The 286,956-nt window shown below is 44.7% G+C and overlaps 6 protein-coding genes, 6 long non-coding RNA genes and 1 pseudogene across 38 annotated transcripts in view; 6 read left to right on the top strand and 7 right to left on the bottom strand.

Moving 5' to 3' along the window:
* Nucleotides 1-1,561: 1,561 nt before the first annotated feature.
* LOC134733580 (uncharacterized) lies at nt 1,562-38,335 on the bottom strand. Its single transcript, XR_010117196.1, has 3 exons — nt 38,128-38,335; nt 9,345-9,407; nt 1,562-4,472 (listed from the first exon to the last, which is right to left on the bottom strand). It is a non-coding gene; the product is annotated as an uncharacterized lncRNA (long non-coding RNA).
* Nucleotides 38,336-38,439: 104 nt separating this feature from the next.
* CEP43 (centrosomal protein 43) lies at nt 38,440-135,004 on the top strand. Of its 20 annotated transcripts, XM_063623651.1 has the most exons (14): nt 38,455-38,747; nt 39,293-39,346; nt 42,750-42,804; nt 43,281-43,369; nt 43,823-43,960; nt 50,027-50,107; nt 52,726-52,785; nt 62,202-62,428; nt 64,574-64,686; nt 66,333-66,401; nt 72,447-72,486; nt 73,697-73,793; nt 75,906-76,069; nt 80,010-80,120. In XM_063623651.1, the coding sequence occupies exons 1-13, from the start codon at nt 38,646-38,648 to the stop codon at nt 76,032-76,034; spliced, it is 1,254 nt and encodes a 417-aa protein (XP_063479721.1). In that variant the 5' UTR covers nt 38,455-38,645; the 3' UTR covers nt 76,035-76,069; nt 80,010-80,120. The 20 variants fall into 20 exon arrangements, with proteins under 20 accessions (XP_055125520.1, XP_063479721.1, XP_055125515.1 ...); XM_055269540.2 differs by lacking the exons at nt 75,906-76,069; nt 80,010-80,120 and adding an exon at nt 134,927-135,004; XM_055269533.2 differs by lacking the exon at nt 75,906-76,069 and having other exon boundaries at nt 80,010-82,531.
* LOC134733582 (uncharacterized) lies at nt 88,164-95,488 on the top strand. The gene is made up of 2 exons (XR_010117200.1): nt 88,164-93,067; nt 95,275-95,488. It is a non-coding gene; the product is annotated as an uncharacterized lncRNA (long non-coding RNA).
* A 10,525-nt stretch (nt 135,005-145,529) lies between the features above and the next one.
* Nucleotides 145,530-151,165, top strand: LOC134733583 (uncharacterized). The gene is made up of 3 exons (XR_010117201.1): nt 145,530-145,665; nt 146,761-146,839; nt 150,756-151,165. It is a non-coding gene; the product is annotated as an uncharacterized lncRNA (long non-coding RNA).
* A 3,386-nt stretch (nt 151,166-154,551) lies between these two features.
* On the top strand, nt 154,552-182,820 carry CCR6 (C-C motif chemokine receptor 6). 3 transcript variants are annotated; one of them, XM_055269582.2, is made up of 3 exons: nt 154,552-154,887; nt 179,720-179,825; nt 179,922-182,820. In XM_055269582.2, the coding sequence occupies exons 2-3, from the start codon at nt 179,817-179,819 to the stop codon at nt 181,035-181,037; spliced, it is 1,125 nt and encodes a 374-aa protein (XP_055125557.2). In that variant the 5' UTR covers nt 154,552-154,887; nt 179,720-179,816; the 3' UTR covers nt 181,038-182,820. The 3 variants fall into 3 exon arrangements, with proteins under 3 accessions (XP_055125557.2, XP_063479828.1, XP_055125562.2); XM_055269587.2 differs by lacking the exon at nt 154,552-154,887 and adding an exon at nt 165,708-165,892; XM_063623758.1 differs by having other exon boundaries at nt 154,604-154,887; nt 179,720-182,820.
* LOC129476718 (uncharacterized) lies at nt 168,973-173,988 on the bottom strand. Its single transcript, XR_008655066.2, has 4 exons — nt 173,932-173,988; nt 172,125-172,250; nt 169,813-169,959; nt 168,973-169,309 (listed from the first exon to the last, which is right to left on the bottom strand). It is a non-coding gene; the product is annotated as an uncharacterized lncRNA (long non-coding RNA).
* Nucleotides 181,491-184,875, bottom strand: LOC129476711 (uncharacterized). Its single transcript, XR_008655065.2, has 3 exons — nt 184,700-184,875; nt 182,816-182,925; nt 181,491-181,600 (listed from the first exon to the last, which is right to left on the bottom strand). It is a non-coding gene; the product is annotated as an uncharacterized lncRNA (long non-coding RNA).
* A 12,103-nt stretch (nt 184,876-196,978) lies between these two features.
* LOC129463568 (uncharacterized) lies at nt 196,979-204,730 on the bottom strand. The gene is made up of 2 exons (XR_008651230.2): nt 204,602-204,730; nt 196,979-197,374 (listed from the first exon to the last, which is right to left on the bottom strand). It is a non-coding gene; the product is annotated as an uncharacterized lncRNA (long non-coding RNA).
* A 546-nt stretch (nt 204,731-205,276) lies between these two features.
* On the top strand, nt 205,277-215,782 carry LOC129463573 (putative T-complex protein 10A homolog). The gene is given in 9 exon segments (XM_063634111.1): nt 205,277-205,367; nt 206,584-206,728; nt 208,244-208,260; nt 208,262-208,457; nt 211,499-211,651; nt 212,911-213,069; nt 213,538-213,649; nt 215,195-215,288; nt 215,743-215,782. Coding segments are annotated over 8 exon segments (915 nt in total). The 5' UTR covers nt 205,277-205,367; nt 206,584.
* An 835-nt stretch (nt 215,783-216,617) lies between these two features.
* LOC134731307 (centromere protein J-like) lies at nt 216,618-231,932 on the top strand (annotated as a pseudogene).
* Nucleotides 226,208-226,861, bottom strand: LOC129463580 (eukaryotic translation initiation factor 1-like). The gene has a single exon (XM_055244235.2). It carries the CDS (start codon nt 226,731-226,733, stop codon nt 226,392-226,394), a length of 342 nt encoding a protein of 113 aa, XP_055100210.1. The 5' UTR covers nt 226,734-226,861; the 3' UTR covers nt 226,208-226,391.
* Nucleotides 231,933-242,446: 10,514 nt separating the features above from the next.
* On the bottom strand, nt 242,447-255,756 carry TTLL2 (tubulin tyrosine ligase like 2). Of its 5 annotated transcripts, none has more exons than XM_063634119.1 (3): nt 255,621-255,756; nt 245,537-245,690; nt 242,447-244,230 (listed from the first exon to the last, which is right to left on the bottom strand). In XM_063634119.1, exons 1-3 carry the CDS (start codon nt 255,665-255,667, stop codon nt 242,656-242,658), a joined length of 1,776 nt encoding a protein of 591 aa, XP_063490189.1. In that variant the 5' UTR covers nt 255,668-255,756; the 3' UTR covers nt 242,447-242,655. The 5 variants fall into 5 exon arrangements, with proteins under 5 accessions (XP_063490189.1, XP_055100224.2, XP_063490206.1 ...); XM_055244249.2 differs by having other exon boundaries at nt 245,541-245,739; nt 255,621-255,715; XM_063634136.1 differs by lacking the exon at nt 255,621-255,756 and adding an exon at nt 252,454-252,797 and having other exon boundaries at nt 245,541-245,690.
* Nucleotides 255,757-264,759: 9,003 nt separating this feature from the next.
* The window catches only part of UNC93A (unc-93 homolog A), a 24,719-nt gene continuing 2,522 nt past the window's right edge, over nt 264,760-286,956 (bottom strand). Inside the window, exons 2-8 of one of the 2 annotated variants that reach the window (XM_055244263.2) lie at nt 286,134-286,315; nt 284,924-285,153; nt 283,123-283,248; nt 276,790-277,004; nt 274,873-275,008; nt 272,888-273,019; nt 264,760-265,602 (exon numbers count right to left, since the gene is read on the bottom strand). In XM_055244263.2, the coding sequence (XP_055100238.2) occupies nt 265,334-265,602; nt 272,888-273,019; nt 274,873-275,008; nt 276,790-277,004; nt 283,123-283,248; nt 284,924-285,153; nt 286,134-286,315 (1,290 nt within the window). In that variant the 3' untranslated portion in view covers nt 264,760-265,333. The remainder of the gene's footprint in view (nt 265,603-272,887; nt 273,020-274,872; nt 275,009-276,789; nt 277,005-283,122; nt 283,249-284,923; nt 285,154-286,133; nt 286,316-286,956) is intronic. The other variant, XM_055244272.2, reaches the window with a different exon arrangement.

Genomic DNA, 286,956 nt, shown 5'->3' on the forward strand with positions numbered 1-286,956 from the left:
TACAATAATACACCGCCCCCAAATCTCAGTGTCTCACTTCAACGGAAGTTGATCATTTATCATTCATTTGCTCACATTCCATGCTGGCTATGGGTCAGATGCCACTGTGGTCCACGGTCTTTTTCACTCTGGAACCCAGTCTGTAGGAACAGCCCATATCTGGTGCTGGCCATTCCAATGGCAGAGCAATGGCACAACTACACAGTTTAGGATTCTCAAACTCTAAAGAGCTTTGTCACACTTGAAAGAATCTCACCTGAAAAACTCCTTTGCATTCTGAATTACTTATTTGCTGAGAAAGTGAGGCCAGCTGCTAGGTGTTTCCCTGCCCTTTCTCTTCTTTTTTTTTTTTTTTTTTTTTTTTTTTTTTTGAGACAGTCTCACTTTGTCAGCCAGGCTGGAGTGCAGTCAGTGGCACAATCTTGGCTCACTGCAACCTCCGTCTCCCAGGCTCAAACAATTCTCCTGCCCTAGCCTCCTGAGTAGCTGGGATTACAGGCATGTGCCACCACGTCCAGCTAATTTTTGTATTTTTAGTAGAGACGGAGTTTGACCATGTTGGTCAGGGTGTCCCAGCACCTCTGGCCTTGCCATGCCAGCCTGGCCACTGTGGAACTCTTTTATTCTGAGCTGTGGCCATGACAAAAGGAGGACAGGGGAGAAACAGAAAAGACCAGTCATGTGTTTCTCACAATATAATTTGTTCTTCAAGTGTGACTTAACTGATGGAACCAGAGGGAAAAAACTTTTTGGAGCTGGACAATAAGAATAAATCAGATCAAATAGCATGCTATTATGAAATGTGAAGCAAAGCAACATACTACATTTAGTCATGGATGTCAAATTTTCAAAGCATATTTACTCTGAAAAAGGGAAAGAAAAAACCCATGAGCTTACACACACACAGACACACACACACATACACACATGCATACTCATATACACGTGGATATTAGGCTGCTTACTTGAGCTGTTTTACAATTATTTATCTTAAAAAGATAAGCAAGACATTTTAGACTTCTGAGATTTTACTACATAACTGAGCTGTTTTACTTTAGATAAGCCCTTCTGCATTACAAATAATAGTTTAATATTACATTAACAGTTAATTTTGGCTGGGCGCGGTGGCTCACACCTATAATCCCAGCACTTTGGGAGGCTGAGGCAGGCAGATCACCTGAGGTCAGGAGGTCAAGACCAGCCTTACCAACATGATTAAACCCAGTCTCTACTAAAAATAAAAAAAAAAAATTAGCCAGGAGTGGTGCCAGGTGCCTGTAATCCCAGCTACTCGGGAGGCTGAGGCAGGAGAATCACTTAAACCCAGGAGGCGGAGGTTGCAGTGAGCCGAGATGGCACCACTGCACTCCAGCCTGGGTGAAAGAGCAAGACTCTCTCTCAAAAAAAACAAAAACAAAAACAAAAAAAACCAAAAAAACAATTTAATAGATATTTAATAAGTATATTTTTAAAAATTAATTTCAACTTTTATTTTAAATTTGGGGGTATATATGCAGGTTTGTCACACGGGTATACTGCGTGATGCTGAGGTTTGGGGTATGTTCATCCTGTCACCTGTCACCCAGCATAGTATCCTACAGTTAGTTTTTCAACTCTTGCTCTGCTCCCTACCTCCCTTCTATAATAGTCCCCAGTGTCTACTATTGCCATCTTGTCATCCATGGGTAACCAGGGTTTAGCTCTCACTTACTTATTTATTTTTTTTTGACATGGAGTCTTGCTCTGTCACCCAGGCTGCAGTGCAGTGGCCTGATCTCCACTCACTGCAACCTCTGCCTCCCAGATTCAAGCAATTCTCCTGTCGTATCCTCCTGAGTAAGCTGAGATTACAGGTGAGGGCCATCATGCCTAGCTAATTTTTGTATTTTTAGTAGAGATGGGGTTTCACCATATTGGTCAGGCTGGTCTCAAACTCCTGACCTCAGGTGATCCACCTGCCTTGGCCTCCCAAAGTGCTGGGATTACAGGTGTGAGCCACCGTGCCCAGCCTAGCTCCCATTTTTAAGTGAGAACATGTGGTATGGTATTTGGTTTTCTGTTCTTGCATTAATTTGCTTAGAATAATCCAGCTGCATCCATGTTGCTGCAAAGGACATGATTTCATTCTTTCATTATGGCTGTGTAGTATTCTATGGTATATACATACCATACTTTCTTTATCCAGTCTACCGTGGATGGGCACCTAAGTTGATTCCATGTCTTTGCTATTGTGAATAGCACTGTGATGAACATGAGAGTACATGTATCTTTTTGGTAGAATGATTTGTTTTCTTTTGGATAGGTAGCCAGTAATGGGATTTTTTTCTGGGTGAAATGGTAGTTTTTTTTTTTTGTTTGTTTGTTTGTTTTGAGACGAAGTCTTGCTCTGTCGCGCAGTCTGGAGTGCAATGGCACGATCTCGGCTCACTGCAACCTCCGCCTCCCAGGTTCAAGCGATTCTCATGCCTCAGCCTCCTGAGTAGCTGGGATTACAGGCACCCGCCACCATGCCTGACTAATTTTAGTATGGTTCTTTCATATTATCAGTGAAGAGAGACAGTTTGATTTCTTATTTTCCTGTTTTGATGCCTTTTATTTCTCTTGACTGATTGCTCTGGCTAGCCCTTCCAAGACTATGTTAAATAGGAGAGATGACAGTGGGCATGTTTGTCTCGTTCTGGTTCTCAGGGGGAATGCTTCTGGCTTTTTCCCATTCAGTATGTTGCCTATCAGTTTGTCATAGACGGCTCTTATTATTTTGAAGTATGTTCCTTTGAGGCCTAGTTTGTTGGATTTTGTTGAAAGCTTTTTCCATGTCTATTGAGATGATCATATGGTTTTTGTCTTTAGTTCTGTTTATGTGATGCATTACATTTGATTTGTGTATGTTGCTGCTGGATTTGGCTTGCTAGGATTTTGTTGAGGATTTTTCTGTTTGTGCTCATCAGGGATATTAGCCTGTGATTTTCTCTTTTTTTGTTGTGCCTTTGCCAGGTTTTGGTATTAGGGTGATTCTGGCTTTGTTGGATGAATTAGGGAGGAGTTTCTCCTGCTTGATTTTTTGGAATCATTTCGGTAGGATTGGTACTAGCTCTTCTTTGAACATCTGGTAGAATTCAGCTGTGAATCCATCTGGACCAGGGCTTTTTTTGTTTGGTAGGTTTTTTATTACTGATTCAAGTTTGGAACTTGATATTGTTCTGTTCAGGATTTCAATTTCTTCCTGATTCAACCTTGGGAGGTTGTGTGCTTCCAGAAATTTATCCATTTCCTCTAGATTTAGATTGTCTAGTTTGTGTGCATAGAGGTGTTGATAGTAGTCTCTGAGGACCTTTTGTATTTCTGTGGTATTGGTTGCAATATTGCCTTTGTCATTTCTCATTGTGCTTATTTGGATCTTTTGTCTCTCTTGTTTTCTTTGTTACTCTAGCTAGTGGTCTGCCAGTCTTGTTTGTCTTTTTAAATAACCAGTTATTGGTTTTGTTGATTCTGTGTATGGATTTTTGCGTCTCAATTTGGTTTAGCTCTGGTCTGATTTTAGTTACTTATTTTATTGTTAGTTTTAGCTTTAGTTTGTTCTTGTTTTTCTAGTTCTTCTAGGAATTATATTAGATGGTTAATTTGAGATCTTTCTAACTTTTTGAGGTAGGCGTTAAGTGCTACAAACTTTCCTCTTAACACTGCTTTTGCTGCATCCCAGAGATTTTGGTATGTTGTATCTTTGTTTTCATTTTTTAAAATAATTTTTTAATTTCTGCCTTAACTTTATTGTTTGCCCAAAAATCATTCAGGAGTAAGTTTTTTAATTTCCATGTAATTGTGTGGTTTTCAGAGATCTTCTTGGTATTGATTTCTATTTTATTCCACCACGGCCCAAGATTGTGGTTGGTATGATCTTGATTTTTTGAATTTATTGAGACTTGCTTTATGGCTAAGCTAGTGATCGATCTTGATGTATGTTCTGTGTGCAGATGAGAAGAGTGGCTGATCAGTGGAGTGTTCTGTAGGTGTCAGTTAGGTCCAGTTGGTTGTGTCCAATTTAAGTCCAGAATTTCTTTGTTTTCTGCCTCAATGACCTTTCTAATGCTGTCACTGGGGTGTTGAAAACCTCCGCTACTATTGTATGGCTGTCTAGATCTTTTCATAGGTCTAGAAGTATTTGTTTTATGAATCTGGGTGCTCTAATGTTGGGTGCATATATGTTTAGGATAGTTAAGTCTTCTTGTTTAACTGAAATCTTTATTATTTAATGCCCTTCTTTGTCCTTTTCTACTTTGTTGGTTTAAAGTCTGTTTTATCTGATATAAGAATAGTGACTCTGGCTTTTGTTTTGTTTTGTTTTCCATTTGCATAATAAATATTTATCCAATCTTTTACTTTGAGCCTATGGGTGTTATTATGTATGAGATGAGTCTTTTGAAGTCAGCACTCGGATAGGTCTTGTTTTTTCAATCCAACTTGCCACTCTGTGCCTTTCAAAAAAAATAAAGATAGGATCTCACTTTGTTGTCCAAGCTGTTCTCAAACTCCAGAGCTGAAGCAATCCACCCACCTCAGCCTCCCAAAAGATCACAAGCATGAGTCACTGTGCCTGGCCATGACATTTTTTTTTTTTTTTTTTTGAGATGGAGTCTCGCTCTGTCGCCCAGGCTGGAGTGCTGTGGTGCAATCTCGGCTCACTGCAAGCTCTGCCTCCCGGGTTCACGCCATTCTCCTGCCTCAGCCTCCCTAGTAGCTGGAACTACAGGCGCCCGCCACCACGCTTGGCTAATTTTTTGTATTTTTAGTAGAGATGGGGTTTCTCCGTGTTAGCCAGGATGGTCTTGATCTCCTGACCTCGTGATCCGCCCACCTCAGCCTCCCAAAGTGCTGGGATTACAGGAGTGAGCCACCGTGCCTGGCTCTGACATTCTTTATAAAATTTTTTTTTTCTTGATACAATTTATTTTGATTTTCTTTATAAAATTCACCTTTTTGTCATTAAAGTCCTGTTTTGTACTGTCATACATTTAGCCTCAAATTCCATATCAGTTAATACACATATTGCTACTCCTGCCTTATTTTGTTAAACGGAACCCTGGTTCTTTTTAGTTGAAATTTGTATTTGGAGATCATAGTCCTGGTCCAAGGGGTGCTTATTGCCCCTGGGTTGGTCCTTGTTTCTAACGCTTTTCAGCAGATAGAGCTAGGAAATAAATTTTGTTTGCTCATTTGTTCTATTTATGGTTTTTTTCTTTTTCTTTCTTTTTTTTTTTTTTTTTTTTTTTTGAGATGGAGTCTCACTCTGTTGCCCAGGCTGGAGTGCAGTGGCGTGATCTCAGCTCACTGCAACTTCTGCCTCCCGGGTTCAAGTGATTCTCCTGCCTCAGCCTCCCGAACAGCTGGACTTACAAACATGTGCCACCATGCCTGGCTAATTTTTTTGTATTTTTAGTGGAGACAGGGTTTCACCATATTGGTCAGGCTGGTCTTGAACTCCTGACCTCAGGTGATCCACCTGCCTTGGCCTCTCAAAGTGCTGCGATTACAGGTGTGAGCCACTGCGCCCGGCCTTGATTTATGTTTGTTTAAAAGAAAATAGATCATGAGTCCATATTGACGTTTATAAATCAAATTTAGGAATAAAAGGGCTTTCTTATTTTGTTTCTTATTTTATTTTGTCTTCTTATATTGATATATCTTTGCATTTTCCTTTAATCTCTTTCAAGCATTTGGCCACAGATTAAAAAGTGGAGTCTATTTAGTCTAAATGCTATCTTGTTCCTTCTTCAAAGTATAGTTAGTCATTAAAGTAATGTACTTCTACCCTTGGAGCTGATTTTGGCTTGGGAAGCTAGTTAAACCACAAAATTGTTTAGCTGGACCATATTAAGATGACGACTTATGACTTGTCTTCACTAGCTTGAAGTAAACCAGATGTCCTCATCATTTGGCTTTCATTATCGTCCTAATAAGTCTGTGTGTGGGATGGCTAATTGGCTCATCATAGTGTTAACCTTCCATACATGTCTGTTAATATCAACATCAAACAGAAGCATCGGGGGAAAGAACATTAAAGGCAGGTACAGGGGAAGAGACTGAAGGTTGCTCCACACCAGACAAGCAACAGGAATAGAAAACGCACCAGAACGCAAAGCCAGCCATGGCGCATGGCTCAAAATACTAGAAATTAGGCTTTTCTGCAGTCTAACCGTCTCTACTGGCGTGCTAACCTTTCATCTTAGCATCTCTGCTGGTCGTTTCTGCTCCTTCTGCCCTTCACATCCTCTTCATTTGTCAAAATGCAACTTATATTTCATCTTTTTCTTGAAACTTGGCACAATCTAAGCTGATCCAGATCAGCTACTTCAAAATGGAGCAGGGGTGGGGGCTCTAGCAGCAGGAAGAGCAGTTTCAGAACTAAGGGCGCCAAATAAGGAACAGATGTGGGTTGTTACAGATTGGGAACGGATGTGGGTTACAGATTGGGAATGGATGTGGGTTACAGATTGGGAAAGGCTGGAAGGTTGTTTACTGTAACTACGGGCAAGGAGGCAAGGTAGTTAGGCTTTGAAAATAAAGGACAAGAGGAACCTTTGAAGAGGAACTCGCTGTTTCCAACAACTTTTAGAATCTTGCTAGGGTACAAATGCAAATTATTTTTGTCTCATAGAAAAGATAATTTCTGAAGTTAAGTTTTAGTTCTCTGAAGGTGCATTAACCAGTTTCGTATCTAGCAATCTCATTCCTCATCTTTCTTCAGAAAATGAACAATGTTTCAGGTTATCTTTGAACCAGCTTTATCACCTGATTTTTTCCACATCAGTGTTAAGTCTTTGACATGCACTTACATTGCATCCTCGTACACTGGTTTGAGGATTGTGTTTTACAACTTCTTGAAAATTATACTTTGATAAATAAAGGAACCATGACATCTGGAAATCATTGCAGCAGGTCGCTTTGTGTGCACCCCTCCAGCCCCCAGGAGAAGCAGAAGGCACCTGTCAAGAGTAAGGGTCGCACACTGGGGCAGAGGGAGGAGTACAGAGGAGCCTTCCCTTAGCAAGATGAATCACTTTTGAGAGAACTCACCTAGGTTACTGTAAGCAGCCCCACTGTCTAGGGACAGAGACATTTCTTGTTGAGATTTAAAATAAAAACCTATACATCCTTGATATGGAGGCTTCGGGTGGGACAAACACCAGGAGCATTTCTGCCCCGGGTTTGCAGGGGTGGGAGGGATGGTGCTCTAGGACAAGCCGAGCCCAAGCACTGGGTCACACCACGGCTGAGCTGAGCAGTGAAAAGGGAGGGCCATCTCTGTGGCCATTTTGAAACAAGGTCACAAATTATTGGACCCTCTTTTCATGGAGAGATGGGGCCTGTGTTCCATCCTTCTGAATCTGGTAGGGCTGTGACTGCGAAGCCAACAGTGTATGTCAGAAGGGACCCTAGGTGGCTCCCATAAAGGTCCCATCATAAAAGTCCCACCCTGAGCACAGGAACACTCACCCTCAGAGCCCTGAGATGACCGCTCTGAGGTGTCAGGTATAAAGAAGCCCAGCCACACAGACAGGCTGCATGCAGGTGCACCAGGGACAATCGTAGCTCATCTCACCCTTGGGTGACCCCAAGGCAGGCATGTGAGTGAGAAAGACTGGGGCCTGCTCTGGCTGCACCAGTGAACTCAGACACTCAATTCTCTCCAGCTGAGGCCACAAACAACCTGGAGCAGGAACCAGCCCACTCTGTCTCCTAAGAATTCTTGACCAGCAGAATGCATGAATATACAAAGCTTTGGGGGTTATGTTTTAAATAACTTCATACTGAATAAAGTTGACCCTCAAGATCAAGATTCAATCTCAGCATAACTGACACTTTGGGCTGTAATTCTCTGGTGTGGGGTGGGTGGGCGCGCTGCCTTGTGCGCTGTAGGATGTTTAGCAGTATTGCTGGCTTCTACCCACCAGATGCTAGGAGCACTCCTTACCCAAGTTATGACAACACAAAATGCCTCTAGACATTGCAGTGTCCCCTGAGGACCAAAAGCTTCCAGTTGGGAACCACTGGTCTAGATCTCTGGCCTCAAATGCTCCCGGACACCTGCCACACACCCAGTTTAGGAAGCCAACTGTGGCTGGCATTGCACTGTGGTGTTAACAGGTGCCTGGGCCCTTGTAATCTTCCAGGATAGAAATCAAGAGAGATCACCAGACATAGTAGCAAGGAGAGTTTATTTTAGCTTGTGCACAAGGAAGTCAGCACCAAGAAGGAAAAACCAATAGGCTGCTCCCCAAGGGTAGTGTGTGGGTTGGTTTTATAGGACCTTTCTCTGTGAAGGGTTATGTCAGGGCATGTTTAGGAGGGTTTTTTTAGTGCTTGAGTACTTACTGGCTTAACATTTGTAAAAAAACACATTGTGTGCAGTAGTAGCATTTTAAATCTCAAACTCCTGACCCCAGGTGATGCACCCAGCTCAGCCTCCCAAAGTGCTGGGATTACAGGCATGAGCCACTGTGCCCTTCCTACATTTCTATTTTTATTCTACCAATAATTTTAAAGTCAGCTTGTTTAGCAAAGTTATACTTAAGTCAGGTGAACTTGAAAATTGCTTAAACTTATTTACTTAATTTATGGGTGCTCTTTTACTTATAAGCCAATTTGGTAGACACAATGTATAACAATAGGTGTACATACAAATAAACACATCTAGACATGTAGACCCGCACATAAACGAAGAACCAACAGCTTGGAACCTTAGCTGTGAGATAGCAGTACAAGCTTGTTGGCATTTACTTTGTCCCAATAGATAATCCAACGAAGGCTATGAACCAAAAGTTCAGGTAAAGCAGTCTCCATGGAGCTTGATTTTTCAAGACCAAACCTCTCCAGATTCCAAAGAACACTGGGGCCAAACAGCACCCAAGGAGCATGTCACATGTTAACCAGGCCCCGTGCTTGGAACAGCAGCACCAAAGGCTGGATACATGCAACGCCATCCCACTTTCCCATTCAACAGGAAACTCCAGATTCCAAACTATACTGGGGCTAAACAGTATTGCAAATCCGAGAGAAAATTCTAAGGGGGGCTTAGTACTAGACCTCAAAACCTCTGCCGAGAGCACCCTCTTTGGAGAGGCTGAGATTCGGAGGATCCTCAGGGCGTCCCCCATGGGGTCCAAAAGAGTGTCAGACATCTCTGACCTTTCTCTGCATGTTTTCCCTCCAGAGCCTACTATGAGCTTGATAAGCATAGCCCTGAACTGTAATGATACATAGGAACTGGACGCTGGGTGGGCTTTTTTGTCCTTAGACAGTTGAATAGGACAAGGAAAGAACTTAGCATAAGAAAAGGTTTAAGTCACCTGAAACAAGTGTGAGTTTTCTCTGAGCCGCACCACCACCACCGTAGGGATCAGGGACCACACCTGGAAAAGATAAAAAAAAAAAAAGAGTTGTTCCCCCTTCTGGATAGGGCGATTATTCCCATTCACTCTTTGACCTTCAGGCGATACCAGGGAGTGACCCCAGCAAATTGCCCTCAATCCAAGAAGCTACTAGGAAACAGCCGCTAAAATACTGAAAAACAAACAAAAGAAAAAAGAAAAAAAAAAAAAAGAAAAACACTCAGGTCCCTTAAGCAAATAGGGTGGTGGTGGTTAGGCGCTTCCACATGGAAACCCCTTATTTCACTGGTCACAGCCAGAAACCTGCAGTTGCTTCCATGTTTCTGCGCTTCCCACCAAGGGTCCTGAGGTGGAAAGGAACAGACAGACAGAGACAGATGTCCCTGTATGTAGTAAAAGGGGAAAGGAGAAAAATAAATCCCAAACCTTGGGCCTACCTTCTCCTGGCTGGCTCGCCAAAATATGTTACTGGTGGAGGGTGTCCAGGTTCTTGGTGTCTTGAACAAAGAATTGGACAAAAGGCACAAACAAAATAAGGAAGGAATGAAGGGATTTATTGAAAATGAAAGTACACAGCTGGGTGCAGTGGCTCAAGCCTGTAATCCCAGCACTTTGGGAGGCCGAGGTGGGTGGATCACCCTGATGTCAGGAGTTCAAGATCAGACTGGCCAAGATGGTGAAACCCCGTGTCTACTAAAAATACAAAAATTAGCTGGGCGAGGTGGCAGGCGCCTGTAATCCCAACTACTCGGGAGGCTGAGGCAGATAATTGCTTGAACCTGGGAGGCAGAGGTTGCGGTGAGCCGAGATCAGACCACTGTACTCCAGCCTGGGTGACAGGACAAGACTGTGTCTCAAAAAAAAAAAAAAGAAAAAGAAAAAAAAGAAAAGAAAATGAAAGTACACTCCACAGTGTGGGAGCGGGGCTGAACAGAGGGGCTCTAAGGCCCCGTTACAGAATTTCTGGGAGTTTAGATACCCTCTAGAGGTTATATTCCATTGGTTACTTTGGGTACACCCTGTGTAAATGAAGAGGAAGTAAAGTTACACAGTCTTTTACTCGGCGTGCGCCCTATGGAGAAGATATTTCCTGTAATAGCTTAAGTGTGAATCGGCTTTATGTTCCCTGCTTCCAGACCCTATTTTCCTGCCTCAGTTTGGATCTGTGTCCCTCGACCAAATCTCGTGGGGAATTGGAATCCCCATTGTTGGAGATGGGGCCTGATGGGAGGTGATTGGATCATGGCGCAGAGTTCTCATGAACACATCAGCAGCATCGGAGATGGGGCCTAGTGGGAGGTGATTGGATCATGGTGCGGAGTTCTCATGAACACCTTAGCAGCATCTCCCCTTGGTACTGTAAAGTGAGTGAGTTCTCATGAGATCTGCTTGTTTGAAAGTGTGGAGTGCCTTCCCCTTCTCTCTCTTCCTCCTGCTCCAGCCATGTAAGATGGCCGCTTCCCCTTTGCCTTCCACCATGATTGAAAGTTTCCTGAGACCTCCGGAGAAGCAGAAGCTGCTATGCTTCCTGTAGAGCCTGCAGAATCGTGAGCCAATTAAACCTCTTTTCTTGCCAGGAGCCGTGGCTCACGCCTGTAATCCCAGCACTTTGAGAGGCTGCGGCGGGTGGATCGCGAGGTCAGGGGTTTGAAACCAGCCTGGCCAAGATGGTGAAACCCCGTTTCTACTAAAAATACAAAAATTAGCCGGGTGTGGTGGTGGGCGCCTGTAGTTCCAGCTACTGGAGAGGCTGAGGCAGGAGAATCGCTTGAACCCGGGAGGCGGAGTTTGCAGTGAGCCTAAAAACAAACAAACAAACAACTCTTTTCTTTATAAATTAGCCAGGTATTTCTTTAGAGCAGTGTGAGAACAGACTAATGCAGGGTGATCATTTGAATCTAGCTGAAAGAGAAGTTTGACGTTTGCATTCATTGAGCCCTTTTAGGAAAGATCAGGCAGCTAACTGTTGGCGAGGGTATACAAACTTGTGTGCTGGAAATCAAAAGGCCTGAGTACCTGTCAATATTTCCTGCAACTTGAGGGATCTCTGTATAGAAATTGAGAAAGAAAAGAAACTTTATCTGAGGAATGCGAGCCTGCTATAAATTATCAGACCCATAGAGGCATGAGAGTGAGGCAGCAGTCGCATCCCACCTCTCCCCTTGAGCTAAGTAATCAGCTCTTGAAACTGCTTGCTATGTGGACTCTAAACCAGCTGCCGCCACAAGCAGCTATTAACTAACCAAGCAAGGCCACTCACTGGACACCATACCCCACACCCCACAGTTCACCAATGTACAGCCAATCACTGATCAATCTCATTTGTCTAACCAACGGGAATTCCTGACAAACAGCTGTATCAGCCCACTCCCTGTCCCTCTTACTGCTTTGGAAAACCTGCTTCTGTCAAAGGCCTAACAGAGCTCATATCCAAGGTGACCTGGGTCTGAGTCTTCCAGGTGGCTGTCCTCTCAACTTGGCTCAAGTAAACTTTCTTTTTAAGTGTTATTTTAGGTTTGGGGTACATGTGAAGGGAAACTTGCATCACGGGGGTTTGTCATACAGATTTTTTCATCATGCAGGTACTAAGCCCAGTACCCAATAGTTATCTTTTCTGCTCCTCTCCCTCCTCCCATCCTCCCCCATCAAGTAGACCCCAGTGTCTTGTTTCCAACCTATGTTGTTCATGATTTCTTATCATTTAGCTCGCACTTACAAGTGAGAACATGTGGTATTTGGTTTTCTGTTCCTGTGTCAGTTTGCTAAGGATAATCGCCTCCAGCTCCATCCATGTTCCAGCAAAAGACATGATCTTGTTCTTCTTTATGGCTGCATAAACTCCTTAAAATTATATTTTGTGGCTGGGTATCCTAGCACTTTAGGAGGCCAAGGTGGGTGCATCACCTGGGGTCAACAGTTCAAGACCAACATGGTGAAACCTCGTCTCTACTGAAAAATACAAAAATTAGCCGGGCATGGTGGCGGGGGCCTGTAATCCCAGCTACTTGGGAGGCTGAGGCAGGAGAATTGCTTGAACCCAGGAGGTGAAGGTTGCAGTGAGCCGAGATTGTGCCATTGTATTCCAGCCTGGGCAACAGAGCAAAAACTCCGTCTCAAAATAAATAAATAAATAAATAAAATAAAACCAAAGTATATTTTGTGCCTCAGTTCCTTCTTTTAGTTCCACAAAATAATAAATTATTTATCGGCTGGGCACGGTGGCTCATGCCTGTAATCCCCAGCACTTTGGGAGGCCGAGACGGGCGGATCATGAGGTCAGGAGATTGAGACCATCCTGGCTAACACAGTGAAACCCCATTGCTATTAAAAACACAAAAAATAGCTGGGCGTGGTGGCGGGCGCCTGTAGTCCCAGCTACTTGGGAGGCTGAGGCAGGAGAGTGGTGTGAACCCGGGAGGCGTAGCTTGCAGTGAGCCGAGATCGTGCCACTGCACTCCAGCCTGGGTGACAGAGTAAGACTCTATCTCAAAAAAAAATTATTTATCATTATTAAATAAGAACCCATAGATGTAATGCTGCTGTGTGCAAACCTAAATGTCAGTCATATCATAGAGTAGAAAAAGAGAAAGTTGAAGTTCTAGACCCAGCTTTGCCCCTTACTAGCCTTGGGTTCTGGAGCAAGCCACCTAGTCTGAAAGTGGCTCTCCTGGGCTATGACAGTGCATAGTACAGCCTGCCCTGTGGGGCTCACCAACCTGCAGATAGGAGCAAACAAAGCCATGCACAGGAAGATGCAGGCAACGCACGGTGTTAGTAAAAGACCATCTCGGAAATAGGTGCCACTGTTTTCCTAAGCCCAAATGGACTAATCAGCCCAGACAGCCCCCTCACTCATACCCATGTTGAATCAGTCCCAGAAACACTGTCAAATCCAACTAAGCAATGTCCCTTGATTCTGCACTCTCCTCTCCAGCTGCAGGACCAATGTCTTGGGTTTCTTTTACATGCTTGAGAAACACCCCATACCTTGTAGCATAAACCAATGATGATGTTGTTATGCCCACACATTGTGAGGGTCTGGAATTCTAAAAAGGCCCATTTGGGTTGGCTGCCATTGCTCCACGGTGTTTGGAGCCTCTGCTGGGAAGACTCACTTGGTTTCAATTTTTTCAAATGGCTGGGCCCTGGGACAGCTGGGGCTGCAGAGTGCACACATTGGGTGAGCCCTTCCTCCCACATGGGGCACTGGGCTGGGATGGCAGAAAGACAGGCCCAGCTGAGATGGTCAAACAGAGCCCCCTCCCCATGTGGCCTCTCATCCCCCAGAGCCCCCCATGTGGCACCCCAACACAAGAGTCCCCCCATGTGTCCTCCCCTCCACCAGAGTACCCCCAGCATGGGGGAGAATCTCAGGGATCATTCTGAAGTAGCAGCTGGATTCTGAGAAAGATCTTCCCAAGACGGGCCTCCAGGTAATCAGCACTCCAGCCATTTTCCAGCCTCCTCAAGTCACAGGACATCACCTCACTCTGCTCAGTAGCTGGGGGCATCGCCTTTCTTTATCTTTATCTTTTTTTTTTGAGACAGAATTTCACTCTTTTACCCAGGTTGGAGTGCAGTGATGCGATCTTGGCTCACCACAACCTCTGTCTTCTGGTTTCAAGCGATTCTCCTACCTCAGCCCCCTGAATTGCTGAGATTACAGGCACCTGACACCACGCTCAGCTAATTCCACGCCCAACTCATTTTTGTATTTTTAGTAAAGATAGGGTTTCACCATATTGGCCAGGTTGGTCTCGAACTCCTGACCTTGTGATCTGCCCGCCTCCCAAAGTGCTGGGATTGCAGGCGTGAGCCTCCACGCCCAGCCCGCCTTTCTTTTAATGCTTTGATATCTGGCGATTCCTTTTCTTATTTCCCTGAAATGAATGCCTGGCTTAGAGTAGGAAACGAATTTGTTGAGTGAATAGATTGGTGAAATGACTGCAGTGCTACGATGTTGAGAAATATTTTCTTTTCGGTCAGCATACACATATATGTGTATATGTTTATGGGGGTGTGGGTAGGTGTACATACGTATGTGCACGCCCATACGTGTATATCTCCCGGGCATTGTTTTGCAGGACAAACTCGATGACAAATAGAAATTCCTCTCTGAATTTTTCATCCTTAGGCATTTTTACAGCATTCCTTTCTATTTCTATCCTGGCTTAGACATTGGAGCAGTTCTTAGGATGCTTGCTGCAGCCAACAGACAAAAGGAAAAGTGACTTCTCTGCACTTTATGATTTACATCAATTTCATGTAATGAAAGTAATTTAGAGCTGAGTTTCTGAGCTTATAATTAGGGTTTTAAAGCTTATGTAAAGCTGCTCTTTCAAGGAGAATTACTTCTTAGATGTAAGAGCAGATTTGGACAGAGGCATTTGGATTCTGTCAAAAGACATTATTTTGTGTGTATGTGCCTACTGTGAATACCGACATAACTTCCACACTAAATTATGACTATAGCTTCTTGAAATGTCACCAAAAACAATGTGATAAAAACGCAAGAATATGTCCTGTTTAGTGATAACCTCTATAGTGAATTTCATTGGGTAAAATTAAAATAATCTACCGGAAGACTGTACTTATTTATGAGTCAGTTACGAGAAAACATTCTGAGATGATTGAGTCTTTTCACCCTCAATTTAGTGTTTTAAAATGCAGGCAATTATCATTTTTTTGGTCTCTTGGGAATTTAACTATTACACAACTTATTACCCCATACAAGTTTTCAAATATGAGGCTGACTCATATATACTGTTTCACGTTATTCTTCTTTTAAAATTGAGAAAATTATTGAATATAATTAAAAATTCATAAAATACTTTCAACATTACTGTATTTCTACCAGTTTTATTTCTTCTCATTAAAAATCCAAACCATTAGCCTTTTGCAGAGAGCTAAGAGTTGACTCTATCATACAGCTAGAATATGTATTTACGTGATTTATCCTGGAGTTGACTGCATGTAAGTGATATATTAGAGGTATTCTCATTAAGAATGTTTGTTTTGTGCCACGCGTGGTGGCTCATGCCTGTAATCCCAGCACTTTGGGAGGGCGAGGGGGTGGATCATGAGGTCAGGAGTTTGAGACCAGACTGACGAACATGGTGAAACCCCGTCTCTACTAAAAATAGAAAAATCAGCCGGGCATGGTGGCGTGCACCTGTAATCCCAGCTACTCGGGAGGCTGAGGCAGAAGAATCGCTTGAACCCAGGAGGCGGAGGCTGCAGTGAGCTGAGATGGGGCCACTGCACTCCAGCCTGGGTGACAGAGCGAGACTACATCTAAAAAAAAAAAGAATGTTTGTTTTATATTAAATAACTGAACTAAACATATATGTATATACATAATGTTTATATAGAAGGGCTAGAGAAATACCCTGAAAAAAATTTCCTTTTACTTATTTTCAAATGTTTTATAATGAAAACATCCTACTGTTGTAAAGAGAAATACCACTTAAAAATTAAAATCCAGAAATGCAAAACTATATCATCTGGTTTCTTCACGTCAATATAATTAAAATTATACTTCTGGCCGGGAACGGTGGCTTGCACCTGTAATCCCAGCACTTTGGGAAGCTGAGGCAGGCGGATCACCTGAGGTCAGGAGTTTGAGACCAGCCAGGCCAACATGGTGAAACTCCGTCTCTACTAAAAATACAAAAATTAGCCGGGCCTGGTGGCGGGAGCCTGTAATCCCAGCTACTTGGGAGGCTGAGGCAGGAGAATTGCTTGAGCCCGGGAGGCGGAGGCTGCAGTGAGCCGAGATCATGCCACTGCATTCCAGCCTAGGTGACAGAGCGAGGCTCTGTTTAAAAAAAAAAAAAAATCATACTTCTTAGCTGTTGTAGGATGCTGGGCACATTAAAGGAGTAAGACTTGGTTACTGATTGAAAATAAGTCATAAAATTCTGACCAGTAGGACAAAAGTATACACTTAAAAATGTTAAATCAAACCCAAAAGTTAAAATCTTTTGAGCTGTATGAAATGGCTGATTATCTATCAAAATAATGCTTTTGGCTGGGTGAGGTGGCTTACGCCTGTAATCCCAGCATTTTGGGAGGCCGAGGCAGGTGGATCATTTGAGGTCAGGAGTTCGAGACAAGCCTGGCAAACATGGTGAAACCCCGCCTCTACTAAAAACACAAAAGTTAGCTGGGTGTGGTGGCAGGCGCCTGTAATCCCAGCTCCTTGGGAGGCTGAGGCAGGAGAATCGCTTGAACCTGGGCACCAAGAACAAAATTCTGTCTCAAAATAATAGTAGTAATAATAATAATGCTTTCATTGACTGCAAAATTAGTTCCTTTGTCATGACATTTGGGAAGTCAGTATCTTTGTCACATGAAAACTATAAAATATACATATTAAACATAAGAAGCTAGCAAAAACTAAAGAGGGTAAGTATAATTATTTCACTTCATACATTTTAACTTGATGAGGAAACATTTTTATTATTTTATTTATTTTTTTGAGACAGAGTCTCGCCCTATTGCCCAGGCTGGAGTGCATTGGCATGATCTCGACTCACTGCAACCTCCGCCTCCCAGGTTCAAGCGATTCTCCTGCCTCAGCCTTCCGAGCAGCTGGGGTTACAGGTGCGTGCCGCCATGCCCGGTTTTTTGTAGTTTTAGTAGAGATGGGGTTTCACTATGTTGGCTAGGCTGGTCTCTAACTCCTCAGATGATCCGCCCGCCTCAGCCTCCCAAATGTTGGGATTACAGGCATGAGCCACTGCACCTGGTCGAGGAAACATTTTTAAAGCAAAACAAAATCTTAGATGAAAGTGGAGCACATTTTGTGTCTAATATAAAAAGTACTTATTATCCTTCTTTTTTTTTGGAGATGAAGTCTGACTCTGTCACCTAGGCTGGAGTGCAATGGCATGATCTTGGCTCACTGCAACCTCCGCCTCCTGGGTTCAAGCGATTATCCTGCCTCAGTCTGCCGAGTAGCTGGGACTACAAGCATGCACCATCATGCCCAGCTAATTTTTGTATTTTTAGTAGAGACGTGGTTTCACCATGATTGCCAGGCTGGTCTTGAACTCCTGACCTCAAGTGATCCACCCACCTCAGCCTCCCAAAGTGTTGGGACTACAGGAGTGAGCCACTATGCCCAGCAGGTTTCTTTTGACAAAACTACTTCACGGGTGGCATTCTATTCATCTTCAAGAGGAACATATTGCCTTGTGTCTTTGTGTGTGTGTGTGTGTGTGTGTGTGTGTGTTGCAGTCTTTGCTGCTCAATGACGAGACCCTTGGAGGCTGAACAATAGGACTATCCCAATTGTGTCGTTCTTTGTCAAAATATTTCTATAAAGTGAAATTTTCCCACATATACTGTTTTTGAACTGAATAATAGTCTGAATAAAAAGGCATAATAAATTTTGTCTCTATTCTCTTTTTTTTAATTTTCAAAATAAAGAGTTGATTCTCTAGTATCTTTTTTTCTTCTTCTTATGAGATGGTATCTCACTCTGCTGCCAGGCTGGAATGCAGTGGCACAGTCATAGCTCACTGCAGCCTTGGACTCCTGGGCTCAAGCAATACTCCCACATGGCTGGGACTACAGGCATGAGCCATCACACCTGGCTAATTTGTTTTTTACTTTTTGTAGAGATAGGATCTTGCTATGTTGCCCTGGCTGGTCTCAAACTCCTGGCCTCAAGCCATCCTGTCATGGCCTTGCAAAGTGCTGGGATTCCAGGTGTGGGCCAATGTGCTCAGCACCTAGCATCTTTTGAAGGTGGCCAGACATGTGTGTGTGTGTGTGTGTGTGTGTGTGTGTGTGTGTACGTTTGTGTGTTTTAGAGGCTTTAGTAATTTTGGAGGTGTTTTCAATCAATTGCAGTTAACATCTTTATTGATGCTCAAATTGTTCCATCTTGGCAGGTGGAAACATCTTTGACAAGTCGACTTCTGAATCCTATTGGTATGATGCTTGTAGTCTTCGGTAGCTTTCTGGCTAATAAAATGGTCCAGGCTCATTTTGCACATTTTATGCCTCAGACCTGGAATCAGCTACTTCTCCAAAAACTCTTGGAATTTTTTTTTTCTTTTTTGAGACAGAGTCTCGCTCTGTCACCCAGGCTGGAGTGCAATGGCATGATCTCGGCTCACTGCAACCTCCACCTCCGGGTTCAAGCGATTCTCCTGCCTCAGCCTCCTGAGTAGCTGGGATTACAGGCTCCCGCCAACATGCCTGGGTAATTGTGATTTTAGTAGAGATGGAGTTTCACCATGTTGGTCAGTCTGGTCTCAAACTCCTGACCTAATGATCCACCCATCTTGGCCTCTCAAAGTGCTGGGATTACAGGTGTGAGTCACCACGCCCGGCCTTTGGCATTTGTTTTTTTTTTTTTTTTTAAGTGAGGAGTGTTATTTTAAGAGAAAAATAAGAGAATGAGGAATATTCACTTCTATTTATCATTGTTTTTGAGTTTTTCCATTGAACACATTCATCTATCATATATCTACATCTATGTGTATACATTTATGTATTCATGTGTGTATGTGTGTATATATGCACACAGCCAATGAATTAATATGTGTGGGCACACACACTTAGATAAAGATATACCTCATGAGTTTAACATATTTATAATTAAAATTCAAGACACAGGGTATTTAATTAATTTGTTTTATATCTGGTGTCTTTTTCCAACACCAAGAGTCCTGGTTTTCTTTTTCTGAGATGGAGTCTTGCTCTGTTGCCCAGGCTGGAGTGCAGTGGTGTGATTTTGGCTCACTGCAACCTCCACCTCTTGGCTTCAAGCAATTCTCCTGCCTCAGCCTCCCAAGTAGCTGGGATTACAGGCGCCTGCCACCAGGCCTGGCTAATTTTTGTATTTTTTAGTAGACACGGGGTTTTCTCCATGTTGGCCAGCTGATCTCGAACTCCTGACCTCAAGTGTTCCACCCGCCTCAGCCTCCCAAAGTGCTGGGATTATAAGTGTGAGCCACCATCCACGGCCAAATCCTGGTTTTCAAAACAGAGAGGATAACACAATTAAGTATATCATATGATTATTTATTTGCTTTAATTGACATTGCACACACTCCATTCTCAGAATAAAGATGCCATCACTGTCACCCAAAATGATTACTGAAAGGCTAAAACGACATTTTTCATATGCTCTCCCAGTGCCCTCATATGTCTTCAGAGTGGTGGTGTATCTACATTGTCAAGTCATGGATCTGTTGCATACTAGCTTCTCTTTTTTGAATCCATTGATGTGCTAGGAAATGTTTAACAAGAGACTCTCCAGAAAAAGGGGGGAAAAGCCCTGATTCATAGCATTTTGCAGCTTTCCATGGAGTAAATACTTTCACCATTGGTGAGCTATCGAGGTGACATCATTAAATGTGGAGTTCGGGAAAAGATGTGCAGAAGCTGACCCTATCTCCACCATTTGATACAATGGATGTCAATAACCTCAAAAGCATAGATAATTGTAAAATTTAGTAAAATAATTATGAAGTGATGTTTTTAGTGTTTACTGTTTTTAATATTATTTAAATGTATGTACATTTGTATACTTTAACTGTTCATAATGTGTGTTTAATAACCAACTCATAAAATCCTTGAAAAGTTAATTGGCTCTCATAAACTTGTCCAAATTGCCTCCAGCAAACAGCTGGTCGTATCTATAGCTGTATCTACCTACCCACCCACTTAATATTTGCCATCTGTCTTTATGTCAATGTCTCTGCAGTCATTGTGACTGTTTGAAACTTGTTCACTAGTAGATTCCTTAGGAATAGCTTATGGTAACTGTATTTCCTGAGTCTTTGCATTTTGGTAACAGTTTGCTGCTTTTATACTTGAAAATTATTTTGGCTTATCTTTACTTTCCTCGAGTATCTTTTTTCATTTTATTTATTTATTTATTTATTTATTTATTTATTTATTTTTGAGACAGAGTCTCACTTTGTTACTCAGGCTGGACTGCAGATCATAGCTCCCTGCAGCCTCAACCTCCTGGGCTCAAACGATCCTTTCAGCTCAGCCTCCTCAATAGCTGGAACTACAGGTGCGTGCCACCATGCCTGGCTAATTTTTTGTAGAGACGGGGTTTTGCCACATTGCCCAGGATGCTCTTGAACTCTTGGGCTCAAGCAATTCACCCGCCTCAGCCTCCCAAAGTGCTGGGATTACAGGTGTGAGTCACCACACTCGGCCTGAATATGTAACTCCATTTTGTTCTGACGTAAGGCATTGCTGTTGAAAAATCTGATGTCAAACTAATTTTCTTTCAAAATGTCACTGCATCTTCTTTTGGTGGGGGAAGGAACCCCAAGAAATTTTATTTCTTCCCTCTTTCCCTTTCTTCCTTCCTTCTTTCCTTTTTCTTCCGATAATTTTACTAGAATGTCTTGGTATTGGATATTTGGACTCCATTTTCCAAGGTGTATAGATAATCTTTCAATATGTCGTTTCAAGTATATGCTTATTTCAGGAAACTTTTCCTGAATTATACATCTTGTTTGTTTGGATCTATTCCTTTCGGTTTTCTTTTTCTTTTTTTTTTTTTTTTTGAGATGGAGTTTCGCTCTTGTTGCCCAGGATAGAGTGCAATGGCACGATCTCGGCTCACGCAACCTCCGCCTCCCAGGTTCAAGCAATTCTCCTGCCTCAGCCTCCCGAGTAGCTGGAATGACAGGCCTGCACCACCATGCCCAGCTAATTTTGTATTTTTAGTAGAGACGGGGTTTCTCCACGTTGAGGCTGATCTCGAACTCCTGACCTCAGGTGATCCGCCTGTCTCGGCCTCCCAAAGTGCTGGGATTACAGGCGTGAGCCACCGTGCTTGGCCAATTTTATTTCTTTAGGAACTAATATATCTGTGTGTATGTGCGCGTGCACATGTACGCATGTGTACAGGGTCTTCCTTGCCTGTTTCCTATATCTGTGTATCTGTCATTTCCTTTTAAATCTTTTTCATCTTGTACTAATTTTCTACCGCTGCTGTAGCATATCACCATAAATTTAGTGTCTTAAAAAACACATTTATTATCTTACAATTTTGCCTTTCAGAAGCCCACCATGGGTCTCACTGAGCTAAAACTAGGGTGTCAGGTCTGGATTTCATTCTGGAGGCTTTAGGGCAAATCTGTTTTCTTCCCTTTTCCAGCTTCTAGAGGTAGTACACATCCCTTGGCTCATGACCACTTTCCTCCATCCACAAAGCCAGCAATGTATCATTTCTCAGACCGCTTCTTCCATTGCTGCATTTCCTTCATACCACTGCAGTCGACTCCCCACTGTTAAGGACCCATGTGATTAGGCTGGACTCAGCCAGATGATCCAGGATCAGGCTTCTCTCTTGAGATCCATAATGTAGTCACATTTGCTGTCACTTTGCCATGTCAGGTGACACAGGCACAGGTTCTGGAGATTAGGATGGGGACATCTTTGGGTGACTGTTATCCTGTACCACACGTTTCTTTTATAGCCTCAGATTTTTTCATCTTTTCTTTTAATGCATTATCAGTTCTATTTGCTCGTGTTTCTTTCTCTCTTAATTTCTGAAATGTTTTTAAAATTTTTACTTCTTTTGAGTTTGTCATCTCCTTTCTGTATTTTTCTAAATCTGACACGTCATCTTTTCACATCTAATGTCATTTTAGATGTTTATTGACTTATTTTAAAATATTTTAGTTTTCGTCTGTTTTGAAGCCATGGCTTTCTGTCATAATTTATTTTCTATAGAAATTATTTTTTATTCTTTTTTTTTCATAATTACTTTGTATGGGATTTGACCTTAACTTTTTTGTTATTCATCTTCATGTAATGCTAGTTTTCCTGACTTTTAGAAGGGAAGACTTAATTAGGGTAGTTTTTCTAGTGTCATGGCTCTCCTTTTTCTTTATTGATTCATCTCAAATTCAATAACAATTCAATAAGTTGGCCCTTGATAAGCTGATTCAATATCTTATCTGGATGAGAAAAGGCCTAAGAATAGCCAAAGAATTCCTGAATGAGAAGAATAAATGAAAGACTGCCCTATCAGATGTCAAAACATATTATACAGTTTTAATAATTTAACAGTTATTAGTGTAGTTATGGAAACACATACAAATGAAACAGAATGGAGAACCCAAGAAAAAAACTGACATATATCAAGCTGATTTATGTTAGTGTCAGCATTGTAGCTATCTGGGTAAAGAAGCGACTCCTCAATTTAAGAGATGCTGAAATAATTGGTTATGTATGTGGGAAAAAATGAAATTTGATACCTCCCTCACTCCATACACTAAATTCCAGGGAGATTAAGGATTCAAATATAAAAAGCAACACTTTTAAACTTTCAGCATAATGTACAGAATAATATTTATAGACAGTAAGTTTGGTTTCTGAATACCATTCTCCACTAAAAGGAAATAGAGATACGTGGAGAAATGGCTGGCTCCAGAGCTGGGAGAGGAAGACCACGGGACTCTGTCAAAGGACACAGGAGTCAGAAGGACACCAGCCATGGCTGGGACAATCTGAGCAGCAAAATTAACAATGAAAATAATGGATTATAACTCACTGAGTAAAATAGGAATCTATACACCAAACTGATATAAATAAATAAAACAAGAAGGAAAAGCTCTTGTTTAGAGTAGATGCCAACTAATAAATGTAGATGTTACAACGAAGTAAAACAAAACAATGAAACCTCACCATTTTGCAGCCATCTTATTAGTAACTGATTGAAGAAAAAAGTTTTCTTTTCTTTTTTTTTTGAGATAGAGTCTTGCTCTGTCGCCCAGGCTGGAGCGCAGTGACGCGATCTCAGCTCACTGCAACCTCTGCCTCCCAGGTTCAAGCGATTCTCCTGCCTCAGTCTCCCAAGTAGCTGGGATTACTGGTGTGCCCCACCACGCCTGGCTAATTTTGTATTTCTAATAGAGACAGGTTTTTGTCATGTTGGCTGGGCTAGTCTCTAACTCCTGACCTCGGGTGATCCACCCACCTCGGCCTCCCAAAGTGCTGGGATTACAAGCATGAGCCACGGTGCCCGGCCAAGAAAAAAGTTTTCAATGGATGCTATATTAGTTATCTACTGCCATGCCACAAATTACTCCAAAACTTAGTGGCTATTCATTATTTATTTTTGGACAGTTTTTGTGGGACAGGAATTTGGGAATGGCTTTTCTGGGTGATTCTGGCTTGGGCCTACTCATGAGATTGCAGTCCAGATGCTAGCTGAGGCTGCAGTAATCTGAGGGCTTGATCAGGGCTATGGGAGTATCTCCATGGTGGCTCACTTACACGGCCATTGGCAGAAGGCCTCATTTCTTCACCATGTGCGCCTCTCCAAATGGCAACTGGAGTATCCTCATGACATGACCTCTGGCTTCTCCAGAGCAAGCGCTCCAAGACAACAAGGAGGAAGACACAGTGTCTTTCTTTACAACACCCTCAAAAGTCAGACTGCATCACATCCTCAACATCCTATTGGTTACGTAAGCCATTCCTATCCAGTGTGGGAGAGGACCACACAGACATGTACTTATTAGGAGATGGGATCACTGGGGCCATTTTGGAGGGTGGCTATCAGATGCTAAAGTTGGTGGAGAAAAGTTTGATGAGGGAGAGGATATTCACGTAGTCTCAAAGTGTCTCATATTAATTACAAAGAGGAAATAACAGTTTTACAATGAAAAAACCTCACACATGCCACTTAACCAAGTGGCCAAAATTGGTATCACCAATAATGGGACAAACCAACATCATGGGCTTCTTATCCAATGAACCAAGTAAACATCATGTATGTGGTATTCCTGCCGAAAACACATAATGTAAATCTAATCCAGAGAAGACACTGGGTAAACCCTAATTGAAAGGCATTCTACAAAACACCTGACCTGTACTCTTTTAAGAACAGCAATGCCCCAGTAGACAAAAACAGGCTGGAATCACTCAAGGTTAAAGGATACTAAAGAGATGTGACAAATGATGATACAGACCGAATCATGAACTTGGAAAAAAAACATGACTATTAAGGACATTATTGGAGCAGTTGGTAACTTTTGCATATGAACCGTGGATTCGTTAACAGTAGCTTTGTGCTCACCAGTTCACTGATTCCCTGAGAGTTGTTAAACAGCAAAGCATGTTTAGAGCTGGTTGTTAAGCTGTTGATAACCTGAAATCAGCCATCATGAGCCACTTACCATGGTATTTTGGGAAAACTCTCTCAAACTGTGTTTTTCTTCTGCTCTCACACCACAACAGCAATCATCAACACAGAAAACTCCTGTGACCATATGTGTGGGAACTTCTCCCCACCACCAAGAGGCAGACACAAGCCGGGACCTCCACCCAGTTCCTTCACTATCTATCTGGAGGTAGCATCGGATCCCACAGATTGAGGGCTCAGATCCCAAGACTGCCCTCACCCCCAGATACCAGTTGCAAATCTGGGCCTCGGGAACTTCTGATTGAGCTTCAAGTTGGGGTTCCCACAACCCCCTTTGGGTTTGATTTGCTGGAGTGGCTCACAGAACTCAGGGAACACATTTGCTGTTTTATGATAAAGGATATTACAAAGGATACAGATGAAGAGATGAGGTGCGGAGGAAGGGGCTCAGAGCTTCCATGCCTGGGCCGCCACCCTCCAGGAACCAGGAACCTCCATGCTTTCAGCTATCTGGAAGCTCTCTGAACTCAGTCCTCTTGAGTTTTCATGGAAGCTTCATGACGTCAGCATTCCTTCCCCCACTGTGTAGGGCAGGACCCTCTCTGAAAAGTCTTAAGACCCGCAGTTGGAAAGGTGGGAGAAGATGGAATCCTGCCTTGGGGCAGGTGAAAGGAGGGCAGGAGAGAGATTCTGTTTCTTGAGGCCTGCCCCTGCGGCCTAACATACCCCACATTTTAATAAAAGACTGTGACAAGGGCTATGGTAGTTCTGAACCAAAGTAAACCATCACACACGGGAACTGGCAAATGTTACAAATCAGGTCCTCTCTCCCTCTCTCCCTGTATGGACAGTGTACCAGCTTGCCACTTGGTAACAGTATTATAACAATGCTGTCTCCTGATTTAGGTAAGTGTACTGTGTGGAGTAATGCTCTTATTCTTAGGAAGACATGGTAAAGTGTTTAAGGGTAAGGGGATCTGATGTCTACAACTTAATCCCAAATAGTTCAAGATAGATAGGTCAATAGACTGAAAGAGAAATTAATCAACAGACAAAGTTAATATGGCAAAATTGTGACAACTGGTGTATCTGAATAAATAGGTCTTTGTAGTATTCTTGCCATTTTTCCTGTAAGTTTGAAGTTTTTTCAAAATAAAATGTTGTTTAAAAAACCCTCCAACAGCTAACGTTACCTGGGTTATTAAGTCTAATAAACATGACTGACTTGCCCAAAGTCATATAGAACATTAATGTTTGGTCCAAAGCTATCATGACACCTTGAAGTAGCCTTTTCTGAAAATGTTTAAATTTCTTTAAAATTTCTTGTGATCAAATTAATGTGTGAATATTTTTTATATCTAAAAAATAATGTTACACATAAACTTTGAAATTAAAAACTAACTTGGTATTTTGTTTGGGCCTGATAATTCCTGGCTGTAGAGGCTGTTCTAGACAGTGTAGGGTGTTCAGTAGTATCTCCGGGCTCTGCCAACTAGATGCCTGTAGCAGAGTGTCCCTCCCCCTACCCACAATCAAAATGTCTCCAGACCTTGTCAGATGTCCCCGGGGGACGGCAAAATCGCCCCAATAAAGAACCACAGTTCTAGAGTCAGTGTGATATAACAAAGTCAAAAGGAAAAAGAAGGCTGGTCACAGTGGCTAAGGTGGGAAGGTCGCTTGAGCCCAGGAGTTCAAGGCTGCAGTGAGCCGTGTTTGCACTACTGTGCTCCAGCCTGGGTGACAGAGCAAGACTCCTTTTCAAAAAAAAAAAAAAAAAAAAAAAAAAAGGAAAAAGAGGTAAAGCGGTTGGCAATATGTGCAATATACATACATATGAAAAAAAATTTAAAGAGACCAAGGGTTTTTCCAATGGGTATATCCCAAACTTTGTGTTGTGTGTGTGTGTGTTTAATCCTTTTGTGCTCTTAGAGTTATCAATTAAATCAGTCCAATATTCTATTTCACACATATTTTAGAGAATGAATTTATAACCATTTTTGGAATTAAAATAGTACTGCCATCTAATGGTGTTAATCAATTAATTCCAGCCCTGATATACTGGCCAGATTCTGAGCCTGAATGTCAGATATTGAAGTAATGCGAGTTAAAATAGTGAGTCAAAACAGTGAGTTAACCACAAATCAAAGTAGTTCTTCAAGAAGGAGCAGTACAGAGCTTCCGACACATGGAGAATGTGCATTTCCGAGGTTTGAATGCACCATATATGGCTATGGTACCAGGCCTATGGCTTTTGAACCAATGAATTTTTTGTATACATGCACTTAGCAACACAATAATTACATTTATAAAAGGGGCTAGGCATCGTAAAGCTAAATAAATAACAAAATCCTCAGAGAATTAGTAGAAGAAAAACACTTTCATATTGTTCTCAGCATTTATTTTAAAACATCTAATTTGAAGGTATCAATTAACATAGCCAATTAACTATAATATTAGCTATCCATTTTCCCTCTAAAGCAGCCTCATTGTCTGGGATATCAGCTGAGGTTCTTTGTCTCATGGCCACAGAAATCAAGAATGCAGACACACAAAGGGTGAAGTTAGAGAAGTTTAACAGGCAAAAGGAAAAGGACAGCTCTCCCTCACAGAGAGAGGTCCCAAACGGGTTGCTGTGCTGCAGTAAAATGTAAGGGTTTTTATAAATGAGCTAGCAGGGAGTGGGTATCTTATCTACATAGGGCATGAAAACCTGGTTAGGACCAGGTGTGTCATCTGTATCGAGTGGAATCTCTGGCAGCCCCCACGCCATTCTTTTATCATGCAGGCAGGCTCTTAGCTTGGGCTACTCCACACTGCCTATCTCCTTCCACCTTGCATGTGCTAACAAGAAGAGGGGGAGTTTCCATGCCTTGTCCCGGGTACCGCCTTGCAGCTGCGGGCATTCCCCCCACCCCACCACACAAGCTTCTAGCTAACCTTAGTGTGTCCCTGTCCAAAAAAGGGGAAAGGAATGTGCTCATTAAAGCCTTTTTTTTTTTTTTTTTTGAGACGGAGTCTCGCTCTGTCGCCCAGGCTGGAGTGCAGTGGCGCGATCTCGGCCCACTGCAAGCTCCGCCTCCCGGGTTCACGCCATTCTCCTGCCTCAGCCTCTCCGAGTAGCTGGGACTACAGGCGCCCGCCACTACGCCCGGCTAATTTTTTGTATTTTTAGTAGAGACGGGGTTTCTCCGTGGTCTCGATCTCCTGATCTTGTGATCCGCCCGCCTCGGCCTCCCAAAGTGCTGGGATTACAAGCGTGAGCCACCGCGCCCGGCCAAAGCCACTGTTTTCACTGGGACCCATTTATGTAAGTTTGGTGATTACCCAAGAAACTCTCCCTCTGTGCCGGAGATGCTTATCTACAATATACAGTCCCATCTTCCAGGCTGCTCTTTGTTAAAAGAGAAGTGATTTATTTGAACTGCCTGTAGTTAGAATGGAAGTAATTTCTGAGCTGTTTTTTGTCAGAAGGAAAGCTTTTGCCAGGGACTCTTTCACCCTATCTACCTACCTAAATTATTTCTATCTCCTGTATTGCCTCTATCCATCTTAGTTCTCTGGCTGAGGTCCTGTAAATTAGACTGGCCAAAGACAGGTTTGTAGCATGACAAGCCGGACAAAACCCCTCAGGCACTGAGTTGTAGAAGGAAGGGCTTTATTCAGCTGGGAGCATCAGCAGACTCACGTCTCCAAAAACCGAGCTCCCCAAGTGAGCAATTCCTGTCCCTCTTAAGGGCTTACAACTCTAAGGGGGTCCACATGAGAGTGTCGTGATCGATTGATCAAGCAGTGGGTATGTGACTGGGGGCTGCATGCACCGGTAATTAGAATGGAACAGAACAGGACAGGGATTTTCACAGTGTTTTTCTTTTTCTATAAAATGTCTGTAATCTATAGGTAACATAACCGATTAGGTCAGGGGTCGATCATTAACTACCATGTCCTGCCTTCAGGCAAAGAAGAGGAAGGCAGAGTTTTTCTTTTATTTGTTTCTTCTCAATCGTCTTCAGCTCAAAATAATCCTTATGCCAAAGAGGCATATGTTAGGGTGGCATATTCTGGTGTAACATCTTTGTCTCAGCAGACAGTGAAAAATAATTTAAAAAGCCACCTTCTCTGCCCGTTGTCCTGCTGCACACTGCCCCCTGGTGGCCATCATTTTGACTGTCTTTGGTAAGGTAGCTTTTCTTTTTTTTTGCTTTGAGAGGGAGTTTCGCTCTTATGGCCCAGGCTGGAGTGCAATGGCGCATCTCGGCTCACTGCAACCTCCACCTCCCCAGTTCAAGCGATTCTCCTGCCTCAGCCTCCCAAGTAGCTGGGATTACAGGCGCCTGCCACCACACCCAGCTAATTTTTGTATTTTTAGCAGAGACGGGGTTTCACCATGTTGGCCAGGGTGGTCTCGAACTCCCAACCTCAAGTGATCCACCATGCCTGGCCCAGAATGACCTTTGCTATCTCTTGCCTTCTGCATCTCTTCATTCAATCATTTTCTCCTAGTTTATTCAATTCTAGTCAATTAAATTAAATTCTATAAATATTGAGAGAAAGCAAAATATCATGAAAAGAGCATGAGTTGAAAACCAAACAGACTTGGGTGGTTCATCTCAGCTGCTAACTGTGCGTCTGTGGGCATACTACCTAGCTTATTGGAACACTGTCTCATCTGTTAAATGGAGCTGTTTAAAAACAACTCAACATGCTCAGATCATGGAGAAAATGAAATTAGGTTGTATATTCAAAACAACTAATAATAGTTAATATTTTTATTATGTTACGATTGAGATTTTGAATACAATCTACTATCTAGCTATACATATTCACATCTACAGAGATTTTTATCCTAATTTACAAACAGAAAACTGAGGCAGAGAGACATTAGCTAACTTGCTATGGTTAACATAACTAGTAAGTGGATGTGAACCCATGTAATGTGGCTCTAAAGTCCATGCTTTTAACCACTACACACAACCTGGTAAATCCTTGTTGAAATAAGAAAGCAATTTCAGTAAGTTGTACTGTACCAAAAGAAATGTGGAATTCATCTCTTTTCCCAACATGCTACTGTCTTTTGAACATTTAAAAAAACTAATAGGCCATTGAGAACCTTATTTATTCACCACCACTTCCATAAACTATCCTGATCTTTATGGGAACAGGATAGACGACTTTAATGAGAAAGCATTAATATTACTGAGTGCAGACTGAAAGACTATCTCGATGATTAAAGACACATTTTCATTTTTTTTTTTTTTTTTTTGAGATGGAGTCTCATTCTTGTTGCCCAGGCTGCAGTGAGGTGGCGTGATCTTGGCTCACTGCAACCTCCGTCTCCCAGGTTTCAAGTGATTCTCCTGCCTCAGCCTCCTGAGTAGTTGGGATTATAGGCACGCGCCACCACACCCAGCTATTTTTTTGTGTTTTTAGTAAAGATGGGGTTTCACCATGATGGTCAGGCTGGTCTGGAACTCCTGACCTCGTGATCCATCCGCCTCAGCCTCCCAAAGTGCTGGGATTACAGGCATGAGCCACCATGCCCGGCCTTCAATTTTTAACATTTAAGAAAAAGTGGCATTCCAAGAATATGCAAGTGGAAAGCCAGAAAGCATTTCCCCTATCCTATCCTGAGTTTATTCTCATAAGAATCCAGTTATTTAAAAACTAAGTTACTGGAACATATTTGTGATTAATTTTAGGTGTCAACTTGACTGGGCCATAGAGTGCCCAGATACTTGCTGAAACATTATCCTGGGTGTGTGTGTGAGGGTGTTTTGGGATGAGACTAACATTTAAATGGACAGCCTGAGTAAAGCAAATTGACCTCCCTAACACATGAGTGAGTCTCATCCAATCAGTTGGAGGCCTGAATAAAACAAAAAAACTGATCCTCCCTGAGTAAGAAAGAATCTCTCCTGCCTTCTGGTCTTTTGACTGGGACATCAGTTTGTTTCTTGCCTTGAGACTCAGATTGAAACATTGACTCTTCCTGGATTTCAAGTCTGTTAGCCTTTGGACAGGAACTATGCCATCAGTTCTCCTGGGTCTCCAGCTTGCTGGCTCATCCTGTAGACCTGCCAGCCTCAGTGATCTTGTGAGTCAATTCCTTATATGAATCTCGTTATATATATACCCATACACATACATATATTGTATTGGTTCTGTTTCTTTGGTAAATCCTAATACAATATTTATATTTCTTTGTTTTTTTTTTTAGACAGGGTCTCACTCTATCTCCCAGGTGGGAGTGCAGTGGCGAGATCATGGCTCACTGCAGCCTCAACCTCCCAGGCTCAAGTGATCCTCCCACCTCAGCCTCCTGAGTAGCTGGGACTACAGGCCACGCCATCACGCTTGGCTAATTTTTGTATTTTTTGTAGAGAGGGTTTTTGCCATGTTACCCAGGCTGGTTTCGAACTCCTGAGTTCAAGCAGTCTGCCCACCTCAGACTCCCAAAGTGTTGGGATTACAGGTGTAAGCCACCACCCCTGGCCAATATTTGTATTTCTCAAATGCATCCTCTTTTTTCCATGTTCACTTGTGCAATTTTAGTTGATGTCCTTCTTAATTCTTTCCTGGACTATTGGAATAATTTCCTTGTTCCAGTGTCAGTACATCCAATTCACCCGTCCCCTCCTTGCTTCCGGAGTGCTCTTTCTAAATACAAATAGGCTAATGACATACTGCTTTTAAACTTGTTTAGCACGCTATTTCACACCTTCAGGATGAAAGTCAAATTCATTAGATTGGTGGATAAAGTCCTTCCCAATCCAGTTATTTCTTCATCTCCAGCCACACCACACTACCTGCCACTTCTTGCACAGAGCAATCTGCCTTAGCCTCTTGGTCTTGCACTCTTTTATGTTCGGTTACTTCTGCTTGGAATGCCTCTTTCTTATTCAATCAGGAAACTCTCATAACAGGTGTGTGTGTCTGACATTAAGTGTCACCTCCTTAGCACACACCTTGGATTTACCTCCCTGAACTCCAGGGGGTGAAGGAGTTGGGAGTCTTTCTATTCATTGCCTTCAATTGAGCACACTCTCAGGGTGTGTTAATTCCTTGGCACTTTAGGTCTTCCCAAAATGCAGGCAGAGCAGGCTCTGGTGGACAAAGAAAGCTGATAATGCAAATAACTTCAGGTGCTGGCAGTTGGAAGTTGGCTCAATGTGCAGAACGTTCTGTTCAGGGGCATATGGGCTTGGCCTAACAGATCTGTTATAGCCCTAATATTATGCTGTTGTTGGTTTTTCCATCAATATACAAAGTTGGAAAGATATAGAGCTGACCCTGAAAAACAGGGGTCTGAACCAGTGTGGGTCTACTTATATGCCAATTTTTTTCAATGTATACAGTTGGCCCTCCATTATCAGTGGGTTCCACAACTGAAACCAAGAGTAGGTGGAAAATACAGTATTCTTGGGATGCCAATGGTCATATCCACAGGTTCCACAGGGCCAACTGTGGGACTTGAGTATGTGTGGATTTTGGTGTACACGAGAGGTCCTGGAACCAATCTCCCATGGATACCAAGGGATGTCTGTAATTTTATTTACAAAAAGAATGCAAATTCTTGACAGACTAAAAATGAGAACGAAACTAACAAATTTAGGAGGGGGAAGAGAAAAGACAAGAGAAAGTAAGAATGTACCAATTCCTCACCTCTCCTAGTAGGGAGCCAATACACAGTGTGTAAAATTTATAAATAATGATTTAGGTAAACAACCTAAAGTCATGAAAGCTTCTAGCAAAACTAAAAGTAATACAATTTTTTAAATTAGGAGTTAAGAATAAGATAAGTTTTTGTCCCTTTGAAGGATTTTCAGCTGGTGAATCAAGATGTATATGTACAGTATGTAAGGTTATAATGAAAAGAACCAGAAGAACTAAAACCAGAAATTTTTAATTGCATTTGGGTCTAGGATATGGTAACAGATAAGGTAGGTGGGTAGGTAGGAAGAGTAGCGGGGAGACCCTTACTTTTCTTTTAATATGTTCTCCCCTTTTGTTTGGATTTTTAACCATTATTATGCATTATTTCCATAACAAACAAATGGAAATAAAGTGTAGCTTAAGTACAAAAAGTAACTTTTAGAACACCCTTAACAAATATTTTGCAGGAGTCAAATGAGGTAGGATCTATACAGTATGCATGAACATCAAAAAATGATCAGGACTTCTTAAGTCAAGTTAGTAAACTAAAAGATAATAGGCATAGGATCCAAATTACGGAGGGGGAGGAAGTATGTGTGTGTATGTAACATATCTATGTACAGTTGACCCTTAAGCAACATGAGGTTAGGGGCACAGACCCTCACAGTCGAAATTCCACCCCCAAAACTGTACTAACAGCCTACTGTTGATCGCAAGTCTTACCAACAACATAAACAATTAACACTTTTTTTTTTTTTTTTGAGATGGAGTCTTGCTCTGTCACCCAGGCAGGAGTGTAGTGGTGCAATCTTGGCTCACTGCACCCTCCGTCTCCTGGGTTCAAGAGATTTTCCTGCCTCAGCCTCCCAAGTAGCTGCGATTACAGGAACGCACCATCACGTCTGGCTAATTTTTATATTTTTAATAGAGACGAGGTTTCGCCACGTTGGCCAGGCTGGTCTCAAACCCCTGGTCTCAAGTGATCCGCCTGCCTCAGTCTCCCAAAGTGCTGGGATTACAGATGTGAGCCACCGCACCCGGCAATTTTGTATGTTACATGTGTTATGTATTCTTGTAATAAAGTAAGCTAAAGAAAACGTTTTTAAGGAAATCATGAGAAGAAAATATATTTACTATCCATTAAGTGTCAGTGAATCATCATAAATGTCTCCGTCCTCATAATTTTCACCTTGAATAGGCTGAGAAGGAGGGGTTGGCCTTGCTGTCTCAGGGGTGGCAGAAGTGGAAGAGGTGGAAGAGGAGGCAGGAGAGGGAGGCACAATAAGTGTAACCTGATGAAGATACATCATAATTTGTCTGACTTTTTTGCTTTTCCATTTCTCTAAACATGTTTCCATTTAGCACCAATCCTTCTTCCACCATTTGCTTTAGATTCAGTGCCTGTTTCATAGAAAAGTCCATGTTATAAGAGAAGTCAAAAGCCATACTGAATAAGTGGAACTCTTCTGCCAGATTGTCTAATGTAAATGTTTTCTGGCACTGCTTCATCTTCTTCCTCATCGTCTGCCACTGGGTTCAGAAGGAGTCATCTCCATCAAGTGGTCTTCTGTTAATTCCTCTGGTGTGGTGTCTCTTAGCTCTTGAATTTCTCCAAGATTCATATCTTGAAACCTTTTTTGCCATATCCGCAATCTCTTTCATGATTTCCTGGATTGGCTCTGACATAAATCCTGTGAAGTGATGCACAACATCTGGAGTTTCCTCCAGCAGGAATTTGTTTGGGCTTGATGGCTTTTCATGTTTTTTTCTGAAAAAACAATGGCATCATCAATGGTGTAATCCTTTCAGACGTTCATGATATTCTCTCAGTTGGGGTTCTCTTCCACAGAGTACTGTGTGTAATGATCTTTAAAGTCCTTATGACTCCCTTATCTAGAGGTTGAATTAGAGGTGTTGTGTTTAGGGGCATGTAGACCATTTCAATGTGTTTGTATTGAACTCATGCGGTTCTGGGTGGCCGGGGCACTGTCCAATATCAAAAGAACATTAAAGGCAATCCCTTACTGGTAAGGTACTTCCAGACATTAGAAACAAAGTATTTATATAACTGATCCAGAAAAAGAGTTGCTGCTCAGCCATCTTGCTGTACAACCAAAAGAGTGGCAGGTGGTGTTTCTTTTCCCTTCAAGGCTCAATTTTATAGATAAGGGCAGTCCTGATCATAAATCTGGCTGCATTTGCACAAAACAGTACAGTTAGCCCATCCCTTCCTGCCTTGGATCCTGATGTTCACTTTTCTTCCTGATAAATGTCCTCTGTGGCACTATTTTCCCCCAGAATAGGGCGCTTTTGTCTGCCTTAAAAACCTGTTCAGGCAGATATCTTTTCTCCTCAGTGACTTTCTCTATTTTTTTATTTTTATTATTTATTTATTTAGAGAGAGTCTCATTCTGTCTCCCAGGCTGGAGTGCAGTGGTGCAATCTCACTGTAACCTCTGCCTCCCAGGTTCAAGCGATTTTCATGCCTTAGCCTCCTCAGTAGCTGGGATTACAGACGTGCACCACCACACCCGGCTAAATTTTGTATTTTTAGAAGAGATAGGGTTTTGCCATGTTGGCTAGGCTGGTCTCGAACTCCCGGCTTCAAGCAATCCACCCACCTCAGCCTTCCAAAGTGCTGGGATTACAGGCGTGAGCCACCAAGCCTGGCCTTTTGTCCTCAATAATTTTCTTAATGGTGTCTGGGAACTCGTCGGCTGCATCTGGGTCAGCAGAAGCTGCTTCTCCTGTTATCTTGACATTTTTTGAAAGCGAAACCTCTTTTTAAAATTATCATACCATCCTTCATCTTCCTTTTGCTTTGTCAGATAATGACTTAACTTTTTCTTGAATATTCAATTATATAGGTTTGCCTTTCTCATAGCAATCCTGCACCCACAAAAAGCTGCATTTGCAATATGAGATAAAAAGGTATTTCCCAAAAAGTGCAAGGTTTTCAGAAGCTTGTTGGTGTAGCTGCAGTGATGGTTTCATAAACTTCCTTTTGTTTTTATACCACAGTCCTTATACTGGATTCATTTATCTTAAAACGGCAGGCGACCTTAGCTGCAGACCTCAATCTACAATACATAGCAAGCAATTCAACTTTTTCTGTAATGTCATTAACTTTTCTCTGATTCTTGGGAGCATTTCCAGCACCACTAGTGACACTTCGTAAGGGTCCCATGGTGTTACTCAAGGTTTACAGTACTGCACTAAACACAAGGAGAAATATGTGAGAACCTCAAGAGCTGACCTTTTACTGTGATATGCAATGTACTGGAGAGATAACTGCTCACTCAGAGATGATTATGTTACTTGGAATTTTTAGCCAATACCAGCAACACTGACGCTCACTGCAATAGCAACAGGAGGTGGCTACAAAATCATTACAGTAGTATACTATGTACTACAGTGAATTTGATGCAGTTATTATTTAATATTGTATCTTTACAACTGTTCACACTTCTCTTGAACCTAATGGGTGCCATGTAACTGTCTGTTTGTATGTGTAAGTTTTGATAAATTTTAACTTTTTATAACAGGCTTGTATATATTTTATGATAGTAAATAATAAAATAGCCTAGTATCTACATATATTTTATGCATTCATGACATATCTAGCTTTTTCTTTTCTTTTTTTTTTCCATTTTTCTTGGCTAAGCGATTCATCTGTGAGGTTTCTCACAAAATTGTTGCCATCGCCAAAAATATTCCATTTACTGAAAAAAATCCACATATAAGTGTACCCAAGCAGTTCAAACTAATGTTGTTCAAGAGTCAACTGTATAAAAGGTATTAATATGTCTGGAAAGAGATATGTTTCCAATTTAACAGACACTATCAGTGAGGAGAAGAGTTGGGCTAGGCAGGAAACTTCAAATTTTCCTTTTTTACTTTATATATTCTATTTGTATCTCAAATTATAACCTGTGGACCACGTTTATTCGAAGAAAATGCAGATTCCTGAAACTTCCTGCAGACCCCATGAGTGACAATCTCAGGGGGATGGAGTTCCAGAATCTGCTTTTTTTTCCACAGATGTTTCCTTGTCATTCCTGTGTATATTTGAGTTTCAGTAGCACTGCTAATCAGTTGTTTGGGGTTCTCTCTCCTTCACCAACATGTTCTTGCAAAACTAACCAAACACATACAAAGTGCAAACAGTAAAATAGTGCACTGCACCTTCATGACCCTTACCTCTTCCAGCCTCTTCCTACCTCTTCCACATGTGATATGTGTGTACATACCCACAGACAGAAACACTGAGACATGTTTGGAAGCCAGTGTGGATGCCCTGTGATCTGTGTGTACACGTGACACGTGCATACACATGCACATACAGGAACACAGAGAAGCGTTTGGAAGCCAGTGTGGACACCCTGTGATCTGTGTGTACACATTTGACACCTCCGTACACACTCACAGACAGAAACACAGAGATGTGTTTGGAAGCCAGCGTGGATGCCCTGTGATCTGTGCATACACATGTGACACATGCATGCACACCCACATACAGGAGCACAGAGACACATTTGGAAGCCAATGTACACCCTGTGATCTGTGCGTACACGTGACACATGCGTACATACCCACTGACAAGAACACAGAGACGTGTTTGGAAGCCAGTGTGGACGCCCTGTAATCTGTGTGTACACACGTGACACATGCGTGCACACCCACCGACAAGAACAGAGACCCATTTGGAAGCCAGTGTGGGTGCCCTGTGATCTGTGTGTACACGTGACACGTGCGTACACACCCACATACAGGAACACAGCCACATTTGGAAGCCAGTGTGGACGCCCTGTGATCTGTGTGTACACATGTGACATGTGCGTGCACACCCACAGACAGGAACACAGAGATGCATCTGGAAGCCAGTGTGGACATCCTGTGGTCTGTGCGTACACATGTGACAGGTACGTGTACACCCACATACAGGAACACACAGAGGCGTTTGGAAGCCAGTATGGGCAGACAGGCCCTATCCCAAAGCGGCCGGCAGGCGTCTCCTAAGAATGGTTCTTGGACACACCTCTGGAAGGAAAACACAACTCGGCACCGCAATTGACTCGGCCAAAGGAGAAAAGCTGAAAGCTGAGTCCTGCCCAAAGGAGCCTTTCCTTTGGCGCCTGAGCCGAGGGCTTCAGAGAGGGGGTCCGCATCGCAGCGCAGCCGCCCGTCTTCCCGTGGCTTCCCTAAGGCCGTGGCTTCCGCTGCTTCTTTCCGCCGGCCACGCAGGTCGCACGGCCTTCCCCTCCCGCCCACCCTGAGGCGCTGAAGCCCTCGACGCCGTCCTCGCCCGTTTCTGATTCCCGTTTCCTTCCTCCGGGCGCGTCCTTCACCGTGGCCAAATCAGCCTCCCAATTGCTGGAGCCCGGCCTCGGACACTTCTCGGCTTACGCCGCCATACGGTGGCGCACCCCGAAACCCCGGGACCGACAGCTCGGCTGGCCTTGCGCACCCACACTCTCCGAGGCAGGGCTCGGTCCAGGGAGCTAGTTTTGCCAAGGCGAGGGGCGCGGGGCAGCCCAGGCGGCCGGATGGATACCAGGAGGGCTCGTCAGCTCCGGCGGGACGGGGCTTCCAGGACCCGGGAGGGGTCCAGGACTCTCCGCCGGCGCCTGGCTGTCGGCGGAGGGCCGCGGGGCAGGAGGGAGTGGAGACTGCGGCCCCAGCTCCGGCAGCGCGGAGCCGACCCAACGGTCTCCTCGGCCCTCGGCTCTTCCTGGGACGTCCCGCCCCTGCACCCCGGCCTGGCACCTTTCCGGTTAGCCTCGGAGGCCCTGGCCGAGCAGGGTCCGTTTGCCTGGCTGGGGGGGGCCTCAGAACATTATTTCTGGGTGACAACCTGCAGGGCCTTCCGCCCCTCGCGACCTCTCGGGACTCCCTTCCCCGACGCACCCCCAGGCTGCAGGGGCTGCAGGTTCGGTCTCGGGGCCTCCTTACCGCAGTCCGCCCGGCTTTAGGCCAGTGGGCTTTAATTACATCGATAATATGACTCCGGCGATCTTGTGCGGCGATGGGATGCAGCCGTGGGCGGTGGAGTCCAGGCGGAGTCGGCTCTCCACGCGCGAAGGCGCCTCCTCCTCACCGCTCGCCGGCTTCAAAGCTCGCGCCTCAGGCGACGGCAGCCAAAGAGTTCCCGGCTGACGGCCCCGCCGATGCCCCCGCCCCCCACGCCTCGACGCCCCGCCCCTTGCGTGCCTACCGGCGCCCCGCAGCCCCGCCCCCAGCGCCGACCCTAAGTTTCGGCGCTCAGTGGTCCGGCGCTCGCCAAGGCTGGGTGCCCAGCGTCAACCCCGAGGTCTCCATGCCCCGCCTCCCGACGCCAGGGGGCGGGGCCAGCGCGCTGGGCGCCGGGGCGGGGCTTTAGCTGCGTCGGCCGCGTAGCCCGCGCGCCGAGCCGACCTTGCTGCGGCCGTTGGCCGTTAGCGCGGCTTCGGCGGTTGTCTTGGAGAAGCAAGATGGCGGCGACGGCGGCCGCAGTGGTGGCCGAGGAAGACACGGAGCTGCGGGACCTGTTGGTACAGACGCTGGAGAACAGCGGGGTCCTGAACCGCATCAAGGTGAGGCCGGAGGCTGGGGCCAGGCCTGGCGGATCCGCAGGGCCTGCGTGGACAGCGGGCGTCACAACGGTCGCGGCGAGGAGGCCGCCTCCCTGGCGAGGGGCCGGGGCCGGCGGGCACTGGGGGCGCGCCCTGGCATGGCCACCGTCCTGCCCGCCCCACAGAGGGGGTCGGCTTGTTCGCTTGTGTGGTCCCGGAGGGCACCGCGGACTGGAGGCGCCTGGCCCATCCTCTGCCGCATTCCGTGGGGGCGGGACCGCCGGGCCTGGGGGCCACACGGGCGGCCCGCAGCTCGGTCCTGGAGCGCGGCCCCAGAGTCTCTTCCTCAGGCTCTGGCATGACCCGCGGCGGGAAAGCAGCGCGTCCAGCCGAAGCCTGGGGGTCGGAGAGCTTGTGTGACTGAGAACGTTTCGGAAGGCGTTTCTGGCCTTTGCAGCTGCCTGCCCAGCTCGTTGGCTTGCTCGTGTTTGTTGCTGGCTAAATGTGAGCTTGTTGTGAAAATTGTCTTGAAATGATAATTTCTTGTTTCTTAATTTTTTTCTAAGGCTGAACTCCGAGCAGCTGTGTTTTTAGCACTAGAGGAGCAAGAAAAAGTAGAGGTATGAAGTTTCCAGATTTTAACATGGCTGTATTCGTTAATACTTAATTTCTCATTCATTAAAAACCGTCTTAAAAATAGTTTATAGTAACGTATAGCTAGGGATAATTTTGAACTGTTAAGGATTATATTACTATTGAGAGAGAGCCAAAATTATTCTTTTTTCGTGTAGCTTTTGAATTTGGGGGTAATCTTAAAGTTAAGATACCACAGTAACTCTGATCCCAATGCTTAATCTGAAACAAAAGGCCATAGGAGTTTCTTGAAGAAATGGTTCCATTGTCAATGTGTTAAGTGCAGGTTCACTGAGATCCTTTAGTAAGCTAGTATGTTATTAATCCCTGTGAAACGGGGTATATAGTATGCAACTTTTCCCAAAATTATCTGACCACTCAATTATTTTGACAATGAAAAAGACAATGATTATTTTAAAAGTGCAACCACTTCTGTATATTTAAGTGGGTAATTTAACTTTTTCCGAGTCCCACCAACCATCCTGAGTAAATATTCTGAAATTTGTCAACAAGAATAGAACCATCATCAAAGTCTTAAACTCTTGCTGTATGACAAATCAGTTTCCTGTCCTGTCACTTCTTTAGACCTGTGTACCTAATCTCTAATTTCATCAAAATCTTCAGTTCTTTGCCCTTTCCATGTCTGTGCAGGCGTCAATCTTCTCTTGGCGGCATTTTGCTCTGGACCCTATGTGTCTGGACCCCGAATGACCTTGTCTTACAGTCATACGTGGTCTGGAAGAAATCTCAGTGGTCATTTAACCCAGCAAACTAACTCTCTTCCCACTTTACACATATGTGCTCCTGGAGAAGAGTCAGTCAATCATGTGGATTGCTGATGTTGCATATTGGCAGGTACCAACCTGGTTAGGTCCTGAGCAGGCCCAGCAGCTCTCTTCTTCACCCTAGCTGTGCAGTAGCCTTCTATGTCACCCCTGCTTTCTTCTCTCTGAACACCTGGTCTTGTTGCTTCCTCCACAGGGAAGGTAGAAGCCATTAGATCCTAACTTTATGTTCTCCTCTCCTATCGCTCAATCTATTGCTCACCTGTGAAAATGCTTACCTGTGTCTATATTTATCTGTACCTCTTTCCTTACTGCTTTAGAAGAAGAGGCTCTGTCATGTCCAAGAATAATCAATCTGTCTTGTGTATACTCTCAAGTCTTTAATTATTTACTGTATCTTTGACCTGTTCCTTTTCTGGTGGCTTTTCTTTTGAGCTTGAAAACATGTTTAAATAACTATTAGGAGTAAACTGTTTTCCTTTACTCACATTCTGCTTTTAATACCACTGTGGTTTTTTTCCTTCACAACCTGGTTTTGACCACTTCTTAGTTTCTTCAGCATGATCTCTTTCCTGTACACCTGACTGAGACTTATGCACGGTTGTCATTCTGTACTCTCTCACAGACTGACCTTATTCATCCAGTAACTCCAGCCCTGTAACTTTCATGCATATTTCTCTCCTGAGCTTCAGACCTGTATGTTAAACTGCCCACTATATTATGCCCTTAATGGGACCATCATTTATCTGGCAAGAGAGCTAAGTGTTTCTTAGGCCTTGCTCTTCTTTCCACCTGCTCAGTCATCACCTGGCTCTGTGTCTGTCAGGTGTGTATCTGAAGTGTCCCCAACGGAGTGCTCTGCAGCCTCCTTTGTGCTTGTTTTTTCTTTTCCAGATTGCTTTATCCCCTTCCTACTTGCCAGTCTCCCTTTCCGTGGTGTCCCTCACCATCTCCCTGAAGTCCTTTTTCCACATTGCTCCTAGATTGGCTGTTTATAGTATACATCTGATCTTGTCCCTCCATTCTCTTTAAATATTTCAGTTGGCCGGGCGCGGTGGCTCACGCTTGTAATCCCAGCACTTTGGGAGGCCGAGGCGGGCGGATCACGAGGTCAGGAGATCGAGACCACGGTGAAACCCCGTCTCTACTAAAAATACAAAAAAAATTAGCTGGGCGTGGTGGCGGGCGCCTGTAGTCCCAGCTACTCGGAGAGGCTGAGGCAGGAGAATGGCGTGAACCCGGGAGGCGGAGCTTGCAGTGAGCCGAGATCGCGCCACTGCACTCCAGCCTGGGCGACAGAGCGAGACTCTGTCTCAAAAAAAAAAAAAAAAAAAGTATTTCAGTTGACTCAATATCTTAGAATTCCCTGAACCAGCCTACCAACTACCTTGAGGATCTCTCCTCTCCTTTTTATTTTAACAACTATACTGAGGTAAAATCGACCTACAGTAAAGCTAAAGTATTTAATATGTACAGTTTGATTTTTTAATAGTTAATTTATGCAGCTGTGAAATGATCACCACAATCAAGGTACTGCACATATCCCTCAAACTTTTGACCTTCGAAAGTTTTCCTTGTGCCCCTTTGTAACCCTCTCCCCCACCCCAAACCTTTTTTAATGGAAACCTTTTCCATTATATAAATGGAATCGAATAGTAGGTACTCTTTTTTTTTGGTCTGTTTCTTCAACATAATGCATTTGAAATTCATTCATATTGTAGTATGTATTAATAAATCATTTCATTAATACATTTTATAGATATGACAGTTTAGCCATTACCTGTTGACAGACATTTAGGCTGTTTCCAGTTTTTGAGTATTACAAATAAGGTTTCTGTGAACAGTCATGTACAAGTCTTTGCTTGGATCTGTGATTTCTCTTGAGAAAATATGTAGGGGTGAAGTGATTAGGTCACATGCTAGGAATATTTGTGACTTTTAAGAAACACTACCAAATTGCTGTCCAAACTCGTTATGCCATTTTGCATTCCCATCAGCAGTGTATGAGGCTGCCAGTGTAGCAGCAATTAATGTGGTCTTAAGGAAGTTTACCATGTGCTACCTACTGTAGCCTGTTCTCAGCAACAATCACAGGCTTGATGGTCTAGAAGTATTTTTTCCATACTTATTCAAATAAAGGTATAATTACAAAAATAAGTTGGCCTATGGGCCACATAAGATTATCTCACATTTCATGGATAAACTGGGAATTACAAGTGTATAATTAAATTCCTGTTCATAGTAAGTATGCTATAAATGGTAGATATCTGAGATGACAAAACTTTTATCAAACTTCATATATTTGAAATAATAAACAGTTGTTGACATTTAATTGTATTTCACACAGGTATTTGAAAATGTCTAGCTTCAAAAGCAGTTTATAAAACATTTAAAAATTAAAAATAAATACAAATCTTCATATATGGTTTTGTTATATTAACTTTGAGAAATTACTGAATAGCACAAAGTAAGCCCTGTAGTAATTAACAGTTGTAGAATGGATTTTGTAAAACCATAATTTTATTGATGCAAACGTTAAACTTTATATTTTGTAGTTATTTTTAGGGTAAACACATGACACTTAAATTTTTTTTTTTTTTAACAGAACAAAACTCCTTTAGTCAATGAGAGCCTGAAAAAGTTTTTAAATACCAAAGACGGTAAGATGTTCAGCTTGTTCTTGTTTATCTGTCTCTGAATTTTTGAATCTTGATACCATTTGGGAGAAATCAGGAATGTCAGGGAATTTTTTTATGTCTTCAATTGTTATAGGTCCTCATTTTAAAATAATATTTTATTGTACAACAAGTGTGTTGCCATTACATATTTTTGGACTTGGAATGTTGTTGCTTAAAGCCAGTTTTACTACAGAAAGCCAATATTAACCATTAAAAAGCGAAACACTGAAATCTATGAGATGATTGTCTTACAGTTAGTTACAGACTGATGATCCCAGTGAAAAAATTAGGAGATTGAGATTTTCATTACTTAATCATATTATTCAAAGGAGAAATTTGTAACTTAAAAAATTTAGAAACCTTTCTTCCATTAATCTAGTGTATCTATTTCATAATGTTAATTAAAAAAATTCAGTTTTTAAAGATTTGCTTACTTACCTTTTTCTTGATCTTTATAGGTCGTTTAGTGGCTAGTCTTGTTGCAGAATTTCTTCAGTTTTTTAACCTTGACTTTACTTTGGCTGTTTTTCAACCTGAAACTAGCACAGTAAGAATAATGATTTTTACGTCTATCTTTTGAAACCTTCTTTGATACAAATGAGTTAATATTAAGCTGAAAGTTAATAGAATTTGACAACTGATAGTTTTTTACATTTAGATTATTTTTGGTAGTTGATTATCTCTTTCTCTTAAAAGCCATATGAGCTTTCAGATAGCTGGCACCAGTGTGGCTGCTTTGTGTTACTTGAAAGCTTGCTAATAAAAGTATTACTGTAGAGTTAATTTTGATACGATGTTAGATTGCACCTGTTAATGGAAACTTTGAAGGTAGAGGCCGTGTAAAAGAAATAGGCATAATTTTTTAAAATAGACATTTCATTCATTAGTAAGACAGTCTCTTTGAGTTTAAAGATGTCTTTCAACTGAAAATATTTTCTTTACTCCTTGAGAATAACTTGTGCAATTTTTTTGTGCACTTGTATTTTAACTTCTTTTCTAGCTGCAAGGTCTTGAAGGTCGAGAGAATTTAGCCCGAGATTTAGGTATAATTGAAGCAGAAGGTACTGTGGGTGGACCCTTATTATTAGAAGTGATCAGGCGCTGTCAACAGAAAGAAAAAGGGCCGACCACTGGGGAAGTAAGTAGAATTCTGTGTTATCTCTTTCTATTTTAATTATTGGCTACTTAGTTTAGCCATGCAGATTAGTGCATATATAGTAAATTAAGGTTTTCATACTAGAAGATATTTCTTAAAAACAAAATGAGATGTATTCAGATTGTATCAGTGCAAATTTTAATGAAAATTAGGAATGTGCTGACTCTGATTCTGTGGCATATCTGTTCTGGTTTTTGATCCTCAAGAGTGTTGGGTCATGAGCTAAACTGTCTGGAACAAATCCCAACTCCTCGTTGCCTTGCTTGATCCTCCATTCATTCCATACTGTGTATGAAGTGGGCTCTACCAGGCCCTACCTTGGTGTTCTGAGGCTTCTCTGCATAAGCCAACAGAAGCACTCAACTTGCTATTATTTTTATTAAAACATCTTAGTTAAATATAAAAGGGCTGATTTATAGGATAGTTAATAAATTTTTGGACTTAAAGGCCTCTTTAGGCTTAAAACTAAGCTGTTGATTTTGCTTTAAACTGTTTAGAAACAGTTCAAACTTATACTTTTTTGATTAGTAGTACTTTTCATACTCAACCTTTTTTCTAGAAATTGTGCTAATGAGATTAATGATATAATTTTATTTTCATACATTAATTTTACATAAAGATACTTTGTTTTATAGATAAAGGTAACATCTGTAACTGTTCCAGATATTTGATTAAATGTGAGCTTTTAGTCAGAAATTTATAGGTAAGAATGTGGAGGGCTGTATATGTTTCCTACTTATTTTCTTTGGTGAGTCTCAGAGGATATTTTCTATTAGAATTTTTGAAAATTGATAAAGCTTGCCTGAGTACTAATTATGTGTAAGGCATGGTAAGTAGACTTTGTGGGTACTATAAAATATAAGAAACTTCTATGTCTCTGAATAGCACAAAGCTATTTAAGATAAAATGTACTCAAATAAGAAGATTAACATTTAAATAACAGTTTAAGGTTATGGAGGAATTGTCATTTAACACATTATTCCAAACATGAGTAGTTTAGAGGAGGAAGCGATTGTCACATGCCAAAATTTTATTGAAGTCAATTTTAAATTGAGAGTAGGATGTTAGTTGTGGGGCGAGGATTGGGAAGGATGTTCCGAGAAGTTGGAACAGTGCCAGCCAAGTGTGGGTGCAGGAGTGCGTAGCCAGATCCCGGGCTGGCTGGGAGTGAGGCGGCTCGCCCAGAGCACAGGTTTTCACTTCAGCTTGTGCATATAATTTCATTCCTTCATTTATCAATATTCAGCAAGCTTTTATTGTGTGCTTATTTGATAGATACTGTGCTGGGTAGTAGGCAATCAAAAACAAACTAAAGAACCCAGTCTCCTGGGGCCAGCAGTCTGTAGGTCGTGATGACCTCTCTTTATTGGCTCTCCCCTCTCAGCTTCTGTGGCCTTGAAGAACTCTCTTCTCTTTCTAACTGCCCTTTCATTTTCTTTTCTGTTTAGTAGTTGTGCTTTGGCTCACCTCATTGCAGTGGTGTTTATGCATATTTTTCTGTCTATATTGATCTTTCTTCCTTAACATACCACTAGCATGGACTCTGGAACCAGGTTACTTGGGTGAAACCCCAGCTCTGCTACATTCTAGCTCTGTGAGCCTGCAGTCACTCAGCCTCCATGTGCCCAGGTTCCTTATCTGCAACATGGAGATCACAGAAGTATCACACCTACAGGTCTGGAGGGGGTCTAAGGAAGCAAGATGTGTGAAGCTTTGAGCACAGTGCTTGGCACGGAGTACTCTGTGTGTTATTGTAGTAGGCATCAGTGGATTCAATTAACTGCAAATTGAAAATATTCGGATAGGCTGAGCGTGGTAGCTCATGCCTGTAATTCCAGCACTTTGGGAGGCCGAGGCGGGTGAATCTTGAAGTCAAGAGATGGAGACCATCCTGGCCAACATGGTGAAACCCCATCTCTACTAAAAATAGAAAAATTAGCTGGGTGTTGTGGTATGCGCCTGTAGTCCCAGCTATTTGGGAGGCTGAGGCAGAATCGCTTGAACCCAGGAGGTGGAGGTTGCAGTGAGGCGAGGTTGTGCCACTGCACTGCAGCCTGGCGACAGAGCGAGACTCCATCTCAAAAAAAAGAGAATAAAAAGAAAATATTCGGATAAAATACAACAAAAGAATGCAAATGTAGTATAAAACTATATAGCATTTACATTGTATTAGATATAAGTTATTTAGACATGATTTGAAGTACATAAGTTATATGCAAATATGTCATTTCACATAAAGCACTTGAGCATCCTTGGTTTTTGGTGTCCACAGGGGAGTCCTACAACCAATCCCCTGTGGATACTGAGGGACGACTGTATTAGTATTACTCTTTCTTGTTATTGTATGGATGACTCTTTAAGTTCAGTGTAGTCTGCCTAAGCCCAGCTCAGTCCTTTATCCTAGCTGCAGACTAGAATTTCCAGCTCTTCACAAAACATACCTCCCTGGATAACCCAATAGTACATTCGAATCCTGTGTGGAAAAACTTACTTTCTTCTCTTTACCTCTAAAAAGTAAAAACATAAAGAAAAAGCAAATCCCACCTTACTCCCCGCAAATAACCCTCTTCCAGTTCTTCTTGCTCTCTTCTCTGTTTTGATCGATTCTATTCCTGTGACTCCTTGGTTTCATCCCAAGGAGCCACCTCTTCACATGTGCTCTAGATTCAGTTCTTCTGTCAGGAAGGATTCACTCTCCGCCTTGCACCCAGTAGCTTTGGTAACAGGCTGTGGAAGAAAGTAATTGCTGGAGGGCTTTCTGTTCTCTGCTAGATAGGATGTATACCTCAAAATGAGACCCAGTAGCATTCCTGTGTAGTGGGTGTGATGCGAAAATGGACACAGAATCACTGTTCTTCAGTACTTCATTCTGACTCGTGGATTTGAGGACTCCCCTGAAGTTTGCCCTGACTTTTTCATAGCTGTGATTCTGTCAAATAGACTCAGGATAGGAATTCTGTATCCTCAAAAGGTAGTTGTTTTACTCCCCCAAGTTGCTGAACCAGTAAGTTGGGCATTTCATCTCCATTTTTTGCTAGTTTTCCCTTCCTAATATCTGGGTATTTAATTTTAACAGTTTGTGTGTATGTATATAAACAAATAGATAAAATATTTAAAATAGAGACCTCAGAGATGGATGTTTTGGCCCTTCATTATTTGTGTTTTCTATTACTTTGGAAGAAAACCTGTTGTTTGTAATGAAATAAAAAATTAGAGCTTTTATTAGCTTTTGACTTTGACTGTAGAAAACTAGCTATAGGTTAAGCTCACTGAACTAAATTACTGATGCTTTTTACCAAAACTGCATTTTAACCACCTCAAGTATTACGTTGCTGTGCCCCACCTGCTTTAACCTGACTTTTGTTTGATTTTATTGGATGCTTCCCAGCCGTAGATAATTAAAGCCCTTTCTTGTTTTCTGAGCCCCTCAATGGATCATTGCCATCTCCTTCAGCACCTCTACCGTGTAGGTCCTTATATCTGTCCAGGATCATTTCTTCCTAAAGGTTCTCATGCTTTCAGTCTGCCATTCACTGTTGCAGAATTATTTTTAAACTTCAGCGCTTTCTCTGCTGCTTTCTTCTGTACGATTGTAGTGACCGCACTGCCGACTCAGAAGTCCCAGATTCTTCAGCTCGTATGAAATGTTCTGTGTGATGTGGCCTTTACCTGTCTTTCTAGCCTTATGCCTTTTTTTTTTTTTTTTTTTTTAATGTGGAGCCTTGTACTTAAGCCAGATTGAACTTTGGACTTACTACTTGAAAGTGGCTTGTGTTTTTTCGCCTTATTTTTTTATTCTATTCTCCACTTGGAATTATACTCTTTCCCCTTCCCCAGCTGTGGAATTTTGTCAGTCAGGTTTTCTCCTCAGCTGCAACTCTTGTTCTTCCTCTCTCCTTACTGGAAACTGCATGTAACTTAGTGCCTCCTTCTGTCAAGTTGTAGTAGTGATCTGCACTGGTTACACATGGAAATGTATTGAGGACAAGGGCTTTATCTTCATATCTCTTACACAGTCTAAGGCATTATGATTTTTTTTGAGACGGAGTCTCGCTCTGTTGCCCAGGCTGGAGTGCAGTGGCGCAATCTCGGCTCACTGCTGCAAGCTCCGCCTCCCAGGTTCACGACATTCTCCTGCCTCAGCCTCCCGAGTAGCTGGGACTACAGGTGGCCACCACCATACCTGGCTAATTTTTTTTTTTTTTTTGTATTTTTAGTAGAGACAGGGTTTCACCATGTTAGCCAGGATGGTCTCAATCTCTGACCTCGTGATCTGCCCGCCTTGGCCTCCCAAATTGCTGGGATTACAGGCGTGAGCCACCGCGCCCAGCTGGCATAGTGATTTTTAACATACTGTTCACAGTCAATGGAAGCCTTTGAAAATTCGACGAGGAATACCCATTTAGAAGATTCGTGGAGGTTAGATTGGTAAAATATGGAGAAGTTAGCAGACTAGAAGGAAGTGAAACACATAAGAAGGCAAATCTAGACAAGAATGGTAGCAGTAAGAATAGAAATAAGTGGACATACAGGCTAGGCATGGTGGCTCACACCTGTAATTCCAGCACTTTGGGAGGCCGAGGCAGGCAGATCACTTGAGGCCAGGAGTTTGAGACCAGCCTGGCCAACCTAGTGAAACCCCGTCTCTATTAAAAATGTAAAAATTAATGTTGGGCGCGGTGGCTCATGATTGTAATCCCAGCGCTTTGGGAGGCCAAGGCGGGTGGATCACCTGAGGTCAGGAGTTCGAGACCAGCCTGGCCATCATGGTGGAACTCCATCTCTACTAAAATACAAAAAATTGGCCAGGTGCGGTGGCTCACACCTGTAATCCCACTTTGGGAGGCTGAGGCGGGCGGATCATTTGAGACCAGCCTGGCCAACATAGTGAAACCCTGTCTCTACTAAAAATACAAAAATTAGCTGGGCATGGTGGTGTGCATCTATAGTCCCAGCTACTCAGGAGGGCGAGGCAGGCGAATTGCTTGAACCTGGGAGGCGGAGGTTGCAGTGAGCCGAGATCACATCACTGCACTCCAGCCTAGTTGACAGAGTGAGACCCTGTTTCAAAAAAAAGAAAGGTAAATAAAAGAGAGAAAGAAATGAATAGATAAAGATGACCTTTCGAGAATCAACAAGACTTGGTCAACTAATATTTTGGCATGGGGCAAGGTCATAGAAGGCAATAAGAGAAAAGAAAAGCTCTCCAAGGCCAGTTTAAGGATTTTAGCCTAGAAGATAATATCACCACCAGAAATAGTGGGACTGAAGAGGGAGAACTGAAGTTATGAAGAGCAGCACATTTTCGTATTTAAAAAGTTACAGTCAGTCATAAAAGGATTTTTGTAACAAAACAGCCAGTATTTACTATGCACGGTATCATAGAGCTTGTGCTGGTAGTGGATGAATTGTAGGAAGTGATTTTTATTTAAGAAACATTTTAAAAACCTCCTTTGCATTAACCACAGTGCTCAGAACCCTGTGGTGACAGGGCACTGGGCAGCAGACACAGATGACTCTTGTGGAAGTTGGGCTAGAGCAGGTGCTTTCCATTTTGGAAAAAAAATGTGTGGAAGTAGAAAACTGGAAGAGTGAACCACTATTTGAAGGGGTAAAGTATTTTTAATGAAAGTCGTTATTTGGTATTTTTTCTTGAGATAAAATGAAGTAGGGAAACAAATTCAAAGAGGGCAAAAAGTAGATCTTAGAGAATTACAGGATATTATTTGTCTGGAGAGTAGGGAGAAGGGAAGTGAGGAAGTAAGTGCTGGAACGGTAGACCTGGGACAGATTTCAGTGGAGACAGTATCCTGTTCAAAGTGAATGAATGAAATATTTTGCAGGTAATTAGAATCTAGGGATGTGTAGAAGGTTTTTGAGGGGGTAGAATTAGAGGGAAATCTAAAAAGGATGGTTACTTTAATAAGGAAGAAATAAAATAACCAACATTGTATAGTGTTTTTAAATGCTAAAATTCGACTGGAGTGTAATTGGTATATTTGTGTTTTATTTTTAAATGTGTTTTAATTTTAAACTAAAATATTTTAGGGTGCACTAGATCTATCTGATGTACATTCTCCACCAAAGTCACCAGAGGGAAAAACAAGTGCACAGACAACACCAAGTAAGGTGAGTTAGCTGCAGAACACGGAAGTCACGTCTGGACTTAACTCCAGAGGACTCTGCTTTTCTCTCTCTGGTCTTTCCTGTTACAAATTGTATTGTTTTATATAAACACATGGGCTCTTTAGTTTCTTGAAGGTGCTTTTTTTCCATTAAGTATACATTAAAAAAAAAATTTTGGTTTGTTGGTAGTTGTTTGACATTTGTATCATAGAAAGGAATGTGCTGGTAAGTAACACAAACATAGAATATTTGGATTTATTTGGTACTTTGGACATTTTCTCCTATTAAGGAGATTTACTTACTTTTCATTTATAAATTCCTAGCTTGAGAATATTAAGCTAGGAATATGTATTACAGGATATAATAGTGAATGAATATTTTAGACTTCTAGATGAGTGATGAGATTCAGAATTGTAAATCATGATAGTTTTTAATATACATGGGCTGTTTTGATAGAATTTCTAAGAAAATATATGTACTTTGGTTACATTTGTGTGTGTATGCATGCGTGCATCTGTTTGTGTGTTTATGAGTTGTTAAAGGTAAGACTTGATTTCAGAGCTTAAGCATAATGGGAAAAAAAAATGAGCTGTACACTTTGAGCTTAAGATCCGGGATATGTAGGAATGGACAGAAAGATGATTGTCAGGAAATTTGTTTTCTCAAGAGTATAGCATGAATTGGTAGTCCCAGGCGGTCTTATCAAAGGATAGGTTTGGGTCTGTCTTAGTCTGTTCAGGCTGCCAAGTACCATAGATTGGGCAACTTACAAACAACACATTTTTCCTCACAGTTCTGGTGGCTGGAAGTCCAAGATCATGGCATCACTGTGGTTAGGTCTGGTGAGGTCCCTCTTCTAGGTTGCAAAGAGCTGCCTTCTCATTGGGTCCTCACGTGGTGGAAAGAGGATGAGAGAGCTCTCTGGGGTCAGGGCCCTAATCCTGGTCACAAAGGCTTCACCCTCATGATCTGCTCACCCCCCAAAGGCTCCAGCTTCTGATACCATCACATTGAGGGATAGGATTTCAGCATAGGAGCTGGGGGTTTGTGGACTGCACAAACCTGCAGTCCATGACAGGTCAGGTTTGTATTCTTTGACTGTCCCTTTGATTTTCATCCCATAGGAATAGAGTGATGCTGTGGAGTCCATTCCAAAAGATGAGGTCCCATGTGGGTTTGTGGTGGTGGATCGACTCTCAGATACAGTTGCATCTTTTTAAATAGATGAACTTCCAGAACGTAGTGATTATACTACAAGATGCCTTTCTTTTTTAAATGTCTAGGCACAGAACATTGCTGAACGATTGCTGTTATTTTTTGCTTGTTCTTTGATGTTGTTGCTCCTTTTTATTGTTTAAGTTTGGAAAACTAAAGGAATTTTATACTTTATTTCTAACCAAGGAAACAACTATTATATTGTTTATAGTTGCTCCTTCTGAGCTTTCTAGTTGGTGTAGGGAAGGCCTTTTTTTAAAAATTTTTTTTCCTAAATACTCATAGGAGGCTATAACCCCAGTGATAGAATAAGGTCATGAGTAAATTTTTAAAATTTCTTTAAATTAATTGCAAATAAAACAGCCTATGTAAGTAAGCTTTACTTTTCATGAAAATACCTGGCTTTAGAAAAATTAAAATTAATGAATATTCCAAAATACCTATCAGTACCTATAGCGTTTGACTATTTGGAAGCTCTTTTTAGCAAATTATTACTGTTTTTAAAGCAAATTAGCAATCCTGACCTTCTATATATAATGTATGTCTTCAGGGTAAAATATTAAAGTCTATTTTACGTACTCTTATTCTCTGTACATACATTTTAAGATCTAAGAATTGTAATGAGAATCTCAGTGTTTTAAGTCAGTCAGGAAATGATGCTGTTTTTCCAGAGAAGGGGGGACTGTCCTGAGGCTGCCTTAGAGAGCAGTGTTTGTCCTAATAGCTGTCTCTGCCGCCATCCTGTTATTCTAGTTTAGTCCCCATTTCTCAGTTGGCCTCATAAACCCACTTCAGAAATACCCTAGGTAGTCCTTGTGTAGGGTTGCATCTGTTCTAAGATAAACCCTTTTTTTGGCACTTAAAATGCAATTTCTCTAGTACTAAAGGACCTGGATTTGGGATCTAGTACTTTCCCGACCTTCTTCTTGCTAGCTACCTCCTGCTGGCACCCAGTCAGCCTTGAGGGCCCACGGAGAATGCTAGAAGCTCTCCAAGAGTAGCGTCCACCCAGCCTTTAGGAACCAGCTTTGTGTGCTCCTGAGAAAGGTCAGATGAGGTCAGGACAAGTCTTCAGAGAAGTTGCCTAGGAACTCAAGTGAGGCTTATTTAGAATGCTGCTAAAATGTAGCGTGAAGGAGGTGATTCTCTACCCAGTATAAGCTGAGCAGGTGAAGGCTAAGGTATCTGTGTTTGACCTAGTAACTACTGGAAACAGTAAACATGAGGTAGATCACTTTAGGAATGGAGTTAAGAAAGGACCAAAAAAAGCAGGCCTCACAGAGCATATTATCTAGATGTTCCACTTCTGAGACATTTTTCAGTAGGCATCTTTGTTTGGTAATGAGTTAGTTTATTTTTAAAGATTTCTATTTTGTGGTAAAATCTCATTTTATTCTCATGCTCAGATACCAAGGTATAAAGGACAAGGTAAGAAGAAGACAAGCGGGCAGAAGGCTGGTGACAAGGTAACATGCATGAGGGCAGAGGAGAAAAGCAGCCTGTGGGCATCAGGTCTCGACTCTGGGGCTTCCTGGAGCGCTGGGCTTCTGTCAGGTTGGGTTCTCAGTTTTCTTATGAAATGTCACTTGAGGCTGGGCTAGGTGGCTCGCGCCTGTAATCCCAGCACTTTGGGAGGCCAAGGCGGGTGGATCACTTGAGGTCAGGAGTTCGAGACCATCCTGGCCAATGTAGTGAAACCCCGCCTCTACTAAAATACAAAAATTAGCCGGCCGTGGTGGCGCATGCCTATAATCCCAGCTACTTGGGAGGCTGAGGCAGGAGAATCGCTTTAACCCGGGAAGCGGAGGTTGCAGTGAGCTGAAATTGTGCCATTGCACTCCAGCATGGGTGACAGAGTGAGACTCTGTCTAAAAAAACAAAAAAGTAATGATGGCATGAAATAAAAAGTAAATTTCACTTGTCAGTTTTTATCCAGGTGAAAATCATACTGTTGAATCTTAAAACCATGCTGTCAGTTTTACTTTGAAAATTCCTGTTTTGTTGGCAATTAGAGTTGAAAATACGTATTTTTCTTTTGAATGGATGATTATATACTTATTATTAACATTGTAATTTTTATTTAAGGAAAATAGAACATCAAACTTTTTTGAATACTTACCTATTGATAAATTAAAAATTAAACGTATTTCCTCCAAGACATTTTTGTGTTCTGTCATTTTTCAGACAGTTGCACATTTGTGACCCTTTATTCAGGGCCCCTGCTCACAGTAGACTGCTGGGGGCCAATGCTGCATCTGCTCACAGTAGACTGCTGGGGGCCAATGCTGCATACTACCAAGGCCTTGGCTGCTTTTTCATCCTCCCCTAAAGATCACAAAAATTGACTAATCCAGTAGATTAGCTGCTTATAAAAATTTGAATATTAGAAGTTTTAGAAACATTATCAGTACAGTTTTTACATCTACTTAGGATAAGACAAAATATTTAATTTTCAGTTCTGTGAGATTCATTAGTCCTATGTTGAACTTTGGTTATGTATAGATTTTTTCACTAGGTTGAAAATCTTCAAACTTAAAACTTTTAAAAAATTCCACCGTTGTGTTAGATGGCTTTAGTTCTAGTAGTTTCAAAGGTAAATTCCTATTGCTGTATTCTCTTTCTGTTCACACTGTTCTTTATGCATTATTAAACAAGAAGATGCTTTAAAATAATGGTTTAGTAAGTTTTTTAACATTTACATAGTGAAAGTTATTGTGTGATAATGATTTGGGCAACACATTTAACACAGTTCTCACTTGAGTTTATAGTTTAATTGGAGAGATGAGACATACCTTAATATATAAAACTTCTTAATAGATTTTAAAAATCAGTTTCTTGGACTTTCCTAAAATTTAAAAGCATATTTTATAGTATTAAGCTTTTATAATCTTATTGCTGTTGTGGGTTTCAAACAACTTAAACATTTTCAAGAAGTTTATTCATAGAGCCAAGGCATCCTAAGAGATGTGGTTTTCACTTTGTGTGATGTGATATAACTGTGATGGGCCCAGACTTTAGCTTTCACTGCACTTTGGGCAGAGTGTAGTGTGTGTCCTGACTTGAGAGAGGATTGAAGAACCTAGGTGGGCCCATATCCCAGGATTTAGTCCGTAATTTGGGTCTCTTCTATTTCGTTGTTGTGTTCCTGAGGCCAGGATGCTTCCTCAGTCACTTGGAAACATTTTTCCCTGTACATTTCTGATTTTGTTTCTGAACTGCCTTGTGAGAAGTCTGTATTGTACCCCATGTGGCCTATTGCCAGCCTTACTTACATGGGTAAGCCCTTAGCTCTTTGTTCCCCTGCCTTTCTGCTTTGCCTTGTGCATGCAGTGAGTTCCCGGCAGCCTTAACATTCTCAACATCTTCATCATCCAGATGCTATGTTGCGTGTGGTGGTTGAGGTTGTACACAGCAAGACTCCAGATGGAGCCGTCCGCATGGTAGGTGAGTGGCATCTCCCAAGGTGTGCAAAGCCATCATGGGAGCCCTGCCTGTCCTACAGACGTGAACTGGGCATGTGATGCAGGAGGGCCCAGGGTACCGCTGCTCCTGGAGCTCTGGAGCACTGATCAGGAGTGTCGTGTGTGTCCGGTTGCTTTCGAATGCAGGAGGCTACAAGTACTAGTGGCTCATTCAGAGACCCTTGGCACTTTCTTCAGGGAAGCTATATTCGTATTATAAATAAACTTAAAAAAAATTCATATGTATAATTAGAATTGATTTGTAGGGTTTTTGAACTGATGTAACTTGGGCAAAACTGAAGTTCTTATTTTTGTCGTTGCTGAGAGACAATAAAGATAAAAATAAAGATTAAAGATAAAAGATTTGGTATATAAGGAGTATAAATATGAAATAGGGCATTTTAAAAATGAATTAATAATTTTGAAATATATATTAACACTTGCTGACTTCCAAAGTATCATCTGTGATAATTTATCTCATTGTATCTCATTGTATTCTATTTCGTTGTACCAAACATCCTAATTGTTTGAAAAAAAAGTATCAGAAAATGGTAACAGACTTTTGATAGGCCCTACTAGCTTAGGTTTTTACCATTTAGTTGGAAATGTTGAGTAAGATCTATATTTTTGTGTTTTTAATATTTAGAATTAGTTGCTCTTTATCATTATATTAAATGTAATATGAAAGATCATGCTTTCTTCTTACAAATAGTCTTCAGGTGTCTTTTTCTTTTTAGAGACAAGGTCTCACTCTGTCGCCTAGGCTGGAGTGCAGTGGTGCGATCATGGCTCACCACAGGCTTGTCCTCCTGGGGTCAAGTGCCCACTTCAGCCTCTTGAGTAGCTAGGACAACAGGTGCATGCCAGCACACCTGGCTAATTTTTTAAAAAATGTTTTTATGTAGAGGCAGCAGTCTCACTGTGGTTGCCCATTCTGATTCTCAACTGTGGGGCTCAAGTGATCCTCGTGCCTCGGCCTCCCGAAGTGCTGGGATTACAGGCATGAGCCACCGTGCCTGGCCCAGTTTTAAGGTGTTTTAAAACTAACATGTATTGAGATGCTTTTTCACAGTACATGTAGGTTTTGGGCGTATGTTTTTGTATCTTTGGCAGTCACCTCAGGATTTTCCAAACCAGGCATTCTCATTCCCTGTCACACTCTCATATCATCCTAAATGAATGGATACATGGATGCATGAATGTTCCTACACTTAGCCCTTCCGTTTCTGCCTGGTCAGCTCTGTAATCCTAACCATTCGAGATTCTAGACTTGACATCTTGGCACCACTTGTTAACTGAACTCCGTGAGCTGCTGGTTGGGTAGGGTGAGAGGGCTGAGGATATAGAAAGTAGAAAAGCTATTTATAGGGTCCTGTTTAAGTCTTACTCCTAAAGCTAGAAAATCATGGTTCTATTGTGATCTGTAGGAATTACAGATTGTTTATAGATGGAAGGGAAGAGTTTCTCTAGAAGCAGTTGAGTTTTTAGAAAGGTTTGTTTTGTGGTCCTGGAATTTTACAGTATTTACTTTTCTAGGTGAGCAAATTAAACTTTCAAAATACATGTCTGTTAGAACTGTAGTAAAATTACTTCTCTAAATAATTCATTAATAAGTCATGGATCAGAAACTGTCATTGGCAGGGAGGGAGGTTGGGGGCAGAGGCATGGGTGGGGAAGAGAGTTAAATACAGTCAGCCTCATATCTGCAGGTTTCATATGCATTGCTTTCACACCTGCAGATTCAACCGTATGTAAATGGAAAATGGTTATAAAAAATAATAATACAAATTTTATTTATTTTTTATTGTTTATTTATTTATTTTTTTTTTTGAGATGGAGTCTCTCTGTTGCCCAGGCTGGAGTGCAGTGGCACGATCTCGGCTCACTGCAAGCTCTGCCTCCCGGGTTCACACCATTCTCCTGCCTCAGCCTCCTGAGTAGCTGGGACCACAGGCACCCGCCACCACGCCCGGCTAATTTTTTGTATTTTAGTAGAGACGGGGTTTCACCGTGTTAGCCAGGATGGTCTCTATCTCCTGACCTCATGATCTGCCTGCCTTGGCCTCCCAAAGTGCTGGGATTACAAGTGTGAGCCACCGCACCTGGCCAATAATGATACAAATTTTAAAATAATGGTATACAACTGTCTACATAGCATTACGTTTATTAGGTATTACAAGTAATCTAGAGATGATTTAAAGCGTATGGGAGGATGTGTGTAGGCTATGTGCAAATACTACAGCATTGTATATGAGGGACTTGAGCATCCTCGGACTTTGGTGTCTGCAGGGGTCCTGGGTACTGAGGGACAAATATATTGCATGAATTTTTTGAATACTTCTGCAAAACAATAGTATTTCTTTGACTGATGTTTCTCCTACGTGAACAGTTTGGAAAAAATTCTTTTTTTTTTTTTTTCAGGTTCTTAAGACAGTCTAGTGATACAATTCAGTTTTTGACTACTGAAAAATTAAGGTTTTTCACTGTGAAACTTCTCTAGTGCTGACTTTTTGTTAATCTAGAAATGATTGGCTTCTTTATTATATGAGTGTACTATTGGATAATTTAAATACATACTAAAGCTTTCTTATGGCTGCACTATAATTTCCCATAGAGCTTATTATTAGTCTTGAGCTCCAGCCAAGAGAACTTAATGACCGTTACAGTGCTGTGCAATAGGTCCCTCACTTTTATGAAAAGACAAAACTTGTTTTAGTTTTTTGTTATAAATGACTCGATTTGTTTCCTAGGGCTGATGTAATATAAATACCAATATTGGGTGGCTTAAAGCAACACATGTATTGTGTCACAGTTCTAGAGGCTTAAAAATGTGAAATCAAGGTTCCCGGAGGGCTGTGGCTCCTGTTGTAGCTTCTGGTGGCTGCTAGACCCAGATGATGTTTGCCTTGTAGATGGATTACTCCAGTCTTTGTCTCCATCTTCACATGGACTTCTCCCTGTGTTTCTCTGTGTCTGTTCTCCCCAGCAAGGATACCAGTCATTGGGTTAGGACCCAGGCCCACCCTACTCCTGAATGGGCTCATCTTAACTAAATACATCTGCAGTGGACACTGTTTCCAAATAAGGTCACACTCTGAAGTACTGGGAGTTAGGGGTTTCAACATATTTCATTTGTGGGATACAGTTTGACCCATAACTTCTGTGCTTGTCCAGAGAATGAATTCTAAGGCATTGCCATGATATGTATGTGTGTATTTTTTTTTTTTTTTGAGACGGATTCTCGCTGTGTCGCCAGGCTAGAGTGCAGTGGCGCGATTACAGCTCACTGCAACCTCCAACTTCCTGGTTCAAGCGATTCTCCTGCCTCAGCCTCCTGAGTAGCTGGGATTACAGGCACGTGCCACCATGCCCAGCTAATTTTTGTATTTTTAGTAGAGACGGGGTTTCACTATGTTGGCCAGGATGGTTTCGGATCTCCTGACCTCATGATCCGCCTGCCTTGGCCTCCCAAAGTGCTGGGATTATAGGCATGAGCCACTGGGCCCGGCCAGTGTACATACTTTTTATTTATTTTTTGAGACGGAGTCTCTCTGTGTCACTAGGCTGGAGTGCAGTGGCGTGATCTCGGCTCACTGCAGCCTCCACCTCCTGGGTTCAAGTGATTCTCCTGCCTCAGCCTCCTGAGTAGCTGGGACTACAGGTGCGTGACACCACGCCCAGCTAACTTTTTTTTTTTTTTTTTTGTATTTTTAGTAGAGACGGGGTTTCACTATGTTGGCCAGGATGGTCTCGATCTCTTGATCTCATGCCCGCCTTGGCCTGCCAAAGTGCTGGGATTACAGGTGTGAGCCACCGTGCCTGGCCTTATATTTTTTAAATCTTATTTGTTAGTTTTTAAACAATACTTAACCTTAGTTATTTAGCTTCATTTTGAATCTTCAACTTAGCCAAATCCAGGTGATACAAAACCCAAGTAACTGAAGTTTATATACGTAACATAAGTTCGTCTTAACTCATGATAAGGGTTTTTAAAGCAGATTCCAGGGTATACATACGTATACAGATGGTCCCCAATGTTACAACAGTTTGATTTATGCTTTTTCGACTTTATGATGGTACAAAAGTGATATACGTTAAGTAGATACCATACGTTGAGTTTTGATCTTTTCCCAGGACAGTAATCGGTGGTATGATTCTCGGGGTCAGGCAGTGACCTTGAGCCATGGCTTCCAGTCACCCACGTGGTCGCGAGGCACTCTGATGCCAGGGGACTGAATAGCCAGCATTTTTTGGATATTGTGTTTTTGCACTTCATGTCTATGAAGTGCCCATTTTCAACTTCGTGAGATTTTCACTTGACGGTTTATCAGGTGAAGCGCTGTTGTGGGTTGAGCATCTGTGTACACGCATTCATCTGCCATATACATGGAGGAACCATTGAAACTGCTTTCAACGTTTTCAGTACTTTGGTTTTAATCTGCAAAATGTGTTGATGACAAATCTTTCTCCTCTTCATGTAGATGTTTTTAATAGTGAAGTTTATTTGGAATTAAGTTTAGTGAATTCATTAATAACCGAGTTGGTAATGGTCTTTTGGCAAAAATGAGCCATAGTTATAAAGTAGTAACATGTTACTGTGTGGTTTAGAACTTGATTTTGAGAGCAGTTCCAAAGCAGATTGTTTCAGAATGTATTTTTACTCCCTGGATTAAGAGAACTATATTTTTAAAATAATTCTGTTATGTTTACAAGTATGTGTTGTGTAATATAATAATGCCCTTCTCCGCAAAACTTGTCTTCCTAAAACTGGTCTTTCTGTCTATAGGAATATTGGTCAAACCTGTCAAAAAATAATCATGGATACCTATTAGTTGCTCAGCTTTGATATTAGATAGTTCATTATGTGGATTTAAGTTATGTTGGCAGTCTGAATTCTTGGGGAAATTAGAATAATTATTGTTTATCATAATGTTGCTTTACATTTACATTTTTCAGTTTCTTTAATGCCAGTTATTCTTTGGCACTTTCTCATGAGTGTTTAGAAGGAGAGAATCTCTCATGGCCACAGGCTCTGTCATTGTACATATGTTTAAATATCACATCAGGGTATTTATTTCCAAATGCATATTCTTTTAAAAAGATATAAATCCATTATTAAAACAATGTAAAAATCAGAAATTACAACTGGTGTGAACTACATAATACTTTTCTATATTTGATAATACCAGGAAAATGTCAAGAAAGTTGTTAGGAAATTTTTGAAAGTTTCTGTCTCTTTGAAGATATGTTGTCTAAAATTATAAGTTGGTATTTATTTTTTCAGTCATCTCTTTATAATCAGTAATTTATATTAATAACATGGAATGTATAGCTCTCTAGAAGGCAGTAAGATTTGCACAGCATATATCTTGCCTACTGTCAACTAGTCAAGACCTCTACCTGGTGTAAAGGTGTAAACGTATATCACAAGACATGCATAATGCATTCTGTCTGTACCCATATGAAAAGTGAAACCATCCTTCAAGAGCATCTTGTTCAGTAATGTCTAACCCAGATTTTCGTCAACATGCTTCAGTAGTTACTACTCTTTAATTCTTTCTCAGCCATGCATCCTTTCCTAGATATAATTTGATCTGAAAAATACGAATCTAGTTCAATTCTTGAGGAAACTCATGCCTAGGAAATCAATTTACTTAAGATTATACGGGCCGTGCACAGTGGCTCACGACTCACGCCTGTAATCCAAGCACTTTGGGAGGCCGAGGCAGGTGGATCACTTGAGGTCAGGAGTTCGAGACCAGCCTGGCCAGCATGTCGAAACCCTGTTTCTACTAAAAATACAAAAATTAGCCAAGCATGGTGGCACGTGCCTGAAATCCCAGCTACTCAGGAGGCTGAGGCAGGAGAATCGCTTGAATCTGGAAGGTGGAGGTTGCAGTTAGCCCAGATCGCCCCACTGCACTCCAGCCTGGGTGACAGAGCGAGACTCTGTCTCAAAAAAAAAAAGATTATACGACTGGGTGTAGTTTATGCCTGTAATCCCATAAACCCAGCTACTTGGGAGACTGAGGCAGGAGGATTGCTTGAGCCCAGGAGTTTTAAGACCAGCCTGGGTGACATAGTGAGACCCTGTTTCTTAAAAAAAAAAAAAAAAAGAAAAAGAAAAAAAATTGAGTTAATAATTTTGGACTACCTTCCAGAGTCCTTGTTTCAGGTGAGTGCTTTTTCTAGTACTTCACAGGTATTTTACACAATACTGCTCTCTTTAGTACGCAAGGCTGAATTTTGGGAAATTGCCATTTTTAACCCATAAAGCCTACAAATTAATTATAATTTAGCTTTATAGCATAAATATTGAGTTAACCTCTGGAATCAGGCTTTGACTTTGATATTGACCTTCTTAACTACCTGGAGACTTTGACAAGTGACATAAATGTCTGTCTCTGTGTTTCCTTATTTATATCCACAGAGATAAAGCTATCTCCAGATCATAGGGCCATTTTGAAGATTAAATGAGATAAAGTGAAGCATTTGAATGTTCTCCACAAATGTTAGCTGCTTTTATTATTACTAGCATTATTTTTTGTTTTCATTATTATTATTAACATAGAGCCGTCTAAGGGCAGAAAGAAATCTGACCAAGAATGGAGTGAAAGTTGGCTGTGAAGGTTAGGACTCCCTGAAAACAAAAAAGAAAAGTGGTAACATCACTCTATATCCAAGGGCATGGATAAGGATGATTCAGAATTTTTTTATAACACTGATGTTAATATACATAGAGAAATACACACACACACACACGTCCATGGACATCAAAATGAGGTATAGGTTAGGAAGTTACCCTGGAAGTCAGAATTGAGATAATTATTTTGATTAGCAAATGTTTATGTTAGAAACACGAGTGGTTGAAAGCAGCATCTTTTCACCTTGATGCCTGTTGTGTTTAGCACTGGATGGAAAATTGCTATTTTTACTGATGACTACTTTAATGCTTGGTTCATTCATATGAAGTAATCTTTCTTTTCTCCTTTAATAGTAATGGTCTCTCCTGTTTTCAAGTTGAAAATGTATTAAGATAATTTATGAAGCAATGACATATGGAAGAGGAGATGGGAAATTGTTTCTCAATGGGAAAGTGTTTATAAATGGGATAGGTATACTAAAGGTATTTCCATTTAGGGAAAGAGGAAAGGAATGGTATTAATATATTTCTCTAATATTTTTTCCCCCTTTGAAAGTTTGCCATGTTAGGAATCCTGGGGATGGAGTGATGAATCATGGCATTGCTCTGCAGTTCACGCCGCTGAGAGCTGCCCCCAACACACACACACACACACACACACAGGTTGCACACACACAAACACAGGTTTGCTTATGCTCATGAGACTTCTTTTATTATTTAAAATATCTTAAAGTTTTATCTCACCAAGGAGGCCTTTTCTCTTTCCCTGTCTTTCTAGAAGGCAAATGATGAGGCCAATCAGAGTGATACAAGTGTCTCCTTGTCAGAACCCAAGAGCAAAAGCAGCCTTCATTTACTGTCCCATGAAACAAAAATTGGATCTTTTCTAAGCAACAGAACTTTAGATGGCAAAGACAAAGCCGGCCCTTGTCCAGATGAAGATGATATGGAAGGAGATTCTTTCTTTGATGACCCCATTCCTAAGCCAGAGAAAACTTATGGTTTGTGAGTAAATGGTTTTTGAGCTATGAGACTAGGGGTTTAAAAATAAGATAAATGTTTTCAATTTATAGTTAAAAAATAATGAACTATGGGATGGTTTATAATTATTAGATCCATAAATCTGACTATGTGTTGTTAATGCCTTTCATGTTGTAAAACAGTCCCAGGTTTTAGAAAAACCTAGACATGATTTATTCCAACAAGTAAGTGTAGATTGAGTGTCAGCCACTTGCCAGGGCTGTTCCAGGGTGGGGTGCAGCAATGATAGGAGAGGGAAGACTCCTGCCCTCAGGAAGCTCATGCTCTGGTGACAGAGTCAGGCAATGGGGGTTATGCTGCAGTGTGCTGGGTGACGAGAGCAGAGCAGTGATGGGAGCCCGAGTATGTGGTCAGGGCAGGTGCATGTCAGCTGTCCAAATTGGAGGGGGCCTCACTTGGAGATGCCCAGTGAGCAAAGAGCTAGAGGAGGTAAGGGAGTTGCTGTGGGTTGATGGAGCTTTGGGGAGAGGAAACAGACAGCAGGGAGGCGAGTTGGGGGTAGCAGAGAGAGCAAGATGGGGATCGGATGAGGTGAACTCAAGAGATGAGGGCCTGGACGGCTTTCCTTTGAGACTGGAAGCCCTGAGGATCTTGATCTGGCTTACATTACAGAAGGATCCCGAGGTTGCTGGGCAAGGTTGGACTTAGAGTTTCCAGGTAGGAGGCCGTTAATGATGGAAAAGGATTTGCCAGTAAGTGCTAGAGAAAAGTAATACACAGAGGGGCATCATGGTTTTTAGCCTGCAAAACTAGAAGGTTGGAAACACATTAGATGAAGAGTGGCAAGAGCAAGAGTGGATTACACAGACAGGTGGCATGACAGCCTGGAGGCCCCTGTCGCTGTGCTAAGTTAGAGAAGATTGCAGTGGAAATCCAAAGTAGGCCATTGAGTATATGCTTTGGGATTGATGGAGACGTCTGGGCTGGAGATGTAAATTAGGAGTCATCAGTTTGTAGATAATGTGGAGTGTGGGAGACTACAGAGGATCACCAAGGAAGCAGCTCCTGTGCACCTTGAGGCCAGAGTGGGGAGCTAGAAGCAGCAGAGGAGATGGAACCAGGAGAGTGGCGTCTTTGGAGGCGGCGGTAGGGAGGAGTAGCTGTATGATGCCATTGGATTTAGCCATCTGGAGGTCATTGATAACCTTGACACAGTTTTGTTGGAATGGGGGTGCGAGGCAGGTTAGAGAATTAGAGTGCATTCAAGATAGACAGGAAAGTATTGTAAATGACAAATAGTTTTCTGATGAGTTGTAAAAGTGTGCAGAGGAGCAGGGTGGTGGCTGGAGGGGCAGGATTTAGGGCTGGAAAACGTGTTTAGGCGGGAGAAATAACAGCATGTATGCTGACGAGAGCTGTTCAGCTTTAAAGATGGAAGAATTAGTGATGTAAGGGAGTAAGAGAACTCCTGGAGGGCTGCACCGCAATGGAATCCCAGCTTGTGTTTGCTGGAAAAGTGGAGAACGTGTGGGTCTCATTGTAGGCAGGGGGTAGATATGATGGTGGCACCTGTGCAAGCTGTCACCTGAGTTCATAGTTGACTGAGGATGGAGGATGGGGGTTGGAGATATGAGGAGAGTGGAGAAAGCATGACATCTTTCTATAAGAAAGTAAGGCGAGAAGGGACTGTGGAAACCCGGAGGGTTGTTGGGCGGTTTTAAGGGTCCCCTTGAGGTTAGTGGTCATGACTTTAAGGGGAGTTCATCAGCATGGCTGTTTGTGACTTCTGTAAACAATATTTAATCTGAGAGGTGACACTTATTTGCTAGTAAACTCCTGTATTGTCCCTTGGCTGCATGTCTGGGTAATGGAAAAGGGCTTCTGAAAAAAATCACAGTGAAAAGGTCAATTTAGTTTATAAGATATCAAACAGAATTCTAAAGAGAGGTGAGCTGATTTCTTAAACCTTGGCTGTGCTGATTGTGGTTGATCTGTAGTTTGCACTCCCTTGGTATACTTTATGGTTTTGAATCTTTAAAGTGTATATTTTTGGTTTTCAGCCACTGTGCATATAAAATATCTTTAAGTTGCTTTTGTTTCTGTGGCAGAATAAAAGTGTTTAGTGGCAGAACATAAGAGCACCGATTAACGGTCCTTGTTTCTTGTTAGGAGGAATGAACCTAGGAAGCAAGCAGGAAGCCTGGCCTCGCTCTCGGATGCACCCCCCTTAAAAAGTGGACTCAGCTCCCTGGCGGGAGCCCCTTCTTTAAAAGACTGTGAGAGTAAGTGCCCAAAGATGTAGGCTTGAATGCTCGGGATATTTTTTCTCTAATTAAGCGCTATATGATTATTGTTGATTTTTTTTTCCAGGAAAATCACTAAAATAACCTATCATTTTATCACTCAGAGATATTTCCTGTTAATATTTTGTTGTGTTTTGTTACTTCTAATGTGGTCATATTTTATATGTTGTTTTGTATTCTGGCCCTTCCTATACCTATATACGTTCGGAATGCTTTTGGGAAGTTGACTTTTTAGCTGATTTTTATTATCTATAGAAATATAATTTTTAAATCATCTCTCCTTTTTTGGACATTTACAGTGACTTGAGTTGGATTTACTTTCAGTTAATTTTTAAAAATTTGGTGATATCACAGTATCATAAAATGTTAAATAAAAAATTATTCTGCAGATCATTTTCAAGAAGAATGACCTGACATGTCATCGTAAATGCAGCAGAGCTAAAGAGCACTGGTTACACATGGAAGAGTCTAGCTCCGGCACCAGTTACTTTCCCACCTCTCCCCACACACAGTGATAGGAATTTAAAAAGCATAGCCCCGAACATGTAGGATGGGCAAAGGTCCTTTGGAAACCGTAACATAGTAAATGTTGTATTTAATTAGTGTAGTGTTTCAGAGCACGTGTACCTCTTTTGAGAAAGTTTCCTAAATTAGATTCACTAAGAATTTGCAGTATGCGTTTTGCATAATTGTCCAGTATTTCCGAATCTTTTTGTATTGCTTGATATACCATGGGACTTCCTAGGGCACATAAGAGAGCCGGCCTGTTGCTTCTCATAAACCAGCCATGTATTTATAATGTCTGCATCCCTTCCCATTTGCTTCTTTCCCGTGGTTACTGCCACCTTTAAGAAAGGAATCCAGGACATCATGAACATGTCATTCTGAAACTGATTAGAGAGTGATCATTTAGAGAGGACATTGAGGACAAAGGACTAAAAAACCAGTGAGGATGTCACTTTAGTAAGTGAAATAGCAGCTGCATTGAAGAAAAATTTAGAAGTTCAAAGGAAAAATAAGATTCATGAAAATAATTAACAGTAGTCTTTGAATTCATACCTAACAGGGCTGCTTATGGAAAGTGATGTCTTATAATGAGGCAAAAAATGTTTTTTGGTGGTTGTGTTCCAATAAAGTAGTATTGTTTATGGTTTAAAAAGGGATGTAGCTGGGCGCAGTGGCTCATGCCTGTAATCCCAGCACTTTGGGAGGCTGAGGTGGGTGGATCACGAGGTCAGGAGTTTGAGACCAGCCTATCCAACATAGGGAAACCCTGTCTCTACTAAAAATACAAAAATTAGCCGGGTGTGGTAGCACACGCCTGTAGTCCCAGCTACTCAGGAGGCTGAGGTGGGAGAATCGCTTGAACCCGGGAGGCGGAGGTTGCAGTGAGCCGAGACTGCGCCATTGCACTCCAGCCTGAGTGACAGAGTGAGACTCCGTCTCAAAAGGTTGTGATGCATAGCTTAAGCGTTCATTAATCACAGTTTATTTTTTCGTTAGTTTTAGGTTATTATGCTCCTGTCATAAAGAAGCCCCATATTGAACAACAACAAAAATTGATGTGGTTTAGAGACTGTTGTCTTCTAAGTCACTCTAATGCTAATATTTTCTCCTGTTCACAGGCAAAAGAGGAAATACAGTTTTGAAAGATCTGAAATTGATCAGTGATAAAATTGGATCACTTGGATTAGGTAACTAGATTTCTAGTTTTTGTGTTGATCGTTTTAAAGTGATTATTTTTAGGGTAAGGTTGTAAAGTAAGTGACTCCGTCTGCCTATGCTGAGCACCTTCCTGCCGCTGCTCATTCAGCAGGTGTTTGAATGGCTTTTACGTGTTCAGGATTACACGCTATGCGAGAGATGGCTACAGCAACAGCTATCATGTCCTCGTGAACCTCTGTCTTCATGGAGTTTAAATTCTGGTCAGGAATATGAACATTAAACGGTCACCTACAGATATTTTGAGTGTAAAATGGTCAGTATATATGGACATAGAAATGGCTAGTAGGTTACCTTTGTCCAGTCTTGGCATTCAGGGAAGACCTCTTATAAGAAATGACTTCTGTGCAGAAGCTTCATGGTAAAGTAGATGTATAAGAGAGAAGGGAAGATATTTCAGTTCAGACTGAGAAAAATTTGTGCAGAGGCAGAGCCGTTTGCTAGATGCTGGTAGTACATGGTCCAGGCCTCAGAGAATTCAGTCTAATGGAGAAACAGACTTATTGAAAGAAAAATTGTGAGATGTGTTCAGTTCTGTTCTATGGAGCAGAAGTTGGTAAGCCTGCCATGTAAGTACATTCATTCCTATGGAAGTAAGAGTGTCAATGTGAACATGACCCAGCCCTGGGCCATATGTTGAGAGCACAGTTCTCATTCAGTGTTCCATTCTGTGCAAGACTGTGGCAGGGTGACAGGCATACTTTAGGCAAACTCATTTATGTAAAGGCAAACTTGCTGATCTGAAGGAAACGGTGTAGCCAGGTTCTCAATGGCCACTTCCTGTGCTCTCTGTGGATGCGATGGGATCGCTTCCTGGTCTGTAATCACTCACACATGGAAGCATTGGAAGACAGCTTCACAGGCAGATTGGGGAGAAAGAAAGCTGTGTCCCCATGTGCTTTTAAAACCCAGCCCTGTCCAAGGCGCAGCTCCCAGAATGCCCTTCCCTCTTCTGGAGAGACATTCTGGATAGTGCAAAGAACCTGGGCTTGGAGTTGGATAGAAGTGACATCTCAGATGTGGCACTGATTGATGGGTAGCATAGGGAGATAAACTAAACTGCTATTTCCTCATCTGTTAAGTGGAACTAATAGCATCTGCCTCGTTTTAAAGAGTAAATAGGATTTAAATATCTCTTCATATGTAAATTAAAGTACAGTGCCTGGCATGGTAGGTGCCTAGTAAATGTTAGTTTTTATGTTACTTTGTTCCCCCATTTGCAGAAGAATAAATGTTCCCTGAGCTGCCTGGATTCTTGTTCCACATAGTGCCCTGGAGTCCCGGTAACTGAGTTGCTGGTTGTGCCGCCCTCTGCTCTTTGTGCGTCCTGGTTGCTGGCTGGCCAGCTAGGTGGACCTGCCCCCTTTCCCACCCTTGTGCTTTTCCTGTCCGCTGTGGTTGTGGTTGCCATTAGATGTTCTTTTCCACTCAACCTCAATGGCTAACTGCCACCAGAGACTTTACTCCTGACCTCTGCACTGTGATGGCTGCCCTGTCCCCTTTGTGTTCTGTTTTTTTTTTACTTTTATGGTGTTTCACTCTGTTGCCAAACCTTTTAGCTTTTTTATCTGACTGCTCTATTCTCTTACCAAAGTGAAGGTTTTCCCGCCTGTTTCTGAGTGGGGAGCTGCTGAGAATTCTCATCCTCAGGAGGGAATGTGGTTGCTGGGGCTGCAGAGTTGCTGGGTACAGGCAGGAGGGCGGTGTGCTCCTTCACTTCACTTTCTCTTGGGACTTAGGCATACCTCGGGTTGGAGTTGGCATACCTCGGGTTGGAGTTGGGGTAGTTACGCAGGTGAGAACTACCATTTCACTAGCTGGATGTTTGTCATTTAGCTAGGCATTAGGATTCAGTAGAAATAAAGTTTTATTTCATTTTGCAACAATGTTGTTTTCTGTTTGGGCTTTTTACGTCTTAAATATACAGTACTCTAGGTATTTTGAGTAATATGTAGACAGATGTTAGTGGACCAGCCTAGGAGAATAATGATGTTAGTGATAAGTGCCTGGCACTGTACCAAGGAATTATTTTATTTAATTCATATCCTATGAGGTAGGTTTTATTACTATCTCCATTTTTACAGATGAAGAATCTAGGTTAAGTAACTTGCCCAAGGTCATGCTGCTTTTAGAGTCCTGATGCATCACACAGAGCCCTCACCACTGTGTTTTACTGCCTGTATGTTATTTAGACATATTGAAATAATCATTTCAATGGGAATGTAAATTCTGAGTTCCAAAGAAATAATCTACAAATAAAGCTTTAGAGCACAATCTACTTTAGTTTGGCAGACAAATATTAATTAAAGGTGCCCAAATGGAGTGTTTATAGATAGGTACTTTGCATATTTAAAGCAAGAGTTGCTAAGCTTTTTCTGTAAAGGGCCAAATAGTCTATATTTTAGGCTTTGTGGACGGCGTGTACTGTCTCTCACATAGTCTTTGTGTGTGTGTGTGTGTGTGTGTGTGTGTATGTGTGTGTGTGTGTTTTAAACAATCTTTAAAAATGTGAAAGCCATTCTTAGTTCACAGGCTGAACAAAAGCAGGTCATCAGCCAGAGGCAAGAATGAAAGTAAGGAAAGCAGAAGGCTGTCAGGAAGTCCGGGCCAAAGATGACTGGGGTAAGGGCAGATAAGACAGGGTATGGGATGGGGAGGAGAGACTGTCAAAAAATGAAGAAAACAAGAATCCTTGGCCTGAGGGCCAAAATTTGCTGACCCTTAAAGTAATGTAGTACAGGTTGAGTATCCCTTAATGCAAATGCTTGGGACCAGAAGTGTTTCAGAATCTGGGTTTTTTTGGATTTTGAAATGTTTGCATTTTTCTTACCAGATGAGCATCCCAAATCTGAAAATCTGAAAGTCCGAAATGCTCCAATGAGCAGTTTCTCTGAGCATCACGTCAGCACTCAGAAACTTTTGGATTTCATTCAAGTTTGGATTTCAAATTTTTGAATTTGGGATGCTTAACCTATATGTATTCTGTTAATCATTTTGACACTGGCTTAAATTATTGTAATACTAAACAATACATAACCAAGAAGTCAGAATCTAATGAATTATAGCACATTATTCAGTAAATATCTTTGTCTCATGTGTCTGTCTGAAGAGACCACCAAACAGTCTTTGTGTGAGCAACATGGCTGTTTATTTCACGTGGGTGCAGGCGGGCTGAGTCCGAAAAGAGAGTCAGCAAAGGGTGGTGGATTATCATTAGTTCTTACAGGTTTTGGGATACGCAGTGGAGTTAAGAGCAGTGTTTTGGGGGAAGGGGTTGGATCTCACAAAGTACATTCTCAAGGGTGGGGAGAATTACAGAGAACCTTCTTAAGGGTGGGGGAGATTATAAAGAACCTTCTTAAGGGTGGGGGAGATTGTACATTGGAGAGATGTACATTGGAGGAGAGAAAGTACGTTGATCAGTTAGGGTGGGACAGAAACAAATCACAATGGTGGAATGTCATCAGTTAAGGCTATTTTCACTACTTTTGTGGATCTTCAGTTGCTTCAGGCCATCTGGATGTACACGTGCAGGTCACTGGGGATATGATGGCTTAGCTTGGGCTCAGAGGCCTGACAGTCGTGTTTTAAATTGGCTACAAATGCTGGCAGGTGGGGAATCCAGTTAGCTTCCTTTATCCACACTGCAGCCACAGCTGCCCTCGCTGTCTCAGCTCAGTGTCCACCTCTGCTCTCCTCACTGGCCTTCACACATAGGAACACTACGATGGGTCCTTGGAGGCTGACATTTTAGTAGCTGCCACTGCTGGTTTTACTTAGTACTTGCAAAGCAGCCACATACGTAGTTTGTTTAGTCAGATTTCCACTTCTCCTTCTCGGCCCTGACAGTGCCTGGTTTCTGTCAAGCACTTGCAGCCCTTTAACCTTTGAGGCTACAGTGGAGACGAGCTCTTGATTCTCAAGAGGAGAGGAAGCTCCTCACATGTCCCTCCTGACTGCTTATGATCAGGGATTTCCAGTTCATTACTGGGCAAGGTTTGGGTGTAGCAGTAACAAGGATTCATGTTTTCTTCGTTTGCTGATATTCTTCCCACCCCATATCATCTACCCATCTGTCTTATCTGTGGGACACCTGCCTTGACCCAAGCCTTTACCCCTGTTATCTTTGGCCTGGACTTTCTGACAGCCTTCTGCTTTCCTTAGTTTCATTGTTGCCTCCTGTACACACATTTCTTCTGGCAGTGGTACGATTATCTCTGGGAAAACAGAAGTGAGATAGTGCTTCCCTGCACTTTTTCACTCCTGTCTTCCCCCACCCCACCCCACCCCAGACAGCTTCCCTTTGTATTCAGGCTAAGATCCTTATTGCAACCAACCAAGCCCTAATGATCCGACTTCTGCCAACCCCTCTGATCGCCACTCCTTTTTTCTTCCTCCACCCATTCTGTCCCCCAAATTCATTGTTTTATGGTTGTATGGCTTCCTTACTGGTGGTTTTTATTTTTTTTTGAGATGGTATTTTAAAAACTAAAATTTTAAAAATAAAATTTTTAATTTTTGAGGGGGTCTTGCAATGTTGCCCAGGCTGGTCTCAAACTCCTGGGTGCAAGTGATCCTCCTGCCTCGGCCTCCCAAGTAGCTGGATTACAGACGTGCGTCACTGCTCTGGGCTGCACTGGTGGTTTTTCAGACCACCGCACCCTCCCCACCTCAGGGTCTTTCACATGTTCCTCTTCTTGGAACACACTGTCCCCAATAATTTGTACCTCTGCAACCTAGGTTTCCACTCGGTTGCTACCTTGGAGTTCTTCCCAATTGCACTAGCAGTATTTGGTTTGTTCCACTGTTTCTCTTCACTAGAGTGTTTGCTCCTTGAGATCAGAGATACCGTCTTAGTCATTGCTATACCTCTAGGGGACCTAGTCATCACTCACCTGCTTGATAAATTAATCATAGGATTTGTCTGTAAGAGAATTACCTTGTCTAACTGTCTGGACAGAGCTTGAATCCCCTCAGCAGTCTGACTGATTTAGAGCCATTTCAGCCTTATCTGAGGGAAGATCAAGGACAAGGCCCGCAGGGTCTTTGAATGGCTCTCTGTCACGCCAGGTCTTCTTTTTGTGATCTGCATCTTCTGCATGTGGCTGTACATGCTTCCTGGGTCTTTCATAGGCCGTCCATTCACATTTTAAGTTGGCTCTCATGTGCCTCCAAGTCTGCTTTGAGGCTGACAACCTTTTTCCTTATCTAGCCCTCAGAAGTCCTGGGAGGGAAGGGCTGCTGATTTGCAAATTTGTCCTTTATAGCCTTAAGTTGATCTGAAGGTGCCTGCTTTGTCAGAGGCTTGTGGTGCACTTTGAGAAACTGGTAACACTGCCTCACTATTCACCATCCCACCTTAATTCAGTTGCCTTTTATTAAGATCTTACTGTGGACCAAGGTCTCTGCTAAGCACATCAGGTACCTGAATCCTTATGTTAACTCTTATTGGTGTGGCTTTTGGCTGTACGTCAGAGCTGAGGACATGGCCAAGAAAGGGCACCTCACATTCCCAGGTCGCAGAGCTGTTGAGTGGCAGGTCTGAGGCCTGAGCCTGGCTCTGTCTGACTGAAGGTGCCCTTATTTGCTGTGCTCCATGTCCTCTTCACACCTCATGAGTGTTTTTTAACTTTTATAACAAAACAATTAGCGTGTTGAAAATGCTCAGTAGTTCCTCTAGTACCTAGAGGGGATTGATGATGACTTGCTATTGCTATACGCAAGTAAGTCAAGGGACCTTATTAATGGTGAGTGTGCCCCATGTTAATTGCCTTAGAGTACCTGGAGTAAAGATGAGGTGTTAACCACATTTTATAGTCACTTGTAACAGTTTATTATTTCTGAGGTATTTCATGTGTCATTTGTCTTCATATTATATATGCTTAAAATGTTATTTCTAGTCTGGGACTTTTTAAATGATGCAATATAATTAATTTTTTTTTAAGGAAATGTGTGTTTAATGGCAGGTAAATTGTGACGCACGTTAGATATAACATATCTTTTCTTAAACTTATCAGGAACTGGAGAAGATGATGACTATGTTGATGATTTTAACAGGTAAGAAAAACTATTGGGCAAATATATAAATATATACATATTTGTAAACAATTTCCGAACACAGACAAGACAAAATTACATTTGGTGCTTATTTTAGTGTATTTGATTCTGTTGTTCATATTGATTGAAGGTGAAGAAAAGATATTTAATCCAAAATTAAATATTTGATTTTAGAGCATGTTTTTGATTTTACATTAGAATATAGACAGTCACATTATGTTCAGGAAACTTGGTAAGAAGAAGAGAAACACTGAAGAATTAACTGAGAAGTCATTTAGAAGCAGTTCAGTTGCCGTGTCATAAGTGCTGATTTTCTCTTCCTTCCATACCTTTTTGTGGCAGGAATTGTCTCCATTTGACTTAAAATAATTATGCTCTCAAATTAGTTTTTTGATTCAGATCACATTTCCTAATGTGTGATCTGCCCTAGTAAGATTGCCATTCTTTTTTTTTTTTTTTGAGACAGAGTCTAACTCTGTTGCCCACGCTGGAGTGCAGTGGCGCAATCTGGACTCACTGCAACTTCCTTCTCCCGGGTTCAAGCCATTCTCCTGCCTCAGCTTCCCGTGTAGCTGGGATTATAGGCACATGCCACTACGCCTGGCTAATTTTTGTATTTTTAGTAGAGACAGGGTTTTGCCATGTTGGCCAGGCTGGTCTTGAACTCCTGACCTCAAGTGACCCACCCACCTGGGCCTCCGAAAGTGCTGGGATTACAGATGAGAACCACCGCGCCCTGTCGATTCCTTTCTTATACAGAGAAAGATAATATGTAATGTAGAAGTAATATTTGTTATGGATATGATTCGAAATTTTAAATTAGATGCCTGAGAATTTTATTTAATTGACAGGTTATCTTTCCAATTGGAAGTCTGTATTTATTTTTTATAATTTATTATACAGTTTTTGAGAAAGTGCATGATGTAGTAGATGAAATTGTAAAAATCTGGGTTTGTTTCTTTCTTGCTATTGTGACCAAAGTCACTGCTTTGAACCTTTGTCTCCTCATCTGTTACATTGATTTGACTGCTGCTGCCCTTGCTATATCATTTTAAGGGTCAAGCAAGACAATATGTATGAAATTAATTATAGTTAATATTATATTTTACTTAAAGGATTAAAAGAAATATCTGAATGTTTAAAGAATGGCAGTTAATCTCTTTAAATGTTTATTTTCAGAGTTCTTATTTTTTTTCCCTCCTGAAATTAGTACCAGCCATCGCTCAGAGAAAAGTGGGATAAGTATTGGTGAAGAGATAGAAGAAGACCTTTCTGTGGAAATAGATGACATCAATACCAGTGATAAGGTATGGTGTTCTGCATTTCCCATAGAGTGCTTTTTTTTTTTTTAACCTATTTGTTGATTTACTGTAAAGCTTCCAAATTCATACTAATTAGTAGGAAAACAGTTGAAAATTATGAAAAGTCATGACAGAGACCTGGCTTGAGTTTATAAAGAATGTCTTTGATGAATGGGTAAGATTGGTTTTGGTTGTCACTTCCTGTGGTACTCAAGTCTCGCTGCTGAAATGCCTGAGGATTGTTCCTGGGGCACTGGGATTGCTGTGGATTAAGAGGGATCAGGGTGGGTCAGGCCTAGTGAGAATTGACTACCTGGTGTCATTGGTGGAAGTCAGTATAGGGCACTGTGATCACAGGAGGAAGCTGAGCCTGGAGTGCAGAGAGAGTGGTCATCTTGGCCATTTGTGACATCTGAACATGCAAGCCAGGCTGGGCTAAAATCCACAGGAGACAAGACAGTAGGCCATAAAGTTAGAGTCCGTATTTGAGATCCAAACTTGACCTTTTTATGTGGGCAGAGAACAGAAGATCCTTCGATGGTGAGCTGTAGCATTGCAGGGTCACCTGTCAGTACCCACATCAAGCTGTCCCCAGCTCAGACGAGCCTACCAGTTAGGTTGGAGGTTGCCATGGCTGGGTGGGTACTTGCTTTCCAGAACGAGGTGGGATATTTCAAGCACTGTGATCGTCACACAGGGAGAAGGCCCTTGAGAGAAGTAGCGTTTACAATACAACCACACAATCTAAGTCAGCAACATCCGTGTTTGCATTCTTATTCTTTCATATATTTTCTTAGTTAAGCTTTAACCTTTGACCCTCAGTTTCTTTACTTGTAAGATGGAAGTATTAATACCTATGTGATAGGATTATTTTGAAGGTTAAATGATAATATATAAGGCACTTCTCTAATTCCTGATGTATTATACCCTTATAATTCTAAATTTAGCTTTCTCTTTTCACCCTGCATCATCCTAAAGAGGCCTGAGAAATGTTGCTTTAAAGTTGTACCAAAGAAACTATAGAAGGATTCTTTAAATATGAGGTAGAGGACTCGAATAAATGACTGTTAAGCTAGGATTTGTGAAATGACGTGGGTTGAAGAGGAGGTGTGGTATCCCTTTGCCATTGGGGGCCTTGGATGGCGTCCAGGAGTCTGGGCTTTGTTAGACTGCTTCTCACTGGGTCCAACTCACTGGGTTTGGCACATCAGTGTTCCTAGAAATTTTCACTTAAAAGCTTAAATTTAGATAATTTTGCCATTTACGTAGAATGGACTTTGACAGTCAATGTACTTCATCAGGAAGCATTTTCTAAAGCCTTCTGTGCAGAGAATTGATACTGGGCACCTGGGGAACACAAAAGCATTTGTATTCTTTGCAGTAAGAAGACAGCAGACAATTTGGTCATCTTTCAGCCAAGGTGACCAAAACCAGTGTCCATTAATCACCTACTATTTAGAAAGCACAGGGCTGGGGATGTGAGGGTGTGAGGAAGGAGATAGCTCAGTGGAATGGGCAAGTTCTGTAAGTTCATCACATCTGGGTTTGAGTCCTGGAGCTGCTACTTACCACTCACAAATATGGCCAAGTTATTTAACTTTTTTTTTTTTTTTTTTTTTTGAGACGGAATCTTGCTTTGTCGCCCAGGCTGGAGTGCAGTGGCGCGAGACTCTCGGCTCACTGCAAGCTCCGCCTCCTGGGTTCACGCCATTCTCCTGCCTCAGCCTCCTGCGTAGCTGGGACTACAGGCACCCGCCACCACGCCCAGCTAATTTTTTGTATTTTTTAGATAGGTGGGGTTTCACCATGTTAGCCAGGATGGTCTCGATCTCCTGACCTCGTGATCTGCCCGCCTTGGCCTCCCGAAGTGCTGGGATTACAAGCGTGAGCCACCGCGCCTGGCAAGTTATTTAACTTTTGGGGCCTTGGGTCTCACATCTATTTTGCAAGAGAGATGGTGATAGTGAAAATTTTAGAGATAAGCGTGTAAAGCATGTAGCTCAGTGCTTAGCAGAATAGGCATTCCTAAATGGTATCTAACACTATCATTGATTGTAGTCACAATAGACATTTCTGTCGTAGGCACAGATATAGACTTCTTCCCTCAAATTTATGCAGGATCAGAGAGAGAAAAGCCATGTACACAAACATAGGAAAATCAAGATAAAAAGTGGCATATGGCACTTGTTATGGGCCATGAAAATTCAGAAGCAGGAACTAATATTTGACCGGGATTTTGAAAGATGACTGACTTGGTTCTGTGAGGGCTGAGGAGGAACATGGTAAGCGCCATGAGAACAGAAGGGAGATCCCGGGACGTGTCAGTGCTGCCCTGATTCCAGAGCTTCACTGGAGGGTGCTATGTGAAGAGACAGAATGTTGGGAGGAGCAGGGTTGTTAGGAGGTGACTTTGAACCAGAAATGACAGAGGATGAACTAGGAGCAGAGGCCCTGGGGAGGGTAGTCTCTGCACGGGAGCCAGCACGAGCAAAGACATAGGTAGATGTTGGAGGAAGAGGGCCACACGTTCCTAAGGGACAGAACATAAGTGTGCATCCCAGGTTTCTGTGAATGCACAGCAATCTAATTCAGCAAACGTGAACATTTACACTTCATAAAACTTCTCAAAATCTTACAAAAAGTTCCTGTCGATTTGTATGAAGCTTGCTATCACAGGGATCCTTTGTTTCCCTTTCAAGACTCAAAGTGTACGTTTTAGATATTTTTATTTTGTGATGTAAAATCTATGTAGTTTTGAACTAAGTTGGTCACTTTGAGTTCTTATTCTAAAACTAATGAGGCATGAAAGCTGCCTTTATTAGTTTTTTTTTGAGACAGAGTCTCACTGTTGCCTAGGCTGGAGTGCAATGGCTGGATCTTGGCTCCCTGCAGCCTCTGCCTCGTGGGATCAAGCAGTTCTACCTTAGCCTTCTGAGTAGCTAGGACCACAGGCATGTACCACCATGCCCGGCTAATTTTTGTAATTTTAGTAGAGACAGGGTTTCACCTATGTTAGCCAGGCTGGTCTCAAACTCCTGGCCTCACGTGATTGCCCTGCCTTGGCCTCTCAAAGTGCTGAGATTACAGGCGTGAGTCACCGTACCCGGTGGAAAGGCTTTATTAAATAGCCATTTATTTCTAGTTATCTTTTGTTCATTCAGTTTTCTTTCTTGGTAACTACTTTAAATGAAGCTGTTCTTCTTGGAAGTTTCTGGTTGTTACTGTGGTCTTTTATTTGCCTTAAAGCAAAACTAAATTAATGACCTCCAATAACTGAATTATCTAGATTAAGATCCTTTTCAATCCACGGTTTTTCCTGTATTCACTCTTGTCTGTAGTTTAGCATTTGTATTAATACAACACTCAATTACTTTGTAAACGAAATGGAATACCTAACTGATTTCACTCTGTAATAATGATGGGAGGAGAAAATTACAGTTCCAAGGTATCACAGTCTGTTTTACAATCTGTCTGCAAGCTTTTCTGACTTTTCAGTTTTTGTGTAAATTGGATATGAATTGAATGCATAAGAACTGTAATTAAGATTCCTAGTAATTTTCTTTGTGAGATAGTTTTACAGCAAGACTGTGTTTGGACCGAGAGGAAGGGCAAGGACTTATTTGTTGAAAAGGATTTTACTTGTAACTTAAATTTTTGAATATCCGAAGAATAACAAAATGAGAGGATATGTGGGGGGCAGATGAACAAACAAACAAAAGCATCTCACAGTATCTCAGGATGGAACTGTTGCATCTCTACGAGATGTTCCTATTGTTGTGTGTTATTATCTGGCCCAGGTGTTGGCACACTTTTTCTCTAAAAGGCCACGTAGTGAATATTTTAGGCTTTGCAGGCCATAACTACTCCACTTTGCCATTGTATGGAGAAGACAGCCATAGATGATGCCTAAGAGTGTGTGTGTGGGTGTGGCTGTGGCTGTTCCCTGGTCTGTCGCCACCACAATGAGTCTAGGTGGGACCGGGAAGGTTGGGTTCTGTCCTTGTTCAGCTGTCAGTGGGACCTGCCCAGCTGTATGTTCTATATTCTGGAGCCTGTATCTTCACCCATGGTTTTTTCCTTACTTAAGAAATAATGTTTTCCCAGCCTGCATTATGCTTACATATCTATTAATATTTCCTTTCTCCATCATCATATTTATACAAATGAATAGGTATAAGTTGGCTAATAGGTTAACTTTCTAGTTTACAAGTAGTTTAAACGGAAGTAAAAATCAGTCATTTCTTACAACACTTTGTGAATCCGGGGCTGGGAGTCTGAGACTCCATGGGCCGTCCTGTCTGCCCTTCTGTTTTCACTTCAGCCTCCAAAAGGACTCATGATCTGGCTTCAGGTGGCACAGTGTTAAAGTGTGTCACACCATGTCGAGTTTGATGTTAGAAACTTAATGTTCTATACCATCATTTGAAAACATAAGAAGGGATAGTTGCCAAATTATACATTTTAATGAATTTTTATGAAATTTAACGTGGATAAATTATGGTTTTAGAGTTAGCAATTCATAGAGGGATACTTCCTGTGAAAAGAATCATACATTGGGACTATGCTCAGGTAAAGAAGTTTAATACAATTTTTCACTAATTTGTTTCTTAAAGTAAATTGGAATAATGTCTAAGATGTGTTTTATTTTAAATTTTCACTTGAAATATTTGAGAGTAATCATAAAACATTGGACTCAAAAGATTGGGCAAATTGCGTCTCAACACAGGTTTAAATATGAGTTGGTTTATGAAGTATAAAGCAATGCTTTAATGACAGCAACAGTTTTTTTAATTTTTAGTTTTCTATTTCCTTTTTTTTTTTTGAGATAGAATCTCGCTCTTTCGCCCAGGCCAGAGTGCAGTGGCGCGATCTCGGCTCACTGCAAGCTCCGCCTCCCGGGTTCACGCCATTTTCCTGCCTCAGCCTCCTGAGTAGCTTTGACTACAGGCGCCCGCCACTGTGCCCGGCTATTTTTTTGTATTTTTAGTAGAGACGGGGTTTCACTGTGTTAGCCAGGATGTTCTTGATCTCCTAACCTCGTGATCCGCCTGCCTTGGCCTCCCAAAGTGCTGGGATTACAGGCGTGAGCCACCGCGCCTGCCTTAGTTTTTTATTTCTTATTTCCATAGGTTTTGGGGAACAGGTGGTGTTTGGTTGCATGAATAAGTTCTTTAGTGGTGATTTGTGAGATTTTGGTGCACCCATCACCCTAGCAGTACACACTGGGCCCAATTTGAGCCTTTTATCCCTCACCCTGCTCCCACTCTTTCCCTGGAGTCCCCAAAGTCCATTGTATCATTCTTATGCCATTGCATCCTCATAACTTAGTTCCTGCTTATAAATGAGAAGATGTGAATGTTTGGTTTTCCATTCCTGAGTTACTTCACTTAGAATAATGGTCTCCAATTCCATCCAGGTTGCTGCAAATTCCATTGTTTTGTTACTTTTTTTTTTGAGTTGGAGTCTCGCTCTGTCACCCAAGCTGGAGTGCAGTGGCGCAATTTCGGCTCACTCCGACCTCTGCCTCCCGGGTTCAAGCAATTCTCCCACATTCAAGTGATTGTCCTGCCTCAGCCTCCTACGTAGCTAGGACTACAGGCACCTGCTATATTGTCTGGCTAATTTTTGTATTTTTGTAGAGACAGGGTTTCACCATGTTGGCCAGGCTGGTCTTGAACTCCTGACCTCAGGTGATCTGCCTGCTTCAGCTTCCCAAAGTGTCGGGATTGCAGGCGTGAGCCACTGTGCCTGGCCTGTTTGTTCCTTTTTATGGCTGAGTAGTATTCCATGGTATGTATATACCACAATGTCTTTATCCACTTGTTGATTGATGGGCATTTGGGCTGGTTTCATGTTTTTGCAATTCTGAATTGTGCTGCTGTAAACATGCGTGTACAAGTATCTTTTTCATATAATGATTTCTTTTCCTCTGGGTAGATACCCAGTAGTGGGATTGGAGGATCAAACGGTAGTTCTACTTCTAGTTCTTTAAGAAATCTCCACACTGTTTTCCATAGTGGTTGTACTAGTTTACATTCCCACCAACAGTGTAAAAGTGTTCGTTTTCACCACATCCTCACCGACATTTATATTATTTTTTGATTTTCTGATTATGGCCATTCTTGGAGGAGTAGGGTGGTATCTCATTGTGGTTTCGATTTTTTAAAATAAGACTACTCACATTCTGACACTTAATTATTTTCTTTCTTTTGAACAACAAAGCTTGATGACCTCACACAAGACCTGACTGTATCCCAGCTCAGTGATGTTGCGGATTATCTGGAAGATGTTGCATAGACACGAAGGAAGTATTCTAATTAACAAGGACAGAGGACTGACCGGTTCCATTTTCTTTTTTTCCAGACAATCACTCAGCTGGAATGTCTGCTCTCTATTGGTGCCTTGCATTTCAAAAACACTGCAGATATTTTTTAAAAGTAATTTTCATTTTACTAAACAAAATACTTCCTATTTGAACCCATGTGTGGAAGGTTTAATATTCTTAATTTAGCTGTACATTTCTTTATGGAAATTGATTATCTATACTCAGTTTCATTACAGGGAAGGAACCCATGAAAACATCAGTGTTAAGAGCATGACAAAAGGTGTCAATAAAGCCGTAGGATCGCACAACCCTTTGTGTGTGTGGCTGCTGGTACGTGTGATCTTTGAAAACCTTGGCTTTAGCCCTCTGGAATCAGAGCTTACCCACCATAGTATGTTTTGATATTAGGTGGTTCTACACATAGTTGGCAAAATGACTTGGTAAATTTATAATACTGAAGTATATTAGTATAAGTTAAATTTGATGTGTCAACTTTATTTTGTATTTCCTTCCATTTGGAAGGTTTGTTAGACCATTAAGGTTATATTAAAGTATTCTTGTGTGTGCTATTTAGTTTTACTTGTTTTAAAGAAATCTAGAAGTGGTTATGAGTTTTAATTCATAGAATTGTCAATAACATAACATTTGCAATCGTCATTCCTCCTGTTGTCCATGTAAGCAGCTTTAGTCGTAGGTTCTCTTCATTGTAATTTATTATTTGTAAAGATTCCTTGAAACATATTCAGTACCAAAATGCATCTGAAACCATTAAGCAGTGCTTTTATTTCAGATCTGTAAGTTAATTGTATTAAAATCCAAATTGGAATGAAATAGTAGTAATGGCCTAAGACCATGTTCAGTTTGACAAGCTTTATATACTGTACATAATTTCATTGTAACCCTTAAAAATAGAGCCAATAATAGAATTTCTGCAGTCTCATTTATACAGTTAAAGCATTATTGCTATTATGTAGGTCACGGATGTTTATAATACTAAAGTATTTTAAAATGTGCAAGTAGAAAAAACAAAGTGATGCATGCATATTTATATATAAGTAAAGCTAGGATTGTGCTGTTTTTGCACTTTATAATTTCAATTAAGTTGCGGCTTTTTACTACAAGTTACCTTTATTAGTAAAAGGAGCAAATTAGACTTAATTCATTGATCTCGGTTAAGTGAGCAGACTGCATGACTTGTATAGTGCCAGTTTCTCATTTCATATTAGCCTAAATATTACAGAAATTACTCCTTGGGCTCTAAAATGTAGAGGAAATGAAAATGTAAGGATTAAGGCTGTGTAACAGAATCTGGCTTTTTAAAATTTAAGTGAAACTGAGCTGTAAACATCAAGAGGAAGTAGGACATAAACTGGGCTGGTACAGCCTGGAAGCCTGTGTATTTCTGCCCTCCGTCTGTGAGCTGCTATCTCAGTCTCCTTCAGCTCTTCATGTCTTAGTAAACAGCACCATGTGCAGATGTAATCTTGTTGCAGTCCCCCAGTGTGGTTATTATAAAATGCATTTCTTTGTAAGTCATCTCTGTAAACAGTCACTTTCTAAAAGCACTATAGTTCTTGTCCCCTGAAATCTGGATCACATGTATGATTATTTTTAATATTTGATAGGAACTAGGTTCCAGTGAAATGATTTGAAAGCATAGCAGGATGTGGCTTTTTAAATTTATGAAACTTTCGAAAAGTAGCAACTGAAATTTGTCACTTTTCTGTTACACAGAGAAGCAGACCTTTTGATAACATTTGGGAGGGTAAGAGAAATATGCCAAATATGAAACTTTTTTGTCAGCACTACATACATCTTTTTTTTGCGGGGGGCAGGTAGGGGGGAAGGAGTCTCACTCTGTCACTCAGACTGGAGTGCAGTGATGCGATCTCGGCTCACTGCAACCTCCGCCTCCCGGGTTCAAGCGATTCTCCTGCCTCAGCCTCCTGCGTAGCTGGGATTACAGGTGTACACCACCATGCCCGGCTAATTTTTGTATTTTTAGTAGAGATGGGGTTTCACGATGTTGGTCAGGCTGGTCTTGATCCTCCTGCCTTGGACAGGCTGGTCTTGATCCTCCCAAAGCGCCAGGATTACAGGCGTGAGCCACCGCACCTGGCCAGTACTATATTCATTTTATTGAATAATTTTGAATGACTTAAAGTTCAACTATGAAAAAGCTTTCTTTTCACATGTACTTTTTGATTAGGTATTATCAACTTATTAAACTTGAAGATATGAAGTGACAGGTTTTGCATGTGATGAGTGTTTTCTGTTAAAAAATAAATATTGAAATATTAACCCATGAAATACATTTTTATGGTAACCTATGTTTTACAGTAGAGTTTTAAAAATGCTAGGTCTTTCATTTTATTGATAACTACAAATGAATAAAAAGCATTTATTCTCTTTGTTGATATTCAGTTGTGCTTTTATACTTTACGTTGGATAATAACCTGTGGGCAGTTGTGTAGATGCCGCCATTAGTCCCTGCCTCATGCTTGCCCACAGCTCTTCCTCCCCTCCTTACTTCCCTCTCCTGCCCATGCACCAGAGCTGGGCCATCCCACTGCCACACAGCCTCTGCACCTGAGCTTGCTAAAGCCCTTCCTGTCTCAAGGTGTGATATTTGCCCCTCCTTGTCTGGAATATCCTTCCCCTAGAACTGCATGAAGCTGGTTTGTTTCAGTCTCATGTTCAAAGACGCTTCCAGACCTAAGGGAGATGTCCATTCTCCTCCCTGTCCCTGCCCCACCACTTGCATTTACCCCTTTTATTTTATTCATCTCAGCATACTCTGAAATAGTCTTGCTTATTGTGTGTGTGTGTTTTTTTTTTTTTTTTTATTAACTATGAGCTTGTGAGAACAGGGATTTTCTTTTAAACCGCTGTGTACCTGGCACAACATTTGTCCCCTAGTATGAGCTCGGTATCTTTGGGGCTGTAAACAGGCTTGAGCACTGACATAGGGCCTGGAGAATGTGGTTTCTGGCTAGGCAGCTGGGACAATCTACAAAATCTGGGGGGAAAGCTGTCCTTACCCTAAACCTGGAGAGGCCGCTAGGTTCAAGTCTGCAGGAAGGGGATCTGGTTCAGGAGAAGGCCGTCCTGTGAATTTGCCCCACCCAGCAAGCTCGGCTGGAGCAAGGCCTCTGAAGGAGGTGCCCTCTGTGTGGCTCTGCTGTGGTGTTGGTTCATGAAGGACATGGGAGGGGTCAGGACAGGAGAAGCAGCTCTTCCTGGAGAAAAATACACCCAGCCCAAGTTGGAGCCCTCCTATGGCATAGGGTAGGGAGGGATTCCCGCCATCAGTTCTCTGTCCATGGGTGCTAATCTCACCCCTGCCCTCTGAGCAGTCCGTGCTCCCAGTGTCCCTGTTCTTTTTTTTTTTTTTTTTTGAGGTGGAGTTTTGTTCTTGTTGCCCAGGCTGGAGTGCCATGGCACGATCTCGGCTCACTGCAACCTTCGCCTCCTAGGTTCAAGTGATTCTCCTGCCTCAGCCTCCCAAGTAGCTGGGATTACAGGTGCCTGCCACCATGTCCAGCTCATTTTTGTAATTTTTTTGTAGAGACAGGATTTCACCACGTTGGCCAGGCTGGTCTCAAACTCCTGACCTCAGGTGATCACCCGCCTCAGCCTCCCAAAGTGCTGAGAATACAGGTGTGAGTCAAGGCGCCCGGCCTAGTCTCCCTACTCTAGGAAGGGACATGTTTGGGGAGGAAATCCAGGGCAGCTACCTTTGTGAGTTGTCTTAATGCTGCGTTCAGAGTTCCACACGTTCAACAAGCATATCTGACATTTAAGGAAAGTGAATAGCATGTCATGAAAGACAGATGAGCAAAGAACTGATCTTGAAGAAAATGTAATCAGGGAACAAGATAATTAAAGAACAAAAACCTCTGAAGGACTGAATGTGTCCCCCAAAATGTGTATGTCGAAACCTAATCCCACATAGGATGGAATTAGGTGGGGCCTCTGGAAGTTGATGAGATCATTAGCGCCCTTATAGGAGGCCCTGGAGAGCTGCTTTGCCCCTTCCAGCGTGTGAAGACACAGTGAGGAGGTGTTGCCTATGAGGAAGCAGGCCCTCCCAGATGGTGAACCTGCCGGTGCCTTCACCTTGGACTTCCAGCCATCTGAGCTGTGAGCACTACACTTCCATTTTTTTTTTTTTTTTTTCAAGTTGGCTTTGCTGAAATTTTTTATTTTTTATTTTTTATTATACTTTAGGTTTTAGGGTACATGTGCACAATGTGCAGGTTTGTTACATATGTATCCATGTGCCATGTTGATTTCCTGCACCCATTAACTCGTCATTTAGCATTAGTATATCTCCTAATGCTGTCCCTCCCCCCTCCCCCCACCCCACAACAGTCCCCGGAGTGTGATGTTCCCCTTCCTGTGTCCATGAGTTCTCATTGTTCAATTCCCACCTACGAGTGAGAACATGCGGTGTTTGGTTTTTTGTCCTTGCGATAGTTTACTGAGAATGATGGTTTCCAGTTTCATCCATGTCCCTACAAAGGACACGAACTCATCATTTTTTATGGCTGCATAGTATTCCATGGTGTATATGTGCCACATTTTCTTAATCCAGTCTATTGTTGTTGGACATTTGGGTTGGTTCCAACTCTTTGCTATTGTGAATAGTGCCGCAATAAACATACGTGTGCATGTGTCTTTATAGCAGCATGATTTATAGTCCTTTGGGTATATACCCAGTAATGGGATGGCTGGGTGAAATGGTATTTCTAGTTCTAGATCCCTGAGGAATCGCCACACTGACTTCCACAATGGTTGAACTAGTTTACAGTCCCACCAACAGTGTAAAAGTGTTCCTATTTCTCCACATCCTCTCCAGCACCTGTTGTTTCCTGATTTTTTAATGATGGCCATTCTAACTGGTGTGAGATGGTATTTCACTGTGGTTTTGATTTGCATTTCTCTGATGGCCAGTGATGATGAGCATTTCTTCATGTGTTTTTTGGCTGCATAAATGTCTTCTTTTGAGAAGTGTCTGTTCATGTCCTTTACCCACTTTTTGATGGGGTTGTTTTTTTCTTGTAAATTTGTTTGAGTTCATTGTAGATTCTGGATATTAGCCCTTTGTCAGATGAGTAGGTTGCAAAAATTTTCTCCCATTCTGTAGGTTGCCTGTTCACTCTGATGGTAGTTTCTTTTGCTGTGCAGAAGCTCTTTAGTTTAATTAGATCCCATTTGTCAATTTTGGCTTTTGTTGCCATTGCTTTTGGTGTTTTAGACATGAAGTCCTTGCCCACGCCTATGTCCTGAATGGTATTGCCTAGGTTTTCTTGTAGGATTTTAATGGTTTTAGGTCTAACATTTAAGTCTTTAATCCATCTTGAATTAATTTTTGTATAAGGTGTAAGGAAGGGATCCAGTTTCAGCTTTCTACATATGGCTAGCCAGTTTTCCCAGCACCATTTATTAAATAGGGAATCCTTTCCCCATTTCTTGTTTTTGTCAGGTTTGTCAAAGATCAGATAGTTGTAGATATGCGGCATCATTTCTGAGGGCTCTGTTCTGTTCCATTGATCTATGTCTCTGTTGTGGTACCAGTACCATGCTGTTTTGGTTACTGTAGCCTTGTAGTATAGTTTGAAGTCAGGTAGCGTGATGCCTCCAGCTTTGTTCTTTTGGCTTAGGATTGACTTGGCGATGCGGGCTCTTTTTTGGTTCCATATGAACTTTAAAGTAGTTTTTTCCAATTCTGTGAAGAAAGCCATTGGTAGCTTGATGGGGATGGCATTGAATCTATAAATTACCTTGGGCAGTATGGCCATTTTCACGATATTGATTCTTCCAACCCATGAGCATGGAATGTTCTTCCATTTGTTTGTATCCTCTTTTATTTCATTGAGCAGTGGTTTGTAGTTCTCCTTGAAGAGGTCCTTCACATCCCTTGTAAGTTGGATTCCCAATAAATGTAATCCAGCATATAAACAGAACCAAAGACAAAAACCACATGATTATCTCAATAGATGCAGAAAAGGCCTTTGACAAAATTCAACAACCCTTCATGCTAAAAACTCTCAATAAATTAGGTATTGATGGGACGTATCTCAAAATAATAAGAGCTATCTACGATAAACCCAGAGCCAATATCATACTGAATGGGCAAAAACTGGAAGCATTCCCTCTGAAAACTGGCACAAGCCGGGTGCGGTGGCTCACGCTTGTAATCCCAGCACTTTGGGAGGCCGAGGCGGGCGGATCACGAGGTCAGGAGATCGAGACCACGGTGAAACCCCGTCTCTACTAAAAATACAAAAAAATTAGCCGGGCGTGGTGGCGGGCGCCTGTAGTCCCAGCTACTCGGAGAGGCTGAGGCAGGAGAATGGCGTGAACCCGGGAGGCGGAGCTCGCAGTGAGCCGAGATTGCGCCACTGCACTCCAGCCTGGGTGACAGAGCGAGATTCTGTCTCAAAAAAAAAAAAAAAAAAAAAAACTGGCACAAGACAGGGATGCCCCCTCTCACCGCTCCTATTCAACATAGTGCTGGAAGTTCTGGCCAGAGCAATCAGGCAGGAGAAGGAAATAAAGGGTATTCAATTAGGAAAAGAGGAAGTCAAATTGTCCCTGTTTGCAGATGACATAATTGTATATCCAGAAAACCCCATTGTCTCAGCCCAAAATCTCCTTAAGCTGATTAGCAACTTCAGCAAAGTCTCAGGATACAAAATCAATGTACAAAAATCACAAGCATTCTTGTACACCAATCAGACAAACAGACAGCCAAATCATGAGTGAACTCCCATTCACAATTGCTTCAAAGAGAATAAAATACCTAGGAATCCAACTTACAAGGGATGTGAAGCACTTCCATTCTTTATTAATTATCCAGTCCAAGGTACTTTAGGAACCTGAATGGATTAAGACAAACCTGATTATGCCACTCCAAGATTTGAGGTAACATTTGAACCTAAAAGAGGCTGTATGAAAGAGGTTATAATCAAAACGATTTTTGACTAAAAAATTGTTGGCCTAAGATAATTCAGTAGCAGGGCTGAATAATGGGATGACTCAAAATCAGTAACCTCAAAGGCAATTTCAAAGAAATCTGTTTAGCAAGAAGACCAAGATGACAAGATGAGCCAAGAGACTTGGCCAGAGGACCTCCAGGCTGACAAAGTTTCCCCGAGGAAGTCAGATTGGAAAAGTGTCCTCAGGTTCAAGGAAACCTGGGTGTGCACTGGGTGAATGAGAGTGGCAGACAGAAGGAAAACAGCAAGGCCTCTGAGGTAGGAGGGACAGCGTTTTTGAATGTGAAATTTATGCCCTGATACATGTTTTTAAAAATGAACCTTGCTGCCCGTAGAAAATGAACCCCCGAACAAGGTTAAGGTCGAGCTGGCCCCTCGTGTCATCGGACTTTGCGTTGTGGCCCTGCCTGCGGAAACGTGTGCTCTGCTACAGCCCTGGGAGCAGGGGCGAGCTCCCAACTCCTGCCCCACTTCTAGCACACGCTGTGCTTGGCCACTTCTCTGCCTGCTAGTTTAACAGCTGCACTGGGCAAGGTTTGCCCTCTGCACACCAGACCTGCTTCCCAAGAACCAGGGAAGAGGAGAGGGCATGGCTTGGGCCTGAGCTTAGTGGGCTGGGTGGAGGCAGGAGGTACTGCATGGAGGAGCGTGGACGGTGGCATGCAGGAGGCCAGTCATTCTGCAGTTTCAGCTGGAGGTTTGTTTTTGGTTGTTTATAGAATCATCAGATTTGATGATGAAACTTTTTTCCATAAATGTTTAGTTTCAGACACTTGTATTTTTTTTTTTCCTTTTTTTTTTTGAGACTGAGTCACTCTTGCTCAGGCTGGAGTGCAGTGGTACTAGCTCGGCTCACTGCAACCTCTGCCTCCCAGGTTCAAGCGATTCTCCTGCCTCAGCCTCCCGAGTAGCTGGGATTGCAGGTGTGTTTCACCATGCCCGGCGAATTTTTTTGTATTTTTAGTAGACACGGGATCTCACCATGTTGGCCAGGCTGGTCTTGAACTCCTAACCTATGGTGATCCGCCCCCCCACCCCCACCCCCAGCCTCCCAAAGTGCTGGGATTACAGGCATGAGCCACCGTACCCAGCCCTGTATTGTCTTTAAAAACCCATTTTGGGCCTGGCATGGTGGCTCACGCCTGTAATCCCAGCACTTTGGGAGGCCGAGGCAGGCGGATCACGAGGTCAGGAGATCAAGACCATCCTGGCTAACACAGTGAAACCCCATCTCTACTAAAAATACAAAAAAAAAAAAAAAAAAAAATTAGCCGGGCATGATGGTGGGTGCCTGTAGTCCCAGCTACTTGGGAGGCTGAGGCAGGAGAATGGCATGAACCCAGGAGGCGGAGCTTGTAGTGAGCCCAGATCACACTCCTGCACTCCAGCCTGGGCAACAGAGCGAGACTCCGACTCAAAAACAAAAACAAAAAATATGATTTTGGCATGTTTTATAAGTTGCCAGACTATTGGATATATATCTTAATCATACTTTGTTTGAAATCCTTTGTGGTTTCTAAAGCACTAGTAGCTTTCTGAAAGGAAGATTTTTAATGAATGAAGCACGCTTCGTCCTGCCCATCCCCTCCTGCCCCAGCACCGCTACTGCCCCAGCGCCAGGCCTTTTCTAGCAGCTCCCATGGGCTCATCTCTGCAGCAGGCATTGCTCCACCAAGGGGCAGTGCTCCCCCTGCAGGTAAGTGGTGGAACTTCACGTTTCCCTCTAGTTTTAACATTTTAACATACACTATTATGTGTAAATATATTAATTATATGTTAATTACACTTATAGAGGTTAGGTATATATGGAAGATCATATCTGAGCGTGCATTACATTCTCCAATATTTTTATTTGTCATGATTTATTGCAGGGCTCATTTATTTGATCTACCCCAACTTATTTAACACACATTTCCAAGAAAATATCCATCACACTAGAAAGAAAGAGAGAGGAAGGAAGGAAGGGAGGGAGGGAGAGAAGGAGAAAGGAAGAAAGGGAAGGAAAAAGGAATGGAGGAAGGGAAAAATGGAAGGAGGAAGGAAGGAAGGGAAAGAAAGAAGAAAGCCATTTGTTTTGCAAACCTAAACCTCTTTGTAGTAAGTTCTGGCAGAAGATGTGTTTCTGGAATTAAACTACAGGCTTGGAAATGGAATTTCTTAGCCTAATTTCTAAATTAGAACTGCTTATGCAAATTAATACTCCGTACATTTCAATAAGCACTCCGCCTGCAGATGCAGAGGTGGCCCCATCCTGTGATGTGCCACCATATCCCTTTTCAGTGAAGGGCTTTGTTGGCTGCTGTGGGCATTCTCATGGCCTCTCCAGGGATGGCCTCCACTGTAGAGACCTGTGTCACCAAGGCCAGGCCCTCCCAGGGGGCTCCATCCAACGACCATTCTGCCTCAGGGTAAGAGGCCCGGCCCTCTCAGCCTGAGTCCATTCTGGCTCCAGAACTCCCTGAGAGCTTGCCTGGAAAGTTCCTCTTGCTATTCTAGCTTCCAGCAGGCGTTGATTTCTGGGGCACTTTTGATAAACTCCTGGCAGGAAACTCAATCTCGGGGGGTCAGAGTCTACTTCCTGGGGAGCCTAATCTGTGACCCCTAGGAGTGGGGACCATGGAAGCACTTGGCTCTCCAGCATGTGCTGAATAGGGGGTGCTGCCTGCAGTGTCCGCGTGGAAACCTGGCTAGGAGAATGCCTGTGTGCTCCGCGTGGGGATGCAAAGGTGTGAGCAAACCTTCAGGGAGGGGATGTTCAATGCGATACTTGAACATTGGGACCTGAAAAACTGATGGGCTGATGGGGTCTGCCTGTGATTGGCAGCCCTCGCAGAATCACGAGGGATGAGCACAGGCCACCCTAGACGGGAGGGGGTCCCTACTGGCAGGGAGGTGCTGTGGGGGCAGCAGGCAGGTGCAGGAAAACGGAAAAGCAGAGTAATTGAATGTAAATCATGCGACTCCACTACAGTGGTGAAGCCTGGATGGGCAACTCGGCTGAGTGATGCTGGTCAAGTTATTTAGTATCAGTATTCTCAGTTTTCTCATCTGTAAAGGGGATTAAATACTTCTTTCCCTTACAGGGCTGCCCTGGTCTTAAATTAAGTAATGCCTGCAGAGAGCTTAGCATTGTTCTTGGCAAGTCACTAGTACTCAGTAAATACTATTTTTATTAAGAAGATAAGATTCACAGGACTTAGTGTCTTAACTAGATGTTGAGAGTAAGGAGAAGAGAGAATACTTCTCGGATGGTTCTTCAGTTTCTGATGAATATCTGTTCCCCTTTCAAAACCTAATTCAGATGTCACTTCCTCCTAAAAGTTCTCGCCCCGCCCCGAGCTACTGTGATGTATTTTAATGACCTGGTAGCTTTTTTCTCATATCCCTGTTAGTGGTATTGTGGTAAGAACATGAGACACAGAATCAGAAACCATGGATTTCTGGTCTTGACTCCACTACCACTCAGAGGAGCCTCATGGTGGATGCCATAAGAGTTTACACTGAAAAGGATTTTCACGAAAACCTGCATTTTCATTTCGTTCACAAGAGAATTATGAGACTAGAAAAACAACAGTTCTTAGTATACCACAGACTATGGTGCCCAGGAATAACAGACAAGCTTTAACTCACACGATGAGCATCTTTATTTAGCTCTGCTTTTAGATATCTGCATGATAAAGAGAGTGATCCAACATTAGAAATCATCTGGACATTAAAACTGAATTGTAGGCAGGCATGGTGGCTCACACCTGTAATCCCAGCACTGAGGGAGGCCAAGGTGGGCAGACTGCTCGAGCTCAGGAGTTTGAGACCAACCTGGGCAACATGGTAAGACCCCTATCTCTACAAAAAATATAAAAATTAGCTAGGCATCGTGGCCTGTGCCTGTAGTCCTAGCTACTGAGGAGACTGATGCAGGAGGATCATTTGAGCCCAGGAGTTTGAGACCATTCTGGGCAATACGGTGAAACCCTCTCTCTACAAAAAAATGCGAAGATTAGCCGGGCATGGTGGCACATGCCTGTGGTCCCAGCTACTCGGGAGGCTGAGGCAGGAGGATTGCAGGAGATTTGCTTGAACCGGGGAGGTCAAGGCTGCAGTGAACTGAGATTGCATCACTGCACTCCAGCCTGAGTGACAGAGTAAGACCCTATCTCAAAAAAAAGAACTAATTGTAACAAACTATCTTTCAAATTATATCAAAACGTAATTCATAAATTCCATGTTGCCCAGAGATCGTGAGGAGCTCTTCTATGATTTGACAGTGCAATTACTGAAGGGGAAGACACCATGCAAATACATGGTAAAAATATTCAAATTATTACTGATTTGATACAAAATATTGATGTAAATAACATAAAACTGTAATATGCCATTATGATGACATTAATGAAAAATTGGTTAATGAATGTCATTGAAAGCATGTACATCACTAAATGTTCTTAGTCACTGAAAATGTGAAATATCCCCTAAACTCATATGTGAAAAAAGAACTTGAAAAAGGTTTCCAGAAATGTGACAATTCTGCACTTTCATGACATTTTAAAAAAGGGATTGTAAAGATTGATGAAACCCTTAAAACCTCTCCATAATTAAAAATCATTTTTGATCAACAGAGTAAACTGATTTTTTATCTCTGTTGAAAGATATTTTTAAAATCATTGTCCTAGGGAAAGGTCATATCAGAACGTTTGCTATTTAATGTAGCACAGATGTATCAAAAAGGCATGCCAGGCAGTTACAGATATCTTAGTTTTCTGGATTTTGTGACGTTTGTGGTATTCGTCAGATTTTTAAAATTTGTGATTTGTTGGGATTTGTTCCTCATTCACAGGTAATTTTATATACTTTTGTATTCACTTTGAAAAAGAAGGCAACTGTAAATTTTATGAACTTCAAGTGCTATAAAACAATTACCACAGTAAATTTTGAAAAATTCACCCCAGAAAGAAACCTTGTACCCATCGGCAGTAACTCCCTGTGCTCCGCCATTTCCTCTCAGCTCCCTGTCTGGCAACCACTTCCTGTCTCTTTAGAGTTGCCTCTTCTGGACATTACATATAAACGGAATTATACACTATGTGGACTTTTATGACTGGCTTCTTTCACTTAGCATAATGTTTTCAAGATTCATCCGTGTTGTAGCATTTGTGAGTACTTCATTTATTTTTGTTTCCTAACAATACTCCATTGTAGGGATTGACCACACTTTACCCATTCATTGGTTGATGGACATCTGGGTGGTTTCCACTTTTTGCTGTTGTGAATAACAGTGCTAAGCACATTCATATGCAATGTTTGTGTAGATATATAATATGCTTTATTTTCTCTTGGGTACTTAAAAGTGGAGCTTCTGGGTAATATAATAACTCTATGTTTAGTATTCTGAAGAATTGCTAAATTGTTTTCCAAAGCAGCTGTACAATTTTATATCCCTACCAGCAGTGCATGAAGCTTCCAGTTTCTCCGCATCACCACAAATACTCCTTATTATCTCTCTTTTTAGGTATAGACATTCTGGCAGATGTGAGATTGTATCTCCTTGTGGTTTAGATTTGCATTTGGAGCATGTCTTATGTGCACTTAAAAATATTAATATCTATTCTGCTGTTGTTGGGTAAACTGTTCTATAAATGTTGATATGGTTTGGCTGTGTCCCCACTCAAAATCTCATCTGGAATTGTAATCTCCATAATCCCCATGTGTCAAGGGTGGGACCAGGTGGAGGTAATTGGATCATTAGGGTCCAACATTATGGTCCATTATGATCATTGGATCCATAATGATCATTGGATCATGAGGGTGGTTTTGCCTACGCTGTTTTCATGGTAGTGAGTCTCACAAGGTCTGATGGTTTTATAAGCATCTGGCATTTCCCCTGCTTGCACTCAGGCTGTCCTGCCACACTATGAAGAAGGTGCCTTGCTTCTCCTTTGCCTTCTGCCATGAGTGTAAGTTTCATGAGGCCTCCCTAGCCATGCTGAACTGTGAGTCAATTAAACCTCTTTCCTTTATAAATTACCCAGCTGCAGCTATTTCTTCATAGCAGTGTGAGAACAGACTAATACAGGTGTTTTTTAGGTCTCGTTATTGTGTTGTTCAAGTCTTTTATTTCCTTGTTGATCTTACTCTTAGTTGTTCTATCCATTATTGAAAATGGGGCATTGGCTGGGCGTGGTGGCTCACGCCTGTAATCCCAGCACTTTGGGAGGCCAAGACCAGCAGATCACTGGAGGTCAGGGGTTCGAGACCAGCCTGGCTAACATGGAGAAATCCTGTCTGTACTAAAAATACAAAAATTAGGCAAGTGTGGCAGCGCGCGCCCGCCTGTAGTCCCATCTACGTGGGAGGCTGAGGCAGGAGAATTGCTTGAACCCTGGAGTAGGAGTTTGCAGTGAGCTGAGATCATGCCACTGCACTCCAGTCTGGGTGACAGAGTGAGACTCAAAAAAGAAAAAAAAAAAGGAAAGAAAATGGGACATTGGATTTGTAAGTTTCTGACAGGTTCATTTTGCCTGCTGCCCAGATACAGCTGATTTATGAGGACAGAGAAATTTCAATAGAGAAAGAGTTTAATACACATAGAACTGGCTAACAAGAGACTGGAGTTTTATTATTACTCAAATCAGCCTCCACAAAAATTTGGAGGCTAGGGCTTTTCAAAGATAGTTTGGTGGGCAGGGGTTTGTGTACTAAGAAACTAAATGTTTCTTGTGTACTAAGTCAGCCTCTGGGTTGGGGCCAGAGGACCAGTTGAGCCAAGAATTCAAGAGGTACAGGTTCAAGTAGGGCCATCTGGTTGTCAGAAATGCAGAAGCCTGGAAAGTCATCTCAAATGTTAGGTTCTACAATAGTCAAGTTATTTATAGTAATTGGGAAAGTTGCAAATCTTGTGACCTCTGTAGAAAATAGGTGGTAATCCTTACACCTATGTCTTAGCAGAATTCAGGCCCTTCACTTCCTCCTAACGTGGTAACTTTTCATTAGTTTTACAAAGGCAGTTTAATTTTGGGGGCAGGACTATTATCATCTAAACTATAAACTATAATCATTTGTCCCAAAGTTAGCTTGGCCCATGCCCAGGAATGACCAAGGGCAATTTGGAGATTAAAGTCAAGATGGAGTTTGTTAGATCAAATCTCTTTCACTGTTACAATTTTCTCACTGTTAAAATTTACAAAGGCAGTTTCAAAATCTGAAACTTTTATTGTTAAATTATTTATTTATTCCTTTAGTTCTGTCATTTTCTGCTTCTTGTATTTTGGAACTCTGTTGTTAGGTGCATACGTATTGTAATTGTTATATCTTCCTGATGGATTAGTATTGTAATCACTGTAAAATACACCATTATCATTGTAAAATATTCTTTATCTCTAGTATTTTTTGTCTGTTTGACTTAAAGTCTATTTTGTTTGATATTAGCATAGCTATTCTTGCTCTTACTGTGGCAATTTGTATGATACCTTTTTCTTTTAGCCTATTTATATCTTTGAATCTCAAGTTTGTCTCCTGTAGATAGCATATAGTTGGATAATTTTTAGTTCTTCTGATTGGATTGTTTAATTCATTCATTTTTAGTGTTACTATTGATATGGCTGGATTTGTGTCTGCAATTTTAATTTTTGTTTTCTATATGTCTCGTGTTTTTGTGGCTTTGCTTCTTCTTTGCTTTCTTTTGCATTAAGTATTTTCTAGTTTAACAACTTAATTTCTTAAATTATTTTTAAGTATATTTCTACGTATTTCCTTAATGAATGCTTGATGGCTCACAATCTCCTTCTCAGTTTATCAGAATCTACTTAAGTTTATATTAACTTATGTCCAGTGAGATATAAACACATTTCTTCGTTATAGCACTATGTCCTCTTCACTTGTTTTTGTGCTGTTATTGTTATACTTACTACCTCTGTATATGTTACAAGCCCAAGAATACTATTATACTTATTTATATAATTTTATGTTTTTTAAAGAACCTGAGACTGGAAGTGAGGGAAGTAGGGCATGCAGGAAGGAAGGAAGAGGAAGGAAAAGTGTGTGAAAGGGGGCTGCACCTCCTTCAGTGGATACCCTGAGCTTATTTCCGGGGGCCTTTGTAAATTCCCACTGATAAATGTTTGGAAGATAAAATCCCCCTCTTCCCTGCATCTTATTAGAACAGTGTATCCTGGAGGACATCCCTTGCCTTTCACCAGGTGACCCTATACCAGAGGCAGAACTTCTCGATTGTGCGGATTTCAAAATGGCTCCATGTACTCATAGTTTTCATGACAGACTTCATTGCCATAGTCAAATACTGTTCCACTTACTGCAGTTTCCTACAATCTGGGTTTTGTTCAGTTGAAATTAAATAAATTTTATGCACAAACCTTTCATGGCTGTCTGTGATCTTTTAAAAAATGTGAACATGTACAGGATGATGAGTTCTAAGGATGTATGTTCTGCAAAGCCTCAGAGCAGGAAGGAGAAGTACACTTGTACATTAGAAGATGAATATGCTTTTGGAGTTTGGACTCCATTTCTTTTTTTGTTCTTTCTTTTTTTGTTCTTTTTTTTTTTGGCAGAATGTTGCCCTGTCCCTCAGTAGCGCGATCTTGGCTCACTCCAACCCTGCTTTCCGGGTTCAAGCGACTCTCATGCCTCAGCTTCCCAAATAGCTGGGATTACTGGTGCCCACCACCACGCCTGGCTAAGTTTTGTATTTTTAGTAGAGATGGCGTTTGCCATGTTGGCCAGGCTGGTCTTGAACTCCTGACCTCAGGTGATCCACCCACCTCAACCTCCCGAAGTGCTGGGATTACAGGCATGAACCACCACTCCCGGCCTGGACCCTGTTTTCTACATTTTAGTACACATATTCCTATAGAGAGATGTACATAACCCACTGACATACTAGGGAACTTTTGAAATGTAACCTTTCAAAAATTGAAGCTTGAGAAACTTTGTTTTGTTGTACTCTATATCAATGGAGGAGGCATATGTTCTATAATTGATAATAGTTAATGAATGTCTGCTGGGCTTCATTGACCCATACATTACCTTAAAATCAAATGATGATTTCTTAAAGTCTAGACATTCCCTAGAAATGAGAACATTCTGAGTTTTAAGTGCTAAATCAGAATAGGTGTTAAAATGAGCCTTTGGAAAAACAGTTTGTCAATTTGCACACATCTGTGTTTTAGGTGCAATAGCAAATAAACGCAGTACATAAACGAATGAGTGCTCATGGGAAATTAGAGGTGGTCTTGTCTAAAGGGAAGTACTGTGGGCCATGGTCGGAATCCTAGGGTTCCGGATCCTGTCATGCCACTCCCTGGCAGCCTGGCTGGCTTCCCCGGGCTCCACCTTTCACCAGTGGGAGCGGAACTGTTTCTCAGTGTTTCCACTCCGGGCTGTTGGAGCCCCAGGGCTCTCAGGGTGTTTCAGGGGGCTGTGGACAGGGAAAGGAACAGCACTTTTTTCTTAAGATTTACAAAGAGCAATTCTCCTTAAACAACTGGTTTAGGGAAAGCTACTGGACTAAGTTCTCCCAGCCCCAACTTTCTGGCACTTTAGGAACTGTCCATTTTCACCGAGTGGCTGGCCTCAGAATTGCAGTGAGCAAGCTGCCTGGATGGTGCGATCACCTGGGAAGGAAAGCAAAGCGTTCTAGAGAAGACCAGTGGGACCTCTGTGTTGCCAGCTGAACGTATTCTGAGGCAACATCAAATCCTGATGCTCTGGCAGACTGTTCAGGCCTCTGTTAGAAGATAAGCGTGCCTGCTCATGTCTAGGGAAGCTGTGTTCAAAGTCAGTGAAAGTGATGACTAAAATTATTTAGTAAAAGCACCTCCTCTCCCAAAATGCTAAAACTACTTTGTTTTTCTACTTGTATGTAGGTATTTAAATAAGATCATCTACATAAAATAACTACTTGTAGCAAAAAGAAAAAATAGGTCATTTATCCAGCTCATATTTTCAAGTCAAACCACTTGAGTTGTGGGAGTGGTTTATCAGCAGCTATTTCCACCTCTTTGAAAAAGAGAAACAAAAAACATTGCCATGGGCTTAGAAAAATATTTGGCAACGCATCTCTTAAGAAACAGTGGAAAGCCTTTCATTTATTTTTCTTTCTTTTATTTTTTTGAAACGTAGTCTCACTCTGTTGCCCAGGCTGGAGTGCAGTGGCGCGATCTCGCCTCACTGCAGCCTCTGCTTCCCAGGTTCAAGTGATTCTCCTGCCTCAGCCTCCTGAGTAGCTGGGACTACAGGTGCACTAACATGTCTAGCTAATTTTTGTATTTTTAGTAGAGGCAGGGTTTCACTGTGTTGGCCAGGCTGGTCTCGAACACCCGATCTCAGGTGATCTGCCTGTCTTGGCCTCCTAAAGTGCTGGGATTAGAGGCATGAGCCACTGCGCCCGGCCTACATTTATTTTTCTACTGAGGAAATAAATTGAGGGCTCAGAAGACTTGGAAAAAAAATATAGGTTTTTAGAGGAAAATAGTGTTTAAATGAGCAACTTCACAAGAACAACTATTTGGTTGATTCTTCGAGGTGAAATAAAGATGGAGACGGAAAGTGGCAGAGCCCAACAGAATGTGAAAGACAGAATCCAGGGCCAGGAGGAGAAAGTTCAACAGGAGAGGAGGAGCTGGAGACAGGGGAGGAAGAAGGGCAGGAGAGGACACGCTGGGCACGGTGGGGGTGAGCCCACTGCGAGTCAGTGCTCCCAAGGGGAAAGAAAGCAAACAGTAGTGGGTTTCTGTGCTCATTGCAATAATTGGGGTTTTTTGGCTCCTCTTATCAGAAGGGGCTATCAACCGATATTGCTGCCATGGCATTCATGTGTCACCACCACGCACAATACCCTTATCACGTCTATCAGTGATTGACTTTACTGTATTTATTAGTCACAGAAGCCTCCTGGGAGGAAATATTCTCAACTGCACTGGTGTGGAAAAAATAATCTCTTCTTGTAAGGTGCTTGCTTCAGGACTGAATAAAATCCAGTAGACTTTCCACATCCTAGTTCTGAGAATACTGTAATACATATGGAATACAGTTGTTCCTGGGCACCCATGGGGCTTGGTACCAGGACGCCTGAGGATACCAAGTCTCTCATATGAAATGGCATCATATTTGCGTATAACCTGTGCAAATCCTCCTGTGTACTTTAAATCTCTATTATGATATCTAATACAATGTAAATGCTATGTAAATAGTTGTTTATTGTTTCTTAACTTGTATTTTTTTATTATTGTATCACCTTTTGTTTTATTCTTTTAAAATATCTTGGTCTATGATTGGTTGAATCCACAGATGCAGAACCCATGGATACAAAGGCTGACTGTATATGCGTAATATATAGAAAGCATAATATATATAGAAATGAATGCTTAACAGATTATTTTTATAGGTGATGTTTACTTCCCAACCTAAATAATTTTCTAAAACTGAGTTGAAGATTTTCAGGATTCTCAGAGATTTATTTGTGTATTGAAAAATGAGCAATATATATATATATTTTTTTTTTTCTTTTTTTTTTTTTTTTAAGAATCTCACTCTGTCACCCAGGCTGGAGTGCAGTGGCATGATCTCAGCTAACTGCAACCTCTGCCTCCCGGGTTCAAGCGATTCTTCTGCCTCAGCCTCCCGAGTAGCTGGGACTGCAGGCATGTGCCACCACACCTGGCTAATTTTTATATTTTTAGTAGAGACAGGGTTTCACTATGTTTGCCAGGCTAGTCTTGAACTCCTGACCTCAAGTGATCTGCCCGTGTCGGCCTCCCAAACTGCTGGGATTACAGGCATGAGCCACTGCAGCCGGCCATAAAACCTTAAGTTATATGAAATATTTAAATTATCTTGATAATACTTAAAGCCTTCCTGTGAGATGGAATATAGAGCCAAGCTGTATATTCTCAAGCTCTAACTGTCAGGATTCCTACTTGTTTTCTACAAAGCATAGTATTGCAGACACTATTTAATATACCATATGTTCTCATGAACATATGAGAACATATATATATTTGCAGAAATAATAACTTTTCCTTAATTGTGTGGGCTTGAGGAAGTAGTAGAAATATAGGCCACCATAGAGTGCACACCAGAATAGGAAGCCTTGCAGAAGACTATCTTGCCATTTCTCTCCAGGGTAGCTGAATTTTCCACTGTGGTTTGACTTCTGTGGTTTCAGAGCTAATGTGTGCACTGAAAGTGTGTACTATTATGTAACAGCAACCATACTGTGGATGTGCTTGTCTGTCAGTGCCCACTCATACTTGGTAAAATAAAACCCTGATTAATGAGCTGACTCAGAGACGGGTGCTCTCATTAATTGAATTTTCTTCTTAAATGAAAGATTTGGAAACTTTCTTATTGAATACATATCTAAAATGCAAGTACATTCATTAGTGCACTTCGTAATTATTCTTTAATGATTTAACTTTTTAATGACTTAAGACCTTTTATTAATCAGGGTCATCATCCTAAATATCAGTTATTGTTTAATACCTTAGCTGTTGCCATAGGAGAGAAGAGAAAGCCCTGCATGAAGCCTCCTAAGGCTGCTGTTTCCCAGCTGTTAACTTGTTTGTGACTTTTGGGTTACCCTTAGTCCATAGAGAACGGGGGAACCAGGAGGGGGAAAGAGCCTGGGTGCTGAATTACTGTGTGGAGCAGATTCTCCTCCTCAGAAAAGCTGATTAGGTGATTGGGTTTTTATGTGTGTAAGAAGGTTCTAGTGTGCTTAGTCACTGAGATTTTAACTTACACCTCAATTAACATACATTTTCCATTTTCTAAGAATCATAAAATATCAGGCTAAATGTGTGCCAGGACATTCTCAGCAAAGAGAGAAGACACCAAGAAAACTAAGTGGAAATTGGAACTAAAACTTCAATAAATGGAATAGATTCTCACTGGATGGGTTTGTTGATAAAAAGAGCCAAACTCTGTAAAATATTTGAAGAGGTTTATTCTGAGCCAAACGTGAGGGACCATGACCCATGACACAGCCTCAGGACATCCTGAGAACATGTGCTGACGGTGGTTGGGTTACAGCTTCATTTGGTACATTTTAGGGAGACAGAAATTATAGGCAAAGACATAAATCAATACATATAAGGTTTATATTGGTTCGGCCCAGAAAGGGGGGACATCTCAAAGTGGAGTGGAAGGCTTCCAGGTCATAGGTAGATTCAAAGATTTCCTGATTGGCAATTGGTTGAAAGAGGCTAATGAGTTGAAGTTAGCAGAAATAAATGTTTGGGGTTACAGTAAGGTGGGTTGTGGAAGCCAAGATTCTTGTTATGTAGATGAAGCCTCCAGACAGCAGGCTTCAGAGACAACAGATCATCAGACTTTAAAAGTTGCCAGGCTCTTAGTTAAATCTCTCTGGATCAAAAAAAGACTGGAAAGGGAAGGGGACTTGGTACAGAAAGTAAAGGAATGAAATGGCCTTGTAAAGCTGTTTCTCGTCTTTGCAAGAGACAGTTTACAGGGCCACTTCAAAATATGTTGAAGAAACATATTTTGGAGTAAAATATTTTTTGATTTCTTTGATTTCTGGAGTAAAATATATTTTGATTTATTTCGTAGCCTGCTATGTCATGTGATGTGGAATTTGATATCTTACTGGTACAAAGAGCCTATTTTGTTATTCTTAAGGTCACTGTTTTGGCTGGGCATGGTGGCTCACGCCTGTAATCCCAGCACTTTGGGAGGCTGAGGCAGGCGGATCACCTGAGGTCAGGAGTTTAAGACCAGCCTGGTCAACATGGCGAAACCCTGTCTCTACTACAAATACAAAAATTAGCCTGGTGTGGTGGTGGGCGCCTGTAATTCCAGTTACTTCAGAGGCTGAGGCAGGGTATCACTTGAACCCAGGAGGTGGAGGTTGCGGTGAGCCGAGATTGCGCCATTGCACTCCAGCCTGGGCAACAAGAATGAAACTCTGGCTCAAAAAAAAAAAAAAAAAAAGCTCTATTTTATTGTTAATGCCAGTCAGCTGTGCCAGAACTTCAAAGGGAGGAGAGTATAATGAGGCATGTCCCCCTGCCCCACCACTCCCCCTTCACATCATGGCCTGAACTACATTTTCAGGATTTTTTGGAATGCCTTTGGCCAAGAGAGGGAGTCCATTCAGTCGGTTGCGGGGTTTAGAATTGCATTTTTAGTTGACAGGTTCAAAAACACAACAAAGATAAAAGAGGAGTGAGTCAGCTAACTTGAAGACACACCAACAAAATTATGAAATTGAACAACAGAGAAAGAAACTAAAAAAAATGAACAGAATCAGAGAATTTTGGATTACTACCAAAAGGCTTAGCATTTGTATTATTGGAATACTAGGAGGAGATGAGAAAGAATGAGTACAGAAGAAATATTTAAAGAAATAATGGCGAAGAACTTTCCAAATCTAGCAAAAATGCTTAAGCCTACAGATTCAAGAACCTCAGCACCCCCAAAGAGGATAAATCTAAATAAATCCATGTCTAGATACATCAGGGTCAAACTACTGAAAACTAGACAAAAAAAAAAAAAAGTCTTGAGAACAGCCACAGCAAAATAATTCATTACTTATTAGAGAAACAAGGATTCAAATGGATGCTGATTTCTCATTAGAAATCATGAAGACCAGAAGGAAGTGCTGAAACAAAGGAACTGTCAGCCAGAATTCTGTATCCAGGGACAATGTCTTCTGGGAATGACGGTGAAATCAAGATATTCTCAAATTAAGGAAAAGAAAGAAAATCCATTGGTAGGAGGTCTTTTCTAAAAAACTGCTAAAGAAAGTTTTTCAGACAAAAGAGATGTGTTATCAGAGAAGAATATTAAACATCAGAAATGGTAATTATATAAGGAAATATAAGACTATTCCCACCATCCCATTACTGGGTATATACCCAAAGGATTATAAATCATGCTGCTATAAAGACACATGCACACGTATGTTTATTGAGGCACTATTCACAATAGCAAAGACTTGGAACCAACCCAAATGTCCAACAATGATAGACTGGATTAAGAAAATGTGGCACATATACACCATGGAATACTATGCAGCCATAAAAAATGATGAGTTCATGTCCTTTGTAGGGACATGGATGAAGCTGGAAACCATCATTCTCAGCAAACTATTGCAAGGACAAAAAACCAAACACCACATGTTCTCACTCATAGGTGGGAATTGAACAATGAGAACACATGGACACAGGAAGGGGAACATCACACAGCGAGGACTGTTGTGTGGTGGGGGCAGGGGGGAGGGACAGCATTAGGAGATATACCTAATGCTAAATGACGAGTTAATGGGTGCAGCACACCAACATGGCACATGTATACATATGTAACAAACCTGCACATTGTGCACATGTATCCTAAAACTTGAAGTATAATAATAATAATAATAATAATAAAGACTATCTCTTGGGTTTTAAAAATGATTATGATTTGATGGTTGAAATCAACAATTACAATATCTGTTGGGGTTTCCAATGTATGCATCATATGTAGATGTAATATGATGAATTATTTTTACTCCTAACACTTCTGGCACTAAATACATGTTTTTGTTTTCACACCAGCAACCAATTCTCCAACTCGCTGGATACCAACTAGGTGTCCAGGAATTCAATTTAATTCTGACACTGACTACCTAGAGTTAGTGTCAAAACCCACAGGTTTAGGGCCCAGTCCCACAAGAATGTCCCAATTCAATTTTTAATCACAACTTCTGGGCCTGCTATATTTCTGACCAACTGGCTCCAAGTCGGGAATTTTCATGACCCCCCGCCCCTTGTGGTCAATAATTTGCTAGACCAGCCCACAGAACTCAGGGGAAACAGTTTATTTACCATATTATTAAGTATGCAAATAAACGGCCAGATGAAGAGGTACATAGGGAAAGATCCAAAGGGGTCCTGAGCGTAAGAGTTCCTGTCTCCATGGAGTTGGAACACCTTCCATCTGGAATGCAAATGCATTTGCTGACCTGGAAGATCTCCAAACCCTTTTACTAAGGGCTTTTTGAGGGCTCTCCTACAAAAACATGATTAATTAAATCTGGCCATTGCTGACTTAGTATCCACCTCCTCTCCCTTTTCCAGAGGTTGGAGGGGGAGGTGGAGCTGGAAGTCCAACACTGATTATAGAGTTGTTTTGTCTGATAACCAGACCCCATCCTGGAGCCATATGGGGGCCTACCAAGAGTCATCTTACTAGCATACACTCAGGTATGGTTGAAAAGGGCTTCTTGTCAATAACAAAAGATGGTTCTCCCACTCCTATCACTCAGAAAATTACAAGAGTTTTAGGAGCTCTGTGCCAGGAACTGGGGATAAAGACCAAATATATGTTCTTTATTATATATAGCTGGACACCCAGTTGGTGTCAGAAGAGTTGACATATTGGTCACTGGTGTAGAAAAAGCCCACGTATTTGGTGTCACATGTGTTAGAAGTAAAAACAATGAGAGATAAAGGTGCCCATATGATGCTTAGTTTCCTCCATTCAACTTGAAGTGGTAAAATATTGATTCTAAGTAGACTGTAAACATTTTGTTAACTATGCGTAATGTAATTCCTTGAGTAAACACTTTTAAAACTATGAAAAAATACATAGTTAAATATACAACAGATAAATACAGTATGCTACAAAATGTTTGTATAATCCAAAAGAAGGTAGGAAAGAGAAAACAAGAGTGAAAAACAGAAGATAAAACAAAACAAATAACAAAATGGTAAACCTGAAGGCAAATCCATCAATGCTAACAGACATCTATAGAGCACGTTAGCCAAAAACAAAATATACATTTTTCTATATATATACAAGAAACCTTCTCCAGGATAGATTATATGTTAGGCTAAAATCAAACTTCAATATATTTAAAAGTACAGAAATGACACAAAGTATGTTCTCCAGTCACTTTGGAATAAAATAGGAAATTAATAACAGGAAAAAATCTGGGAAACTCACAAATATATAGAAATGTGAAGACACACTCCTAAATAACCAATGGATCAAAGGAGAACTCAAAGGGGAAATCAGAAAATACTTGGAGATGTATGAAAATGAAGATAAAACACACCAACCTTATGGAATCCAGTGAAAGCAAGATGAGGGCTTAGAGGACAATTTATAGCTGTAAAGGCTTATATCAAGAAGGAAAAAAATAAGTCAACAAGCTAAACTTCCACTTAAAGACACTGGAGAAAGAAGAGCAAACTAAATCTAAAGCAAGCAAAATGAAGAAAATAAAGATTAAAATGAAAATTAATGAAATAGAGAATAGAAAGACAATAGAGGAAATCAATAAAATTAAAAAACTGGTTCTTTGAAAAAAAACCCAACAAAACTGACAATCGTATAGCTAGACTGGCCACGAAAAAGAGAAGATTCACATTACTAGCGTCAGAAATAAGAGAAGACATTACTTCTGACCTTGACAGACATACAAAGGGTTGTAAAGGAAGACTGTGACAGCAATTGTACATCAACAATGAAATAACTTAGATAAAGTGGGAAGATTTCTAGAAAGATATAAACTTCCAAAACTGATTTAAGAAAATATCAAAAATCTAAAAAGAATTATAATAATTAATATTGAATAGCTAAGCAAAAATCTACCCACAAAGTAAAGCCCTGTATCAAGTGGTTTCACCACGGAATTCTACTAAATTTTTTTTTTAAATGAACACCAATTCTTTACAAACTCTCTCAAAAAAGAGGAGGGAATACTTTACAATTCATTTTATGAGGCTAGTTGCCCTGATACCAAAACCAGACAAAAACTTCATAAGAAAAACTAAAGATGAATATATCTTATGAATAGATGCAGACATCATGAACAAATACCAAATCCAACAACATATAAAGGGAAATATCCACCATGACCAAGTGGAATTTTTATCCCAGGAATGCACAGTCGATTCAACATTTGAAAAATCAATTAATGTAATGCATAATAACAATAGAATAAATACAAAAATTATGTGATCATTTCAAAAGATGCAGAAAATACATTTGGAAAAATCCAACACTCTGTCATAATATAAATACTCAAGAAACTAGGAATAGAAGAAAATTTCCTCAACCTAATAAGAGGTAACTATAAAAAACCCACTGCTACTATTATCCTTAATTGTGAAAGCATGGATGCTTTCCCTCAAGATGAGAAACAAGACAAGGATGATCGCTCTCTTCACTTATATACAACATTGTTCTAGAAGTTCTAGCCAGGGCAATTAGGCAAAAATAAAATAAAAGCCATCAGTTTGGAAAGAAAGAAATAAAACTGTAGATGTTATGATCTTGTATATACAATAGTCTAAGGAATTCACTATAAAATATTGGAACTAACAAACAAGTTCAGTACAGGTGCAGGATACAAGATTAATGTACAAAAATCCATTGTGTATTTTTACACATTTGCAATGAACAATCTGAAAATGTAATTAAAAATATTCGTTTATGATAACATCAAAAATAAATTCTTAAGAATAAATTTAACATAAAAATTGCAAAACTTACTATACTCTGAAACTATAAAACATAATGAAAAATCAAAGATCTAAACACAAGGAAATATATTTCATATTCATGGATTAGAATACATAACATTGTTAAAATGACAGTACTCCCCAAATTGTTACACAGGTTAAAAGCAATCCCTATCAGAATCACAGAGACTTTTTGCAGACATCGACAAACTGATTCTGAAATTCATATAGAATTGCAGGGAATCCACAATAGCCAAAACAATCTTAAAAATGAGGAATAAACTAGGACTCATACTTCCTGATTTTAAAATTTACTACAATGCGATGGCAATCAAGACAGTGTGGTACTGGCATAAAGATAGAAATACAAATCAATGGAATAGAATTGAGAGTCTGGAAGTATATCCATACATCTATGGTCAACTGAATTTTGAAAAGGGCTCCAAGACCATTCAATGGGGAAAGAATAGTCTTTTCAACAAATTATACTAGATGGAATGGATATCACATCCAAAAGAATGAAGTTTGATCCTTACCTCACTGTTAGCCATTCCACTGTTCTATCAATCCAGCTGCTTCAGTATGAGGGGGAACATGGTAAGACCAGTGAATTCCATGAGCATGAGCCCACTGTCACACTTCTTTAGCTATAAAGTGAGTGCAATGCCTTGTGGAATACCATGACAGTGAATAAAGCATTTTGTGAGTTCACAGTTGGTAGTCTTGGCAGAAGCATTGTATACAGGTTAGGCAAACCCATATCCAGGGTAAGTGTCTATTCTGGTGAGGACAAACTGCTGTCCTTTCCATGATGGAAATGGTCAGTATAATCAACCTGCCACCAACAAGCTGGCTGATCATCCCAAGGAATGGTGCCATATTGAGAGCTCAGTGTTTAGATTAGATTGTGCCCATTCAGATTGAGGGTGGGTCTGCCTTTCCCAATCCACTGACTCAAATGTTAATCTCCTTTGGCAACACCCTCACAGACACACCCAAGAACAATACTTTGCATTCTTCAATCCAACCAAGTTGACATTCAACATTAACCATCACAAACCATACAGAGAAATCTTTATGACTTTGGATTTGGCAAAGGATTTTTAGATATGATACCACCAAAAGCATGAGGAACAAAAGAAAAATAAATAAATTTGACTTCATCAAAATTAAAATCTTTGTGACCCAAAGGACATCAAGAAAAAACATGAAAAGAACAACCCAAAGAATGGGAGAGAATATTTGTAAATCAAATAAGGTACATGCATCTAGAATATATAAATAACTATTGCAACTCAATAATAATAAACCCTAAATAATCCAGTTGAAAAATGGGCAAATATCTGAATAGATTTCTCTAAAGATAAACAAATGGACGACAAGCACTTGAAAAGATGCTTGAATATTAGGGAAATGCAAATCAACCAAATACAACTTCCTATCCACTAGGATGGCTAGAATGAAAAGGTCAGAGAATCACAAATGCTGATAAGGATATGGAGAAATCAGAACCCTCCTACACTGCTGCTGAGAATGAAAAATATTGTAGCTACTTTGGAAAACAGTTTAGCAGTTCCTTAAATGATTAAACATAGAGTTACCATACGACCAAGTAATTCCACTCATAGCTATATATCCAAGACAAATTATGATACTGTGAAATATATATTTGGTATTTGATCCAATTTCCTGGCATACAACTTCTAAAATCCTTAGTATCTCCAAAGTGATGTCTTTTTGTATGCTAACAACTGGCTGATGGTTGGCTTCTCCTAGGTAGCTTCAGGATGGGGGCTGGTTAACAGAAAGACCAAGGCAAAATTAGGAGGTCGAAACTTTCAGCTCACACCTAGCTCCAGGGAGGGGAGAGGGGCTGAAGGTTAAGTTGATCACCGGTGGCCAACAGTTTAATAAATTGTCTACATAAGGAAGCCTCCATAAAAGCACAAAAGGACAGGGTTTGGAGAGCTTCCGAATCACTTAGCATGTGGAGGTTCCTAAAGAGTGGAGCACCTGGGGAGGGCATGGAAGCTCTGAGCCCATTCCTCATACCTCACCCTATACATCTCTTTATCTGTGTGTTTTGTAATATCCTTTATAATAAACTGGTAAATGTAAGTAAGTGTTTCCCTGACTTCTGTGAGCTGCTCTAGCCAATTCATCTAATTTAAAGAGAGGGTCATGGGAACCTCAACTTAAAGCTGGTTGGTCAGAAGTTCCAGAGGCCCAGACCTGCAACTGGTGCCTGAAGGTGGTGACAGTTTTCTGGGACTCAGCCCTCAACCTGTGGGATCTGACACTACCTCCAGGTAGAGTCAGAATTGAATTGGAGGACACCAGCCCACTGCAGAACTGATTGCTTGCTTGGTGTGTGGAGAAAACCCTCCAACATTTGGTCACAGAAGTCTTCTGTGTTGATTGCGGTTATGCTGTGAGAACTTAGAAAATAAACAGTTTGTGTTTTTTCCATTTACAAATAGCATGACCACACAATAACTGCTACACGGATGTTAATAGCAGCATTATTCATAATAGCCAAAGGTGGACACAGCCCAAACGTCTATAAATGAAGCATGAAAAAAGTATATCCATTATTTGGCCAGAAAAAAGAATAAGTTACTGATACATGCTACAACTTGGATGGAACTCAAAGCCCACATGTATATATCCATTCCTATGAGAGTCCAGAATAGGTAAATCTATAGAGACAAGAAGTAGGTTAGTGGTTGCTGCTTAGGAATGGTGGGGGCTCACCATTAAGGTGATGAGTGCTAAAGGGTATGATGTTTCTTTTTGAGATGAAAATGTCCTAAAGTTAACTGTGGTGATGGTTGTACAACTCTGAATATCCTAAAAACCCACTGAATTTATAGTAGAGACGGACTTTCAATATGTTGGTCAGGCTGGTCTCGAACTCCTGACCTCAAGTGATCCAGCTGCCTCAGCCTCCCAAAGTGCTAGGATTACAGGTGTGAGCTACTGCGCCATGGTGGCAGGCACGTGTAATCCCAGCTACTCAGGAGGCTGAGACAGGAGAATAGCATGAACCCAGGAAGCTGAGGTTGCAGTGAGCTGAGATTGCGCCATTGCACTCCAGCCTGGGTGAGAGGGTGAGACTCCATCTCAAAAAACAAAACAAAACAACAACAACAACAAAACCCACTGAATTGTATAATTTAAGTGGAAAGTCAACTTAAAAGACCAAGAAATTGTATGGTATGCAAACTATATCTCAATAAAGTTGTTAAACCTAACCCTAAAAAAAAAAAAGCAAAAAATAAAGGATGAAAAAGATATACTGTATAAACACAAATCAAAAGAAAGCTGGGTGATTAGTATCAGACAAAATAGATTTCAGAGCAAAGACAATTACCAGGGATTACAAGGGACATTACCTAATGACAGAAGTGTCAGTTCACCAAGAAGACACGTAACAACAGAACTTTAAATTGCACAAAAGAAAAACTGACAAAATTGAAGATAAAGAACAAATTCACAATAATAGTTGAATATTTCAACATGCCTGGCTTAGTAATTGATAGAACCATAAGGAGACAATCAGCAAGGATAAAGAAGAGGCAAACAGCATCACCATTCAGCTGGACCATATTGGCGATTGTGGACCACTCCACCCAACAACAGCAGAATAAACGTGCTTTTCAAGTGCACATGGAATAATCACATACACAGAGCACATCTTATGTTATTAAAAGACACTTAACAGATTTAAAAGAACTGAAAAATATGAAGTATGTTTCTGACCACATAATTTTAAATCAGAAAATAACTATTTTATTAATATTATCACAAGATAATATTCTTTAAATTTTTTTATTTTAATAGTTTTGGGGGAACAGGTGGTATTTGGTTGCATGGAAAAGTTATTTAGTCATGATTTCTGACATTATGGTGCACCCGTCATCCAAGCAATGTACACTGTACCCAGTGTGTAGTCTGTTATCCTTCAGCCTCTCCCACCCTTTCCCCTGAGTCCCCAAAGTCCATTATATCATTTTATTCCTTTGCATCCTTATAGCTTAGTTCCTGCTTATAAGTGAGAACATACAATGTTTGGTTTTCCATTCCTGAGTTAGTTCACTTAGAATAATGGTCTCCAACTCCATCCAGGTTACTGAAAATGCCATTATTTTGTTCCTTTTTATGGCTAAGTAGTATTCCATGGTAAATATATACCACATTTTCTTTATCCACTTGTTGGTTGATGGGCATTTAGACTGGTGTATATTTTTGCAATTGTGAATTGTGCTGCTGTAAACATGTATGTGCAAGTGTCTTTTTCATATAATGACTTCTTTTCCTCCAGGTAGATACCCAATAGTGGGATTGCTGGATCAAACAGTAGTTCTACTTTTAGTTCTTTAAGGAATCTCCATACTCTTTTCCATAGGGGTTGTACTAGTTTACATTCTCACCAGCAGTAAAAGTGTTCCCTTTTCACCACATTCCCACCAACACATATAATATTATTTTTTGATTTTTAAATTATGGCCACACTTGCAGGAGTAAGGTGGTATCTCATTGTGGTTTTGATTTGCATTTCCCTGACAGTGATGTTGAGCATTTTTTCATATGTTTGTTAGCCATTTGTAACCATTTGTATATCTTCTTTTGAGAATTATCTATTTCAGTCCTTTGCCCACTTCTTGATGGGATTATTATCTTTTTTCTTCTGATTTGTTTGAGTTCCTTATCGATTTTGGATATTAGTTCTTTGTCAGATGCATAGTTTGTGAATATTTTCTCCCACTCTGTGGGTTGTTTCCTCTGCTGATTATTTATTTTGCTGTGTAGAAGCTTCTTAGTTTAATTAGGTCCCAACTATTTAGTTTTGTTTTTGTTGCATTTGCTTTTGGGTTCTTGGTCATAAACTTTTTGCCTAAGCCAATATCTAGGAGAGTTTTTCTGATGTTCTAGAATTTTTATTCTTGTTTTTAGGTCTTAGATTTAAGTCTTTGATCTATGTTGAGTTGGTTTTTGTATAAGGTGAGAGATGAGGATCCAGCATCATTCTTCTACACATGGCTTGCCAATTATTCCAACACCATTTGTTGAATAGGGTGTCCTTTCTCCACTTTATGTTTTTGTTTGCTTTGCTGGAGATCAGTTGGCTGTAATTCTGGGTTCTCTATTATTTGGCTTTATTTCTGGGTTATCTATTCTTTGCCATTGGTCTACATGCCTATTTTTATACCAGTATCATGCTGTTTTATTAACTATGGCCTTGTAGTGTAATTTGAAGTCAGGTAATGTGATGCCTCCAGATTTGTTCTTTTTGTTTAGTCCTGCTTTGGCTATGTGGTTCTTTTTTGGTTTCTTATGAATTTTAGAATTTTTTTTCTAGTTCTGTGAAAAATGATGATAGTATTTTGATGGGAATTGGATTGAATTTATAGATTGCTTTTGGCAATATGGTCATTTTCACAATATTGATTCTACTTATCCATGAGCATAGGATGTATTTCCATTTGCATGTGTTGTCTATGATTTCTTTCAGCAGTGTTTTGTAGTTTTCCTTGTAGAGATCTTTCAGCTCCTTGGTTAGGTATTTCTTTCTTTTCTTTTCTTTTTTTTTTTTTTTTTGCAGCTGTTATCAAAAGGGTTCAGTTCTTGATTTGATTCTCACCTTGGTCATTGTTGGCGTATAGCTCTGCTACTAATTTGTGTACACTGATACATTGATTTTGTATCCTGAAACTTTACTGAATTCATTTATTAGCTCTAGGAGCTTTTTGGATGAGTCTTTAGTGTTTTCTAAGTATATAATCATATCATTGGCAAACAGTGACAGCTTGACTTTCTCTTTACTGATTTAGATGCCCTTGATTTCTTTCTCTTGTCTGATTGCTCTGGCTAGGACTTCCAGTGCTGTGTTGAATAGAAGTGGTAGAAGTGGGCATCCTTATCTTGTTCCAGTTCTTATGGGGAATGCTTTCAACTTTTCTTCATTGGATATAATGTTGGCTGTGGGTCTGTCATAGATGGCTTTTATTACCTTGGGGTATGTCCCTTCTATGCTGATTCTGCTGAGGGTTTTTTGTTGTTGTTGTTTTTCTGTTTTTTGTTTTTGGTTTTTTTTTTTTGTATTTTTAGTAGAGACGGGGTCTCACTGTGTTAGCCAGGATGGTCTCCATCTCCTTACCTTGTGATCCGCCTGCCTCGGCCTCTCAAAATAAGTGCTGGGATTACAGGTGTGAGCCACCACACCCAGCCCCGCTTTTTTTTTTTTTTTTGAGATGGAGTCTTGCTCTCTCACCAAGCTTCACTGGGTTCACTGCAACTTCCACCTCCTGGGTTCAAGCAATTCTCCTGCCTCAGCCTCCTGGGTAGAGGGGACTATGGGCGTGTGCCACCACACCCAGCTAATTTTTTTTTTTTGCAGAGATGGGGTTTCACCATGTTGGCCAGGATGGTCTTGATCTCTTGACCTCATGATCTGCCTGCCTTGACCTCCCAAAGTGCTGAGATTACAGGCGTGAGCCACTGTGCCAGCCACTGAGGGTTTTGACAAAATGTTGGATTTTGTCAAATGCTTTTTTTGCATCTATTGAGATGATGATATGACTTTTGTTTTTAATTCTGTTTATGTGGTGTATCACATTTATTGACTTGCATATGTTAAACCATCTCTGCACTCCTGGTATGAAACCCACTTGATTATGGTGTATTATCTTTTTGATATGCTATTGTATTCAGTTAGCTAGTATTTTGTTGAGGGTTTTTGCATCTATGTTCATCAGGGATATTGGTTTGTAGTTTTCTTTTTTTTTGTTATGTTTTCTCCTGGTTTTTGTATTAGGGTGATAGGGTTTTGTATTAGGGTGATAGTGGCTTCATAGAATGATTTAGGGAGAATTCCCTCTTTCTTTGTCTTTTGGAATGGTTTCAGTAAGGTTGGTACCAATTCTTCTTTGAATGCCTGATAGAATTCAGCTGTGAATCCATCTGGTCCTGGACTTTTTTTGTTAGCAATTTTTTATTACTATTTCAAATCTCACTGCTTGTTATTGGTCTGTTCAGAGTTTCTGTTTCTTGCTGGCTTGATCTATGAGAGTTGTATATTTCCAAGAATTTATACATCTCCTCTAGATTTTCTAGTTTGTGCACATGAAGGTGTTTATAGTAGCCTTCAATGATTTTTTTGCATTTCTGTGGTATTGGTTGCATTAGCTCCCATTTCAGCTCTAATTCAGCTATTTCAGTTCTAACTGATCTTCTCTCATATTTTCTTGGTTAATCTTACTAATGGTCTATCAATTTTGTTTATTTTTTCAAAGAACCAGCTTCTTATTTCATTTAGCTTTTGTATTTTTTTTGTTTCAATTTTATTTAGTTCTGCTCTGATCTTTGTTATTTCTTTTCTTCTGCTGGGTTTGGGTTTGGTTTGTTCTTGTTTCTCTAGTTCCTTGAGATGTGACCTTAGATTGTCTATTTGTACTTTTTCATAGTTTTTGATGTAGGCATTTAATGCTATGAACTTTCCTCTTAGCACCACTTTTGTAGTGTCCCAGAGGTTTTGATAAGTTGTGTCACAATTACTGTTCAGTTCAAAAAAATTTTAAATTTCCGTCTTGATTTCATTGTTGACTCAAAGATTATTCAGGAATAGATCATTTAATTTCCATGTATTTGCCTGGTTTTGAGGGTTCCTTTTGGAGTTAATTTCAATTTTATTCTGCTGTAGCCTGACAGGGTACTTGATATAATTTCAATTTTCTTTAATTTACTGAGACTTGTTTTGTGGCCTATCATATGGTCTATCTTGGAGAATATTCCATGTGCTGATGTAAAGAATGTATATTCTACAGTTGTTGGGTAGAATGTTCTGTAAATATCTGTTAAATCCATTTGTTCTAGAGTACAGTTTAAGTCCATTGTTTCTTTGTTGCCTTTCTGTCTTGATGACCTGTCTAGTGCTATCAGTGGAATATTGAAGTCCCCCACTGTTACTGTGTTGCCATCTATCTTATTTCTTATGTCTAGTAATAATTGTTTTATAATTTTGGCAGCTCCAGTGTTATGTGCATATATATTTAGGATTGTGATATTTTCCTGTGGGACTAGTACTTTTATCATTACATAATGTCCCTGTTTGTCTTTTTTAACTGTTGTTGCTTTAAAGTCTGTTTGTCTGATATAAGAATAGGTACTTCTGCTTACTTTTGGTGTCCATTTGCATGGAATATGTTTTCCCACCCCTTTATCATAAGTTTATATGAGTCCTTATGTGTTACGTGAGTCTCTTGAAGACAGCAGATACTTGGTTGGTGGATTTTTATCCATTCTGCCATTCTGTACCTTTTAAGTGGAGCATTTAGGCCATTTACATTTAATGTTATTATTGAGATGTGAGGTGTTGTTTTATTCATTGTGCTAGTTGTTGTCTGAACACCTTGGTTTTTGTTGTTGTTGCTCATTGTGTTATTGTTTAGTTCCTGTGAGATTTATGCTTTTAGGAGGTTCTATTTTGGTGTATTTTGAGGTTTTGTTTCAAGATTTAGAACTCCTTTTAGCATGTCTTATAGTGCTGGCTTGGTAGTGGTGAATTCTCTCAGCATTTGTTTGTCTGAAATAGACTTTCTTTCTTCTTCATTTTTGAAGCTTAGTTTTTCTGGGTACAAAATTTTTGACTAGAAATTATTTTGTTTAAGGTGGCTAAAGATAGGACCCCAATCCCTTTTGGCTTATAGGGTTTCTGCTAAGAAATCTGCTGTTAATGATAGGTTTTCCTTTATACATTATCTGATGCTTTTGCCTCACAGCTCTTAAGATTCTTTCCTTTATCTTGACTTTAGATAACCTATGATGACTATGTGCCTGGGTTGTAATCATTTTGCAATGAATTTCCCAGGTGTCTTTTGAGTTTCTCGTGTTTGGATTTCTAGGTATCTATTGAGGCTGGGGAAGTTTTCCTCAATTATTATCTCAGATATGTCTTCCAGACTTTTAGACTTCTCTTATTTCTCGGGAACACCAATTATTCTTGGATTTTTCATTTACCATAATCTCAAATTTTTGGAGGGCTTTGTTAATTTTTTAAAATTCTTTTTTCTTTGTCTTTGTTGGATTGGGTTAATTTAAAAGCCTTGTTTTCGGGCCTTGAGTTTCTTTTTTCCACTTGTTTGATTCTATTGTTGAAACTTTCCAGTGCACTTTGTATTTCTCTAAGTGTGTCTTTCATTTCCAGAAGTTGTGATTGTTTTCTCTTTATGATATCTATTTCTCTGGAGCATTTTTTCTCCAAATCTTGTATCGTTTTTAAAGTTTCTTTAAGTTGGTTTTTATCTTTCTCTAGTACCTCCTTGAGTAGCTTAATAATCAACCTTCTGAATTCTTCATCTGACAATTCGGATTTTTTTTTTTCTTGGTTTGATCCATTGCTGGGGAGCTAGTGTGGTCTTTTAAGGGTGTTATAGAACCTTGTTTTGTCATATTACCAGAATTACTTTTTTGATTCCTTCTCATTTGGATAGACTATTTCGGTGGAAAAATCTGGAAGTCAAGGGCTGCTGTTCAGATTCTTTTGTTCCACAGGATGATCCTTTGATGTGGTGCACTCCCCCTCAACCTAGGGATAGGGTTTCCTGTGAGCCAGATTGCAATAATTGTTGTTGCTTTTCTGGGTCTAGTTACCCAGCGGGTCTACTGGGCTTTGGGCTGGTGTCTGCAAAGAGTCCTGTGATACAATCCGTCTTCAGGTCCCCCAGCCATGGATACCAGCACCTGCTCTGGTGGAGGTGGCAGGGGAGTGAAGCAGACTGTGTGAGAGTCCTTGGTTGCAGATATGTTTAGTGGGCTGGCTTTCTCAAATGCTGACAAGATACTATTCTTGAGTTATCACAAGAGCATCTTTAAACACTTAGAAACTAAACTGTACATTACATAGTCCTTGGGTAAAACAGGAAGTCTCAACAGATGTTGGAAAGTATTCTGAACTGAATGAACATGAAAATACATCAAAACACATGGGATACACTAAAGCAGTACTTAGCAGAAAACATAAAACATTCAGTGCTTATATTAAAAAAGAAGGGATTTAAATAGAATCTTATTTAAAAAGAAGAGGAAAATAAATGCAAAAATGATAAAAACCAAAATCAATGAAGTTAAAAATACAAAAATAATAGAATCAGTGAAACCAAAAGCTCATTCTTTGAAAATATCAGTAAAATTCATTAAGCTCTAGCAAGACAAAGGAAAATGAGAGAAGACAGAAATTGCTGATAAAATGAATAAAATACCAAATCTCATGATAGATCCCATAAAAGGTCTCATAAAGGCATACCATGAAAACTCTTTACACATGAAATTGACAACTTGGATACAATGTCTAAATTCCTTGATAGATACAAATTACCAAAATTTACTCAAGAAGGAATAGGTATCCTAAATGGTCCTACATCTATTAGAGAAATTAAATTTGTTTAACAGCAAAATCTTTCAAATAAGGAAACTCCAGATCCAGATGATTTTACTGATTAACTCTACCAATCATTTAAAGAAGAAATAGTAGAAATCCTTCACAAAGTCTTGCAGAAATGAGGAAGAGGGAGCACTTCTCAACAGACACCAAACCAGACGGACAGTGCACTAAAATAACCCCCCAACACCCATGTCCCTCATAAACACAGATATAAAAATATGGCAAAATATTAGCAAATGAAATCCAGCAATAGATAAAATTAATAATACATGGTGACTACATTGAGTTTTTCTTGGGGAGTGCCAGGGTGGTTCAATATTTGAAAGACAATGCCATCCAATATGTTTACATTCTAAAGAAACACCACCTCATCATGCCAATTTATATAGAAAAATCATTCATTTGATAAAATTAAACATCCACTCATGATAAAATTCTCAACAAACTAGGAATAGAAGGGAATTTACTCAACCTAATAGAGGATGTCCACAAAAAACCTACAGCTAACATGATGGTGGAGGAATGAATGCTTTCCTTCCAGACAAAGATGTCCATTCTCATCACTCCTGTTCAATATTGTACTGGAAGTGATACCCTGTGCAATAAAACAAGAAAGAAAAGCTTACAGATTTGAAAGAAGATACAAAACTGTTCCTACTCACAGACTTGGTGATTTTCTTTTTTTTTTTTCTTTTTATTATACTTTAGGTTTTAGGGTACATGTGCACAATGTTCAGGTTTGTTACATATGTATCCATGTGCCATGTTGTTTTGCTGCACCCATTAACTCATCATTTAGCATTAGGTATATCTACTAATGCTGTCCCTCCCCCCTCCCCCCACCCCACAACAGTCCCTGGAGTGTGATGTTCCCCTTCCTGTGTCCATGAGTTCTCATTGTTCAGTTCCCACCTATGAGTGAGAACATGCGGTGTTTGGTTTTTTTGTCCTTGCGATAGTTTACTGAGAATGATGGTTTCCAGCTTCATCCATGTCCCTGCAAAGGACCCGAACTCATCCTTTTTTATGGCTGCATAGTATTCCATGGTGTATATATGCCACATTTTCTTAATCCAGTCTATCATTGATGGACATTTGGGTTGGTTCCAACTCTTTGCTATTGTGAATAGTGCTGCAATAAACATACGTGTGCATGTGTCTTTATAGCAGCATGATTTATAGTCCTTTGGGTATATACCCAGTAATGGGATGGCTGGGTGAAATGGTATTTCTAGTTCTAGATCCCTGAGGAATTGCCACACTGACTTTCACAATGGTTGAACTAGTTTACAGTCCCACGACTTGGTGATTTTCTGTGTAGAAATCCTTGGCCTTAGGATTCCAGACAACCTTGATCCCCCTCCAATTTCTCATACTATTCACACAGTGTATTCAGCTAGTGTTTAGCTCTGTGACAAAGATTCCCTGTCGCCTGGGTCAGAGGCAACTAGAGCTGACTCAGGGTCCAGCTGGTTCTCATGCCTTACATCCAGTTTGCTCCCTTCTTTCCCACTCGACATCCATTTTTATTCCTGACTGCCTGCCCTGCCAACCTGAAGCACCAGCATCAGATGGAGAGAAAACAAACTTACATTCCAAATAGATTTTCTACTGGTTTTGCTTCTCTGGCTAAACTCTGAGACAGTTATTTAATCTCTCAGTTTCATTATCTAAAAATGGGAAATCATACCTATTTAATCAGTTCAATCAGTTCATGGTTTTTGTTTTTTTTTTTTTCCTTTTTGAGATGGAGTCTTGCTCTGTTGCCCAGGCTGGAGTGCAGTGGCATGATCTCAGCTCACTGCAACCTCCACCTCCCAGGTTTGAGTGATTCTCCTGCCTTAGCCTCCCGAGTAGCTGGGATTACAAGCACAAATCACCACGCCCGGCTTATTTTTATATTTTTGTAAGGACGGAGTTTCCGCATCTTGGCCAGGCTGGTCTCAAACTCCTGACCTCAGGTGATCCACCCACCTCAGCCTCCCAAAGTGCTGAGATTACAGGCATGAGCCACCATGCCCCGCCAGCTCATATTTTTAGAAACATACTTGCTAGGTATTTTTTTCTGTTAGAGAAAAGGGATCTACCTGTCTTCCTTCCTTCCTTCCTTCCTTCCTTCCTTCCTTCCTTCCTTCCTTTCTCCCTCCCTCCCTCCCTCCCTCCCTCCCTCCCTTCCTTCCTTCCTTCCTCTCTCCCTCCCTTCCTTCCTTCCTTTCTCCCTTCCTTCCTTCCTCTCTCCCTCCCTTCCTTCCTTCCTTCCTTTCTCCCTTCCTTCCTTCCTTCCTCTCTCCCTCCCTTCCTTCCTTCCTTCCTTCCTTCCTTCCTTCCTTCTTTCCTTCCTTTCTCTCTTCCTTCCTTCCTTCCTTTCTTCCTTCCTTCCCTCCTTCCTCTCTCCCTCCCTTCCTTCCTTCCTTCCTTTCTCCCTTCCTTCCTTCCTTCCTTCCTCTCTCCCTTCCTTCCTTCCTTCCTTCCTTCCTTCCTTCCTTCCTTCCTTCCTTTCTCTCTTCCTTCCTTCCTCCCTCCCTCCCTCCCTTCCTTCCTTCCTTCCTTCCTTCCTTCCTTCCTTCCTTCTTTCCTTTTTTTGCTTCAAGTGACATGAGAATGATTTAGTGTTCCACCAAACATTTATCCAAAAGTAGCAGAGAGTTATATTTAAATGGCAACATTAGTTCACCATTTTTGCCCAGTGGAACTTGTTCAAAGACATCAGAAAACCTCCCCTTTCTGAAGAAGTCACCTGGACAGTCCACAGACCCCAGCCATGATCAGAGCATCTCCCAATGTCTGTCCCTGAAACCAGGTGGGCTTATGCCAGCGAGTGGGGTGGGGTGAAGTATTTTGAGTTGGGCTACTGAAACAGGGAAAAGGTTCCACTTTCAACAGGGGGCTGGAAGCAAAGCGGATGCTATCTGCACCCCAGTGAAAACTGTACCTTATGGAACAAAGGCAGAGCAAGATTGTTGGGCTGGACTCTGCCTCTGAGTGTCCTGAAATGTGCCTCATTGCAAGGAAATAAATCTAAGTTAGACTTTGTCCAGGAGGGTGAGGCAACCCCTAATTTTGTCAAGATTTTGAGGCAGTACTAAAGGGGTGGTGAAACTTGGTAACGTGGAATTAAGACCTATTTTCTTATCTTCTTTCTCCTGGAAATTTACCTATAGTGTTTTTATCTGCTAAACTCTTTAGAGTGGAATACTTTAGACATGTATTTTATAAATCTTAGTTACCAGAGTCCTTAAAATTTTGGATAGTTCTTGTCTAAACTAAAGTAGTAAATCCTTGGATCTTAATTAAACATAACCATTATAGAAATCAAGTTGATGTGTCAATTTTTGAAAATTCATTCTCTAGCTCTCCAGAAAGAAGGGGAGAATGGATTTGGGGGAAGAGCCAGCAGGTGGTTAGATTAGTTTTTTCTTTATAACAAAGCCTCAGCAGTTTGGCAAAAAAGTCGGTTCAGTTTCTGATTTTTCCTTAAAATAACCTGGACCTTGTGGTGACTAAGTCAGATGTGAGATGGAGACAAAGCACCTGGCCTGGGAGATGTAATTATGAAGCAGATCAGCTTCCTGAGTCCCCTTTTGACGCTTCCCTTTAGTGCCCCATAGCCTCATTCCTCACGGTGCAGCTGTTCAGCATCTGACCTTTCCAGTGACCTCCAGAATGGCTTACCTCTCCTGGAATCCAGTCCTATAACTCACACCGTCATATGGGGAAAGAGGGTCAGCTACATAACAAGCCAATTTTGAGTTGAAATCTAATTCTGAAGTGCACGGATTGTATTAGGGTCAAGCGATTTCCACTCTCTCCAAGTCTCAGTTTCGCATCTGTAAAATGGAGATAACACCTAGTTTGCATAAAGGCTGTGAGTTTTAAATGGGAAAACCATATCTAATACATAGTAGGTTCTCAGACTTTATTATTTTCTGCTCACCTCTGAGATTCTCAAGCTGTCCAGGATGTTAAGAGGACCGAGTTCTTGCCAAGGTCCATCAGTCCTCAGCAATGGGTAAGGCTGTTAACAGTGGTCTGTGGGGCTGCCACACAGAGCCAGCAATTCTCAGTGGTGTATGTTCCAGACATAGGGCGCAGGTGTAGAGACAGATCCATAGGTCACAACTTCTCTTTTTACTATGAGCACAACATAGGCCTGAGCTCTGACCCTAGTTTCATTGCTTACAGGCCTGTGACTCTGGATATGTTTTCTTTCCTCTCTCAATTCCACTTTCCTCATCTGTAATATTTTTTCGCATAGGTTTATTAAGAGAAATATTATTACTCCATGCAAAGTACTTAGCACATTGCTGGGTACAGAGAAATCACTCACATATAGTTAGCCAGAATTATGAATGCAGCCTGTTTGATAACATCTAGGAAGTGAAATCCCACACTCTTAAAAAGGTGAAGAACAGATTGCAATGATCCCAGCACATAAATAGCCTTCAGAGTCTGTCAAAAACGCATCTCGGTCTTAGTTCGTTCTGGCTGTTGTAACAATAGACATTTATTTCTCACAGTTCTGGAGGCTAGAAGTCCAAGATCGAGGTGCCGACAGATTCGATGTCTGGTGAGGGCCCAATTCCTGGTTCACAGACGGCACCTTCTTGCCTTCACTGCATCCTCACAGGGAGAAGGGACGAAGGAGCTCTTGGGGGTCTGTTATATGGGCACTAAGCCCATTCATGGGGTTTCACTCTCAGGACCTAGTCACCTCCCAGAGGCCCCACCTCCTAATAGCATCCTTTTCTTTAAGGGTGAGGATTTCGACATAGGAATTTTGGGGACCACACAGATATTCAGCCCATTACACCATATTGCATTTTGGAGAGACATAATCCAGTCCATTGCAACTTCTCTTGCAGAAGTGCTCTAAAAGGGTAAGACAGTTTTAAGACTGTTTATCTTTATGCAAATCTTTGTTTGCCTTTGGATTTTTCCAAACCTGTTACTTATGATAAAACACCCATATCAGTAAGGAGAGGCTAGACTCTCCTACGGTAACCAACAGCCTCATGTCTCACCTGGCTCCGTGTCCTCCCAGACCTGCCCCACAGGGCTGTCACTTGGAGGCGCTGCACGTGGTTCCACCCTGTGGGGTACCAGGGAGAGGAAAGAACAGAGCAAATTGGACACCAGAACCAGAAGGCTTCGTTCAGAAGTGCACACATTGCCTTCATCTTAGTAAATTAGCAGAGCAAGTCCTGTAACCCCTGGCAGTGATGAAGGCTGATCTGCTCCGTGCTCAGAAGGCGGAGACCTGGAAATACTGATGAAACATGAATGACTGCCCCAGGGACACGGAGAAAGATGAGAGATTCTTGAGCACACTAATTTCACTTTCAGATAACATGACTCTGGCGTTCTATAAATGCTTGTGCTATGTGAGATGTCACAATGGATGACAGTCTTTTATTCCCAGAAGAAAATTCAAAATAAGACTCATCATTTTATGGTCTAATTTAAAGTGATATTTAGGAGTACCTTTTCCTAGGAACTAATAATCAGATAAAGTTGGGTTTGGGACTGTAGACTTGGAGCCTGAAGCAATATTCTTTCTACATGAAAATCGGAGTATAGTTGCTTCTAATAGCAAGTAAGGATTTCCTATGGAGTGCTGCTGAGGTGCTGATAAGAAACCTTTTCGGAAAGAACAGCAGATTCCTATAGGCCCTCTTCCCATGGAAGCATCAGCAGGAACTCCTTTTCTTTTGGTGAAAACTTTCGTGTCGTTGGATCAGATCTGTTATTAGATGACACTGCATGAGTTCTTTCTTACGGGGAATTGCCGTTTCTTAAGATCTTCCTTTAAATATAGCACAGATCCCTAGTATGCACATTTTCACAGAGGTGGACACTTTAGAAACAGTCATGTGCAGCAGATGTGTACTGTACTCTAGCATAAGTGGAATGAAATATTCCTTAATATAGAGGGACACACACAGGCAGAACCTCTAGCGGGTCTGTGAATAACGGGAATGACAAGCGGAAGTCCTATGGCTGGCAAGGTAGATTCCTGGGCTTCAGAGGAGGATATGAAATATTTATAGAAAACAAAATGAAATATGAACAACACGTTTATCATGTTCTCCAGGCATGATAATATGTGATTTGCAGATGGGACATTCATTTGAAAAGCAAGTACACCATGAACCCTGGGACGAGGCTGTACGTTCCTAAACATGCTTAGCTTATGGCCTGGCTCAGAGCAGGGCTTGCCATATGTCATGTCACTCACAGCCATTGAGGGGCACTGCCATTTGTGCTGTTGCTGTGCTTTTTGGTCTGTCTTGGAAACCTGGGGAAGTCCCAGTTGTTCCATTGGGGCCCTTGATAAAGGTCTCAGTTTCAGGTCCTCAAGTTGAGACATCCTTTCAGTCAACTTGTGGAGTTTCGAATTCCGTGTCACTGCCTCCAGTGGAGCGCGTTTGTGGTGGAGAGCGATGAGAGCCTCGGATCCTCGGGAAGTGCCTCACGGGTCCCGGGTCTGGCTCTCATTCTGTGTGCCAGAGCCTTGCTGCCCAAAGTGTGGCCCCAGCCCAGGGCCTTGCTGTCACCTGGAGCTCGTTAGAAATGCAACTCTCAGGCCCTCCCAGGGCTACTGTATCAGAACCTGTGAATCCACATGAATTCACATTGCAGTGCTTGGTCCACACATGAAAGCCTGAGAAACACTAGCCTAGAGAACACCTCAGCATCCTTTCTGAATTAGAAGTTACGCTTTCTAGGGTTCTCATTAAGAAATGGGCAGTTGCACAGCCAATCAGTGAAAATGGCTTTGTGTTCCCTGAATCTTCAACTTCTGAGAGAAGGAGGAGTGTTTTTTTTCTTCCACTGTGGTCCCCAAGAACCACTACAGGCGTTCCTTACGGAACAGCAAATGACACAGTGTTCAGCCCCAACAAGTGACCCGAAGACACGTCCCTCATCTCTGATGCTTGCCTGTCTCGGCCTCACCCTTTCTCAGTTTAAATCACTCACTGAAGCAGCATTCTAATGGGGTCACTGGAGAAAACAGCCGCATCTTCCTGGTCCTCCGTGGGAATGGTTGAAAGTGGAAGATGGAGAGAGAATCCTGAGAAAAACCCTCCATAGGTCAGCCCCATGTCAGCCCCAGCATCTATCTCTGGAGGGTTCTGAAGCCTGTGGTGCACTGAAGGTGATAATTATAAAAGAAAAAATCAAATCCAGCTCAACTCCTGACTAGACGGCAAACACTTCATCACCTGCACTACACATGAAGCTTTTCTTTTTTATTATTATACTTTAAGTTTTAGGGTACATGTGCACAACGTGCAGGTTTGTTATATATGTATACATGTGCCGTGTTGGTGTGCTGCACCCATTAACTCGTCATTTAACATTAGGTATGTCTCCTAATGCTATCCCTCCCCCCTCCCACCACCCCACAACAGGCTCCGGTGTGTGATGTTCCCCTTCCTGTGTCCATGTGTTCTCATTGTTCAATTCCCACCTATGAGTGAGAACATGCAGTGTTTGGTTTTTTGTCCTTGGGATAGTTTGCTGAGAATGATGGTTTCCAGCTTCATCCATGTCCCTACAAAGGACATGAACTCATCATTTTTTATGGCTGCATAGTATTCCATGGTGTATATTGCCACATTTTCTTAATCCAGTCTATCACTGTTGGACATTTGTGTTGGTTCCAAGTCTTTGCTATTGTGAATAGTGCCGCTATAAACATACGTGTACATGTGTCTTTATAGCAGCATGATTTATAATCCTTTGGGTATATACCCAGTAATGGGATGGCTGGGTCAAATGGTATTTCTAGTTCTAGATCCCTGAGGAATCTCCACACTGACTTCCACAATGGTTGAACTAGTTTACATTCCCACCAACAGTGTAAAATGTTCCTATTTCTCCACATCCTGTCCAGCACCTGTTGTTTCCTGACTTTTTAATGATGGCCATTCTAACTGGTGTGAGATGGTATCTCATTGTGGTTTTGATTTGCATTTCTCTGATGGCCAGTGATGATGAGCATTTTTTCATGTGTCTTTTGGCTTCATAAATGTCTTCTTTTGGGAAGTGTCTGTTCATATCCTTTGCCCACTTGTTGATGGGGTTGTTTGTTTTTTTCTTGTAAATTTATTTGAGTTCTTTGTAGATTCTGGATATTAGCCCTTTGTCAGATGAGTAGATTGCACAAATTTTCTCCCATTTTGTAGGTTGCCTGTTCACTCTGATGGTAGTTTCTTTTGCTGTGCAGAAGCTCTTTAGTTTAATTAGATCCCATTTATCAATTTTGGCTTTTGTTGCCATTGCTTTTGGTGTTTTAGACATGAAGTCCTTGCCCAATGCCTATGTACTGAATGTATTGCCTAGGTTTTCTTCTAGGGTTTTTATGGTTTTAGGTCTAACATTTAAGTCTTTAATCCATCTTGAATTAATTTTTGTATAAGGTGTAAGGAAGGGATCCAGTTTCAGCTTTCTACATATGGCTAGCCAGTTTTCCCAGCACCATTTATTAAATAGGGAATCCTTTCCCCATTTTTGTTTTTGTCAGGTTTGTCAAAGATCAGATGGTTGTAGATGTGTGGTATTAATTCTGAGGGCTCTGTTCTGTTCCATTGGTCTGTATCTCTGTTTTGGTACCAGTAGCATGCTGTTTTGGTTACTGTAGCCTTGTAGTATAGTTTGAAGTCAGGTAGTGTGATGCCTCCAGCTTTGTTCTTTTGACTTAGGATTGACTTGGCAATGCGGGCACTTTTTTGGTTCCATGTGAACTTTAAAGTAGCTTTTTCCAATTCTGTGAAGAAAGTCATTGGTAGCTTGATGGGGATGGCATTGAATCTATAAATTACCTTGGGCAGTATGGCCATTTTCACCATATTGATTCTTCCTACCCATGAGCATGGAATGTTCTTCCATTTGTTTGTATCCCCTTTTATTTCATTGAGCAGTGGTTTGTAGTTCTCATTGAAGAGGTCCTTCACATCCCTTGTAAGTTGGATTGCTAGGTATTTTGTTCTCTTTGAAGCAATTGTGAATGGGAGTTCACTCATGATTTGGCTCTCTGTTATTGGTGTATAAGAATGCTTGTGACTTTTGCACATTGATTTTGTATCCTGAGACTCTGCTGAAGTTGCTTATCAGCTTAAGGAGATTTTGGGCTGAGACGATGGGATTTTCTAGATATACAATCATGTCATCTGCAAACAGGGACAATTTGACTTCCTCATTTCCTAATCGAATACCCTTTATTTCCTTCTCCTGCCTGATTGCCCTGGCAAGAACTTCCAACACTATGTTGAATAGGAGTGGTGAGAGAGGTCATCCCTGTCTTGTGCCAGTTTTCAAAGGGAATGCTTCCAGTTTTTGCCCATTCAGTATGATATTGGCTGTGGGTTTGTCATAGATAGCTCTTATTATTTTGAGATACGTCCCGTCAATACCTAATTTATTGAGAGTTTTTAGCATGAAGGGCTGTTGAATTTTGTTGAAGACCTTTTCTGCATCTATTGAGAAATCATGTGGTTTTTGTCATTGGTTCTGTTTATATGATGGATTACCTTTATTGATTTTCATATGTTGAACCAGCCTTCCATCCCAGGGATGAAGCCCACTTGATCATGGTGGATAAGCTTTTTGATGTGCTGCTGGATTCGGTTTGCCAGTATTCTATTGAGGATTTTTGCATTGATGCTCGTCAGGGATATTGGTCTAAAATTCTCTTTTTTTGTTGTGTCTCTGCCAGGCTTTGGTATCAGGACGATGCTGGCCTCATAAAATGAGTTAGGGAGGATTCCCTCTTTTTCTGTTGATTGGAATAGTTTCAGAAGGAATGGTACCAACTCCTCTTTGTACCTCTGGTAGAATTTGGCTGTGAATCCATCTGGTCCTGGACTTTTTTTGGTTGGTAAGCTATTAATTATTGCCTCAATTTCAGAGCCTGTTATTGGTCTATTCAGAGATTCAACTTCTTCCTGGTTTAGTCTTGGGAGGGTGTATGTGTCGAGGCATTTATCCATTTCTTCTAGATTTTCTAGTTTATTTGCGTAGAGGTGTTTATAGTATTCTCTGATGGTGGTTTGTATTTTTGTGGGATTGGTGGTGATATACCCTTTATCATTTTTTATTGCATCTATTTGATTCTTCTCTCTTTTCTTCTTTATTAGTCTTGCTAGTGGTCTATCAATTTTGGTGATCTCTTCAAAAAACCAGCTCCTGGATTCATTGATTTTTTGAAGGTTTTTTTGTGTCTCTATCTCCTTCAGTTCTGCTGTGATCTTAGTTATTTCTTGCCTTCTGCTAGCTTTTGAATGTGTTTGCTCTTGCTTCTCCAGTTCTTTTAATTGTGATGTTAGGGTGTCAATTTTAGATCTTTCCTGCTTTCTCTTGTGGGCATTTAGTGCTATAAATTTCCCTCTACACACTGCTTTAAATGTGTCCCAGAGATTCTGGTATGTTGTGTCTTTGTTCTCGTTGGTTTCAAAGAACATCTTTATTTCTGCCTTCATTTCGTTATGTACCCAGTAGTCATTCAGGAGCGGGTTGTTCACTTTCCATGTAGTTGAGCAGTTTTGATTGAGTTTCTTAATCCTGAGTTCTAGTTTGATTGCACTGTGGTCTGAGAGACAGTTTGTTATAATTTCTGTTCTTTTACATTTGCTGAGGAGTGCTTTACTTCCAACTATGTGGTCAATTTTGGAATTGGTGTGGTGTGGTGCTGAGAAGAGTGTATATTCTGTTGATTTGGGGTGGAGAGTTCTGTAGATGTCTATTAGGTCCACTTGGTGCAGAGCTGAGTTCAATTCCTGGATATCTTTTTTAACTTTCTGTCTCGTTGATCTGTCTAATGTTGACAGTAGGGTGTTAAAGTCTCCCATTATTATTGTGTGGGAGTCTAAGTCTCTTTGTAGGTCTCTAAGGACTTGCTTTATAAATCTGGGTGCTCCTGTATTGGCTGCATATATATTTAGGATAGTTAGCTCTTCTTGTTGAATTGATCCCTTTATCATTATGTAATGGCCTTCTTTGTCTCTTTTGATCTTTGTTGGTTTAAAGTCTGTTTTATCAGAGACTAGGATTGCAACCCCTGCCTTTTTTTGTTTTCCATTTGCTTGGTAGATGTTCCTCCATCCCTTTATTTTGAGCCTATGTGTGTCTCTGCATGTGAGATGGGTTTCCTGAATACAGCACACTGATGGGTCTTTGACTCTTTATCCAATTTGCCAGTCAGTGTCTTTTAATTGGAGCATTTAGCCCATTTACATTTAAGGTTAATATTGTTATGTGTGAATTTGATCCTGTCATTATGATGTTAGCTGGTTATTTTGCTCATTAGTTGATGCAGTTTCTTCCTAGCCTTGAGGGTCTTTACAATTTGGCATGTTTTTGCAGTGGCTGGTACCTGTTGTTCCTTTCCATGTTTAGTGCTTCCTTCAGGAGCTCTTTTAGGGCAGGCCTGGTGGTGACAAAATCTCTCAGCATTTGCTTGTCTGTAAAGGATTTTATTTCTCCTTCACTTATGAAGCTTAGTTTGGCTGGATATGAAATTCTGGGTTGAAAATTCTTTTCTTTAAGAATGTTGAATATTGGCCCCCACTCTCCTCTGGCTTATAGAGTTTCTGCCGAGAGATCAGCTGTTAGTCTGATGGGCTTCCCAAGGGTAACCCAACCTTTCTTTCTGGCTGCCCTTAACATTTTTTCCTTCATTTCAACTTTGGTGAATCTGACAATTACGTGTCTTGGAGTTGCTCTTCTTGAGGAGTATCTTTGTGGTGTCCTCTGTATTTCCTGAATCTGAATGTTGGCCTGCCTTGCTAGATTGGGGAAGTTCTCCTGGATAATATCCTGCAGACTGTTTTCCAACTTGGTTCCATTCTCCCCATCACTTTCAGGTACACCAATCAGACGTAGATTTGGTGTTTTCACATAGTCCTATATTTCTTGGAGGCTTTGTTCATTTCTTTTTATTCTTTTTTCTCTAAACCTCTCTTCTCATTTCATTCATTTGATCTTCCATCACTGATACTCTTTCTTCCAGTTGATGGAATTGGCTACTGAGGTTTGTGCATTCGTCACATAGTTCTCGTGCCGTGGTTTTCAGCTCCATCAGGTCCTTTAAGGACTTCTCTGCATTGGTTATTCTAGTTAGCCATTCGTCTAATCTTTTTTCAAGGTTTTTAACTTCTTTGCCATGGGTTCGAACTTCCTTCTTTAGCTTGGAGTAGTTTGATTGTCTGAAGTCTCCTTCTCTCAACTCATCAAAGTCATTCTCCGTCCAGCTTTGTTCCATTGCTGGTGAAGAGCTGCGCTCCTTTGGAGGAGGAGAGGCACTCTGATTTTTAGAATTTTCAGTTTTTCTGCTCTGTTTTTTCTCCATCTTTGTGGTTTTATCTACATTTGGTCTTTGATGATGGTGACGTACAGTTGGGGTTTTGGTGTGGATGTCCTTTCTGTTTGTTAGTTTTCCTTCTAACAGTCAGGACCCTCAGCTGCAGGTCTGTTAGAGTTTGCCGGAGGTCTATTTTCCAGACCCTGTTTGCCTGGGTATCAGCAGCGGAGGCTGCAGAACAGTGGATATTGGTGAACAGCAAATGTTGCTGCCTGATTGTTCCTCTGGAAGTTTTGTCTCAGAGGAGTACCCAGCCATGTGACGTGTCAGTCTGCCTCTACTGGGAGGTGCCTCCCAGTCAGGCTAGTCGGGGGTCAGGAACACACTTGAGGAGGCAGTCTGTCCATTCTCAGATGTCCAGCTGCATGCTGGGAGAACCACTACTCTCTTCAAAGCTGTCAGACAGGGACATTTAAGTCTGCAGAGGTTTCTGCTGCCTTTTATTTGGCTACACCCTGTGCCCAGAGGTGGAGTCTACAGAGGCAGGCAGGCCTCCTTGAGCTGCGGTGGGCTCCACCCAGTTCGAGTTTCCAGGCCGCTTTGTTTACCTGCTCAAGCCTTGGCAATGGTGGGCGCCCCTCCCCCAGCCTGGCTGCCACCTTGCAGTTTGATCTCAGACTGCTGTGCTAGCAATGAGTGAGGCTCTGTGGGTGTGCAATCCTCTGAGCCAGGCACAGGATATAATCTCCTGGTGTGCCATTTGCTAAGACCATAGGAAAAGCGCAGTATTAGGGTGGGAGTGACCTGATTTTCCAGGTGCCGTCTGTCACCCCTTTCCTTGGCTAGGAGAGGGAATTCCCTGACCCCTTGCACTTCCCAGGTGAGTGGATGCCTCGCCCTGACATGAAACTATTTTTTAAGGGCATAAACAGTGTCTACTTTTACACATGATTTCCAGCAGTAAATCAAAAAATGACAGTTAAGAAAACAAAATAAAACAAAAACAAAACCAACTTGTAGTCAACTTATAAAGGAATCAATCAATAGAACCAGAATTCAAGATGGCCCAGATGTGGGAACTCTAAGACAGGGACTTTAAAATAACTCTGATGAGGCTGGGCATGGTGGCTCGCACCTGTAATCTCAGCACTTTGGGAGGTCAAAGTGGGCAGATCACCTAAGGTCAGGAGCTCGAGACCAGTCTGGCCAACATGGTGAAACCCCATCTCTACTAAAAATACAAAAATTAGCCAGGCATGGTGCTGGGCGCCTGTAGTCCCAGCTACTAGGGAGGCTGAGGCAGGAGAATTGCTTGAACCCAGGAGGCAAAGGTTGCAGTGAGCCAAGATTGCACCATTGCACTCCAGCCTGAGTGGCAAGAACAAAAACTCCATTTCAAAAAACAAAACAAAACAAAACAAAAACAAAACAAAACAAAAAAGCCCTGAAGAATTTGTTAAATGATCTAGAGGAAAAGGCATATGGCATACATGAACAGATGGGAAATGTCAGCAGAGAGATAGAGACTATAAAAGACATGTGGGAATGCTACAAAAAAGATATAAGACATAAAGAATTCCTTCAGAAAGCTTATCAGTGAACTAGTCTCAGCTGAAGAAAGATTAAGAAACTTGAAGATAGGTCAACAGGAATCATATAAAATGACACACAAAGAACATAAAATGGGCTGGGCGTGGTGGCTTATGCCTGTAGTCCCAGCACTTCAGGAGGCCGAGGCAGGCGGATCACAAGGTCAGGAGTTCAAGACCCGCCTGGCCAACACAGTGAAACCCCATCTCTACTAAAAGTACAAAAATTAGCCGGGTGTGGGGGCATATGCCTACAGTCCCAGCTACTCAGGAGGCTGAGGCAGGAGAATCGCTTGAACCCAGGAGGCAGAGGTTGCAGTGAGCCAGGATTACACCACTACACTCTACACTCTGTCTCAGAAAAAAAAAAAAAAAAAAAAAAAGAACATAAAATAGAGGGAAAAACTCTGTCTAACAAGGCCTCCAAGAGCTGTGATATCATCTAATGTACATGCAATTGGAGTCCCAGAACAAGCAAACAAGCAGCAAGGAATAAAACAGAAGAAATATTTAAAGAGATAATTTGCAAATATAATGCAAGACAGCAAAACTCAGGTCCGAGAAGCTCAGGGAATCCCAACAGTATAAATACAAAAACAAATAAAAAATCTCCATACCAAAAAAGAAAAAAAGCCCACCTTGACACATAAAATCAAACTTTTTAAAACCAAAGATAAGGAGAAAATGTAGAATGCATTTGGGAGTTGTGGGGGACATTACATACCCAAGAAGAAAGACAATCATAATAGATTTCTTGTCAGATGTGTAAGCTGGATGTTAATGAACTGACATCTTAAAGTACTGAAACAAACAATTAATCCAGAATTCTATTATTCTATTATAGATCCATTAAAATATTGTTTTAAATTAAAGGCAAAAATAAAACCTTTTCAGACCCTGAAAAACTAAGATAACTCATTGCTGAGAGACTTGTGCTACAATAAATGTTAAAGGTAGTTCTTTAGGCTGTAGGAAAATTACACCAGATAAAAATTTGGGGTTACACAGGGAAGTGAGCACCAGAAATAGTAAAAGTGGATATTAAAAACATTTTCTCATGGCTGATTCGTTAAACCACTGTCAACTATGGTGGCCAGGTGCAGTGGCTCATGCCTGTAATCCCAGCACTTTGGGAGGCTGAGATGGGCAGATGGCTTGGGTTCAGGAGTTTGAGACCAGTCTGGGCAACATGGTGAAACCCTGTCTCTACAAATAATACAAAAATTAGCTGGGCGTGGTGGTGTATGCCTGTAGTCCCAGCTACTCAGGAGGCTGAGGCAAGGAGGTTGAGCCCAGGAGGTTGAGGTTGCAGTCAGGCATGATTGCACCACTGCCCTCCAGCCTGAGCAACAGAGTGAGACCCTGTCTCAAAAAAAAATTGTTGACTAATTAAAAATAGTAAACAGGGTTTATGACAGATGTAGAAATAAGATACATGAGATCATTTGCACAAAGTGGAGGAAGGAGTTGGAAGTGTATAATGTCATAAATGTAAACTACTAAGGAATGATAATATTCTGAAATTGTCAGTTTTTTTAAACAAAGTAATAATTTCAGATCGGTTGCTAGCATCAATGAACTATCAATGTTTGAAATGTTTTCAGTATAAGTAGTTCAAGGGTCAATATGAAACTTAAATTTCGAGGGAAAAAAACTAACATCATTTAATTCTGTGGTTTTCAAATTTAGCTACTATCAGAATCACCTGGAAGAGTGTGTTAAGCAAAGTTTCTGAGCTTTCTGGGCACCATCCCTGAAAAGTCTGATGTCACACATCTCTTGGAGGTAATGCTTCTCTGTTTAACAAGCAGCCTCTGCAGCCAACAGGTTTTGCTTCTCTGGGGAGGAAGTTGACCTCAGCTGCAGTGACCTTCCTGGAGAATTAAACAGAGAGGTGCAGATCCTGACACATGGCCCTCCACCAGGATGACGACCTCCCTCTAGAACAGGAGATACTAGTTTTACTGGTTAATAGCTGAGCTGAGTCAGGGGAGGCCAGAACCAGGCAGAAGTAACTTGAGTTTTCAGCTCTGGAGAGACTGCAGCCTTGGTCAAAGCCAAGAAAATCCCCGTCCTGTGAATAAGGTTGCGTTATTGAAGTGGTCAGTGTGAAGAAACAAGAACTTCCCAGACACTGGATGTCTTTGATTGATCTAAGGACCTTTCACTCCAGGCACGTGGGGCCCATGAAAACTGTGGGCCCAGCAGCAGATCACACCAGCCTCTTGGTGTGGTGCTCTCTGTGGTTTGGAATAGAAGCCTCTCGGGTCACTGTAGGACCCCACTGGCCCCTTTCCTCCAGACATAGGCCACAGATCAGCAATGTATTTTAAGCGACCCCTGTTGGCATTGGGCCATGTGTGTGGCATCTCTGTGGCAGCAGGTGGCCACATGCTCCTCAGACTGGAGGTGAATATGGCAGCAGCAGAAGTCACCAGTGTTGAGCCAAGTCACAAAGAATAGGGCCAGTGGCAAGGGTGATGAATGGGTCGAGGGGACTGTAGTCAAGGAGCTGTGGGCCGGGGCTGGGCTCCTTGTGGGATTGTGCCTGGGAGACCATCGTGGGAAATGGCTTTCTTTGAGCTCCTCAAGTGGAAGCAAGAGTCAGCCTGGTCTTCTTCCCTCCAGGGAGCAACACAGAAAGGATTTTCTTTCTTCCACTCAAGAGGAAGTTTTTAGGTTCTGCCAAGTAACCAAAGTAATAGAAACTCTGATGTCTCCAGAACTAGCCTCCAACTTCCTCCAGGTGGCAGGAAGGGGAGCAGCCACCTCGCCTCTGTGGCTGCTTTGTTTTTCCCTTCTTTTCTTGTTCCTCCATAGCCTACTTCCTCCATTTTGGGGTTCCTGTATGTAAAGTACTCATTGACACAGAGATTGTGTCTCGAAACCTTGTACCCAAAGGAGCAATTTTCCTGTGAACGTTCCCAAGAGATGGTTTTAACCAAAAGGTGTTACCAGCCTCAAGTCAGCAATCATAGTGTGGAACGGCGGTTTAGTTGTGGAGTGGAATCTCTTCGCAATCTTCTGACAAGCTGGATCAGTCAAGTGAAGCTAGATTTCTATTGTTGATTTCTGTTGTTTGTATGTTCTCATGACTTAGGCATGACCTATGTGCCTCTCCTCCTCCAACTCTCCAATTTTCACCATCCACTATGTGTCAGACTCAGGCCTTTGAGGTGCCTGCATCTCTATATACTACACATGAGGCAGGTAGGGCTCAGAAAGATTAACAACTTTACACACATCACCCTATTAGGAAGTAGTAGAGTCAAGAGTCGAGATTCAAATGCTGATATAATTCCCAAGTCTGTGCCCTTAACCAGCAATATCATCTCCAAGTTCAGCAAAGAGTGTTTTGTGTCTCTCTGTCCAAATGATGCCCGTCTACTCTGTACCATCTATGAGCGTACACCATCTATACTCTCATATCCTCGGGTGCCCATTTTTCCTGTAATTCCACTTCTTAGGCTTGTTCCCTTTAATGCTATAACCAAGCGAGGGAATTTCCACTTTAAAAGGGAATTTGAAAGAGAAGAGTCTCATGTGACTTCCATTCATTTCCCTGACCTGTAGTTGTCCAAGGGCCAGAGGGCGTCTTTGCATGTTCAGTCAGTCTAAACAGCTTTATTTGGCAAGATGTTTACCAGTTTCCATGGTCTTTGGCAAGGTGTAAACACGGGCAGAGGGTCCCGAGTAAGAAGTTGGAAAGGAAGTTGCCTGGCCACCGATGAGGCTTCGCATAACTGTTCCACATAAAGGTTGTCTACTATTTTTTTTTCTCTTTCGAGTTAAACCTCTTCCCCTTTTTAGATGACAAGTCACAAAGCTGATCTGCCCCAGATTGTGGCAACCTCACCCTATCTATACATCAGCTAAAGGCTGATTGAAGATCAGGTCTAAAGATTGTTGCAAAAAATGAGATAAGCTTTTAAAAAACCCCAGATTCTTTAATTTTGTATGTCAGTCATCAAGTCTTCATTCACACGCTCACTCAGCAACTCTTTCTTGAGCGCCTGCTGTCTGTGCTAGACCCTGGGCAGGCAGGAATGCGGGCTAAGCGCCTTCTCTATGGGGCCTTGCATCCAAACAACAACGTGCCAGGAGGGGACCAGTGCCCAGGAGAAAAGGAAGCAGCATCAGAGCCAGGAAGGGAGTTGGGATCGGGAAGCTCTTTTAAGCTGGGTAGTCAGGGAAGCTTAAACTGAGACACCCAAGGGGCCAACAGTGTGGTTGTCTGGAGAGCAACCTGGGAGAGAAGCAGCAAGGACCAGGGCCCTAGAGCAGAGACTGGCTGGGCAGATCCCAGACAGAGTGTGATTGCCGGGGCAACTGGCATAAACAACAGAGATGGGAAGGACACAGGGCAGCGGGAGGAGAGCAGGGGGAGGGCAAGGGTTCCACGGGGCCTCTAAGTCATGGGAGGACACAGGGCATTATCCTGGCGCATGTGGGGTGCCCTGGGGAGCTCAGAACAGAATCCAGACATGATTTGAATCATGCTAAAAGCTTTGCCTTCTCTGGAGGGCAAAAGTTTGGGGCAGGAAGGAGTGGGAATGACTGGCTCTGAATGTGGGATATACACTATTAGCACATCCTGGAGGTGGCCAGGATCATTTGCTGATGTATTTGATGTGGAGAACGAATCCAAGCATGATTGCAGGGTTTGGGGCCTGAGCAGCTGGAAGGACTGACTATTGCTCTGATGACAGCACATGTTGGAGCAATAGGTCTGGGGAGTGAAATTGAGTTTGGCTTCAGATCTGAGACTCTTCTGAATACTCTGAGTGGGGGCCCGCGTCTGCAGTTCCACAGGAGGCTGTAGGCTGAAGACAGCGTGTAGGAGTAGAGCCGGTTAATACGATTATTAACTGCATAGTGTCTTCCCAAAATTCATGTTCACACAGAATATTATTTGGAATATTATTTTATAGTATTTGGAAATAGAGCCTTTGCAGTTGCAATTAGTTATGGGACTCAAAGTGAAATTATCTTGCATTCAGGGCAGGCCTTATGAAAAGAGGAGAGAACTCAGAGACAGAGGGTTTGTGAAGACGGAGGCATAGATTGGAGTGATGCGTCTGCGAGTCAAGGGGCGCCAGGAACTGCAGACCCCACCAGAAATGGGAAGTGAGGCTGGGGACGGTTCCCTGCACAGCCTCCAGAAGGAGCCAACCCTGACAGCACCCCGATTTCAGACCTCTGGCCCCCGAACAGTGAGGAAGTAGGTTTCCGTTGTTTTAAACCACCTTGTTTGTGGTACTTTGCTGAGGAAACGGACGCAGGGCTCAGCCTGTAAAGGGTGTTTACAGCATGGGTCTGAATGATGCCCTCCAGAACCTGTGCCAGTGTGCGTTGATGTTGGGGGGAGGTGGCCCCGCAGAGGAACTTCGTGAGTCTTCTCAGTAACCAGTGAAAAGCAACAAGGAAGAAACAGACGGTGTGTTTCCAAAGTAACTCTGGCCAGCGCTGTCTCTGCAGCTGTCTGGGTAGGAGCTCCGTAAAGACTGAAAATCAGGGAACCTCACTTCTACCCTTGTGCCCAGTACTGAAGCTATGTGCCCAGTACTGAAAATCATCCTTACAATAGCAGCATTAGCTTGGAGAGGTGTTACATATTTTTAAATATCAGCTTTATTGGGATAATTTACATACAGCAAAATGCATCCATTCTCAGGGTCCACTTCAGTGAGTTTTGACAACTGTGTTCCAGTGTAACTGCAACCCCAATCAAGATCTAGAACCTTCTACTCCCACCAGCTTCCCTGAGCTCCCTTTCTATCAATCCCTCCCCGTCTCTCCCTGCTCTAGGCAACTGCTCACCTGTTTTCTGTGACTAAATAAAAGAGGCTTCCCCTAGGGTTTTGCATACTTGGAACCCTACGGAAGGCACTGTCTGTGCCTGCATCTTCGCCCCGGCGAGCTGTTTCCAGAATCCTCTGGGCAGTAGCCTCGCCTCCTGGGCTGCGCTAAGACTGACTGGGGCAGGCTGTGCTTCTCTTACCAACCCTGCCTCGGTGACACCGGGTTGCTTACTTGACACTGGCCGTGGTATGAGTGTTGACCTCACCGAAACGGGCCTGGGCTACCAGCCGGGGCTGCGTTGTCCCAGAGCACTGGAGGTTTCACACTGGCCATTGTGTATCACATTCAGAGTAATTTCCTGATCACTCTTCTGCACAGATGAGCAAAAGTCCAGTCTCCATGATTGCCCTGCCCCTGGCCTGCTCATAGCTCACCCTCCCGTATTCCCAGGAATCCCAGGAGCCCGCCTCGAGGGCCGTATCCTGCTTCCAGAGGCATCGTGGACAGAGATAGGAAGCCTGAGGCCCATCCCTGGCTTGACTGCGTGGGACGCATTCTCCGCTGCCCTTGCTTCCCTCACATGGAGCAGAGAGCAGGCACTGAGATGGGGCCATGCGTGGTGACCCGCTAGGGTTAGTTCAGAGCCTGTGCACACAGACCAGAGGGGGTTTTCAAAGGAAGCTGACACCACCGCGAGCTGAGCTGAGGGTAGCTGTTGTCACGCATGCTCAGTGGCGCTCGCTGAGTGCTGAGTGCTGAGTGCCATGGCTGGTGAGACAGGGGCTTCCTGATGAGCCTCGGACTGTGCTGAAACCAGCCGAATCTGCCCAGGATCCTGAGTCCTGGTTTCCTGTTGCCTCTTCCTTCCCTCACGACTTATTTCCCCTGGGCACTCTCGATGTTCTTTTGGCCAGTGGGCTTCCGTTGAGACCATCCTAATCATCAGAGAGGTTTTATCTAGTTAAACCTCAAAAGAAAAGGTGTTTCTTTTTTCCCAGGGGGGCCCTTGGCCCTGATACAGATTTAGCTGCCTTCCACCGAAAACCTCAAAGTTTTGCAAACTCACAGCCAAGCAAAACAGCAGCTGCAGTCGAGCCAGCCTCGAAAGGTCTTACAACTTTCTGCAGTGGCCAGCTTGTTCTCTTTCCATGCCTTCCAGAATCAAGAAGATCATTTCTAAGGTTTCTTACTATTTCTACCAAGAGACGACGATCAGCATTCCACAGACTGCTCCTCTAGCTGTGCACAATGCCTGTTCTTATTGTTATCACCCGCTTCTCGCCAGCAGTTCCCAGTACAAATTCCTTGAGGTTGCACAGTCACAGATACGTTGTATTTGTAGAGAAACAGAAATGCTTTGGTGGAATGCTAATTGCTCTTTGTACAGAAACCTGCCATCTAGTACTTCTGAATTCTAATCCTAGTTCTGTTAACAATTGGCTTTGTAGCAGCCTAGATAAAGTAAAATTATTTCTCTGTGTAAAAGAAAAACCTACCCAGTAGCAGGGGTACAATAGTCTATGTGCCTTCCCTCTGGGCTTGTGGTTAGTCAGCAGTGGGGGCTTTGGGAACTGCATAGACCAGCGCCCCACAGTCTGTTTCAGTTCCAGTTTATCCCATTGTCTCACGTGATCTTGAGTCATTTAATCATTCTGTACTTTTTCACCCTTCAGTGTAACAAAATAATTTGCTAAGCACCTAGCAACTTGGGGTTTGCTTGAGGTTGTTATATCTGATTAGATATATCTGTATTAGATATTAGATGTGTCTGTACATGTAAAGTGTGATATATTATATCCCCACAAGCCAAACAGGCACACGTAAGGCCAGCTTATAGCACTGAGATTTGGAAGACCCCTTAGAAGGTAGATCAGTGACCCACAACTGGGCAAGAAATTCCCTTGACGATGCAGCTGCTTGAGTAGTTTCAGTTTCAGAGCTCTCCTGCGGCAAGTGAATTATTGGATAGTAATGACTTATTCATGTGTTAGAAAGTTCTCCTTTGGATGAGCTGGTATCTACAGAAACTTCCCTTATTCTACTTTTGTCTCTGCACCTAGCATAGTTCCTGGTACAGTACATAATGAGCCCTCAGGAAATATTAGGGGAACTGAGAACAAGACTGTTTTCTTCCACACAGTAGCTCTTTAACATTTGAAGGTAGCGCTTATGTTGCCCCCTAATTTTCTCATTTTGGGACTAAACACTTTCACTTGCTATAATTCTTTATGGAGGGGCATGGCCCACAATGTGTGGCGTGGAGGGAAATGGTCCCCAATGTGTGGCCGTTCAGGTTGCATTTCTGAATGCAACTCACATCACTTCTAAGACAGGGTGCCCAGGCCTGGAAGAAATGATCCATTTCTCTACTGATGAGCATAGCAATCAATCTGTGGGCCTGTTGCTGTCGGCATCTGGAATCCCAGCTAAGGTGGATTGATGGTGCCGATGGCCCCCGTGAATAGGCTCCTGGCACTCCCATCCTCTGGGATGTGGTCCACAGCTCCTCCCATTGCAGGTGGAGGGTCTGCTTCCCCACCCAAGTCTGCCTTGGCCTGAGACTTGCTTTGGCCAATGGAATGTGAGAAAAGTGAGGCTGTGCCAGTTCCAGTCTGTGCCACCAGGTCTCTGCTGGAAACCAGCTTCTATCATGACAGCAGGCTGGGGCTGGCCTGCATGATGGTGACAGAGCACATGAGGTACAAGAGTTGTTCCTGCTAAGGCCATTCTGGACCAACCTGCACTGGCTGACCGATTGACCAGACAGGGAGTGTGCTGGGCCAGGTCACAGTGGCCCTAGGACCACCCTGGAGACTTGTGGGCAATGTTGAATGGTTACCACTGTGCGCCACTGAGGTTTTAGGGTTGTTTCTCGGGCAGTGTTGTTTTGGCAATAGAGAATTAATACACCCTACTACCAGCACTGTCCAAGACTGGATTATCTGTGACAGTGACTTATATCACACTTGTGACCTATGACCTTCGTATACCAATTTCACTACCTGTGCCATCCAACATGGTAGCCACCAGTCACATGTGACTACAGAGTGCCTGAAGCGTGTTAGTCTGAATTGAGATGTGCTATAAATATAAACTACACACCTGATTTTGAAGACTTTCTACAAAAATCTAAATGATGTCACTGAAAATTTTTATTGATTACATGTTGAATGTGTTATATTTTAGATATCTCAAGTTAAAAATATTTGGAAAATTAATAATTTCAGTTTGCTTTGTTTTGTTTGTTTGTTTGTTTGTTGTTTTGAGATGGAGTCTTGCTCTGTTGCCCAGGATGGAGTGCAGTGGTGCAATCTCAGCTCACTGCAACCTCCACCTCCCAAGTTCAAGAGATTCTTTTGCTTCAGCCTCCCAAATAGCTGGGATTAGAGGCATGTGCCACCACGCCCGGCTAATTTTGTATTTTTAGTAGAGATGAGGCTTCTCCATGTTGGCCAGGCTGGTCTCAAACTCCTGACCTCAGGTGATCTACCTGCCTTGGCCTCCCAAACTGCTGGGATTACATGTGTGAACCACTGCGCCTGGCCTCGGTTTGTTTTTTTGAATGTGGCTACTAAAAAATTAAAATGACATACGTAGCTCACGTTATATCCCTGCTGGACAGCAGCATTCCAGACAGAGCCCTGGAAACCTACATGTTTCTAATTTCCTTATCTTCATATTTTATTGTTTTCAGCTCAGAATTCCAACCACATGAGATAATATGGAATCTTGAGCACTATCTGTAGCATCTGTTGTCCATCACAGATCTTAGAATTCAGCAGGTTTGATAATCATCTTTCCCTTTTTCATGCAACTCATTGATTTAAAATAATTCTGACCAGCACAAGGCCAATGGCACGATCATGTAGCATTTCATTAATCAATTCTTTGCACACCAAAAAAATCACGTCCCATTCCTGGTGGTACAAAGTGACTCAATCAGCAAGGAATCCACCTAAGCAGCAGTGTCATTCGGCCTACGTTTCCCATTTTATCTCAGGGGATTTTATTTATTTATTTTCTACTTTTTTTGAGACAGAGTTTCACTCTTGTCACTCGGGCTGGAGTGCAATGGTGCGATCTTGGCTGACTGCAACCTCTGCCTCCTGGGTTCAAACGATTCTCCTGCCTCAGACTCCCGAGTAGCTGGGATTACAGGTGCCTGCCACTGCACCTGGCTAATTTTTGTATTTTTAGTAGAGAGGGGGTTTTGCCATGGTGGCCAGGCTGGTCTTGAACTCCTGACCTCAGGTGATCCACCCACCTCGACCTCCCAAAGTACTGGGATCACAGGCGTGAGCCACCACCCCCGGCCTGTCAGGGGATGTTAAAGGAATCTGCGAGATGCTTTACTGAAGTCCAGATCTGTGGGAGGTAGTGCTGCCCGAGCCCAGCGCTCAAGACCCAGCCAGAACCGAACCAAGCCTGGCTGGGGCCGACGCAGGCAAAGTGCTTGTCCTGTTTACTTCTAAATGCCCACAGGGTGTTCATTAGACAGTGTGGCCTGAAGCGTTTCCTGATGTCGAGTCATGGCCGCCTGGGTTTCTTCACAGCTTTCCTCTTGGAGCTCAGGACGGCTGTCGTCTTGGGCTCCAAGGGTGCCTTTCCCCCTTCTCGGGTCCTTCTGGGTGCTGGAGCCAGCGCTGTGACACAGGGAGATGTCTTCATCGAGGGGATTCCACAGAGCCACTCCCAGCCTAACACCAGATATAAAAAGCTAAGTTCATGGATGCAAGCTCAGTTTTCTACTTAAAAAGTGAAGAGATTCCGCTTGCAAGTTTGATTCAGTTCAATACCTTCCCTAATACTTCCTGTTTTACTTTTCTCATATATAATTCTTCCGCCTATACACAGGAAACGCAACAATTTTTTTCCACCAAGCCTCTTCTAGGTGCCCCAGACCACCCCCGCTAACCCCAGTGTGCCCTGCACAAACGTGGGGTCCTGTGGATGCCCAGAGGTCATAATCGGGAAGCCCTGCTCTCTCTCCCGCACCTAGTTCCCTGGCCTTGGGCTGAGTCACACAGTCTCTCAGGCCTGGAGTGCTCTCTGACACTCACCTGTGTGGCAAACGCGTCTGCATCCTTCAACGCTCCACCCTGGACCTTACTCCTGCTGCCCTGCTCGTCAAGGCCCGGGAAAGCTTCCCAGGACCGATCTGGGTGTGGATGTGTGGGGCACCTTATTCTAACAATTTGAAGTAAATTTCTTAAGATGGAAGTGCCCCTGTCCCCAGGTCAAAGTACCTGCTTTCTGAAGCCCAAATCTAACACCCTTATTCCAGTCTCCAGGCACGAACCTCGCCGAGACACCTCCACGCTGCTCCCCATACCTCCCTGCAGTTTTCCTCCCTGGGTTCCTCCACGGACACGCTTCACCCTGCAGGGAACCTCCTAGCTCCCCTCCCTGCTACCCCATGTCAGGCACCCTTGGGGATAAAGCCCTCAAAAGCATCTGCTGTGGGTGCATCTCCTGGCACGCCCGTCTTCCGTAGCTCCTCTTAGAAGTCCAGCCATGGGTGTCGATTCTGTTCAGCCCACGGTCCTCACATCCTGGGAACCCCCTTGTGGTTGCATTATCTTTAGTCTTTTGTGATTGTGTCAGTCAACACTGAGTTGCCTTTTATACAATGGGAGCAAGAGGAAGAAGGAGGAAGAGGAGGAGGCCGAGCTGCAGGGAAGAAGGATATGGAGAGTAGGGGACAGCAGTTACTCCCACCCTTGGTTGATGACAACCAACACGCTTAGGGCTTATTGAGTTAAAACCACAATCCCGCAGGAGGTGAATAGAGAGACTTGTGAGAAAAAGAGAGACAAAGACATTTGTGAACGGGAAAAGCAGGCTTTGTTTCCAGGCTGCTTGGAGAAAGTACTTAAGTAATGACTTTTACCGGGAATAACTAGAATAACTGGTCATGGATAAAAGTCCCTTCTCTTGCTCTTATGTGTCCAAGAAAATATCCCAGAAACCAAAGGTTGTGGTCCCAGGAGACATCTCAATTCTAGGGAATAAATGCTGAATGGGAGTCTGGACTGGGGGAAGATTCAAGTATCCAAGTCCAACGGGACGAGTGGAAACCGAGCACCACCTGATAGGACCAATGGCGAGAGCTCAGCGCCACTTTTTTTTTTTTTTTTGAAAATATATGCTTTTATTTTTCCGTGATTACAAACACAACTGAATATCAAATGCACAAAGTAAGAATTATACGGGGAAAAAAAATCAGATACGTTCATATATATATCACCTTTTCAAGGCTATTTCCGCCCAGGATAACCTTGGTTTGCCAGGGCCAATAGAAAGAAGTCACAAAATTGCCTTTAGTCAAATTTGTGTGTTTGCTTTCTTCTATAATTCCAATACCTCCACCATCAACGACTGAGATAGCTGCCAAGGTGTTATATAATCAGTGCCAGTGTCTTCATTCATTCTACAACGAAGGCTGTCACTTCACACTTGGAAGGTTGCACAGCGGCCAGGCAGAGGCGCTCCTCACTTCCCAGACGTGGCGGCCGGGCAGAGGGGCTCCTCACTTCCCAGATGGGGTGGCAGGCAGAGGTCAGCGCCACTTCTATGCGATTTCTGTCAGAAATGTTGGTCCCGTGTCTGGTCATAAGGAAACATGAAACAAACCCAAATTGAGGAACATCATATACGCTGCCATTGTCCCACATCCCAAGGTTCTGGTTTCCGGGAAAGAGGAGACGGACCTATTCTGAAGGGGACTAAAGAGACTCTGAGAAACAAACACAACGTGTGATGATTCTAGATTGGATGCTTTTGCTGGGGAGGATGTTAATTGGGCCTGAATCTCTGCCTGCATCTCTGATTAGATGGTGGATGTGTGTTGTGGGCTGCGCAAGGTCAGAGATAACCAGGTCTATGCAGTTTGTGTCATTTCACAATGTCACACTTTTACTGATGCTATTTTACTCATAAAGCCATATGCTACATGGAGTTCCCAAGCAGGCAGTTCTTAGTGCTTCCATTCACTCAGTTGTCAGAGCCACCGGCACACAGGCTCAAGCCACAAGCCAGTCAATGCTGCAAACCGTACATCATAGTATACTTAATCAATACACAGATGTTATAGATTAAACATTCCACAATAAACGAAGTGACATTTAACATAAAGAGAAAGAGGATAGGAAAAAGGGTTAACAGGCCAGTCCAGGGAGAGTGACGTGGACAAAAAAATGTCCTGGCCTGGCCCGGGCGGTCATCAGCATCAGCATCTGCAAGAAAGAATCTTTGATGTGGGCAGAGCCTTTGGTGACAGATGCTGGGCGCTTATCATGAGTGACGGCAAGATGGTGTCTGTTGAAACAGCCGTTTCCAGCTAGTGAAGCACTGTTCTCTTTATGTTCTTTATGGCCACAGAGTCCTCTGGTGAAGACTGATAGTGGAAGAGTGTGCCTGGGAATGTCCTTATCTGGTGCAGTCTTTATTGATGAGGCAAACTTCTGGTCCCTGTGACGAGGTGCCTTTTGAAGTATAAGATGGAATGTTTTTCTAAGATGGAGTTACTTACGTCAAGGGTGCTCTATGCAATTCGTCAGGGCTGTTGTGCAGGTATCAATTCTTCTTGCCCCAGCAAATCAATGAATCCTTGCCATTATTGCTCTGTGGTGGGCAGGCCTATGCAAACCTACCCCCAAAGTCCAAGGAAGCTGAGAGGTCAAAGAAAGAGGCTGACAAATTTGGTTTCTCAGGAAGAGACATTTAATAGGGACTTACAAACAGAACCCATGGTCTTGGGCAGCCATGAAACAAGATGGTGGCCCCCTGGGCTATGACCCCCCAGGTCCAGGGCTTCTACAGCATAGGGAAGGGATGTGTAGGACAATTGAAGTCAATACCCAGGGAAAGGCAGGAGTGCTATGTGAACCTGCCTAAAGGCAGGGGTTGTTGTCAAAGTTGTGTTGACCTGAGGGCAGGATTTATGGCAAGCACAAGATCTTACCCAGGGAACAGTAAATAAAATAGAAATCTGAGAGGCCTTCCTGGAACAGGGGTTAATTAGAAGTCAACATGGAAGATTAGCGTCCAAGCTGGGGCTGCTTCAGCCTCCCTAACTGTGCTCTTCGGATAGTAAAATGCAAACTGGCCACCAATAGCTTCTTTTATATTTTCTGCCTACCTTAAACATAGGGTTGTAAAACATAATAATGATAGGAAAAAATTTTTAAAGTCACTAAAAGAGAAACACAGAAAGGTAGGTTTGCCAGAAACTATTTTGTTTTGAAGAGTTTTGAATATTTTCTGTAAGAAAAGGACAGAACTATGTTCATTGAAATATGTTTGGTGATTGAATTGTGCACCAATGGAATCAATATTTTATTTTTATCATCATTTGTCTCTTCAGCGTCAGATATTTGGGGCCAGATTCCCTTTTCATTGATTTTTAATTATTAAGTTTTCATTTTATTTGACTGTTTGTTCTTTGTGGAGCACCAGCATACAGAAACAGGCAAAAATCAGTGAAAAATTGGCTCTGAGCTCTGAGTGGTCCCTGTCTGAATGTCTTCATGTGGCAGATGCTTAGAAATTTAATCCCAAGAAATAATAGAATTATATTTGGGAATGACAGTGACCATGTCCAGCTTAGAGTTTAAGTAAGGCTTCACCTTGGCACTCTTCCTCAAGAGAGGTGGAGGCAGGGATGGATGAAAGACTGAACCTTTTCATTCTAATAATTAAAACTTTGCTTTTGATTAATAAGAATGTCAATCCAAAGCATAATAGTAGATACCAGCAGGTAATATTTCTAAATAATCAGATCTAAATATGCATTAAAGGAAGTAATTACCATGATGATTGCAATGACTAAGGCTTGATTGTTCATGTTCACACTGAATCTCCAGATTCCTCTCATGTGGCACATTCTCAAGTCTTTACAATGCCAGTGTCAGTGATGATGGACAGCTCTTATTTAAAAATAATTGAGTTCTATAGCACAGTTCCATTTGGCTATAGGAGGAAAGAATTGGACCCATTTTATTCCTTCAGAATAAATGAATGTTAGTACTATGACTGTTTTCTGCAGCAAACATGAAGAAAGTTTATTTCCGAGTGGCTCTTTTGCTCACTCTGCCAGCATCCCACCGGCATCTTTATAATGTGTATTTCAGTAAGCCAAAACAAAAGGCTTACCTGTAACATATGTGTGTGTGTATTGAAAAAAATGTACATATTAGAACAATAAAAGCAGATGTTGATCCCAGGATGGAACAGGCAGTGTTTACAAGTTTCCTAAGTTCTGCCTAGTTTGGGGTTTGCTGACAGCAGCCCCCGCATTTGAGTGTGGGTGTTACCTGGGAGGCATCAACAGGGTCCTGGAAAGTGATGGTGAGGGTGGGAAAGGAGGGTCCCTGATGAAAGGGGCATGGCCCAGCAACGCTCCCGGGGGGATACCTGGGCTTGACTTCCCATGGGGATTCTGGCCAAGCCAGGGTAGAACATGTACCATGAACTTTCCCCACCCAAAGGGAGGGAGTGGGGGTATTTATACACCAAAGGCCCATCAGATATTAAGTGGGGGCTGCTCCTTTGTGAGGCATTCGTTCTCCAGCACTTCCAGGCCAGCAGGCCCTGGTTCCCCACTCAGTCCATCAGCATTCCATCCTGCTCTTTTTGTCCAATCCCCCTTCTACACAGCTGTCCATACTTTGTTGAACCTAAGCATAAACATGGACAACTTCCCCAGTATCCTTGGGTTTTCATTCTGAAGGCTCCTGTGTATACACATTAAATACATTTACCTTTTCTCCTGTTAATCAGTCGGCCTCATACCAGAGATTTCTCAGTGAAGCTTTAGGGGCCATGAAGTTGAGACCCGTGACCTGATGAGAGAGTGAAGGCAGCACTTTGTCCTCATCCACATCACTGCATTTATCTCAGCACCATGTCCACATCTTCTGCCAACATTGACATCAAGGTCAGCGTTGAGGGGGACAAGGAGTCACAAATGAGCAGTGTTTCCCCTAGAGGGTTGGAGGTGGTGGGAGGAGAGGGTTCCAGGGTGGGGGCTGCAGCCATCTGTGCAGGGAGTGCAGTACCATGCTGTCTGGCCTCAGTGATATTAGGGTGGCCTTGGAGGAGGTGAGTGGGTGCTGCTATCCATGTATGCCAGGAAGAGGACCTGAGTGTGTTTACTTTTTGTCATAATAAGTTGCTGAAACAACTGCCCCTCCTTCTCAGTCCTTTAGTCCATCCCTAAGGGAAGGAGTGAGGGCCGCTCACCATTTGCCAAACAGGAGCTGTGCTTGGACAATCAGGGCCGGTGCACCTGCACTCTGACTCCCAACAAGGAAGTGTGGGGTATCTCTATGTTTCTGTGGTTGCAGATGAGTTTCTGTTTCCCTTGCCCTCAACTAGCCTCTCAGGAGGTCAAGCTTCTTTACTAGGTGGAGAGCCAAACTTTGATTCTCTGGTTCTCTGAGTCCTGTCTGTGTGAGTGCTGTGGGCTGAATGTGTTCCCCAAAATTCGTATGTTGAAGCCCTCTCCCCCAAGGCTTGATGGTATTAGAAAGTGGGAAGTGCAGGAGGTGATTAGCTCATGGGGGCGGAGCCTCATTAATGGGATTGGGGCCTTTATAAAGGAGGCTCAAGAGAGTCGGCTCATCCCTTCCACCATGTGCGGTCACAGGGAGAAGGTGCTATCTATAAACCAGGAAGTGGCCCTCACCAGGCACCCAGTCTGCAGCACCTTGATCTCGGACTTCCAGGCCCCAGAACTGTGAAGGCTGAACCTCTGCTGTTCGTAAGCCACACGGTCAAAGGTACCTTGTTATAGCAGCCTGAACAGACGAATGTCATAACAGTGTACCCCAGATTGGGCAGCTTAAGCAACAGACATTTATTATCTCAGTTTGGGAGGCCAGGCCTCTGAGGTCCAGATGTCAGCAGGGCTGGTTCCTGCTAAGGCCACGGGGCAAGGATCTGTTCCAGGCCCCTCTCTTAGGCTTGCAGCTTGCTGACTTCCCCAAATGTGTGTTTGTGTATCTGTATCCAAATTTTCTTTTCTTTCAAGGACACCAGTCATATTGGATATTAGGACTACACTCATGATGTCATTTTAACCTGATCATCTGCAAAGACCCTATTTCCAAGTAAGGACACATGCACAGATACTGGGGGTCAGGACCTTAACATCTTTTGGGCGGAGGGCACATTCAGCCCATAATAATTCTGTTCTAATCATCTTCCATTCACCTTTTCCATTGCACATGGCAGTGCCTCCAGGGATCTTCCCCACCAAAACATCTACTCATATTGCTTCTGGCTCCACTTTGTAGAGAAACCCAATTTTCTCCATGGCAGCCAAGGGCAAGTCCCTCAGCCTGCAGAGTGACCCTGCACGGGGCCTTTGCAGAGCAGCGTGGGCAGCCTCAGTGGGCACCTCAGTGGCAGCCTCAGCTCCAGACTTGTTGGAAGCACGATGGTGTTCCAGGTGGAAGGACTCTGCCTTGGGAACTACAGCCTTGGAGACCCCAGAGATTCAGTAATGGGATGCAGCAATTTTGAGGATGTTTTAGCAGATGTAATTTCATGAAGAATTACCCTCTTCTAGTTCCTGGAACCATGAATTCTAGCCATGGATATTGACTTGGAGCATTTGTGTGTGATACAGACTGCATCATAACATTTCAACGTGCTGTGCCCCAGTTAATCCTATAAATAAGTCTTCCATAGTTGATTCCAGCATTCTTTAATGCCAATCGCTTGGACTTGATGAGGATGGGATAAGCCTGCTGGCTATCACCACATGGCTTTGCCCCTTTCATGGGGAGCTGGATTTCTTGGAAGTTACATTCAATGGGATATCATCGCGGTCATCACGGCATTCAGGGACTCTGCTGAGATGAGCAGAGGCACAACAGGCAGGAAAAGCAAATCCGAACTCAGAATAAGGGTCTATTGTAGTGAGAGCAGAGATCTGCCCTTCCGTGCTGGAAGAAGCCCATGTAGTCGGCCTGACTCCAGGCAGCTGTCTGGTGTTTCCCACGTTGCAGTACCACAGCAGGGGCTCAGGTTTGGCAAGCTGAGCAAAGGTGTTAGTCAATCTTGGTGAAGGGAAGCCCAATCATAACTGAATCCCCGGCCTTGCCCGCTGGCATGGCTAGCAATAGGTGCCAGCTGGCACGGTTGGAGCAGAGCCTGCTGTTCCAGTGATTCTGTAGTGGGCCTCTCCTGGAGGGCATTGCATGGGATGATTTTTTTGTGTTGGACCCATTTGAAGAGCAGCAGTCCATCCACACACACCCTTCTCCAACCTCCCTGACACTCGTTCCCCATCCTGAGCATCTCTCTGGTGAAGCCACTGACCCTGAGCAGATATGAACTGAGGTTCTCACGGGAGGCCCTGGCAGGCCAACCATCATGTGTGCTCATCTTCCCCGAGGTGATCTTTCTCTTCTATTGTACCTTAGAATGGTCTGAACTGGGCTATGTGTCCACTTCCAGCTTGGGCCAGCACAGTGCACTGTGAACTCTATGAGGCCAAGTCTTCTCATCCTCATCAATTTGCACAGAAAATCCCCATGGAGCCATGGGCTTGGGTTGAGATAGAGCTAAACATGCTGGAAGTGTGAGCAAACTGTGTATGCAACCGATGCTTCCAGGCCTGCTCAAGTGCAGGCCTGAATATGCTACTTAATTGATGATGAAGTGGGGGTTACGTGTGCCCGACTTTAAGACCACATGGGTCATGTAATACCTTGGGCACGCTGTGCATGACCAGCAACTCAGGCTCACGCATGTTTGGTCTTCAGTGGACAGGCTATAAATACCAACAATAGCTTGACCCCCAGATCCAGGGACCTGCTCTATGGTTTCCTAATTGGGGCCTCCTTAGTCTCTTTTTGATGTTTCCCCCTAGTGCCCTATAGTCTCATTCTAGGGATCCTGATCCACAGAAGCCACTTGGGGCTCACAGCACCTCTGGTCATCAGAGCCTGGGAGAAGGGTTATCTAGCCTGGGCCACTCTGGAAATTCTCATCTTGTCCTCAGACTCACAGAAAGCTGGCATCTTTTCAAGTCATCCAGTAAATGGTTTGAATAAGATAATCAAATATGTTGCTTAAAAATACAAAGAAGGGCTGGGTGCAGTGGCTCACACCTAAAATCCCAGAAGTATCACTTGAGCTCAGGAGTTCAAGACCAACCTGGACAACATGGTGAGACCCTGTCTCTAAAAAAAAATAAAAAAATTTAAAAAAATCCAAAGAAGCCTTGAAAGAGTTCAGCCTTCTCCTTAATAGTAAGGAATTTCAATTCTAGATGCCTGGATCTGCAGGAACAACTCCAAGAACACAGGCCCCTTTGAGGCTAGAGGATTTATTTCCCACCCTCTGACCCACGTGTGTCTTTTCAAAACAACACAACTTTCTAATCCTGTTTTCTCAGCAATGAAAGCTTCCCTGTAGTGACCAGTGTGATGTCTGAGAGGCTGCCTCTTGACTAGCACTCTTCCTTTCCATGGACACAGATGACTAAATTATCCCAGTTGGTAAAAAGTCCAGTGAGCCAGTATAAGGAGAAGAGCTGAACACCTCCCTCCAACTTCACACTTACTGGGAGAGCTTCAGAAGCTCTCACTGGGATGTGGAGCATGGAAAGACACATTTCTAGAGAAATGAGGTCTCACGCATTAGTGTGGAGCTTGGAGCTTGGGGATATCTGATACCTGGTGTTTGCTGCTTGCGTGCTGCTCTTCCCCAGTTTCTAGCATCGCTCTTGGCCCCTAAGCCACACTTCTCTTTCCACTTGCGGTGCCTGATTATGAAATTCACTCCTGTAAAGCCCCGGTAGCGTATGTCTAAATCATGCAATAGACTTTTACTTAATGTGTGGGGATGGTGGAGGGCTGGCTATGTTGTAGCAAAGGCCAGGACGACCTGAAACTAAATATGAGAAATTTCTACCTCTAAATTCCTGTTATTATATTATGCCAGTAATATCTCCCCAACTCCAGCCTAGATTGACCTGTGGGCCTACATTAGCAGATTCAAAAGCATCCATTAGCAGATAATCCTTATCAATAAGAACAGATAAGCCCACAATTACTTCCCTTATTTATTGTACCACCCAAGGATACCCAAGAAACTTGTTAGTTTTTGTTTACCATTTTCACTTTTCCACAAATATAGTACTTGGTAAAGAGGCAGAGACTGGCAGCACTGGTTATTATCTGGGCTCTGACTATACTGAGTGTGGGCTTTAGTCACTATAGTGACTGTGTGACTAAATATCAGAGTATTAGAATGGACTTGGTGTGTGAGTAAAGTAAGTGGGGGTTAAAAGGAATGAAGTGCTGCATTCATAGATGATAGTATTAGGTTGGTGCAAATGTAATTGCTGTTTTTGCCATTACTTTTAATAGCAAAAAACTCAATTATGTTCACACCAACCTAATAAAATTTCATAATTAATTTTCCTGAGAAGTGGCAGGGGAAAATTAACAAATATAATGGAAAATTTAAATAAATTATGGTGTTAAAAGCCACCATCAATTTTTAAAGGAAGCAAAGGTTTTGATGAACAGTGTTCTTACATTTGTAGTTGACATCAAGGACAATGACATCCCATCCTGACACAGTCCTTGGAACCAAGTTAGAGACAATGCCCTGGGTTGGATAAACCCCATGTCTGAAACCAGATGGGGAGCATCTCGCTGCCTTTTAACTAATCTGTCATTGGGCCACCACTAGAATGTTCTGGAGACCGAGTAATCCTTGGAGGGTTAGAAGGCAATGCAATATATGTATCGTCCCGCCCTCAGTCCCCAGCCCCTTCTCTGTCTTACTCAGTTGGCTAAACCACAGCCCTTGTTGAATTCACCTCTCCTCCTACTCAGCTACTGCACCTACATAACTGAATGTGTCTGAAAAGAGACGAGAACATCGTGGTGACTGCTTCATTTTAAGTTTATGGCTGCTGACTGGGCAGTTAGAGTTCTCTAGCCCCTTGCTTCTCTCTCTTCCTGGATGGCTGATTTATTCCTTTTCCTTTTTTCTTAAAACTAGGATGCCTCTTTTCTATCTTCCCCCTCAGTGGATGCCTTGGTTTCCTATTTCCCTAAGAAGATAGGAACAATCAGAAGACAGCCCCCATGGCCGCTCACCAACGCACCCACCTGTCTCCCAGCCTCTGTGACCCCGGGCTCTGCCTCCTCACCTGCCACGAGGGAGACCAGCCCCATCCCTGACACAGCCCCTTCTCCAGGGGGTGCACTGAGTGCCTGCCCCTTTGTCTACTCGACAGACACTTCTCCCTTCTCTTTCCTTCACAGTCAGCATTTTCCTCTTTATGGGGTCTTTCTTACCAATATGGCCCAATCTTAAACAAAATATGTTTTGCTCCAATGTCATCTCCAGCTGAGACCCTTGTCTGTTTCTCTTCACACAGCCTCCCTGGAATAAATGTTTGCATTCTCTCCTGTGTTTATCCCTCTCCCAGCCAGGTATCCTCCCACACCACTCCACGCCATCGAGTGCGACCCCACGTGGCACGAGGAGCTCATCTGGTTGCCAGATGTGTGTCAGGTGGGGCGGGGCCCAGATGTGCCCACTTTGGGGGTTCTCCAAGTCCTCTAGGTCTGCCGGGTGGGGGCTCCGCAGCTTGATCTTACTCCGAGACCACAATGATCTCCAAGTTGCTACATACAGTGGTCAATTTTCAGTTTTGTGCTGCTTGTGGTCAGCAGCATTGACATAGCCGGACGTTCTCTCCATCTGGAGGCGCCTGCTCCTCTCGGCCGTCTGCTCTCGCTGCCTCGGTGACCTCATCCGTCTACAGGCTGGTGGCTCCTCAGTGCACACCTCCTGCCTGAGCTCCACCCTCAACTCCATTTCTCACTGAGGACACCAGATATCTGCACTGGAATCTTCTTTTTGATTCTTTATTTTGTTTATTTATTTATTTTTTGACACAGTCTCACTCTGTCACTCAGGCTGGAGTGTAGTGGCGCAATCTCAGCTCATTGCAGTCTCCACCTCCCAGGTTCAAGCAATTCTCCTGCCTCAGCCTCCTGAGTAGCTGGGACTATAGGCTCATGCCACCACCCCCGGCTAATTTTTTTATTTTTAGTAGAGCTGGGGTTTCACCATGTTGGCCAGGATGGTCTTGAACTCCTGACCTTGTGATCTGCCCGCCTCAGCCTCCCAAAGTGCTGGGATTACAGGCATGAGCCACTGTGCCTGGCCTAGTCTTTATTTTTAATCGACAAACAATAATTGTACATATTTATGGTGTACATAATGATGTTTCAATAGGTGTAATGTACAGTGATTAGAGGAGGGTAATTGGCATATCCGTCACCTCAAACATTTATCATTTCTTCGTGTTGGGAAAGTTCAATATCCTCCGTCTGGCCATTTGCAGTGATATGATATAAACTCTGGTCATCCTGTAGTGGCATGGAACATGAGGACTTATTCCTCCTGTCTAGCTGTGATCTTGTGTCCTTTCACAAAACCGTCCCTATCCTCTTCCCCCTCCCCTTCCCAGCCTCTAGCATCCTCTGTTCTACTTTTTGCTTCTATGAGATCCACTGTTTTTTAGCTTCCACACACGAGTGAGAACATGCGGTGTTTAACTTTCTCTCCCTGGCTTAACTTAGCGTAACGTCCTCCAGTTCCACCCATCCTGCGGAGCATGCCAGGAGTTCCTTCTGCTTCCTGGCTGGGTAGCATTCCACGGGTATAGACAGCACATTTTCCTTACCCATTCCTCTGCCGATGCACATGTCAGTTGGTTCCATGTCTTGGCTCTTATGAATATGCACCAGGATGTTCTAGTGGCTGCTTTAATGTCTCAATTTCCGGCCGGGCGCGGTGGCTCACGCTTGTAATCCCAGCACTTTGGGAGGCCGAGGCGGGCAAATCACGAGGTCAGGAGATTGAGACCACGGTGAAACCCCGTCTCTACTAAAAATACAAAAAAATTAGCCGGGCATGGTGGCGGGCGCCTGTAGTCCCAGCTACTCAGAGAGGCTGAGGCAGGAGAATGGCGTGAACCCGGGAGGCGGAGCTTGCAGTGAGCCGAGATTGCGCCACTGCACTCCAGCCTGGGCGACAGAGTGAGACTCCGTCTCAAAAAAAAAAAAATAATGTCTCAATTTCCTAACCGGCTTCCTGTGAACACTCCCTCCCACCCCAGACCCACCTCCTCCTCATATTCCCATCGCATTGAATGAGCAGCTTTCACTGCACAGGCCAGACACCTGGACCCATCCTCTGTGCCTGTCCTTTTGTCAAATCTCACATCCAGTCTGCCAGTAAATCCTGTTGACTTTGTTTCCAAAATATTCCCCTCATATCTTACCCGGGTGGTCTTCTTAATTCTGCGTGGAATCCCTTGAATCCATTTTCAACACTGCTGCCAAAGTGATCTTAGAATGGAAGTCAGATAATGTCACTCCGAAGTCCTAGTAACATCCCGTCTCCCCTGGAGGAGGCAAAGTCACTGCGGTGGACTGTGAGGCCCTGCGACCGGCCCCTCACCTCTGACTGCAGCTCTTATCCCTCCCTGGCTCACCTCACCCTCACTGAGCTCCTTCATTGCTTTGAACATGTCAGGCAAATTCTGCATCGAGGACTTCACCCAAGGTACTTTTCCTCCAGGTACACACGTGGCTCACTCCTTCCCCTCTTCTAGGGCTCTATTTAAATGCCACATTCTCAGTGAAACCTCCCCTGTTCACCCTCATTGAAATTGCAACTGCCTCAACAATCCCCACCCACTTCCCTGCTTGATTTTTCTCCATGGTATTGGCCAACTTCTATACTACGTATCTTTTCATTCATTTTTTTTTTTTTTGGTTGTTACCTGTGTTCCATGACTAGAATGGAAACCCCAGGAGGCCAAGCCTTTTACTTGCTTTAGTCACTGCCGTATCCCTTGTGCCTGGAGCAGTGCCCAGCACGCAGTGGGCATCAGGAAATGTTAACTGGAGGAACCGCTGAATTGCCGCGTGGTACAAAGAGGACGTGGAAAACCTAGGGCTTATTTTCTGAATTCACTACTCCTGGCTCATACATCCTTGGGAAGTTACTCAACGCGTTCTGTGCTGGTTTCTTTCCATCTACAAAATGAAGGTCACAATGTCCATTTTCCCAAAATTGTTTGTCAGGATTAAATGAAATAATAAACATGAAAAGTACTTTCTAAATTGTATTACACATGCATTAATTAACATTTAACAATGCTATTTATAATCATTTGAAAAAGGAAGGAGAGGGGTGGATGAACTAGAGTTGTAGACTCTCACTTCTGTCCCTGCAGAAGTCGTTGGCGTTTCCTATCAAGCAACAATTTTGGACTTTCCTCAGGGGATTTGTAGCTTGTTTATTATAGACCTAGGTGGAGAAGGTAACCTAGATTTCCCCTCAAATTATGAGGTTGTTCTTAAACTGAGGGCTGACAGTTGCCTTGGGAGTATGGAAACTCAGGGGTTTCTGCGTCCTCAAATTGGCCAAGTTGTGACATGTGGCCACAGATTGTAGAAAATGGCTAACAAAACAACATAAGTATTTTGAGGGTGGAATTTCTCCTTTACGCTTGGGGTATGCCTTCTTTTGTGGCTGCCACTGACCTGCAGTGGGATATTGGTGAGATACTGATTCTCTAATCACTGTGTCTTTATTCATAAAGCATATGTCAGATGGTATTTTCAGGTTTTTTTATTCTCTTAAGAAACCTGTAGAGCCTTTCAGAGAACTTTACAATCATTTGAATTAATTTGTAATTTCCAAGAAGAATCAGGAAATATTCCACAGATCAATAATTCTGAAACAAAGAAAAATTTACATCTGAAATTGAAATTACCAAGTGACCTAGTTACATCAACCCATCTTCCTTCCTCCACCTTATTTGTCTCCTTTCTGTGATCTGAAGTGTGTGCTGAGGAATAAAACTTGTGGTAAGGAGTGCAGCCCAGCACACCACCCAGTGTATGGGTGAAGGAGGCAGCAGTGTGGCCAGAGAGGAGAGCTGGGCTGGGAGCACAGGAAGGTCCCCAGGACTCTGTGGTCATCAGTAAGAGAGGGCCCACGTGTATATGCTGGTGAACAGAAATCCCAACCTTTTCAAAGTCTGACATTTAAGAGAAAAAACTGTGGCTGCTGGTTTGTGGAACAGACAGCTCCTTCTTTATTGGTAAGTTATTTTTTGTCTTGGAACTTAGAAAATATTGTATTTCTTTTGTCTCAATAATTGTTTTATGCTTTGGAAGTAATAGAATATTACAAAAGTTTATGTTATCAAGTCATGCATTGCAAGTACTTATTTATTTAGGCTACTTTAGTCATGCCAAAAAGAAAGAAGAGATGCTGACCTTTGTTGAGTCTATTATGTGACATGCTCTATTCTAGACTTTGGTATGTGTTATTTTATGTAATTCTGAAGACAATCCTGGCAGGTAGGTGTGGGGCTATTTTAAAGAGTTAGGGGGGTAAAGTCACACAGCCAGAAGATGGCCATGGAGGGTTGGGAGGCAGATTTTTCTGATCCTAGTCTGTGTTCTTTCTATCTCACAAAGACATTCCATACCATCTGCAAGTCGCTTTTGACTAGCACTCGAGAAAGAAGTACAGGGACATTGGAAACGCTCTAATAGACCACAACCACCTTTGAAAGAGCAGTCATCTCTATGAGCCATAACTATAAGGAAGAAATGCAGATCCCACAAACCAAAATGGAACATGTCTCCCAAACTTCTCACTCTGGGGGCTGTGGCTGCTGCGGAACAGGGGGTGCTGGTGGATCTAACATGAACGAGGCTCGGTAGAGGGGCTGGCTTTGTGCAGGGAGGTTGGGATGAACAACGGCAGCAGGCAGCATCACAGGTGAGAAGGACAGGCCAGGAGGGAGGAAAGGGCCACAGCGTGCTGACGAAGGTGGGATGGGGTGAGGTGGGGGAGACACAGAGAAGCCCAGAGCTAGCTTCGTGGAATGCACAGATGTGTCTGGAATGTGTGTCTCTGGATACACTGATGGGTCTGCTTCAGGAGAATTCTTGATGCTGCAATGCATCAGAAGGAGTTCTAGTGATAGCATTGTCTCCCAAGTGAAAGTGATAAACCAGTGACAATCAGTTTCACTGTGTTGTGGGTGAATGTATTTATGTCATTTAACAATATTGCGATTCCATTTGTATGACAATCTCAGAGGCACTTGCTTTAATTTTGCATTGTGTCTTCTCTAATTAAACATCTGAACCCTCTAAGGCCTGACTTACCTGGAGCTCTCTTATCTAATAATATCAACCTCTAAGGCAGCCTGAGAAAGAGGAAATGAACCCAAAGAGACTCTGCACCAAAATAGATACCACAAAGCCTGCACCCAAACTTGGTGTGTTTTTCTCCCAGGGGAGACCCTCAGGTGCACATTCAGATACACTGGCTCTTATTTTAGTCACAGCTCTGATAAGGGGGGCTGTTTGGTCTCCCAGCCCAGAGCTTATTGGAAGCGGCACATTCAGTGGGAATGTCACCTGCTGGATTCAGGCACGCTGGAAGTGATGAAGAATGGCAGACGGCCGGGTGCAGTCAAGAGGTGGGCTGGAAGAACCCCAAAACACATAGAGGGCAACTCAGTAGACCTCACATGGGCCCATTTAATGCGGAAGCAGATACTGTAGTTCCAAGTATTGGAAGTGTCTCAGTGTGGAATTTGGTGTGCTGCTACAGATGAGAAAGCACGTGTCCCCAGCGGCTCCACGAATGGGGCCCAGGCAGGGTTGGACAATGCCCAGCTCCCCTGGAGACGGCCAGAAATCTCATCACATGTCTTAGCAATATTTTCACCCATCAGATCCAAAGTTTGAAATGTTTAAAATGATTAGTTGAAAGTTAATTTGGAATAGGCTTCCCCAAGACCAAAATGTTGGTTGGACATTTCTGTGTTGCTGGGTAAAATACAGTAAACATCCAGCGCATCCTTCAGCATTCAGATGACTGTGTCAGAGAGAACAGAGTGTCTAGGCAGGACATGCATTTCTCTTTACTTTTTAAAGCACTCCTATTTTGGGGGGTAGAATGAGAAGATGGATAGATGAAGAAAGGGAAAATGGAACAAAGAAAGGAGAAAGGGCAGGGCAAGGAAGAGGTTCCAGGATAAAATAGACATGAGATCTTGTGAGCAGAGGTTGTTAGGGCAGGGTGGGGTGGACTGGCCAGCCATGACCAGGGTAGGGGCCAGGTCACACAACCGTGACAGACGCGGCTCTGGGCTCTGACAACCGTGTCGCAGCAGACAGGATCAAGATGCAAAACAGGGTCCTTCGGCAGCCCGCGCATGACCTAGAGCTGGGTGTAGGAGGTCTCTCCGGCAGCTTCTGCCTCTCCCTTCTCACCTTCGCTTGATCGGGCTCATGTCGTGAAGACGTCATCCTCCCTGTGCTGTCCCCACCTCCTGCCACACGAGCTGCCTGAAATCCTCGGGGCTGGTGGAGATGGAGGTTTGATGGGTTATAAATCACGTGACTTAGCTGAGACGGTCCAGCTCCCTCCTGCTCCCAGGTGGTCTTCTGAGCAGTGGTAGACCTCAAGAGGAGTTCAGAATCACAGGACCGCAGGACCCAGCCCTGGTCTACCCAGTCAGAACTTGCATTTGAACCCCAAGGAGAGGCAATGCATAAGCGCAGTGCACTTGGAAACCCTTCCTCCAGCCATAGGAAACCCCAGTCCAGAGGCATCGCTTCATATTTCGGAGGGGTTACTGCCATTGAGTGGCCTAAATTTCAAACCCTGGCACGGAGATGAGCAGGTCCCCCTTCTCTATGCAGAGCCCCCTGGCCGAGGCCTGCTGTGACGGCTGCTGCAACCAGCCTGTGGCTCTGATGTCACCGTGCACACGTCACCCTTTTTCATTTCTGTAGCAGTTTATAAGTCAGTGGGGCTGTTCCCAGCAGACAGAAATGGAAATTAGCACTCTGAATCTGGGTCACCAAGCAGTGCTGTAAATCTCAGGGGAGGCCCCGTCCTTAGCTCTGCATCCAATGAGGACCTGAGGTGAGGATGTCTTCACAGATCCAAGGGAGGAGGCTTTAGACACATAAATCTGTGTGATTATCCAATGGCAAGATCATTTGCTAGGAGATCCCCAACCTAAAAAGAGTGTGCCTTTCAGATTTCTTTCCGGTGGACAAACGGATGTTTTAGTAAATCTCAAAAAATCAGACCTGTGAGTGTAATTAAATGACTATGTAATAAAATCAGTCATTTTCCTTTGGTCTTTTTGTCAGAATGAGTCTTTTCAGGTTCTGTAAAGAACCTGTCTCCTCCCACATACTACATCGCCAAGACAGCGGCGGGCTAATGGGGGCTGTGCTGCCCGCTCCTCAGACACTGGGTGGGGGTCTTACTGGTCCACCCCGCAGTTGGCTGGTGGGTCAGAGAGTGTGCCAGCCAGACCCAGCACCCAGTGCCCTTTAGATGTTGCAGAACGGCGAGAGAGGCTTTCTGTGGTCCTCATTCTGTGAGCGGACCTGTCCTTTCTGGCAGTCAGTCATGCCTTTGTGGAATACGATTGCGAGATTTTTAAGTAAGTCAGAGGAAACCTGATTCCGCTGGAAGTCGGTTTTAGAGCTGCTGAGAGCTATTTCATTAATCATAAAAATCTTGTTGGTTCAACAGTACCTCTTTTTCCACATTCCTGATGTTTAAGCAGGGTGCCTTGTCCAAACATCTAGTGTCCTTTTCCCATTTTTTGTATCTGACTTGAAGCAAAATAGTATTGTCACTGTTCTGGAAACTAACACAGAAAGAAATTGTGGCTATGGCAGCACTCACACAATAGTTTATCTGGAAACGTCTAGAAGGTGTTATTTTTCCAGCAGTGAAAATTAGTGATATCCATAATAGTCACTATAATTAGTCCTTTTGCTTTTCTTAGAAATTCTGTTTCATTATGCAACCAACTTATTTTGTTATTAAATGAAAGCACAAAGAGAAATTTTTAATAATTACATTTCTTATATTTCTACCTCCTTATACAAACACCATTATGATTTTCATGTCTCTTCTCATACTGGTGTCAGTTTCTCACTTTTATTGCTAAAATTTTGCAAAACTGAGGCTGTATCTAAAATGTCATGGTCAGGGTTGGAAGTTTAAATTTGAGACCTCAAAGAAGATTTTTCAAAGGGAATGCTATGAAAAGCTCCCCATTTTCCTCCTAGTTCAAAGGTCCACAGGCGTTATAAAGAGAATGACTACTGGCTACGTGGAATTCATTTCTGAAGCCGTAGCTGCCACCAGGAGGGAGCACACCAGCAGGCGTGGATGGGCGTGTGTCTCCTTTCTTGAAAAGCTCCAGGGTCCAACTGCCAGAAGAGATCACGAGAGAGAATGCCGAACTCCTGGCTGTGTCTCTGTCTCTGGAGAACATTCCAGAGGTTGTGCTGGAGCCAGAAGGAGCACTTTCTTATGCCGCCTCTCCTTCCCGAACTCTCCAGAGCCTCTGGAGTCTTTCACAGGGGCTTCCCCGCCCTCGCTCCCTCTTGGGAATTCTCTCTCTCCAGCACCCCCACGCTTTCTGTTTTAGATCAAATTGACCTTTCTGGCTTGACACCCTTTCCAGCACAGGAGGCAGCTGGGCCTTTCTCCGAGGCCTCCTCTCAGCCCACAGCGCGGCAGATCCCTGCGGGGAAACGTGTCCTCCCTCCTCCCAGCCCAAGCCACCTCCTCCCACCTGCATGGCTTTGGGCCAAAGTTTTCCTTTTGCTTCAACTGAGAGTAGAGCTGCTCTTTCTCCCTGCAGGCACCCTTCACATACTGACGACAGCCGCCCCCTCGGCCTCCCGCTGCACCCCGCCCCTCATTTCCAGTGGGCCTCTTGCTTTCTCAGGTGTCTGGGCTTCCCGCCTATGCCACCCCCCAGCAGAGAGGCACCCAGGGGTACCCTAACCATTGCAGAGGAGAGGGCGACCGCCTCCCAATCCCGGACGCCTGCACTTCCCTTAGGCCCAGAGTGGCTGGCCTTCCTGCTGTGGCAGCACTGTCCTGATTTTAGCACAGACGTTTCCACTTTCCAGGAAGTCTCTGGAAAACTGGGAGGGTTGGCCCCCTAATCCTGGGAGTCCAACAGGAAGAGCCAGGAAGATAATGCTGCAGGAGATGCTGACCCGTCCCATGGGTGAGGGTCCCCTCCCCTCCCGCGGTGGCTGGAGGGTGACTCCTGTCATCCTCCTGTGGCGGGAGGGCTGTCCATCATCCGTCACTGATTCCTCTCCACTTCTGCGCTGTTCCTGAGGGCTGAGCACAAAGCCTTCTTAGAACACCAGAGTTCAGGGTGCTTAGATGGAAAGTGTCCAAGAATACTGCTGCATCTCCGACCACCACAGCCTCTTTATCCCTCCCCACCACCGTCCCCGCATCCCTGCCCACCACCGTCCCCGCATCCCTGCCCACCACGGTCCCCGCATCCCTGCCCACCACGGTCCCCGCATCCCTGCCCACCACCGTCCCCGCATCCCTGCCCACCACGGTCCCCGCATCCCTGCCCACCACCGTCCCTGCATTTCTGCCCACCACCGTCCCCGCATCCCTGCCCACCATAGTTCCTGCATCCCTGCCCACCACCGTCTCTGCATCTCTGCCCACCACAGCTGCATCTTATGTCAGATGAGTGTTCGAGGGATCTGGGTTGAGGGAAATGGAAGATGTCACCTGCTTGTTTTCACAGTTAACGAAATAATCTTTCTCCTGTGTTTGCTGCTTACCATAACTCTATTTTCTTTTTTGAGTCTCCCTGTCAGTCCTTAAATGTTTTCCATCCCTGTGGTCTCTATTCCCTCAACGTATTCTTCCCTCTTAAACCCTTTAGTTAAGCTTTCACTTGGACATTCTTAAAGAAATTTTGTCTCAAAGAGCACTGAGAACAGTAGTGATGAAACGCACAGGTCACTTTTCAGTGCTCAAATTCTTCGCTCTGCAGGTTTCCTGTAAGCACTTTTCTAGTTTTTTTTTTTTTTTTTTTTTTTTTTCTTTAAAGACACTGTACTAATATTTTAGGACCTATCCTCTGGCCAATTTTGAAGTGTCACTTTTCCAACTTCAATCTGTCCTTCTGCTTCATAAACATGAGCCCAACATCCCAGCGGTTCCATCTGCGTCTCTGAGTTTAATTACAACCTCTCCATGCAAGACTGTTCCTGCATCTCTTGCTAAGCCCCCTGTTTATGACTCAATAGTGGTAACTTCCACCCCATCTCCACCACCACAACAATAATCATAATTACAAAGCTGTCACTGTGCACCTAATGCTGTGTGAGGCATGAACTTTGTCTTCGATCTTTGCATGAATCATTTTCAAATCTAAAATCCTTATGTATGATTAGGAGACAGACATCTAGAGGTTAACTTGAAAAGTGAGTTTCGATTCTTGACATGAGTCTAAAGTCATGTCAAGAATCTCCAAGAATAACTGTTCTTCCATGTAGAAATAAATTAGTAAATAAAAAGTAAGCTTTCAGTTTGATTCCCCTATTTCTGTCCCAATGTAAAATTTGGCATCATCTTGATTCCCCTTCTGCTTGTTCCTTACTGATATTTCCCAAAACGTCTCCCCACGTCATTTTCTCTTCACAGGTGTCCAAGAAGGGCATGAGCTTTTGGATCGGATGACATGGCCTTGAGATTGGCTCTTCAACTTATTGGTGTATGAACTTGAGGAAGTTGCGTTTTTCCTCTGAGTTTCAGTTTTCTCATCTGTCACTTGAGGAGGACTATGACAACCCCAGGGCCCCTGGGCCTGTAGTGAGGATTAATGAAACTGAATGGGTGAAATGGCGAGGGTCAGCCCCATATGCTGGATGCCCGTGGTCCCGGCTCCCTTACCTTCTCTGTGACGTCAGGCAGGGCTGCTGCCAGGAGGAGAGTGCACCTGCCCTGTGCCCTGCTCTTCTCCCTACTGTAAACTCGCTCCCCGTCCCTCCACAGCCCACAGACGTCTGTGTCTTTGCATTGCCGCCAGCTTTCCGTCCTGCAGCCACCCTCCCCAGCTCCCCACTGAGGGCTGGTGCCCCCACCCGTCCTCACTGCTATCCACCTCGGTGCCTTTCTGCCTCCCCACCCAGGCTCATGCTGTTTGTCCCCGAATTGCCTCCCTTCCCCTGCCTACCTGGTCAGATCTGAGTTGCCTTCCTGGCTGAGTCCCAGCCTTTCACAAAGAGCCTGAGGTCCAGGAAGCTGGTGCTGGAGGGGCTCCTGTGCGCTCCCTCCTGTGAACTGGATGCTCCCAGTGGCATTTCTTCACTGATCCATCACACACAGGCTCTCTGCACATCACATGTTGCTTGTACTGTCATGTATTTAGGCCTCCACTTTCCAACTATATGAGTTCCCAAAAGGTAGGAAGTAAATGGCATACTTTTAACTATTTCCGTAGCTTGTGTGCTGTACATAATAACTATCTGAAAAAATGATTTGTATCTGAAAAATAATTTATAACAGGTGTTCTCCTGGCTATTTGGGAGAGTAATTTTCAGACTAGCTACTTTATGGGGTAGAATAACACAGAGTAATTATTATTACTCTGTGATAATGTATTAGCTCAAATGTATTAGCATATACAGTGAGCATTGAAGGATACACCATTTGACATCTTTGTAAACTCCAAAATTCAAAGTGTTGGCACAGCTTGTACTCCCTCCTATAAAATGTGTTTTTGTCCCTACTAGAGAATTTGCTGATGTAATTTGTTAAGTAGCCTTTTTTTACTTTTTTATGAAGAAAAAGATATAGATCCAAACCACATGACACAGATCCAAGCACTGCTCAGCTTGGTAGTCTATGTTTTTGCAATGTGTGTGAGCCAGTGGCTGCCTGCAGGCTGTCACTGTTGTAGCTTCTTCCTGTCCCTCCACTCCCAGCACCTGTGGTAACTCTAGGCTTTCCTGGGGAGGGTTTTTTAAAAACAAACAAATGACGCTTTTATTTTCATTTGTTTTGTTTTTTAAAAACATGTTCATTACTTCAGAAGTTTTGTGCGCATGAGAGTAGAAAACTGTCCCGGTTATCTACCACCTTGAGTCATGGTGGCTTTAACAGTGATTTATTTACAATCTCTCGTGGCTCTGGGGGTCAACTGGGCTCGGCTGAGTGCTTCTCAGTTGGGGCCTCCACTGCAGGTACCATCAGAGAATGTGTGGAAGCCATGTCATCCGAAGGCTCGATTGGGCTGGGGGGCTCCCCCATGTGGCCGGCAGGTGGTGCACTGCTGCTGCCTGGTATCTCAGCAAGAATTCCCAACCAGCTCACCACATTGACTTCCTCAAAGTTTATACAGAGTGTTACTTTAGGACTTAACAAAACATTTACTATCTTTTCAACTTTGCTGATAATTTCAAAAGATGACTGACACCCAGATGACCAATGTCCACAACATGGTGTGCCATGGCTTCCAGTGTGTGTGCTGTGGCCTCCAGTGTGTGCAGAGCCTGTTTGTGAATTAAAGGCAATCACAAGGAGAACTGGTCATGGTGACCCATTCTGAGCCGTACACAGTGTCCTCTGTAGGATTGTAGCCAGAGGCAGATGGCTTTCCTAGAAATGCCTCAATGTGAGTTTTAAAGCAACTCCTTATGACTGTTATCTGAATTTACCAAACTGTCCCTGGCTTTTCTTAGGAATGAACTTTTGACGTTATTGTGGAATTTTCTGCCTGGAAAATTATTGTTATGAAACATGTGACTGTAAACCACATTCCTCGCCTTTTATGCACCTCACAGTGTCTATGCAAATGAACAGTGTGATTTTAAATTTGAGGAAGGTTCAGTAAGAGTGAGATCTAAGAGGATCTTTAATATAGGGGCATTTTTAGAGAGATAAAAACCAAATGGGTCTCAGCTTTCTTAGGGTGACATATAATTTGGATTTGACTTGGAACTACGGGAGGAATATGGGGCAAAAGACATGAGAAGCATTGCAGAGGTCAGTGCCACGTGGAGCTTCCGCCTCAGCTCTCGAAGTAAAGGCAACCAGCCCAGGCTGGGAGCCAGTCAGCAGCAGGGTCTCAATCTCCATCCGCTACCTTCCCCTCTGGGGCAGGGAGGGTGTCGCAGGGAGGAGGCCGCTCTTGGAGACCTCCACATCCCTGCCTCTGTGCAGTCTAACTGGAGGGGCCCCCACAGTGGCCATGAGTCTCTTTGTTCTGCAAGGAAGGGGGTGTCATTGGGCCTCCTGGGTCCCTCAGCATCTGCGTGGCGGTTTTGTTCAATACGTTACATTTCTGCTTAATTAATGTTCATTTTTGGTCCCCAGCAAAGTCCAATCTGTTTTTCGTTTTCTTTCTTTTCTTTCCAGTCAGGCATTGCCAGGGCTAATCATCTATAAAAGGGCTTACTTTCTTACCCTCACGCTAAGCAAGACCATCCAAGGGCAGTGTTAGAGGGCACCTGAGAACGCAGGAGGGGTGTGTTACCTGGTGGCCTGTTTCTTCCTCCTATGGGCAGCCCTTCTACAGGAAGCAGAAGCCTCAGGGGCGATGGCAGAAATGAGGAGGAGGGGATGGAGCTGAGGTAGCAGGGGAGGGGTCGGAAGAGCAGAGGGGAGGGTCTTGCTTTATTCGCCATCCAATAATCAGCAAGTTTCGGGTTGGGGTGAACTATTGGGGAGCAGCACCCCAGGGCTTCTCTCAGATGGAGGAGGGACAGGTCACCCAGAGTGAAGGAAGTTGTGAGCTCTGTTAGAGGAAAACAGCCAGGACTTAGTCAGGAGAGGCTTTGTTTGGAGGGATTGTTGTAAGGCAGGGAAAGGAATGATGGCAGCAAGAGGACCCCATGACCACAGGTCTGCAAGCGCTTCAAACAGAAAAGGCCCTTCTTTTATCCAGTAAGGAGGAGCCACCGGGGCCAGCAGGGTCTTTGGAGGGGACCCTGGACAAGCCCAGGAAAATGGCCAGTGGGGCTGAGCAGGACACAGGTCCTGCTGTGTCTAGCTGGTTCCCCGGAGAGACGATAAGGGGTGCGCTCCGGCTTCTCAGGCTCGCTCAGGCCTGGGGACGTGGAGCTCATGGCTCTGCAGGAAGGAGAGACCCAGGTGAGGTGTGGTCAAGACAGAGCAGAGCTGGGCAGCGGGCAGTGGAGCCTCGTGGGCAGCCTGGGGTGGGGAGGCACGGTGCACTGGGAGGTGGAGAAAGTGTGAGTGTCCATCAGGCTGGCTGAGAATTGATCACGAACCTGTTGTCTGTAAAACTTTTGTTATTTCCTGAGATGTGGTTCACAGCAACCCAGGTGTGAACAACCTTATGATTCTAGGGTTCTTTTCTATTTTTTAATCACTTGCATCTAAGAATAAATTTCTGAGTGACTTGTTGTCAGCTGCTTCCCTTGATATGTCTAATGACAGGGCAGTGACCCCCATTGTCACCCAGAGATTATGTCTCTGTGCCACATGAAGATGAGGTGCCTGCTTTTGATTGAGGGGCTCCTGTGTTGCTCTCAAAGTATCTGGTAATAATAGCTGATATGCACGGAGAACCACCTCTCCTTCAGGCACTGCTCCTCGGCTTCCGTGGATGGGCATGGCTATTTCTCGGAACCCTCTCAGGTCAGAGCTGTCATGGTCTCTCTTCAAAAGAGGAAACCGAGGCTTGCCGGGGCTCAGTGGCCCTTCTGTGGCTGCACAGCTTTCGGGGTGGGGCCAGGACTGACTGACTCCACACGAAAGTGCTCCCGACCCAGCTCTTTAACTCACACGGCCTCTTCCAAACATTCCAAATCTTCCCAGTCGGCTTGCAGAGACTCCTTGCTCCCAGGGGATAACCAGGTAAAGGAGTATGAACGTTTGGGTACAAACTCCTTGCTGCAAATGGAAAACCACGCAAAGGCTGTCTTTCTCTGGGGAGCTACAATGCCTCCCTTTTTCTTCTCACTTTACCATTGGTTGGACTTTGATTCCAGGGATCCTACGAGTACTCAATACCCTACAGGATATACGTGGTTAACCATTTGCATTTGGGCAAATAGGCGTTACTTTTCAATAGGAAGTGGCAATCCAGAACTTGCTTTTGGGCAATTCTAGTAGCTCACAGCTTTTTTCTTAATGACCGCTAGAAGCTGCATCTTATTGACAGATGGTCATCACATTGGTGACCTGGAGTCATCAGATTGTGGGGCCCGGAGCGAGGTTGAAGGGAGTGGATCAGAGCACTGCCGCAGGTGAGCACGCCAAGGCCCCTGAAACTTTTCTTTCAAAAATGTAACTTCTTTGATCCCCTAGTCTGACAGGAATGGGACTGTTTTTACTCATTAATTTTCCAGAATGCTGGTATATTGACCATGTTTATGCTTAGCGACACAGACTTCCTTTCTTGAAAGCATTGACTTTATGGTTTTAGGAAGCCCACTTTTCCCCTAAGTGTATAGTAAGGGATTTCATACTCGCTCCCTGCACTGGAGCTTGGGTGATGGTCTGGATACTTGCTCCTCATACAGGATCCTCAGGGCATCAGTCTGGAGAAGAATGTGATGCTTTATTTGATCAAATACACTAAAAGATTTTGGAAAACAAAAAAATTACGCTAAGAAATATTTTGGAGGCAGTAAGTCATTTATGCAATGAAGGCTGATGAGTGGGCATCCCGGACAGCCTAAGATCAAGCAGGAAGGAGCTTGTGAGGGTGATTAAGAGAAATTGACGAGGTGGAAATTTCAACAAGTCTCAGCTGCAAAGCTCTCATGAGGGCTGCCAATGCCACTGTGATTATGAAGGCAGTATCTTATGACCAGAAAATAATACACAATGATATGAAAGGGAGCCAAGCTAGGTGCAGTGGCTCACACCTGTAATCCCAGCACTTTGGGAGACCGAGCTGGGTGGATCACCTGAGGTCAGGAGTTTGAGACCAGCCTGGCCAACATGGTGAAATCCTGTCTCTACTAAAAATACAAAAATTAGCCAGGCATTGTGGCATGTGCCTGTAATCCCATCTACTTGGGAGGCTGAGGCAGGAGAATCACTGGAACTTGGGAGGCGGAGGTTGCAGTGAGCTGAGATCACACCACTGCACTCCAGCCGGAGATCAGCTGCAAAGTCCACTTAGCAGCAGGACATAGATATTGTAGAGATCAGCTTTATAAAGAAAAACAAAAATGCAAGGCCATAACTAAAGCTATTCTTTAAATGGCTAAAGATGTAATTTCTGCAAATAAAACAGAAAACATAAAAGCAAACTTCCAAAGAAATTAAAGGAACTGAAAAAAAAAAAAAAACCAACCAACAGAAGCTTAATAAACAAATCACCAGGGGAAAACAAAAAAAAATCAAACCTCCTGGTCTCCTCCTTAGCCACTCTCGTTCAAAAGCAGAAGGAAGCCAGCCTAGAGTTTCAGCTCCACTGATGCTTATCTAAAAAAGTATAAAATGTGGTGGGCCCATGATTCAAATAAACTTAGAGAACATAAATGTATTGAACACCTACCATTATAATATGCAAAACTCTGATATCAATAAGATGTTTTAAAATAAATATATTATTTAAGATCTTGTGGGAATTCTATAGCATTTCACTAAGACCTGCTGGTGGCAAGGTGAATTAGAACGGTGAGTAAGAGACAGTAATGGAAGTCTCACCAGTCCTCACAGTCCTAGATGAACTACAGGCTCGCTATCTGTCAAATGGGTATGATGTCTACCTTAAAGGGTTTTGTGAGGTTAAAAGAGATAAACAGCTGTAAACCAGTGATTCTAATGCCCAGCAGCTAACTAGAACTGAATTTACAGCATATGCGCACACACACACACACAAACACATATACACATATGCATGCATATATACATACACACGTCCATATGTATACACACAGTTGTACACATACTGCACACACGTATGTATACATGCAGGCACCAATATACACCCATGCACACACATGCAAATACACACATACCCATGTATACACACATGTGCACACCTATATACACACATGCACACACATGCATATACACATACATGATATAAACAGGTGTATATATGCAGGCATATGCACACTGCACACATGCACACATACATATACACATAAACACACACATACACCCACATATGCACACATACACAGATACTCTTATTTAGTTCTTGCTCCTTGTTTTGCAGGGCCAATACTATTTATGAAAGTAAGCACAAATTTAAAACTGTCTGACAACTTAATTTTAACACATTGTTAAGCTAGTTATTAAATGTTTTTAAATTACAAGTTAACACAGTTTTTATTACCAGTAATATTTTCATAACTATTACTAGTGTTTTCCCCATATTGAATTTCCTTGGGCAGAGTCTGTCCTTGGCCAAAGGGATGAACAATGGCAGTTGGTCTGTTGCTTGGTCCCCCCAACCCCTGCTCCTCTTGGGGAGACCCCCCCACAGCTCTCAGTGGCCTTCTCTCTCTTTGCTACCACCACAGAGCCAGCCAGTATTGATCTCCCTGAGAGTGTGTGCTGTGGCTACCCACCTCTTCTGGGGCCACTTGCCTGTGATTAGAGGACTCCCAATGCCCTCAAAGTCCAAAAACATGGTTTTCTCTAAGGTAGAGGCACCGTGGAAGGCTGGGGGGAGATGAGTGTGGCTGTGTTTGGAGAACTGAACACGGCCTTAAATCCTATAGTGGGGGCAGCCCCTCCCTTTTTCTTCTGGTTCTGCTTTTTAGCAGAATGTATAATTAGGTGTTCTTTTCATTTCTAAATGAATTAACCACTTAATTATTACTTTGTGAGATACTCTATTGCATATTGTACCTAATAAAAGTTGTACTAAGAAGCCACATTACTTTATTGCAATAAAAATTTCAAAAAATTGAGCATTTTAAATGCTATGTAAGAAATATTATTCTGGAATTAAGTTTTTCTTAAAGTAACACTTTTAAAAATGTGTGATAACGAGATCTTTGATGTGTTACAATTGAAATTCAGAGGCTAAGTTATTACTTACCATGTGCATATATTTAATCTTCATGAGATCCTAGTACATTTGCATTTCATTTAAAAGAGTAGGGTGGTGGCTTGTAGTCCCAGCTCCTCTAGAGGCTGAGATGGTAGGATAGCTTGAGGCCAGGAGTTCAAGGCTGCAGTGTGCTCTTATCGTGCCTGTGAATGGCCACTGCACTATAGCCTGGGCAACAGAGCAAGACCCCATCTCTAAAAAAAGGTAGTTTATTTATGTGATTTCAAGCCTAAAATACAAAATACATACTGAAGTATAGCTTATCATTATTTGCCTCTAAGTAAGGGAAGAAAAAGCCATTAACAATATCTTTTAATACAAGTTTATTTCCAAGTCTAACATATGTCCATAAAGAGAAGAGAATCGATCAGATGTGAGGTCTGCACAACTTTTGTTTCATGCAATTGCTAGGGGAATGGAGGCACTTCAAGTCAGAGGCTGGTGTGGGGACCAGCACACTGTCTAAACATTCCTCCTGTGTTTGCCTTGGTGGCACCCCTTGCCACATTCTCTGGGTCAGGCAATGCCAGCCCTGGGGGGCCTGTGAGCTGCTGCAGTCAGGTGGTGGGTGCATGTAGCCATCTTCTTGTCTTCCCTCTGTTGTTGCCTCACACAGGGATTGGCCCCTAGGAGCCGCTCAGACCTGTCTTTGGATGAATGAATGGAGAGTCCTCTAGGTCAGTAATATTCTCTGGCTGTGTCCCCATCCAAATCTCATCTTGAATTGCAGTTCCCATAATCCCTACGTGTGGTGGGAGGGACCAGGTGGAAATAATTGAATCATGGGGCGGTATCCTGTTCTCATGATAGTGAGTGAGTTTTCATGGGATCTGATGGTTTTACAGGGGGCTTCCCCGTTTGCTGGGCACTCATTCTTCTCCTTCCTGCCATCATGTGGAGAAGGATGTGTTTGCTTCCCCTTCTGACATGATTGTCAGTTTCCTGAGGCCTCCCCGGCCATGCTGAACTGAGTCAATTAAACCTCTTTCCTTTATAAATTACTCAGTCTCAAGTATGTCTTTATTAGCAGTGTGAGAATGGACTAATACAGTCAACTTATTGATTATATGGTTTATATAATCATACATGTATAATTATATAGATTATATAGTCAGATTATATGATTTATATCATCATATAAACTACCTTTTTTAAAGAGATGAGGTCTTGCTACGTTGCCCAGGCTGGAGTGCCGTGGCCAGTCACAGACATGATAATCACACACTGCAGCTTGGAACTCCTGGCCTCAAAAATTTCCCAAAGTGTTTCCAAAGAACAGGAGCTGAAAAAGTTCTGTGAGTGAGAAGGTTTGGGAAATAGTGAGTTATTCCGGCAGGGCTCTGAAGGGCCATGGATAAACAAGCTCTAATAGGAATAAACTAGGGAAGGATGTAGTTAGCATCTTATTAACGTCTTAATATACTAGCCACAGAGAAATCATTTCCCACCCCTGTCTGTCTCCCTCCCTTCTTTCTACCCAGAGCATCTCTTAGAACTCACTTTTAAATGCTGGATGCATGAATTCCCTAAGAAGCAACAGTTCCTAAATTGAAGTATGCATTAGAATAATACAGAGATTGTGTTAATGCAAGGATTTGAATCTTCAAAGCAGACATCCATAGGATCTATAGCTCTTACCTAATGTCAAACTTTACTAATGCTTCAATAACAAAAACACTAGGCAGAGAGATGCATCCCATGTTGGCTGGGCTGTTCTTGAACTCCTGGCCTCAAGTGATCCACCCACCTCAGCCTCCCAAGGTTCTGGGATTACAGGTGTGAGCCACTGCGCCCTGCTGTTCTGCGCTTTTAGATAGGGGTTCCCAGGCTTCTTTCCACTAGTAAGTACTATTTGCATGTTTGCAAGGAGATCTGGTCCTCGCCATATCCAGTCATGGGCAGAGTTCAGTTCTTTGTGACTGTAGGACTGAGGTCCTCATATTCACGCTAGCTGTCAGCAGAGGGCCTTTTTAGCTTCTCAGGGCAACCACATAGCTCGGCTTGTGGTCCCCTCTTCTGTCTGCAACTCCAGCAACAATACATTGAGTCTCTCACCTCTGAATCTTTTCTTCTCCCATCTCCAGGGAGAAGGACTCTTCACCTCTAGGGACTCGTGATTGCAGTGGGTCCAACTAGACAATCCAGCATGATGTCTGCTTACCTCCAGGCCCTTAGATCTGTAACTTCATTGCATATGCAAAATCCCTTTTGCTGTGTAAGGCAACACATGCACAGGTTCTGGTGCCTGTGTCAGGGCCTGGGCATGGGGCCATGATTCTGCTAAGCACAAGCGTGACATGGAGCCGTGATTCTGCCGACAAGTGCTGTCCCCTGTGTCAGGTGCCTCCGTACTCTGTATCTATTATTGGGTTGGAAAGCCTTAGTGACCAGGGTGGTGAGTACCCAGAGTTGAGCAGAGCTGGCTGGCTTTCCAGCTGGCTGGACGTCTGCACCTACATAGTACTGATTTACCAGCCTCTTGGTGAGCTTACTAGCAAATAAAATTCTTAAGATTTTTGCTGTTGCTGCACTTTCATTTTATATCTGTGTAGTTGCTTATTTATTTTTGCATTTTTATTTTTTATTTTTGAGAAGGAGTCTTCCTCTGTCACCCAGGCTGGAGTGCAGTGGCACAATCTGAGCTGTCTGCAAGCTGTGTCTCCCAGGTTCAAGTGATTCTCTTGCTTCAGCCTCTCGAGTAGCTGGGATTACAGACATGTGCCACCAAACCCAGCTAATTTTTTAATATTTTTGGTAGGGACAAGGTTTCACCATGTTGGCCATGCTGGTCTCAAACTCCTGACCTCAAGTGGTCCGCCTGCCTTGGCCTCCCAAAGTGCTGAGATTACAGGTGTGAGCCAGTGCACCCGGCCTGCTTATTTAAATCTACGTGGAGAAGTTTCTATTTTCCCTGCTGAATTTTACAACATTAGATTTACCCATTGCTTGATTCTGTCCAGAATATTTGTGCATTGATTCTGTCATCCAATATATTAATTATCTTTTTAGGCTTCTTGACATCTTCAGACCTAATGAACTTGCCTTCTCTCTTTTTGCCCCTCTCATCAATAGAAGCAATGGGCAGGACACAGCTGAAGGCCAAAATCAGTGCAATGTCAATAGGGCCTTGTGCCAGCCTGCCAGCAAAGTGGTATCACAGAGCCAATTGTCCAGACACCTAGCAAGCCACCTAATGGTACTTGCACCTAGATTGTGGTTCCTCTTCTTGATTGCTTATAAGTTTCAGATTTTATCGTAAGCGTTCAATGTCTGTAACACCTCCCTGATCTGCAGTTTAGTGACTGTGACCACCAAGGCTTGGAAATCAGTGTGACAAGACTGAGTGTTACCAAACCCATGCTGACCCCCAAGGGCTCACCACCTCCATCCCAGACGCTGCTGCATTTGCTTCATAATGCCCTCAACACCCTGCTGAGAACCAACCCCCAACATTTTACCTCATTCGGAGGCATTTATCTTCTTTCTCTCTGCAAATGGGTTTTGAGCTTCCTTACACCAGCGCTGTGCTCCTGGACTTCACAGGCACCATTCGCTGGAGTCAGGCAACTTCACCGCAACATTCTCTGAATATTTTTGAAATGATTTTTTTTAAAAAAGAGTAGAGAGGTGCAAAACAGGAATCAAGAAATTCTGCTTTCTCTTGTTTTCAGAACATGTGATAAAGCTCAGTCAACGAGACATGCCTTCCTGGTGAAGGAGATACTCAGGGGATGAGACATGATGAGTCTCTCATTTGGTGTCATGCTGTAGTGTGCCCGCCCTGCAGGGTACCCCGGGTCCTGTGAGAGGCTAACATTCAGGTGGGGGGTGACAATGAGTTACTGAGACAGCAACAATCGACACTTTACTTGAGGCAGCTGAATATTGGAAAAGAAGCCTCTTAACTGCAAAACCAAATTGAGTCAAATGACATTTCTAAAGTGTGTCATTAGATGACTTTTTCTTAGAGCCCCTGAAGCTCCTCCTCCAGAGAACAGTATGTCCTACAGAAGCTCTAGAAGTATTCCTCTGCCCACTTGTTTGGGAAATATCTAAATTCCAAAGACAAGAGAATTACACTTCAAGAATCAGTTGAGCTGAATGTATTTTACGTGTGATTTAATGACATCAAAGTGAGATCTGGTGAGAATGGTGCTCACAGGGACCACGTGTGAGATAGGAAGTGGCTGAACCTCAAAGAGCATGACATGTGTTGCAGGTAGCCGCTTTGCAAGGGTGGGTTCACTGGTTCACCAAGAACTGGACACAGGACTCAGCACATTTCCCTGCATCTCTCCTCCGCCACTGGTAGATAACAGGGTATCTTGTTCTCGGTTCTTTAAAGAAGGGACAGAAATATCTACTAAAAAAACTTCTTAATGTCTTCACCATCAACATTTTCTTAATAGAAAATCTGCAGCCTGTTTCTCCAAGGAGCTGGTGACTGCTGCCTGAGATTTGAGATGATAGAGCAAGTTGTGAACGGGATTCTTTACACGTTGAGGTGACACCCATGCCAATCTGTCACCAAAACAGTTTCCTTAAAACAATTCACACAATTTTTCCTGTGAAAACAGTGGCTTGGAGAAGGCCGAATCATTTTCGATGACCATGGTTGGCATACAAGTGAACCTGACAACCATCTTTTTATTGAGAATCCTGACTCTTAACCACAGTAACATTAAATTTGTCATTTTCTAGAATTGTACATTGTTTATACCTAGCAGGTGCATAACACCATCCTAAGAGACATGGAATTTATAAATTTTGGTTCATTGACTTATTCGGACATGAGAATAAATGAAAGGAAATTAAAGTGTTAAAGTAGTGTCTTATGAACAGGACGGAGTAGGCCAGCTTCTCATATCTCGGCCGGGAATTTCCTGCCCTGTGGCCTGTGTATCTGGCTCCCTCTGGGCCACTTTCTCTCAGGGACCCCACCCTCTGGGCCCCCCTCCCTCTGGGACTCCTCCCTCTGGGACCCCTCCCTCTGGGACCACCCTTCCTCTGACCCCCTCCCTCTGGGACCTCTCCCTCTAGGACCCCCCTTCCCTCTGGACCCCCTCCCTTTGGGACCCCTCCTTCTGGGACCCCCATCCCTCTGGACCCCCTCTCTCTGGGCCCCCTCCCGACTCCTTCTGCTGACAGGGATCCATCACACAGGCTTCCCAATGCTGGCCTTCTACTCACCAAGAGTTACTCACTTTTTGGGGTGCATCTCATGATGATTGCTAGCATGGAACTGTTTCGTAATTATTTGTTTACCTGGCAGCCTTTTGAAGCTCAAGTATGTTTGAGTCATTGCTGTACTTCAGTGCCTCTCCTCAGTAGACAGTTCACAAACATTTGTTGAACTGAGTTAAACTTAAATTCAGAAAATACTGTGTGTCACGGTGCCGTTAAACAAATATTTACCTTAAATGGGGGCCCCGTTGGGCATTGAGTGCATGGCGTGCTGGGCCATCCCTCCCTTTTTGGCCCGTGCTGCCCTTCCCATCGTCATCAACTCAGCCTCCACGTGATGGGGAGGTCACTCCCTCCCATCCTGTCCCAGCCCCACTCACCTGGGAACCTGTGCCGCTGACCCCACCTTGGCCTGGCATCCGTCCAACCCTACAGCGACTGCTCCCCACAGCCCCTGCTCCCTTGTTCTCCAGAGCCGTGCCCCTGCTGCAGGTCTCCCCCTCGCTGTCCCCAAGCCCCTGCCTTCCACCCACACTGCCCACTCCTTCCCACCGTCCCCGCCTCTGTCCTTATAGAGTCCTCAAAAGCTCTTCTTGCCCCAGAACCTCCCATAACCCCTCAGTGCTCAGCAGCAGATCCTTGCTTTGACTGTTTATGGTGCTAAGTGTCTGTTCCAACACATTTGCATGGAAGAGTACGTAGGTACTTTTAAATTAACTATATTGAGGCTAATTTATATGCAATAAATGTCACCGATTGAAGGGTACAATTCAACAGGTCTTGACAAGGACACACAGCCATATGCCACCCCCACAATCAGGATAGAGGACATTTCTGCCACCACAAAAGCCCCTTGTGTCGCCCAACCCCAGCCAATCCCTTCTTCCCGTCCTGATGACAATCCCTGATTTCATTCCTGCCACTGTTATTTTGCCTTTTCTAGAAATTTTAGGGATGGAATGATGCAGTGCATGGTCTCTTCTGTCTGGATTTGTTACCGAGCGAAGGTTTTGAGTCACCCCCGTTGGAGCATGCATTAGTCGCCTGTTCCTTTTCATGGCTGAGTAGTATATTCTATTGTATGGATACACTTCAACTTGGTTATCTGCTCACCAGTTGACAGACATTTGGGTCTTTTTCAGTTTGGGACGGTTAAGAATAAACCTGCTGGGAATGTTCCAGTGTTAATCTTCCCATGTCTCTTGGGTAGACGTGTAGGAGTCGGTTGCAGGTTCTTATGGTGGATGCATGTTCAGCTGTGCAAGAAAGGACTCCACTGTCTCCTTAGAGTGGCTGTGTGATCTTGCAGTCCCACCAACACAGTGTGAGAGCCCCAGATGCACCATGTCCTCTCCCAGCTTCCTGCCCCATTTAATCTTAGTCCTTCCAGTGGGATCTCTCTCTCTCTCTCTCCCTGTGTGTGTGTGTGTGTGTGTGTGTGTGTGTGTGTGTGTGTGTGTTTTGGATGGAGTCTCTCTCTGTCACCCAGGCTGGACTGCAGTGGTGTAATCTCAGCTCACTGCAACCTCCGCCTCCCGGGTTCAAGTGATTCTCCTGCCTCAGCCTCCCGAGTAGCTGGGATTACAGGTGCGCACCATCACGCCTGGCTAATTTTTGTATTTTTAGTAAAGACGGGGTTTCACCATGTTGGCCAGGCTGGTCTCGAACTCCTGGACTTAAGTGGTTCATCCTCCCAAATTGCTGGGATTACAGGCCTGAGCCACTGCGCCCAGCCTTCATTGTGGTTTTAATTTGCATTTTCCTCATGATTAATGGCATTGAGCATCTTTTTTGTGTGTGTATTTGCCATCCATGTATTTTCTTTGGTAAATTGCCTGTTCACATTTCCCCCTGTTTCTTATTGAATTGTTTATGTTTTTGATAGGGAGTTGTAAAAATTATTTGTATATTCTGGATATAACCTATTATCAGGTATAAGCTTTAAAATACTTTTTTCTATTCAATATATATATGTTTCATTTTCTTGAGTGTCTTTCAAAGAGCAGAAGTTTTACATTTTGTACAATCAAGTACAATTTATCAATTTTTTTAAAGTTCATTCTTTTTGCAATTTATATAAGAAGCTTCTTTTTCCAGGGTCACAAAGACTTTCTCCCATTTTTCCTTCTAGATGTTTTATGCCTTAGCTCTCACATTTAGATTTATAACTCATTTGAGTTACCTTTTGCAAATGGTGTGAGGTAAGCAGTAAGGATCAACTTTTTGTTCATGTCATTCCGGGACCATTTATTGAAGACTGTTCTTTTCCCATTGAGTTACCTTGGCACCTAAGTTAAAAATCAGTCCGCTATCTATGTGTGGGTCTATGTCTGGACTCTGTTCTGTTCCACCGATTTATGTAACTGTCTTTTCAGAAATCCAACACCATCACGGTTAGTGTAGCTTCCTTGTCAGCTCTGAGATTGCGTAGTGTGAGTCCTCCAATTTTTTTTATCTTTTTCAGAATTGTTTTGGCTATTTTAATTTCCTTGAATTTCTATATAAATTTTGGAACTGGCTTGTCAATTTCTCAAAAAAAAAACCCTACCATAATTTTGATTTAGTTTATGTTGTATCTACAGATCGATTTGGGGAGAAATTATATCTTGAAATTGAATCATTGATAAATTTGAACATGAAATGAGTCATTAAAAATTGAACATGATAAATTTCTCCATTAATTTAGGTCTTATTTAATTTTTCCCAACAATGTTTTGTAGTTTTTAGCATATAAATCTCACATAAATTTTGTTAGAGCTATCCATAAGTATTTTACATTTTATGATACAATTATATATATAATTGCTGATACTATTATATATGATATATGTGTGTGTGTATATATATATATATATATATATATATAGTTTTAACATCCAAAAGGTAATTCCAATTGGTGTATTTTATTTTACATATTGTATATTTCACCTCCCATGCCCTCCACCCCTGCCATGCTCTGCAGCTTAGAAAGAGTATGTATCATTTCTCACTGTATTTGTTCTCCTCCTGCCAGGAACCATAATCTCGTGATGCCTAGTGCCAAGGTCTGAAAATTGTTGTTACATTTTGTAGGTTTTTCTAGTTGTTTAATGCAGCAGGGTGCCTTTGGTCTCTGTTAGTCCGCGGTGGCTGGAAGCTGAAGTTCAGCAGTGGTGTTCTGATTGCTGTGCTTCTTCTGATTGATACGATTACCTCTTCACATGCTTTTGCAGCACAGGGGTCTATACTATGCTTCTTCTGCATACTCTAAAGCACTCAACTGTATACCTGCTGGGATTACAAAAGTGCAGAGGTGACTCCATGCCTTCCTCCAGCTTTTTAGGCCCAAAGCAGTGACTGAGGGGCAGTGAAGAACTGATCTCTGATTTGTGACTCCAGGCATCAGGGAAGGAATGGGGTGGAGTAAATAATGAAATGAGAATCAAAATTATGTAAGAAATAGGTCTGGAAAATAATTCAGGGTGAACTTTGTGCTACATGGGCTTCCTCTCCAAAAGGTCAGCATCCACATGGACTCGTAAGTGAGGACTGATATGGCACCTTGTGGAGGGCGAGGAGGGGAGCTCCACTTTCTCTGCCTGTGCACCTGGGGCTGCACTTCCCTAGCTGCTCCTCCCTGGCATGGCCAGGCCTACGTGGTGCGAGAGCAGGGAAAAGAGGAGGAAGATGGGCGATGGGCTGGGAAGCGCATCCAACGTTAATATCAGAGCATTTCAGGCCATGGATTTTACTGGGGGGCGTCCAGGGCGTGTTAATAAACAGGATGACGGACAATGCTGGAAAGGAGGAGTGAGCCTGAGAATAGCGAAGAGTTTTTCTTTCTTTTTAAGTTTGCTTCAAATGGTGGAATTCAAAGCCCTTCGTCTTCAGGCCCTCCACAACTGCTTCAGCTCTTCCTGGTCTCCTGCTAAACTTCTTCAGCCTGGACCCATGCACGGCCACTGCTGGCGTTCCCGGCACATGGCATACTCCATATGGACCCATGCACCACCACTGTTGGCATTCCCGGCACATCGTATACTCCGTATGGACCCATGAACCGCCACTGCTGGCATTCCCAGCACATGGCATACTCCATATGGACCCATGCACCGCCACTGCTGGCATTCCCAGCACATGGCATACTCCATATGGACCCATGCACCACCACTGTTGGCATTCCCAGCACATGGCATACTCCATATGGACCCATGCACCGCCACTGCTGGCATTCCCAGCATATGGCATACTCCATATGGACCCATGCACTGCCACTGCTGGCATTCCCAGCACATGGCATACTCCATATGGACCCATGCACCGCCACTCTTGGCATTTCCAGCACATTGTATACTCCATATGGACCCATGCACCACCACTGTTGGCATTCCCGGCACATCGTATACTCCATATGGACCCATGCACCGCCACTGCTGGCGTTCCCAGCACATGGCATACTCCATATGGACCCATGCACCGCCACTGCTGGCGTTCCCAGCACATGGCATACTCCATATGGACCCATGCACCGCCACTGCTGGCATTCCCAGCACATGGCATACTCCATATGGACTCATGCACCGCCACTGCTGGCATTCCCAGCACATGGCATACTCCATATGGACCCATGCACCGCCACTCTTGGCATTTCCAGCACATTGTATACTCCATATGGACCCATGCACCACCACTGTTGGCATTCCCGGCACATCGTATACTCCATATGGACCCATGCACCGCCACTGCTGGCGTTCCCAGCACATGGCATACTCCATATGGACCCATGCACCGCCACTGCTGGCGTTCCCAGCACATGGCATACTCCATATGGACCCATGCACCGCCACTGCTGGCATTCCCAGCACATGGCATACTCCATATGGACTCATGCACCGCCACTGCTGGCATTCCCAGCACGTCGTATACTCCATTGTTTCCTAACAATCCAGTTGATTCGGCCAGGCTGGTTGCTCAGCTGTTTCACAAACATACAGGGCTCATGACTCAGCACTGCTCTTCAGCCTGAGATGAGCCAGTCACCTGAAGGAGATGGCCGTTCTCTATCAATCATTGGCCCATAGCCTTGCCATTCTCCAAGGACCCTGATCAGAGCCTCCTCCTCCAGGAAGTCTTTCCTAACTGTGCCAGCCTCCACCTTTCCTCTGGCACTTAGATTTCTGATGATTAGGATGCCTCTGCCACAGCAGATTCATGCTTGTGACCTGGAATGTCTACTGGAAAGGTCTGCGGCTGTGGAGAAGCAGGTGCATTCCTCTCCAGCGCCTTCCCAGGCTGGAGCAGCTTGTTCAGTGTGTCTTGAGAATGGCACTCATAGTCAAACTTTAAATTCTACTGGAGATTCTCACATGCCCACAGGGGTGAACATCACTGACATATATTGCGAACGATTTAAAGCCCAGGACTATGAATTATACATTTTCTATGCACATTCACACTTCTATAGATTTTGTTCAGTAAAATCTTGTTGAATGTTTTTAAATTTTGGGTAAAGATTTTTGTGCAGATCAAAACTTGTGGATTTCTGAGAGCACCTTATTTAAACTATAGATCAAGGGTTGGCAAATTATAGCCTCTAGCCAACCGAGCCGGGCGAAGCCTGTTCAGTTATGTAATTGTAGATGCTTTCAAGCTCCAAAGGCAGATTTGAGGAGCTGTGACAGAGACCATATGGCCTGCAAAGCCTAAAATATTTACTATCTGGCCCTTTACAGAAAGTGGTTGCTGATGTCTATTCTCAATAAATATTTGTATGTAAAGTAGTGTGCTGTGCACTCTGTTCACACGAGATGGAATGCTGGTAACTTAACTGTCTGGCTCTCCAGGAATACCTGTGTTAACTGTAGTGCATTCTGCCTTCTTTCCTTCTTAGAGTCACTTCCACTTTCCTGCTACCGCTGCCTGGGAGCTGAAGGCGCTGAACCATACACTCCTTTTTCTACAACCAGCCTGCATTTTTTCTGCCCACAATGAGCGGGGTAAGATTTTTATTTTTGGCAAGGAGTATAATTTGGGTTCACTGTGGCTACTTGAACATTGTACTGCAGCTAACTCTATCTTTGTTTCCTTTCCAGGAATCAATGAATTTCAGCGATGTTTTCGACTCCAGTGAAGATTATTTTGTGTCAGTCAATACTTCGTATTACTCAGTTGATTCTGAAATGTTAGTGTGCTCTTTGCAGGAGGTCAGGCAGTTCTCCAGGCTATTTGTACCGATTGCCTACTCCTTGATCTGTGTCTTTGGCCTCCTGGGGAATATTCTGGTGGTGATCACCTTTGCTTTTTATAAGAAGGCCAGGTCTATGACAGACGTCTATCTCTTGAACATGGCCATTGCAGACATCCTGTTTGTTCTTACTCTCCCATTCTGGGCAGTGAGTCATGCCACCGGTGCATGGGTTTTCAGCAATGCCACGTGCAAGTTGCTAAAAGGCATCTATGCCATCAACTTTAACTGCGGGATGCTGCTTCTGACTTGCATTAGCATGGACCGGTACATTGCCATCGTACAGGCGACTAAGTCATTCCGGCTCCGATCCAGAACACTACCGCGCAGCAAAATCATCTGCCTTGTTGTGTGGGGGCTGTCAGTCATCATCTCCAGCTCCACTTTTGTCTTCAACCAGAAATACAACATCCAAGGCAGCGACGTCTGTGAACCCAAGTACCAGACTGTCTCCGAGCCCATCAGGTGGAAGCTGCTGATGTTGGGGCTTGAGCTACTCTTTGGTTTCTTTATCCCTTTGCTGTTCATGATATTTTGTTACATGTTCATTGTCAAAACCTTGGTGCAAGCTCAGAATTCTAAAAGGCACAAAGCCATCCGTGTAATCATAGCCGTGGTGCTTGTGTTTCTGGCTTGTCAGATTCCTCATAACATGGTCCTGCTTGTGATGGCTGCAAATTTGGGTAAAATGAACCGATCCTGCCAGAGCGAAAAGCTAATTGGCTATACGAAAACTGTCACAGAAGTCCTGGCTTTCCTGCACTGCTGCCTGAACCCTGTGCTCTATGCTTTTATTGGGCAGAAGTTCAGAAACTACTTTCTGAAGATCTTGAAGGACCTGTGGTGTGTGAGAAGGAAGTACAAGTCCTCGGGCTTCTCCTGTGCCGGGAGGTACTCAGAAAACATTTCTCGGCAGACCAGTGAGACTGCAGATAATGACAATGCGTCGTCCTTCACTATGTGATAGAAAGCTGAGTCTCCCTAAGGCATGTGTGAAACATACTCATGGATGTCATGCAAAAAAAAGTCTATGGCCAAGTATGCATATGCATATGGCAAATGTGGGAATTAAGCAAACTCAAGCAAGCGCCTCTCCTGCGGGACTTAGCGTGCCCATGGGCTGTGCGATCTCTTCAGGGTGGGGTGGTCTCTGATAGGCAGCATTTTCCAGCACACTTGGCAAGGAATGTTTTGTAGCTCTAGGGTATATATCCGCCTGGCGTTTCACAGAACAGCCTTTGGGAAATGCTGAATTAAAGTGAATTGTTGACAAATGTAAACATTTTCAGAAATATTCATGAAGCGGTCACAGATCACAGTGTCTTTTGGTTACAGCACAAAATGATGGCAGTGGTTTGAAAAACTAAAACAGAAAAAAACAAACGGAAGCCCACACATCACTCATTTTAGGCAAATGTTTAAACGTTTTTATCTCTCAGAATGTTTACTGTTGCTGGTTATAAGCAGCAGGATTGGCCGGCTGGTGTTTTCTCTCATTTCCCTTTGATACAGTCAACAAGCCTGACCCTGTAAAAGGGAGGCGGAAAGACAAGCTCAAGTGTTCACAACCTGGAAGTGCTTCGGGAAGAAGGGGACAATGGCAGAACAGGTGTTGGTGACAGTTGTCACCAATTGGATAAAGCAGCTCAGGTTGGGCCGTTAGGAAAGTGTCAGTTTGCTTTGATTTCCCTGGGAGCTGTTCTCTGTCGTGAGTGACTCTTCTCTAAACGTCCATTAGGCTGAGAGTGCTACGAAGACAGCGGCTAGAATGATCTTGCTCCCAGCTGTGCTCTGAGTGCCTAGCGGAGTTCCAGTGAATAAAATGGACCCAAGACAGATTTGATTGGTGAATCGTAATGAAGTTGGGGTTTATTGTACAGTTTAAAATGTTAGATGTTTTTAACTTTTTAAATAAATAGAATACTTTGTTTCTAAAGAAAGCAACTTTACTGAGACAATGTAGAAAGAAATTTTGTTCCATTTCTTTCATGTGGTTGAGGAGCAATGTGTGGCTGAAGACTTTTGTTATGAGGAGCTGCAGATTAGCTAGGGGACAGCTGGAATTATGCTGGCTTCTTATAATGATTTTAAAGGGGTCTGAAATTTGTGATGGAATCAGATTTTAACAACTCTCTTCAATGGCGTAGAAAGTTCATGGAACTCATGTTTTTAAAGGGCTATGTAAATACATGAACATTAGAAAAATATCAACTTGTGTTACAAAAATACAAACACGTGTTAGGAATGTACTGTCATGGGCTAGGCACGGTGGCTCATGCCTGTAATCCCAGCATTTTGGAAAGCTAAGATGGGCAGATCACTTGAGGTCAGGAGTTCAAGACCAGCCTGGCCAACATGGCGAAACCCCTCTCTACTAAAAATACAAAAATTTGCCAGGCCTGGTGGCGGGTGCCTGTAATCCCAGCTGCTTGGGAGGCTGAGGCAGGAGAATCGCTTGAACCCAGGAGGCAGAGGTTGCAGTGAACCAGGATCGTGCAATTGCCCTCCAGCCTGGGTGACAGAGCGAGACTCCGTCTCAAAAAAAAAAAAAGGAAAGAACGGTCATGAATTACAAAAATACCGACATGTTTAAACCTGACAGTGGTGTTATTTGAAACTTGATATTGTTCTTGTAGCTTTAACTATATCTCTCTTTAAAATGCAAAATAATGTCTTAAGATTTAAGGTCTGTATTTTTAAAGCATGGCTTTGGCTTTGCAAAATAAAAAATGTGTTCTGTACATGAAGTAGGAATCGTATTTCAGCTTCAAGGTTCAGATCGAGGGGCCCACTGTTTGGAGAGGGTGGTATTCAGGCTTTCTCATGCCCTTCTAATCTGTTAGCGTTTGACTCTAGAAATCAAAGCAAAGGAGTGATTACCCAGACACTCCTTTCAGTGTGATCAATGCGCTGATGTGATCTATGAAGATGATTCATGCTTGAAAACTGGCACAGAAACATCTTGCTTATCTGCCAAAGCTGGGAGATGAGCTTCTCTGCATAATTTAAATGTTCAGATAAATGAAGCTGACTTATTTCAGCAATAACCTTTTAAACATTTTAGCTAAGATGTATAAAAATGTTTCCAAAATATACCACATACTTTATTTCTTCTTAAATATAGTACATTAGGTTACATCATTTTTCGTGCTGTCTTGGGCATCAGAACAGGTGCCATGGTAACCTGACGCTCTCAGGAGACATTAAGATAGAAGGGGCTGTTCTTCAGTGGTTCCCATTGATTCTCCCCACATCTTTTTGCTCTCAGGCTCTGGCCGTCTCTTCCTGAACCTTAACTGTGTCTGCTCTTAGTCCTTCTCTCCACTCATTGCAAACATTATTCTATATGTTTGGTGGGGAAATCAGCTATCTGCGCTTGTCAGAATTGCCTATTAATAGGGGCAATGTGTTAGAACCTCCAAGTATTCAATTATTTCTGGATACGTGAGATCTTACTGTATGTAAATCTCAACACTTAGGTACTTAAGTATTACCTTGCAAACTGTACATGATTTGCTTCTAAGGACAGACAGACTGGATTTTAAATGAGGCCAGAAAAACACAATATTTTGAAATCCTTTTAAGACTTGTGGTAATGTATGCAAATTACAGGCATTCTGGAGATATGTGTACAGAGAATGTGGTCTCAATGAATGCAGTATACATGCTATAGTATGCTAGAACATTAGTTTGCTGGGGCTGCCCTAACAAAATACCACAGACTGAGTGGCTTAAACAACACATTTATTTCTCACATTTTTAGAGGCTGGTTAAGGTGTTGGCAGGGTTGGTTTCTCCTGAGGCCTCAAATGGCTTTTCCTCTGTGAGCTGAAACTTCTTATAAGGACACTAGTCAGATTGTATTACAGCCCACCGAAAAGGCCCTTTTAACTTAATCACCGGTTTAAAATCCCTGTCTCTAAATATCACCACTTTCTGAGATACTGAGGGTTGGGACTTTGACATATGAATTTAAGGGGACACCATTCAGCCCTTAACATCTATTTCCCTGAAGGTAGCGCGTATTTTCCTATTAAAGTTAACCTGAAACGTGAGAATTTCTTTGCACACAGTTTCCTCCTTTCCAATAAGTTATGTTCCAAACATTCATTCCCATTTCGGCTTTTCAGGTGCAGATCTCACAGAGAGATGACAGAGAAGGCTTGTGGTCCCCGGTGAGACAACGCCTGCCTATCTAACCCACACAGCCTTGAGCTCCAGCACCCACCCGGGCACAGCCTTGAGCTCCAGCACCCACCCATGGTGCAAGTTCCAGTATCTGTTACCAGTGGTTCACCTCCTGCCCTGATCCCTGCCCTGAGGTGTGGCATCTTCTCCCTTCCCAGTTCTCTGACAGGGAAGTGGGGAATTTCCCCAAGTCTGAGCGGCCTCCATATTCAAAGCAGAGACATCCGCCTCTCAGCTGTGGACCTCAGGATGGTGATCTCAGCTGTGGCAGCAGAAAGCAGCTGTGATAGCCCAGGGGCGGCCAGGCCCTATTCTGCCCCCTATTTGTATAAACAGAGCATTCAAGGCTTATGACTTCAGCGGGGCTCTCTGTTGTCTTAATCTCATTCTTGGGCCACATTCTCCTGTAGGACACAGAAGGTGGCATTTTACATTTACCATTAGACGATTTGAGTCATTGCAGCTTCACAGAGCACAGCTGCCCTGACGCCTTCTACATTCTGCTGGCTGCTCTGTGGAGAACCTGACGTGTTCATGGTCTTTGTGCTCAGGGATTTCATGGAATAAAGAGGTTGCAGCATACGGATGAAGGCCACCCTCGCTCTGGCATGTTTGCAGAGAACCTGACACACTCAGTCTTTGTGATCTCACAGAATAAAGAGGCAGCAGCATTCGGACGAAGGCCTCTCGCTCTGGTGTGTTTGCAGAGCTCAGGGTGGTTTGCTGTGACCTGATTTCACACTTATGACTCAGTATGCACAGCTGCAATCTTCTTCCTTGCATTGCATTTGCCAATAGTGTGATATTCCTGATGCCTTATTTAGGTAAATCCATATAAGAGCTAAGGCAGGAACGATTTATTTTCTACTTCTTGGCTGATTCCTCTCTTCATTGAGAGTCCGGGTGGACAGTCGGGGATGATGGGCAGAGTGCTGTTCTCCTCACCTCGAGGCTGTCCTCAGCCCAAGGGAGCTGCTGTACCTCCTTCCAGCCCATTTCCATTCTAGACAACAAGAAGCAGGATGGAGGAAGCAGGTGGCCTTAAAGACACAACTGGAAAGCTGTGGAAATCCTTTCTGCTCCCAAGGTGGGAGCCTTCACTTAGTCACACGGTTACAGCCAGGTGAAAGAAAGCCTGGGACGCTCTTCAGCGGGTGGCCGTGTGTCCATGTGCACGCAGTAATCACAAACACACCAGGTAAGAAGGGGGAGAGACACCGAGAAAACCACTTGCATGGAGGGGAGGCAGCCGGACTCCTCTCTTTAACCAGAGGGCAGGGTCGGCATCTCCCCAGCTGGAGATGAGCGGTAGCCGAGGCAGCCCACTAGGCCAAGGCCACTCAGGAGACACGGCTGGCCCTGTGCAGCAAGGCTGGGGCCACCAGGGATGCGCCCTGTACACAGGGGCCTCTTCTCCTGTAGCCCACTAATAATTACCACAGTGCCCACGGCCGGTCCATCTAAATGTTCAGAATACGGTATTTAGAATTAGTGTTGACATTTGAATAAGGTTTCATTTTTCTGCCTAACATTGAAAGATGAACTGGATTCTTGGATGTCACATAACATTTTGGGGTCCCCTTTCTGAACCTAGGATGTAAACAGATGAGCTAGCATTTCCCTTCACACCAGTGGGGAGCAAATGTGATTCCTAAAGTCCTGGCTTCAGCAGGGGCCGAGCTCCTGAGCCGGCCAGGGGTGCCTCTGCCCTGGACAGGGCACTGCTGCCCTCTGGTGCGTGAGCCGCCTCCTGGCGCCTGCACCTGCTCCTGGAGACGCTCACCTTCCCGGCTGTTGCCCTAATTCTGCAACATTTCAAAGGACAAATGTCACATGTATGTCTTAGTGGGGAAACTCTACAGTTTATTTTGGATAACAAGTATGTGAAATTAATGGAATCTTATACTATCTTTTTGCACCCATGGAGTAAAATCTTCAGAAAAATATCACTGCACTATTGCTGCTGTTCATTTTTTTCCTTGTTGCTTTTAACATTCACAATAGTAGATTGGCGCTTTCCTTTTTATTTTTTTGCTATGTGAATATATACATAGCAGAATAAATGTATGTATAAATCAGGAAATACAGCATCTATATATTTTTATGGCAGATAATGTAGAATGACTTTTAGGATATTAAGTTAATAAAAAGAAGATACGTAAAATGATATAATCTCTACTCACCAAGAATTCATTATACAAGTCCAAAATTAAGGAGAAAGCTAAATAAACATTCCAGGCAACCTCCCTTTTCCAGTTTTGTGAATCCTGGCACATCGGACTCTGTTTTCCTCTGATTGTGCACTAGGATGGCAGAGGAGGGTGTGTGACCCTGGGCGAGCTGGCTTTCACAGTTGTCCTTGCTGCCTTTGGGTCCTCAGGTGTCCAGGTGGGGCAGGAGAGGTGGTTATGCCTGGAGGCAGCCTCGCCTTAGGAAAAGCCTTCTCAGGACCCCTCTCTCTCTAGTCCTCTGTAGATCTGATTTGACACCATCTCACACGGATGCATGAGAGGCCGTGGCCAGGGGTGCCCTCTGAGAACCAGCCCCCTGGCCCTGCCCTTCAGCCTTCTGGGCCTCCTCACTTACTTTTCTCCAGGGAACGTGATAGAGACAACGTGGCTGGCGGCGGGGCTGAGGGTGCAACCAGGGGAGTGCTCATGCCCTGAGATCTCTCCCATCAGCTGTTTGCTCTGCTCGCCGCTCACTCTAACCAGCTACAGAGCATCTATTCTGAGGTGTGGGCAGCTGCCCACCACCCTTGCCTCCTGGGCCAACAGCTGAGCCACCTTGCGCAGCCCCTGGTGACTCTGTGGGGCATGGGACTGAGGTCTGGCTGGAGATGCCTGAACACAGGTGAAACGCATCGTTTCCAGGTCTGGCACACAAAACCACTTGCTTTCTCTTGATGGCCGGAGGGAGCAGGCACAGGAGACCTTGGAAGCAGCTGCTGGAAACAGCAGAACCTGAATACACTGACCCTCCATGTGCCTGGTGCTCCTGTGTGAGCAAGAAATGAACTTCTGTTGGGTTTGATCAACCTACATTGAATGTTGTTCCATGATTTACTCATCCGAAGCATGGGCCGTCGTTCTGAGCTGTCCCCAGGCCTGACTCTCCATGGCTCTGGCTGGGGTCCTTCCACCCACCCTCCTTCCTCCCCACTCATGTGTGCCCATCAGTCTTGGTGGAAGCTTTGCTCAGGAGATGTGGTGTTGCAGGGGCTCTGCCGTCTTTTGTGGCCAGTTCCAGGGCCCAGGGCGTTGGCTCTCCCCTGACCCTTTGTCACCAGTTTCAAAGGTGGAAGCCACCCTCCCCAGCAAAGGTGGACCTGGCCTGGGCTTGGATGCACCTGTGGTGCCTGTTGATTGTCCTAAACTCCACTCCCAGTAGCGGTGCCGCACACCCACTCCCCTGCCCTGGGCCTGCCTTGGGTCAAGTGGAAGATTGTTCGCATCTAATAGTAAAAAGGAAAGTGAGATGGACGCAAACCCCGAACCCCACTTCCATATTCTGCCCTCTCTCCACCTGGTCTTCTGCCTATTTCCAATGCTCCCATTCACTCTGGAGCCCCTGAAGTTTGGCCCCTGCCCCCATCCCACTAAGCTGTCTTCAAGAAGGCTGCCCTGTGCCCTATGCAGCCAATGCAGCAGACGCCTCTCAGCTGCCTCCTGCATGTAGCATGAGCCCCTCTCCAGGGCCTTTGCTCTCCTCCCTCTTAGGTGGGCAGCTCCATCTCTGCCTCACTTTGGCCCCTCCAACCTTATTTGACCCTGACATGCAGTGGTGCTCCTGATGCCAAGCTGGGTTTCTCTTTCTCCTCTCCCTGCATGCTCTCCCCAGGCCACCCTATCACCCCTGGGCTTCAGGATGGCACACAGGCCGATGGCACCAGCATGGGCATTTCAACTCTAGATCTTCCTCAAGGATGCTGCCAGGCCTGACCCCGTGCAGTCCTCATTGCCCCTCTCCTCCATCTCCTTCCCTTCCTGCTGCAAATCTGGCCCCATGGCTGTGCCCCTTCTTCCCTAGGTCATGTCTTCCCTGCCCTGGGACAGCCACCTCTGCCTGGCACTCATCTCTGGCTCCTCGGCATGGATCAGGTGGGTTCACCCTGCAAGGTTGTAAATGTGGACTCTCCTGCCGATACTGCACCCTCTTCTTGGCCTCCTTGCTTCACATACACTTGCCTATCTGCCTGTTCATGGATTTGTCCTGTGCATCTTACCTTCCACAGCCTGTGTCCCCCATGGAGGTGAAGCAGAGTTAGGGATGCATTGTGTCATGCAGAGTCATGCACTCAAGACCTACATCCAGTTATTATGCAGGTAAAGAAAAGGCTCTTAGTACCACTTCAAGGGCCATGTCCATCCAACCATCCTTGACTTCTTGGTTTGGGCTGCACTTCTGATTCTATTGTGCTTTGTAAATAAATACCACCTAGAGCAGTTACAAATGCATCACCTTAATTTTTGATTGCATGATAAGAGGCCCCTAAAGTGAGTTCTTTGGCAGGGAATAGCTTTTCAACTCTGAGTCCCTAGTTCGAGAAACGTCCATCAGGCATATAATTGTCATTCAGATGTTTTCTTCTGCATAAACTCTTCAGTCCAACCTACAGCACCAACATCACTGTTCCAGGCTTGTCTCGGTAAGATGAGCACAGGGGTGGGTGAGATGTCCTGAGGTTGCATTGTGGAATAAATAATAAGCTGAGTGCGAGGTGGGTCAAAGGAACATGTGCTATTATCTGAGTCTGTTTTGATGCCATATTTCTCGGAGAAGCAAATGTGTAACCCTCTTTTTGGGTATTACAGAGATCTTGTCTTTTAAATGGCAGGTTTGGCTTCCTTGACTGTCACCTGGAGATTTTCAGACCATGTCAATATTTTGCAACTAAAGAAGGGATGCTGGGCCAGCCTGCTGCCAATCACGACTACCCCGAGGCTCCTGCTGGCTGTTACAGTTGTCATGGTTCAGAGGGCAGCTGGGGCCCCACAGGGTCTCAGTGAGGGTGGGCCAGGCTGACGGGAGGGCGCCCACCTATCCACCACCAGTGCCCAGTGGGGCCACTCCATCTGCCGTCTGGATATGAATGAATGTTGCGCCTGTGGTGGCTCCAGATCAGTCTGTGTCATCTTCCAGCCCCACCCCTCTGCCACCCATGAAGGGTGGTGGGTGTCCTCTACCCCGTCTGCTAATGAAGCTGTTTTCATCAGTTCCCCCACCCCACTCACTCCTTACGTACCAAGCAATTCGATGATGAAGTCACCGGTTTCCAGTACATTGCCTACATTTTAATTCTTTGTTTCCTTTCTTTCTTTTTTTTTTAAAGCAGGTTTTTATTTGTAATCTTCATATTGGCAAAAGAAACAACTAATGCATTTTTCTAGACAGCAAGCTCTTAAAATTGTAGGATTCTGGTGTTCAAAATGTTTTGAAACACAAAATGTTTTGTAATACAATAAAAGCTCTAGCTGCTTTCAGCCTGTGGTAGGTAAAATAATGCAATCACACGTGTGCCCCAGGCACCGTGGACTCCTTATTATGGGAACTGGATTGGAGCCTTTTGAAAACAGATGTATGAGGGCTTCAGAGTTTTAGTAAATATGAGAAGAAGGAGTCATTAAAGACGAGAGTGTTTCCTTTCCCGGAGGAATTTTCCTAGCCGCTCCTGTGCGCATCAGAAACCAAAACCCTCCGCGCAGCTTCTTCTGCGCACTGCGCTGCCCCCAGCGCAGAGGAGCAGTGTTTCAGGAACACGTTTCCTGCTCTGGAACCTCCAGTGTGTTCCGGCCCAAGTGCCTGCTCAGGTTTAAAGGGGGCTTCTTTTGTCTGTACTTCAAAAAGTTAAAAATAATCACTACTATCAAATAGATCTTTAATGTGTTTTAAATGGCAAAGGCACTTCACTCAGAATTGGTGATTCTGCTTCATGCATGTGTTAAGTGGGGCTAGGTTTGTGGGAAGAGTTGGCTGTTTTTATCTTGCTGAATGGAGAAAGTATCATATAAATATATAGCTAATAGAGCAATTTGAGTTTCTGGGCCCTGTCCAGAGGTCAATAGGAAATCTGGTGAATTTTCATTTTTTAATAGCACTATGCAAATATACGACTGGTGTGGTGTTGCGTGAGAACTGTTTGGTTTGGTGTAGAACGGAGCCCATGCCACAGCTCTGGGGGCCGCGGAGCACAGCAGGATCTAGTAGGGCAGTCTGGGGGTCGCCTTGCTGTGTAATGAGGGGCACTGTGAGGGAGGAGAGGAAGATTGAAAGTAAGTGGCACAAAGCACACGAGGGTGAGAGAAGCTGGAGGTGGTGAAAATGGAAATGAAGGGGTAAAAGGAAAACTTCTGAAAATCTGCACCGCCAGCCATCCCCGAAATCGCTGCCTCTGGGGAACTCGGGAGCACAGCACATTCCTGACTGTCAGCCGCGGCTCTCCAGGAAGGCGGAATCACAAGCGGTGCATGTAGATTAAGGGATTTATTTAAAGGCATTGGTGCCCAAGCTTGAGGCGGGCGAGTCTGAGACCCATAAGGCAGGCTGGCAGGTGGGAAACTCAAGCGCAGTTTGTACATTACAGAACGGAGGCGGGATTCCTTCTCCAGGAACCCGCGGTTTTTGCTCTTAAAGCCAAGGGATTGGATGAGGCCCGCACACATTGTGGAGGGTCACCTGCTCTACTCAGAGTCAGCTGAGAACAGGCGCTCATCACAGCCTCAGCGTACCCCAGCAGCAGCGTCTAGACTTGCGTCTGACCATCAGGCACCATGGCCCAGCCAGGTTCACATATGAGATTAAGCATCACACTTCCCAAGGAAGGGACACAAAATTATGTTTGAAACCCAGTGAGGTGTGGTCCACACACATACATGCCTGCAGGGACCTGAATGGGAGAAGGGTGAGCACACCCCACCTCTGGGCGCCAGCTCCTCGGCCCAGCCAATGCAGAGGGGAGTGAGGGCCCAGGGCTTGCAAATCTTCTGGTGTTCAAGAAAAGCTGAAAATCTAGCCTTTTAAAAATGCAGAGCCTCACTTGAAAGTAGGTGATATAATATAATTTTAATATGTTCACTAAATATAATGTGAACATATTAAAATTATTTGTGAGCCAATCAAAATCTGTCCATCAGCTGAATTTAGGCCTTGGGCAACCAGTTAAAGGGTTGTGAAATGAACAGTATTTGAGTGGTCAATACACAGCCACCAGCTCGGGAGCTTGCTCCCCACCCTAGCTGCTACGTCTGTGACGGCAAAGCAGGTGTTCTTGGTCTAATAGAGAGTGCATGTCTGGGTCTAATGCCTTCTCTCCTTCCCTCTCACCTGCTTCCTCCTCCTCCCTCTTCTCCCTCTGTAGACAGAGATGCCTCTTGCCTGGAAGGGCTGCCTTGGCATCTAAGAGCAAAGGGAAACTCTCTGGGGCTGATTTCCATCCCACCCTTGTCTCCAGAAACTGCCAGAGATGTAAAGTGAAAATGATAGCAAAAATGTCACAGAAGGAAAACTCAATTCCCTTGTTGACTCAAAGTGGCACATTAAGCAAACTGTCCCTTTTGAATGAAGATGTGGGGAGCATTTTGTTCTCCTTTCCATGGGCTGAGCTGGGCTGACAGAGAGGATTCCTTCATGTGCTCCAAGTGGCCACAGCCTGAACTGGCAGCCACATCCCAGGGAGGAGGTTGACACACACAAAGTTGGTGGTTTTGGCCCAACTCAGTTCCTTGGCAAACTCAGTTTTTTTGTCCTTGCATGACTTTTGGAAGCAGGTGGCTGCTGGAAAATGCAGTCTCTAGGTTTCACCAGCAGATAGGAGACACGGCAGAGCCATCCCCTAGAGCCTACATCTGGCATTTGAGTCCTAGTCTTGTCCCTTGATGGTCGTGTGAGTTTGTCTGAGTTATTCCAACCCTCACATTCCCAGTTTTCTTATCTGTAAAATGGGCATTAATGATAGTACTTCTCCCATGTGTGTTTAAGATGAAGATGGGGTATAGGCAAGAAAGCCAGGGTGGGCAGGGTGGAAACTGGTTATCATCTGCCAATGAGCCATGGAGGAGACTCAGCCTCTTCCCCAATTCCTACAGTTCCTACCATGTTGGACTCAGTTGGCTTAACTTAGGAAACAGGAAGTAGTTTGGGTCCAATATTAATGCTGCTATCCTTTATTGGAATGTTAAATACAACAAAACAACTGTTTCATGTTATTGTATACTTTTGGAATAAAATCTATAAAAGAGAAATCCTGTAGCACTTTTTGGTTGCTAACTCTTACATATATAAGTTTTCTTTTCATTTAAAATATTCTCCAAAAATAATCTTAATTTCCCATATCTGTAGATGCATTGCTGTTTTATTCACTCATTACAAAAAGACAGAGTCTGATCGATTGAGGGTACAGAATTCAGTGTTTCCCAAACATACTTCATCATGGAACTTTCCTGTGGGGCATCTCCAAGGACAAGTGTTGGCATGAACTCACATTGAAGGAGGCTGCTTTAGCAATTCAATGTTTCCAAGAACCTTATTGGGTACAGATTAGTATGACCTTCTTTTTATAGACACGGAAACAAGGTGGTTATGTGACTTGCTGGAGGGTGTAAGTTACAAGAGACACATGGAGAACCTGGAATTTTAATTCAAGGATGTCTGGCTTCATGCACCATCTACCTCAGCCTCTTGCCTTGTTTTAGTTCTTTGGAAATCAAAGGCCTTGTCTTTGTCATCCTCCAGTTACTAAATGATCATGCTGTGAAGCATTTCACTGAGTTTCTTCTGGGCGCCTGGATTTGGTGACCGTGTGGTGGCCTTTAAGAAGAGACTTCATGGTAAGATGTTTCTGAAAGTTTCTACCAGGTGCAGGTGATGCATTTGAGTTGACAGCAAGCAAGCGTGCTGCCAGGGTCAAACGCTGGCCAGGACCACAGGCTTCCAGCACCTTCCCAAGCCCAAGCTCAGCATCTGTTCTCCTTGCCAACACTTGTACATGTTTTTCTATTGGGGCATGCAGGAAATTCTTCTTTGGATGGCTTTAATAGATTTCAGTTCTGCCCCAGTCTTCTATTCTGCATGGGTGACAGCAGGTCAAGAGTGGCAGACACACAGTTCTTGGGGACTGATGGCACAGCAGACAAGGGGGCATGGGCAGTGATGTTCTGGAGAGTCAGCTGTGAAATATTCAGGAATTTGGACAGCCAGTTGTTAAAACTGTTGGTAGCTTATTATCAGCCATGCTGGGAGTATATATACACAGGAAATTGGAAAATGCTACAAGTCAAAACTGCTGCTGCTTTTCTTTTTCCACAGAGAGTCAGTTTTGCCAGTACACCTCTGGATATAAAGAAAATCAAAATATAAGTGAGCAAAAATAAGCCCAAAGACAAAAGTGACAAGGAGGAGAAAAATGGGGGCTACAGTCTGAAGGTTAGTGTTCCCCACAAAATTCATGTTTAAACTTGTGGTGGTAGGGTTGGGCATGGTGGCCCATGCCTCTAATCCCAGCACTTCAGGAGGCCAAGGTGGGTGGATCACTTGAGGCCAGGAGTTTGAGACCAATCTGGGCAACATAGTGAAAACTCCATCTCAACTAAAAATACAAAAATTAGCCAGGCATGATGGTACATACCTGTAATCCCAGCTACTTGGGAGGCTGAGGTATGAGAATCCCAGAGATGGAGGTTGCAGTGAGCCGAGATTCCAAGATCACGCCATTGCACTCCAGCCTGGGCAACAGAACAAGACTCTGTCTCAAAAAATAATAATAAAACAACCTGTGGTGGTATTAAGAGGTAGGGCTTTTGGGAGGTGATTAGGTCCTGAGGATGGGGCTCTCATGAATGGGGCTAGTCCTCTTATAGAAAAGGCTCAAGGAAGTTCCCTGGCCTTTTCCACCATGTGAGGGCACAGCAACATGGTGCCATTTTTGAAACTGAGAGCAGCCCTCACCAGACACTGGATCTGCTGGCACCTTATCTTGGACTTCCCAGGCTCCAGAGCTGCAATCAATGCATTTCTGTTATTTATAAATTACTCAGTCTACAGTGTTGTGTTAGAGCAGCCCAAAGGAACTAAGACAAGAGGAGACCAGAATGTAAGAGCACTGGAGCAGTTCCAGGAGATCTAGGACTGCATCTCAGTTTTGTCGTTTAGTGGCCGTGTGGGCTTGGCCAAGCTCCTGAGCTTCTTGGAGTATCAGTTTTCTGATCTATAAATTAGGATATTGATACCTTCCTTGCTTACCTCACAGGTTTTGTCAACAAGAACTACTTATTATACAACTACATTGGGGCTCTTTGCATTTTGGCTGTGCTGGCTTATGGAACCAGGCATACACTGGGTGTGTGAGTGTAGACTGTCTACACTCTCGAACCACGTGTCTGATTTATGGAAAAGTGTGTCAGTGTATAAGTCAGTTATCTCTTGCTGCAACTGAATGCCACAGACAGGGTAATTTATAAAGAATAGAGGTTGATTTAGCTCATGGTTCTGGAGGCTGGGAAGTCCAGGATTGGCAGCTGCATCTTGTGAGGGCCTTCTTACTATGTCATCTCACAATGGAAGAGTAGAAGGGCAAGCAAGTGTTTGTGAAAGAGAAAGCGCAAGGGGCCAGGCTTGGTTTATAACAACCCATTCTTGCTGTAACTAACCCCTTCATTCATGTGGGTGGGGCCCAATGACCTAATCACTTCTTAAAGGCCTCACCTCCTGCACTGTTAGAATGACAATTAAGTTTCACCTTGAGTTTTGGAGGGGACATTCAAATCACAGCAGGCTGATTATGAGGAAGCGAAGATAAAACAGCCAGGGCCATATAGGAGTGCCTGTCACATTCTTGTAAAGGAAGGTCATTAACTGAACTGGGTTTTGAAATGTCAGAGAGTGAAGGAGTAAGGGAGCATTACCTGCAGAGAAAGAAGAAAACAAGAGGGCTGGGCTTTCTGTGTAACAGCAGCATTGCTGCAATGCCGAGAGGAAGGAAGGAGAAAGGGTCCTACTCAAGGAAGACAAAGAGAAGATATTTCGCTCTTCTGTTTTCACTGTACTTTTGACTTCTCACCACAAACCACACAATATTTTTTAAGGGTCCCCCTTTTATTGAAAAATCTTGCACCATTTGTGGAGAGGAGAATGTGGCCTTCTAAGTTACACCGAGGGAAACGTTGATCACTCCTCTGCATGTCAGGCAGGGTCTGGCCTGCAAGCAGCTGAATTCCCCTGGGTGGTTTTGAGTGGTACTTTTGTGTGTTTGTTCAGCCGTCTCCACAGTCCCTTGAAGAAGGTGCAATTATCTTCATTTTTTTCGGACAAAAAAGTAGACATCATGTGGTGATGTGCCCAAGACCACACAGCTAAAGAGCAGCAGAGATAAGACCAAACTAAGGGGCTACAAGCTTCCAGTCCAGTGAACCGTAAACCAAAATGTGGAGTATGAGACGAGCGGAGATGCTGCCATTTCCTGGACTCGAAGACTGTAGGCCTTTAGTTTGAGTCTTATCTCTGCTGCTCTTTAGCTGTGTGATGGAATGGGAGGTTCAGGATCCTGTTCTAATTGCAGAGCTTGGGGGCATGAGAGGAGATGATCCAATGGCATATGGAGCTGTCACGAGGACGCTCTGCCACTGATCACGGTCATGCTGACAGAATTCCTGGATACACTTGTCCTCTAACCTGAGATTTCAGTGACAAAGAAGACTTAAAAATGGAAATGGCCTGTGAGCTCATGGACTAGAGTGTGGTGTGGCCACATCATACACTTATTGTTGGCCTGGTTGTAGTGTCTGGGGTCCAGCTACAGAGATTTCTTCTTAGTTTCTGAAGATACTAAGCATTTCCTGATTTTCAAAGAAGCATTTTTCCACTTCACACCCATTAGGATGGCTACCATAAAAACAAACAAACAAACAAGCTGGAGAAGAACAAGTGTTGGTGAGGATGTGAAGAAACTGGAACCCCTGTGTGCTGTTGGTGGGAATGCAAAAAGTGCAGCTGCTGTGGAAACAATATGGCAGTTCCTCAAAACATCGAACATTGAATTGTCATATGATTCAGAAATTCCACTCCTGGGTATATAAGCAAAAGAACTCAACTAGGTCTCCAAGAGATGTTTGTACACCTGTGTTCACAACAGCACTATTTATAACAATCAAAAGGTGAATGTAACCCATGGATGAGTGGAGAAGCAAAATGTGGTGTATGCAAGCAGTGGAATATTATTCATCCTTCAACAAAAAGGAAATTCTGGCACATGGGTGAGCCTTGAGGATATTATGCTAAGTAGAATAATCTAGCCATAAAAGGAAAATCCTGTAGGTTTCCAGTCATACGAGGAACATAGAGTGGTCAAATCCATAGCGAGAGAAAGTAGAGTGGTTGTTGTCAGGGGCCGGGGAAACAGAAGTGGGGGGTTGCTATATAATGGGGCACAGTTTCAGTTTTACCAGCCAAGGAGAGTTCTGGAGGTCGCTGGTGGTGGTGGTTGCACAGCAGTGTGAATGTACTTAATGCCACTGAATTGCACTTAAAGATGATGAGAATGATACATTTTATGTGTCTTTTACCACACACGCTAAAGAGGCATTATGAAGATGGCTATTACTTGAGGACCCCACAAGCACTTAGTGGAATGTTCTGGAAGCCCCTGAGAGTCACAAAATGCATTTCACAGTCCCCAGCCATGCCCACAGGAAAATGCAGAGTCCTTTTATTGTGCTGACCTTTAAATAAACCGAAAGTGTTGATTTTATTACTGGCAGAAATGATTATGAGAAGACAGAGGACAAGCTTTCTCTAGCTGTCACCCAGTAGATTTTGGAAAGAGAAACAACTAACGGAGTTTCCCAGCTGATAGCATTGCCTCTGCATGGAGAAGAAATTCATCACTCCCGTGGAAACTGAAGCTCCCGGCTGTCCTTCCTGGATCTGCCAGAATTCTGACGGTGCTGATTTGCATGACTCTCAGACATGACGGTGCCCCTTCCTCATCACAACAATTGAGTCACGGGAGAAAAGAAACCGGAACTTGCTACTGGCAGCAAAACAGTCGTGGTCCTGAGACTCGCCATTCACCGTCTGTCCACACTTCCCTTCTGAGTCATTTCCTTATTCAGAGACAATAACCTGGAGAAGAATAAGACCCTTGTTATCTCATCTCCTTGCAGAAGAAACACCATCGATGTGCAGTGCTGTGGATGCTCCTTTGATGAGGTGGGGCTGGACACGTGAGAAACATCCCCGGTGGTGGGCGCCACTCGCGTGATCCTCAGCCTCCCAAGGGACAAGAAAAGTCCCATTTCATAGATGTGAGAAGCGAAATGAGGCACACAGAATGGCCATAGAAGATCCCAAAAGGAGATCTAATTGTTTGAAAGTGTGTAGCCCCTCCCCCTTCTTGTGACAGTGAGTTATCATGAGATCTAATTATTTGAAAGTGTGTGCCAGGCGTGGTGGCTCACGCCTGTAATCCCAGCACTTTGGGAGGCCGAGGCAGGTGGATCACGAGGTCAGGAGATCGAGACCATCCTGGCTAACACGGTGAAACCCAGTCACTCTAAAAATATAAAAAACTAGCCAGGTGCAGTGGCGGGCACCTGTAGTCCCAACTACTCAGGAGGCTGAGGCAGAAGAATGGCGTGAACCCGGGAGGCAGAGCTTGCAGTGAGCCGAGATCGCGCCACTGCACTCCAGCCTGATGACAGAGCGAGACTCCATCTCATAAAAAAAAAAAAGAAAGTGTGTGGCCCCTCCCCCTTCTCATGATAGTGAGTTCTCAGGAGATCTAATTGATTGAAAGTGTGTGGCCCCACCTCCTTCTCTCTCGTCCTTCTGCTCTGGCCATGTAAGATGTGCCTGCTTCCCCTTCACTTTCCACCATAACTGTAAGTTTCCTGAGGCCTTCCCGCCGCCATGCTTCCTGTGCATCCTGTGGAACTGTGAGCCAATTAAGCCTCTTTTCTTTATAAATTACCCAGTTTGAGGTAGTTCTTTACAGAAATGCAAGAATGGACTAACACAGCAATGATGTCTGACATTGCAGATAACTCATAGCTTCCCATTCCCAGAGAGTGTGCTCGCCCAGGAACATAATTCATCACATGGCAAGGCCACACATGAGCTTATGCTCCTGATCTCATGGGCTGGGGATTCCACCACAGCAGTTCTTTCTCATGTTTAAACTCACCATTCTATAACTCAATTTTAAAACTTATAATTATTTTCTTGTTATCAAGGTAATGTATTCTGTTATAGACAATATAGGAAAGTGTAAAGTGACGTAGAAAAAATAATAACCATTTGTAATCCCACTACCTAGAGATAGCTTCTTGCTAAAATTTTAGTAAATTTCCTCCTAGTATTTTATATAAAGAAGCAAATTGGGTGCTACTGCATACGTAATTTGCATTGTGACTTTTTCCCCTCCATTTAATCTGTAATCTTAAATAACTTATTATTGTTATTTGAAATATTTAGAACATTAAAAATTTAGTACCATAAGCACAGTACAATGCATATTCATTCAGCCATGTCTTTGTTCATTTAATTGGCTTTGCTTTAGGAAAGATTTCAGGAACTGGAATTGTGTGAAAGGCTCTAGAAGAATTTTTTGCATGTGTTCGATTTTATTTTTTTCTGTTTGCTTTTAAATAATTAAGAGTAAAGTCAACCAAGAATATTTTACATTCCTTTTGTTTTCTTTCTACACTTGCTAGGCCAGGAATTGAGGAAAGAAAACAGTACTTTGGAAGAATTTGCTGAAGAACAACTTAAAGTAGATTCTCCGACAATAGAAAATTGTATCCAGCTACACAGGGCACAGGTGCAGCTCATTGGTGTAGACGGGCTATGAGGTCACTTTGTCCACCCATGGGGAATATGTTTGTATCCTGTACAAAGTGTGGTCCTGTCACCTTGTCAGTGGCCTGAAGGGTTGTGGCATGAAGAGGGATGTTTTAAATTCTAATTGAGACTGACTTTCTGTGAGCCTGGATTCCATGAGGTGCTGCCTGATTTCCCTCCAGCTTGAGGCCCTTGGATCCTGCATTTTGGGGAGAGGCCCTCATTTTTGTTTCTCTGGCTCGTGGCTGGCGTTTCTTCCCCAAGCTGTGATGCTCGATGAGTCAGGCCCTTGCATGGTTAAGTGGTGGGTTCCCACAGGGGTTAGGAGGAGCCCCAGGGCTTGGAGGTCCGGACAATTTTTAAAGACAATCAGATTTTATCAATCAAATATTCATTTTCACATATCTATAGTCATACAAAAACTGAAATGACACTCACATGTAAGTCCCCACAGTTTGGGAGGCTTAGGGAGAAGGAGACTCTGACTGGATACTCAGATGGCAGAGAGGTGACATCTGGGGGAGCCGGGCCTGCCCCTAATATGCCCAGCTCCCACAATAGAGAGCTTCACCATGACAGAGTGAAGGAGAGGAGAAGAGGAGCTGGTGCTCACAGAGGACCTCATGCGGGGCCAGCGGGGCCCCTCAACCTGAGATCTTCCATGGGGTGGGGGAGTCAAGGGAGCATTTTAAATTATGCCCTAAAATACAACATCTTGGCTACAGTAAACTAGCCATTCTCCAGTACATTTGAAGAATCTTATGATCTGATTTATGAAATTGTTCTTATTGAGGAGATTATATTTTAAGGCACAATGACTAATATTATTTTCAGCGTTTTTTCCTCAGTGGTCATCCTTAACCACAAATGATCTATTAAATCATAGAATCACAGCTTTTTGGAACTAAATGAGGTCTCAGAAATTAACTGAAATCTCTCACTTTATAGATGAAGAAACTAAACCCTGTGGATATTTATTGCTTTGACCAGGTTCCCCTGGTTCATGTCTTTTTTCTCCTTGATTCCTAGAATCCTCAGCTGCATCCAGTGCTATGGACAATACTCTCCTGCAATGCCTGGTGCCCTGGGTGCCTGCATGGCCCCAATTCGAATCTGCTGTTTTGTTGGCCAGCCCTCCTCTCTCCTCCTCCTGATCTATGGTTCCCTGTGGGCAGATCCTTGCCCTGTCCCTCTCTCCTCGTAACTCCAATAACCCGATCTAACCTCTTCCCCTCGACTATCAAACTTGTGCAGCAAACTCTTATTCTATATCTTCAGTACCCCACTCATAGCTTAGCTTCGAACCCACAGTTTCGGATGCTTCCTACATTAGGGCACCTGGTCAGCCATGCCGCAGACCCGGTGCGTCCGAGAGGAGACTCTCCCCTCTGCGGGCCTCTCTTCTGTGCAGCCACTCAGCCTCCTCCTTCCTCTCTGGCTGGAAACGTGAGACCCATCCTGACCCAGGTGCCCCTTCGTCATCAGAGCCTCATCGATCTCCAGAACCATTTCTGTCCGTGTAGAGTTAGTAGTGGTGGCTCTTTCTTCATATTTCTGTTGCTCACCGGCAGCCATGTTTTCCTAAAGTGTCATTCTTGGCACCTGGTCAGAGTAACTTGGGGCACTTGTTACAAATTCACATTCTCAGCCCAAAACTATTGAATCAGAATTTATGTGGGTAAGGCCTAGAAATGTACATTTGAAAAGACTTTCTGCTGTCACAAATTACCGAAACTTAGCGGTTTAAAACAACAATCACGTGTTCTCGTAGTTCTGTGTGTCAGAATCCTGGCTGAGTCTCATGGAGCTACAGCCCAGACCTTGGCAGGCTCGTTCATTCCAGAGGCTGGAAGTGGGCTCTGCTTTCTTGCCGTTTCTGGGGCTGACAGCTCTTCGGCTCCTGGTCCCTTCCTCTCTTCAGGCAGGAGTGGAGCCTCTTCAAACCTCTCTGCACCCGTCTTCCTTTCCTTCCTCTTTCTCTTCCTTCCTTCATTTCTTTTCTTTTCTTTTCTTTTCTTTCTTTTCTTTTCTTTCTTTTCTTTTTCTTTCTTTCTTTCTTTCTTTCTTTCTTTCTTTCTTTCTTTCTTTCTTTCTTTCTTCTTTCTTTCTTTCTTTCTTTCTTTCTTTCTTTTCTTTCTTTCTTCTCTTTTCTGTCTTTCTCTCTCTTTCTTTCTTTCTTTCTCTTTCTTTCTTTCTTTCTTTCTTTCTTTCTTTCTTTCTTTCTTTCTTTCTTTCTTTCTTCTTTCTTTCTTTCTTTCTTTCTTTTCTTTCTTGAGACAAAGTCTCACTCATCTGCCCAGGCTGGAATGCAGTGGCACTATCTCAGCTCACAGTAGCCTCTGCCTCCCAGTCTCAAGTGATCCCCCCCACTCCAGCCTCCCAAGTAGCTGGGACTACAGGTGTGCATCGCCACACCTGGCTAATTTTTGTATTTTTAATAGAGATGCAGTTTCACCATGTTGGCCAGACTGGTCTTGAACTCCTGGCCTCAAGTGATCTACCCACCTCAGCCTGCCAAACTATTGGGATTACAGGTGTGAGCCACTGCACCCGACTGCCCTCCTTTCATTGTCACATCATCTCTCTGACTCTGAGCCTCTGGCCTCCTTCATGTAAAGACCATAGTGATGATATTGAGCCTGCCCAGATCATCCAGGATAACTTCTCCATCTCGAGATCCTTGACTTCATCACCCCACAGTCCTTTTTGTACATGACGTATTTCCAAGTTCCAGGGATTAGGATGTGGACATCCCTGGGGGCCATTATCCTGCCTATCACACATTTTATGCACTAAATATGTAAACTTGGTAGCTTAGACCTTTTTCCCTCATGACTGGGTTACTAAATGGTTTCCTAACTGGGCTTGACTTCTTTCTCTTCCTCTTCCAATTTATGTATATGCTTCTGCCAGAATCATCTTTTATAATCTACAGATTTCATCATGGTAAACTTAAAACCATTCTGTTGATGACTATGTTAAGTCCAGGTTGAGTGTGTGAATTTTGAAAGGATCATCATCTGAGCCATACTATACCTCCAGGTTTATGTCCTGAAGAACAGCTCCTCTCCCATTGGGCCAGTGTTTGCACAGCTCCCCACAGGTGAGGAAGCACAGGTGAGGGGGCGCAGGTGAGGAGGCGCAGGGGAGGAGGCGCAGGTGAGGAGGCGCAGGTGAGGGGGCACAGGTGAGGGGGCACAGGTGAGGAGGTGCAGGGGAGGAAGCACAGGTGCAGAAACACAGGTGAGGAGGCACCACTGCTTCCTCCTGGGCTTTGGTTGACCACCTTCCTTTGGAAATATCCCTTCTCTGTCTCTGATCCTACAGAAAGCTGCCTCAGCTCAAGACCTGGAAAGGTGTCCCCTCTTGTGTGAAATACTCTGCTCAGCACCATGCTATTAATATCTAGGGGCTAATTGTGTTAGTACAGTCTCTTCCTCTCTCTCACTATGCCCCGACTTCTCAGGCACCCGGGACCACGTCTCATACTCATCTTTAAGCCTTGCAATGGGCTGCACAGTGCTAGGCACTGGAGGTTGTTGATTAGTTTACAGTTAATGAATTGGAAAATAACAAGTAACAGAATAGAAACATGTTGCATTGAGCTTTCACCTTCACTGATGACTCAAAAGTCTCATGATTTTGTAGTATTTCAAGGCTAATATTATGAGTATTAGTTTTCATTTTTCTGGCAACTATTTAGTTCTGTCTAACAGAGCTCTGACTGGATAAGTATCAGGTCACAGAATATTTACCACAGGTTCATATGACGCAGTAAACCTGTGTCTTTCATGAGGGCTTTTAGCTAAAGCAGTAATTAGAGGTATCTGTAAGATGAACCCCTTAGCTAATTGTTAAGCTGTACCTGAAGTCTCCCATGAAGAAAAGCAGTCAGATCCTGACGTCTCCCGTGTTGACGAGCAGTCGGATCCTGATGTCTCCCGTGACGACAAGCAGTCAGATCCTGACGTCTCCCCATGAAGACAAGCAGATCCTGACGTCTCCCAAGATGACAAGCAGTCAGATCCCGAAATCCGTGACTGGTGACTTGTGAAAGTCTAGTGGATATTCTGCAATGACATGCCATGAGCCTCTGTCATTTCACCTCACCATCACGCCGCAAATTAGTACTCACAGCTGAGAGTTTAGACCTAGAAGGGGCAATAAAATTAAGTTCAAATACTGTATTAAGGGACTTGCCCAAAATTACATAATTCTTTTGTGTAAAGGCCAAATTATACAAATCCTCAGATTCTGAGGTCAGAGTTTCTTTTCCTATAACATGTTTCTTCAAACATAGCTGTATCCACATTTCATATCAAGCATATCCAGGAAAAATGATGAATAATCAGATAGCATGATATGGACACAAGGTCATGAGCAATAAAAGGTTCCGATAGAGCTATTAGGAAGAGCATGGTGCCCACGAGCGGTAGGAACGTTGTTCTATGTATTTATTGGCCTTGTAACTATGGTTTAGAAGTGGCAGGAATCCACAGAGGTATACCTACAGAAAGATTTACAAGAAATAAAGCTCCCAGCCTCAGTGTGGTATCATCCTAAGCTCAGTATCACTATCTCAATCTTGGCCTTCATACACATATCAAGAAACTTTCCACTTCTTGAAATACAGTAACTTTCAGATATTAAAAACCTTCTCAGGATTCTCTCTCCTCTGTGGCCTCTTCAGCATTGGTATTGGAAGTCATGGGTTGATGTTATCCGGCGGAGGGGCTCATCTAGAAATGTCTCCTGACCCCAGGTCCCTTTAGGTCTAAGTTAGCTTCTTTCCCTGTCCGTACTCAGTCAGCTGATCACTGACTATGTGATATCCTTTCTAATCACTTGGGTCCTACTGCAAAAACAAAATAACACAACATAGAGTAAATGCATTATCGGGATGGCTGGCAATCATTGGACATTTTTCTCTGCTCGTTATCTTGAAGAGCATAATGTACTCCCCCACTTCATTCTAAACAAAAAAACTTTAGAATGTAATTAATGGAAGCACTCACTAACGTGGATTGAGTAGTTTTTACATGTTGCCTTACCACCTTGTTTAAAGGGACAATGTCTTTTCTTATTCTCAATTTTTACAAAATATTGTACAGAGAACATGCTTAAAGAGTGTGTAATCCCAGCACTTTAAGAGGCTGAGGCAGGTGGATCGCTTGAGTCCAGAAGTTTGAGACCAGCCAGTGCTGCACCTGAGAGGAGCACAGAAACTAACACAACCCTCACACACCTCAGGACATGCACACAACACCTCACACACCACAGGACACACACACAACACCTCACACACCTCCTCAGGACACACACAACACCTCACACACCTCAGGACACACACACACCTCACATACCTCAGGACACACACACAACCCTCACACACCTCAGGACACACACAAAACCCTCACACACCTCAGGACACACACACACAACCCTCACACACCTCAGGACACACACACAACCCTCACACACCTCAGGACACACACACAACCCCTCACACACCTCAGAACCCACAGTCCCACAGTTAGAATGACACGCAGGGACAAAAGTGCCTCGTTTCCTCTTTGTGGTAGTTTCTTCATTCATTCACAACGTCGGTGTTTACTGCCTATTGCATGCGAGTCGCTTGCGGAACTATCCGAGTGACACACAGCACAAGCAGGCTCAGGGGAGCCCCGGATGAGAAGGACGGCCAGGGCTTAACAGGAACATGGACTCTCGCTTTCTCCTCATTCTTTTCTCTGTCACAAAAATCACACGACAATTCAGATGGAGACGCATTTTGTGAAATGATGAAAATTTGAATCCTGTCTCCTCTTTAAACTCACATACAATATTTTCCCTTCGTAAAAATGTTTTTTCTAGTAAATAATTTGACATCCAAAGACAGTTTATATTTCGTCAAGAATGTATGCTCAGAGAAACGAGCTCTTACTACACGCTGGATATTGAAGTCTTGATATTAAACACATAGTTTTTGTCAATGGGGAGGAGCAGTCTGACTCTCTCCAGTGTCCTTTGTGGATGGATGGATTCCAGTGACAGTGAGCTCCTGTGTTAGAATCGCAGGTTTGGGATGTTTAATTATTATCTGAGCTGGTCCAGAGGTGACGTTGAGTGAGACGCTCATGCCCCTTTAAGACAGAAAGTCCGTTGGAACCTTCTGCTGCTCTCTGGTCTCTGGAGATGAGGCGAGAGGACTTGGGGACAGCTGTGGGGACACGGCCCAGAAAATCTGGTCCTGGCAGAAGTGACTGGCGGGGACCAGGTGAGGTGACGAGATCTGGTAGTGGGGCTGAGGGAAGGGGTCTTCCCCAGACTAAGGGGGTCACGAGTTTGGGGCCGAGGACACTGGGGTATCCCCTTGGAGGAACAGGAAAGAAGGAGCTTTCACAGGGCCGTGAAGACAGCGGATCCCCGCGCACTTCCACAGAAACTGTCCCAGTCCCCGCAGGGAAGGAACCGCCAGGGATCCGGTTACTGGTAGGTCTTGCTCTTGACCTTCGATTTGCCTCCACCAGGAGACTCTCTTTTAAACAGCATTTCTCCAATCACTGTGGTTAAACTGTTCATTCTCAGGTTTGTATACAGTGAGAAGTTTATGAATAAACAGTCGGGGTTTCGTTGGGGGCCGCTCACTTCCTAAAACCCAGAGGGTGAGGCAGGGGTGGGAGCGGCTTTCAGAGAGGACCCTGAGGCTTGCAGGGAGCTTTGCGTTTCCTCTTTTGTTTTAGTTTTCTGATTGCTGTGAGCTTCCTAGAACTGGCATAAATGCTGTACCTATAAAAAGGGCTTTCCTTTCCATGTCTTCACCGTGAATTCACAAATGTCATCCTGATGGTTCAAGACTCAGACTCAATACAGTGTGGGGTCTGCCTGTGCCCCTCCAAGTGGGTGTTGATCCAGTGGTGCTGATTAAAGAGCTAAGAGTTCCCTCAGGGACGCACACAACCATCCACTCACATCCCACTCACACCCCAAGACCATCCTGCTCACATCCGCTCACACCCATTCACATTCCCCTCACACCTGCTCACACCCACTCACATCCCACTCACATCCCACTCACACCGGCTCACACCCCGCTCACACCCTTCTCTGGATGACCAGAGTGCATTAGGTGTCAGGCTGATCTTCTAGGATCTAAAGCATTTTTCATGGAGGATGATGGAGAGCCAGGTGTGGACCACTCAGTCCTTCGGTCTGTGGATGTTGGGAGTGTGTTAGGTGTCAGGCTGATCTTCTAGGAACTGAAGGGTTTTCCATGGAGGATGGTGGAGAGTCAGCTGTGGGCTGCCCAGTCCCTCCATCTGTGGTGTCCTTTCACCTGGTAGCTTCGGGCTTGGGAATATGTACAGGACCCCCAGGGAGAAGAGCAGCTGTGGTTCCTGCTCACCCTTAGATTGAGGCTGGGCCTTCAGCCCACACTGACAGGGTAGGGGGCTGCATTCAGGCATTGCCATAGCTCTTCCCTTCCCAACCAGGATGCTGGAGGGTCAGCTCGAGACCGGGGAGCCCAAGGAAGGCACTCACCCAGAGGACCCATGCCCGGGAGCTGGGGCTGCCATGGAGAAGACAGCTGCGGCAGCTGGGGTCCCCAGGGAGGACGGCAATGCTGGGGAGATGCCGGTGAGCTGACCCCTGTGGGGACACAGTTAGTCCCACCAGGCGGGACCCTGACTCCTGTCCCTGAGGCCTGTCATTGGACTTTTCCTCGCCAGACCCCGTAGGAATGCGCCAGCCCGGGATGCTGATGCTGAACTTCCTCTCAGAGGGGCACGCGGCTCTTTTCCCCTCTGCAACCTTCTCTCTTGGTGCATGGGGGGGGCAGGACAGGGAGTTAAAGAAAATATTAACTTTCCAGCTTTTCTCCTCTAATCCAGGAGAAGGCACCAGACTTTAAAAACTTCATTAAAGAAAATCAGGTTGACATGCCTCACATCATCCCAGCAACTATCTTCCTCACCGGACCCAGTTGGACAGTGCTTGCTCTCAAGAAAGTGCCATGGGTCTCTGTGGCCAGGGCCATGCAGTGCAGGGCTGTACCTTTATCACAATCCTGCTTATTCTCAGAGCAAGGCTGGAGGCTCTATGGTCCAATGAAGGATGCCACGGGAAGGCTAACATGTCAGGTTGAAAATGCAGTGGCTTCCATAATTTTTAAACTGTTGACCATACATCCATGCCAACAAAGTGTTTGAGACCAGCCTGGCCAACATGGCAAAACCCCGTCTCTACTAAAAATACAAAAATTAGCCAGGTGTGGTGGCATGTACCTGTAATCCCAGCTACTCAGTATGCTGAGGCACCAGAATTGCTTGAACCCGGAAAGTGGAGGTTGCAGTGAGCCGAGACAGTGCCATTGCACTGCACTCCAATCTGAGCAACAGAGCAGGACCCTGACTCCAAAAAAAAAAAAAAAAAGAAAAGAAAAAAAGGAAGGACAAAGAATGCCAGCCTCTTATTGCTGTAGTGTTTTAACAAAGAATCATAATTCACTAACCATCTTTATCTGGTTATATTATGTAGACGAACTCATAATAAACACTACTTAATAAGAATAAAGCTGTGGCGAGTCATGGCAGCTTATGCCTGTAATCCCAGCACTTTGGGAGGCCGAGACAGGTGGATTGCTTGAGCCCAAGAGTTTGAGACCAGTCTGGACAACATGGTGAAACACAATCTCTACTAAAAATGCAAAAATTAGCCAAGTGTGGTGGTGCATGCCTGTAGTCCCAGCTACATCGGAGGCTGAGGCAGGAGGATCACTTGAGCTCATGAAGTTGAAGCTTCAGTGAAGTGATATCATGCCACTTCACTCCAGCCTGGGTGACAGAGTGAGACTCTGCCAAAAAATAAATAAATAAAAATTTAAAAAGAAAGAAAGAGAAAGAAAGAAAGAGAAAGAGAAAGAAGAAAGAAAGAAAGAAAGAAAGAAAGAAAGAAAGAAAGAAAGAAAGAAAGAAAGAAAGAGAGAAAGAGAGAAAGAAAGAAAAAGGCTGTGGTTGTCCTGTTTATCTCATTGGGTGTCTTTTTGTCCAGAAAGGGTGTTGGTCTTTCATTAGAGAGGGCTTGAGTATTTTGCAGATGAATGTGCCGGTTGTGCGTCTGAGAGGTTTTCTGGTGTTCTCTTCCCAATAACAGTCATTACAGCAGCAGATCACGACTCCACCAAGAGCTCAGGAGACAGGAGTCGCTGTGGGCTGATGTTCACAGAAAACTCCAGAGTCATATCGATGCCTTGAGGAAGCAGAACCTGGAGCTCCGAGAAGAGCTGAGAAGTCTGCAGCGGCAGCAGTGGGAAGCCGGGAAGAAGCCTGCAGCGTCCCCACACGAAGGGCGAGAACCACACACTCTGGTACCAAAGGCGCACTTGTGTTTTTGTATCATTTGCATTATGTAAAAATAGCGTCCCCGTAAAGATGTGGGCTTTATTGCTGGGTGACCTGGTATCCTTCACGCTCCAGGTGGTGGGAGGGCTTGCTATCTTTCCATCCACCCCATTTCCCACAAGTAAAGATTAAAGAACTGGATACATCAGGCTTCTCAGCTAGCGCTCCAGCAGACAGAAGTACGGCCGCCTCCAGGCTGCGCGTCTCATGTCTAGAATTCTAAGACATCTCATGATGTCTCAGGACAGCAGCAGCAAACCCTTACTGTGGACTTCACATGGGCTAGGTAGGGAGCGTTACTGTCTTACTCTCTACAACGACCCTATGAAATGGATCCTATGACTAACTCCATCATGGCCACCAGTTGGAGAATGCGGAGCTGGGATTTGAACCCAGGGTGACTCCAGAGCCAGCTCAGTGGCCTGGTGTCCTTCTGTTCATCCTCTAGGACAGCTGTGTAGAATGCGATAGAGACCTGTTGAAACGGGAAAAGTTCCCTTGTCCCCCTCGCAGGGTCTGCGATGGGGGTGTGGCTGGCTTCCTCAGTGTCCCACAGCTCAAACCTCTAGGGGAGCATAGAGAGGGGCAGGCTGTGCGGCTCCAACCCCACGGCAGTGTCTAGGGGTGAATGTTTACAGCTGAAGCCCCAGTGGGCGTGTGTTACAGGGCGTTCTTTCAGTTTAGCTATCTGTAGGCAGCTTGTGTTTATCAGCTCAGTTAGACCTTCTGCACATTACTAGGACAGAGGGCTTTCTGTGTCCTGGGTTCCTGCCTTGGTGTACCTGAAGAATCAGATGACACATGGGCTTGGAGGATGGGTGCAAGGTTTTTTATTGGGTGATGGTAGCTCTCAGCAGATGGGGGAGCCAGAACCGAGATGGAGTGGGAAGGCGGTTTTTACCTGGAGTTGGGCAGCCCAGTGGCCGGGCTCTCCTCTGACCGCCCTGACTGATCTCCGTGTCATTGTGCCAGTCAGTGGCTTGCTGGCATCTGCCAGTGTGTTCCTCTCGCTTCCAGCCACTTGTGTCTCTGCCCACTAGGGTCTCGGGGTTTTCACAGGCACAAGATGGGAGTGTGGTGGGCCAGGGTGGTCTTGGAAATGCTACATTTGGGCACGAAAGCGGAAATGCTACATTTGGGCACAAAAGCAGAAATGCCTAGGTCTCTGGGCACAGGCCCCGGGGTGCAGCCCTAGCCAGGGACCTGCCCTTCTCTACCCAGGACCTTCCTGTGCCCGTCCCACATCACTGCCCTGCTCTATCCCAAAGGAAGAACCAGCATTCTCATGCTGAAGTAGTCGGTGCCTCCCAGCACCTGCCTGCCTGTATAGAACACTGAGCTTTCGAGTGTGATCGCATGGCTCAAAGACCCAGCCTAAGACAGTGTGAATGTGGCCAGTGTTATCACTGCCTTGTCTGGGTTCTGTTTCCCGCACATGGGTCTAAACAACTTGAATCATTAAAATTATATGTACAGGTAAGGACACAGGGAACCACGTGAACACCCTCCACATGTAAGTGGGGATATTTCTCAGTGAGTTAAGAAAAGTACCAACATTTCCTATCTGCACTTATTGTGTGAACTTTTAAATCGGTACTTCCAGGACTTAGAATATTTCCGATACGACACAGTGATTACAACACACACACACGCACACACACACACAGAGGCACCCATGGAATACATTCCGGAGGAGCCTGCTCTGTGGTCGGTTCTCCCAGCATGGCAAGAACAGCCGCACATTCCTGTACTAGAAATTACGGGAAATCTCGGAAGTTATTCCCACTCTTCGGGAGCTCTGCCAGAGTTTGTTTCCATGGAGATGGCTTCTGCTGCCTCAGAAAGAAAGCGGGTTTAGCCTCTCAGCACAGCAAAGGGCCCAGTCCTTCTACGGAAGGAAGAGCGGAAGCCGGGCAGGCTGTTCCTCCATCAGAGGTAGAGAAGGAGAAATTGCCACAAATACTGGCCAGGATTGTCCACCTTCTGTGAGGAGAACCCATAAGACCCACAGGGATTTTTCCCTGCTTATACCGTATGCCAGTTCCTAAAAAATAGTACCTACTGCCCCAGTTGGGTCATTGTATGTTGGCTGAAATGTAACCATAACAGTAACCCCAAGTGTCAATGAAGTCTCATTCAGTCTTCACACTCCCTACAGTTTCCATCATTCTCTTATTTCAAGATTAGAGCTTGGTGAATTTCCAAATTTTGTTTTGATTCTGTGCGTTGTACTGGTCACCATGGGGCTGTTTATAAGAAGAGGGTCTATGCTCACAAGAGCATACCTGATTTGAAGAAAGGACGGGATATGTGAATTCCACACTTTAAATTTGCGTAGGTGGATCTGTGGGTAGTCGCAGTTTTAGGGACTGAGTATCTAAAAGGCTGAGGCATGAGCACCCTCGGAACGCGGGCACTGCTGTGTGGGTGAGCCACTCTGGATCTGGTGTTAAGGGTTCGTTCATAGCAACCCTCTCCCCTTCCCACTCCCGCCTCCTCCTCAGAGGGGAGAGCGGGGAATAATTAAACATCCAGACCTCACGCACCTCCTCCCACCTGAAGGATCACGCTGTTCCAGGTCAGTCTGCTGATAACAGGGAAAATGGGAATTTGCATTTCGAACCTTAGACAGTTGTAGAGACAACAGTAGAAGGAGCACCACATTTTCCTCCTCCGTTACCGCATTCCCCGCTGAAGACACGTGAGCCTGAAGGAAGATGTGTTGGGTATTGTTCATTCTGTGGCCTTTGGGATCCTGCGATCATTTTGAAACAAGGAACCACAATAAGAAACATAAAGCACACATGGGCTCCACAAAGCTCCCTTCACAAACGTTGAGTGAGGGTTTCTGTTCTTATCAACATGTTGGGGGAAAAACCCAGGCCAAGTCCCCCCACCTTGTACCCTAATTTTTTCTAAGATATTCCAATTATTTTGGATTGTATTAAAATTTGAGTTTATCTTACCTTTGAAAACGTGAAAAATTTCCCTGCATTTTGTCTTTTAGGCATTGCAACCTGCTTTTGGAAAAATTTCACCTCTGGCAGCTGATGAAGAGACAATGCCCAAATACACTGGCCGCAAGAGTCAGAGTGCCACTCTCCTGGGACAGAGATCGTCACCTAACAACTTAGCTGTTGTTAGGTGGGCAACTCCAAAGGTGACCCTTCGTGCTTATCGTCTGTAAAGAGAGCAGAGGTTCTGTACACAAACACACACATCCCATCAGCTCCTCACCACACAGTTTCACCTCCCTGGGCGAGCGTGGTGCTCCCTGGAGTCCTGGGTTCTTCCGAGGACACGGGTTTGTGCCCTTCAAACAACACCCTAACCCGCAGCACTTCCTGCTGTAGAGCAGATTCCAAGTTCTATCGGTTGCTTCCCTCTGAGCGCACCCACAGCAGCAAGGGTCTGGCTGGGGCCGAGTGGAATCGGGGGCTTTGTTTCCGTGGGTGCCACCCGTGGAGGTGATGTGCGTGGCGCTCTCTCCACGCGCCATGGCCCGCGGGTCTCGGGGCTCGCAGCCTCCCACGCTCCCTGCTTCTGCACTGTGATCTTGCACCTGCTGCTTGTCAGCCTGGACTCCTCTGAACGGGGGCTGTGCTGCTTGCTTGGGGCCCACAGTGCAGGATGCTATTTTGTCTCCATCACATTTTTCCTTGTTAAAATTAGCTCCTCTTTAGAACCTTCTGCTGGCCAGTGTGTCTCTTCCCGTCCCAGCTTCGTGTCACCCTCACACTCGAGAGGCAAATCTCGTGAGTCCTCAGCCAGCAACTGATACTGGGTTGATGTGGATGGAGAAGATTGCCCCCTAACTCCTGAAGATGGTTTATCCCCTCGCATTCCTTCCCAAAGCAACTGCTGAGCAGATAACACTTTATTCCCTGAAGGAAGATCAGAAATCTACTCCAAGCATTTGTCACAAGTAGGAAAAGAGCCCTTTCAGATCCTATGAGTACAAAACATCGAAAGTCCCAGGACGGACTGCACAGGTCCAGCCTCCCGTGAGACGCCGACTTCTCTCACGCTCCCTCATTGACCTGAGTTAATCGCACGCGAGCCGGGCAATGTACGAGTAGATAGATAACTGAATGGGTGGCTTATCCACGCCTCAAAGCCATGAATTTTTAAACAGCAGAAAAGGTAGAACATTATTTTCATTATGCATTTTTGAATTGAGTTTCAAGTACTTTATTTCATTGTTGACTTTATTCTACAATATCAGCCGTACCGTTCCTGAATTCCTCAAGACTGTGGCTGTAAAATGGGGAATGAGAGACACCAAGCGTGGATGCTTCACGTGTCCTTCTGTAGGAAGCAGGGGTAGAATCGCCTAGATTCTGTGGTAGCTGGTGTGATGTGTTGCTTAACATTTTAAAATAATATGATGGTTACTAATGCAACCACATTTATTTTCAGCCAATGAGTTTAAAGACAGAAGGAATTAACTCAGCGAAAACACCACCACAGGAAGATAGAGAGAAAAGTCCTCCCGGGAGACATCAGGACAGAAGTCCGGCACACACTGGAAGGCCGACTCCCGGTGCAGAAAGACGGGGGGTGTCTAAAGACGGAAAGGTGACCTCGGAAACCTGGGTCACTCTACACTGGCCGCATGGAAAATTCAGATTCAGATGAAGTTCCACTTAGGTCTAATAAAAGTAATCAATTTGTTATTAGAAATAGACCTAGTAATTTATTAACCTAATTATGTTTCTACAGATAAAACTTTGAATTTCTGCAGACATGTCTTTAATGCTATAAAAGCAAATAAATTGAATTGGGTTTTGAAAAGCAAACAACTTGAATTGAGTTTTAAAAATCAATTGCTTTCCTGAGCTCTGTAGTTGGTATATTTCTGCAGAGTCTTTAAAAGAATTGACCTACCTTGTAGTGCGGAGTGCAGGGCTGTTGGGTGAGCCCTGGGGTCTTGCTGGAAATCGTAGATGGCTGAAGATGCCTTTGTGCTCCCAGCCTTTGGGCTCGAGGCATTGCCGGCTGCAGGGACCTTGTGACAAGGGGAGCCTCTGACTGTCTTTGCCCCAGGTTATGCATCCATCTTCCCGAAGTCCACAAAACTCCAGTGGCAGAAAATCACCAGTGCAGGCTTCCCAGGCCGCCACGCTGCAGGAGCAGACAGCAGCAGCTGGAGGAGCTGGTGAGCAGGGTTGGGGACTCCTAACTGTTTCCATGCTTCCTGTAAACTGCCGGGCTTTCTTGTGGATACGCATGAGCAGAACATCTTACTACGGCAAGGACGTGTCCTTCATGGAGCTGCCTAATTTCTGACCACCTTGTGTCTGATTCCCTCGTTGGGTCCTCACCTGGGAGTCTTGCCGACACCCCCAGCTCTCCACCCCACACGCAGCCCACGTGCCGGTCTCCAGGGGCCGTGGCTGGAGATTCGGAATCCTACCGGCCGCTTCCCCCTGAGCACACTCCCAGCAGAAGGCGTCTGGCTGGCGCTGGGGGGACTTGGGGGCTTTGTTCCCTTTTCTCCGTTTGCCCACCCATGGCGTTGCTGCCACCCTGATGGAGCGCCCTCTCACCCGGCACCTGCCCAGCCTCTTTCCCGAGACCCAGCTCTGTCCATGCAGCTGTGGGTGCTTTCTGTATCGAGGGTCCAACTGGGAGGAGCCAACAGTACCCCTGGGTGAGTCAGGAAAGAACTCCTTTTTCATGTCGCCGCCAGAAGGTGACCAGAGCAGCTTCACGACCCCCGCAGGACCCTGTCTTGGTAAAGAAACAGAGCCCATGCAGTGGCCCAGCCTCAGGTGTGGCCGAGCCTCAGGTGTGGTCCTTACGCGCAGCACAGCCCAAGCCTGTGGGCACCACTCGCCCTGGGCTGCCTGGCACCTGGACTCCTTCCCATCCTCGGCCCAGGCTTGTGTGGCCCTGCAGGGCCGAACCTGACACTGTTTTCCTCCCGGGTCCTCTCCCCAGGCCTCCTGCCCTCCAGGCTGCTTCATGGCCTCTGCAGGGAGCTTCACAGAGGTGAGGCCGGTGCCATCATCTGCTTCAGACCACCCCAGGCCCTGCCTGCCCTCACAGTCCCCTCTGCGCTCCTCTGCAGGGTGGGGAAGTCCTTCCCATCAGGTCTGCACCAGCCTGGCCACCTCGTTCCTGCTGCCCCCTCCCCTTCAGGCCCCCGGATGAGACTTTAGTTTACTTGCTGGTGCCGGGCAGAACTGGAGGCCTTGTCTCCCACACACCTGCTAGCACCTCCGCAACCTCCAGACATCATCTCAGCTGACAGTGACGCCATCCTGGGGAAGCCCCCCCGATCCCTGGCTCTCCTGGAAGCCTGTGATGCTCCTTCACCACAGCCCCTGTCCCTTCATAGGTCCCACAAGCCAGTGGCGCAGCGATCTGGCTTTTCTCTCCCGTGTCTGCCTCCTACAGGACGGTGAGCAGCTTCAGGCCGAGACAGTGTCTTTCCATCCGTAAATCTCCTGATCCATCAGAATACTCGAGACAGAGTGAAGCCCAAGAAATACTGACTGAGTGTATTCATTAAAGAATTAATGTTCCTTACAGGATCATTTGTTGTTGAACTGACCTGACATGTGTATAGTGATCTCACGAACAAGAGAGAACGTGTTCACCCGTTCACTTAAATTGGATTTAGCAATCGCATTAGGATAATGATATTTCCACAGTGTATATGCACTGTCCCTTTAAATTTAACTTATTTGCTTTTTAGATGGAAGCTCATCAGTCTTAGAGAGTTCTGAAGGCAGATTTCTCAGCCACGTTCAACCTGAGGAGTTGGCTGGTTCTTCCCCAAACATTGCAGACTGCAGGTAGGTGGGTTGAGTGGTTTCTGCGAGGGTGGTCAGCCCAGTTCCCCTCAGGGAGACCTGAGAAGGTGACCTTTTCGTCCTGGGGAAGTGACATTCGGAACGAGTGTCACGAGATGGTTGCATCTTCCCATCTTCTCGACAAGAACAGAAAATTAAGATGATTCCAAATGTCTCTTTATTTCCTGAGGTTCAGCCTTTCAAACAGAGGCTTATTTTATAGATTTAAGTTGGTTGCATTTAGCACAAACAAGATTAATATTTTTCATGACTTATGGGTTCCCCTAGTCAGAGTTTCATTTTTTATCATTTTGATTTACAGTTCGCAATTGACATTAATAGACTCGAAGGCAAGAATAGCAAACATACTTCTAAGCCCTAGCTAGGGGCCCACTTGTAACATGCTGTATTTTACAAAAAAACAAGTCAATAAAATGAAATTATTTTCTCTACGGCAGGAAATTCGGGCTGTGAACTTACGTGTGATGTAAAAGTAGGCGCCTGGCGGGGAAGTCTCAGAACACAGGTCCCGCTTGTTTTCTGTTCTCCCGCGAAAATCCCACGTTCCGTTCTGCCGTTTCCAACATCTTCAGTGAGGGATGAGTGGGAACATTTTTCTTAGGGTTTTATTTTGTTTGAGGATCCAGCTAATGAGTTCACCTGGAAGCCTCAGGGCTAATGAGCTGCATTGAGAAAGAGCACTGCAGCCATGGCAGGTGGTGTCTCTGTGTGTTGTTTGTATCAGGTGTTAAATGTGGCAGTTGTCACTGCGGCCACCCTGACCCCCGATCAAACATACAAGTGGGAGATAAGCACTTTAATAAAACACAAAACGTGGTCCAAAGTCCTGCTGCTGACTGTCTGGGGCTCAGCCGCGCCCACCGACTTAGAGGCAGAGGCTGCAAAATGCCAGGGCAAGGTGCATTCCTCCCGCCTCACACTGCAGTGTTCATGGAGACCACGGGAGACTAGGATTATACGCTTTCTGCAGAAGCTTCCTGTAAGCCCAACATCTTCCCTGGAAATAGCACAGCCCATGGTCACTAAGATGAAAAAGGAGGAAGTACAGGAAAAAAAACAACACCCAAATGCCAAGGCAGATGACTGCCGGCGGTCCGGTCTCCCCAAGTGAATTTCCAGGAGCTCTGCCTGCCACTCCCCCCAGACAGGCCAGGGAGCCCTGACCTGGAGGCCAGGTGTTTCTAGCATTGTTGACTGCCAGTTTATTTCCAGTAAATAAAGCAATAGACTTTTCAGGAGGAAGATTTGTTTTAAATACTTTTTAAAAACCCAAAACTATAGCCTCAAGTCTCTTCCAGCCACCACATGTTAGCCCTTGAGGAGAGCTCAGTTCCGGAAGGACGCGTCAAGGAGGCGGTGGTCAGCATTGACTCAGGAAGGGGTCAGAAGAGGCACCGGCTGTGGCTGCAGCTACCGTGTTTTGTGAGCTCCGAGGAGACCCAGTCCTGCTTGGGGCAGCACATCGTCGCTTCTTGTTCAGCACAACAGGTCATTCATCTCACGTCTCTTGTTGGCCTGTTAGAAACTGGGAGTCGGCCTCAGGCTTGCTTTGCTGAGTGAACTCTGCCTCAGTAAAGGCGAATTTATGTCTTGCAAGTGGTTAAAGCATTTGGACAAGTGAACAACAGGGAATGCTACTTGCAGTAACAGTTCGAATTCACTGAAATGCTTTTGTCTTTAGCGCTGTGGTTGTAGTGGTTTGTCAGGGGAGAAGGAAACCCACATCATTTGAGCACCTGATCTTGCCATCTCCGTAGGTAGGTCCATGAGACATAAGTGATGTTCCTCCTTGGCTTCGTGCATGGGGGAACCAATCACTCAAGCTCACGAAACTGCAAAGATGAGGACACAAGAACTAGGCAACGCGCTGTGCCCTCTGCTAGCGCGATCCTTCCTTTCTCCCCACGACCAACGGTCGCCCACCTCCGCCTGCCCCTACATCCCTGGCTCCCCCACCCTCCCTTCCAGGTCTTCACACTTTCCTCTTCTCGTGACTCATCTTGCATCTACTTGTGTATCTTGCATTGGATGTGCCAAAGTTCTTTCCTTTTTGTGTTTTGTTTCTTTTAATGATATAAACTCCAAAATAGATTGTATGATTCTTTTCATGTGGAACATTTAAAATATTATTTGTGCTTTATTACTTCTGAGAGTAATTGATTCTTTAAACGTTGCCGGAGTTTTTAGTGTCGGTTAAAAATTCATCTTCGGATACGGAACTGAAAACATCCCTGCTTCATTCACCGAGTTGGTTTGGAAGTAGGTGGAGTCATCTTGGTTCAAACCCCATCAAATACGAGGCTGTTGTCCTAGCCAGCAGGCGGCGCACACCGTCAAGGTTTGTTTGGTGGATGGTTGAAGACAGTTTAAGAAGCCCAGCATTCGTTTTTATTCCCTTTGTATTTTCTCAGCTGAATTAACGCCTGTATTTCTGCGCTATGGTTAAGAGTGACAGTGTGACATAAATAACAAAAACACATTTTGCCGTTTGGAATTTTCACATGCACTTATCTAGCTCCCCAGATCTTGAGATTATTTCTCTCAGATATTTTCTTTTGCTAATTTTTACACGAGTAGTATTTTCAATGTGAAGACAAAGACATTCTTTCTACATTCCTTGTGCAGCATTATGCATATGAGGTTATATAATATTTGCTGATAGTTAATTAAAATCAACACATCTTTGGGATGGGCCATAGGAGTGTATAGGTCAGGAGAATGGGATGAAAAGGAAAGAAAAAGGTGCCAAGAGTAATTTTTACATAGTAATTACCACAATTCCTATGGCCCAGGACTCTAAACTCACCAAGTCACCGGCCATGGAAGATCTAGACTGATGGCCACTGTGTGACACGAGCTTATGAAAGACGGATGTTTGTGGGACAGATCATAGCACTTATTCATTACTGACAACCACATTCGGGGATGGGAATTTGGACCTGATCTACTCACTCAGTACAATTTAGGGGGAAATATCACAGCCAGTGTCGAGAATGCCATGTAGGCGATAATCATATGATAATTCCGAATAGAAGAAAAAATAATGAAACCACAATAATCAGGCTTTACATCATTTTTCATCTCGGAGCTTTTGTGTTTCCATAAAGGTAGAACAGGCACTGAGCGAGGGTTGTGCCATCACCACCTTCCCCGACGCCAGCCAGAAGGAGCCGAGCATGGATAAGAAGACAACTGTCATCCGGTTCTCTAACGGCGACGTGAAGAAGATCAAACCTGACCAGAGAGTGGTGTGTACAATGGATCTTTTTTGAAAAAAAATCTGTCTTTTTTTTAAAGAAATCAAAACTAACTCAGTTATTAGGAATGACTTCGCACATCTGTACCCCATTTCCTCTGGGTGTTCAGGATGGATGTGGGGGGGAATGGGCAGAGCACAGGCTGTGGAGTCGGGCGAGGCTGTCTCTGAGCCAGGCTGTTCTGCTTCCTCGGTATGCTCAGGCAAGTGAGACCCTGTTGTCAAGGCCCTCTGATCTGCGCGGTGACACAAGAGTGCACCAGCACCCCTCCTGGCTCTGAGTTCAGTCATTCTTTTCAGCTTCCCTAAGCCTCTGCAAAATGTGACTGATAATTAGGACTTAACTCACAAGATGGTTATGAAAGTTAAGTAACATAGTCCATTAAATAATGTCTCTTCTGCAGAACTCTCTAGAAACACAATGGTAAGCACTTAGTATATGTGCGTTGATTATTACAACAAAGTTAGGCAGAGTGAGGAGCTAATCCCTGGTACAAGCTGGAGGTGAGATCCAGGGAGACGGTTTTTACAGCCGGGAGGAGGCACTGTACCTGGCAGCCACCTCGCAGGTGGAGCAGAAAGCACGGGCTTGGGGTTCACAGGCTCGGCCGACTCGCAGCTCTGCCAGACCAGCTGTGCCAACAGCAGCCAATTAATTGATTTCATCAGGCCTCAATTTCTGCATCAAAAAATTCAAGAAATGTTCCCAGTTCTGGTTCTCAACTGGGGGCAATTATTCTCCCTGCCCTGAGGACATTCCCAATGCCTGGAGACATATTTGGTTGTCACAACTGGGGGTGGTGGGGGTGCTACTGGCCTCTAGATAGTGGGGCCCGGGGATGCTGCTAAACATCCCAATGCCCAGGACAGCCCCCCAACCCGACAGAATTATCCTGCCCAAATTGTCAATAGTTCTGAGGCTGGGAAAGCCCTCTGTAGGTTATTATAAAGACCAAAGTTATGCCATGCATATATTGCTTGGCACACATCAAGTACTCAGCAGCTGACAGCTGCTGTTACCATGACGATCATCACTGGTAAAAGCCGATGATGTGTTTGTGGAAGAAAGCCACAGATCACAGTAGCTGGGGGCCCACTTGACGCTGAGGAGCTGTGAAGATGCTGTGACCCCCGGTTCAAACTACACGTCTGTGTGTGTCCAGGGACCGTACATGGAAAACACGGATGCTGAGCACTCTGGAGCTCTTCCAGGCAAGGTCTCCAGGGTGACAATATTTTTGTCCAGATAATTCAGGGTATAACTTGATTCTAACTTCAGAAAATTTGGGTAATTTCCACAACAGATTGTAAATAAGGTGAGATAAGGGAGGTCAGGGCAGGGTTTGTAGTGCATTGAGAATAGTCTCTTAGTACCCACACATTACCAAATTGTATGCTAAACACTTCCTTCTTCAGAATGATCAGTTTCCCTGTTGTCAGCCAAGCTTTGGTACAAATGTAGAGGCACAGCGTCCAGGAGTTCTGAAGGACTGCAGAGCGCGTCTCTATTTTTTGTGTTACTTGCTTTAATGCGAGGCGCCTACTTGTGGCTCTGTGATTTTAGCCCAGCGAAGCCCCTTGACCCTTCCTGAGGGTGGAAACTGGAAGCCCCGAGTGTGGACACAGGTGTGGTGTGCCCACCATGCGCTCTCCCACCGACCTGAACTAACTTGCATGCTCCCTTTTATGCAGGGAAATGCGAACAAGGAGAGCTTGGATGACCCCCTTTAGACGGTGGCCTGTGTTACGCCACTGCCCAGTGGAGGAATCTGTGATACTGATCTCAGAGCCTGCCCCAGGTTTCCATCACTTTGGAGTAGGAAATAGCTGTTTCTTAGCCAGATGTGGGGGTGTAGGGAGGCAGAGTGTGACAACATAAGAATTGACGTGGTGAGGATGAATCAGTGGGAGAGAACAGGGCGTGGCACAGACCTTGGAAGGGTCCTCCTGTTCTGACCTTTTGCGTGGTCAGAGGGAATGGCCACTGCAGGCCAGCGAGTGTGCACCTCCCCAGGTCTCCTGAGAGCACCTCTGTTCCCCTCAGACCTCTCTGGTCTCCAAAGGGAACCCTGACCCCAGCGAGGAGCCTGAGCTTGGACTTGATGATTATTGGGATGATGCAGAATTGAGCATTTGGGGCTTTCTTCTGACATTTGGACAAATTTCCCATGTGAGAAAAATGCCTTTAAAATAATGGCACAGAAATAGTCCCTTCGACTTCAGTGTCACGGTTTTTCTAAATAAGTCACCCCTCCTATTCTCTCCTGCCTTCTCTCAGCCTTTCTTTGACAGGGAGTGATGCTCTTGCCACGATAGATGGCAGACATGCGGTAACACGCCGGGGTCCCAGAGCTCAGGAGAGAGTGGATGCCTGTCCTCCATGGTCCCACTTCAAAACAAACATGTACATCCCACGGTTTTCTAGTTTTGGACCCTTAACTTTTTAATAATTCCCCCTTCCCTACTTATGGTCAAGGCTCGCTTGATCATAAGGAACGTCCCCTCCCCTCCCGGATGACTGTCCTCTTCCAAAGCAGCTCCTTCCCCTCTTCTTTTCCCCACTTTATTGGAAACCAGAGGGGGTCACAATGATGGGAAACTTCACAGTAACGGGACAATTCGAGGCACAACTCGGGGACAGTTGATGACTGGAGCGTTTCTGTTGTTTGGAGCTGCTGGGAGACCCTTGGTCTGTGAGCTGTGGGGTTTGGGCCTTGGGGCTCTCCACTTATATTCACTATGCTGGACCTGGGTCTCCTGCAGGCTCCCAAGGCTGCCAGCCCCAGCAAACTCCAGCTCAGAGCCCACCAGGTGAAGGACCGGGAACTGCACCTCGGTCCAGTCCTCTCTCCCACTAGCCTAGAGCCACAGTGTCTTGACTTCTGGGCTTGGGTGACAAGCCCTCCCCCCATGCCGCCCTTGCTGTGGAGGGTGCCCATGGACAATCAGCCCACTCCCACCTGCTGGGACGGTGCTTTTACCCACCCGCAGGAAGGACTTTACTAGATTAAATCCAGCTTCAAAATGATAACACAGTCTGCCTCCCAGCATAGGTGTTTCTGGTGCTTACAGATTTACTATCATGCAAATGCTCAGACGACGCGCACGACCTACCCTGGTGGTTTGGAAGTTGTGCAGTTTCCTAACAAGCACACAGGTGAGTGACATCACCAGGAGCCCACGCGGGTAGGTGCCTTTGCACGTGAGTGTGTAGAGGTGTGGCGACTTGCAGGTTAGCAGATACTTGAGCCCTGGAGGCACGTTCCCCACAGCAGCAGCTCTCCAGATCATTTGGGGCTTACCCTGCTTAATGCATGTTTTCCTGGTTCTTATCCAAGAGCTGTGAGCTCGCGGCTTCCGTGCGGGTGTGTAAGTGCACCCAGGTCTGGACGCCTCTGTAAACGCCGTCAGACCTCAGTCGGGGGCTTGTGTTTTAGCTTTTCTGGGTGGGCCTGGCTACGTGGCTCGAGTAACAACCGAGATAAATGGGTGTTACTTATTCGAACAGCGCGGTCAGCTCATTGTCGCAAAAGCCACCACATTCTTTCCTGAAGTCTCGCCTGGACTCTAAAATGCCATCCTCTGGGTAACCCCGGGGTCTCCTGGGAACTGGGCTGCACAGCAGGAGGTGAGTGGAGGGCAAGCCAGGGAAGCTTTATCTGTATTTACAGCCACTCCCCATGGATCCCTTATACCTGAGCTCTGCCGCCTTCAGAACAGTGGCAGCATTTGATCCTCATAGGAGTGCAAACCCTACTGTGAAGCGCACACGCGAGGGATCTACGTTGTGTGCTCCTTGTGAGAATCTAATGCCTGATGATCTGTCACTGTCTCCCTCCACCCCCAGATGAGACCCTCTAGTTGCAGGAAAAAAAGCTCAGGGCGGCTGGACACAGTGGCTCAAGCCTGCAATCCCAGCACTTTGGGAGGCCAAGGTGGGCAGATCACAAGGTCAGGAGTTCGAGTCCAGCCTGGCCAACATAGTGAAACCTCATCTCTTCTAAAAAAACAAAAAATACAAAAATTAGCCAGGTGTGGTGGCAGGTGCCTGTAATCTTAGCTACTCGGGAGGCTGAGGCAGGAGAATCACTTGATCCTGGGAGGCAGAGTTTGCAGTGAGCCAAGATCATGCCATTGCACACCAGCCCAGGTTACAGTGCAAGACTTCGTCTCAAAAAAAAAAAAAAAAAAAACCCTCAGGGCTCCTACTTGTTCTACATTGTGGTGAGTTGTATAATTATTTCATTACAATGTAATAATAATAGAAATAAAGTGCACAGTAAATTTAGTGCACTGGAATCAGCCAACCTTCCCACAACCCACACCCATGCCAGTCCGTGGAAAAATTGTCTTCCACAAAACTGGTCCCTAGTGCCAAAAAGGTTGGGGACCACTGCATTAGATAATGAGAGAACTGTGTTAAAAATATCCCAGTTTAGGCCGGGTGAGGTGACTCATGCCTGCAATCCCAGCACTTTGGGAGGCCGAGGTGGGCGGATCATCTGAGGTCAGGAGTTCAGGATCAGCCTGGCCAACATGGCGAAACTCTGTCTCTACTAAAAATACAAAAATTAGCCGGATGCAGCGGCGGGCACCTGTAATCCCAGCTGCTCAGGAGGCTGAGGTTGGACAATCGCTTGAACTCAGGAGGCAGAGGTTGCAGTGATCCCATATCACACCACTGCACTCAGGCCTGGATGCAGAGCAAGATTCCATCTCAAAAACAAAACAAAACAAAACAAAAAAAACCTCTAGTTTGGTTATGAATTTACTAATATTTATTTGTAATTTCTTTTAGTTAGTTAATATATGCCTGGTATATCTGTTTCTATTCTTTCTTTTGCTATTTCTAAATCTTTACCTTTAAATACAATCTTATAAGAAACAGACATAAGAAAATATGTAATCTGAAAATAACTTTCCTTTTAACCTGAGGTTTTTTTGCATAAACTGAAAATGTATCCGTATCCTTACTGTCCTCTACAACCAAATCAAGAGTCTTGTAGTTCGAATTCTCCTCCCCGATCTTTCATGCCATTGCGTTGGCTTCTGCCAGGATTTTTACTCTAAGTTCATTTTCACCCTCAGTATTAGTTATGATTATTACTGTGGTGTTTATGTAACCAGTGTTTACTTTAAACTTTTTAAATGTCTGCATAATTTGGGCTCTTCTTTCTTATATCTTGGGCTTTTCTTCTTGGCACAATTTCCTTCTACTTGATGAGCAAGAAGAGATGGGGGCAATCAACACTTTTGGCTCATCTGAAAATGTCCTTTGTTTTGCCTTGTTCACGAGTGGTCATTCGTCCTGATGCACCTTCTGAACCCTCATCCCATAGCTACTACATGGCCTCCCTGTGGCAGGCATTGTTTTAGGGCTAGGGATTCAGCAGTGAGCAAATTTGTGAAAAGTTCTTATTTCATGACATTTTATTGGAGGGAATCATAAAATAATCTGGTAAAAATAAATATCAATATAAAATACCAGTCTCTATGAAAAGCTGCAGAGAAAAACAAGAGGGCAGAAAGCAGAGAGGGAGAGTGCTGGGCTGCTGTCCTACGGGCCCATCTGTAGGCTGTTGAGGAGGGCCTCACTGAGGGAGGATATTTCAGGGAGCCGTCAGTGATGTGAGAGAGGGAGCTGTGTGTGTATCAGGAAGAACATTCTAGAGTGAGAAAGAGCCGTGAAAAGTGTGTGGTGTGTGTGAGGAAGAGCAAGGAGGCCGGTGTGGCAGGGGTAGAGGAGATGAGGTCAAAGTGCCAGGACCAGGCCGTGTAGACCGTTCTGGAGAAGCCATTGGAGAATCTTGAGCAATGGAATGACAGTGATTTTTCTCAGCGTGTTGGGACTTTATTCCACTCCCACACGGTGTCTGCTGGAGGATCTGATGGTGGTCTAATTTCTTCCTTCAAACGTGATTTTTTCCCTTGCTGCATTTAAGAACTGTTCTGTCTCCAGTTACGTTATGGTATGTCTAGTTGTGGATTTAATTTTGTTCATTGTATTGGGGATTTGTTGTGCTTTTTTTTTTTTTTTTTTTTGAGACGAAGTCTCGCTCTGTCACCCAGGCTGGAGTACAGTGGCGTGATCTCAGCTCACTGCAACTTCTGCCTCCCTGGTTCAAGTGATTCTCCTGCCTCAGCCTCCCAGGTAGCTGGGACTACAAGTGTGTGCCACCATGCCCAGTTAATTTTTTGTATTTTTGTAGAGACAGAGTTTCACCATGTTAGCCAGGATGGTCTTGATCTCCTGATCTCATGATCCGCCCGCCTCAGCCTCCCAAGGTGCTGGAATTACAGGTGTGAGCCACTGCAGCCAGCCTGTTGTGCATCTTAAATATAATCACTGTGTCTTTCATAAGCTAAGGTTGCCAGATTTAGCAAATGAAAATGCAGGATGCCCAGTTGAATTTGAATTTCAGGTAAATAATACATGATTTTTTTGTTATTAGTATGTACCTTGCAGTATGTGGGACATACTTACACTAAAAAATCACTTGTAGTTTATATGAAAATTCAGATTTAACTGGGTGTCCTGTATTTTATCTGGAACCTTATCAAGTTCAGGGAAATTCACAGCTATTATCTTTACCAATCTTACCTTTCCTCCACCTCCAATTACAGCTGCATTACACCACCTCATTCTAGGGTCTTTCCGTCTTCACATATTATATTTTCTTGTTATCATCTGGGTAAATTATTTATCTATTTCCTCAGTTTTCTCTTCAGTTGAGTATTATGTGCTATTTAATACATCATTTTAGCTTTAATTTTGAAGACTATATTCATTTCATTTGTTCTTTTTCAAATCCACCAAGAATTTTTTCTCTTTCATTTTTAATTTCCTACTTTAATTTTTTAAATATTCTACAAACATCTGCTGGCCAGGCGCGGTGGCTCAAGCCTGTAATCCCAGCACTTTGGGAGGCCAAGGCGGGTGGATCACGGGGTCAGGAGATCGAGACCACGGTGAAACCCTGTCTCTACTAAAAATACAAAAAATTAGTCGGGCGTGGTGGCGGGCGCCTGTAGTCCCAGCTACTCGGAGAGGCTGAGGCAGGAGAATGGCGTGAACCCGGGAGGCGGACCTTACAGTGAGCAGAGATTGCGCCACTGCACTCCAGCCTGGGTGAAACAGCGAGACTCCATCTCAAAAAAAAAACAAAAACATCTGCCTTGTCATCAGCTTCTGGTAGCACCATGCTTGCCGTCTCGGGGCTCCGCGTGGCACTGGCTGCTGCTAGGTTGTCTCTGCTTCCAGTACTTCCGGCACTTCCTCATGGTGTTGTGCTCCCTCACCTATTTTATATTTGTGCTGGCAGCTTGTGTTGGTGGCGATCCTATGGGGCCCAGTCTGGGAGATACTATCTAGAAAGCTTTGTGTTTGCTTCTGCCAGGTGTCCCAGGGCACGACCAGCCTGAGATCACTTCACGTTAGCTTCTTAGTTTAAGGTGTCCCAGGTACAGGTAGCAGGACTGCAATTGCTGAGGGTAAATGAGTGTCACCCTGTAGTGATACATTCTTTGGAAAGAGCTCAGAGAGAGACAGCCACACTCCTTGGTGCTCTCCACCTGCCAGCAGGGAGGTATTTTCTAGTTTCCTCTTTCCTTGGGGCGCTAACCTTCAGAGAGTGTCCTCTTTTTTTTTTTATGGCTCTTTTCAGTTTATTGCATGAAGGAGTTACACTAGTCCAAGTTAAAAGGGACCCCAAATGGTTACATTATACAAGCTGTGAGGTTTTTAAACTTGTGACAAGGGACAGAAGGGAAATTCTACTCATTGCAAGGAAATCTTCACGTAAGCTTCAGTGAGCCACATGCACTTAAAACCCATGAACCTTCAGCTGATCATCCTTAGCCAGTCCAAGCTCTACGAGGAACTGGCATATGTACTTGCGTTGGTCACCCTGTAGCTGAATTACTTCTCCATATTCCGGATGCTCAATTACAGTACCATTGCAGGCAAACTTTTTCTTAAACGCCTTCACTAGTTTCTTTTTATTGTAATCATCAGCGATCCCTTGGACAGTAGTAAGGGTCTTCCTGCCATTTCTCTGTTGAATTCTTACCTGGATATAATCCTCAGTGCCAGCAAGAAGCAGGTCACCACTCTTACTTGCATCAGCAAAGGGGTTGAAAGAGTGGAGGTTCTGGATAGCGGACATACGATCCGATTCATTTTCCTCGGTGGAAACGGCCTGCGGAAGGCGGCGGCAGCGGGAGAAGGCGGGCAGGGGGGAAGGGAACTTCAGGAAGCGAGGGGGCTCAAGGGGGAGGCTCCTGAGTCCTCGGCGGCGGCTCAGTGACCGGGCCAGAGAGTGTCCTCTTTAAGCATGGAAGCAGTTCCAATTCCCAGACAAAGCCCTTCATCCTATCCCAGCAGAGTGACTAAGGGCCAAATCTCCTGGAGACTGCAGAGGTCACCAGGGCAGCCGCAGGTCAGGTTCAAGTCTGCGTTCCAGCACCCTCTGGGATTTGTAGCCCCTTCCATGAACTTGCATGTTCATTTCACAGGGTTTTTGTGATTTGCTTGAGCATTCCTCGGTATTTGTAGTGGATGTGTGGGTGGGATGTCTGATCTGCCCCATTGCCAGGGCAGAATCAAGGCCGCTGTGGGGCATCTTCTCCTCCGTGACACAACAGACCTCCAGATGGGCCCTTGAAGCTGCTGAGACTCACGTTGTCCTACGAGTTCCTGGCTCCCAACCCTTTTTCTTTTTGTCCTAATATTTCAGCCAGTGCAGCTGTGTGTCTTGTTAGAATTTTTGCCTTCACGAGCTGTCATTTAGGCTCTGACTGGGCACGTAGCAGCAAAGTAGGCACTAGAGCAATTGTTTTCTTGAGTGACCTCCAGCAAACATTAGACAAAGAAAAATTACACTTGCTAATTTGCGAAGGCCATGCTGAGCGATTGATGAATATTAACACCAATCTTTTGAAAATGAAAAGTGTTTATACGTCTGTATTTTATTTTTGTTTAAAAGGCTTAAACTTTGACTCTCAGCTGGTCCATGTAGAAGGTCTCTGATCAGTTAATTTTCCAGCAGGAATTCTAAGTTCTGTTACTGTTCTTGGATATATTTATCATACATTCAACAGTTCTGCCTACGGCTGATATTTCAAGAACAGAGTGAAACAGAAGTCCCATTGTTTTCCACTCCTTCCATTTTACAGGTGCAGTTGTGTGTCACATGCCTGGTTCTTATACATTCATGCAAATCAGCCAAGAGTCGTGCATTGATATGTACCAGGCAGGGAGTGAATTCAGTTGCTCTCAGCTGTTGACCCAAAGAAGAGCCCCCAGTTTCTGCAGGGTGTGCCATTAATATACAACAGGAAAACGATCTTTTACCATTGTGTGCTAAAAGTTATTTTAAGGGGTAGAATTTTTCCTCAGTTGTCAGATTCTTCACTGTATTGATTTTTCTTAAATATAGTTTGTAGCCTGGGCATGGTGCTCACACTAGTTATCCTGGTGCTTTGGGAGGCCACAGCGGCAGGGTATCTTGAGGCCAGGAGTTAGAGACCACCTGGGAAACATAACAAGACCCTATTCCTACAAAAAATAAAAAATTAGCTGGGCATCGCGGCATGCTCTTATAGTCCTAGCTACTCGGAAGGCTGAGGCAGAAGGATCACTTGAGCTCTGAGTCTGAGGCTGCGGTGAGCCATGATCACACCACTGCACTCTGGCCTGGGTGAGAGAGCGAGGCCTTGTCTCTAAATACACACACACACACACACACACACACACAGACACACACACACACAGACACACACACACGTATATGTGTGTGTGTGCGTGTGTGCTGACCCTTATCTGCCAGAAACTGCTAACAGTTGACAATACAAATGAAAAAGAAGCAAATGGATATTAAAGGAACAAATGGAGGTCGTGCGTGGTGGCTTACGCTTGTAATCCCAGCATTTTGGGAGGCCGAGGCGGGCAAATTACTTGAAGTCAGGAGTTCGAGACCAGCCTTGCTCACATGGTAAAACCCTGTCTCTACCAAAAATACAAAAATTAGCCAGGTGTGGTGTTGCATGCCTGTAATCCAAGCTACTCAGGAGGCTGAGGCAGAAGAATTGCTTGAACCTGGGAGGTGGAGGCTGCAATGAGCTGAGATCACACCACTGCACTCCAGCCTGGACAACAGAGAGAGACTCCATCTCAATGAAAAAAAGAACAAATGGAAACTCATCAATTCAGTTTAATTGGGCAGCTTTTCTTTTTTTCACAAACACATCAAGCAGCTGTGAATATATCCCACATGCAGGCACTGTAATCCCATTCCTGTTCCTCTAATGAAATAGACGCAGTGCAGCAGTATTTCAGCAGGTTCCACAGGGAGTTCCTCAGGGTCCAAGGGTTCTGTCTCCAGTACAAGGTGAAAATCACTGTTATTCATCCCTGGAGGATACCGTAGAGGGTGAATTATGGCTCTTTACTACAATTTATTATCTAGCTGAAAACTGCAAATCAATATGAAAATGTAAAGTTGAATGTTTACTATAGCAAGAATCGCAAGCATTCAGAAGCAGAGGGCACCGACTGTGGGGTTAATAATGGAGCTTTGACCTCAAACATAGAGACTCAGGGAGTCAGACAGCATAAGGGCGGGAAAGGAAACTTTCAGCCAGGGAGATCACTTGAGCAAGTTGGGAGAATCTAAATTTTGTGTTATAATGAGACTGAGATCATTCTGCCTAGAGTAAGATGTTCAAGTGTAAATAAAAAATGATAAGAGCAGGTACAAAAATGCATGTTGAACACCGGTTCTTTATGGAGTGTGCCTTATCTTGTTCAGGCTGCCATAGCAAAATGCCATAGACTGGCTGGCTTGTTAACAATGGTGTTGGGGCTGGAAGTCCATAACGAAGGTGCTGGCAGCTTCACTGTCCGGTGAGGGCTGCTGCCTGGTTCACAGATGGCATCTTCTCATTGCAGCCTCACATGGTGGAAGGGGCAAGACAGCTCTCCGGGGTCCCTTTAGTAAAGGTACTAATCCCATTCACGGGGCCCCACCCTCATGACCATGTCACAGCCCAAAGGCCTCATCTCCCAACACCATTGCTTTGGGGATTGGATTTCAACATAGGAATTTGGGGAGGGCACAGCATTCAGCCCACAGTAGAGCAGATCACCACAAAATAGATTTAAGCAGCTAAGTGACACAAATGTCCTGGTTTAGAAATACAAATTTACTGAATTTGCGAAGATAGGTGTGTATGTTGTTTACATCCTGATTGAAACAGTGAAACACACTAAATGTGCTCTGAGATGTTCACACAGTTTTTCTTCTTGAGTATTTTCATACAGTATTGAAGTCCTTAAACTTTTATTATAAGTAGGATTGCCAGAATTAACAAAGATTCAAGTCCCTCACTGAATTTGAAATATCAGATAAACAATAGTAATTTTTGGTATAAAAGTATGTTCCATGCAATATTTGAAATACGTTAAAAAATTATTCATCATTTGGCTGGGCGTAGTGGCTCATGCCTGTAATCCCAGCACCCTGGGAGGCCGAGGCAAGTGGGTCACCTGAGGTTAGGAGTTTGAGAGCAGCCTGGCCAACATGGTGAAACTCTGTCTGTACTAAAAGTAAAAAAATTAGCCGTGCCTGGTGATGCATGCCTGTAATCCCAGCTACTTGGGAGGCTGAGGCGGGAGAATTACTTGAACTGGGGAGGCAGAGGTTGCAGTGAGCCAAGATCATGCCACTGCACTCCAGCCTGGGCAACAGAGTGAGACTCAGTCTCAAAAAATAATAATAATATAAATACATTATTTATCATTTATCTAAAATTCAAACTTCACTGTCCATTTTGTATTATACCTGGCAATCCTAGTTATAAAGCCAGATGATTAGAAAATACTCTCTATAAATCTCATGAATATTTTATAGATTATTTGGATAGAACAGGTTTCTAAACAGATTCAATGTAACATACACTTAAAAACTGCATTCTGCAGAAAAATTCTGCCCCAATGGCTCCAAAGAAATCGTGTTTCCTGACGTGAAACATCTCAAAGATGGACAGGAAGAGACCTTATTTCCTGATGGTACAATCGTAAGGGTAGAAAGGTCGGTAATGTCAGACAATGTGGATTTGAAACATCCCCAGTTTTTGTTTGTATGTTTAATAATTTCTTTATATTAATTTAGGTTTTTGCAAACATTTAAGTGCTTGTATAAAAAAAAGAAGATAATGTCATTGACTCTAGAAGTTTTGTCTTATGGCCTTGATTTGAATCCCTTTATACAGACTATGGGTTTCAAATGGGCTTTTAGGTATCTACTTTACTGACATTAGCTGCGTTTGAATTATAACCGTAAAAATCATTCCAGTCTTCAGTGCTCACCTCAGACCACGTGGTCTAGAAGCCGGAGTCTATTGCAGAACATGTGCGAGCAAGTGTTTAAGGCACACCAAGGAAGAGCTCATCAGAGCTGCGATTTCAATGCTAGTTTGCGCAGAAAGTAAAGATCCACCCAGCTGCCCGAGGGAGAGTGTGGGAAGTTGTTTTAGACCTTCCCTTTCTTTCCTGATATCAAAGTGAACACTGAGCGCTGTGGGCTGTGTCTCCTCGCTGCCCCGCCTCCACCCTTTCTCTGAGGTCTGAGGTCTCCTGCTCTCACCATTTCTCTCCTGGGCAGTTACAATAGACTCCCCCAGCTTCTTCATGGCAGTCAGAATCTTCCCTGTCACCTCCGGGGCCACTTTTCTGAAATGGTTCTACGTGTGTCCCTGTCACTCCCTGTGTCAACCCTGCCGTCCCTCTCACCATCAGAGCCAGCTGTCAGCACAGGCTTCAGCCTGCAGGTGAGCAGACGCGGCTGACCTCCCGCCTTGACTCCTGGCCCTCCCCACCTGCCCTCTCTCAGCCACACCGAGTTTCTGCCGGTTCCCTGAGCCCCCATGCACCTTTCCTGCCCCTGCCCATGGCCTTCTGCACCCTCATCTAACGAGATTTGGAAGGAGGGCTCCAGACCTGGGTAGGGGCATTATTCTGTGCTCCCCCATCCCCTACTGGCCTCCATACTGGCAGCATTTGCCCTGGCACAGGCTGCCTTACCATGTGTTTCTCTTCTCAGGAATGGCGACAAAAATCATTGTGCTCAGCAACGGGCAGAAAGAAATCCACACAGCCCAGTTCAAGAGGAGGGAGTACCCAGATGGCACCGTCAAGACTGTGTATTGCAGTGGCTGTCAGGAAACCAAGTATGCCTCTGGGAGGGTTAAGATCAAAGATGAAGCTGGAAACGTCATCCTGGACGAGAAGCAGATGAGCCCTCAACAGGCAGCATCACATGGGAAATGTCAGTTGCAGTTTTTTTACTAAAACAGACAAAAACTAATAACATATTAGCTGCCCTAAATGATCTTGGAGAGCCACCGAAACTTTAGGACTACCGAAGTCATCTAGAAATTGCAAAGGAAAAGACATTCTCTCCTCTATTTAGGAAACTTGGTTAGAGCAGCACCCATCAGAGAACAGGAGGCTCACAAAAGAACGATTTCCAGTGCCCCCAGCAAGGCTGCACCCTCTTTGATCATCACAGGGCCATTTCTGCCTTGTGATGGACCCAGGAGGTCTTTGCAGAGCAAGTGCCCTTGGACCAGCTGATTCACAACGTGCCGAGCCCCTCTTCCCTGTGCGGCCCACCCCAGGCACGGCTCATTCCTCCAGAATTACAGAAGCTCAGCCTGGCCTGTTCCCCTCTGGTCACTGACACCCCTGTCCTCGCTGGGACAAGAGGGAGACAATTCTAGTCATCACAAGGACACCCAAGGGGCATCCGAGTCAGGGCTCCAATTGTGCAGTTATCATGGCCTCTCCATTAAAAAATTTAAACACGTAAGTTTTGTTACTGCATTTGTATAAAGGTGAACATATCAATCGTGTATATTGAAACATTTTCTTATACCTAAGAGTTTGTTTCCTTCTGATTTTTAAGAGAAATTAAAACATCTTCATGGGCTCCTAAAAGTATCGTGGGCCCTCATGTGCCTGAGGGAGACACTGGCCCTGCCTGGCGTCTCGCCTTGTATATTTGAGTCACCCCTGCCTGGTGTTCCGTCACGCGTGGTCCTGCCGTTCTGAGACGTCAGCAGAGCTGGGGTTGGCGTTGGAAACACGGGCATTCTTCACTTTCCGAATGAGCAGTGGCTTCCTGGAGAAGGCTCATCCTGGAAAGGCAGGGTGGGGCTGCAGGGCAGCTCTCTGGACTCACGCTCAGGAGTCCTTGGCTGTCTCTGCTGTCAGGTGGCACCAACAGGATCGACGGTTATTTTTTCTTGTGGCTCAATGCCCACTTTTTCCCAGGCTACTTGGCTTTCTTGTGGTTTCCCAGGTTTCTTATCTGCATCTGCAGATAGACACAAGTTTATATCTATACTTTAGAAGCAGACAATGGAAGGAGTAAGACCACATTCCTCATTTATTAAAGGGAATAAAATTAAATGTCTTATTATATTCTTTTGTATCACAACCATCTTTGTATATAACTTTTTTCTTCTGAATATCATTTTCAATTTGTAATCAACTTACTTCAATTAACCATATTTCATTATTTATTTTTTATTATGAGTTGATTCTCAAATAACCAAAACTTTTCTGTCTTTGTATCACTTCCCAAGTGTCCTTGCTTGCTGGGAACACAGAGCACCTGGCAGGCTGCACTAGCTCCTGGGCTGCTGCCTCACTTTACAGGCAGGCCTTGGGGATACTGTGGATTTGGTTCCAGGCCACCACAATAAAGTTCATATTGCAACAGAGCAAGTCACACAAATATTTTGTTTCCCCAGTGCCTATAAAAGTTTGGCTTATGTTATACTGTAGTCTATTAAGTGTATAATAGCATTATGTCTAAAACATGAACACACCTTAATTTACAAATACTGTATTGTTTTTAAAAATGCTAATGATCATCTGAGCCCTCAGTAAATTATAATCGTTTTGCTGGTGGAGGGCCTTGCCTGGATGTTGACGGCTGCTGACTGATCAGGGTGGAGGTTGCTGAAGGTTGGGGTGACTGTGGCAATATCTGAAATAAGACCACAATGAAGTTTACTGCATTGATTGAATCTTCCTCTCATGAAAGGTTTCTCTGTAGCATGCGATGCTGTTTGATAGCATTTTACCCACAGTACAACTTCTTTTAAAATTGGAGTCAATCCCCTCAAACTCTACCCACTGGCTCATCAACTAAGTTTATGGAATATTCTAAATCATTTGTTGTCATATCAATAATGTTCACAGCATCTTCACCAGGAGTCAATTCTATCTCAAGAAACCCCTTTCTTTGCTCAGTCATAAGAAGCCACTCCTAATCTGTTCAAATTTTATCCTGAGATTGCAGCAATTCAGTCACATTTTTAGGCCCCACTTCTAATTCCAGCTCTTTTGTTATTTCCACCTCATCTACAGTTACTTCCTGCACTGAAGGCTTGAACCCCTCAAAATCATCCATGAGGAATGAAATCAACTTCTTCTAAACTCCTGTTAATGTTGATAGTGTTTCTCCTCCCATGAATCATGAATGTTTTTAATGGCATCTAGAAAGGTGAATCCTTTCTAGATGGTTTTTAATTGACTTTGCCCAGATCCATCAGAGAAATCACTGTCTATGGCAGCTATAGCCTTTTGAGATGTATTTCTTAAATAACAAGACTTGAAAGTTGAAATTACTCCTTGATCCATGGGCTGCAGAATGGATGTGGTGTTAGCAGGCATGAAAGCAACATTCCTCTCCTTGCACATCTCCATCAGAGCCCTTGGGTGCATTGCCAATGAACGGTAATATTTTGAAAATAGTCTTTTTTTCTGAGCAGTAGATCTCGACAGTGGGCTCAAAATATTCAGTAAACCACTCTGTAAACAGATGTGCTCCCATCCGGCTTTGTTATTCTACTTATAGAGCAAAGACAGAGTAGATTTAGCATAATTCTTTTTTTTTTTTTTTTGAGACAGAGTTTTGGTCTTACTGCCCAGGCTGGAGTGCAATGGCATGATCTTGGCTCACCACAACCTCCGTCTCCCAGGTTCAAGCGATTCTCCTGTCTCAGCCTCCAGAGTAGCTGGGATTACAGGCACCCACCACCATGCCCGATGAATTTTTTGTATTTTTTTTTTTTTTTTTTTTTTTTAGTAGAGATGGGGTTTCTCCATGCTGGTCAGGCTGGTCTCAAACTCCTGGCTTCTGGTGATCCACCCACCTCAGCCTCCCAATTTAGCATAATTCTTAAGGGCCATAGGATTTTTGGAACAGTAAATGAGATTGGCTGCAATTTTAAGTCACCAGCTGCATTAGCTCTTAGCAAGAGACATCCTGTCCTTTGAAGCTTTGAAGACAGGCATTGACTTCTCCTCTCTAGCTATGAAAGTCCTAGATGGCATCTTCTTCCAACAGAAGGCTGTTTCATCTACACTGACAATCTGTGGTTTGGTGTAGCCACCTCCATCACTTACCTTAGCTAGGTCTCTGGATAACTTGCTGCAGCTTCTCCATCAGCACTCGTTGCTTCATCTTGCACTTTTATGTTATGGACATGATTTATTTCCTTAAACCTCATGAACCAACCTCGGCTACTTTCAAACTTTTCTTCTATAGCTTTCTCACTCCTCTCAGTCTTTGTGGAACTGAAGAGAGTTGGGGCCTTGCTCTGGATTAGGCTTTGGCTTGAGGGAATGTTGTGGCTGGTTTGATCTTGTATCCAGACCACTCAAACTTTCTCCATATCAGCAATAAAGCTGTTTCACTTTCTTGTCATTCATGTGTTCACTGAAGCAGCACTTATAATTTCCTTTAAGAGGTTTTTCTTTAGATTCACAACTGGGCTAACTCCTGGGTGCAAAAGGCCTTGCTTTCAGTCTATCTCAACTTTGAGCAGGCCTTCCCCACTAAGCTTAGTCATCTGTAGCTTTCGATCTAAAGTGAGAGATGTGTGTCTCTTCCTTTTACTTGAACACTTAGATGCTGTTGTAGGTTATTAACAGTGTAATGGGAATAGGGAGGCCTGAGGGGAGGGAGAGAGATGGGGGCAGCTGGTCAGTTGAGCACGTGGAACACACGTGACATTTATTACGTTTCCTGTCTTACGTGGGTGCAGTTGTTGGTTCCCCAAAACAATTTCAAAGTAAAATCGAAGATCACTAGGTACAGATCACCATGACAGATATAATGATAATGAAAAAATTCGAAATATTACAAGAATCACCAAAATGTGACACAGAGATATGAAGTGAGCACAAGCTGTTTGAAAATGGGACCCATAGATGTGCCCCAACGGAGTTGCCACAAACTTTCAATTTCTTAAAAAAACAAAAAGGGCAGTATCTGCGAGGCACAATAGAGTAAGGTGCAGTAAAACGAGGTCCGCCTGTGTGTGCAAACCTCTCAAAGAGAGGCTGTAAACACAGTGGAGGAACATCATGAAAAAGCCCGTCTTGAGCACTGGGCTACAGAGGGCGCTGTTCGGTAAACAGGTCATTTCGCGCCACAAAGCAGCTCACAGCGCATCTCTGAGGTAACGCGGTCAGATTCACCTTTTCAACATGTGCCATGCCACAAACTGGGTCACTGAAAACAGCGGAAGTTTATTCTTCCCTCCCGCCCCCGGACCAGGTGGGCTGCGCCCCCAGGGAGCTGAGCGGTCCCCGTGAGGCCCCTTCGCTGCCAGCACAGTTCAGCTGTGTCGTCCCCGCGCAGCGGTGCCTGTAGCTGGTGTGCAAAGGAATCGTGGTAAGAAATGTGCACACATCGTCCAGACAGACGGCCCCGTGAGTCTCCCAACAGAAAAGACGGGGGCGAGGCGGAGTCCTGAAGGCTAGGCTTGCAGAGGCGGGAGAACCAGGCAGAAGGCCACGGGCCTGCGGGGCTCCCGACAGCGACGAGGGCGGCGCCCCCCACACGCCCGCGCTCCAGGAAGGCGGAGTCTGTCAGCGCTGCCTGCGGTGTGTGGCAGCTGCGCGCTCCTTCCCTGTGGGGCAGAGCTGGCTGGAGCCACCGCCTGAAGAAACTGGGCTCTGTCCTCCGCTCCGGGGAGGGGAATGTGGCCAGTGGATGCTGAGTTCCTTCTGTTGCCTTCCGCAGTCCACAGCGAAGTCACTCTGAAGAGCATCTAGCAGGCCTGCGCTTCTGCTTCTCTTTGCCTTCTAGGCAGCTGTGACCTTGACACCCCTTTCCTCTTCTGCTTATGCCTTCGAATCCTACATTAAGGGAAATGGGGATCCTGTTTTGAAACAAAATGAGAAAGAACCACAACCTTCAACTTCAAAACACTTCCAGTCTCCTGAAGGTTTTTTAGATTCAGAGATCTCCACCCATTTCCCAGGGTCCTTGAAATATTTCCTGGAGCCGCGCCTCTCCCAGTGCTCTGGCTGGAGACAGCAGCGGGAACTGTCTTCCTCCGCGTCCTTGTGAGCACCCAGTTCGGGGTGGAAGAGTCAAAAAAAAAACCACCCAGGAACGCCCCACCCTGTCGTTCTCAGGGTCCCCCGGCTCCCCCGGGCTTCCTCTCTCCACCTCTGGTCTTCCTGCATTTGTTTGATGGGCACTGCCCGAGGTTTCCGGTTGCACCTGCGGGAAGGAGGAAAACGCACGTCTGTTCCATCTTCTTAGGAGGGGAAGTCTGAGGCTTTTTGAATGACCACCGTGTGGCGCCTTAATTCTCTTTCACTTTCAGCGGTTTTGTCTGCCCCACCTCAGAAAGACCATCTGTGTTCTTTCCTCCATAGCCCGGGCACCGAAGGCACATGCCGTGCATATAAATTTCCTGTCTCGTCTCAGACTCTACGTGAGCTCGTTATTACTTAAGTTTAATCTGCGCACGTTTCACCCTAGGAGAGATACTGCCAGATGTGGCAGCTTTTCCTGACAGATGGCCCGAGGCCATTCTTGCCCTAAAACTTCAAATGCTCACATAAAACTATCCTTCCTAACAACACAGGTTTTCCCATTTCTGTGAGGTTGACCTTTACACCTGAAGAGTCATCGAAACCCAGCTGGTGATAAAGAAGTGAAGATTTCAAAAACACGGAGGGAGAATGGGATCTTGTCTCTGGTTTTCAAGTGATTGCAGTTGCTTGATTTAGTCTCATTGGAATGTTTGAGCATTTGAGGAAAAAGCCCTTAACTCTATTTGCCAAACCCCATAAAGTAGGAGCTGAACTGACATTTAAAATCGGAACAGCCTTGACGGGCTTGCATTCTTACTTGTGTCCTTTAAATCTTTCCTGGAACAGAGTTGAGAGCGTATAAATGTATAAATGCATGAAAACAGGCAATGAACAAAGGGTTCATTCCAGTCTCGTGTCTAAATTTCCCGGAACATGTTTTTTCTCTTGCCTTCTCTCTGAACTCCATGCACGTCAAGTCACAGCTTTTTTTTTTCTTTTTTTTTCTGTTTTCACAGACTCTCACTCTGTCTCCCAGGCTGGAGTGCAGTGGCGCGATCTCAGCTCACTGCAACCTCCGCCTCCCAGGTTCAAGCAATTCTCCTGCATCAGCCTCTCGAGTAGCTGGGATCACAGGTGCACACCCCCACGCCTGGCTGAGGTCATAGGCTTTGTCAGCTGTACCCGCAGTCTCCCTGTTCACCCAGCCACGGTTAGAGGTCACTGTCTTGACCCTGACGGTGACCCTTGCTCTTTGCAGTTGTGCCACCCACTCTGCATCCGTACTTGAAGCAGCTTAATCTTGCCTCTTTCAAAATAATTTCAACCGACAGTATTTATATGTATTTATTAGGTACAATGTGAAGTTTTGATGTATGTTTGCATTGTGGAATGATTGAATCAAGCTAAATAACGTATCCATTACTTTACAGGCATCATTTTTTCTGTGTGAAGAAAACATTGAAAGTCTATTATTTTAGCAATTTCAAAATATACGCTACATTATTATTGACCATCGTCACCATGCTATGCAACAGATCACTAGAACTTCTTTCATTCCAGCACTTTGGGAGGCTGAGGCAGGCAGATCACAAGGTCAGGAGTTCAAGACCAACATGGTGAAACCTCATCTCTACTAAAATGCAAAAATTAGCTGGGCATGGTGGCACGCACCTGTAGTCCCAGCTACTCAGGAGGCTGAGGCAGGAGAATGGCTTGAACAGATGAGGTGGAAGTTGCAGTGAGCCGAGATGGCGCCACTGCACTCCAGCCTGGCGACAGAGCAAGAGTCTGCCAAAAAAAAAAATTAATTAATTAATTAATTAAAAAATAATAACACGTTTATCTTTATTGCTTCATTTTTTACTTAAAGCTTGATTATATAAAATATAAAATTTTCTCGAGAGTTCTACATCACAGGACATTAAACAGTAGAAATATCCGTTCCTTCATAGGTTCAAGTTATATAAATTTGTAAATTTATTAAATATGGAAAACTATATGACGAAATAAATGTCAAAAGGACCTAGTAGAGCAATATTGCATTGCTTATGGATTATTAGTTACTTTCAGGATCTAAAGCAAGATTCTAAATATTTACACTGCTTTCATTGTATTTTATATTTAAATATCTCCCTACCTGTACTGAGTCAAGCCACTTTACCAGAATGTCTGATTTAGGGAAGCATTTCATTTTATAGCAAAAGTTTTTCCATCTGCAGTTATCATCTGCAATGGAATTTACATTACGGTGCTGACAAAAACCTCCTGGTTCCTTTTGAACAATGTGCAATAAATTCATTATGTCAACCCCATGGTAAGTCTAACAGGTATAAAAAAATGGAACAATTACACAAAGTTCAGTATGGTATAATATTGGTTTTTCCCATGTAAACATTAACCAGTGAAATAAAACATATCAGCTATAGCTGACTTGGTTTCAGGAAAACCACATCTGAAAATTACATTATCTTCCTCATATCATCCTCGGTCATTGACAAGATTTTGTGGGCCACCATGCTGTGAGCTGTGTGGATGTAGCAGCAAATGAATGAAGGCAGACTTCCTCGGATTGGTCATGAACTGTGGTCCCCACTCTTCCCATCTTCCAGGTACAAACAGATCTTTGCATAAATCATAGATCAAATGAACAAGAAAATTCAACAGTTGCAGAAATGTCACTAGCTGTGGTTCATCTGATCGCTGGATGGATTTTGTCCTGGATAGCTTTCTGAGACTTTTCTCTGGGTGCACTGTCCTCCTTTTTCTGGGTGCACTGTCATCTTTTCTCTGGGTTCACTGTCATCTTTTCTCTGGATTACCTGTCGTCCTTTCTCTGGGTGTGCTGTCTGTTCTCTGGGTGCACTGTCATCTTCTGCAGTCTTGTCACACTCAGTATCAAAGTGCCTTCCTTCAAGGACATCACCACTTTCAATATTTGCAATGACTGTGGCCAGTTTATGAACCGAACATTTGTATAGCCAATCCTTTGGTTGTTCGAGCACATTATTTAGGTATTGTGTGAGCACAGGATCAGTAGTTACAAGCAAGGTGAGTCTGTACTCTCACTCCAGCCAAGGCTTCAGATGGGTATGTGCTGTGCTGATATAACATGCTATTGATACCAAATGGGAAGAACTCAGCCAGGATTCCACGCTCCTGCCAGGGTGATTCTCTGCTCCCGGGAGAGCTGCATCACCTCAGCCAGGCCCACAGACTTTATTGTGTTGAGGTAACTTCTTTGATTCTACTTTGCTGAGAATTTTTATCATGAAAGGTTTTGAATTTGTCAAATCCTTTTTTTGTATGTGTATGTATCAAGATGACCAAATGATTTTTGCCCTTTGTTCTGTTAATATGGGGTACTATATTTATTAATTTGCCTATGTTGAACCATCCTCAAATCGCAGGGGAAAATCCACTTGATTCTGATCCTTTGAAGTGCTGTTGAATTCAGTTTGCTAGTATTTTATTGAGGATTTTTGCATCTATGTTCATCAGAGATATTGGTCTATAATTTTCTTTCTTGTAGTGTCCTTGTCTGGCCTTGTAAAATGAGTTTGGAGGTATTTTCTTCAGGTTTTTGGAAGAGTTGAGGAGTATTGGTATTTGTTCTTCTCTAAATATTTGGTGGAATTTAGAAGTGAAGTCATCAGGTCCTGGACTTTTCTTTAATGAGCGACTTTCTATTACGGATTCAATATCCTTACTTGTTATTGGTCTATTCAGGCTTTCCATTTCTTCATGATTAAGTCTTGGTAGGTTGTATGTGTCTAGAAGTTTATCCATTTCTCTTAGGTTATCCAATTACTTGGAATATAATTATTCACAATAGTCACCCAGAGGCTTGCAGTGGGTCTTGTTCCACAGCAGATGCTGACGGGACCCTCTCTTGGCTCTAGGCCCTCTCAGCTGTGACCCAGGAACCCTCTTAACAACACAGGGGCCTGCTGGGAGACTCGCTGGTCTAGGCCACCAGGATAGGGTTGCTGGCCTCCGTCCCATTGCAGAGTCTGAACAAGCCCTGAATGCTGACTCCAGCCCCATTCTACTGTCACCCAGGAGAAGTTCCACTCACATAGGGAACTGCTGGATTCTCACCCACCATGCCCCTGGATGGAGCTTAATGAACTTGGACCCTTGCAGATCCTGACACAGCCCTGGGGCTCGGGTCTAGCCCTTCTTACCAGGCTATGATCTGGGAGAGTTCTGCCCAGCCGGGGTCCTGCCAGGAGACACACCATTCCGTCCCCAGAGTAGGCTTGCCAACCTCTGTCCTACGACAGATCTTCAAAGGGCCCTGGACCTCGGTCCTGGCCCATCCTGCCTGCAGACTGAGAGTGGTTCTGTCCACCTGGGGACCCTGGAGGCATGCGTCCAGCAGTGCCCCTGAAGGCTGACTTCTGACCTTGGTCCACGGTGGGTCTTCTCAACTGTCTCCAGCTCTTCTCAGCTATGACCTGTGACCAGGCCTGCCGACCCAGGAACCCGCTGGGAGATATGCCTGTCTGCACTTCCCCATCCCTACCTTTTTTTTTTTTTAATAAAAAAAAATTTTCTTTTTTTTAAGTGAGAAGAGTCTTGTTATGTTGCCCAGGCTGGTCTTAAACACCTGGGCTCAAGAGATCTTCCCACCTTGTCCTCCCAAAATGCTGGGATTGAAGACATGAGCCACCATGGCCAGCTTTTAACTTTTTTATTGTGGTAAAACACACATAACATAAAATGTATCATGAGTGATATTTAGTGAATTCCCCGTGCTGTGCAACCATCACCGCTATATAGTTCCAGAACATTTCTGTCACCCCAAAGGGAAGCCCTCTACCCATCAGCAGGCACTCCTCATTACCCTTCCCCTAAGCCACCAATCTGTTTTTGATGGATTTGCCAACTCTGACATTCCATATCAATGGAGTCATACAACATGTGGCCTTTTGTGTCTGACTACTGTCACTAGAATAATGTTTTCCAGTAACCTACTGGAATTTTTATGTCTTAGGACTGCAGATGCTTTTTATGTGGCAGGAATGACAGCATACTTTGATCTGGGAGGCCATGACCTCGCATGCTGTGATGGTAACCAAACGGTGACAAGGCCAAGGAGCCGCTATTTAAATAGTGGATGCCCCCACAGGGAGCTCTTTGGTACAAAGTCTGATTTCAAGCCCAGGATTTGTAAACAACAGAGTCATTAGGGCTTTCAGTGATTTATCTCACTCTGAATGATTGTCTGATCTTTAAGTTAACAAAATAATTTTCACAAATAAATGGTTGACTTAAAAAAAACACAAAAAGTTAACTCCTGGCTTCTTTTCTACTGTTTTCACCTAATAAAATCCTTTAAAAATATTAGAATAATCTTTTTCTCCTGTTTAAATACATACATAGCATAATTGCAGTATAGCGTATTCAATTACCGGTAGGAGGCTGTGTGGTATTTGCAGAATTCTTTCAAGACACCTGAGCAAGTAAACATGGGATGTAATGTAGTTTAATCACCACTGGAACATATTATGCTTTGTCAGAGCTCTTACATTTATACATATGGCCACATCTTCAGTCCCAATGTCGTAGTTAACATGCTGGTGGCACAGGTAGGGACTTGAACTATTGCTTTCTCTAGGAGAGGAATCCTTGGTTTGTAAAAATCTGTGTCACTTTTTCTTAATTTGATTTTTTACCACTTAAGAATGTTGCTTATTCATTAGTTTCTGGAGCTCTTGGATTATTCTTTTGACATTTAATCCATTCCTGGAAGCTCCGAGAGTCGCTTCATTGAAAGGAAAAACAAGAACAAAGTTGCCTGCTTGGGGATCTGGAGCTTTGCCATGGTCTGAGAGGACACGTGGGGAGGTCTTCTTCTTGCAGGAGTGCGACTGGAAGAGGGACGCGTAGGGCATGAGTGTCTTGTGAGGCGTGTGCCTGCTCTGTAACTTGGGCTTGCTTTGTGGCATCTCCCTTGTTGACAGACGAAAATCCTGCCCACTCATCTCTCCTTCCAGCTGGGAGGCAGGTGCAACTTCAGGATGCACACTCACAGCTTTCTCCACCACAGAGTCATCCTCGTTGTACATTCTGCTTGTGAACGAAAGAGAATCATAAGGAAGACAGTCATGAGCATCAAGCCCACCTCTGTCACTTTTTGCAGCGTCGTTGGAATTTCCATGTGTGGCATTACTGGCTTCTCTCCCCTCATTTCTTAGACCATTTAAGTAAATCAGGTCAATAATATCATGGACAAGTTTTCTCTTCACCAACACATCTGTTGAACAATCCAAGGTCAAGGCTGGGCTGTAGTTGACCTCTAAAAGCCATGGTTTCAGGTTGTCATCAATCAAAATATCAAACCCAAAGAGCTCAAAGCAATTGGCAGCAAAGGGGACGGATGGTGCAATCGCGAGAATGGTGAGAATAACCATGTGGTGGATTTTCTTCCACAAAAGCAGATCGTCCACATCCCAGCTACGAAGGTAGGAAAAAAATCTGCTGAGCGTCCACTTACAACCACGACCAATCACTTCTTTGATCTTTTCATAAGAGGCCCCGGATTTATTGATGCTGCTGTTGGTCAAATGGGCGTAATTGTTTTGCAAGTTACTGAGGTCAAACTTTTCCGTGGCAAAGCGAACCAACCCTTCCTGATAAACATAAATGGTCAAAGGCTTAAAGCCAGTAACACAAACATAGATGCGGAGATCACATTTATATCTGCCAATAAGTAAAGTGTTGGAGATATATTTCTGCACTATGTACATATCATCAAAGATGAAGTCTTTAAAGTCACTGAAAATTAGTATCCCCCTCCCACGAGATAAGTCGGCAGGCTTGCAAATCCAATAGCTACGCTTGGTGCCCAGCATCTGCCTCTCCTGAAAGTATTCAGCCACAAACTTGGTGTAGTCGTTGGGCATGACGAACGTCAGGGGGATGAACTGGTACAGGGAAGTGCCGTACATCCTCCTCATGTGCTTCAGGTGTTTGGCCAAACAGTCTTTCCTGGTAAGCTTGGTGGTTCCAGGGTGGTAGTTTAGCTGCTGCCACGGTTTAACGTTGATGTGTTCGGCCATTCGGAAAGAGGACGTCCTCCAATACAGGTTCCAGTCCTCCGTGTTCTGCTCCTGCTTATCAAACTTATTCCACCCCCGCTCCAGGAGGACGCTTTGCACCACAGCCGGGGTGGTCTCGTCAACGCGAAAAATCAGCGGCTTCAAGAGGGCCCCTGAAGGTTCATCTTCCGCCATCAAATGAGGTTTTCTTTTCTAAAAATGGGTCATTGAGAAAGGTTAGGAGAGTGGTCAAGACTATAACCTAGTAGATTTTTCTGATGAAAGCATGCACCTGGTGCTGCCAGCTGTCCTGCCTGTCCACCCTCCCACTGTGCAGTCTCACCGGACACCCACATCTCTTCACCAATGCACCCATCTCTGCTCCCTTTATTAGAATAAATCCATCTTGTCCTGGGAACCCCTTTACTCTTTCTTCAGATTTTACCCTGCTATTGCATCGTGTTAGTAACATGTTAAAAATGTTTGCAAATACTCCATCATACTTTTGAGGGCTGAGTCCCTGCAGACCCATATCTGCGACACATCCTGTTGGCCTAAAAAGTGAGCACGATTAAGAACAAAACACGAATGTCAACTTTCATTTAGTTAAAAGAATTCAAGTATGTTACAGGAGGTGTGAAACAATGATGTCATAAAATTAGTAAGAGTTCTATCGGCTTGAGAAATTTAAGAAGGCCAGGCACCTACCATAGTTCCCCATGCACCCACTCAACCCATCAGGCCCACTGGAGGGGTTTCGGTGCATAGAGGCTTGGGTCACTGAAATAAGTGGTTATTAGTGAGAGAGAGAGTCGGAAAGAACAACTTAAGTTTTTAAAACCTATTCAGTACAAATAATAATGTGGAGATTTTGCCTCACATTTTAAAAGATAAAAGGCGGATTTGAAATATTCTTTTGAACTTCGAAGAAGGAAAGCAGAATAATTCTTAAGGTGATCATAACTGATGATGAAGTGTGATGTTTCATTAAGATCTAGAGAAAAGGTAAAAATGTCAAAGGCTTGGTAAAAATGTACATATTTCAAAGTCCTGAGACAACGTGCTCATCAAAATTTTCAAGTTAAGGCAATTTGGATGTGTATTGTTCATGCAAAATTGATCACATAATGATATAAATAACTTACTTGGTGGAAATTCTATAGTGTTTGAAAATTTCTGATTGATATAAAAGAAGTAAATTTTGACAGATGCTGTACTTTCAGTGAAGGTTTTACATGAAAGGAAGGAGGGAGGGAGGGAAGGAAGGAAGGAGGAAATGAGGGAAGGAAAGAGTAGAAAAAGAGGAAGGAGGGAGGGTAGGAAGGAAGGAGGAAAGGAAGAAGAGAAGGAAGGAGGGAGAACAGGAAGGAGGAAGAGAAGGAAGGAGAGAAGGAGGAAAGAAAAAGAAGAAGGAAGAGGGGAGGGAGGGGAAAAAAGAAGGAGGAAAGGAGGAAGGAAGGAAGGAAGGAACAAACGAACGAACGAACGAACGAACGAACGAACTACCTGGCTTGCCCACCCACCTTTTTCTCCATGTTGGGAGGCCTTGCCAGGGAGCGATGGAGACACCTGCTTCCTGTAGCCTTGCTCCCAGGCCTGCAGGCGGCTGCTCAGTGTGGTTTGCCTCAGATGGAATATTAAGGGTACAGGCTGGGGTGGTGGTTCTCAAAGATCTGTGAACAAAGCAGCATCAACAATGAACACGCAGCATCTCCAGTGTTGCTGTTGCATTGACAAGGAACATACAGAATTGATCAATCCATCATGGTTATTAAAATTCAGTTGTCCTAGTTTACAATAATGCTTTCAAACTCTGTTCCATGCTATTAACAAGTGTTTCAAGCAGAGTGTGTGTGTGTGTGTGTGTGTGACTATGTTGTGCCTGTTGAGTGTGTTTGTTGTTTCTGTGTTGTCTGTGCATGTTGTGTGTATTGTGTGTTTTGTGTGCATGTTGTGTGTATTGTGTGTCACATGTGGTATGTGTTGTCTGTATGTTGTGTTGTGTGAGTGTATTGTGTGTTGCATATGGCATGCATGTGTGTCATGTGTGTTGTGTTGCATCTAGCATGTATGTGTGCTGTGTGTTGTGTATGTTGTATGAGTTGTGTGTGTTGCTTGTGTTGTGTGTACGTTGTGTGTGTTGTGTGTTGCATGTGGTATACATGAGTTGTGTGTCGTATGTGCTGTGTGTTTATGTTGTGTGTGTATTGTGTATTGTGTTGTATGTATCGTGTGTGTGTCATGTGTTGCATGTGGTGTGTGTTTTGTTTGTGCTGTTTGTTGTATGTTTTATGTTGTGTATGAGTGTGTGTTGTATTGCATGTGGTGTGTTGTATGTGTTGTGTGTGTATATGTGAATGTGTATTGTGTGTCATATGTGGTATGTATGTGTTGTGTGTTTCATGTGTTGTGTGTTGTATGTGCTGTGTATGTTGTGTGTGTCGTGTCTATGCTGCTTATATTGTGTGTATATTTTGTGTTGTGTGTGTGGTGCATTGCGTGTCTGTGTGTTGTGTGTATGTTGTGTGTGTTATCTGTGTGTATGTGTTGTGTGTGTGCTGTGTGTGTGTGTGCATGTGTGTGAAGGAGGAAATCCAGAGTGGAATAACCATGGATACTGGATTAAACAAAGTTAAAAATGCTTCTTTTCTATCGCCAAGAAATACGCTGTTTTCCAGACTTATCTGATCACAGCTCCCTCTTGAATCTTGTAGAAGCTCAGTTGCCATTTCACAAACCAGTGTGGGGACACTGCGCCAGACTGCAGACTGAATGTTGTCCGGTCTCTGGCACCCCCACCTTTTCCCAGCCTTGACAATGTTGCACCAGAGGCTCTAGAAGGTTGGCGCGCCCTGGCCTGAGCCCTGCTTCCCCTGGAATAGGCTTTTAGGGCCTGGCCTGGCCCCTCCAGGCTCCACGGTGCCTGGTCAGCGAGTGCCGTCCGAGACAGGGCAGGTCTGCAAACCTCAGTTCCTTCTCCCCACAGCAGCAAAAGGAGTGGCCGGCCCTCCCTGGAGCAGTCCACGAGGCTTTGCCCCTTCCCAGGGCTGCCCAGGCAAGCCATGCCGGGTTGGGGACCCCATTTCAACTACACATCTGCCTTCCCACTGGGGAATGTCCTCCAGAGAGCAATGCATACTCAAGAGCTTTTTCTTCCCGAAGTCCTTTTGGAACTAGCTCAGACATCTTGTATCCTGCCTTTCTCAGACTTGAAGATGCTGACCACAGCCAGCGGTTGGTTTGATTGTGTGTGGAAAGCATGTGCAGTTTGTTAAAGTCGGCTGGGACACGTCTGCAGCCCCTGGCATGGGAGGGAGAGCCAGCACTTTGTCTTGTGGCTGTGAAGAGGGCCAGGGTGTGGGCTGGGGTGTGGGTGAGGGTGTGGCCTGCTTGGCCATCATCCCAGGGCAGGGGACAGAGGTGGGGAGGAGCCCCCCAAGGCCCACACAGAGGAGAGGAAATGCTTCTTTTCAGTTAAATGGCTCCACCTCCCACTTCTGAAGGAAGCAAATGCTGTTTTTAAAGCTGACTGAGGATGTTCCGTCACCCTAGCTGTAGTGGTGGAGTTTGCCTGTGGGGTAGAGACTGCCCGTTTGGAACAAACAAGACCACGTCCTCTTCAGTGCAATTTTTAGCTCTGCACGGGTGAGGCGGAGCCCCTGTTCTGGAACAGGACAGCCGGGCCAATGAGCAAAGCCACTGTCTGGTCTCGGAGGGACTCTCGTCCCTATGGTAACAGGACAGTTCTCCCTGCAGATTTTCTTCCTTGATCTGTGCTGAGGGGCACAAAGACCCCGTCACTGAGAAGGAGGATGGGGATGAGCAGTGCCACCCACGACCCATGGCAGGGAATTGATTTAATTATATATTTATATGCTTAATTTATTTTCTAAATAGTATATTATTAATACCTAATACAAATTAGTATACAACAATAATATCTTATCTAATATGTTAAATAAATATAGAACACAGTGATAATACCTAATTAGTTATATTAATATTAGATCATAATCGTATATTATTATTTCTTCTTTCAGTGAAGGAGGCTGGCTGGTGAGGGTGTGGAGAAAAGGGGACTCTTATACCCTGTTGGTGGGAATGGAAACCAGTACAGCCACTGTGGAGAGCAGCGTGGAGGCTCCTCATAAAATTACAAGCAGAACCGCCCACGATCCTGCAGCCCCCCCAAACTGGGCGTCTGTCGGAAGGAAAGGAAACAGTTCATCCAAGAGGCAACCGCACCCCGTGTTTACTGCAGCACAGTCACAATAGCCAAGATCCGGAATCTACCCAGGGGTCCATTCAGGGACAGATGGATACAGGAAATGTGGTATCTACTCTATCAAATTGAATTTAGCCTAACATTTCCTCCTTATAAGTTGGGTCTAAAGGTTTCTTCATACACAGGGAGCTGTCAGCTAATGGGAGGGTAAAGAGACTGTAACTTAACTGTTGTACTAGTCACCAAGTAGTGATTAGTACACTACTAATCAGCCAATCACAGGCAGCCAGCTGCTGAAACCGTGTTCAAAGAAGGCAAACCCCGTGCTGTAACAAACAGGAGGTTCTGTACTTCACTTCCGTTTTCCACGCCTCACTTCCCTTTTTCCTCCATGAATTCTCACCCACCCGGACACACTGTGTGGTCTTTGAACCTGTTCTGGTTTGGTGACGGCCAAATTCGTGAAGAGTTCCTTCTTAGTTAAACTCTGTTACATTTAATTTATCTAAGGTTTTTCTTTTAACAATGGAATACTATTGTTAAAAGAAAAACTGCAGCCAAATTAAATTTAAAGGAGTTTAGTTGAGCAACGAAAGATTCACGAATCGTGCAGCCCCCAGAATCACAGCAGACTCGGAGAGACTCCAGGGGTGCCTCGTCGTCAGAACGAAGTTAGAGACATCAAGAGTAAAGCGGCGTATAGAAATCGGGAGTGAGGTACAGAAACAGCTGGATTGGTTACAGGTTGCTGTTTGCCTGATTTGAACGTGGTTTGGACACTCAGCAGTGTATGAGTGGTTGAAGTACGGCTGCTGGGATTGGCCAGGACCCAGCGATTGTTACAGGTGCATACTCCTAAGTTGGGGTTTCAATCTTGTCTACCTATTAAGTTGGGTTACGGTTCATCCACAAGGACTCAAATATAGAAGTACGGAGCCCTTCTCAGGCCATATTTACTTCACTTTAACACTATTCGGCCACAAAACAGAATGAAATCCTGTCATTCATGCCATCATGGATGGAACTGGAGAACATTATGTAAGGTGAAATAAGCCGAGAACAGAAAGTTAAACACCGAATGTTCTTACTCATAGGTGGAAGCTAAAAAAACACTGGATCTAATTGAAGTGAAAAGTACAACAGAGGATTCTAGAGGCTGGGAAGGTTAGGAGGAGGGGGCATAAGGAGACATTTGTCGAAGCACACAAAGTCACATCCACACAGGAGGAAGAAGTTCTAGTGTTCTATGCCACTGCAGAGTGACCAGGGTTAACAGTAGTGTAATATATAATAGTTTCAAATAGCTGGAAGGAGGATATTGAACATCCTCAGCACAGGAAATGATAAATATTTGAGACAATAGATATGCTAATTACTCTGATCAGATCGCTGTACATTATACATAACAAAACTTCACTAGGTACCCGATGAATATATACAATTAATATTTTTCAGTTAATAAAATAAAATAATGAAAATAAAGAGAAAATGACACTCATTTGTACTGAATAGCTCTTAGAAAGCGAACTTGTGCAGGAACAGGAAGGGCACTGGTGTACCACGACCTCACCCCGTGTTCTCCCAGCACACCCGGGGAGCGACTGGGTCCGGCTGGACAAGGAGCTGAGCTGCGCAGGCTTGCCTAGTCAGGCGCTGTCAAGCTCGTGCTGCAGTGTTGCACACTGCAGAAGGGATCATGGGAATGCCCACGCTGCCGTCCTGGGTCTCTGGCTGAGCCTCCGTCCCAAATGCTCTCCCTCACTGCCCTTTTTGGTCCTGGGGCCAGTGTGATTTGGGAAATGTCCATTGGCTGCCTTGCTGGCTGAAATACGAGGCCACGGGTGTCCTTTTAATCTGTGTTCCTGGACAGGGTGCCCTCATGTTTGTGGAATAAATGAATGAACCAACTCACCAAAGTGCAGGGAGGGAGGGGCACAGGGGTCTAGATCTTTTCCTTTACATTAATGGAATAAAACATTTTGTATATTGTTTTCTTTCTTTCTTTTTTTTTTTATTGTTGTTGTTGTGAGATGGATTTTTGCTCTTGTCCCCCAGGCTGGACTGCAATGGCACACTTGGCTCACTGCAACCTCCGCCTCCCTGGTTCAAGCGATTCTCCTGCCTCAGCCTCTCAAGTAGCTGGGATTACAGGTGGGCACCACCATGCGTGGATAATTTGTTTTGTATTTTTAGTAGAGACGGGGTTTCACCATGTCGGTCAGGCTGGTCTCAAACCCCTGACCTCAGGTGATCCACCTGCCTCAGCCTCCCAAAGTCTTGGGACTACAGGAATGAGCCACCGCACCTGGCCAGTACATTGTTTTTATTTCAACCATTGAAAAACTATACTAAATACAAGTAATACAGACACACAATTCCCATTCCATTGCTCAAATCTGCCTAAATTTTTTCCTCCATTTTTATAACATCTGTTTTCTAGGTCGGAAGCCAAGAGATTTATGGCTAACTTAACCCTCTTGGCTTTGAACCCAAAATTCAGTGCGATATCTACTATCAATGAAAACAAACATCACAAAACCTGACATTTTATCAAAGAGAGTGAGTGCTACAATTTTACTCTCAGTGCTTAAATCAGTGTGTGTGTGCGTGCGCACGTGTGCGTATGACATCTGAGTGTATATTTATATATATACATGGAAACATTTATATAATATAAAATACGCTTTTGAATATTTGGACTTCTAGCCTATAATACATCAGATGTGCTGGTGGGGAATTGGTGAGATGGTGCTGGGACCAGACAAGAACGACTACTAGTGTAATAAAATTCACGAAAGATACAAATAACACATAAAACCACAGTGGTCTGGGGAAATTGATTGCAGAGGCTGGGTCCTGGCTAGGCCCTGAAGGCATCCATTTATATTTGCCAAAGCTTATAATCAATAATTAATTATCTAGAGAAGAATAAATTATGTTTACAGTACTCAGATTTAAAAGGCAAAGGGATGTGTAATATGATACAAATGTACTATACAAATATACAAATATATTACAACAAAAATATAATGTGAATTTATGAATTATGTAACAGTATTTGCCACTTACTTGGGGCAGAAGCTGGGACACCTGTCAATTTAACCAACCCAGTTTTAACCCTGAGCATAGACAGAACAGCCCAACTAAAACAGCTAAAACAGCTCTCTGGGCCTGCAAGCTTTATCTGAAAAGAAGTCATTCAACATAATCTCAAAATGTCGAAAAACTGTATTTGGGTTTTCAGGGCCTCAGTGAGGGTTTTCAGCCTCACTGGGCAGTCACACGGTTGAGTCATGGTTGTCTCTGAAGTAGGTAAAAGTGTGATTTTGCTAATAATATGTCAACTACCAAGGAACTTTCTGATTATATCAGCAACGTTGTGATCTCCACCTTGCACTGCCAAAAGCTTCCTGAGGTGGGAGCCTGTGTTTCAGGTGTGGTCCCTGGGAGGGGTTCTGTGAGCAGGTCCTTAACAAGGTTGGGGGCCACAGAGAGAGGGTTGGGCCCTTTGAACTGCAGACACTGAAAGTGCTCTTTTGTCAATGACACCTGGTATATAAAGAGTCCCTGACTGGGCAGCATCCCAGGAAAGTACAGTCAGACCTCCACATGGAAGCTTCCAGAAGGAAACTAGAGCACATCTGAGCTATTCCTCCAACCAGTGTTCAGGAAGGGAGGTGGGAGTGCACATCCAGACAGTGCAGGCCCTTGTGCCTGTTTCCATAGGTAGGGAAGGCCCTGCCCAGAATCTCGCTGTCACTGGTGAAGCACTCAGTACCGAAGATGTAACCTCTGAGATCCTGGAGATTGAACAGAGTCATTGCCACATCACAGCCTACAAGAGCAGGCAATGGAGGTGGATGTCCTCTTTGTGTATGTCAGACTCCGTTACTGTGAAATGCCACCTGCTGAAAAATTCAAAGGTCAGAGTCCTCATCTGGAAGGAAAACACCACCCATCATTCAGTACTGAGCCACCATTTAACCCAAGTGCATATGCACCTAGAACAAGGAAACACACACGGCATCTTCCACCATGCAGCCCACAGACAGACACTTTGAAGCCGGCACAGCTCTTCCCTCTTCAAGAGCTAGAACACCAGTCAATGTCATCAGGGCACAGACAGCATTCCAATGACCAGGAGTGACCCAATTTCTTAGGAGCCACAGCCTCCTGGCGTAGGAAGGGGGAAGAGCCCCCTTTTTCCATACCTTGATGATATTCCTGGGTGTATGGGGTCCCATGGCAAGGAAGTCAGCCAAAAATAATGTATTCCATCACTGCGGGAATCCTGATCTGTAGATGAGGGCCCACTGGTTTGCCCGGAAGACTGAGGGAAAACAGGTTGCGGTAGGAGAGAGCGGCTCCCAGGGACGGCAGCCTCCTTAGCCAACAGCTCCTAGTTTTGGTGCTTTCTTCTGTCCAAGACAGGCTCTGCAAAAATAACTAAGAGTCTTTCTCTTCACATTTCATCTTTTCAGCACATTCACTGCTTAAAGGACAGACAGCCCCAGAGCAACTTTCCATTTGACCCGGGATCCAGCTGAAGTGTTAAACCACGTGCTTCAACACCAGGAATTTCAGGTGTCACTGAACTGAAATGAGGAGAAAATATTTTGGGGTCAAGGAGAGGGGCCCTTCTTAAGTGACCTTGATACCAGATGCTGTAAAAGGAGTTTTCACCAACGTAGAGAACCAAAGAAAACACCAGCCAATGAATAGGCAATGCTGCTTTTTGCCTCTTTCACGTGCAAGAGATAGAAAGAAAACTGTACATTTTTATATAAAAAGACCTATACTTTTAAGATTTCAGAGGTTAATTACAAAAGCATTTCCCTGCTTTACTTGGAATTCCTGGAGATTCGCCATACATAACCTGTATGTTTCCGTTTCTCTTGTGCAAATATGGTTTCCTTCACTTTTTAACTATTAATAGCCACCCCTCTAGCCAAGCCGTAAATATGTAAAAACCTATATGCCATCTTGGTGTGAATGTAAAATTCATACACACAGCTGTTGTTTCACACGGCTTAGCACAGTGAGTTCCGAATTTAGGAGTGACTTGTTGTAAAAGGAAAATAAATCTCAAAATCACAAACCCACTAAGCCAAAGGGAAAAGTCAAGCTGGGAACTGCATCAGGCAAACCTGCCTCCCATTTTACTCCTAAATAAGATGGCTGCAAAGACGAAAAAGCTACATAGAGACCTCCCTCACAAGGAAATTCCTGGTGGCCTCCAAGATCTTTACCCAAGACCAGTTCTGCTGAATTTCACCCTGACAATGTAAGATGATAATTCATCTTCACAGGCACGGGACAAAGGACAGAACTCAAAGTCATCCCTCCACTTACCTGAGGCAAATGCATAGCTGATGGCATCCTCTGTCCTATGTTTATTTCATCTTATATAAAAATAAAGTTTCACTAAGCAAGACAAATGCTAAGCGACTGTTCCTCTACCCGCCCCACTTATAAAATGTGTATTCAGTGAATGCTGACCAAAGATTCAAAAAATTGCAACTGCTTCCCTCTTAGGGACCCTCCTTTTTTTTTCTTCCTCTTTCCCCCAATACCCACTCTTTTCCCTTTACTTATTAAGGTCCCCAGACCCTCTTTGGGGGAAAAAGCATAAGCCACAGCCTTTTCCTGTGGTTCTGTGTTCTTTTTCCTGGGTGCGTCCTTAACTTTGGCACATAAACTTCTTAAATGATTGAGACTTGCGTTGGTCATTTTCTTTGATTTACATTGTCTACCAGAGGTGTCCAGTCTTTTGGCTTCCCTGGGCCACATTGGAAGAAGAAGAATTGTCTTGGGCCACACATAAAATACACGAACACTAACGACAGCTGATGAGCTAAAAACAAAATAAAAAAAAACTCATGATGTTTGAAGAAAGTTTACGTATTTGTGTTGGGTCACATTCAAAGCTCTCCTGGGTTGCATGAGACCCGAGGGCTTCAGGTCAGACAAGCTTGGTGTAGACATGGAAAATATCCCACCTTTATTGGGTAGGAATGCACAGTAGTTGCAGGCCTTGTGCGTGATTGTTCTAGGTCATTGAAGACATTTGTGGAGATCAGTCGCCCTCAAGCACTTGGCCTGTAAATGGTCAACATTCTGCTGGTCACCTTTCCTGATGCATAGTTGATAGCTGTGGCTTATAGTTTATATGGAATGTAGAATGCTTCTCACCCCAATTATAAGACAGTCCCGTTTTTTGAGTTGACCAACTTAAAAAAAACTTCCTACATAAATGTTCTCTTGAATAAAAATTTGTATGGCTTGAAACACAGAATAATTATTTTATTATCAAACCAGAGATCATGCACTATTTTTTCTGTTAATTATCAGGAAAGTTCTGTTTTCTCAAGAAAGTTCTAAGGTCCTGGAGGTCAAAGATCACGTCCCATGTGTACTTTGGACTCAGCCCCCAGACACCCAGAGTAGCCTCATTTCCAACAAACCCAGGGTAGACGGAGCTGCTTGAAACGCAAACGCCGTCACTAGCCCAAGTTGGGAGAGCTGACTTTGCCTCTTTGAAGACTGGAGATGGGCAGGTGTGATCTGTTTCCTCATTGTGACCTCTGCCTGCGATGTGGAGGCCACAGGCTAGCACGCACTCACGGCCTTGCACCCGTCCTCGGCCGCTGTTCGGCCTGTCACAGCCCACTTCCTGCTTGTGTGTGACGACAGGAGCCCCGTGCTTCGGCCCACCTTCCTCAGCCTCAAATGCCCCCAGATCCCCTGAGTTTCTGCCAATGGAAGCCCACCTCTCTCAGGAAGCCCAGCATGAATGCCCACTCCTTCTCGAAGCCCTTCCTTTCTACCCTGGGGGGATTTTCTTCTCCCCATGTGGGGTCCATACCACTTCACACTTACCCTATGGAAGCAATTACGCTTGGCCCTAAATTACAGCCATGTGTGTTTCATAGATGATCTCGTTCAGTCTCATAACCCTAGCATCTGTCACAGTTCCCGGAACACAGCGGCCATTCAATTGGCTTTGGTTGAATTCAGTTGAATTTCCTGTACCCACTATAGGACGCAGTTAATTTACACTCCCCTCCTTTGGTAACTTTAGTCTCAGAATTGGGTCTACCTCATGCACTCTTATATAATGGGCACCTCAGCACGCAGGAGGCACTGCGTGCACCATAGGAAGTTTTTGGATTGAAAAGTACCTGACTTCCTACAACCCTGGACTGCTTTTCCTTTGCAGGAGTATGAAGGGCTGACTACCAATTGCCCCCGGGGGTCCCAGTGCACACTTGCTGCTCCTAGTGACCCCAGCCCCTGTGCTCTCAGGAACGGGCTGGTCCTGGGACGGAGGCGTGCTCGGGGCCACCCTCCTATCCTGCATGTCACCTCCTATGCTTACCCCAGCGCCTGGCTTGGTGTAGAGGAACACAGGTCCGGCCTTCTCATCGGGCGCTGGTTCCGAGGGTGGCTTCTGTAGGCCTCTGTGCAGCAGCAGCAGCGCCCAGCTGAAATGAGCGGAGGCTGGAGGGAGCGCTGGTTGCTGATGATGTAGGGCCTGCTCTCCTCACAAAGGGGAGGCCAGTCATGGACTCAGGGCGGGGTCCAGAGTGTCAGGACCCCTTAGGGACACGGACCCAGGCTTCATCACACCTTCCTTCCTCCAAGCTTCAGAGTTTTCTCTCTGCCCCAGTGGGCCTCCTACCAGTCCCCATGCCTGAGGCCTCAGAGGCCAGCACACAGGGGGCAGGCCTGTTGGGCTGCCTGGCAGGGTGGCATCTGTTCTTGCCAGGTTCTCCTGTTGCTTCACCTGCATGGGATCTTAAAATATTTAATGTGGGCCGGGCATGGTGGCTCATGCCTGTAATCCTGGCACTTTGTGAGGCCGAGGCAGGCAGATTACAAGGTCAGGAGATGGAGATAATCGAGTTGAAATCCCGTCTCTACTAAAAAAATACAAAAATTAGTTGGTCGTGGTGGCGGTACCTGTAATCCCAGCTACTTGGGAAGCTGAGGCAGGAGAATTGCTTGAACCCAGGAGGTGGACATTGTAGTGAGCCAAGATTGCGCCGCTGCACTCCAGCCTGGCGACAGAGCAAGACTCCATCTCAAAAAAAAAAAAAAGTTCTGTCTACACAAAAGCAGTTGAGATTCCAAAACGAATTATGTATCTTTTTGTTTAAGCCATGTTTGTGTCAGAGATCCCTTCCAGCACAGCCTGTGTCCTCGCTAATCTAACGGCCTCCGCCCACCACCCCTGAGATTCAGGAACTGCAGGAACTGGAGAGGCCTTGCCAGGCGTCTCAGAGCCGTAGACTCTCTATCCTCGGCCCATGTTGGCTCTGGCAAGTGGCTGTGTCTGTGGATGACAGTTGAATGCTTTATTGCCATCTATTTGATTACAGGCATCGCCACCATCTTCCAGGAACAATCAATTGCTTCACGTAACTCTGTAAAAACTGCACAGCAAGCCGCTGAAGAGGTTGCTTACGTTCTGTCAAGCACAGGGAAACATGGCTAATCTCCTTATCTGCAAACCAAGAACAAATTCATTCATAAGATATTATCTGAAAGGCATTTTTCTTTTTCCATTTGACGTGCTCATGCACTGTTAATTATTTATTGTTTTCCTCCCGGCACGTGTGAGGGTAAATTTTGTAAAACTGAAGTGAAATGAGGTTCTTCCACAGGGACTGTCTTCCTGGGCATGCGGAGAAGGGTGGCTGGGTCAGTATTTTATCTGGGGTTTCCTGCACTCCCAGGGAAGGCAGTCCTGGCACAAGCGAGAGCACCTGGGCTCAGATGACTGGTGTGTCGATTTGTCAATCATGCATTTACCCAGCCATGTTTTCTCTGTCCCTTCCACTGGAGATGTGACACCTGCACCTCCGAGACTTCGTGCTAACTCTCCGCTTGGGTATCTGGCAGAAGAAGGGCAAAGCTATCAAGATGAGAGAAGACTGCTAAGGGCACTTCCGCAAGAAAAATATGCGGTGTGCATTTTTTATACAAATGTATTTTTTTCTGAAGTGAGCACTAGGAGCAAACACATTCCCCCAAACCATTTGTTGTTCCCTTTGATTATTTCCCTGATTTCACATGGGGCTCAGTTTTCTCCTTGGCTTCAGTTCTCCATGCGACTCCTGGTTACTGGACCTGGAAAGGCTTGAAGATGGGCTTTGCACCTCCTAGGGACTGACCACACAGATTCTGGACTTTGATGGCAGAGACCCAACCCAGAGGAGTGCTGGATCCCACCACGGTGTTGGTCCAGCGTCTCCTCCTGCCCTGGCTTCGTGCTGCAGTCAACGTGCTTGGGGGCTCTCTATGTTCTGTTGTGTGGACCTCACAAATGCCCACTATTATGGCATAAATCTATCCCCCGCTTCCCACTGTTGGCACCAGAAGAGTTATTTTACGTGCCCTCCTGATGGGATCAAGAGGAGGTTAGATTCATTATGGTGTTTACATCTGTAATTTTGGCAAAGTGCAAGAAAACTCTGTACCAATACGTAGGATTTCTTCATTTTATGACACCCCTATCCTATCCCTCAACCTAGCACCAAGACTCACATCCCAGGTGGTTGATGGAAGGAGAAACCTGTCTATCCTCTACCGAGCCTGAGGGAGAAAGACTGAAAAACAGTGTGGCTTAAGGGAACTCGGGGGGTCTTCTGAGGCTCCCGAAGATCTTCCCAACCCGGTGGCCAAAGCCTAGACATTTTTCCAGTTAGCATTCCTCAAAAACCCCACAACGAGCACAGTACCTGCTTCACTGGGGGAGATGGTCAATGTTAACTGAGATTGGACTTTTATTACCGTCTTTACTTCAGTACTGCTTGAAGGACTATAACGAACATGATACATTCATAATAAACATTAATGAAGACAGAGATACCTCAAATTAAGTACATAAAACGAGCCTCCAGTTTTGGAAGCTGTTGCCTTGGGGGAAGTGGTGGTGATGGGTCCCAGGGTCTCGGCTGCTGCTGGTGGCGTTCCATGACCTGCTCTGGGTGCTGGTTACATAAGTGTGTTCCTTTTAAAATGCTTCTTGTAGCCAGAATGATTTTTTTATAAAGAAGTCACTTCATGCCTGCCACTCTTCTGATCAAGGCCTTCTAGCAGATTCTGTACTCGGTTCAACAGTGTCCCCCAAAATTCATGTCTTCCCAGAGCCTCAGAGTGTGACCTTTGGAAAAGGGGCTGTTGCAGATGTGGTTAATCCAATACGACTGGTGTCCTTCTGTGGACACCAGTGACATGAAGTTCCTCTTCTTAGAGGAAGTAGACACAGAGACACAGAGAGGAGAAGGCTGAGCAAAGACACAGACACATGGGGAAGAGGTTACGTGGAGATGGCAGCAGAGATTGGATTGGTCCATCTACGGGCCAAGGAACACTGGGGATGCCCCGCAGCCCCGGAAGCTGAAGAACCAGGAAGGACCCTCCCTTAGGGTTTTCAGAAGGGCCTGGCCCTACTGCCATCTTGATAGAATTCTGGCCTCTAAGCTGTGAGAAAATGAATGAATTCCTGCTGTTTTTGCCACTCAAATTTGTGGTGCTTTATTATGACACCCTAGGAAATGAATACGGGTTCCCATGTGACTCGGAATAAAGCTTAAGGGCCTTACCTTGGTGCTGGGCCCTGCGCAATCTGGGCCCCCTCCGTGGGCCTCCTCTCACACCCCAGCCCCCCTTTACCTCCCTGGCTTTCCCGCTGGGTGCTTCAGCCTCTCCCACCACCTTGTCAGAGGGAGCGATGTTTCCGCCCTGCAGACGGCTGTGCCATGCCTGTCCTCATGCCCTCGCCCAATTCCATTGCTCTTCCTGCCTCTGGCCACCCACAAACCGATTTTACATTTTTTCTGTAGAATAGAAACTTATTGAGAACAAAACATTGCTGTTTAATGCCTGCTTGATTCACTATATCTAGGTCAATGTGTGGCATTTAGCAAATGCTTGATATTAAGTACATACTCGTTGGATGAATGAATAAATATCCTAATTTGCTTATTAATTTTCTTGGGTGATGAGAATGAGACCTGCTTGGAATTTGTCGGGGTTAAGGATGGAAGTCGAACAGATAGATGAAGTCTCAGGAAAGATTGCTGCAAAAACAGAAATCACAATTGCTTTCTGCAGGGCTGGGCAGGTGAGGGAGCAGTGAGGGGAGGGCCCTCGAAGGGGGCTGGCCTGGCGGGAAGGCCTGGGAAGGAGGGACAGGCATGGTGGGTGGGGCTTTCTCCCTCACTTGGAGGCCGAGTGAGATCCATGGCTCAGTATTGAATGTGATGTTCCCAAATCTGCTTCTTTTCAAGGCCGCTGGGCTCCCCTCGGAGCTGAGTGTGTGACTGTGCAGCTCATCGGATGTGCCCACACATACACTGGTGCCCACGGGCACACTTCCCAGTTGAACAGGTAAACCCTCTGGGTTTCAGGGTCATATTTTCAAAGGCCCACCCTGTCATTGGTGCCCTTTCAGGCCATGGCTGGAGATGAAGCAAACCCTGCACTGCCAGCAATGGGCAGGAAAGAACTATTCCCTAAAGAAGGAGGCTTCGTATCGCCCACACGCGTCAGGACAGGCAGACGGAGGCGTCATGGGAGATAAGTAACTTGCTTTGCGTTCCCGGTGTGAGACTTTACCTTCCAAAGCAGTCTGGTCGAACGCCTCTGTAGATTTTTGTTTTGTCTTATTTTTGCAAACAGAATGACTAAGGAAAGGGATGGAGTCAGGGACTCAGGGAGGGAGCGTCGCGTTGGGAGTTAGACAGACGCACTCCGGACAGGGATGATGAGTCAGGCACAGGCCACAGGGAGCAGAGAGTGGGACATTTGCAACGTGGGTAGGATGGAGGCTTTATAGTCACCAGGGGCAACCCACGGTGGCATCTGTCTTTCCCCATTGGAGACTGTTCTCTGCCCATGCACGTTCCTTGAGGCCACGGTGACAGCCCCTGTCCACCAGGGCACCACGTCCCTGGCCGCTGCTCCTTTGTGTGCTGGTCTGGCCGAGCAGGGGCCTGGGCAGGCGGTCTCGGGGGAAGGAGGGTGGCTGGCCCCATGGCACCCGCAGCTCTCTCAAGCACCATTCCCACCACACACGTGCTTCCTTTTGGATTTCCTGCCTTCCAGGGTGCTGACCCCATGGGAGGAAAGGGGGAAGGAGGAAGGAAGACAAGTTTTCTGATTCTTTCCCCAGACTCAGATCGTTTTTCAGCTGGCGTGATCTGCCCTCGGGGCGCTAGGAGAAGGTGGGCCGGGAACTTCTGAGAGAAAGAACATTCCAGAGGGACTGGAGTGGGACCCCAGGGACTCAGGCAGTTTTGACTTGGGCATGGAAATGAACTTGGGAAGAAAAAGTAATGTCTGCTTGTTATTTGGGTGTGAAGCTGGAACAGACTCAGGTACCTTGACAAAGGCCAGACACCTCAGTGCTCTGGACCTCTCCTGTGGGTTACCTATCTCGGCATCATGGCTTTCACTGGGGTAAGGTAGCCATGACTCACTGACTAAACAGACCCAGGCTAGGCGGGTGCTACAGAGGCCCCAAGCCCAGGCGTGGATGGCTCTCATCTCAGGAGGGTGCACACTCCTGGTCTCATTAGCAGACCTTGCTCACACACGTTCAGAGAATCACGTTCCAATGAGATCATTGCTGTTATCAAAGATCCCAATCACCAAACAGCCATAACAACCCATCAGAGAACAGTGTCCACTACACTTGCTCCGTGTTTTTTGGCTAGGGACCCACATTAAAATCCCCTTACATTTTGGGACCTAGAAAACAAAGCTCTTTCTTGATGCTGGCGGGCCTCTTTCTATCAAAACTGACTATTTTATAATTTGCATTTATTTTTTCTGCCGTGGCTGCCAGCAAGCTCAGGGCTAATCTTAGAATGTGATACCAACTGCAGACGGCCAACAGATCTGGGTCAGCGGCACCCTCCCTGGCTCTTCATTATCTGCTCTTAACTTTTTAATTTCTATATTTAAGGGCTTTCTTAGAGATAGATCTTTAGATTTTACAAAATTTTGTACAATATATTGTGGCATACATTATATTTTTAAAAACTGTTGCCTTCATTAAATCTCTGATCAAGTAAAAACAGGGCATATTTGTCTCTGAGTCCGGGGAGTTGGGCCATGGAAACTTAAGACTGACGAATGAAATGTTATGAAAGCTTAGAAGAGCTCACTGCAGTTCAGGGATTGACAGAAAAGCACTGTATTTTAAGCTCGGTCTAGGGGATGGCTGTTCTTATTGTTCTGTTGTATAGCTCTTGATAGCATTTTATGACACACTGTTTTAATTTTTCTTTGTGAAGTAGGAATATTCCCATTTTACACACTGAATACTGAAAAAGGGCAAGGTTAACTAACTTGCATTGACACAATGGAAAGTGAGGCTCCTATTAAGAGTTTCGTAAATTGGACCCTTAACCTGGAAACTGGTTAGAAAGGTTTTGTGATCAAAGTGACCTGGATGCACTAGCAGTCATGCGAAAACTAGAGAGAGAAACTATTTTTTCTGTAGTGTTTAGATGATCTGATTGAAATAAATGCTATCTGGAGACCCCAAAAACCAAAAATTTGCTTTGAAGTCCCATTACTGTTTAACTTTCCCAACTAAACACATGCTGGGCTGGCAATACTGATATGACCCAGGGACCCAGCCATACATCCTTACCCCTGGGACCAGGAAGAGATTAGAATTTGGTTTGCTCTCCTTCTCTAGGCTCTCACCAGGGCACTTGGGCTTCAGTTCCAAAATGCAAAGGATGAAGAAATCAGGAAAGTCCCCAATGCCACCGGCCACCTTCAGGGAGAGCCTGGCTGTCCAGACAAGCCACTGGTCAGGTGCATAGCAGTGGGGTAGTGCTGTGTGTTGAGGGCATCTGCGTAGCTCCAGCTGGCCGCTCCCAACAACCAGACCCTCCATCCAGCTCGATGGAACCCCTCCAGTGACTCGGAGGAGGCTCGGGCTCCTGTCACACAGACCCTCTGTCGAGCTCGATGGAACCCCTCCAGTGACTCGGAGGAGGCTCGGGCTCCTGTCACACAGACCCTTTGTCGAGCTCAATGGAACCTCTCCAGTGACTCAGAGGAGGCTCGGGCTCCTGTCACACAGAGCCTGGCACTTTCCTGTAAGCATCAGCAGTAGCAGAACACGATCAAGGCTGAGTCTCCGAGAAGAATTCTGATGATCCTGCAACCTCAAGAGGACTGTTTTAAACTAGCAAGCTCTCTGTCCCAGGAGCACTTGGAGAGGCTGCCCTGCTCCACCTCACTTCTGAATGGCCGGCTGGAGCCACACAGACGCACACTGGTTTGGACACGTGCACACGCACTCCCCAACTCCTCTCAGCTCTGGGTCCTCCCATCCAGCCTTAGGCCCAGGGCTCACTCCTTGGTGCCCCCCACACCTCATGAGCAGGCCTAGTTCATTGTCTCCAAGACATTCTGCAAAGGCCTCACTACCCCCGAAGGTCTAAGGAGTTCCTCCTGACTCAGGGTCTACAGGGTTCAAAATGCTCTGAGCAGACTGAAAAACCAAAGACCAGTTCCAAATAAGACTCATCCTGAGGAGCACCAGGAGTGCCCATCATCAGTTCACAAAATCCTAAACCTCCACATGGAGGGGATGTGACATGTCACCTCACCCTCGATGAACGCCCTCTACACAAATACCCTAGCCACTCTTGACTCCTTTTGACATGACCCTATTGTGGGAGCTTCAAAGACCATTATGGATCCCACAAACTGGCATGGCGCTGGGCAAGATGGCCATGGATCCCACAGACAGGGATGGCGCCAGGCAGCCCGTGGTGCATGGCGGGAAAGGGGAGGGCAAAGCAGGACAGGGATTAGAGAGTGCAGAGGCCCAGCTTTAGGAAGATGGTTGAAGCCTGCAAAGAGTTAATGACATTCCACTGGGTCTGGGAGGGTGAACATAGTTTGGATAGAGACAGAGGAACAGCATGAGCTAAGGGCCCACAAGGGAAGGACCTCGGTATTTAACAGAAGCATTGGATAGAGAAGTCTGGTGAAACAGACGGAAGGCTGGAGAGGCAGCTGGGATTAACTCACGGAGGCCTGGACTGTCCCAGCCAGGGGGTAAGATCGTGCTCTTTAGAAGGGCGCTGGAGGGTGAAGTGTCCTGTGTTTAGCGAAATTCCCCTCTCAATAGCCCGGATGGAGGACAGGACGAGCCCTACAGGGAGGACAATGAACCAGGAAGCAGCCGAGAGGGAATGGAACGGAGGCAGAGAATCGGAAGACTGCGGGAGGAATGGCAGGGCCTCTTCCCTGATCAGCCAGGCCGGGGAGAGAGTGGCACATGAAAGGCATCTGAGCCTGGGTGACAAGAAGAAGGCTGCTGGTGTTCAGAGACACTGGGCTATCGGGGGAATTCTAACAGGTGGGAGAAAATGCCCAGCTCGTCGTGGGGCAGCTTGAGAGGTAACATTCGAGAGGCCAGGAAGCATTAGCTCGTGGCAGCTGCACTTTTCCCTGCCTTTGGTCATTGCCCGTCTGGGCACCTGGCTGACACTGACTGGCAGGAGAAAGGGCCAGGGCCAGGTGGCATTTGCTCCCCCTCCCATGGCCAGAGGCGGCCAGCGTCCTAATGAATGCGGGGGAGTGAAAGAAGCATTTGGAATTCCACGGAGATGCCCATTTCCTTCGGCACATATGAAGCACCTGCTAGTGCTGTGCACTAGACACTGGAAAGCTGAAGTTCTAGGAGGAGGAGATGCTCGTAGAAAGAATAAACAAACAACATGCAGGTGGGAGAGCCACAGACAGGACACAGAAGGTCTAGAAGAAGCCTCAGTGTGAACCAAAGGGGAAGGGGAGGAAGAGGAAGGGGACGGGGAAGGAAGCAGCTTAGGGTTAAAGGACAAAAGAGACCCCAAGCTCCAGGCACACAGGCCAGGGAGGTCCCAGGAGTGAGGGGGTGAGGTGGGTCCGGAGGGGCAGGGCAGGTCCAGGGAGGGAGGGCAGTGGGGGGGGGCAGGGAAGGCAGTTGGCGGGGGCGGGGAGGGCATGGGAGTGGGGGGAGGGAGGGGGGTTGCCAAGGAGGGTAGGAAAGGGGCCAGGAAGGGGTCTGGGGAGGGGTAGGGGGGGCAGGGGTAGGGCCGGGGAGGGTGGGTTGTGGGAGAGGAGGAGCGGGAAGGTGGGAGGGGGCCGGGCAAGGTGGGTGCTAGTAATGGGGGAGGGCTGGGGAGGGCCTGAGGACCTGAGTGCAATGGACAAGAAAGAAGCGTTGGAGATGGGCAGGCGGCAGCGCTGCTAGGAAGAACAAGGGAGAGAAGAGACTAGGTGCCAAGGAACCAGACAGTGACTGAGAGGGTCAAATATCACCCAACCCATGCCCGGCACCATTTTCTATGTTAACAGACACATGTAGCATCTCTGTGTGAAATGCTCTTGAAGGTCTGCGAAGGCCACAGCACACTAAAGCACTGATGTGATGAAGCGTGTGTGTGTGTGTCCATGTGAGTATTTAGCACAACAGCACTTGGGCAGAAGATGAGTCCGTGAAATAACTGCCTTTATTTAGAAACACAGACCCCACACATTTCAGAAATCCTGAGCCCCAGTCTGGCTTTGTCACCCCCTGACTCTGTGAGGTTGAGTCAGCTGACTTGTCAGGACCCCTTTGTAAAATGTATGAGCTTTTAATCCAAGTAGAGTTAGAAGTTTAAAAGTTCGCCCATTTGTAAAATTATGGGGTTAGACTATAACGCCATAATAAACCCATTGTTTTAAGCAGTTTTCCAATTCTTAAAAACAACTACAGCAATAAAACTAGGGTGAGTCTATGATTTCAGGCAATTTCTAATTGGCTGATTATACTTTTCTCTTTTGTATCTAAAATTAAATTGACAGATACCTTCATGTGCACACTTGATCTCTGTTAATAAGATGGTGGACTAACAGTCTGTTAGAATAGAAAAAATACATAAAGAGTAAAATGATGTGATATCTTCACAATGGCCAAATTGTGCTGAGATGGTGATGAGGAGCCGCTCTATGTCCTGAGGCATCTTCTAAGAAAACTCTCTGGCTGGTGCCTTCTGAGTTCATCCTCCTTGGACCTTGCTGCTCTCACATTTTTGTTTGTATTTTTTCTTCATCCTCTGCCTGGTTCGCCTGTCCTGGAGCGTGGGGTCTGATCGGGTTCTTGGACTCCACCCACTCCACAAGCCCATACGCCGCCATGGTCAGGCTCAAGACCCCCAGCAGAATGTAGAGCTTGATGCGCACGCACAAAAATGTGCTGTACCCGAAGGCAATGACGAAGCCCAGGGCCTCCCACAGGCGGTAATTGGCGAAGGCAGCTTCCTTGCTCTTCTCAAACAGAACGCCGTAGAGAGCTGCGGAGGAGAGAGCGGAGTGAGAGCTCTGCCACGGGCCCCACAGTGACCCTGTTCAGGAAAACAGCACAGCTTTCCCACTACCCCATTTTCTCAACAAAATCAGGACATTTTTCTTTTTTCACAACAGAATGATTTTACATGCCAGATGATAGCATGAACCCTGAAAACCTGAGGCAGGTCTCAGTTAATTTAGAATGTTTATTTTGCCCAGGTTGAGGACCGGTGCCAGTGACACAGCCTCAGGATGTCCTGACGAGATGTGCCCAAAGTCGTCAGAACACAGTGTAGTTTTATACATTCTAGGGAGACATGAGACATCAATCAACATACGTAAGGTGAACATTGGTTTGGTTAAGATGAGCATTGGTTTTGTCCAGAAAGGCAAGACAACTCCAAGCCAAGGTAGGAAGACTGGAAGCAGGGATGGGGCTTCTGGGTCACGGGTAGATAAGAGACAAATGGTGGCATTCTTTTGAGTTTCTGATTAGCCTCTTCAAAGGAGACAATCAGATCTGCATTTCTCTCAGTGAGCAGAGGGGTGACTTTGAATAGAATGGGAGGCAGGTTGGTGCTAAGCAGATCCCAGCTTGACTTTTCCCTTTAGCTTAGGGATATTGGAGCCCCAGGATTTTCTGCTTGTGATTTAAACACAGGGCCCCTTTCGGGGCTCCACCCAGGCTGCTGGCCACAAAGATCCAGGAAAACCGTCCACAGCCTGAGGCCAAGTAGGCAGGTGGGGGGCAGGGACAGGAGCAGGGACAGAGGCAGCCTGAGCCCCGGTGAGGCAGGGTGTGCGGCGACCTTAACTGCAGGCAGCAGGGCCTGAAACCAGGGGCAGAAGCATGTGGTTCCCCAGGGGGATTCCAGACTGCCAGCCATGGGGTCCTTGAGGCAGGGAGGATGGCGTTTAATTTTGTAAACTCCATGGCACCTGGTTCAGCGCGAGACACACACTGAGTGCGAAGAGAACCGTCTTCCTGAAGATTCACTCTGCCCACCCCTCCCTTAGTGCTGGAGACGATGCCATGTGCAGGGAAGCCCAGCACAAAATGTGTTAATTAGTTTTATACAAAACAACTCACATCATGAATGTTCCCTCTACTGCTGAAGACCAATGCAGATGTGCTTACAGCAGGGGAATACCCCGCCTAGAGCCCTAAGATTCACACTGTAAACAGCTTATGAATGTTTGGGAAACAAGAAGCTCTTTGGAACCCTCAGGACAAGGTGCCCTTCTTGTCCCACAGTCTGCACATTGTCCACCTTAATAAACGTAATGACCAAAGAGAACTAAATAACCAAATTTTGATTTAGTTGGCTTCTGAGACTATTCTAAACACCTCTTGTCTGTTTTTTGAGGGTGACTGTTAGCATGGGACCCAAAAGCAAGGTTCTAGGGAAGAAAATCCAAGTTGAGACACCATGGCTATAAGTGGTAGATCATGCCATGTTCTGTGGCTAAAAGCTCCCGGCTACACCCTGGGCAGGTCAGAAAACCAGAGCCAATGGACCCAGGTTATAAATATTCTAGTAATACAGGCAACTCTAATTTTAAGCTAACTTTTTGGGAATATGGGTTGCTGTCATTCAAGAATTTCAAGATGAAATTTATATTGTGCTGCCATGATTAGAAATCGCTGTCCTCCAAGAGAGGGAGTCACTCGGCTCCCCCAGTGCCCCCACCATCTCCCTTCATCAAGTTCTGGTTGGTTCAAGGCCAATTCAGCTTCTTCATAAGTAGCCATGTTCTCCTCAGCCCTCTGAGCTTTTCCATAAATATAAACTTTCGGGGCCCTCAATGCCTCACATGTCACATGAAGAACTTGACATTCTCTGACTCTGGTTCCAAACTCTGGACCTAGTGAGGAGATCCACAACAAAGACAGAAAGAACTAGACTGTCTTCTAGCTCACATACTTGTGTTCAAAATCACCTAGATGTGTTTGGGAGACAGTAGGGTCCCCAGAATGGAGGACTTGGGGACCCAGAAGGTGGCTGGAAAGTTGGCTGTTCCCCTGGCCACAAAACAGAATGGAGGAGGCCAAAGAAGACAGGTGTGGCCCCAGACAGAGGTGACACCCTCACTCCTGCCTGTCTCCTAACCCAGCTCTACCCACAGAAGCAGGGTCCACACCCACAGAGGGAGACGCCTAGGACCCAGACGATGCTGCTGGAACTGCCTTTAAGAAACACGGAGGAAGAATCAGGGGAAACCGTTTGTCCTGCTCGGGAAAGGGGAACCCACAGTGTGAATGACATGAGCCCAGTCTAGGGGAAGAGAGGCCAATGCCAGTGATAATTAAAGTTACGCTTTTCAGGGAATCACTCAAGATTTGGTTCCTATTTTAATCCAAACATAAAGAGAGCAATGCACTTATTGTTTCGAATTGCATGGAACTACCCACAGCTAAGGATATAGTGGGGAAAGACATTTTTTAAAAGGGGAAGTAGACTGAAAATGGTATTTCAACAATTCTGAAATGACTGTACACGTGTACAAGATTGAACACATAAGGAAGCGGTCATACCTAGTGGGAACCAGGCTTCTGGCTGCCGGAGAAAGGAGTGACAGCTACACAGTGGGGGCTAGAATAAGCCCCGTGGCTTATCACCTTAATAAAGAAATAATATGGTGTTGGATGGTGACCCAAAGTGTAAAGTAAATATACGAGCCCATGCTGATGCAGATCAATGATTGAGTAATAAATACATCAGGGAGAAGGGACAGGTATTTTTTATGGAAGAACTACAGTGTACACGTAGACATTCCTCAGGGTGGAGATTAGCTGCTCTCTTCCTGACTGCTGGCTCCCTGGGCACTCGCTCCCACAGAACCGCGTATGGAAAGGGAAGGCGGTGGGTTTGCAGTGGAGAGATGTGGCTGGCACCACGGTGCCCACGGGATCAAGGTTAACATTGCTGGTGAGGAGGCCTGTCCCTCTCCTGTATGCCCCAAATGACGGGATAAGAAAGCGCCTCACCGGGGAGCTGTGCTCCGCAAACCCACAGCCCCAGCCTAATCATGAGAAAACAGCAAACAAACCAAAATTAAGGAACAGCCTACAAACTACAGTACTCTTCAAAAGGGTCCAGGTCATGAAAAACAAGGAAAATGAAAAGCTGTCACAGAGCAGCCAGAAGATACGATGACTGAGTCCAACAGGGAATCCAGGACAGGATCCTGGCACAGAAGAAAGAACCCTCGTGGGAAACCTGGAGGAACCCAAATAAAAGCTGTCCCCCCACTAACTGTCACATGGCAGCGTTACTTCCTAGCTGTACGAATGTGCCGTGGCTCTGTGAGATGCTCAGCATTTGGGGGATGCTGGCACAAGGCCTACGGGGTAAATGCGTTGGGTCTATAGGTTGGTACCTTTCAAGGGGACTCTCTGTACTACATTTGCAACTTTTCTGTAAATCTAAAACTATTTCAAAATAAAAGCTGTATTTAAAAAGACAAAGCATTGCTCTCAGCCTGGCCTGTCTGCCTCCTCTTCCCAGGTGGCCCAGGGTTAAAGAGACCAGGATGTTGCTCCCGTCCTCAAACACTGGGATGTGGATGAGAAGTCCAGCAATCTTGTTTGGTCAGAGAAGACAGGTTAAGTGAGTAGGGCATTGAAGAAGTCAGATTTTCTGAGTTTATCAGCTTGAAAACAGCCAACAGAGCAAAAGAGTATTTTTAGACCAGACATTCTGTATCTTCACGGCAGTGCATCGGCGGGGAAGGGTTGCCATGGCAACCGCACCCATCTTTCATTAGCTGTCAGAAGGAATAAGCAGAGAGGAGTGCCTGGCACAGATCTCCCCTTGCAGAGGCCAGGGGATCGCTGGAGCACGGTGGGACAGTGACCCTGGGATCCTCAATTCTGGCCCAGGAAGGAGGGGCTCGAATGGTGAAGTCCTCTGACCTGCTTCTAAGTGGGAGACTGTAAGGACCAGTCTTTAAATTGAGCAGTGATGACTGAAAGGTGAGGACAAAGTGCGTTGGGTTTTATTCAGTGTCGTTAATTAGGAACATGCGTGGCCCACATATGTTCTTAAAGGAAAGCACACATTTGGGGAGAATAGGATTAGAAATCTAACTTGCTACTTAGAGAAACAAAAATGAGGGAGAGCTGTTCTTAAGATGTAGCCAAAGCTACATAAAATTTCCAGTTTTTTCAAAAAATAGAGAACAGAGACCTTATGTGTGTGTGTGCTGCATGGAGAGCCAGCCTGCCAGGAGTGCAGGAACGCGGTACTGAAACGCCACTCCCGCATGACGATTGCGAGGACAAAGTCCACAGGAGCTTCTCAAGTATGTGAAAATATTTTCCCCAACATTTTTTTTTGTGAGACAGAGTCTTGCTCTGTCGCTCAGGCTGCAGTGCAATGACGTGATCTCAGCTCACTGCAACCTCTGCCTCCCGGGTTCAAGTGATCCTCCAGCTTCAGCCTCCCTCATAGCTGAGACTACAGGCATGTGCCACCACACTTGGCTAATTTTTGTGTTTTTAGTACAGATGAGGTTTTACTATGTTGGCCAGGCTGGTCTTGAACTCCTGAGCTTAAGTGATCCGCCTGGTTCATCCTCCCAAAGGGGTGTGATTACAGGGGTGAGCCACTGCACCCAGCCAGTTTGGTTTATTTTTGAAAAAAAATTACTTTTTCCTGTACAGAAAGACAGAAATAGTTTCAATTTAAATTAGCATCCCTTATTAAAGGGAGTCTTTATTCCAGTCATTCACTGGACTGGGACGTTCATACTCTTTGTTTGACCTTAGGTAACTTTGTTTGCACAATTCAACAAGGCTTTCCCTGAGAGTACCGTGTGTCCATATAAGGAAAAGGAGAGTTAAGTCCACTATTCACATAGCCCAGGAAGAACAAAAACCAAAAATGAACGATCCCATTCATTGGGAGCGTTTAGAGAATTATTGTATGGAATATTGCGGGGGTATTTGTCCCAGTGTGTTCCTTTTCGTTTAATGTGTAAATACATTTTAAAATTCATATAAGTTCAGATAAGTCACTGTGCACTTCTGCTAACGGGATGTGCATTTGGGGAGCTCGGTAAAACACTGGCTCTGCCACACAACCAGGGGACAGTTTAAACAAATGCTGTTTGATACTTATTGGTAAAGTAGCTAAGAGCCCTACAGGCGACGTGACATGCCACTAGCTTATAATTTTGCACTGCCAAAAACACCAAAGTGGGTTGCTGTTTGTCTCCCCTCCATTAAATCAGTACTTGTTCTGTTAAGCAATGCCCCGGCCTGGCCTCGGGTCCAGTCTACCCCTTCCAGCCTCCGGGCCTTGATCCCAACAAGCCAGGGCATGGCGCTGGGCCAAGTACACATGCATTTTGGTGAAGAGCTTCACTAGGTCCACCTGCATTACTGGGGCAGCAGAAAGGACTGTGACACACGGCTCCTGAAATCCAACAGTGTGGGTTTGTTCAAAGGTGATTTTCAGCTGTCCTGCAGACAGGCAGCCCACCAGGAAGACAAGAAGGGACGTGGCTGGAGTGTTCGGTCTGCGATCGATGAGGTCACACGTGCTCTTTATCCTCAGTGCAGGGACAGCAGCCAGGTCTGTCATCTTGGAAACATTGGCCTGTAGTTCGTTTGTGGGTTTGCTTTTTCCATTTTCTAAACCCCGAGTGTTTGCCAGATAAAGGCAGAATGGTGCAGTCCCTCCTGAAGGGAAGAGGGCCTCATGTGAGCCATGCTCACCTCTGAGAGGACCCTTCATCTCACCTCATCAGCATCTCTTAGACACACAGTCTTGCCTCTTTGGGCCTCTGACACCCCTCAGGGCCGTAGATGGGATTTGTGGGAATCTCAGGGTTCCCACCCTAAGCCCTCATCTGTGTCGTTTTCAACATCGCCCAGTAGGCACACCCTCCGGCCCGCGGCCACACACACTGCCCCGGCTTCCTTCTCTCCCTGATGACCTTCCTCCAAAACCCTTTCATGCGTCTCCTTGTGGAAAACACAGCCAGCCAGCGCAAAGCACCTCAGAGCTCAGCAGAGCCTGGCATGAGTGTGGTCTCGGCTGACTGTGACCTCTGTCTCCGGAGTTCAAGTGATTCTCCTGCCTCAGCCTCCCAAGTAGCTGGGATTACAGGTGCAACGTCCATGTCCCCTTCCAGCTCCCCTGCCCTCAGGCCTCTCTGGTGCGGCTGCCTGAGCCTGGGGCCCTTCCTCCCTGGCTCCTCTTTGGCTCCTTGGCTCCTGCCCATCTCCCACCCATGCCCTCGCTGCCCTGCCTGACCTCCTGGCCAAGCCACCCTATTCTGTGAGGACTTTGGCATTCGGCTCCTGCCATCATCACGGGATGTCACCTTCCATCCGACAACCAGCCCTCCCGGCTCCCCACAGGGCCGCACCTTGGACCTTGTCACCTGCCTTTTGGAATTGATTGTTGTGACATGGGGCAGACTCCACATAGCTCCCGGTCACTCCTGGGTGTCAGTGCTTTCTGCTGCTTCCAGTGACCCTAGGTGCATCTGACCCTCCCCCGCATGCTGGCGCCACACATGGGGACCCCATCCCTCTGCACTCCCCCAAGGCCGCCTTCTCGGGGACCCCAGCCCCAGCAAGACCTTGGAGCACCCCTGCCGCCTCCTGCCCTGGTTCCTCCTGCACCCCACCCCACCTGGACAGTGGTCAGCCCAGATGTGATGCAGATGTGGCCTCTAGGACGAAGCCCACCCTGGCCTCCCCTGCTCCCCCACATCCACAGGGCCCCCGCCTGCTGCTCCCAGCAAACCCACCGCTGCCCAGGAAGCCCCAGAGCCCCCTCCACAGACACTGACCCTAGTGACCTGCGACGTGTGTGGCTTGTGGTTCACACTGCCACCTCCCATCATCTCGTCGGCTCCTTGGAAGGACCTGCGTGTTTACACTCCAGGCCCAGGTACACACGAGTGGGCCTCTGCTCACAAGCACGTCTGAATAAAGGTTTTCAGTCATGAAGAGACTGCTGTCCTAGGGGTAGAGAGTCTCGCACCCAGGCTTGAATGGGCGACTTGACTTAAGCAAAACCACATCGTCCCGAGGGAGTGGTGCCCTGAAGGAACCTTGGGTGGTTTTCCACTTTTGCATCATGAATCTGAATAAATGCTCAGAGAAAATACGTCAGACTCAGAGGCGACATCAAAGCCCCCTTGGCCCTCCCGTCTCTCCCAACTCACCTCTCTTGGCTCTGGCCCATTGGCATCTAATGAGCCCCCACAGTTGCCTTGGCCAGAGACCACCCCCTGCTGCCACAGAGGAAGGGGCCTGGGCTGGGGACTCACCGTTGTTTTGTGTCTGCCAGACGGCATCTGCCACGCCCCACAGGCCTGAGAATACGAAGAACACTGCCAGCTGGTCAGCACGAGGTCTCCACAGCAGGAGGGCAATCATGCAGGACACATGGGTCACCGCGCCTGGGGGTGCAGAGGGGAAACCGCCGGGTGATGAGGGTCATCATCATGGCCTGGAGGGGCGTGTAGGTGGGTCAGCGCTGGAGCCACCGTCTCAACCGTCCTCTGGAACCGTCTCAACCATCCTCTGGAGCTGTCCTCTGGAACTGTCTCAACCATCTCAACCGTCTCAACTGTCTCAACCGTCCTCTGGAACTGTCTCAACCATCTCAACCGTCTCAACCATCTCAACCATCTCAACCATCTCAACCATCCTCTGGAACTGTCTCAACCATCTCAACCGTCTCAACCGTCCTCTGGAACTGTCCTCTGGAACTGTCTCAACTGTCTCAACCATCTCAACCGTCCTCTAGAACTGTCTCAACCATCTCAACCGTCTCAACCGTCCTCTGGAACTGTCCTCTGGAACTGTCTCAACTGTCTCAACCATCTCAACCGTCTCAATCGTCCTCTGGAACTGTCCTCTGGAACTGTCTCAACCATCTCAACCGTCCTCTGGAACTGTCTCAATGTTTGCTTCATGCTCAATGTTCCCTTAATGCTCTGGAAGTCGTCTTTTTAGTTGGAACTTTGACATTTAATTTGTGAGCTGATGTGCAGGCATGCTGCCAGCTCTAAATCAATGTTCTGCACCACACACCTGCTGTGTGACCCGCAGCCTCAGCCTGGAGGGCCCTGGGTGTGGTCTGGCATCACACTGGGAAGGAAGGTCACCCTGTCTGGGCCTGAGGTTGCCCCTAAGCTAAGAGGCTTTAAAGTCAGAAAGAGAAGGGCCTTCTCATTAGGTATAAGTTGAAGTATCCCAGCCCCTTTCTGAGTAGCCAGGGGATAGGACAAAGTGTGCCCATGGTTTCATCTGAGCCTTCCAAGTGGGGGCATGGGGACAAAAGGGAGGAGGCCACAGACCTCCCAGGCAGGTGGCATCTGTGGGCCCCACCTTGGGACTCGTCCCAGCAGGTCACAGATTTGGGACCCCAATTTCCACAGGCTGCGGATTCTCTAGGATGCAGTAAGGAGGCTGCCCACTGATGCTCAAGATGCCACAGAGGAAGAGCAGGGTCTCTGGCAGTGGAAAGGCGGGTCCACACTGCATGCCCCAGGGCTGCACCACCTTGGGCAAGTCCCTCCACTTCTGTGCTCCATGATTTCCTGTTTGTAAGGGGACACTGTCTGCTTCACAGGGTGGCTGTGAAGATGGATGGGAAACTCTAGGCAGGGCCTTCAGGCTCATGGCCCTGGCGGATGCTCACCATGTGCCCTTCCTCTGGCCGCGCCCCCACACCAAGCCCTGCCTGGGGCACTGACATGCCAGGCGCTGTTTTTCTTAGTGCCCGCGTTCATCATTGTTCACGTGATCTCTGACTCATCTCTTTCCTTCCCTTCCCAAGAAAAATGGAAGGTGCTGTGTGTTTAGGGAGGAGTCTGTGGCCTTAGAAGCCTGGTCCTTATCCACTGTGTGAATAGATGTGGAACAGAGCTGCCCCAATCCCAGCGTGGCCTTCCGTGACCCCCATGGCCTCACCACTGGCTTCGTGTCCCTCATTTGCACCTGCAGAGACCCTGCCCTGCCCCACCCTGGCCTGGTCACCACACCGAGTACCCACTCGGAGCAGGCACTTGCTGTGTGGCCTCATGCCGAGCACAGTGCCTGCACAGAGCCAGCTTGGGGAGCGATCTGATTCCTGCTTGTTGAGGGGGTGAAGAAAGGACTGAAAGAATGAATGCATCTTACAGGGCGTTACTGATTTCAAAGCAGTTTCAGGGGCACTTTTCCAGCCTGTCCTGACTGTGAGCTGCACGCTTTCGCTACTGCAAATCATTATGACGGCTGGGATGGGACCCACGCTGCTACCTACCCAGCACGTAGAGCACAACCCTGCCCGTGTACTGCGAGACCTTCCCATACAACACGGAGCACAGCGCGTCGGTGGCCGAGAAGCAGATCATCACGTAGCCGACGAACTGGATGCCCAGGGCGCAGGTGACATAGGACTGGGGAGAGGGGTGCAGAGCCACGTCACGGACGCTCCCAGGCCTCCCGCGCTCAAGCTGAAGCTGCAGTCGGGTACTTAGGACATCTGCTCTGAGATGGCTGGCAGGCCAGTGTCGCCTACACCTTCCTCTAGGCTCTGTGGCTCCCGTGCAGGAGAAAAGCTGGTGTTTGTAAGAAAATCCTCTTTGGGGAAGAACTAAAAGGAGGCAGTTTGGACAACTCTGGACAAAATTCTTTCTCATATATTTCTTGCTATTTGCTGTGAAATGTGCATTATTTTATATGGAAGCCAATACACCCTGCCCTTGCTGGGGCCAATCATTGCCTGTTAGGTCTAAAGAGAGTTAAAAAAGAAAAAAGAGAAAATGAAGCGGTTGCCCTGCCACCTCTTCCAGGGCCTCAGAGCAGCCCAGCAGCCGGCTGCACATGTGCTCTCATGCCCACCGCACCACACTCCCATCACGGGCGGCCTCAAGGGCGGGCACACAGAACAGGGACTGAGACGAGAAGACCAGCCACAGCCACATCAGGGGTGACAAGGACAAGTCCAGTGGAGGAGCAGGACGGGCTGTCCCCAAAACGCCAAGTGGACTTTTCTGTTATCCTGTTTCTACCCTTTTAAGCCCCTAAGATTCTCCATCAAGACTATCCTAAAAGTAGCATTGCCAGATAAAATTGAGGACACCCACTATTGCCTGGGCATACTCCCGGAGAGACTTTTGCGCTTTACCTGAAATTCAAATTCTACCTGCAGAGGTGCTTTTTATCTTGCTAAGTTGGCAGCCTTGCCTGGGAGGGATCTGGGGTGGGGACAGAGCAGGGAAGGTTCCTCCGGAAGGAGAGCTTCTGCCAGACACAGGCCCATGCTGGTCCAGCTCTGGCCCCCAGCTCTCAACAGCCTCCGAGAGAGGCTTCTTTCTTTACGCACCCTGAGGTGGGGCACCGCCTCTCTCGCCTTGAGGGGAGAAGGTGGCAGGAGTGGATGGAGCAGAAGCTTGGAGAGCCACATCGATTTTTAGATTGTGAAGCATGGTTTGAAAACTAGAGGTGCCAGGCACAGTGGTTCACGCCTGTGATCCCAGCACTTTGGGAGGCTGAGGCAGGCAGATCACCTGAGGTTGGGAGTTCGAGACCAGCCTGACCAACATGGAGAAACCATATCTCTACTAAAAATACAAAATTAGCCGGGCGTGGTGGCACATGCCTGTAATCCCAGCTACTTGGGAAGCTGAGGCAGGAGAATCACTTAAACCTGGGAGGCGGAGGTTGCGGTGAGCCGAGATGACGCCACTGCACTCCAGCCTGGGCAACAAGAGTGTTACTCCATCTCAAAAAAAGAAAAAAAAAGAAAAGAAAACTAGAGGGATAAGAAATTTCGGTGGTATTTATGGACTTAATGCTTTTCCTATATGTAAACTCTAAAGTAAGGGTGCAGGGTGAGCTCCAGGAAGGGATAACACCAATGAGTGTCTGCGGAGTGAGTCAGCAGCAGCTGCCCATCCACTTGCTCTGGCTCCTTCCCCAGGAAGTCATGGATCAAGCAAGAAGCTCTCCCTTGAGACAAGACGTGGAAGCTCCTGTGAGTTGGAAGTTACTTGGAGGATGACACCTTGAATCATAAACTCAGCTACGGTAGCACTGGGAGCACAGGACCCCGTTCCCTCCAGCCCCAGCCCTGGGCAGGTGGCCTGAGATACTCTGTGGTCCTGCAGGTACAGACACAGGTGAGGCAGTGGTGCCACCCATGGCCTGAGCCACGGGCCCTCGCTTTCGTTCATACCCTTGTGTATTCGCTGGAGAGGAATCCTTGCTGCAATCCACTATACAGTGGCAGCAGAATTAAGAGGCACAGACGTTTATCTCTGTATAGCTTGAAAGTCGACAGTAAAGTGGACCAGAAAGGCGGTGATCTCTTCTTTCCTTCACTTTCCCGTTGAACATCTCGTATGGGTTCGAGGAACACAGCTATCATTAGGACAGCCAGGACACCACTGCCTGAAAGGACATAGCAAAGGCTTTGCTTTCACAGGGGCCCAGAGGCAGGGGGCCTGGCAAGGAGTTGTTTCAGTCACTCATCCTCCTCTCGAGAGGAGGGCTCACTCAGATCCAGATTTCAGGTGACATTAGACACGGCACGCTTAAGGATCTCAGGTGTCTAGTTGCACTTGACTGTGCTGATTCTCTGATTACCTCATGACTTACCGGCTTTCACATGAAACCTGCCACAATAGGTCAGGATTGTCCTCACCAGCATAAAATACAAAAAATTCCAGAGCGACCCAGAAGTTCTGAGTGTCCTTAACCATTGACTCTGCTTCTCATTCTAATCCCCAAAGCAATTTCTAACAGCAGCCAGCTTTTTACTGATTTTTTTTTTAGGATAATGGTTCCCACAAGGGTACCATTTGCTACACTTTTGTTTATTTCAAATAAACAATTTTGTGTAAAAGTCCTCCAATAGGAACTGGTTAAAGATATTAAGGGGTGGGTATCCCAACTACAACGGAATGTTGTGCATTTGAAGAAAATAAAAAAGAAGCTCTTTATACACGGATGGGAAAATCCCCCACCATGAATGGTAAAAAGAGAAAAAAACAAGCAAGATGCAGAACTTTGTGTAGAGTGTGCTACCAATTGAATTTAGTAAGAAAGGACATAAAGATGTGCTTGTTTATATGTGCATTAAATATGTCTAGGAAATAAAGCAGACACGGACTTTCTGTGAGTGCAGAACTGGGTCTGAGGACGGCAGTGAGAGGGAGACTCCCCACCGCATGCTCTTTTACAGTGCATTGGTTGCCCACCCAAAGGGGTTCATTTTAAGCCCCCAGTGGATGCCTGAAACCATGGGTGGTGTCAGACTCTACATGCACCATGGATTTTCACTCTGACAACAGAGGTGGCTACTGAGAGACTATGACCCGGGGAGCATCTATGGTGCAGACACGCCGGACAGAGGGAAGGGCTCACAGTCTGGGTGGGGTGGGCAGGACGGCAAGAGATTCCATCACGCTGCTCAGAACAACTGCAACTTAAACCTTATGAATTATTTATTTCTGGAATTTTCCACATAAGGTTCTCGGATTGCAGCTGGCCTCAGGTCACTGAAGCCACACAAAATGGAATGGGGACAAGGGGGACTCCTGGATTTGCATTTTGAACTATATAAATGGGTTATCTATGCAAAAAATATTTTAACTATTCATTTCATCCATGAGGAAACATCCTGTACTTTCTCATAATTCCAAAATATGACTAAATCTCCATCTGTCCACCACTTCATTATTTGATCCACCTTAATTTCTGTCGGTGGAGAACTGATGTTTGTTTAGGCGTTTCTCACTTTACATAGAAGCCCTTTCGTCCCCTAATGATTCTAAGTGCCTTCTGTGATACCGTTATATCTCCACTGTTTCTCTCCCACCTGGCAGTGGGAATGATACACAGTGTTTGGGGCACCACAGATCACTCAAGAGTGGCGATCCTTCCCTTCTCTCTGGGCCAGAATCTTTCAGAATGGTTCATTTCTACCTCTGAGAGCTTAGATCCCTGCTCCTCTAAAGACGACAGGAATTATCTCATCTTACTGTGTCTGACCAACCTTATCTAGTGCTTTCTCTGTCTCTCTCAGTGTCAGAGTCCTCGTGTGACCCATACGGTGGGCTTGCTGCAGCACTGTGCCCTGGCAGCTGAGCGTTCCTGAAACTGGGAGGTTTGCAAAGCCAGCTACCAAGCTGTTAGCAGAAAAGCAGAATCCTAGCACCTGTCTCAGAAAGCACCATTGTTAATGCGGTTCCAGCCAGAAATGCAGATTTATTTCTAGGCTTTACTTTCCGTTATCTGGCTACTTTCCATCTTGGCTCAACATATTCCCCTTCCTATTTCATGATAACTCAAGATTCTCATGAAGTTTGTGAAATTTCATATGAAAGTGGGACTCCTGCTGCCACAGGTGTTTCTCGGTCACCCTTGATTTTCCTCTGCGTTGTCCTGGCCACCATGCGGTCTGGCAGGTTGACACGCCTGCACCATGCGGTCTGGCAGGTTGACACGCCTGCACCATGCGGTCTGGCAGGTTGACACGCCTGCACCATGCGGTCTGGCAGGTTGACACGCCTGCACCATGCGGTCTGGCAGGTTGACACGCCTGCACCATGCGGTCTGGCAGGTTGACACGCCTGCACCATGCGGTCTGGCAGGTTGACACGCCTGCACCATGCGGTCTGGCAGGTTGTCATGCCTGCACCATGCGGTCTGGCACGTTGTCACGCCTGCACAGGAGGCCGTAGGGTATTTACAATTATCAGGGCCCCCTTCCAAGCCGACCCCCTGAGCTGACTGTGTGTAGACCGTGTGGAAAAGGCACATTTTTCCTCCACTCAGTGAAGGCAGCGCCTTCTCCACGATCTCGTCTTGTGGGCCAGGACTTCAGTGTCAAGCAGCCCAATAGGACACAACCTACAATCTCCCCGAAAGCCTCTTGGGAGGGGGAGAGGCAGGTTATGAACACAGAAGCCACACCTCTTTGTTTAGAATTATGTGTGTCCGAGTGTCATGCGACTCAAAGCCTTGTGTGGGGCATGAATTGGGGGATGCTGCACAGCTGTGTCCTAAATTCTAAAGAGAATGGCTCTTTGCAAGAAACTTGACCCTGAGTGCAGTGCTCAGAAACCCAGGAAAGTTACGCAGGGAGAGGGTGTTCCTGTTCTTTTAGGTCCATTTTTCTCTCTTCCTATGTTTTTCTTTATGGTGACATGGCCTTGCTTTATAGAAAAGGACACACATAGGATCCTGCAGGACTGTTACGATCACAATAGTAAGACCACTTCTTCATTTACGTGTGTGTGATCTCTGCTCTACATCATCACTTCTAGACTTGGACTCCCTTAGGCTGCGGGATTCCGTGAACCGAGACGGGGCTGTGGCCAGAGAGCACCCTGGGGGTGCCCCTGCAGGGGAGGTGCCGCAGACAACAGCCACCTGCGGAGGACAGCTGGCAACGAAGGGCCTGGAAGCCACGGAGAAGCCTGTGCTGTTCCTCTAGAGCAGGGGCCAGCGAACTATGGTCTGCGGGCCAAAGCCTGCCCACTGCCTGCTTTGGGAAATAAAGTTTGATTGGCATGTGGGCATGCTCATTGGCTTACATGTTGTCTATGGCTTTTTCCCAGTACAAAGACAATGTTGAGCAACTGCAACAAGGACCATGTGATCCTCAGAAAGATATTTACATGTAGGAATATTTGCTGTCAGCCCTTCACAGAGGAAGGCTGCCAGCCCCCACTCCAAAATTCTGTTCTTTTGTACATAGGAGACGTCTTTGTTGGTGGCTGCCTGACTGGAACTGGTGGAGCTGGAAGGACACCTGAGGGTCTTGACTCAGCTCAATGTCCCCGAGTCCCCCAGCCTCCTAGTTATGTAGAGGAGGTGGTGAGGGGAGTGTGGGGGAAGCACAGGCCTGGCTGGTCTCTGGGACCACGTTGATGGGAACCTCGGGCCCGCTGGGAAAACACGATCACGATTCCAAGTCAGCAGAGACTTGCAGACCAGAGCAAACCGTGGCTGCTCCTGACTCCCTGTCCACACCTGCCACTCACTTTTAAAACCCTCAGTCTGGGCCTTGCACATGGGCACCCTCCCCAGGTTGCTCTCCTGATGGGCATTAACAGCCTCTCACTGGCTAAGAGCCTGGTCCGGCCTCCTCTCTGAGCCTCCTGGGGGCCCTGCCAACTCAACACCCTCAAACCCCCTCCCCAGCTGCTTCTGCAACCCTGGGTGTCCTCCGAGACCCTGCTTTGGTTTTCTGTCTCCTTCCAAGGCTCCAGTTGTCTGCCTGGCCCTCCGTGTTGCTGAACCAGGGGTCTGGCTGTACTCCCTTCTCCGTAACAATTCTCTCTGCTTTTTCTCCCGAAGAGCCTCATCCTTGTCATGATTCCAGTCATCACCTCGGAAGATGCCTCCACGTCCACACCTGCATTGGCCTCTGGCCTGAACCCTGCACGGCTTCAGACTGCCCATTGGACACTACACAAGAGTCCCACTGTGTCCTCAAGCCAGGTGTTCCCGGCCTGAGCTCATCTTCCTCTCAACCCCAGGGCTGTCTTCTCTTCCCCACACCATGTCCAACCCACACAGGCCCGCTGGCCTCTCTCAGCCCCTCTACCTCTGCCTCCCCCTCCCTGCCCCCTCCTCTGGACTCAGCACTCCGTCCTCAGTGGGTCTCTGCCCGCTGTCCCTCTGCACCTCTAAGTCACGCTGGCATGGGGTCTGTCAAGGAGGCAAGTCTACACTCGTCCAGACCCTTTGGCACAACATCAAGGGCCACAGCTAGTCCTGTGCCCCATCTCTGCCCCTCCACCTTGCCCCCAGCCCTGCGGGCTCTTCCTGGACATCTCACCTCCAGGGACCTCTGGCATCACTTCCCTGCCTGGCCAAATCTTGCTCATTGTCCAGACTCGGCTTAGGGATCACCCGCCCTTGGAGGCTTTCCCGAAACTCCGTGCTCCAGGGCGATGCAGCTGCAAGCCAGCTGGGAACTGTGCTCACAACGCTGTCAGACCGGGTCTCGGTTAGTTGGGTGTGTGTCTGCCTCCTTCACTAGGCTCTCAGCTTACTAAAGGCGAGCTTCTAGTCCTCTGAATGTCTGGACCAAGAAGGCCTAGCATGGCCTAGCATGTGCTCAGTACGCTTTGTCGACTTCCAGCGATAGCTTTACAAGTGCTCACTCAGAGCCTCTGATGTGGAAGTGGCCTGAGGGGACCTGAAGGTTCGTGCCACGCATCATCTCAGCATGAGGAAAAGCTCTGCAGTGCCCACGAACCCTCCTCACCTCTGACCCTGGCAGAGTGCAGGACTTGGTGCCCCCAGAGCTCACAGGTGCCAGGCCCTTGATCTTTAAGAAGGACCCATTCCAAGGCCTTTATGAATCCCCAAATCCAAGAATGACAAAGAATATATATATACACATATGTGTACATATATATATGTACATGCATATATAAATATGTGTGTGTATGTGTGTGTGTGTATATTTATATATATATATATATATATATATATTTTTTTTTTTTTTTGAGATGGAGTCTCGCTCTGTTGCCCAGGCTGGAGTGCAGCAGCGTGATCTCGGCTCACTGCAACCTCCACCTCCCAGGTTCAAGCGATTCTCCTGCCTCAGCCTCCTGAGTAGCTGGGATAACAGGCACGCGCCACCACACTCGCTCGGCGAATTTTTCTATTTTTAGTGCAAATGGGGTTTCACCATGTTGGCCAGGCTGGTCTTGAACTCCTGACCTCAAGTGATCTTCCCGCCTCAGCCTCCCAAAGGGCTGAGATGACAGGCATGAGCCACCTCGCCCAGCCAAAAAAGAATATATTTAAATTCTTTACAAAATGGTTTTAAAAACTCTCTAAATATATCCCCTTCAAAGTTGTAATAAATCTTTGACTATAACACTAAAGGCACATATGAAACTATTACATAACATTCTCTATTAAAATGAACTTCTAAGAATGAGCCTCGTCATGACAATTAACTTCCTTTGGGCAGCCGTTTCATCATGAGCTTGCAATGCCTCCAGCTAAGGGGCAGCCAGCACTTGGGAGCACTCGCCCCTCTAGCCTTTCTCAGCACTCAGCACATTTCTCAGAAAAAAAAAAAAAGTGGTTTATAGCAATTATGGATGTTCAGAGCCCCTTGGCCACAGCTGAAACATACACAGTCAATCCCAGTGCCCTAGTTGGCCACCAAGCTGTCTGTAATGGTAGCCACCAGCCCCCTGTACTGCTGAGCACTTGCAGTGTGGCTGGGAGACTTAGGAACTGAAACTTTAATAGGTTAAGATGTAAACAATCACAGTGCTTAATGGCTGCTGTGTTGGGCTCTGGAGATGTATAACAATCTCATCACCCCAGGATCCTCTGTTAGACAGCACAGGTGTACTGCATTTGATTCATAAGAACACCGCCTGCAATGTAATGCAGACCAATACATTTTGCAAGGATGTTTCAGAAGAAGAGAGATTACTTCTACATTGGGGGAGACGGTCTTTGTCAGCCCAGGAAGGAGGCTTGGCTCTGCTTTGCTGGGGACCCTGCCCTGGGCTGGTGGAGCTCGTACCAGTGTAGATGCCCAGGAGGGTGTAGACCAGCTGCTGGGAGGGCCTCTGGGTGCTGTTGGTGGTTGCGGTGGCCATCAGGCAGTCACTGGCCCCACAGGACACGAGCTGCTCTTCTGGGAGGGTATCTGTGAAGTCAGAGCAGACAAGAGACATGAGATGACCGCAAATGTGACAAGATGTAGGTTCTTGAGAAATGAAAGTGACAGTGGAAAGGACATTGGACCCGTGGGGGGAGGCATCACTACAGATCACGTGGAAAGACCCAGTGTCTCAAAATAGATTTACCCCTAGGCACGTGTCCCTAGACTCGATTTCAGACACTTTGGGAGGTGGAAGATCCTATTCGTGTTCCGCAAAGATTCAGGGAAGAATCAACTTGGAAAAGTGCTGGTTACTTGTTATACTACTTTTCTGACATAATTACAATTTTTCAAGTTTTCGAAATCAGTCAAAAAGAAAAAAGTACATGAGATTGGGTGCCAGGAATGCTGGATTCTCTTTCAGATTCATCTGTTACCAACTCCATGACTTCGGGCAGGTGATTTCATAACTTTTCTGTTTTTGAAAACTAATGTTAGTTCTGCGATCTCTTAGAAAAATAAAATTTGAATTAGCAATGACTCTCAGTCAGAACTCCTGTCAGAATCTCTGGAGAAAGGAGAAAGGTGTTGTGGGAGAAAGAATATTCAGTGCTTTTATTATATTAATGACACAAATTATGTAACGGACAGCTTCACAAAATCTTCTAAGCGGGTGAGATGTGCAGCTGATAAGAGAAGGCACAAGAAGGTGGAGAAATGCACGATGCCCTCCAAATCCTTCCAGCCCCAGATTCTGTGTCCTGTGCTTGGAGAACTAACTCACCTGCAGAAAGGTCTTCCAAAGAAAAGCCTGTTCCTCCACTTAACTGGCCGTGATATGCAGACTGCACTGTAACCCCGGTTTCTGTTTCATTGTTGCTGACACCAACAGCAATAATGAGTAAAAATTGCTATGCACCCACTTCACGGCTTCCCTTCTTCAAATGCACTCAGCAGGCGTGACATCGCATGAGAAAAAGGGAGAGGGGTTTTGGCTACAGAGTTGCCCAAGGGTGGGATTTTTATGGGATAGCAAGATGAAGAACCTTGATGAAGTGATAGAAATAGTCGTGATACTAGTCAGGAGGGCTGGATTGGTTTTTACCCCATTGGGAAAGGTTTCCTGTAAGCATGAAAGAGATGTATGTCCTCTGCCCTGTGCTTAAAGGCCTCAACATGGGCACTAAGGGCATGGGCACAAATGAGATATGCACTTTATATTTATACCAGGGCAAGGTCAGGTAGAGACAGAGGAGCCAGGGCATTAGCCCATCCAATGTCCACGTCCATCATGGGATGAGGGGCCTGTCATGAAACATTTGAAAATTTGGTCATTGTATCAAGTCACAGGGAAAAGAAATCAGGCAACCCCATCCTTAGTCTAAAAAGGACAGTTGTGCAGTTGTGACTCCATGAACCCAAATTCTACTGGCGTGGCCCTTAGTTTCCCCATGGTGCCCTCTCCCAAGGGCTCCCCTGCTCCTGCGGAGGCACCTGTGGAAGACACAGATCTTCTTCAGTCCCACCTGACTGTCCAGAAGAGAGCAGGTAGCAGGCGACTCTGAAGCACAGGCAGGTTGAGAATCTCACCTGTGGGGCCTGACTCACCTGCTCAAGTTACAGAATCAAGGCAGGTGTGCAACTGAAATCAGGAACCCTCTCCCCCATCACTGAACCCCTGCTCCACTTGGAGACAATTGCTTGCCCCTTTTTGTTTTACCTTGGCTGGGAGTCTGGCCAAATACCAGCGATGAGATCAAGTTGCCCCATACACCGGACGACTGGAATATGAGGAAGAAGATGCCGAAATACTGGTTCACCACGTCTTTGCCGCGCTTTCCCGCCTTCTCTGCATGTGTGTTTCCCATGATTGTGAGGTATGTGCACTGCGCAGACCACAGCGGGGCGGCCCCGAGTCCCAGCAGTATGGAGGTGGGGATCAAAGTGTACCTGTGGGTAAAAGGCAGACCCACAGCACGGCCTGTGACAGGAGACGCAAGCCCATTGCACCCGTGTCCCTGCAGTTCTTTAGTCTATCTGGGAGAAGGAAACACCCCCTGGCCCGTTGCAAGCATGGTGATGAGTATTGCTGGTTGGATGGATGGATTCACCATTAGACTCAGAAAAATGAGCAAAATCAGTGCATTTCCCAGCTTAGACTGATTTGCAAAAGTGAAATTGAAGGCCAGTGAGGCTCCTTGTATTTGATGCGACCACAAACAACAAGGTGAGGAGCACGAGGAAGGCCGAGGGACAGCCCCGGTTAAAAAGACCAAGTGACCGGCTCGGGCCTGGGCGGCGGCATGCCATGTGAGACTCTGCAGCTACCCGGAAGAAGGACGTGCAGCCATCGTCAGCAGCATGTCCTGGCACAACCAGCATCCCTGGAAGACAAGCTCCATGGCTGTGTTCCCGGGGCCTGGGCTGCAGCCCAAAGCCCTCAGAGCTCGGTCTCTGTGGTCCATTCTCACCAGGGAGCAGGGGGGCCTCCCATCCCTGTGACCTGCCCTGGCCATACCCACCTCCTAATGGTGGGTGAGATGCAGCTTTTGGTCCACTGGTGACATCTGCCTAGGTGCCCATGAGACTCACCCTCTGCCTTGGAGTTAGAGTCCCCTGTGTTACTGGAACCCTCGCCCAGCCAGGGGAGCGGAGGACCGGGATGGAGCCCAGGGAGAGGCCAGCATCAGGGATCGGGAGGAGGAGACGGAAGCAACTGGGGGGCACAGAGGAGCCTTGGCGGGAAAACAGGAAGGAAGCCTAGCACCATCTGTCACCAAAGCGCGGCGGGGGTGCCGGGGCAGCAGAGCTCATTTTAAAATGCCTGCAGTGAACAGTAATCAGGTGCAAATGCAAGTCATGTGCAGAGTGAATGTCCCTAGCACGGGGAATGGCCGGGGTGGGGTGGGCAGGGGGTGGGGGCTGCATACCAGCTGGCGAAGAAGTTACCCACGGAGAAGGCCACGTAGCCACACATGGAGAGGATGATGGTCCCCTTGCAGCCCAGCCTGTCGATGAGGAGCGGCGGGAGGAACATGGAGGACAGGAGCATGCCTCCGTAGAGGGTGCTGAGCGCTGTCACACCCAGGCCCTCCTCGCTGTACAGGCTGCTCTGTGGGAACAAAGCCAGTCCTGTCAGAGCACAGGATGGACACAGTGGGATGAGGCACCAGCAGGTCCTCAGTGTCCTCCAGGCTGGAGGCCGCCACAGCTCCCAGGAACCTCCAGCCACAGGCTTGCTGCCCTAGGAGCCTCCTCTGCAGCTGGTGGGAGGAAAGTGCAGGTGAATTGGGAATAAAGCAGTTCGTGCATCTAAACATCAGGGAGTGAAGGCCCGGCACCCCTGTGAGTGCTTGTGCTGGGGCTGGACGGCTGCCAGAGCCGCTCACGCCTCTGTGTACGCCTGTGTGAATCTCAGCTGAGAATGGGACAGTGTGGCAGGATGGGGCTGGAGACTCTGCCAGAACTCATCTGTGAGGGGCCTGCATGCTCCCGGGAAATGTAAGGGGTCCTTCAGCCCATGGGGAGGCCCCAAGGGTATGAAGCAGGTGAGTGCTCATGAATGATTTCTTCCTTCACCAAATACCCATCTCCCGCCTCTGAGTGCCCGTCACTGTCTAAGGTTCCAGAATGGACCAGGGACGTGACCCTCGTGTCCTGGAAGCTGCAGGCGGCTGCCACTGGTGGAGACGACATGGGCGGGCACATGCCACCACGAGGGTGCTGGGTGCCCCACCCAGACCTCGGCTCCAG

This window comes from Symphalangus syndactylus, chromosome 2 (assembly GCF_028878055.3).
Source record: "Symphalangus syndactylus isolate Jambi chromosome 2, NHGRI_mSymSyn1-v2.1_pri, whole genome shotgun sequence".
Taxonomy (NCBI): domain Eukaryota; kingdom Metazoa; phylum Chordata; class Mammalia; order Primates; family Hylobatidae; genus Symphalangus; species Symphalangus syndactylus.

Bases quoted from the DNA above. Each gene is read 5' to 3' on its own strand.
- CCR6 (XM_063623758.1), top strand. From the start codon at position 179,817: ATGAGCGGGGTAAGATTTTTATTTTTGGCAAGGAGTATAATTTGGGTT.
- CEP43 (XM_063623651.1), top strand. From the start codon at position 38,646: ATGGCGGCGACGGCGGCCGCAGTGGTGGCCGAGGAAGACACGGAGCTG. The intron at 38,748-39,292 runs GTGAGGCCGGAG...TTTTTTTCTAAG, and splicing joins GGGTCCTGAACCGCATCAAG to GCTGAACTCCGAGCAGCTGT. The intron at 66,402-72,446 runs GTAACTAGATTT...TAAACTTATCAG, and splicing joins AATTGGATCACTTGGATTAG to GAACTGGAGAAGATGATGAC.
- TTLL2 (XM_063634119.1), bottom strand. From the start codon at position 255,667: ATGAGAAGGCCGGACCTGTGTTCCTCTACACCAAGCCAGGCGCTGGG. The intron at 245,691-255,620 runs GTAAGCATAGGA...CTTTGTTCACAG, and splicing joins ACACCAAGCCAGGCGCTGGG to ATCTTTGAGAACCACCACCC. The intron at 244,231-245,536 runs GTGGGCAAGCCA...ACCCATTTTTAG, and splicing joins CAACATGGAGAAAAAGGTGG to AAAAGAAAACCTCATTTGAT.
- LOC129463580 (XM_055244235.2), bottom strand. From the start codon at position 226,733: ATGTCCGCTATCCAGAACCTCCACTCTTTCAACCCCTTTGCTGATGCA.